Raw genomic sequence first — 266916 nt, 5'->3', positions numbered from 1 at the left:
GAGAATAATCTCTTCAATAAATGGTGTTAGAAAACCTGGAAATTCAGTATGGTGGTTCTTCATAAAATTAAAAATAGAACTATCATATGATTCACCAACCCCACTGCTGAGTATAGAAGAAATATCTGCACTCTCTGTTCACTGCAGCATTATCCTCCAGAATCAAGGTATGGAAACAACCTAAGTGCCCATTAATGGATGAATGGATTAAAACAAAAATGTGGTGAATATATATATATATATATACACACACACATGCAATGGAATTCTATTCAGACCCAAAAAAAGAAAATACCGCTATTTGCAATAACATGAATTAACTTGGAGGGCATTATAATAAATGAGTTGGACAGATAAAGACAAGTACCGCATGCTATCATAATATGCAGAGTCTTTAAAAAAAAAAAAAAGTTTAACTCATAGAAACAGACAGTAGAGTGAATGTTGCCAGGGGCTTGGGGTCGGAGAAATGGGGAAAGATGGTAAATGGGTACAAATTTTAATCTATAAGATGAGTAAGTTCTGAGAATCTAATACATAACACAGTGATTACAATTAATACTGCATTATATAACTGAAATTTGCTAAGAGAGTAGAACTCAAGTGTTCTCACTAATAAAATTAAGCACATTAGGTGATGAATGTGTTAATTAACCTTATAGGGTGAATTATTTGACATTGTATACACACTTGTATCAAATCATCACATTATACACTTTAAGTATAATACAATTATTCATCAGTTATACCTTAATAAAGCAGGGGGGGAAGATAAAAGATCACAAATCAATAACATAAACTTCTGTCTTAAGAATCTAAAAAACTCAACCTAAAGCAAGTAGAAGGAAGAAATAATATCAGAGAAGAAATAAGTGAAATGTATAATAGGAAAACAATACATAAAATCAATAAAATCAAAAGTTGATTCTTTGAAAAATTCAACAAAGTGACAAGTTTTTAGTAAAATTTATCAAGAATAAAGAGAAAATATCTACATTTCTAAAATCGGGAATAAAAGAGGGAGCATTCCTACTGACTTTACAGAAATAAAAAGGATATAAGGGAACACTATGAACAATTGTATGCCAGTATGCAGATGACACCACCCTTATGGCAGAAAGTGAAGAGGAACTCAAAAGCCTCTTGATGAAAGTGAAAGAGAAGAGTGAAAAAGTTGGCTTGAAGCTCAACATTCAGAAAACTAAGATCATGGCATCTGGTCCCATCACTTCATGGCAAATAGATGGGGAAACAATGGAAACGGTGGCAGACTTTATTTTTAGGGGCTCCAAAATCACTGCGGATGCTGATTGCAGCCATGAAATTAAAAGACGCTTACTCCTTGGAAGGAAAATTATGACCAACCTAGATAGCACATTAAAAAGCAGAGACATTACTTTGCCAACAAAGGTCCATCTAGTCAAGGCTATGGTTTTTCCACTGGTCATGTATGGATGTGAGAGTTGGACTGTAAAGAAAGCTGAGTGCTGAAGAATTGATGCTTTTGAACTGTGGTGTTGGAGAAGACTCTTGAGAGTCCCCTGTACTGCAAGGAGATCCAACCAGTCCCTTCTAAAGGAGATCAGTCCTGGGTGTTCACTGGAAGAACTGATGCTAAAGCTGAAACTCCAATACTCTGGCCACCTCATGCAAAGAGTTGACTCATTGGAAAAGACCCTGATGCTGGGAGGGATTGAGGGCAGGAGGAGAAGGGGATGACAGAGAATGAGATGGCTGAATGGCATCACCGACTCAATGGACATGAGTTTGAGTGAACTCTGGGAGTTGGTGATGGACAGGGAGGCCTCGCATGCTGTGTTTCATAGGGTCGCAAAGAGTCGAACACGACTGAGCGACTGAACTGAACTGAAAATACATATTACAGATGCAAATGAACAAATTCCTACAAAGACATGGGCTACCAAAATTGATTTAAGAAGTAGAAAATCTGAAAGAAAGAAAGATCTTCTGAGCCACCAGGAAAGCCCCAAGAAAATATGAACAGATCTTTAACAAGTAAAGAAACTGAATTAATAATTGACAAATTTCCCAAAAGAAAAGCCCAGCTTTCCAACACTTCATAAATTCTCCCAAATAATATAACAGGGGGAAATATCTCCCAACTGATTCTATGAGGAAGTAATATCAAAAGGAGACCAAAAAAAAAAAAAAAAAAACTCAAGGAAGAAAAATAGAGACTAATATCCATTATGAATACAGAAGCAAAATTCTTTGACAAAATACCGAGAGCAGAATCATACATCACAACTAAATGGGATCTATCCCAGGAATGTATAGGTAGTTTGACATATGAAAATCAGTGTATAATGCACCATATAAATAGACTAAAGGACAAAACCACATGAGGTAGTAGAGCAAAATGGCTAAGAGCACTATCTCTGGAACCAGCTACATAGGTTTCTAGACTAGCTCCACACCAGCTCCGTTGTGTGATCCAGGGCAAGTCAGAAATCTCTCTAGGCCTATTTCCTCCTAGGTTATTTTGAGGATTGAGTTAGTGAACTATAAAGCACTTAGAACAGTGCCTGACACAAAGTGAGTGCTGGTCAAGTACTTTCCTTTGATATTATTTTATTCTTTTTTTAATTACTAAGCTTGTTAAAGATCATGAAAATTATAACTTCACTAACTCCTGATTATATTTGCCACTGTGCCCCAAGTATCTCAACTGACATACTCAAATTTACTATCTTTGTATGCTGTAGAAATTATGTTGAAAATTGACAGATGCTTTCAGAGATTAAAATAAACTCACCAGCATAAGAAAAAAAAGTTTACCATAATCAAAATCTTGGTATTCCCTACTCAAACCTATTCTTCTTTCACTGTTTTCCTTCTCAGAAAATAACATCACCCAGTTTCTAGGGCCAAAAAAAATATTTAATTCAACTTTGCGTTCATTTTCCCCTCATAGGCAATATCCAATGGACAAGCAAATTCTTCACAATTTATTCCAATTAATCCACTTCCTACCTTCTCAGCAGTAGCATGTTTGAGCTGTCATCACCCCTCTTTGGATTACTATATTCACCTCCTGACTGGCTTCTCTGCTTTCACTTCTGCTCCCCTACAGTCTAGTCTCCACATAACAACGAGAACGCTTGCAAATTGTAAATCAGATCACGACTGTTTATACCATGCCCTACAGGGCCCAACATAATCTGGCTCTAGGACACCTCTTTCCAACCTTGTTATCTGTGAATTTTCCCCCTGCCACAGCTAATATCCATGCTGATCCTTTCACTGGCCAAGCACATTCTTGCCTTAGGATCTTCATACCTGCCATTTCCTCTGCAGGAACACCCTCCCCTACTTGGCTCCTTCTCTCAATTCATTTGGATCTGTGCTCAAATTTTACCTTTGAGAAAGGCTTTGTCTAACTATCCTATCTATTATAACTTAGCACCCTGCTACTTTCTATCTTTTTATCCGGATTTATTTTTCTTCATAGTACGTATTGCTACTTGATATTACTCATTTATCTGTGTTTTGCCTGTCTTTTTCCATTCAAGTCTGAACTCCATGATTCTGTCTGTTTTGTTCACTGCTGTATTCTTGGTGCCTAGAGCAGTACCCAGAATATGGTAAGTGGTAAGTATTTGGTGAATGAATGAAGACAAATCTAATCCAGAGAGCAAAAAGAAAGTCACGTAGGGAAGCCAGATGTCTTTGAGAGAACTGGAGAAAGCAGCCTGTCTCCAGATCTGCTTTGACTCCAACCAGATTTCTAGCCTCACTGACAGCCCAAGTATATCCTTAGAATGGCCACTCCCCTCATTTATCTCTGGTTCCTCACAATTGAAAGAACTAAACCTGAAATTGTTACCAGCATTGGGGTGTCAAATACTAGTCCCAAGGAAAGTGTAGCACTGTCTGTGGCCTACAATCAGGGTGGGGAACAGTAGCATCTCCCCATCTTTGTATGCAAAGGAGGAAGTGTAGGGTTTGAGGAGGAAAGGCTGGAATTATAAGCCATGGAATGGGATGCCTTGAGCCCCTAAAAGATAAATCTTTCAGGAACCTGATGGTCCCTGCCTTAGAGCATTTATGAGGAATAAAAGTAAAGAAGAGGGGTTTATTACTTTTCATTTTCTCAAGTAAAGCACAGCAGGAAAAGAGGCAATCTTTTTTTCCAGATTGCCCAGCTAGTGGCAGACAAAGAAAAACAGGGCCTGTGTATAACCTTGTGGAGCCATCGTAACCTTCTTGCCTCTGGCCTGTGTCTTACAAATCAACATGTCAGGGAACATCCATACCGAGTGCAAAGAAGGAAAAGACTATAAATTACACTGCCCAGCATTGGAGAATCGGGCAGAAGAGGACTGCTCTGCAGGTCCTCTGTGCGTAGCAAACTCCTACAGCAGAATCAAAACTCAGGCAGTCTGCTCAGTAATCAAAAGATAAGCTTTTCTCCAAACAGTTGAGAGAATCAGCTGACAGCTATGGAGTTTCCTGGTCCTATTTTATATCCTTCTATCCCACGAGAAGCTGTGTTGGTTTTCAAAGTGGCACCTGATCTGGAAGAGCAAAGAGAGATCAAAGAAACAGGTATATAGTTTCTTGAAATGTATTTCCTGCCTTATCAGTAAACAAGGATGTCACAGCCATCAGCGATTTGGGGCCTCCAAATGTGAATTTCTGAGCCTAAAGGGTACCCAAAAGGGAGACAATGTTTGTGATCCAACAGTTGTAGGCTGGGCTGCTGCCACTCCCTACAGGAACTAAGAATGTGAAAAAAAAAAAAAACCAAGAAGCATGGTGCTGGCCCCCAGAGAGCTGAGATGCATATAAAAGAAATTATTTTAGTGAGCCTAGAGGCTTGTATCTTCCCATACATAGAGGAGTGCTAAATTCCTTGAGATATCTGGTTTTCCTTAATTAACAATAATCTTTTGATATTCTTGCTGCAAACTTCTATATAACCTGACTCCTCCGCATGCCCCATGGCCTTCTCTGAAAAGTTCTCTCAGGATCACTTGAGATGCTGTCTCCTGGGCATGAAGTCCTAAGAATTCCCACCAAATAAAACATAACTCAATTTCTAGGTTGTGACTATTGTTTTAGTTGACACATTCCAGATTAGTAAGTGGCAGTTTCAATAAGCAAGGGCACTTACTCATGAGACTTACCTTGAATGGCCACAAAAGATGTAAATTTCCATGCTCTCTACCTCTCTGGCCAGGATCTGAAAGTTCATATAGAGGCTTTAACCTGGTTAGTCATGTATCCAATCCAGACGGCTCAACAACACATTATTCTTTCAAGGCTGTGTCCTTGGAAAAGCTCCCACTGTGGGAATGGTGGGCAGAACCAACATTCCAAGGACAGGGGAAGGAGTGAGGAGCTTCTGATGCCCAGGTCCAGCTCTCAGGTGGGCACATTCTCTTGATTACCTCCTCCAACAAAATTGGCCTTAGAGTACAAGCTTAGGGTGGAAGGGTAGGCCTTGAGACAGTTTGCAAGCCTGGAGTGCAAGTAGGAACAGTGAACTGTAGAAGATGTACACCCTTAGCTCTTCTAAGAAGTATTGCTCTGTTCAGCACTCTGATGGTGTCCATTTAACCTGGTTATTTATCAGTAGCATAACCTTTGCCCTGTTGCTTTAACAGTGTTGTTGAGAGAACAAACAGACTCCAGATTCCAGGATATTAGTAAATGTTTCTCCTTTGCCTCTCTTTGTTATTTGAATCCATAAGAAGCAAAACATTTACAAGCTGTCATATAAACTTCCAAGAAATTCAAAGAGATACCTGTGCTCTCTTCTGCTCTTGACAATCATAAATATTCAATGATTTAAGACTAAAAACTTTATTGTTTTTTAAAAATAGTCATTTTAAGACCTACAGTGAAACTCATCTCAATTTTCATTTAAAAAAAATTCCTTATTTAAAAATTTAGAGTAAGGTATTAATTACAGTTAGGTATGGCTGCAAGTAACAGTGACTTAAGGCAAAAGTTTATTTCTGGATCAGGCCCAAGTAAGGTGACCTGGGGCTGATATGAGAATCCACAATCTTCAAGTATTAACCCCTTTTCCACATCACTGCTTTGACATTCTGTGACAAAGTCTCTACCCTCATAGACAAAGAGAACAGCTAGAGTTTGGTCATCATGTCAGTTTTCCAGGTGGAATAATGGAGAAAGGATGAAGAAGAAGGGCAGAAGACACCCATCAACTGCTTTTTAAAATGGTTTCCTGAAAGGTGCTGCACAATATTTCTTTTTACCTCACATTAGCAAGATCCTAATCACCTTGTCATGGTCAGCTACAAGGAAACTGGAAAGTGTCTGCATTCTGGGTGGCTATGTGCCTAAGTAATATTGAGGGTCATATTACTAGGGAAAGAAGAATAAACATTGAGGCTAACAACTGGCAATCGACGCCACAGTGCAGGATAGAGCTCTGGAAATTCTGTTTCCAGAGCAGCTTAGCCACAGCTGTTGCTAGGCATGAGAAGATTAATCCATGTAGCTATTAAGACATGCCTGGTTAGAGGTAGAAAAAATGAAGGTGGAAATTTCAGTTAGAAGGTAGAATAGAACGCTTTGATTTTAAAATACAAAGGGAAATTATTCTTCAGAAAATACTGATGAGGGGCTAGAAAGGAGGGCTATGCTCTTAATTGACATCTGCTCTGCCCTTCATGTTATAAAAGTGGGAGAATCTGAGGAGAGTCGATTAAACTGATGGTTAAAAGCAGAGGTCAATAAACTATGGCCTTAGGACTAAATCCAGCTCATTGTTTTTTTAAAATAAAGTTTTATTAGAAAGCAGTCATGCTCATTCATTTATATAGTGCCTATGGTTGTTTTCATGCTTGTAAAGATAGAAACTGGTAGTTGGAACAGAGACCACGTGGCCTGCAAAGCTGAAAATATTTGCCATCTGTATCTTTAAAGAAAAAGTTTGCAGATCTCTGGTTAAATATCTTAGTGAAGCAGTCCAATCTCTAACTTTAAATACTTGCTATGTTCTTAAAGCAATTTCACATGTGAAAATAATAGATTATAAATATGATCTGAGGTATAGTTATAAGAATGCAATAGTTGCATATTATTGAGGGAGGGGCAGAATTGCTTTTCTTAAATAATGAGTTGCCCTTTACCCTGGAGAAGTTTCTACTCACTGTAGCTAGTTGGGTTCTCTGAACTCTGAATTCACTTGTTTCCAAAAGATCCTTTGCATGGCTATTGGAGCAACTGTGTCTGGACCTCACCTCTGATAGGTAATGAGAAATGGAGTATTTCTTGCCATATCAGTAAACAAAGGATGTCGCAATCATCAACAATTGCAGCCACCATCAGAAGGTGAGCTGGTGAGAACTGAGGGTACTTGGGAAGGAATGAATACCTGCCAACTAGCAGCCATCAAACTGCAGCCACTCCCTATGATGAATCCTGAGGAAGCTCAGGATGTGAAAAACATAGGATACTGGCCCTACATAGCTGAAGTGTATATCAAAGGAATGACTTACATGGGAGGACGCATACATTCCCCCATACATAGAAAAGCTCTAAATTTCTTAACTTGGGATATCTGGTTTTCCTTAATTTACAAAAAAAAAAAAACACAAAACTTTTGACATTCAACCTTCCTGCTCTTTGTTGAAAAATTTGTATGTAACCTGGCTCTCTGCCCTGTCCCCCATCCTCAAAGAAGGTCTCTCAGGGTTACTTGAGATGCTGCCTCTCAGACTTAAGTCCTAAAAATTTTCATGGAATAAAACATAACTCTCAACTTTTAGGTAGCATGTACTTTTTTCAGTCAACAATAACATATCCCACGAGTCATCTCACATGCTTTCCCTGAAGTTGCTATCATGCAAAATGGAGAGATTAAATTTTCTTGTTAATAAATTTACCTTTTCATATAAGGAAAACATCAAAGAACAGTGAAAAGGGGAAAAAATAACTCATTTTTCACATTCTAGATCAAATGTTACTTCCTCTGTGACAGTTTTCATGCTCTGCTAGATGGAATTCATGTCAGACTCATCTGTCTTCTGTAGAATGTAGCATGTAGCTTGTACCTCTATTGAATCTGTCACATTATGCCTTGCTTTGAGATTGTCTGTGAACAGATCTCTCTCCTCTTCCAGAATGTGAATTCCTTAGTGGCATAACTCTTACCATGGAGGCTTCTGAATACCCAGTACCCAGCACAATGCTTGGCACCTAATAGGTGCTCAGTAAATGTTGACCTGAAATGTGAAAATTCACTCCAAACACATCTTTTCTCTTGTCTACCACAGCAGCCAGCAGACCTCCCTCCAGCAGACCTTGTTCTGGCCATTGCATTGTTTTCCCCTTTCCTTCTCAGTTTATTTGTTCATTTACAGATCTATATAAATTGTATCTAGTGAAAAATGTGTCTTTCATGCTAAGAATTTCAAACTATGGATTTTCGTCTTTCTTTAAAAATTCTCTTTCTGTGATACTTTTTCTTCCTCTGGACACTATTTTCCCTTGCCTCCTTCTCAACTCCTAAACATTCACCTTTATACACCCGTCAAGCAGTGAAGCAGAAGAGAGAAAAGGAGCTTGATTTTTCTATATTCCTCCACCTCCTTCCTCTTGCTCCATCGATCCAAAACATTTGAACCTGTCTTGGCAAGAACTGATTCTGGTAAGAAGGGCAGCAGCTTTCCTGCCCTGAATTTTAAAATTCATGGTAGAAGAAGAGCCTCTTCCCACCCCCACTCTCATCAAAACATGGTCTTAGCTACAGGGACATATGATTCCTGTATTTTAAAAACAAACACATGGAAAACCAATTGTGATGAAAATGAGAGCCACAAGAATAGATACTCCCACAATGCCCTTCACGGGCCATGGAGTGGCTCTGCCTTTATTAGCAAGGGACCCATGACAAGAGTCAAAAAATGGCTCCTGTCTGGCCCCGGCCCTGTATCTGTGGGCCCTTTCACCTTTTGCTCATGCAGCTGCCAGGGCTGTCTCTTAGTGTTCTACCTTCCTAGGCACCCACCAGATTCAGCTGCCAGGCTGAAAGAAAAGGAGAATTTATTTCAGTTTCCAACTTGAGAATGTCCTCACTGCTCTGACCTTGAACGGAGCTATTTCACTTTCTTGCCAATCCTTAGTCTATAGCCAGAGTTGTGTTCTCAGCATTGTTTTGATGCATTTCCCCAGGATTTTTTTCCTCATTTCTTCTCTGTGGCCTCTCATCTTGGCTGGCCCTGTGCCCTGACCCTCTCCAAACCCAGCAGGGCTTCCTTGCCAACCAGGATAATGATGGGCACTAAGAGAGTTGCGGTACTGGCTCTGGCAGGCTGACAGGCACCAGAGAGGACCAGCAGCTGGAAGAGAACCAGGCCTACCTGGTCCATCCTCCTAGGCTGAGCATCCCTTTGTAAATGAAGAGAGACTGGTCCTAATACTGAGGTGGTGTGACCTTTGGCAGGATCTATTTTTGCCTCCTTTTTAATTTATAAAATGAAAACAACACCAGAAAGGCACAAATCTTCACACAGGGACACTCAATGTCAGCACAGTGGCAAGAGCTCCTTGAAAGAAAGCAGTGATTGCTCTAGGCCAGAACAATTAAAGATGTGAGGAAGCAGTGCAGGAGAACTCAGATTCGCTCAGATTTTCCTATGATAAGATCCAAACTACGTTAGGTAATCTATAGTCAAGCAATTACACTTCTCTTGCCAGTGAGTATATCTTATTTTCACAAGTCAGACTTGTCTGCTGATGCTGCTGTTAAGTCATTTCAGTCGTGTCCGACTCTGTGCAACCCCATTGACAGCAGCCAACAGGCTCTGCAGTCCCTGGGATTCTCCAGGCAAGAACACTGGAGTGGGTTGCCATTTCCTACTCCACAGGCTTGTCTAGGAAATACCAATTCTTGCACAGTACTGCTATTCTAGAACCCCGCATTCATTCCATCCCTCTCTCCCTGGGCCACATCCCAGCAATAGGGGGTTGCATGACTCTCTCTGAAGCAAAGTTTATCTTCTTGCTAAGAAGCAAAATGAAGATCCATAGATTCTTCTGCAAGCTGGCAGTCAGGAATGGAGAAATATGGAGTTTCAGTTCTACCTCAGCTACTTGGGCAAGTTTCTTCACCTCGCTGGGTCTCGATTTCTTCCCCCTGTGAAATAAATTGGCTAAATTTTTCTCGAAGGTTCCTCCCAGGCTCTGCTGCAATCATTCATTCTCAGCTGCTTTAAGTACATCACGACTCTGAAGGCAAGAGAGAAGTGATTGGTTTCAGGTGCACTGTTTTCTCTTTGCAGCTTTAATGGAAACTTTGCAAGGGACACTGCCTGGGGGGACAAGAATGGTGGTCAAAGAAGATTGTGCTCCAGAGTCCTGGACATCGATTCCTCTTGAGAATCCATAGAGTTGACACACTCCTCTACTGGCTATCTACATAGGTGGCAAGAATCATCTTTAAGCATCATCTCCGCTGCCCATCCAGTTTGCTGCACACAGAGTGAGTACTTCTCAGTGTCAATCATGGTTAGAAATACAAAGATTAATTTGGCAAGATAGCTTTCAAATCAAGCTTACAATATTTGATGGATCAAGGACCCAGCAAGGTAAAAACCCAAGGGCCCTAGTTGAAAAATCATTCTGATCCTCGTTTTCACCTGCGCAGAAAAGGAATTAAGCTGCAGTTCAGAAGATGATTGACATCAGACATACCTGGATCCAAATTTGGGCTAATCTCTCACTTGGTTTCCTCATCTTCAAAATGTCACAAAAATAGAACCACTCTCAAAGGATTAATGAGATAATAATGCATGTAAATACTTTACTTTCTTGTCATAAATAGCTTCTAAGTGCATTTTTGTGGCTCAGACAGTGAAGCGTCTGTCTACAATGTGGGAGACCCAGGTTTGAGCCCTGGGTTGGGAAGATCCCCTGGAGAAGGAAATGGCAATCCACTCCAGTACTGTCGCCTGGAAAATCCCATGGACAGAGGAGCCTGGTAGGCTACAGTCCATGGGGTCGCAGAGTTGGACACGACTGAGCGACTTCACTTTCACTTTCACTTTGTACTCTGGAAGATAACTAAGCATATAATTTTGAGTGCAAAACTGGACCTTCCCCTCATGAACTTTTCAGTGTAGTGCAAATATTAGATATCACACAAATAAATATATCAGTTTAAAAAGCTCTAAGTGCTATGTGTCATTTGGGTCCTCCAGGGAACAGTTGCAAAGACAGAATTATAAGCATAAGAGATTTGGTAGGGCATGGGGGGTTAATGTTTGAGAAACGTTTAGGGTGAAGGAAGCTGAACTGGGCAGAAGAGTCTCAGATTGCAATGTAGATCTCTCAAAGGCTCGGCCACGTCGAGAAGGACCTAGGAACAAAGGTTGCCCATTAGAGGGATCCCACATTGGACAAGAATGACCAAGCACTAGGACAATGCACTATGTCTAGCCATTAAATTGGGGCTACCTGGAAGAATGTGGCCTGGCTAGAAAGCTGGGGCAGGTCCTGGATGCAATGGAAGAAGACAGTCAGTCAGCTATACTCTTTACAACTGCACAGCAAATTCTTGACAGGAGATCCATTTGGTGTAACTCCATGGCTGTCCATGCTATGAAGGAAAATTCTAAGAGAGATTAATGCAGAACCTAGCTTAGACTTCCCTGGCAATGTGTCCTTTACATGGAGATGTAGAGGATAAAGCCGCATTAACCAGACCAAGAGGTACTGGCAGGAGCTGTCTAGGATAAGCAAGAGCGTCTGTGAAAGCACTCTGCCAGGAGAGGGCAGGACTTGGGTTATGGAACCAAAGGAGAATAAGATTTAAAGCTGAAAAGGCTGGAGCCAGATTGGGCAGGACCTAGTCAGCCATGAAAAGGATTTTGGTCTTTTTCAGAATAACGAAGAGAAACCAGTAAGAATTTTAAGAAGGATGAGGGAGGAGTCAACAACATGCTCAGATCTGCAGTTTTTAAAAATTACTGTGGCTGCTCTGTTGAGGTAAGAATTAGCAGAACAAGAAGAAATTCAGGGAGACCATTTAGGAGGTTCTTGTACAATAACTCAGACATAGTAAGCCCTCCAAAAACAAGACCAATTATTGTTATTAATAATTATAAGCCTGAATTACATGCTCTTGCTCTGTGTATTAAATCTAGACAATTTTGCACTTGCCTTAAGCTCTTTACCAATTACCTCCAGGCTAGTCATCATTCATCACTAATTATACCATTCAATATCCTATTTCATTGCTCTGTTTCATACATTTCACTTCGTTGTAACCTATTTCCTGAACACAATTTATACATTTCTGCCCCAAACCACAGTCCATGTCCGTATGCATGCCCTTCCCCACCTTCTGCCAAAATTTTCTTCCTCTCTTCTCAAACTCCACTCAAGCCCACTCCTCCTGGCCTGATAGTACCAGAGGGTGATGGGAGGGAGGAACTAACACCTCTGTAAGGCAGGTGCATGTATAAGGCATGTGGCCTGGCTACAAAGCTGGGGCAGATCCTGGATGCACTGAAAGAAGACAGTCAGCTACACTCTTTAAAACTGAACAGCAAATTCTTGACGGGAGGTCCACTTGGTATACCTCCATGGCTGTCCATGCTATGAAGGAAAGTTCTTTTCAGGGTATTTTTTCTCATGACCTTCTAGAAATCAATGACTTGAGGAGTAATAGGCACTTTGAAAATGAAAATGGATAATTCATATTTCAAAAAAACTTATCATTTAAAAAAAGTCAGAAATGATCAGTATAGATAGTTTAGGATGGAGAACAGGAGCAAATGAGGAATTGCTAGAAAAGGAAAAAGATAAATGCGGTGTGCCAGGAAAACACAACTAGTAATAACAGGAACTAAAATGTATTTAGCACTTAGAACATACAGTTACTATTCTAAGAACTTAATGAGATATGTTATCTCACTTAATTTTTGCAAGAACTGTATGAGGGTATGATTCTTATCCCTAATGTATAATGTTGAATGATGAGTATCACCCCTGAGCTCTAAAGAGAAAGAACATTTTCTTGGACAGCTAATTTTTGAGCCTTAGTTGTGCCATGTGATCAGGAGGGGAGAGGGAAAAGCTGACGGAAGCCAAATGACTTAGAAGATGAAGCTGACTCCCAGAGGGAAAGACTGGGTAAGTAGAGGAGAGGCAGGTAAGAAGGAAGTGGGATTAGGAAAGGTGAGAAGTTTACAAAATATTTTAAGGAAGTTTTGTATACCCCTTCTCCACGTCTTTAAGAATTTTTAACGAAGACCTACAGTGCCCTTTAGTCTGCGCTTGACGAGAACTAGATAACCCAGCTCCTTCAGATTTACCCAAAGGTATGGTCTCTGGGAACTCTGGAGGAGTATACATTACAGACATTAACTTTGTCAAGATTTTTTTTGAAGTGGACCATTTTTACAGTCCACTCACATTTTTTGAATTTGTTACAATATTGTTGTTTTATGTTTTGGTGTTTTGTCTCCAAGGACTGTGGGATCTTAGTTCCTCCATGAGGGACTGAATCTGCACCTCCTGCATTGGAAGGCAAAATCTTAACCACTGGACCACCAGGGAAGGCCCCAGACGTTAAATGGAGAGGCACCTCTTTCTCTGGATCCGGAGGGTAGGATGAGGGAACCCGGTTGGAAAGGGTTTTCTCTGTCACAGTGAAGGGTGATTTTGAAAGAGGAGTTTCATGGAATATCAGTGCCAAGGAAATGAAAGCAGGGACTTAGTGCAGAGGCTTTAGAATTCCCGTGTTGATCCAAGTAATCATGAAGGCTCACAGGGACCAAGGAGTGGAGGCTGCACTGAGGCCACAGTGAAGGTGAAGAGCCTTAATTTCCACTAAATTGCAGCTAAATCTGTACTGTTCTGCTTTCTCTCCCTTAACATTTGGCTCATTGACTTCCCTACCCACCCAAGAACCAGACTTTTATGTACTGATCCCCAAGTTACTGGTGGAAAGAAGAAGGAGCAAAACTTTGCTCAAGGAAGAGCTGTGTTAACAAAATAAGCATAATTAGTGTGGTAGTGCAGGGAGAGAAGCTCCATTTCTTCTGCTGAATTCCGGGCCTCATTTGCATTAGAAAAACAATCTCATTAGAGCAGAATATTAGATTATAAGATATTTTCCAGGACAATCTTTCAGAAGAGCCATAGCAATCCCTTGTATATACACACACAAACAGACACAGATGCATACCCTAAATTTTCCAATTAAAAGTACATACATTTTTTTAAATTAAAAATCATCCAGAAAGTAATATAAACTGACCACTGCATGCTTCTAAATTTAAGACAAGAAGACCTGTGGAGTTTTAAAGAGAAAAGGACTGGGAGTTTGAAGGAAGAGACATTAAGGAAAACGATATGGCAAGGTTAAGAGAATTGTGGAATTAATGCTGTTCAAAAGAATAATTGTGTTAAAATTTTTTCTCAAGGAATTAGTCCATTTTATTGGCTTGCTGCTAAGTCACTTCAGTCGTGTCCGACTCTGTGTGAGCCCATAGATGGCAGCCCACCAGTCTCCCCCGTCCCTGGGATTCTCCAGGCAATAACACTGGAGTGAGTTGCCACTTCCTTCTCCAATGCATGAAAGTGAAAGTGAAGTCGCTCAGTCGTGTCTGACTCCTAGCGACCCTATGGACTGCAGCCTACCAGGCAAGAGTACTGGAGTGGGTTGCCATTTCCTTCTCCTTTATTGGCTTAGGAGATTGCAAAAGTAATTCCTTTTTTCAGGAATTTTAATTGGATGGCTACAATAAGGTACACCTGGGGAACCCCTCCTAGTGCTAGAATTGCAGTCAGCATGCTAAACCTGTTCCCATGTTAAGACTACTTGCTTACTTTCATTCCTCCTTACCCTTACCTTGCAAAATATTTGTTTTCTCTCTCGGTTGCACAATAACAGAAAATAAAACTATTTAGGAGTTAAAAAAAATTTAATGATCATCTTGTCCTATTCTCTCATTTTCTAGGTAAGAAAACCAGGTCAAGATAGGTTAATTTTCCTAGGATCCTACCACCAGTTAAAGGCAGGGGTGAGGAAAGACCCCAGGTCCCCGCTTCCAACAGGCCTCTGGCTGTTGCCGGCTCTTCAGTAACCCTCCTAGGGAAGCTCTCTCATTTTCTAATTTTCCTTCCTGAGGGCTTTTGCTAGTTCTTTATGACATCTTTACAGATGACATGGAGTCAATATAACACACACACAATATGTTTATGCAAGGGCAATCTCAAATGCCCTGGTCTGGTTTCTGAAACACATTTTTGTGGCCTTTTGGTTTAGTTTGCACATTGGACATATGTTTCACTTTAAGCAGACTGGCCCAAATGCCTTCCCTCTAAAAGAAGTATCAAAACAGTAAAAAAAGAACTCAACAGAAAATCCTCTATTTTTCTTCTAAAAAAGTGGAAAATACAACAAATGCATAACAGAAAACTGGGAAAGTCATAATCCCATCACTTTACCCACCACTGTAATCACTATGATGTTTTAATACTTCCTGCAGGCCATTCTCACAGGCATCTCTTTTTAATATCATTGTTATCTGTCCTTAATCTGACTTAGCTCTGACTTGTTTTTGGAAACAGCTGTCTGCAAACTGTCTTGTTCTTCCTCAGAATCAGTGAAAGGACATCTAGAGAACACCTCAGAGCTTCACTCAACATATAACTGGGAATTAGAAATAACTTTTCTGTCATATGGTTGGGGTTTGTGGTAGAGCCTGCTAATTGTGCTATTGTGATGTTATGCTAATATCCATAATTTCCTTTTATTTTACTAAGAAAACCCCAACTTTATTTAAGAACAACTCAATACCAAGCTTAAAAAACTCCTATTTCTACAGCCTCTCTTTTAGTTAGGACTGGTCAAGTAAAACAGGCTGAGTTAAAAGATGTAAGCAGGGATCACAGTGGGGTATCTTACAGAGACTAGCCTTTAAAGCGGACTGACTGTTGATAAGCGTTTGTTTGGTTCTTCCCCGCTTCCTCCCGCTTCCTACTTGTGTGATGTGAAGGCTGGAGTTGCAGAAACCCTGACGGAGAGGCAGTCCTGAAGAGGAAAACTGCAGCCCAAGGAATAAGCGCCATCCTTGGCGTTGGGGTGTTGCAGACCAGCTCTGGACTACCAAGTTTCCAACCTTAGGTTGTTTGAGAGAAAAGTACATATCCATCTTGTTTAATCTACACTTCTGTCAGATTTTTTTTAAACTTGAAGCCCAAAATTTCTGACGCAGGAGCCAAACAACCCTGGCCCTGGGAGGAACTGTGCAGAGAAGAATGACTTGAAGAAGATGAAAGGCTCGATAAGTGTCTCTTGGCATGAGTATCTAAGGCTTGGCTTTTGGAGGCTCATTATTACTTTCAACAAATTGAGAACTGCTATAAAAACATTTATATTCCAGGGGAGATATTTCATATCCTAAAAGATGATGCTGTGAAAGTGCCACACTCAATATGCCTGTAAATTTGGAAAACTCAGCAGTGGTTACAGGACTGAAAAAGGTGTTTTCATTCCAATCCCAAAGAAAGGCAATGCCAAAGAATGTTCAAACTACTGCACAATTGCACTCATCTCACACACTAGCAAAGTAATGCTCAAAATTCTCCAAGCTAGGCTTCAATAGGAGTATGTCAAGGCTGTACATTGTCATCATGTTTATTTAACTTATATGCAGAGTACATCATGCGAAATGCCGGGCTGAATGAAACACAAGCTGGAATCAAGATTGCTGGGAGAAATATCAATAACCTCAGATATGCAGGTGACACAACCTTATGGAAGAAAACGAAGAGGAACTAAACAGCCTCTTGATGAAAGTGAAAAAGCTGGCTTAAAACTCAACATTCAAGAGACCAAGTTCATGGCATCTGGTCCCATCACTTCATGGCAAATAGATGGAGAAACAATGGAAACAGCGAGACTTTATTTTCTAGGGCTCCAAAATCACTGCAGATAGTGACCGTAACCATGAAATTAAAAGACATTTCCTCTTTGGAAGAAAATCTGTGACCAACATAGACAGCATATTAAAAGGAAGAGACATTACTCGGCCAACAAAGGTCTGTCTAGTCAAAGCTGTGGTTTTTCCAGTAGTTATGTATGGATGTGAGAGTTGGACCATAAAGAAGGCTGAGCGCCAAAGAGTAGATGCTTTTGAACTGTGGTGCTGGAGAAGATTCTTGAGTCCCTTGGACTGCAAGGAGATCAAACCAGTTAATCCTGAAGGAAATCAATCCTGAATATTCATTGGAAGGACTGATGCTCAAGCTGAAGCTCCAATACTTTGGCCACCTGATGTGAAGAGCTGACTCATTAGAAAGGATCCTGATGCTGGGAAAGATTGAAGGCTGAAGGAGAAGGGGACAACAGAGGATGAGATGGTTGGATGGCATCATTGACTTGATGGACATGAGTTTGAGCAAGCTCCAGGAGTTGTTTATGGACAGGGAAGCTTGGCATGCTGCAGTCCGTGGGGTTGCAAAGAGGAGGACACACAAAGAGAGATGGAACTGGACTGAACTGATAAAGACATTACAAAGGTGGTCCGTTCTGACAGGGGTAGTTCTAAATCTTGAGGCTCTCTATGGCTTCCTTCTCTGTCTTTATCAGGAACTGCTCAGAAGATCTAATCCAGAGATTAAATTATTTGTCCCCTAGGGAGTCTCATTTCAGAGAAGGCAATGGCACCCCACTCCAACTCCTGCCTGGAAAATCCCATGGACGGAGGAGCCTGGTGGGCTGCAGTCCATGGGGTCGCTAGGAGTCGGACATGACTGAGCGACTTCATTTTCACTTTTCACTTTCATGCACTGGAGAAGGACATGGCAACCCACTCCAGTGTTCTTGCCTGGAGAATCCCAGGGATGGGAGAGCCTGGTGGGCTGCTGTCTATGGGATCGCACAGAGTCGGACACGACTGAAGTGACTTAGCAGCCACAGCAGCAGCAGGGAGTCTCATTTACCACCTGTGTTATGCAGAGTAATTCTGCATACACATACACCCTAACATCTACCTCCAAATTTCCTCTCCACCACCCATCGTGACTTGGCAAACAGCTACCAGGACCTCCACTCAGAAATATAAACAACAAAAAATTAATTTCTCTTACACACAGATAAAAGACAAAACAAAAATAGCTCAAAGGGTGGAATTCTGGGTGGTTTAATTTTTTTTCTTCTTTCCACTTTCAGTCTTGCCATACTTTCTTTGATTATAATACCTATTAATAAACGCTAACATTTCCTGAGTACTGACTCTAGGCCAGGTACTCTGCTAAGCACATTACATATTTTATCTCACTTAATCCTCTTTAAAAATCTATGGATATACATATAAGGAAACTAAAGAAATTAAGTAACTTATCAGTGAGTAGCCTGCATCTAAGTTCAGGTCTAGCTGGCATTAAAGTCAGGACTCTTAGCTACAACAATATTATTTTTATAACAGAGAAAGTACACATTAAATAAAGATTATAAGATGTTGAAACTAGAATTTAGTCATGACTTTATCTTAAGAAATTGTACTGTTCTAAAAATGAAAGGGTACATGGCATAATAGTATATATAGTATGGTGGTTAAGAGCCTGGATTTTGGAGCCAGAACTCATGAGCTCAACTTTCAGTTACATAGTCTTGCTATCTCCACGACCCTAGGCAAGTTACATAACTTCCCCATAACATATTTACTCCATTGACAAAATGGAGATAATAGCACCTACCATTGGGTTATTGTGAAAACTATTGTATTACATAAAATGCTTAAATAGCACGTGGCACATAGTAAGTACTACAAAAGTATTATTGCTGTTGTCAGTATTGTTGTTATTATTTTTTTTTTATTCCAAGGTTTTTGAAGCCAAGCTATTATTCTCCTGAAAAGAAATCTGGGCTAAAATTCTCCTAAGCTCCTGCACTGAGGATTTTAAGAATGATTGCCTTCCTTTTCTAGTGGAATAGCAGTGAGGAAAGGAATGAAGGTATTATGGTGGTCAGTCTCTTTGGGGGCTGAAAGGATGACTTTACAGTGAAGTCTCCTGGTATCATCTTAACTACACAGTCAAGCCTCAGAGTAGAAACTTCCTGTTCATCTTTTTTTTCTCTCATGTTACAAATTAAAATTAATGTATTATCAAAGGTCTGTTCATCATTTTTAAAAGGAGGGGGAAAGTATGTAAGAATTACCAAATGAAACTCAAAGAAATAAAAGTATAATATATGAAATAATAAAAATATTTCTCCAGCAGAAACAATTATTGCCTAACATATGTTCAAAAAGCAAAGTGAGGATTTCTGTTATTAAGCTAATGGATGAGTACAAGAGCTTAAGTTTCACTGTGGGGAGAATTCCTAAGAGACTCAGGTTTTCCAAAGTGGTGGTCCCTGCTCAGAAAGTCACAGGACTTGAACCCTCAGGCCTGGACTTGCAGCAGATGTCAGTGGCTCCCACATTAAGGCTGAAGAAAAAAAAGTATGAAATATCAGGTGAAATCAGAGAAGTGAATCCAATTGGGGAAAACAGAGAAAATGGTGGTCCCTTTGGTGTAGGGAACATAAATCAAATAAATACTGTTTCCTCCCTTCTCACCTCCCACTGCCTAATGAAAAGCTCTCCTCAAAGGTAGCCTTAGCAACATGGTACTTCCAGAATCTGGGAGCTCCCCCTCTCTAGGACAGTGGCTCAGCTATTAAATAGCTCTGAATTCTGACTTTTTAGCTTCTATTCCTTAGCCTTGCTCTACATCTTGACAGGGAAGGACAAATTCATTCTGCCAGTCACATAAGAGCCTTTGAAATATTTGCGATGATCGGGCTGTTCCTTTGGTTGACCTTTTTTTTCCTTCTCTAGGCTAAATATGACTGTTTCTGTCAACTCTCTGATTTTCTGACTCTCACCATTCTGTTTGCCATTGCTCTAGTTGGTCAGTATCCCCCAAGAATTGTGGTACCTACCACAGAACCCAGTACTTCAGTGCGGTCTGACCACAGCTCACTGCAGTAGGACCAGGGCTGCCTGTCATCTCATTTCCCCTCTTGCAGTCAAAGGTTGGGTTGGTTTTCTTTAGCAGACACATCATAGTGGTGGCAAATATTCAACTTGTGGTTAATTTAAGTTCCCAGTTCTTTTACATGAATGAACACCATCCAGGTAATCTCCATCCTGCAGAGCTGGTTTTCTTTTTTTAGCCTAAATGTAGAATTCTGCAATTATTTCTGATACACTTTAACTTATTGAGTTAGACAAGACACTCTAGACTGTCTAGACAATTTTACATTCTGATTTGGTTCTGTGGTTCTACTTTTCAGCTTTGTGTCACTCTATGTTTAGTTAAAAATGCCATAACCTATTGATATAAAAGTAAAGCAAACTTTTCTGACATTATTGAAAGTGTAGCCTTGACTACATGTTGCAGAATGACTTCTAAATTAGTTTGAGCAATTTATAGACAACCTTTTTCAATTCTCACCAACCCACCTGTGTGACATGTAATTCAAGGCACACAAGAAAAAGAGGACCCTTTCCTGTGGGTAGTGAGCAAGAAAATGGAAGGAAGTAGGGACACTACCTCCATCTTCCTCTCTATTCTCCTATCTCTGGTCACAGGATTGGACACTCTTGTGGTTTGATTCAGGCATCATCCCTGATGAAGATGAGGCTGATGGGGTGGGATAGGGTTAGGGTTAGACTGGTGTGTTTATGGCTCTTTCTAGACCATTGCTCAGACTAGCCACCTGACTTCCTATCCAGGAAGATCAGAGGCAACAGGTAGGTATCAAGGCATCATTTGAAGAGGATGGAAGTCAGATGCATCCACCCCAGTCTGTACAAGACCCAAACCTTTGATAGTTCTCTATTTTCCTGCCAGTAACCATCTCTTCCTCTCTCTTCATCTCCACAGGATCAGTAACAGACAGAAAAGGAGTTTTTTCTTCATTGATATAGGTCTTAATAAATGTGTTATTTTTAAAATAGTTTTGTAATATATATGTTCCATTGGAAAAAACCTTGATGTTGGGAAAGACTGAGAGCAGGAGGAGAAGGGGATGACAGAGGATGAGATGGTTGGATGGCATCACCGACTAATGGACATGAGTTTGAGCAAGCTCTGGGAGATAGTGAAGAACAGGGAAGCCTGGCATGCTGGAGTCCATGCAGCCACAAAGAGTCGGACACGACTGAGTGACTGAACAACAATATATATGTTCAACTTTCTTTTTTTCTAGAATCCAATTGCTATGCTTTGATATAAAAATAATTAAGAAAGATGGTGACTATTGTCACCAGATTCTTAGAATCCTAGCATGTTAGAGATCTAGTTAGACCCTAATCTAGTCTCACCATCATCTGACTAGATGAAAAAATTGAGGCCCAGCTAGGAAAAAGGAGCTTCTCAAGGTACACAGTGAGTACATGACTGAGCCAGGACTATAATCAGGTATCCTGACTCCCAATCCTGTCCCCAGCTATATAGCAGAAAGGAATCAGACTTAGTGCATCACCAAATGCCAACTTAGATGCTACTACATATATCGATATTTAAATTGGTATGGTGCTGTGTTGTTGTGCTCAATCGTGTCCAACTCTTTGTGACCCCACAAACCATAACCCATCAGTCTCCTCTGTTCATGGGATTTTCCCAGCAAGAATACTGGAGTTACCATTTCTTCCTCCAGGGGATCTTCCCAATCCCGGGATCTAACCTGCATCCCATGTGTCTCCTGCATTGGCAGATGGATTCTTTACCACTGAACCACCTGGGAATCCCATAAATTGTTATACATATATACATTATTATGTAGAGAGAAATTTTAAGTATTAGCTATAGCACAATGAATCTTATGCTCAAAACTTCTTTAAAAAAAAACAAAACACAACCCTCTTTACTAAGCACCATGGGGTCATGGGAAGGGGCATAGAACTTGGAAACTGAGTGGGCCTGGATTCTAATCCCAATTCTACCACTTACTGCTTGTATGACCTTTAGCAAATCATTTAACCTCTTTGAGGTTGAATTTCTTCATCTGGAAAATGGGAACACTAACCTTTAACAGTAGCTTTTGTGATGCATAAGGCTTGTCAACTATGGAGACAAAATGGCTGGTATATCGAGATACCCATCACTTGCTGGCACCCCTCCTTAGATGATGCTCATTTGAGTCCCCTAATGTTTTTACTCTTACTGAAGCTAGCCACTGCCAGGTGCTGGTAAGATGAGAACCATGTTTGAGAGGAAAGACAATGATGTGTTTTCTTGGCCATGAGTGGGATGGATACATGGTCCTTAGAGTTTCCATCAAGGCCACTTGTGGGCACAAGGTTGTTTCCTAGAGGACATCAGCTCAGGAAGTATACCAAGACCCAGCATTACTGACCACAGGGAAATTGTCTCTGGATTGTTTCATATCAGGCCTTGATTTCATTGGCTGGCCTCATAGTGGTCTATGCACCGGGATTATATATCCTAATCCTCAAAGTCTATTATCACCTAAAACAGCTTTTGCTTTTGGTGCTTGAAGTGTTGATTGCCACAATCTTCTCTTGGTAAGCTTCCTTATGCATTGGGTATTTATAAATATTTATGGAAGAAAAGAAAGAAAGAAGACAGGAAGGAAGGCAAGGAGGAAGGTTGGTCCAAGGATGCAACACTGATTGGCCGTTGAGACCTAGGAAATAACATTCTGTTCTCAGAGTTAACCTATACAATCAGTTCAGAACAGATCAGATCAGAATATGCAAAGTCATCTTAAAGGGACAGTATAGATTCTTAGCCAAATAACTGGTTCCCCAACCTGGCTAATGATCAGAGTCACTTGGGATCCTGTAAACATTCAGATTCCTACGCCCTTCCAGATCCAATAAATTAGACTTTCTAGTTGAGAAAAAAAAAAATTTCTTTGTAAATCCTCTAGGTGCTGTTAATGGCTATAAACCCCAGCCTGGCTAGCAGACTGGCTCTGGGAACCATTGCAGGAGGTCTGAAAAGGATCAACATATATAAATAACAATGTGTAGGTCAGAAGAGGGCTGGTCGAGCAAAGGGAATGCTTGGCACATTCTGACTCATGTAAGCAAAATTCTAGAATTGGGGGCCTGCCAGGGTGTCAGAAACATCAGACTTTCTGGAGAGTGGATTCCTTTTAAGATAGCAAAGCCAGATGAGCAGAGCCTAATGTTACTCCCCTTATCAAAGTTCCTTGCTCACTGAGCAAACTTCTGATACTTCCTCTTCCCTTGCAACTGGTCTATAGGGAGCAAAGGCACAGAGCAGGCTAAATGTTCCCCACTGTAAATTAATAAATGGGCATTCTGGTTATTTATCACTCTCCTATGAGTGGGAATGAGTCAGCATCTTGAGGCTGATCAACTCAGAGTTTCTGCCAAAACTGAATTCTGATGCTACAAAGTTGAGGGCCTGACTCTAGGCCCCATTGAATTCATCAGAGTAAAAGCATCCCATGTGGGCCCAGGAAGCCAGCCAGTTAGCCTCTCCTGAGGAGGAAAGTGAGAAGGGGCCCACTTCCCAGGGAGACACACTATGGAAGACTTTTTTTTTTCATGTATCTGTTCCCCAACCAGGAATCAAACCTGGACCCCCTGAAGTGGAAGTACAGAATCTCAACCACTGGGCCTCTCCTAGACTTTTTTGATACTGTATGTATTTTATTGCGTATATGAACTCAGAAGGGGTTAGGTTTTTACAGTAAGAGTCATTTAAAGTGCTTTGTCTCTTCTCAAAGGACTTTCATATATATTAGCTCATTTGACACTTGAACCAACCTGGGAGGTGAGTCAGTCATATATTATTATTATTACTATATCTGAGATGAGGAATCTGAGCACATATTCACTTACCTTAGATCCAAATAAAATGGTCCTTACGACCAGCATCCAGAACGTCTGACTTATACATTATTCTTTTCACTTCTCCTCTAATTAAAAAAAAACAAAACCTCTAAACAAAACCCTAAAGAAGCAATAAAATAACCCAAATGGGATAGAGTGGGACTGTGTTTCCATGTGTATATGTGCAGCTTGGTTAAGAATATGGGTATGCAGGGGCAAGGTTGACAGCAGAACAGAAGAGAAATCAGATCAGTGGGGATAATAAGAAAGCACATCACATTTTTTTCTTCTTAGCCCAGGAAACTGAGAAATGATTCATGTTAATTGAACAAATTTATTGAGCATCTGTTGTGCACAAGGGTTCAAGTCCTAAGTCTTATCAGAGGAATAGAGCTTCAGAAAGAATATTTTTTAACATGTATTTAACATGTATTTTGGTGTGGTGAAGAGTGACCCCCAAAAAACTTTTTCTTTTTTTAATGCAGCACCAAAGAGTATGATCAACATCCAGGGTATATCAGGGGAGGTGGGAGAAGGGAGACAGTGTGTTTGAGAAGCTGACTGTAATTAGGACCAAGACCATTTGGAAATGAGGGCTTGATGACACCTCATCAGGGATGGATGTCTGTGCAAAATCCTTCTTGTGGAATAAAAAGAAGGCAGCTTCCTCAACACTTTTCCATCACTGTATTTTATCTTAGGTCTTTAAGTCCTTACCAGTGACAGTTCCCAAAATAAAGCTGTTTTTTAAAATGCTTTTTACAATTGCTTGAAAACAAAATCTAGATTCCAGAGGTGCAAGAATTATGGAAGGGGCAAGTCCCTGAGCTCCTCTTTCTCCTGCTCTGACACGCCCTTCAGCATGATCTGCAGCTGGGATGAAGGGCTCCAGCCAGACCTCTGTGGATTAGCCCACAGACACTGCCCTGTGGCATGCTTCAGTCTTCATATTTTGCTAACTGGTTTCTGTTTATAAATCTGTACATTCTGGCATAAGCACCCTGGGGTGGCAAAGGGAGACAGAGCTGCCTGTTCCCCACCCGATTGGTTCATGTCTCCCACCTCTCTGGCTGATTCATCAGGCTCGGTCTATTCAAACAGATGGGACTTCTATTTAAGTATTTTAATAGCATGCATTTAAGATACTCTATTGAGGATCTGATCTGACAGAGGTTTGATGAAGTGTTGATGTACTGAAAAGCCAGGCTCACTAGGTAAAGAACTTCTTCCCAAGCCAGATAATTTGAATCAATTCAATCAAGTACTTAACTAAGGTCCGACTGTGCAACAGTATGTGCCCAGCATTGAGTTAAGAGAGCCAGAAGACATGTAGAATGCTTGGCAGACTCAGAAACGTCTTTCTCTAGGGAGAAATAGTGCATTAATGGATGTCTGTAATTTTACAAACATCTGTGACTGCTTACTATGTGCAAGGGGTTTGAGCAGGTAAGGAGATAAGTAGTCAGAATAGTGGCCTTAACATCTTTTATATCAAGCCTGCATCAAATATTTCAAGGGAAAAAGGCTCTCTATTGTCTCATGATGAGAAAAAATATCTAACATTTATTGAGCACCTAAATTGAATGTACTGAATGTTCTTCAGTACAGCACATTCCTTGACACAATACTCTTGTTATTACCCTAACTACAATATCCACCCTCCCACTCAGATATGCTTATCCGTATCTGCTTTTGTTTTTTTAAAGAACAAATCTGATTTTCTTCAAAAGCTTTTCACTCCCAACCTTCACCCAATAATGCTATCTTTTCCTCACAGCCTTCAATATGCCTTTTGGAACTTCAGTTTAGTACCTAGCAGCGTTTATGATGTCTTGTGTTGTTGGTCGCAGTCTTTTAGGTTTGTGAGACCTGGAGAGTCAAAAATACTATAAGCTCTGTAAGACTAAAACTCAATTTATATTTGTTCAATTATTCAATATTTGGTTAGCATCTGTTTGTACCAAGTCAGCACTGTGGGAGAAATATAAATAAGAAGAGTTCTCAAGAAGCTCACACATATATTCTCTATTCTGAAATGGAATCAGAATCTGTCTAGAAAGCACTTAGAATGGTGCCAGACACATAATAAGTCTATAAATGAACTATCGTTAGCTATTATTTCTGATACTACATAAATGAGTGAGAAGTAAAGATAAGAACTAAGAAAGGAAATTACAACTGTTAGGTTACTTTTGTGGAGATATAGAAGAAATCCAACTCAAATAGCTTAAACAGTAAAAGGGATTTATTGGCTTATCTAACTGAAAAAATTCCAAACAAAGAGTAATGATTGGTTATGATTCCATCAGGGTTTTGGCACCATTTCTTTGAGACTCTTTTGATACCACTCTTCCTTGTTTTGGCTTTATCCCTGTAGCAAGGTAATTATGGTAACTACAGGCTTCACATTTATACATAACATCAAGAGGAAGAGAGAATTCACCTCTTCTGGTAGTTCTCTTGTAAGTCAGGAAACTTCTTTGCTCAAGGCCCCAGTAAATCCTCCTTCTCATTTCAGTGTACCAAGTGAGTCACAGCATTTTTCTCAACCAATTTCTTGACCAACTACTTGGCTTAGAGTGAGTGGCCTTCCCTGGTGGCTCAGCTGGTAAAGAATCTGTCTGCAATGAGGGAGACCTGGGTTGGATCCCTGAGTTGGGAAGATCCCCTGGAGAAGGGAAAGGCTACCCACTCTAGTATTCTGGCCTCAAGAATTCCATGGACTTTATAGCCCATGGGGTCACAAAGAGTTGGACACAATTGAGTAGCTTTCACTTCACTTGGCTTAGACTAGGTTTTTGACCCAGGCACTGTTATAAAGATGAGATTACTGTATCAGTTAGAATGTCCTGCTTATACTGCAAATCTCTGTGACAATAGCAAACATTTACTTCTTGTTCTCACTATATGCTGGTGTATGTCAGCAGGGGGAGCTCTACCATAATAGTCACCCTGGGACCCAGGCTGATGGAGGCTTCATTTGGACACATGCTTTAGCAATCACTGTATCTGGGAGGGCACCTGGTGAATCATACACTAACCCTTAAAGGCTTCTGCCTGGAAATGACATATATCACTTCTATTCACATTTTACTGACCAAAGCAAGTCACATGGCCACACCTACCTTCAACAATCTAGGAAATGCAATTCTCTTATGTATATAGGATAACTGGAATATTTCTGAAGAGCTACAATCACTATAAAGAAAGCTGAGCACCGAAGAATTGATGCTTTTGAACCATGGTGTTGGAGAAGACTCTTGAGAGCCTTGGACTGCAAGGAGATCCAACCAGTTCATCCTAAAGGAGATCAGTCCTGGGTGTTCATTGGAAGGACTGATGTTGAAGCTGAAACTCCAATACTTAGGCCACCTGATGGGAAGAGCTGACATTTGAAAAGACCCTGATGCTGGGAAAGATTGAGGGCAGGAGGAGAAGGGGACGACAACACATGAGATGGTTGGATGGCATCACTGACTCAATGGACATAAGTCTGGGTAGACTCTGGGAGTTGGTGATGGACAGGGAGGCCTGGCGTGCTGCGGTTCATGGGGTCGCAAAGAGTCAGACACGACTGAGCGACTGAACTGAACTGGGCTTCCCAGGTGGCTCAGTGATAAAGAATCTGCCTGCCAAAGCAGGAGACATAGGAGATGCAGGTTCAATCCCTGCATCAGGAAGATCCCCTGGAGGAGGAAATGGCAACCCACTCCAGTATTCTGGCCTATAAAATCCCATGGGCAGAGGAGTCTGGTGGGCTACAGTCCATGGAGTTGTAAAGAGTTGGACATGACTAAGCATGCAGGCATGCACAATCACTACTACAATTACTGTTGGCCCAAGTAGGACCTGTACAGATGACTATACAGAGGACTATACAGAAACTATATAGGAACTGTACAGATGACTATAGAATTAGCTTCTCCTGAAGCACATGTACTTCCTTGGGAAAGGGATCTCTTAGCAAAAATTAGGTACTACTAGGAAGGGAGCAATGAATGCTAAGCATGCAACTGATAATGTTTACTATAAAAGTTACATAAAGGCAAAATGATCTCAGACATCAAACAAGTGGAGAAAACAAGATCATGAACAGACTGGCAAAGGTTGACAGAGAGAGAAGCAACCCCTGTAGGTCTGTAGCCATCTAGAGATCTGCACAGCAGGAAGGGCCCAGATGGAAATAGGCAGCAGGGCAAGGGCATGAATTAGCATCTTTGTGGTTATGCTCCCCAGCCCAGCCATGGGAGCATAAAATGCATTATCAGGAAGATACGTAGGGATGGTGGATGATTTGAGGGGCTTTGTGTGAGGTCTCAGATTGTCAAAGAAGTTGAAGAGTTGACGCAGTTAAGAGGTTTTCAAATGTGCATGGGGGGCCAAAGTCATAATAGAACCCAGAACCAGTCATATTCTTAGACTAGGTTAAGTCCTTGAGAAGTAACATATAGCAAAGACTTGTGACAGCTGACACAGACAGATGAAATGAATCCAAATGACGGCAAAGAGAGGACAGCCAATATGAGATCTGATGCAAAGATGAGGCCTCCTTCTGTCCCACTGGATCTACAAATGTTGGGCTTCCCTGGTGGCTCAGAGGTTAAAGCGTCTGCCTCCAATGCGGGAGACCCGGGTTCGATCCCTGGGTCGGGAAGATCCGCTGGAGAAGGAAATGGTAACCCACTCCAGTATTCTTGCCTGGAGAATCCCATGGACAGAGAAGCCTGGTAGGCTACAGTCCACGGGGTCGCAAAGAGTCGGACACGACTGAGTGACTTCACTTCACTATGGGAGAGGAGAGTGTGAATTTACATCATAAGCATCTTTCAACTTGTTTCCTTATCTGAATAAGGGGATAATCACGTGTTTCTACCTCAGCTTTATGTGAATCAAATCTGAAAGCCACTCGGTAGACTACAAAGCCCTAGATAAATGTACGTATGGGATTGTAACAGAGATGGGAAGAGTTGAGAGTGGTTAGAATACAGGTGAGACTATCTCCAACTGAATGACAGAAGGAATAACAATGCGAAGATGAAGTAGCGATATCAGTGGGCTGATGGGCACCATCTAAAAAGTCAAGACTTTTTCAATGACAAGAGATAGAAACCCAGCCCCAATTGTGTGCTCAGTTGCTCAAGTCATGTCTGTCTCTTTGCAACCCCATGGACTGCAGCCTGCTAGGCTCCTCTGTCCATGGAACTTCCCAGGCAAGAATACTGGAGTTGGTTGCCAGTTGGTTGGCATCTTCCCAACCCAGGGATCGAGCCCACATCTCCTAAGTCTCCTGCATTAGCAGGAGGATTCTTTACCACTGCATCACCTGGGACACCTCAACCCAAACTGGCCAAAGAATAAAACTATACATACTGAGCCACATAACAGAAATAATTACAATGGTAAAAATGGATTCAAGTATGGTAAGATTAAGGTGCTCAAGCGCTGTGATTGGAAATCACTCTTTCTCCATCTCTATAGTGTCTGCCTTCCTCTGTGTTGGTTTTATTTTCAGGCAGATTGTCCTCAAATGGTAACAAAGATTGTCCCCAGCTGCTACCAGCTATGCTCGACCGGTTTAGTAACCCTAGTAGAGAAAGGCAGTGCCTTTTTCTCATTCCAACCAAAGTCCTGAAGTAACTCTCATTACCTGGCCTGGATCATATGCTCCTCTCTGAACCAGTCACTATGACTGGCATCAGTCCCAGCTGAATCACGTGGAGGGAGAGTGGGGGAGAAATGCACACTGTGGGAGAACAATGGAAACCTCCCACATCCACCATAGGAAGTAGGCTTAAGAAGCTTGTTCCTGAAGTGATGATTGTGGAGAAGAGGACACAGGACAGAGGAGGGAAGAACATCAATGGAGGATTTGAGGCAGAGGGAGAGTAGCATTTATTGCAGAAAAGCAAGTTTTAAAAAACGGATTTACCAAGTGCACTTTGGGAGATGGGGAAGTAGTGTAATGAGACAGATGGTGATCACAGATACCTGTTGGTCAAAACACTGAGAATATATTTAAGAATTCCCAAAGTGGCCCAATATACTTTTTGAGAAATAGTAGTTTAGGAGGCAAAAGCAGACACTGTCAGACTTTCAATTGGTTCTTTGCTTGTTAGGTGTTTTTGTTCCTAACTGCTGAGGTGGGGGAGGGAGGGAAAAAGACTGTGTCAGTCTTGAAGGAACTAGACTAACGCAGGGGACACGGGCAGAGGTCTCCATATCACTGCCATAATTTTATAGATTAATGAATCTCAGTGGAAAAAGCAGTAAAGAAATTATCCATAAACTTGCTAAAGTTATAGCCTGTCAGAAAGATGTGAAATGTGAGTGACATACACAGCACGCCAAGTCCTCTCCACCCACCCACTAAACATAAAGGCCCACCCTGTCTTGCCTTTTTTCTACCCTCCTACATACACATTATACCTGCACACAGGCACATAACAGCAGGGAAGGATTCTCTTGGAACATTGTCAGAATCATTCTTTAGACCTCCCAGGTAGGTCACTACCCTGAAATGAAAAGCTGCCAGCCTCTCATTTTTGAAGCTGGTGGAACAGGGCTGATTAAAGCTGACTTCATACTGAGCAAACACTTGTGAGAGGCAATTTAGTTCTGGATCCATCCTCTGGATCTTAACAATTACCATCACCACCACCCCTGATACTGGCACACTTCCAAGCATGTTCAAACAAAAGGGCTTCACCTCGTGCTTGACCAAAAGAAGACATTAGCCCGCTATGACCCTGGACTTAAAGGATTGGCTCTGTGACAGAGAACTGGAGCACAGAGATCACAGCCCCAGGTGAGTACTCAGATGGCCAGAATGAGTCTATGTTATGACTTAAAAGTCTGAAACCCAGGAAAGGATATAAAGGGCAATGCAGAGAAGCTAATTCCTTCACAAAAGGAAACCCAGGATGCTTCAATTCTTACTTTATACGCACACCTACTATTACTTGGGCCTCTGTAGCTGTTGCTCTGGTCACAGACCCTAGAGCTCTGAATATTCTCTGTTGACTCTCACTTCCAAAACAGACATCTTGGTTACAAGGCCTTGTCTACTCCCTAGTGATTGCCAGTAATTACTGCACACAGTGCTGGGAAGGTAGTATGTTAAAAAGAAACAGCACATAGACATTATCACAAACTCAGCAATTTCACTCTAAGGTATAGGCCCCTCAAATTGAAAACACAAATACATGTATATGAATATTCACAGCAGCATTATTCACAATAGCCAAAATGCTGAAACAATCCAAATGCCTATCAACAACTGAATAAATAAATAAACTGTGGCATAGACATACAACAGAATACTACTCAATCATACAAAGGAATGAAGTACTGACACATGCTACAACACAGATGAACCTCTAAAACATTATGCTAAGCGAAAGAGGCCATTTACAAAAGGTCACATACTGAATGATTCCATTTATACAAAATAACCAGAATACATAAATCCACAGACAGAAAGAAGAATGGCAGTTGCCAAGGGCTGTGGTTTCCCCAGGAGAAAGGAAAACAACTGCTTTTTGTTTTGCAGTGATGAAAATGTTTTGGAACTGGATAGTGAATAAACTAAATGTCACTGAATTATTCAATTTAAAATGATTAATTTTATGTCATATGAATTTCACCACAATCTTTTTTTAAAAGGGAGGGGGATACTGACTCAGCTGTTATATACCTTTATCGCCTTACTCTCTCACTTCCACCTGAAGATGTATGTAGAAAGATGAAGTATTGGCCATTATGGAACCACAAGGCAACAAACACTTGCCTCAAAAACGAAAGACTAAGTATAAAGATAAAAGGAACCTGGGTCTTTGACATCATGAAGGAAACCACAGAATCATCAATTTTAATTTATTAAGAAATAAATAAAATCTCCAGTTGAAGAAACAGCACAATCTTTGCTCCTCACAATTTCTTCTGTAAAGAATGACCTTAACACAGACTAAGTGAACAAATTCTCTTTCGTTAGATATGTCTGTTAGATGTATTTTGGTTAGGTGGTTTCACCAGTTGCTGGGAAAAATGCACTTTGCTGCGTAGATCAGCACTCACCATCTGTAAGCATTTCAAACAGGAAGATAATTAATACAAAATAGCATCACAAACATTAGGTATACAATTAGATATACAAACGGAAAATAGTCTTTTGTATAAAGGCCATGGCTTACTCCTGGCCTGGATAAACATAATTGTTTATTCATTCAGTATTTATTGATGAGTAATTACTATGTGCCAGGCATACTGAGTCAGGGATATGAGCCAGAACACTGCAGTAAGCAAGAAAGAGAAAGCCTTTGCCCTCATGGAGCTTACATTCTAGCAAGCAGAGAGACAGAAACAAAAACATGACCAATCTCACATACACTGCCTGTTAAGATCACACATACAGAGTACCACTTTGGGCTTTCAACTCCTCTGATTTAGGACTGGCTCTCAGCTCCTCTGTCTCTGGCGTGGCTTCACAGGATGCTTGGGTTCCTCACTTACCCAGGAGTCAGCAGCACTTTCAACATCACAAAATTGGTCTAGGTAGTCAATAATTCTCAGTTCCTTATCTCTACTGCTGATGTCATCCCTAATATTTCATCCTACTTCGGGAAACACACAAAACAAAACAAACAAAAAAAAAACCTCACCCCAACCATTTTCACCCATGAAAGGGGAAAAATTAAACCAGAAGCAAAAGTCATTATTGTTCCCAAGAGAAGGAGTCTAAAAACAAAACAAAGCCTACCTTTCTAGTAGAGGATAGGGAGGAGTGCAGCGTGAGCACAGCATTCAGGTCAAAAACTTGTACATGAGGAAAAATGTATATAGTCACTAAGTACAATACATAATTCTAGCACCTGAAGAGAATGTCCTAGACTAGTGCTGTTCAACAGAAATACAAGCTACAAATGTTAGCAATATAGGCAATTTAAAATTTTCTAATAGCCATATAAAAGAAATAAAAAGAAACAGGTAAAATTAGCTTTAACAGCATATTTCCTCTAACCTAGCATATCTACGGTACTATCTTTTCAACAAATAATCAATATAAAAATTATTAATAAGGCATTTTACATTCTTTAATTCCACACTGAGTCTTCAAAATTTGGTATGTGTTTCATATTTACAGCACATTTCAATTTGGACTAGATACAGTTTAAGTACTCAATTGTCACAAGTGGCTAGTGGCTACCTTACTGGACAGGGCGGTCCTAGACAAAATACTCACTAAGTTCTCTTTTCCATGAACACTGAAGCTAATGGCTCCCCAGAACTAAAGCTTCTAGGCATCTCATTGGTTGCACTAAAGAAGCTATATTCTGCTACCCTGGGGACACAGTCCTAGGTACCATGAACCACAAGTTAACATAACTAATTGATTAAGAAATATATATATAAATAAAATTCAGGCAGGAACAAAATGACATGCCTCGGTGGAGAAATAGAGTATGTTCTCCTAGTGCCAATTCATCTGTCCATTCATCCATTCAACATTTGTTGAGAGCCTATCATGTGCCAGAATTAATTGCACAAACTAGTATTCTGTCCTTAGTCTTTTGGCGGGGGAAGGGAGTTGAGAGACATAAAAAAATAAACAAGTTCATTATAAACAGCAATGTTGTTATGAAGAAAATAAAGTAGGAAAATATCACCATGAATGGGAGAAGAGATTACTTTAAGAGAAAGCTTTTCTGAGAAAGTGCCATTTAAACTGAGAATGAAATAAAAGTGACAGGAATGGAGAAGAAAGTTCTATGCAGAGAATATAGTTAGGGCAAAGACCTAAGGCAGGAAAAACCTTGGCATATTTGCAAAGCAGAGAATGTCAATGTTGTTAGACAGTAGTTAACAGGAAGAATAGTAGATGTGCTCATAAAAGTAGTTAGGGGCCAGATCTCTCATGACTTATAGAAAAGGGTCAGGAGTTTAGTCTAGATGTCATTCTAAGAAACAGTCAATGAAGTGCTTTAAGTGGGGGTTCTGTTCCGTTCCATCACTCAGTCGTGTCTGACTCTTTTGTGACCCCGTGGACTGTAGCCTACCAGGCTTCTCCGTCCATGGGATTCTCCAGGCAAGAATACTGGAGTGGGTTACCGTTTCCTTCTCCAGGGGATATTCCCAACCCAGGGATCGAACCCGGGTCTCCCGCAATGGAGGCAGACGCTTTAACCTCTGAGCCACCAGGGAAGCCCAAGTGGGGGTAGCGGGAAGTATTAATATGGCCTGGGGTAGGCTGGTAGTAGTGGAAGTATAAGAGGTGAGATTTAGAATATATTTTCAATTTATTAGCAAGTCCTATCGGTTCTACCTTCAAACTTAGGTTATATAAATTAGATTATATTTTGAGTCTGACTAGACTTGCTGATGAACACGATGTGGGATAGAAAACAGAAAGGATGGCCAACTACTAGACTTTTGGTGTGAGAATGTAGGTGAAATGATGATGCCATTTATGAGATGGGAGCTGAAACAAGAATAAACTCTGCTCTCCCTCCTCTATTTCCAATCTTGATAAATGGAACAACCATTCAGGCAGAAGACAGTTTCATCCAGGGTAGTGCCATATTCAAAGTTACCAAGTCCATTAATACCATCTCTCCAAAGTTTCTTAAACCTGTCCCCTCTTTCCATCCCCACAGACTTGTGTGTGTGTGTGCGTGTGTGTTTTAGTCGCTTAGTCATGACTCTTTGTGACCCCATGGACTGCAGCCCACCAGGCTCCTCTGTCCATGGAATTCTCCAGGGAAGAATACTAGAGTGGGTTGCCATTCCCTTCTCCAGGGGATCTTCCTGACCCAGGGATTGAACCTGGGTCTCTTGCATTGCAGGAAGATTCTTTACTATCTGAGCTATGAGGGAAGCCCTCTATCACTAAGACTATTGAAATCACCTTAATAATCTCCAGGTTTCAATTCCAACCCAACGGCAATGCTACAAATTGTTTTCCTGCTTAAAATTCTCCAACAGTTTTTTTGAAAAGTGATTTGGATGACACCACCCTTATGGCAGAAAGGGAAGAGGAACTAAAAAGCCTCTTGATGAAAGTAAAAGAGGAGAGTGAAAAAGTTGGCTTAAAGCTCAACATTCAGAAAACTAAGATCATGGCATCTGGTCCCATCACTTCATGGGAAATAGATGGGGAAACAGTGGAAACAGTGTCAGACTTTATTTTTAGGGGCTCCAAAATTACTGCAGACGGTGACTGCACCGTGAAATTAAAAGACGCTTACTCCTTGGAAGGAAAGTTATGACCAACCTAGATAGCATATTAAAAAGCAGAGACATTACTTTGCCGACAAAGGTCCATCTAGTCAAGGCTATGGTTTTTCCCGTGGTCATGTATGGATATGAGAGTTGGACTGTGAAGAAAGTTGAGTGCCAAAGAATTGATGCTTCTGAACTGTGGTGTTGGAGAAGACTCTTGAGAGTCCCTTGGAAGGAGATCCAACCAGTCCATCCTAAAGGAGATCAATCCTGGGTGTCCACTGGAAGGACTGATGCTAAAGCTGAAACTCCAATACTTTGGTCACCTTATGCGAAGAGTTGACTTATTGGAAAAAACCCTGATGCTGGGAGGGATTGGGAGCAGGAGGAGAAGGGGACCACAGAGAATGAGATGGCTGGATGGCATCACTGACTCGATGGACATGAGTTTGAGTGAACTCCGGGAGTTGGTGATGGACAGGGAGGCCTGGCATGCCGTGATTCATGGGGTTGCAAAGAGTCGGACACGACTGAGCGACTGAACTGATCAGTTTAAGATGGACATGTCCGTTGATTTGCTACTTCTCTTTTATGGTTCTATCCTATAGAAATATAGAATAAGGCTATATCAGGATAATTCGTTATAGCACTTTAGTAGTGAAAACCTGGACACTACCTAAATGCCACTCAAGAAGGGAACTGTTATACAAACCACGATATAATTATACAGTTCAACCTAGTCCTTATTTTTAAAAATGAATCCGATTTAAATATACAGATATAGAAAGATCTTCAAGATATTTCAAAAACAAATGGCAATGTACGTATGGGCAATGTATATATGATTATATTCACTTAAAAAGCACTGCAGTGTATTTGTGGGTATGAGTGTGAGTATGTTGTTTCTAAAGGTCTAGAAAAGGTCTGGGATGATACACACTGTCAACAATGGATATCTTGGGGTGAGATAGGGATGGGCTGGGTGAGTTGTTCTCATTTTTTACTATATATATATATCTTATTGGATGAATTTTTAAATAATATATTTATGTAACAATAACAAATTGTACAACTATTCTATATGCCTTAATGTCATTAAAGGCACTTTAGCCCCTGGCACTAGCCTTTGTTTCCACACAAATTTCTCAGACTTAATTACACCAGGTAAGTGATAATGTACTCTCATGTGATGGGAAAGTGGGTTGATTGCTGAAACTGGGTCATGTCAGAGACCTATTTGCTTTGGAATTGGAATAGGAATGACAGCCTCTAGTACTCAGAAGGACAGCAAGATCTTTCTGAAGAGAGGTTAAGGTGCTTGTTCCTTTCCTTGAGGACCCACTAGAATTAGTTCATTCCTTTTAGCTCTTCAAAGGAAGAAACAAAATTTCAAGGCATTTCCCGTTTCAACCGGTTCGGCTTTATATGTTTTAAGAATACCTGTACTTATCTTATTCACAGTTTATTTTGCTTTTATAATATAAAAAGCCAATAGAAAGGACAGTAAATTTAGTGCCATAGTTCTAGTTCCTTTCTGAAAATCTTCCTCATTCCTCCAAGAGATTTAAAAAAGAAAAATTTTTAAGTGATAGTAGCATAGCTCTGTTAGAGATAACAATGTGAAACAGCTTTCATGGAAACAAAATGCTGAACAAATAGAAGGCGGAATTATACCAATTTCTAAATTCTAAAGATTTTCGTATTTGTTTTTTGATTGTCATCTCCTCGTTACTTTTTTTTTTTTAGCCCAGGAATAAGGAGAAGAAACTATATATGTAAGTTTTTCTACTGTAGTACTGGCTGGGAATCTAGCCAAACAGTCAACTGGTAGAAAGAAGAGGAACTGCTCTTCCCAATCTCATTCCCATTCACTATCTAATTATCTCAAAATGACACCAAAAAGAGTTATGAAATATTCAATTATTTCCTCCTCAGTTATTGAGGTCAGAAATGAAGTACCTTGGCAGGACCGGAAGACAAAAACCTAGTTAGTAATTGTTTATGCTCTGGTTTTCTACATTCTAAATCCTAAAGCTGCTATCTACACTAGCCCTTCCATTAAAATATCCTTCAACTGGCTTGAATTGCTGTAGTACATCAAAAGACTTCTTCTTGTTGTTTTGTTATTATTATTCAGCCCACTTTAAAACACATTAGCTACCACTTAAGTTTACAAAATATCAGAGCAGAAAGGAATATTGGTGATCCTACCATAATCCTCTCATTATTGACAACTGAGAAACTAGCCCAGGAAGATCACATCAGGTAATAGTATCACACTGCAAGTGTCCAGTTAACTGGGACTAGAATCTATGCCAAATTGGATATTTTCTTTTAATCATTTACAGTTAATGCTCCTTAAGGTGTTCTGGAAAAAAAGTTGTATCTAAATGAGAAAAAAGCTTCAACTACAAGGGCAGGTAGATTGGAAGCAATCTTCCAGCAGATACAAAGCTATGGATTGATTACCTAGGGCCAAAGATGTTTACTCATCACCTGACTTTGGTCAAGTGTATGAGGAATATTTATTTAGTGCAGTGAGAAGAGAAAAAGGTGGCAAAATGGGGGGAGGGGAAAAAAGTGAGTGGAAAAATGGTTTCTTAGTTAGGGAAACATTCTGATAGACCACTTTGGATATGATAGGATCTTTCAAGGTCATACTTGGAACAGGAATAAAGAACTAAGGTATTTTTTTAAGTACATTTATAATTTTCCAAGGCCTCTGGAAAGAAAAAGGTGAAAAAGGTGATGATGAGAAGGAAAAAGGAAGCTGAAATATTACAGCATTTTACTTGGGATGAAACATGTGAGAATGGCAAAGACACTCTCTAAGAACAAGGATGTGTATCATATTCCTTGACTATTCAATGCTGAATCCCTCCCACTGACCATCCCTTGCCCTCTAATACAAGACTTTAGTGAAAATCTGCCACAGAGACTTGTGTCCATGGTTACTGTGAGTCAGTACAGATGGTGCAGAGGCAAGGTAAAGAAGCCAGGGAAGCATGGAGGCTTCCTGAAGTAAGGAGAAACCTGGCCAGTGTAATGGCTAGGATACCAAATAAAAAATGTTTCAAGGAAAAGATGGGTTGACAGCTCAAAGAGCAGCCAAAGAAATTGAGAAATAAAGAAAATAAGAAATAAGACATTAAAAAAAAAAAAACTGAACAATTTCACCACAGTCATAGGTTATAACACAGACTCCAAGAGGGAGATGAAAGAATAGATAACAGATAAGAAAAATAGGAAGGTAGCTTTAGGAAAAAGAACATGCAAGTGAGATCAAGAAAAAAACAGCAAGAAACAAGTATTCACTAAAATGAAGAGCTGACAGTTCACCCAGAACTACATTTCAAAACTTAACATCCGATTACTACTGAACTTCTTTCTAAACTACCAACGTTTAGAAAACAACGTTTAAAAGTTGAATAGCACTATGTGCCGGAGAAGGCAATGGCAAGCCACTCCAGTACTCTTGCCTAGAAAATCCCATAGATGGAGGAGCCTGGTAGGCTGTAGTCCCTGGGGTCGCTAAGGGTTGGACACTACTGAGCGACTTCACTTTCACTTTTCACTTTCACACATTGGAGAAGGAAATGGCAACCCACTCCAGTGTTCTTGCCTGGAGAATCCCAGGGATGGGGGAGCCTGGTGGGCTTCCGTCTATGGGGTCACACAGAGTCGGACACGACTGAAGTGACTTAGCAGCAGCAGCAGCACTATTTGCACAAGGTACATACTTAAAAGTCATTCTTACGGCCAGAACAAAGTTTAGATCACATACAACTGCATCTACTGTTTGAAACAATGCCAGTAAGAGAAAAATTTCTGAAACACTTTTCTTCATTGGGAAAAGTATTCATTTTAATTATGCTCCAAGATGTTACAGAGCTAGAAATTAACAAATTTCAAACAGTATAAAATAGATTTATTGTCAATATTTAGTCATTAATACAACCCAGGTTAATGAAACATTACTTCACACAAGGCTCAGATGCTCTAAAATCTATCTTAATTTTACACATGTACTAGAAAACGATAAATACATAAAAATGACAATGCAAGGGAAAAAATTACAAAAAATACAACTGTAGACCCTTGTATGAAAGTTCTTTAAAGTTCTGCCTTTGGGAATAATACCATGCTACATATCAGAACCAAAAATAAACTATTTTCCTTGAGGTTACAATGCTCAACAATATACTGGATGCACTCTAAAATACCACGCTTGACAAGAATCAAAAGAGACAAAGAAGACCTTCAAAAAGGTTGACAGAAAAAAATAAAGGAGCAATCAATTGTTATATGCTGATTTCTGCTGCGATGACCTCTTTAAACAATTTATAGCACTGTGGAAGAACTGAAAAAAAAGGGTACCAGTCTCAGCTTTCTAAATCAGCACAAAGTCAGACAATTTTAAAGGGTACTGTTCCCAATGCTCTCGACTCTTCAATACTTTACATGGACTCCTTATCCTAAGTCCACGTTTTTTTCTCTAATTTATTCCTAAGGACTTTCCAAACACACTTTCTGTTTTCTATTATCCAATATACAAACCACAAGGCAGTAAGCAAAACAATAACGTCTGTCAGTCAAGTCAGTTCTAAAGACACCAATTTTGGTTTAGATACTAATCATGAGATATAGGCATAACCATCCTCCTTCCACACATACTCTCATCTCTCCTTACACAATGACTCCATCTTCAACCGTGAGGCAATGTGAAGCTTTAAGATTTTTTTTTCCTACATCAATGACTTGCCTGTCATGAAGTTGCTTGGTTGGCAGCAATATCAGGGGCTGTTAGGAATGCTTGGTCAGAACAGATAAAAAGGATGTGATCAGTGAATTACTGTAACCTATCATAATGGGCTTCTACAGGCAGACAGGAAGACTTTACCTTATAGACTTGTTGCACTCATTTCAGAAGGGAGAAAAATGTGTCTTAAAAAGGAAAGGGAAAAGATTAGATAAGGGAATACAGCAAAATATTAATACTGTAGTAATAGGAAAGGGAATGCTTATAGCCAACCTACCTTGTGGGGAAAGTTTCTGGCATAAAATAATCAAACTTTCTCTCCTATTATTGTTTGCACAAGATTAACAGTTGCTTTACATCAAGAGGGGCAGAAAGCCACTAAACACATTTCTTCAAAGGTAAGAAATCTCTTTTTGAAATGAGCATTAGAGAAAGAAGAAAAGGCAGGGAAAGCTCACTCAAAGAGGTCCTCAAACATGCGCTGTCCCATTGCTATGTATGCTTCCTTCTCCTCTGGTGTCATTTGGGCCACCAGCTCTGGCTTCTGGCTCACTTCACTATAGGAGAACGGACGGCCAGCCACCATGACAATGGGGTCATCTGCTACTTCTTCAAATTCATCATCTTCCTCATCGTCTTCCCCATGATGTGCAGCCACAGTGGCCACACGAGGTGGAGAGTCATCATCTGACTCACTGGTCTCACTCTCAGAGTCACTGCCGTTGGCAGCAGTCACGGGAGCAGCCGCCCCCACTGAACCTGCAGGGGCAGACGGGGTCTTCTTCTCATGAATGAGCAATGCTCGCATGACCTCCTCATTATCATCTGGCCCTGCATGGCCTTCTTCACGCTCCTGAAATGAGTCTATATCTATGCCTCCTGGAAAGAGAAAATCAGGAAGTCAGTATTATTAAATAAAATAGGCACTCCTTTACAGCTAATAAATTATAAAAGTTTAATATATTTCAATATAGGATAATAGAAGATAACACAGATTTCGCTGGTTCCATTTTTTTGAGCTACTGTCCAAAAGATATTCAAAATGTTTCTCACAAACTAAAGCTTAAGTAACATAAACCTTAACTATAGCTGACCCTTGAACAATGTGGGTTTGAACTGTGCAGGCCCACTTATACATGGATTTATTTATTTTTTCTAATAGTAAATACTACAGTAATACAAGATCCATGGTTGGTTGAGAGGAACTATGAACATAAGTTATACTCAGATTAGTCCCTGTAGTGTTCAAAAGTCAACTGTACCTGGGTCTGTTTTGTTTTGTTTTTTAATATCTACTTATTGATTGGGCTGCATCGGGTCTTAGCTGGGACACAGTGGGATCTTTACTGGGCAGACAGGGTTAGTTTCCCTGTGGCATGTGGGATCTTAGTTTCCCAACCAGGGATCAAATGCATGTTCCCTACATTGCAAGGTGGATTCTTAACCACTGGACCATCAGGGAAGTCCCTGCACATGGGTTTTAAGAGACATATCGCTTGTATCTGAACCATGGTTCATCCAACATGCAAGCTGTAACACTTTGGGCAAGTTATTTAGTCTCTATAAACTTCGGCACCTTTTTCTGTAAGATGGGATGATAAAAGTGTTTGGCTTCTAGGGTTCTGGTTAAGAACATGAAATAATGTCTGTGAAGGACCAAGTTTGTAGCTGGCATAACAGGACATCAAAATAAAGCTCCTCATCCTGCTTGGGGCAAAAGTCAAAGGCCTTACAATAACCTGTAAAGTCCCACATCATCTAAACCCCTCCTGCCCAACTTCTTATCCCTTCTCTTACCCCTTGCGCGTTCTGCTCCAGTCACAGTGGCCTCCACAGTATTCCCCGTGCACACCACACACACACATTCCGCCCTCAGGCCCTCTCCATGGCCCATTTCCTTTGCCTGGGATATTTTTCCTCTAGGTACCTATACTCTCTTGCATCTTTCATGTCTCTACTCAAATTTTACATTGTTTCAATTCACCCCTACCTCTATATTCTTAATGCTCTATTTTTTTCCCTATAGCATTTATTTTCTAACATAGTACTTTATGTCTAGTGTCTCTGTCACCTACTTTCCACAAATGTCAGTTTGCCACAACATGTATTTACCTTTTTTACTCAGTGATATATCCCATGTACCCAGAATAGTGCCTACTGCTTGTTAGGTACTGAATAAATATCTGATGAATGAGTAAATAAACGCCAGCTTATTTTCCTGAAGCAAATTAAGTGTACTTTGAACTCTATCTAGGAATCTACTATCAGAAAGGAAACTTCTCCCATCACACACTTCCTATCATTTTGTGTACACGTTACAAATGAAGAATTTAAGAAAAACATTTGCATCCTGTATTATGAAAATAATACCAAGTATAATGCCATTTAAAACACATAAAATAAATTAAAATGTTGATTGAATCCTGACTAACATTAGATGTGCTATTTTGGCCAAGCTACTTCATCCCTTTCTGCTTCAGTTTTCTGAAGTGCAAAAAGGGTGGAAAATAGTATTTATCTCACTGGATTACCAGGGTGATTAAGTGAATATTTGCAAAGGTCTGGCACTTAGATTAGTGTTATCTATTATCATTATTAAGAGAAGACCCATGTGTGCTAAGGCGCTTCACTCCTTGTGGCCGACTCTGTGCGACCCTATGGAGTGTAGCCCACCAGGCTCCTCTATCTGTGGGATTCTCCAGGAAAGCATTCTGGGGTGGGTTGGTTGCCATGCCCAATTCTGGCCATGGATAAAGTGAAAGCATCTTCTCAATAACATAAGAGAATGAATTAGTTGTAATCTTGGACATTTTTACAATGAATAGATAGAACTCCTAAAATGAGACATATAAGAAAGAGAAAAGGAAATAGGAATTGAGAAGTTAAAAAGTTTAGATCAGAGAAAACAAGTTTTTGATAACATGGATGTAGAAATGAGAATTGAAATCAAACTTTACCATTGAAAAATAGTGCCGAAGGCTGAACCTCCTCTTTAGGGTCCTTATTGCCAATGTAATATTTCAAGGGGAAAAAGGACAAGTAATGTATGCAAGTCAAAACTAAATGAAGTCATGTCTAAAAGATTTCTGACAAGGTTCCTGAGAGACTTAGGCAAAAAGGGAATTGCTCTGTTATAGACAGAAAACAAAATATTAGGATAAATGAAATCTCTAAATGGTAAAGCAGAAAAACTAGTTCTAGGAACTATCTTATTTAACAGAGATAAATTACGAAGAAGATGTGTACTGGGAAACCGTCAAGTTCACTGATGAGGCTAAGCAATTCTGGGTACTTAAAGGCCAAACTAACACCAAAAAAAATACAGGAAGAGCTGAAGGTTGAATAAGTGGGCATAAGAGTGTCAGATCTAGTTTGTTTTTCAAACCTGCTGATTTGGGGGATTTTTTTTAATTAAAAAAAATTTTTGGCTCTTCTGTGCAGCAAGAGGGATCTTGGTTCCCTAATCAGGAATTGAACCCATGCCCCCTGCACCAGGACTGCATAGTCTTAACCCCTGGCCACTAGGGAAGTCCTAGATCTATTTTAGTACTGGCATAGTGTAAAAAAATCTGCCTAGCAAAAAAATAATCTAAAATATACAAAAAACCTGATTTAACCAGTCCATTCTAGAGGAGATCAATCCTGGGTGTTCATTGGAAGGACTGATGCTAAAGCTGAAACTCCAATACTTTGGCCACCTCATGCGACGAGTTGACTCACTGGAAAAGACTCTGATGCTGGGAGCGATTGGGGGTAGGAGGAGACGGGGACGACAGAGAATGAGGTGGCTGGATGGCATCACCGACTCAATGGACATGAGTTTGAGTGAACTCCAAGAGTTGGTGATGGACAGGGAGGCCTGGTATGCTGTGGTGCATGGGGTCACTAAGAGTCGGACACGACTGAGCGACTGAACTGAACAGAACTGAAGCTACCACATAAAGGGAAGGAGAGGATCTGAAAAAAATTCCTGCAAATAATTCTAAAGTTGTCTTAATATGCTTCTAGAACCAAAGCAATAAAGTCATGTAAAACCTGAAGGATATTTGAAATAAAACTCAAAAAATTAATGGTAAAATCATTCATAAATAATATGGATTGTTCTGGTCACTAGGTCTCAAGTAAAGTATATTACGATTGGAGATAGTCCAGAAAAAGACTATTAAAAAAGTAAGACAAAAAATGTAGGTGGAGATGACTTGGGGGAAGAGAATGATTTGTAAGGAGAGTAGAAAAGAATTAGAATTATCACTAAAGTAGGACATGATTGAAGTCTATGAAATTCTTAAAGATATTAAAGTAAATTGAACTCTGAGGAAAATAAAATGTAGGACAAATAAGACTCACTTTACAGTTCACTGGATAGAGTTTATTCTACTATCATAAAACCTAATGAGAGCAAATTTAGACCTAACAGAATATACTATTTTATACACAGGAGGAAATATTCACAAAAGGGAACCAAGGCTAGATGACTTATTTAAAGTCCTTATGATTTAAATTCCACCATTTGAGGACTTATAAACATTGAATGTTAAACTTATGTGCCTAATTGTATATAACACTGGCTAATAATAGTTTTATTTCATTCGATTTTGTTACTAAGTTCACAGAAAAAAAGGCTTCTTGCTTCAAGAATAGGCAAGAAGCCAAGCTGGGGAAAACAAACCATTAAATAGTTGACAGACTAACTACAATGTAATCTAAAATAACTTGCATCAAAATAACTAAACATCACAGCCAAGGTAATCAATGGGAAGAACCGAGACTGAAGTATGACTACCAAGGAAAATTTTTTTCCAGTTGGAATTAAAAAACTAAAGAGAATCACACTAGAGGTATTACCTGCTTTTACCATCACTACCCAACTCCACACTACTTTTACAATTCTTAGCATACATTCTTAGTAAAAGAAATGCTTATTATGAAGGAGAAAGTGGTTAGGAAAAAAGTAAACAAGTGGTTTTTAGTTACTGATGATTCTTCAGCATTCAAGAACCAGACTCAGTGGTACACTGGTAATGATACATAATCTAGGAATAGGGGTGGGTAGGTTATAATACTAATGAAATCTGATTAGAGGTACAGACTCCCTATTTCACCCCTGTTTCCCAGTTTCTGAGTAATAGTTATCCAGTTTTAGCCTCCCATTTCCTACCTACTCCTAAACCATCATCATCCAAAGTCTCTAAATCCAGTAATTTGAGACTAAAATTTATAACGTAAAATGCTGCAGCTCTCAAACTTCTGATTATTATGCAATTGTTAACACTTCAGGGCTCACAAAGGTTTCTAAAACCTTCTGGTATACAGTTCTGTCAATCTTCTTGGATGGTGAGATACTTGTTCTCTATTCATATGATATCTTTTTATGTATTTCAAGCAGCACAACTCCTTTTTACTTATGAGAAGGCAACATAAAAAGTTTGGGCTAGTGTATAGTTAAGGCTCCCAAATCAAAGAAATAAAAATGCATATAAAAAGGCAACAGAAGATTAAAGAAGAGATGAATTTGGCCACTTTGCATACAAGAGAACTTTTGCAAGAAATTAAGACAAAACAATGACAATTTCTCAAATCTAAAAACAGAGATTTAAAAAGTTGTCTGTTATTTCAACTAAGTTGAACGACAATACAAGAATACCGGTTGGATTTACTGCTTATTGCTCAATTTACTTTCTGCTATAAGGCAACTGTTTTATAAAACAGATGGGGGATGGTTTTCAATAAAACTAAGAATTGCCCAGGCAAAATTTCTTACCAAGTCAAGTTTATTTTCTACTGAACTCAAGACATATTCATCTTACTAACTTCTACTCTTACCTTCTTTCATCTCTTCAGAACTATATGCTCCTTGGACAGTGCTCTCTCTTAACCAGATAGGTCTCTCTTTGGCAGATTTCCCCTCCAGTGAGACTCGATGAAGATCTTCTTGGTCATCCATGTTAATGACAACATTCTGAGTGTATAAGTCCTCATAGGAGGGACCCTTGGTGGTCCACGCTTCTCGGTGGTGCCCACCTGCCAGGCCAGCAGCTCCAGCAGCAGTTGCTGCACGGTCCTTGCTACATAAAAAGATCAGAGGAGGAAAGAAAGAAGAAAACTTCAAGTCTTGGTGCAAGAAAAGAAGGGGAACTGGGGAAGTGGTTACTGAAGTATTACATATAAATGTAATCATGTACACATGCTTTAATAATTCTGAGGATTTGCTCTTCTACCTCTGGGTGAAGCTTACATTGGTTAGAAGAACACATCATATTTATATTTAAGTTCCTTAAACTCTGAATCCTCTGGTGTATACAAAAGCTTGAGGTTGGATAGATTAAGATGTTTCAATAAATATACTTAGTGAGAGGGGAGAAAGATAGTGACATAGACCACTTAAAGACACCAGTCTGGCAAAACTCTCTGCCAGTAAAATCTTTGATGAGAATTTTGTTTTAAAACAAAACAAAACAAAAACCCAAAACAAAACACATGTTATATTTTTAAATGGATCTTCTCAGCTGAATGCAGAAGAATTCAAAGTAGTTCTATGGGCTTTTCCCTGTCTTTGGTGTGCTGAGAAGCATTCTACAAAGCCAGACTTCAATTCAGAATCAATGTTCTGCAACTCACCAAATAAGGCAAATCTTCATGCAGAGATTAGCCTCTTTTCTGTCAAGTTGCATCTCTCTATCTCTGCACCTACACTAAGTCTCCATATCCAGCTCCAACCATTATTTCAACTCCATGGCAACCATAATCTATTTCTGAGTCTACTTTGTTTAGCTTTTTACCTCTACTAGCCGTAATTTTTAAAAAAAATAATTTATTTTTGACTGTGGTGGGTCTTCACTGCTGCATGGGCTTTTCTCTGGTTGCAGTAAGCAAGGACTACTCTTCATTGCAGTGCAAGGGCTTCTCATTGCAGTGGCTTATCTTGTCGCGGAGCACAGGCTTCAGGGCCTGAGGGCTTCAGTAGCTGCAGCACATGGGCTTGGTAGTTGGGGCTCTCAGGCTCTAGAGCACAAGCTCAAAAGTTGTGGCCCACAGGCTTAGCTGCTCCATGACATGTGGGATCTTTCCGGACCAGAGATCGAACCTGTATCTCCCGCATTGGCAGGCAGATTCTTTACCACTGAGCCACCAGGGAAGGCCCATGATCATCTTAGTCTGCTTCAGGCCAGACGACTCCTTATTTTCCTCTGGTCACTTAATATTTTCTCATCTCTGTTTAGTCTTTCTGCTGCTCCTTCTGCTTGTTTTACTTTCAATCTGCTCCATACTCTTTTCAATATACCTGATTTTCTGTGTCTGAGCTCACACCTTATCTTTCTTTGCCTGATACTGATGCTTTCTGCATCAACATCTATGCATGACTCTCCCTCCCTTTCTGTTTAGACAACTGTTTTATTCCATAAATTATCTCCATGTTTCATGAACTACCTGCTTACTTAGTACCTGCCCTGTATCTTTCTCCATACCTTTTGCTGTGTTCTTTTCCATGTCTACTGATTCCCTTTCTCCATATTTCTCTTACTTCTCTGCCATTTTTTTCCCTAAAATTTTCCCATGGATCCTGAACTGTCTTCTATGCAGTACCCTTTCTCATTCTGAGCCTAAGCAATACTTCATTTGTCTTTAAATTCTATACCACTTCTCTCAGAAGCAACTCACTATTTTTCCTTCTCTTTGATCCTACTTCATGTCTGCTTACTCCATTGCTCCTCATTTCTTCCTGGGTCCACTTACATCTACTTAACTTTTTTGTCTTATGTTTAATTAAGACTTGTCTGATATATATGGGGGTTGCAAAGAGTTGGACATGACTGAGCAACTGATATATACTGTAGTCCATGTATCTATTGGCTCATTACATCTCTCCCCGAGAACACTGTTTCTCTGGAGGTAATCTTCATTTCATCCCATACCTCCTTGCCTCTGGCTATCTACAGACCCACTGCCACTTTTTCCCTCAAAAGAAAAAAATTTTTTTAAAAATGCACCCCCTCTAGCTGTACAAACCATGCTGATCTCGTCACTTAATCCATGCCTTCTAACTACTGCCCCTAGCTGTACCAGGGCTGCTTTGTACATGATTCTTTCCCACAGACTTTATTAGTTATCTCCTCACCCACTCTGAGTTTAGGCCTACGAAGCATCTCTCTGTACCCAATCCATCTACCTGTCTTGCTATAAAGCCTTATGTTACAGTTGCAAATAACTGGTTTCCTTCTAGCTTTTATTTCTTTCTGAATTCATTCTAATGTTACTTTTTGCATTATTTACAATGTTGGTCTCAATTTAATCCATATCTGTTCTTCTTCATTCCTTTTCTCTCTTTCATGTTGTCTTCTAAAAGGTTGTGTTGTTGCTTTCACTATAATATGACTCTACTTAATCTGGTGTCTTTTTAAATGTTGGTCTCTCAAGCATTCAGGTTTCCATTCTCTCTTAGCCTGATCTGTGTTTTCATGTTTCTGTGCTTACTCTACATCCTGAGTCTCTCCTCTCTCACCCAGTTGTCTCCTTAACCCTCTTCTATCTTCAGCTAATATTCTTACCTTGTCGTGCTGAGCCTGTCCTATATGCCTGTCTGCGCCCACATGCGTCTCCCTGAGTTAGCCAGATGCCTTTTCTGTCTCTCTCCACCCACTCAATGTTTCTCTAGTTCCGACCTGGCCAACCCGATCCTGTCTTTTTGCTCCTTCACCCAGAATCTTAAATGATCCACTCAATCTTTCTGAAGCTACTATTTCTCCATATCATCTTGAACACATAGTTATCATCTATGCTGTATCTTTAGCATTAACTCTGAAGACTATCTTCTGAAGGTTAGTAAATGTTCAGTACTTTGGATAGGACAATTCAAATAAATGTGAATATAAGACTACTCTTAAAAAGTCTTTTGTTTTCATTACTCCATTACAGAAACTCAAGATTGGTTTTATTTTGGTTTGAGGCAGGAAAGATTTGGCCACAAGTTAAACAAATTATTAAATTTGGAAGAATTTTTTTAAGATATTTTTAAGCATGGAGAATTGACTACATAGATTTTATTTATATCTTCACCAAATATGCAGTCAAATCATCAGCAAATGTGACACTAAAGAAAATCCAGGTGAGAGATATCAGAATTTACTTCTTCTGCATGCTAAAATTTTTCCTATGGAGAGAATGTACACATTTCACTTAAAGATGACCAAAGTGACAATTTAGTTTTGAATTCTTTTACATTACTTAAACAATTGTAGAATTTTTAAAAGATATAACTCTTAATCAGGGGTGAGGGAAGAATATTATTTCAAAACTAAATTTTTAAAGATTTTTAAGGTGAGTGTTAAATAAGAGATGATGGAAAAGGAGAGGTTACTGGCAAGGAATTCCATTTAGGAAGGATAGGAAAACTTTAAATATCACCAGTAGGTCGACTTGCTGAAAGGCTGGAACTGTTCATCAGTTCTTGGGTTAAATCTACTGACAGTTTTGCAAAGGCAGCCTCTGGTTCCTGTTCTAGGGATAAACTAGAATTAACTGGTTACAGAACAGGAGCCAAACAATCAATCATGCCACCAATTTTTTAAACAAAATAATGCACTACTATTGTCTGTGTACTCCCACACCACTCTGTTGATGTTTTCCTTTTCTTGTGCTGGGGCAGGGTGGCTACTACAAAACTGCTGTGCTCTGAAATAAAGCCTATAGTACAGAAAACCTAAATAAATACCACTTCCAGGATGTTGGATACAAGCAGTGGAGCTTGTCAAATGCTGGTGAGGCCACCTTAGCCAGAGTAACACCTTCTAACCTACTTAACAGTCTTGTTCCTAACTATGTAGAAGCAATTGTATTTTGTTCTGGCTGGAAGTCCAAGTACTCCATTCTATCTTTCCTGCCTGCCTTCATTTCCCCCTTTCTTCTTATTGACCAAGGTGTTGCATAGCCTCTTTTTTGATTAGTATTTCCATCACTCCTAATGAGAAGCAGGTGATCTGATATACTGAGCTGCTGTTGGGCCTCTCACGTTGCTCAGACTTATCTCCAGCATGGACTGAGGGATACCTAAGTAAAGATCCCAGAATGGGAGGTGGACTGTGGTAAGTGTGGAACAACAGAAGTAGAATGCCAATGGTGGTGGTGAATGAATATTACTACAGTGGGGAAGGATCTTAATAAACAAGAAGATAACTATATTTAGAGGAGGAAACACAAGTATAATTCACAAATAGTATTAATATTATACACTATACAGAAAGCAATCAGAGAAAATGTCTAAAACACACTTCAATATGAAATAACCCATAAGCTTAAAATGTACGTATTTTTGTAAAACAAAATTCCCTCACAGGCTATTCTGATAGGGTTGCAGTATTATTTAAATGCACAGAAAAAGATATAACAAATAAATTCTTGATAAGAGACCAACAACCAGTAAGAAAAACTTAAGGCTATCTGTAATGTGGATGATACTGGCTGCCTATCAATTATGGCTCCTCTTCTTCTTTGTTTATCGATTTTATTCAAGTACAGACAGCTATTTGCTTCAGAGGACTCTGGGACCTTACTTAGTCCTAGGAGGTAAACCTTAACCAGTCTAAGCACCAATCATGTGACTTCATTTTCTTTGTGAGACGGTGGTTTAGAAATAAGCAAATAAGCAATTCTGGCCAGTGAAACATCAGTGGACACAGCAAGATGAAGGTGGCCCTCTGAGAAAGCTTTCTTCCATCTTAAAACAGGACACAAGGAAGGGATGGTCCATTTTCTGCACTTGAACATTTTCATCTATATGTGATACCTAGAAAGACATGGCCATCTTAGCTAGCTCCCCTGGTGGTCCCAAGAGGACAACAAACAGGCTGAGTTCAGCAGAGTAAATATGGAACAAATCTAGATGTAATTGAGCTGTGAAATTAATTCTGAGCTGTGCTACCTAAGGATTTTGGGGCATGCTAGAATGCTTTTCTTACTGTTCAAGCTACTTCGATTGGTGTTCTATTATTATGGATAGAGGCATTCTAACTGACACATATGGTAGGAAAGAAAATTCACATTGATTTGTATAGATACAAAACCTTCTAGTAATTAGATTGTTTTTAACCACCGAAATGAAATTCAATTTGCTCATAACTGCCCAGAATGGGCTTTTAAGCAACATCTATACCAGAGAACATAAAATATTAAGAGTGCTCCCAAAATCTATACAGTTACAATTTGGACTATTGGGTTCTATGGAAGGGAGTACATGGGTATAAACTATAAGCCACCAGTTTGAAACTGGAAAGAAAGAAAAAGGGTAGAATAGGAGAGCACTCCTGATCTCAATTCTTGTTTATGCTTTTCAAAGAAGAAGATAAACTGCTTTTTTTTTTTTTTTAGATAAACTGCTTTTTATGGCATGACAAAATGAAGGCTGCGTCTACAATTCAAACTTTAGGATACACTGATAAAAACAGAGAGCCATGGAAAGAAGTATTAACCCATACATAACATCCACTTATACTTCACTCTCAAGAAGGTTGCACTGAAAGCTAAGGAAGGCAAGAAATGTGTGGTTAGAATGCTTCAAATACAAATTTAAAAAGTGATTGCTATATTTCTTAAAGAACTTTGGGCTTCAGAACTTGATGAGGAAAAAAAAAAAAAAAATTCAGATATTCCCAAGAGGCAGAACCAATTTGGGACTAACCAACAATTAGCAGAGTTGCAGCAGGCCCAAGCTGATTGAGTACTTAAAATCAAACCTATTTAAAGATTTTTGCCTAAGGCCCACAGTGTTCTGCATTCAGTACAAACAAAATTCATCAAAGGCACAAGTTAATACAACAAGTGTGACAGAGCTTAGAATCCACATAATCTTATAGTTTTTAGTCTCCTAGTAAATTACTTACCTAATCCTGTTCTCCAAAGTACAGGCGGTTAAAAAAATGGTGAGCTTAAACGTATTCTTGGTAAGAGTACAGAGCCTATACTCACCTCTGTTTCAGGGCTGGAATTTCTGTAGGTTCTGGTTCAAGTATTTCATAGGCCAAGTTTACATCCTCTGTCTCTCGAAGCAAGGCATAAATGGGCTCAATTTGTTCATTAAACCTTGCCAAAAGTGTGCGTGCATCTTTTTTGGGCATTGCTGATTCATCTTCTTCTACCTCTGTCTGGCAAAATGTACAGCGGAAAGTTCCTACAGAGAAAACAAAAGTCTTAAGACCGGGCACACAAATTCTTAAGACTAGCCTTTAGCACACAGTATATATCTCCACTCTTCCTCCAACATTATTGACTTTCAAAAATATTCAAAAGATTAAAGAATTTTACAGTGAACATCTCTGTGCCCACCACTGAGATTTTAAAATTAACATTTTTCTATTGTTGATTTACCATATATCTATTCATCTATCATTTTTTTGAAGCATTTCAAGTAATTTCACCCCTAACTACAGCAAACAGATTTTAATCATAACATTTCTAACACATTTATACTTATTTTAACTTAAAATCAAATTCTTTACAGCTTACCACTGAGACCTGTACCCTGAAATCAACACTTTCCTTTTTGCACTGTATACACTTGAGTCTACATTATGGGGAAAGCCAAATAAATAACTAAAACCGATAGTCTCCAGTAATTCTGTACATTGCCATAAGGCTATTTCTTCAAACTTACTGCTGCTGATGCTAAGTTGTGTCAGTCGTGTCCAACTCTGTGCAACCCCATAGACGGCAGCCCACCAGGCTCCCCCGTCCCTGGGATTCTCCAGGCAAGAACACTGGAGTGGGTTGCCATTTCCTTCTCCAATGTATGAAAGTGAAAAGTGAAAGTGAAGTCGCTCAGTTGTGTCTGACTCTTAGCAACCCCATGGACTGTAGCCTACCAGGCTCCTCTGACCATGGGATTCTCCAGGCAAGAGTACTGGAGTGGGTTGCCATTGCCTTCTCCATCAAACTTACTACTTACATCTAAATCAGTTCAGTTCAGTCGCTCAGTCGTGTCTGACTCTTTGCGACCCCATGGACTGCAGCAGGCCAGGCCTCCCTATCCATCACCAAGTCCCAGAGTCAGTGGTGCCATCCAACCATCTCATCCTCTGTTGTCCCCTTCTCCTCCTGCCCTCAATCTTTCCCAACATCAGGGTCTTTTCAAATGAGTCAGCTCTTCCCATCAGGTGGCCAAAGTACTGGAGCTTCAACTTCAACATCAGTCTTTCCAATGAACACCCAGGACTGATCTCCCTTACGATGGACAGGTTAGATCTCCTTGCAGTCCAAGGGACTCTCAAGAGTCTTCTCCAACACCACAGCTCAAAAGCATCAATTCTTGTACACTCAGCTTTCTTCACAGTCCAACTCTCACTTCCATACATGACCACTGGAAAAACCATAGCCTTGACTAGACAGACCTTTGTTGGCAAAGTAATGTCTCTGCTTTTTAATAAGCTGTCTAGGTTGGTCATAACTTTCCTTCTAAGGAGTAAGTATCTTTTAATTTCATGGCTGCAGTCACCATCTACAGTGATTTTGGAGCCCAAAAAAATAAAGTCTGCCAGTGTTTCCATTGTTTCCCCATCTATTTGCCATGAAGTGATGGGACCAAATGCCATGATCTTTGTTTTCTGAATGTTGAGCTTTAAGCCAACTTTTTCACTCTCTTCTTTCATTTTCATCAAGAGGCCCTTTAGTTCTTCTTCACTTTCTGCCGTAAGGGTGGTGTCATCTGCATATCTGAGATTATTGATATTTCTCCCGGCAATCTTGATTCCAGCTTGTGTTTCACCCAGTGCAGCTTTTCTCATGATGTACTCTGCATGTAAGTTAAATAAGCAGGGTGACAATATACAGCTTTGATGTACTCCTTTTCCTATTTGGAACCAGTCTGTTGTTCCATATCCAGTTCTAACTGTTGTTTCCTGACCTGCATACAGATTTCTCAAGAGGCAGGTCAGGTGGTCTGGTATTCCCATCTCTTTCAGAATTTCCCCAGTTTGTTGTGATCCACAAAGTCAAAGGCTTTGGCATAGTCAATAAAGCAGAAATAAATCTTTTTCTGGAACTCTCTTGCTTTTTCGATGATCCAAAGGATGTTGGTAATTTGATCTCTGGTTCCTCTGTCTTTTCTAAAACCAGCTTGAACATCTGGAAGTTCATTGTTCACGTATTGCTGAAGCCTGGCTTGGAGAATTTTGAGCATCACTTTACTAGTGTGTGAGATGAGTGCAATTGTGCTGTAGTTTGAGCGTTCTTTGGCATTGCCTTTCTTTGGGATTGGAATGAAAACTGACCTTTTCCAGTCCTGTGGCCACTGCTGAGTTTTCCAAATTTGCTGGCATATTGAGTGCAGCACTTTCACAGCATCATCTTTTAGGATTTGAAATAGCTCAACTGGAATAGATGAGACCAATCCATTTTCAAAATTAAAGTTCAAGAAGCCTGTGTTGTTTTTATTTCTATAGCTTCAACTTCAGCTTAATTATAACTTCAACTTGTAATTAAATTGTAATTTTTTAGAAATACCTCAGATTTTTCACTTCTACTATCATTTCACTAATCTGGGACACCATTATCTACTTAGCCTGAAATTTAGCTTCCTAGATCTGGTCTTTGAACCTTTAGGCTCTGTCTTTCCAATTCCAAGTTCTTAGGCCACTGTTTCCTTTATCTCATCCTCCTGCTCTGAAGTCTGTCTGATAGCTGAACCTCTAAAGTCCACAGCATCAAATTGAAATTTCTCATCCTAACATTCAAGATCCTATATAATGTGATCCAGAAACATCATAACCCAGCCACAGTCCTTTACTTGTCAAGTAAATTCAAACATTGATAGGCAATATACATTAACACCTATTTTATTGTATATAAGTGCTTTCTTTCTAAAGTACTCCCATGTACACTTTTTGATCCCTATACCAACCCTGTAAAATGATGTCAGAACTGAGGATGTGAGTTTTATGATTTGTCCAAAGGCACACAGCCAACAAAAGAAATGCAGTAACAACAGCTATTGTATACCCAATGTTTACTAAGTGCCAAGTACAGCCAATTATCTGAAGATGGTATTATTATTAGTGCTCATTTAAATCTGTACAACACAGAGATTCTAAGGGGTTAGGAAACTTGCGAACAATCTTATCACTACTAATTGGGAGGTGATGGCAGGATTCAAATCCAACCTATTATGATGAAACTCATGCTCTTAAACATTACTTAATATCACTGGCCCAACTCAGACCTACAGTTTGGTTCTGACTCTCAAATGCCAGGGATAGCCATCTTTCCTTTCTAACTCAATCAACCCAAGAGATTAAGAGAGATCACACAAGCCCTTAGTGTCTGGCACACAGTAAATGTGTAAAACATTTTGTTTTAAAAAGCCTAATATATGATTGATATATAACCCCATCCTCAACCCCACTTCCCCTAGTGAAGAATAAACAATCTAGACATCTCTGCTTCAACATTAACACTAGGCTCTACTGATATATTTCAAACAGAATAAGTTTCTCTACTGCCTCTCACACATAAAATATCCAATCACATGTAAATTCTTTGCTCATAAACCCTGTCTAAATACTCTCAATCTATCTTCCTGCTATCCATATGCTATCTCATCTTCTACATCTATTCCAAATAAGTAAAAAAGAGAAAACAGCCTCTCAGAGCTAAGAAGTAGCCCAGAACTCATATGTTAGGCTGTGACGCTTTTCTGACAAATGGAATCCACAGATCACCAACATCAGATAAAAGGTTCTCTGAGACGACGATGGAAGTGAGGCAAAACCAAGTCAATTTGAGACTGTGTGAATACAGATAAAAGCAAGGTCTGCACAACCACCAAAAAAAAAAAAATTCTAGCTAACACAGTGACTGCTGCTTACCAATTACAGTTTTAGCCTCAGCCTGGTCATCTCACTTCTGGGATAAGATTTATTAAGACATCCAATCAAAGAATTAGTCTCGCTTATCTTTTTTTAAAGTCTTTATTGAATTTGTTAAATATTGCTTCTATTTTATGCCTTGGTTTTTTAGCCACAAGGCATGTGGGATCCCAGATCCCCAGCCAGGACTTGAACCCGCACCCCCAGCATTGGAAGGCAAAGTCGCAACCCCTGAACCACCAGGGAAGTCCCTTAGCCTCACTTCTTGACAGTACCTAATCCACAGCACATCTTCTCCAATTACCTGAATCCTCCCTAAAATTATCTAACAAAAGCCCATATTCTCCAAGTTTGTTTAGCAAAGTCATGCTGAGTCACCACATGGCTCCCTATGGTGTGTGGCTTTCTTGCTGCAGAAAGCATCAACAAACCTGATTTTGTTTACTGTGAGTATATATCTGATGGTCTTTGACTAATGGACATCAACACAAAGATCTGGCTTAACTGAACAAGGATATTACTTACCAAAACAAAGAGGAAGAACAAGTTTGTTTTTCTTTGTGGAAGAAAGATATCAAGATGCTTTAGAATCTGAATCCATTGGCCTTCAAAATGGATTTATTAGAAGTCAACTTATTATAACTTCTCAGAGAAGGCAATGGCACCCCACTCCAGTACTCTTGCCTGGAAAATTCCATGGATAGAGGAGCCTGGTAGGCTGCAGTCCATGGGGTCGCTAAGAGTCAGACACGACTGAGACACTTCACTTTCACTTTTCACTTTCATGCACTGGAGAAGGACATGGCAACCCACTCCAGTGTTCTTGTATGGAGAATCCCAGGGACGGGGGAGCCTGGTGGGCTTCCATCTATGGGGTCACACAGAGTCGGACACGACTGAAGCGACTTAGCAGCAGCAGCATTATAACTTATGAGAGCTCAACAGTGCAATTTAAGATTAGAAATTTTGATGTGACAATCAACAACATATAGATGGTAAGTGAAGTCATAAAGTAAATCAAAGTATCCAGAGATTAAGGACAGTGAGAAGCACAAACAGTCAAGGTATAAACACAAGGAAAGAGAAAACCTTGAGGGATAGAATTTGGTACAATCAGAGGGATAGGATGGTGTTTCAAGGAGAAAATGGTATGGTGCTAATTTTCAAGGTCAACAAGAATTGAAAGCTAGCTTTTATATTTCGTAAAGTCAAAGTAAAAGTGAAAAGTGAAATTGCTCAATCATGTCCGACTCTTTAAGACCTCATGGACTGTATTCTACCAGGCTACTCCATCCACGGGATTTTCCAGGCAAGGGTACTGGAGTGTGTTGCCATTTCCTTCTCCACGATCTTCCCAATCCAGGGATCAAACCCGGTTCTCCCACATTGCAGGCAGATACTTTACTGTCTGAGCCACCAGGGAAGCTTTATATTTCGTAACAAAAGCTAAACAGAGACCTTGGCTAGAAAGGTTTTAGTTTATATGCTATCTTAGGGTGCGTGCATGCTAAGACGCTTCGGTTGTGTCCGACTCTGCAACCCCACGGACTGTAGCCCACCAGGCTTCTCTGTCCATGGGATTCTCCAGGAAAGAATACTGGAGTGGCTTGCCATGCCCTCCCCAGGGGATCTTTCCAATCCAGGGATCAAACAAGCATCTTTTACATCTCCTTCACTGGGAGGCAGGTTCCTTACCACTAGCACCACCTGGGAAGCCCCTATCTTAGGGTATTTTCTAACTACTCCTGGCTGCCTCAATTTCTTTACCATCTTTCACTCATCTCAAACAGGACCAAAAAGGCACATAAGGGAGAACATGCAATCTAGATCAAAGAATGTGCCAGCAGAGACAAAATGAAGGCTACAAAGATTCTTTAGGCCAAGTTTGACACATGATGAGATAAGGAGGAAAGATGAGTTCAAAAACACTTGTGTTTGATCATACACACCCATAAACTACACACACACACACACACAAATCTAAGAAAGCTACTTTACAAATAATCCCATGTATTCATCACAGCCAATCTGTGCAACAGTATTATTCAAATCTAACATATGCGGGAATAAAGACTCAGAGTTAACCTTTATCAGGTCAGAGCTTAAAAACGAAAATCACAAAGCCTAGATTCAAATACAAATCTTTCTGACTCAAAAGACTAAATCCACTGCACCACCCTGAATTACACATCCCTTTCCTAATCTATCATCCCTGCCAGCCACAATTTAGCAAACTTTTCCCATAGGAAAACTTTCCTATAGGAAAGGCTCCAATTTTAAAAAATATGGAGCAGGGGAGAAGATTTGTAACAAAAAAATGTATTTAACAAAGATTAAATGTGTATCACATGCCTGGCATTTACTCTGCTGAGTTATAATGTATTGGGATTGGCAGCATGATTAAAATATATCCAGATGTAGATAATTAACAGGTATTGAAAATAGGGAGAAAAAGATTTTTTAAAGACAGATATTTCAAAACTATAATTTAGGGCTGTCCATTCAGTAGTATGTGAAAGTCCCAATTCTACGACTCAGGACTTTTCTGGTGAAGGTAAGTTTTACTCCAAAATGAGAAAATAAATGGCGACCTACTTGTTGGGATGAGAGAAAAAGAAGAGGGAGAGTGAAAGAGTTTTATACAATTTTAACTTTCTCCCAAAATTAATAAATGTAACAACCAAAATGAATCTGGGGCATGGGAGGAGGGGAGGAAAAGGACTGGAAACAAAAGGAAAAAAAAAAGTCATGTTCAACAAAATTCAAACTTAATACTTTCCTTTGCTAAACACAGAAAAAGAAATTTTAGATGACATCTATTATGCTTGCCAAGGTCTTCAACTTAACTGTTTACTCATTAACACACACCTGACTCATTTTAATTATGCAATTATTTAGTCAAGGGAACAATGAATAAGTATAAGTAAAACCAAAGTGAAAAAAATTGTTTATCCTCCTTATTTTAACAAGAAGAAAATGTTTTGGAAATTTATCACAATTGAGGAAAAGGGATGAGGATGTTATGAGTCAAATCCCCAAATAATTAGACATTATTTGGATTGTGTTTTTCCCTTCTTCACACAAACACACAATGAGTAAGTCATTGGCTAATGCCTAGAGTTCACTGTCAAAGATCTGCCAAACATATTAACTGCAACTGGACTATTCAGTTCAGTTCAGTCGCTCAGTCATGTCCGACTCTTTGCGACCCCATGAATCATAGCACGCCAGGCCTCCCTGTCCATCACCAACTCCCAGAGTTCACTCAAACTCATGTCCATCGAGTTGGTGATGCCATCCAGCCATCTCATTCTCTGTCATCCCCTTCTCCTCCTGCCCCCAATCCCTCCCAGCATCAGAGTCTTTTCCAGTGAGTCAACTCTTCACGAGGTGGCCAAAGTATTACTCAGCCATTTTCCTACCCCCCCACCCCAAAATCAATCCATCAATCAAAATAAAATAAGCCCAAATGTTCTGATATGCTACAGGTGCTGCAGTGCTGAAGCAGAAGTCATGCTGCAGCCCAAGTTCTCAAGGTTGACCAAAGAAAGAGGCAGGATCAAATGTTTGCTGCTACAGAGCCCTCACTCCAACATAGTGAAACTAATGTCCCAAGGATTTGCCACATTCTGCCTCCCTAAATCTCGCCAGTCGTCTTCTGAGCTGCTTTTCTGGAGCTCATATTCTACCGGCGAGTGATGGTAGTTTAGTCACTAAGTCCTAACCAACTCTTGTGACCCCATGGACTGTAGCCCACAAGGCTCCTCTGTCCATGGGATTTCCCAGGCAAGAATACTGGAGTGGGTTGCCATTTCCTCCTCCAGGGGATCTTCCTGACCCAGGGCTTGAATCCATACCTCCTGCATTGACAGATGGATTCTTTACCACTAAGCCAGAGTCAACCCACTCTAATATTCATGGACTTCCATGGTGACTCAGACAGTAAAGAATTCGCCTGCAATGCAGGAGACCTGGATTCAATCCCTGGATTGGGAAGATCCTCAAGAGAAGGGCATGGCAACCCACTCCAGTATTCTTGCCTGGAGAATCCATATGGACAGAGGAGTCTAGTGGGCTACAGTCCATAGGGTAGCAAGAGTTCGTTAGGAGTCAGTGACTAAACCCCCACCACTCCCCATGGTGTCACAAAGAGTCAGACATGACTGAGCAACTAAGCACAAGCCATAGTCAAGACAAAAAAATAATATCAGGTGTTGAGAAGTATAATAAAAAAAAGCAAAACAGGAAAAAAGGATAAATAAAAAGGAGGGTGGTAAAAAGGGGTTAACCCACTCTAATACTCTTGCCTGGAAAATCCCAAGGGTGGAGGGGCCTGGTGGGCTGCAGTCCATGGGGTCACTAAGAGTTGGACACGACTGAGTGACTTCACTTTCACGCATTGGAGAAGGAAATGGCAACCCACTCCAGTGTTCTTGCCTGGAGAATACCAGGGATGGGGGAGCCTGGTGGGCTGCCGTCTATGGGGTCACAGAGAGTCAGACACGACTGAAACAACTTAGCAGCAGCAGCAGCAGAAAGGGGTTATCACTTATTATACAGGAAACTTAGGGAAGGGGATGGAGGAGAAGGGAAAAAGAGAACAGATAAACCATCTTCTAAGTTCTATTAAGAACTCTGCCTTTTTAAGGAGAGAAACCTTTTAAGGGTTCTGAATAAAAGAATGACATAACCTAACATGATTTTGTTTCTATTTTCTACAGCTTTATTCAGATGTAACCCACATACCATACACTTCACTGGTGGGTTTTTAAAAATGGTCAGTGGCTGCTGTGACAGCTTACAAGCAAGCAAGAGTGAGAGCAAGGAGACCAGTTAAAACAGTAGTGCAAAATCTAACCAAGAGATAATGGCTTAATGTTTCTCGACAATTTTATGAAAAAAAATTTGAATAAAAATTTTTCACTTACCCTCACTCAAAAAGTTTCCAGGAAAAACAAAACAGAAGACAATTCACTTCATGTTAAAACCAAGTAACTGGACTAAAAATCAGTAGAATTTCAGTGAAATAAACAGTCAACTTATAAAACTTCAAGATACAGTACTAACATATGGGATTAATTTTATCATTCTTTAAAAATCCAACCACTATAAATCATATATTTTAGAAATCAAATTTGGACATCAGTTCCTCTCCCAATGACTATTTTATGGATTATGTATATATGAAGAAAGGAAATAAACTGAGGAGCTTGGGAAAATAAGGTTGCCAAAAGTTCTAAATATTACTTTCCATTATGCCACAATGTGTTTCTGAAGACAGCCTAATTAAACAGAGCATATTTTTTATATGAACGCTACAATAGGAATTTCAGTTCCTAACCAAGGCTTTCAAATTAAGCAAAAGTGACTAACATTACCTTCTAAAAGCAGTGATAAAACATCCCCAAGCTTCTCTATACTTTTAAAATGTCAACTATTCTCCAAATAAAAGGGTGCTTTGAAATTAAGAGTTGAGAGAAATCATATATGGTACAGAATAGACTGACCTTATCATTTTACGTATCCTTAAAAAAAGACCTACAATGATTATAGGATTTTCCCAAGGAATAGTTATTAATATAGTCCAAGACTGGAAGCCAGTATGGCTCTGGAACCCAAATACATGGTCACTTTGCTGTCTCACAGGCACTGCTTAAAAAACAAAATGAAACAAAAACAACCTCTGAAAATGACAGAGCCACTGAACACACTGATAATGCAAAAAAAGACTCAATGCATTAATAATAAGTGCTCTGAAATACCCTTACAATATGAACGTAAGTTGGTCAAGCATTAATAACCACAGCTGTTACAATAACAAACTATTTCATTAAATACCACTTTCCCCTCTGATGTGCAATGGCTGCAAACAGCACCCTCCCTGGTAGTGTATACAGTGTGCTGCATATACGGGTTGCCCTAAGGGACCCTAGAGACAGCCTTTTCCAGTGGACATTCATGTCTAGCATGCTGTCTCAGACAAGTATGTACTGCCTTTGGAAATCCCCAGGGCACAGTAGCTATGCTCCACACTGACCAAGTCATACTGTCTATCCGCACCAAGCTGCAGAAGAAGGGGCATGTGATTGAAGCCCTATTTAGGGCCAAGTTCAAGTTCCCTGGCTGCCAGAAGATCCACATCTCCAAAGACTAGAGATTTACTAAGTTTAATGCAGATGAATTTGAAAGCATGGTGGCAGAAAAGTGGCTCATTCCAGATGGCTACGGGGTTAAATACAAACCTAATCGTGGTTCCCTGGAAAAATGGTGGGCCTTGCACTCAAAAGAGCCTTGGCGCTTTCCCTTCCTTATTCACGCCCACAAATAAATCCTATTCTCCTGTCAAAAAAAAAAGAATTCTCTTGCTTTCTCAGATTTAGCTTTTGGAGGAGGGAGGGTGGGGTGGACTTGGATATATAAAATAAAACTTTATATAATCATAAAACTTACCAATTGTCAACATAGGGAAAGGTGGAAAGAGCAGGGACTGGGTTGAGTGGGAGAGGAAGAAAAACTAGGTTTGCCATTTTAGTCTATATATTCTGAGTCTTTAACAAGTTTACATTCATATATTAATTATTTTTAGAAGAAAGAAAACAAATGTTATTTTGAATCTCCAAAAACACTCAACTAACTCCCTCCTAATATGCAAAAGTTACACAATCATCCTTGGGATATTCTTTGAAAGCCACTATCAAGTCCTTTGCTAAAACCTTTATAACTCAAAATGTTAATAGGTGTATCTATTAAAATGTTACACCAAATACTGAAATCTCAAAAAGTTACCCTTTATTCTAATTTCCAAACTTCTTTCATAAAGCAAATTTCTTCAGTTTAACTGGACAAGGGTATGTGCATGAAAAAAGGAATTGCTATCATAAAATAGTAACAGACATGAGAGAAGCATATATATTTTATACAATTATTTCACCTATAATAAAATTGAATTTGAAAAACCAGACTTCAGCAATCTACTGCAGAACATATAAGTTACACCATAAAATATTGATTCATTTGCATGAAAAAGGAAAAAAAACCTAAAGCAGATTTAATGTGTTTTAAAATTCAGAAGATCTCAAATATATCAATGATGTATACAATACAATTCCACCCCCAAAACTTCAATTCAATCAATGAAATTGGCATCTGTTTTTCCTTAAATCAACACATCTAGATTTGGTCTAATCATGCATCATTCCTAGATTCTCAAACTCATTATAAAGGGAGAAAAATATACTATGCCTGGGAAAGAAAACAATAAACTGAAGTGTAGTACTTGAGTGAATACTAAAGAAAGTTTATAATATATTCTCTGAATTAGGCCTAAATAGAATTTATCTCGACATACAGTGAGCAGGCAAAAAAGTATCTAGTTTTGATATGACTATTTGAAAGACAATAATCAGTAGAATATTGTACGCCAGCATCAAAACTAAAATGCAACTCTTCACAAATGAGTTTCCTTCTATATAAAACACAAAAAAGCATCAAAATACAAAAAAGATAAATCACAGATAATTTTTTTTTAAGTTTTCAAATCCTTAAAAAATTAAAAAAAAAAAAAATCAGCCCTACAGGTTTTGGTGGAAAGTTAAGGATAGAAGTAAGACGCTTATTCCTTACTTACTCTAATAATCACCTTCCTTTGGCCCCATCACCCATCTCACCCAGTTCACACCTCTGAGCTTCCCAGGATAATTTTCTAGTGAACCCATCCTGAGCAAAGATTCCAAATCAGCAACTGAGCAAAGCAAACCTAGAAAGAGTCCTCTTTATGTTTGTTTGTGTTTTTAGCATTTCAGGAATTGAACATACTGCTTATCAGACATCTTGTCTTAAGCAGAAAGAGATGAAGAGAGGAAAGAGCAGCCTGCTCTATGAAGTTTGTAAACATGAAGGCAACAAGTCTTGGGGCTTCCCAGGTGGCTCAGTGGTAAAGAATCTGCCTGTCAATGCAGGAGACTAGGGTTTGATCCCTGGGTTGGGAAGATCCCCTGGAGAAGGAAACGGCAACACACTCCAGTATTCTTGCCTGGAAAATACAATGGACAAAGTAACCTGATGGCCTACAATCCAAGGAGACGCAGAGAGTCAGACATGAACCAAGCACGACACAAGCGAACAAGTCTTGAACGGGCTCACTACAGGACTCTGACAGTTTTAAAATGTTAAAGGAACTGAAGAGGAAGTTCAATGATGTAGGAAACAGGAAACCAATCTGTCTAAATCAAAAAGCATACCTACAGTCACAAAGGTAGGAGGGACTCATGATTTAACCCCAAACTTAGAAATTAATATCCGAAGAAGAAAAGGAGTTTACTTGAATATTCTGAATGACTCAAAACTAACCACTGCAAGAGGTCTGTTTCCACTGTTGGCTATTTTTAAGAGTTATTCATTAAACACTTTAGTTATTAAAGACTTCTTATACACTAATCCTAAATCTTTACACTAATCTTAAGTCTTTTTCAAGGAACCACACAGTGAATCCCCATGAAAGCTGTTGTATCTCCCCTACACTCAATCTAAAACATTCCAGAAATCTAAAACATTCCAGAAATAGCCCTACATTTATTACTTCGAAATATCCTCTAGAATACAACACAGACATGTGTATATGTAACCACACACACACATTTGATGAGTTGAACTAGATAATCTCTAAGCTCCTATTTATAAGACTGAATTAAACACTCATTTATAAGATTCTTCTTAAAAAATTAACTTATTTCAAGGTTTATTTAAAATGGAACTCCCCCATCTCTAGGTGAATTCAGTAATAAGGGCTTCCCTAACTATTTCTAACCCAAACACCTAGCAATTTTATCCAACTCACAATAAAACCACACTTACATGCCCTTACATAAGTTATAAAACTATATTTTTAACTTATTTTTCAACTTTTTTAACATTAATATATATATATATATTTAATGGGAATAATAGTATTCCCATTGCTAAGAATTCCTCTTAAGGAAAAACTTAAAAAACAAGAATAAAAGGCTATATGCACAAAAATACTTAAAGTGTCATACCTATAGCAGCCAAACAGAAACAATAAAGGGCCCCAAAGGGGTGGAAAGGAAAATACGGGAGAAAAATCACACCTAAAAACACATTTAGAACACTAGAGAGAAACAGGAGAGTTGCTACATTAAGAAACCAAGAGATCACAAACTATTCTTTGCTATGACTGCAATCATAGATAATACACAAAAGGCTGGTGGTTTTGAGGTACTCTTTTTCTGGCACTATGGCTATGTTATTTTTAAATTAGAAATGGAAAATATTTCCATATCATCTAACTTTTAACATCTGAAAAGAAAATATAATCTCCCCCTCCCTTTTGGGAAACATGTTGCTGAATTTAACTTACAAGCACCATTAACAATATCATGGTGGTTGAGACTGCAAAGTAGAAATGTTAAGTCTATCCTCATGGTCAGAGGTTTGCTAAATCTAAAATATGCATTTATGAACCACAGGACACTATTTTGCTGATTGATGGGGTTTAATGCCATGCTACATTTGTTTTCATTACAGAAGACTCCCATATTTCAGGAAATAAAACAACTGGTTTTGTCTGATTAATTTCTGAAACCAGGGACTACTGGGCAAAAGCTAGACTATTCCACTTTAGCTATACATATCAAGCATCAAAAATTTGTAGTTCAACCCCAGAACACCAAAGGCAGAATCTAAACAGAAAGTCTACACTCTTTAGGAAAAAGAAATGGGGGAGGGAAAAGCTATAAACTAAAGTAAGAAATCACTGGCTTATATGTGAATTAACATTGGTAAAACAATTTTTGCTGGACCCAATTTCCTGAGCTCAGAATTTCTGGATACTCACCTAGGAATCACTCCTCTCTGTCCAGTGGCAGAGCTGCCCAAATACAGTTAAGAACGTTTTATCCGGGAAGAAGTAAAACCTAGAGGGCTTCATCTAATTCCTGAGTACCATCTATTTACTAACATAAATCACAATGAATAAAGCTAAGAACTGTTGAAATGGGAAGGGAAATAGAAGTCCATTACTGTCAGAAATACCATCAATCTCTAACAGCAACCAAGAAATAAAATAGCATTGTACAGCTCTAGCTTAGAATGAAAACTGTACCAATTCAAACAGAGTATATTAACAGCAGAAAAACTTCCCTCCTTCTCCTCTGATACACATACCAAACATTTATTTCCTGTCTTCTTCAAAAGAAGGGAGGGAGAAAAATGAATACTGACCCAAACAGGAAGGAAACAGATGGGAAAAGACCAAGATTTCTAAAGGGAACATACAGAAGAACAAAGGAGGATGTCCAGGTATTAATAGTGGAAAAACAAAACAAAACCGAACTGACAAGCAGGTTGAGAAGTCTAATATCACCAATCAGCATATACTTTCCATAAAGGAAAAGGCCAAATGAAAATCCAAATCATAATCAAAAGGCAAGTACTTTCTCAGAATGGGGATCCCCAATGATTAAGAATTTTCAATCATGGTGTTTCAGGCTTCACTAAAGGGACAAAACTGCCGATTAAGTTGACTATCAGTGTTGGCTGTTCGGGGCACCCTCCCAATAAGTGATACCAATGTAAAGGGACTTACTCTTGCTCTGCTGAACCCCTTCTTTCCAGCTTCATGTTGACCATAACCCCTGTATTAAGAATACAGTGACCAGAAGAGGCCTCTGTTCACACTGGCCGCTAACAACTGTTTCAGTTTTAGCTCTCTTTTATAAAATGTTCTCATGCTCCCTACTCCATTTCAACTCCCTCACACAAATAATCTTGACTGTACTTGGTTAGGTCACTTCTTCTACAAGCCACCTGTTAATTACAACCAATTTCTTTCAGACACAAACCCTAGGTAAAATTTGAAGAGCATCATGAATCACACTCCTGAATACTGATAGATAAGCAGTGGGATAACTTCCTTTTTAGAAACTTTCATGAAATTAATAAGAATCAAGTTGAGTAGATGTAAGAGAAGCATATTACTTTAAATTACCCTCTCTGAGGGACTGGATAACACCTTCCACTGCAGTCAAGAGTGACGAAGACGAGCACTGTAACACCAACATCTGCAGAAAATCACAAAACCAAAACCCAGAGCTCCTTTAAGAAATCTGTTACAGTAAACAGCAAAAAAATCATGAGACTTTCTAGTCTATTCTGAAAGAGCTCCAGATATAATCTACAATCTTCCTCTATAGTACACTCATCAATACTCTGGATGGTTAAGATTTTCTTATAACTAAGACTTCTCCTAGTCAAGCCCTTTCAAAGTACACAGGTAGGTTTAAACAAATTAAATATTTAACACAAATGTGAATTCTTTAAATGATTTTTCATCCAAAATGATTGCTTCACAATAGATAAGGAAAAAAGTCATAGGCCATCATGCTTTTTGCTAATAATCTTAATTGATATTGGTATTATTTCCCATTAAAAATCTTTAAAAATTCTTTACAATGTACAGTATGTAATATATACACAACTAAACATGTACACAAACCTGTAATTTTTTTTACAATAAAGCATTTCATATGTAAAAAATTTAGATTATATTTTTAGACAGTTAAAGTCAGATCTATGAATGAAAAAGTCACCTGTATTTCTGAATTCGGTCATAACAAGGATATAATCTAACATAACAGCAGTGATTCTTTCTATAGATTTTAATACAAAATTGATCTGAGCAATTAGTAAAACTATAGTCTCTTTTCCAATTTACAAATAGCAACACAACTATACAAGTCAGCAACTTAGAGTTTCTCATGTTAGACGTTGTATTTTCAGAAAAAATGTTTTGTAAATTCTGTGTTGATCAGAAAAATCCTTAAAACTAAGTATTTAATTAAATGAAGCAATCTGTAACTCTCGCTGACAGTTCTCTTCCATCAGTGACTGGCTAAGAAACTAAATATATACTGTTAACTTAAGGGGAAAGGGGCACCCTCTTATTTCACTTGGTTAACTGTTACATATCTTTTAGGTCCCTGCTATTTAACTTCTTTCAGAGGCCTTCCCAAAACCATATTAGCTGCCCTAGTTATGTCCTCCTGAGAGCACTTTGCACTTCTACTAACCAAGCATTTAAGAACTAATAATAAGCATTTATTGTAACTCTCTGGCAGTGATTGGCACAAGAAAGTGCTCAAATATTTGTTGAATGAAAAGGTCAAAAGTAAACTCAGTAAAGTCAGAATAGCCTCAAAGTGGTAGGAAAAGTAAACCCTTTAGATTAGGCTGCAGGTGTAAATAAGGGATGGGAGTGGAAGGACAGGTGGAAGGGCTATGGGTGAAAGAATAGTCCATGGATGAGTAAATTCCCTTGTAAAGGAGAAATGCTTTGCAATAGCTCCTAAAAGCAGTATGAATAGGACATTAAGACTTAGAATGACTATATGCTTACTTACACCAAGATATTCACTTTTATAATGATATATAGAGCTTCCCAGGTGGCACTAGTAGTAAAGAATTCACCTGTCAATGCAGGAGATGCAAAAGATGCGAGTTTGATCTCTGGGTCAGGAAGATTCTCTGAAGTAGGGAATGGCAACCCACTCCAATATGCTTGCCTGGGAAATCCCATGGATAGAGGAGCCTGACAGGCTACAGTCCATGGGGCCACAAAGAACTGGACACAACTGAGCACACAATGATATATATAATCAGTTTTAAAACTATATAAATCAATTTAAGATAAAGGATATACACTTTATTAGAAAAAGTTACTTGAAAGATTCACTAACTGGAAAAATCTCACCTGTCATGGGATCAAAGAGCTGATTAGCTTCTAAGTCTGTAAAAGTACTACTACAGACAGGACATTTGAAGGAAGCCCGGTTGGTGGAATCTCTCTCATCAGTTTCAATCCTCCTTCTCATGTGGTCCAATTTATATTTTACCACATTAACAAGAGTACGATAATTGATAAAGTAGTAGTTGTGGCGAGTGGTTTTCCCATCTGCAGCAGTCTCTACCCTCATTCTGCACTTGATGAACTTGTCTCCCTTTAAATTATTCAAGACTGATCGAAGTTGCTTCCGATCAAATTTGAGAAGCTCCAGCATGTCCTCCTCTTTCACACAGGGGTTTCGGATCAGGATGTCCAAGGCCAAAGCATGCTCAATGCCATAAAATCCCCGGATCACATACTTGGCTAGCCGCTTCAACGCTGCAGGAACCTCAGTGAGGACATCTGGATCTGCCATCTTTAGCAGCAAACTTCAACTTTAAATGTACTGTCAGAAAAAAAGAGAGACAATTAGCTAGAATACGGACAAAGCAATCATTTTAAATCTAAAATAATCAACCCATTAAGTAGCTGATAACCAGTATTCTTGGAGTACCACAAAAGTACTCAAAACGTTGTTTTTAAAAGACTTATAATGCCCAAGCATGTAACAGAGAACAAGATATTCCTCTAGAGTACACAAAAGATTACACCTAAAAAGCTTGACATATTTCTTAAATGGTTATTTTCATGACCAACTGAACTGAACAGTGTTTAATTACAAAAAGCAACATTATTTAGAGCAATGATATATTGTATCAAGACCACTTTATTTCAGAAAGAGAAATACAAAAAGGCTAAACAAAGTTTCATTCATTATTCTTAACGCTACAGATCTTTGGGAATCCTGGGGGGAAAATACCCTGAGAAACTTAGTTAGCAGTTGGCATATTCTTTTAAGTATCTTTATGTCTTTTTTTGAGTAAAATTTTTCTACCAAGATAGATTGTAGGATGTTCCACACAGTCATGCCCTCATAATAAACTCATAAGAAACCAATAAACACCTAAATAATGACCAGTTGGGGTGTTTGGCAAAATTACTGTTATAAATCTGAAAGAAATGAACAACTTCATAGCGCTTTCAGTTCAGTTCAGTTCAGTTCAGTCGCTCAGTCATGTCCGACTCTTAGCGACCCCATGACCACAGCACGCCAGGCCTCCCTGTCCATCACCAACTTCAGGAGTTCACTCAAACTCATGTCCATCAAGTCGGTGATGCCATCCAGCCACCTCATTCTCTGTCTTCCCCGTCTCCTCCTACCCCCAATCGCTCCCAGCATCAGAGTCTTTTCCAGTGAGTCAACTCGTCGCATGAGGTGGCCAAAGTATTGGCGCTTCAGCCTCAGCATCAGTCCTTCCAATGAACACCCAGGATTGATCTCCTCTAGAATGGACTGGTTGGATCTCCTTTCAGTCCAAGGGACTCTCAAGAGTCTTCTCCAGCACCACAGTTCAAAAGCATCAATTCTTCGGCGATCAGCCTTCCTCACAGTCCAACTCTCACATCCATACATGACCACAGGAAAAACCATAGCCTTGACTAGACGGACCTTGGTTGGCAAGGTAATGTCCCTGCTCTTTAATATGCTATCTAGGCTGGTCATAACTTTCCTTCCAAGGAGCAAGTGTCTTTTAATTTCATGGCTGCAATCAGCATCCGCAGTGATTTTGGAGCCCAAAAAAATAAAGTCTGACACTGTTTCCCCATCTATTTCCCAAGAAGTGATGGGACCAGATGCCATGATCTTCGTTTTCTGAATGTTGAGCTTCAAGGCAACCTTTTCACTCTCCTCTTTCACTTTAATCAAGAGGCTTTTTAGTTCCTCTTCACTTTCTGCCATAAGGGTGGTGTCATCTGCATATCTGAGGTTATTGATATTTCTCCCGGCAATCTTGATTCCAGAGGCCTTTGAGTTCCTCTTCACTTTCTGCCATAAGGGTGGTGTCATCTGCGTATCTGAGGTTATTGATATTTCTCCCGGCAATCTTGATTCTAGCTTGTGCTTCTTCCAGCCCAGGGTTCCTCATGATGTACTCTGCATATAAATTAAATAAGCAGGGTGACAATATACAACCTTGACGTACTCCCTTTCCTATTTGGAACCAGTCTGTTGTTCCATGTCCAGTTCCAAATGCTGCTTCCTGACCTGCATACAGGTTTCTCAAGAGGCAGGTCAGGTGGTCTGGTATTCCCATCTCTTTCAGAATTTTCCACAGTTTATTGTGATCCACACAGTCAAAGGCCTTGGCATAGTCAATGAAGCAGAAATAGATGTTTTTCTGGAACTCTCTTGCTTTCTCCATAATCCAGCGGATGTTGGCAATTTGATCTCTGGTGCCTCTGCCTTTTCTAAAACCTGCTTGAACAACTGGAAGTTCACGATTCACATATTGCTGAAGCCTAGCTTGGAGAATTTTGAGCATAACTTTACTAGCGTGTGAAATGAGTGCAATTGTGCGGTAGTTTGAGCATTCTTTGGCGCTTTACCAACCTTGAAAAAGATAAATGACCAAATAAGCAAATGCTATACAGGAGACGGGGACGACAGAGAATGAGATGGCTGGATGGCATCACCGAGTCGATGGACATGAGTTTGAGTGAACTCCGGGAGTTGGTGATGGACAGGGAGGCCTGGCGTGCTGTGATTCACAGGGTCGTGGAGAGTCGGACACGACTGAGCGACTGAACTGAACTGATATAGTTCTTAAAAACAACAACAAAGACCAAGATATCCTTAAATACTGGATCCCCTGCAGGACAAGCAGAAGCTAACTGTACCCAGAGAACAGTCTTCTAGAAGCCCAAACCAGCATGAGCTAGACTTCCATGAGATTGTTAAAGAGCCTGGGATTTGAACTTGTGCTGTGTGATTCTAAGCAAATTCCTTAACAACTTCAAGGCACACTTTACTCTCAAAAATAAGGATAATATCAACTGCCTCAATCAGATTGTGGTGAATTAATGAGAATGTAATGGGCTTAGAGTGAAAAAAGTGAAGTCACTCAGTTGTGTCTGACTCTTTGCGACCCCATGGACTGTAGCCTACCATGCTCCTCCATCCATGGGATTTTCCAGGCAAGAGTACTGGAGTGAGTTGCCATTGCCTTCTCCAGGGGATCTTCCCAACCCAGGGATCGAACCCGGGTCTCCCTCATTGTAGGCAGACGCTTTACCGTCTGAGCCACCAGGAAAGTCCAATGTGCTTAGAAAGCACTTGTTAATATCAATTTAGTATGTCCCTATACTACAAGGAAACTTCTAACAGACATCCTATTGAACTGTTTCAATACGGAATCATACTGTTATTAATACTAACGTCTCCTGACCCTTTTATTTAAAATCAGTAGTTATTAACCTTATTAGATTTAATACCTCTTTTTATAAGAAATATCTTTATATCCACAGTACTATAAAGGTATTTCTAAATAGCCAATAACATACACATACGGGGGAGGGATATAATACCTGACCTGTAATAAAGGAAAAATAAAAGGAAATAGTCATAATAAAATACATATTTTGGATTATAAATACTCAGGCATGAATAAATATGAGATAACAAAGTAGCACCTAGATCCAAACTTGTGGTCCTTGAGGCTTTCTGTCATCCCAAGGCTTAAGGATGCCAAGCAAGTTTGTGGGCTCAACACCAAAGCAGTATCATAATATACTAACAGACGTCTTTTGTTCTCTTTTCCAATTTGGTCTATATGTTGTACTTGAACCTACTTTTGGGAGTTATGTTTTACACGTTCAACAACTGGCAGAACACAGTATGTGGTTTCAGAAACAGACCAAAGGATGGCAGACAAATGTGAAGATAACCTACTTTTCTAGTATTATCTCCTACTACTGTATTCCCCTCCCTGACCTTCTACCCCATATTCTCCATTTTCCAGGTCAACGACTCTCAACCCTGGCTGTAAAGCAGAATCACCCAGGGAGCATTTAAAAATACCCACCCTGGACCTGTTCCCAGAGACTCTGTTTTAGCTGGTCTGGGAGGGCCAAATTAGGCATCACATTGATTTTTTTAAAGCTCCTTAGGTGACAAATATATAGAATAAGTCCCTGACTACTGCTACCAACAAACTGGGTACCTAGCTATTACACAGCCCCACCAAAGCACATCCCATATAGGGAGAGCCCTGTACTACTTATCATTCAACCTGAAACATCACAGGGGGCATTAAAGATTTGAAAAAGGGAGTGACATGACGACTCCAATAGGTTTAGGTTTTGAATCCCAGTTCCACCATTTTTTAGCCTGCTGCTGCTAAGTCACTTCAGTCGTGTCCGACTCTGTGTGACCCCATAGACGGAAGCCCACCAGGCTCCCCCGTCCCTGGGATTCTCCAGGCCAGAACACTGGAGTGGGTTGCCATTTCCTTCTCCAATGTGTGAAAGTGAAAAGTGAAAGTGAAGTCGCTCAGTCCTGTCCGACCCTTAGCGACCCCATGGACTGCAGGCTACGAGGCTCCTCCATCCACGGGGTTTTCCAGGCAAGAGTACTGGAGTGGCTTGCCATTGCCTTTTTTAGCCTATGACCCTGGAAAATTCTCAGCCTCCATTTTATCAGATTAACAGTGCCTTCCTAATAGCATTGATGTGTGAGATTAAATGAGACAATTCATATGGAAGTATTGATATTAAGAGCTATAGTAATCAGACTTATACTATGAAAGAGAAGAAGAAATTATCAGAGGACAGGATGAATGAAACTTATTAGAGAAACAAAATCAAAAGGCCCCAATAATATATTCCAATATTATACTGGAAATAGAGTATTTTTAAAATTTTAAATAGCTATTGGGGGTTTTTCCCCCAGTTTTTTAATAGCAATAAAATATACATAAGAAAATTTACCAGTTAAGCATTTTTAAGTAACAGTTCAATAATGTTAAACACATTCTTAATGTTATCCACCTATCATCACCAACCACTTCCAAACTCTTTTCATCCTGTAAAACTGAAACATTATACCTGTTAAACAATAACATACAGCTATTCGTTTTAAGCCACTGTAACTGGATTCTTCCAGTTAGTACTTTTTTAGTACTTTTTTCTAAAAGTACTACTATGAGAGTACATTAACAGCTGAAGAGAAACAGATTTGGAAGAAATGAAGCAATCAGTGTTCGTTGCTTGTCATTGAGGAAATACCACAAGATATTACTGTGAAGACACCCAGGAGGTAGCTGAACAAATGAAACTGGAGCTCAGCAAAGAATCAGCTTGTTCAAAATCTCTACATTCTAAAATCCTCCTTCCTGACCACGTGTTCTCTCCTTTACTGCCTCTCCTCCCCTAATTATGCTCAATCTCCTCAATCTCTGGATTTCATAATACTGAGGGCAGAGGTCTCAAACTGGCAACATCTACCACATCATTTGATTCAAAAAATGTTTTGAAAATTTTCTGAATTACTGCTCAACAATTAAAAATCATGAGATTTCACATTTCAATTTTCAGACACTCCTGAAAGTTGGAAATATCTGAGGGGAAAATGTGACCATGTTCCCACATAGAAACAATTAACTAAAGAGCAGTGGACACTTCTAAACAGGGAAGCAGCTGGATTGGCCTCTGTTGACTTCTGAGTGTGTGACCTCTGGGGACCAGCCCATGTTTCTTTTTTTTTTAGCCTCAGAGTTCATCAGTTACCTCTCAGCCTCACCTATGACCCTACCCAGCCCAGAGCCCCAAAGGCAAGTCGGTTTTGTTTCTGAACCATATGTATTACAATCATACAAACACTGGGCACAGAGGGGAGAAACAAAGATGAAACGAATTCACTCTTTGCACTTGGTCTATCCTCCTCAGTCTCATTTCCAGGCATTCTCCAATTCCACCAGCCACACATGCGTTCCCCACTTCCAGGCCTTTGCACGTACTGTTCTCTCTGCCCCCACAGCTAAGCCCAAAGTCCCTTCTCCTAACAATCCTTCACATCTCGAATGACATTTCGTCAGAGACACAGTCTCAGGTTCCCCTTAGTAGATGAAATCAGCGCCCTTTCACAAGTTCCCACAGCTCTTTCCCCTTATTATTTACAGTGAACAGAATACAGTGAACATACTTTCTCCATGTCTACCTCGGAGTCCAGGGGCTTAATCTTGTTCACCACTGACTTTCCAGCATGTGCCACAGCTGGTCAAATGACCCACAAAACTTTCAATAGATCCGCTAAGCACATATGCCCACCCAGCTTCCCCTCAATTCACTTCCTCTACTGCGGCTTCCAGGGTAGAAAAGGACAGGGTATTGGAAATCCTCTTCTTAAACTTCAAATGGTTTTAAGCAAGAGGTGACAGCATCAAATTCGTGTTTTTAAGGGCTTATGCTGACTGCAGCGTGTAAAAGAAAAAATGGAAGGAGTTGATGTGGGGAGTCCTGTCACATTATTTCAGTTTACTTCTATTCCAGTTCCAGAAGAATTTGGATTTACACAGCCAACTGGCTTTCTTGATTGCCACATTTCACGGTACTCTCCATGCCTTCGAACGTAAAGAGGCACAACACCGCGAAACCTCCGGACCAGCTGGCCTCCACGCGCCCGGTAACGTTCTCCTCCTCCCCACTGCGACACCCCGACACCCTAAATTCCCTGGGACTCTACCAGCTGAGGACACACTCGGCGCAGTCAAGCCCGTCCTACCCGAGGTCGCACATGGGCCGCTCCGGGGTCAATGGTTCTTTGGGAGACCAAGAAGAGAACCGAATCAAGAGAGTAGCTAAGGGGGAGGAGGATAGCTAAGAAGAAAGGAGCGAAAAAAAGAAGGCACCCTAAGAGGCGGCGCCTGGCCCGGGAACCGAGAACAACAGGGAACAAGGTTTACCAAAGCGAATCCTCGAACACTCCCACTACAGCTTCCCTCAGCGCCTCAACTACCGGCTTATACGAGCCACGCCACTTGTACGTCAAAGAAAACGCTCTATTCCTGCGACCAGTTCTAGAAACCATCCGCTACTTTCAACCAGGCGGGCCAATCAGCACAGTGAGGCCTTCAATCAAGAGTCACGCTCCTATTGGCCAATAACATTGAAGGCGCTGCCTTTCAAACCCAGCTCTGATTGGCCTATAATCCCGGAATAGGCGTTAACCTCAGATAGGCTATGACAAGATGGCGTCCCTGGATCGAGTGAAGGTACTGGTTTTGGGAGACTCAGGTGAGCGCCTTAACACAACCCGGGGCTCCCGACACTTTTGAGTTACCCGAAAATTCTCCCCTTTCACTCTCCCTCCATCCACCCACCGACTAACTGATTCCGGCTCGTGGCTGAATTCCTTCTTAAGCCTTAAAGACTACACTTCCCAGAGGACTTTGCTCAATTTAACGGAGCCGCAGCGTCGTTCGGGTGGGGGGCGCGGAGCCGGGGCCTTTTCTCTGCTTTCGCAGGTTTCTACGTCGGTTTCCAGGGTGACAGAAGCCCAGCGATTCTTTGTTTTAGAAGATGCGCGGATACTGAGGGTTGAATTGAGCGCCGGGCTGAGACAAGCGCGGATCTTGCCTTTGGGAGATTTTAATTAAGGAAATCAAACATGCACTAGGAAGAATGACACTGTTCTAAGTATTATTGACACTGTTCCAAACTTTGCACGTATTAACTCATTTAATCCTGAGATCAGTCCTATTATCCCATTTAACAAATGATAAAAGTGAGACGGAGAGATGTATGATTTATGATATTTACATTGTAAATGACAGAACTGGTTTGAGCTGCGAGTCCATGTATTTAAAACACCAACCCATACTATTTCATGAAATAACAGGTGGTATACCTGTTTTACTTTCAGCTGCACTTCTCTTTTCTTTGTCCTCTTTAACCTTAGTTGAAAACCTATTATGTGCTAGGCTGTAAGAAATAGAAAATTTAAGATAGAGGCCATATTGTGAAGCAGCTAGAACAATGCTGAGCCCAGCTTAATCCTAGTGTTAAAATCCTTACCTTGGACACTTGAGAACTGGAATTGAAGTCTGTGTTTCTCTATCCCCTTCACTATCCTTCTGTTTCTCCTAGCCTCCATTCCTAATCTTCGTAAGAACTTGGAATAGATGACAACCTTGCTTTTCGTGTGGTGGTGGTTTAGTCGCTAAGTCGTGTCCGATCCTTACTACCCCCGTGGACTGTATGTGGCCCGCCGGGCTCCTCTACGGATTTCCCAGGCAAGCATACTGGAGTGGGTTGCCATTCCCTACCCCAGGGGATCTTCCCGACCCAGGGATCAAACCCGCGTCTCTTGAATCTCCTGCATTGCAGACAGATTCTTTACCACTGAGCCACCAGGGCAGCCTGGTGCATTTCATAGATGTACTTTTCTAAGTTGACCTTTGGATATTTGCTATGAGCAAAAACGTGTCAGATGCTTGGAGGTGGAGAGGACATACTCCAAAGAGCTTGAAAATTAGCCTTACCAGATGGGGTAAAATTGCCCTGGGGAGGAGTTTGAGTACCTTTTCAGATTACTTGAAGATTACTTTGCATTACAAAATATTTTACAGAGAGCATTATTTAATATTCCTTTCAGAAAGTTGCATGATGAAACCCAGTGAACATAATCCAGTTTATGTCCACTTTAGTTTTTTAGCTTGAAGTGATACTGAAGTTAATAAAAGCACTCAGTTTCACAGATAAAGGAAGCAGTGGTAGTCTAAATGGACCTCACAAGAGTATTACCAAGTAGGATTTAGAAGAATCCAGAGCTGACCTTCCCAGTTGGCACTTGTGATGAAGAACACACCTGCCAATCCAAGAGACATAAGAGACCTGGGTTCCATCCCTAAGTCAGGAAGATCCCCTGGAGGAGGAAATGGCAACCCATTCCAGTATTTTTGCCTGGAGAGTTCCAGAGACAGAGGAGCCTGGTGGGCCACAGTCCATGGGATCTCAAAGAGTCAGACAGGACTGAAGCAACTTAGCACAGCACAGCATAGAGCTAACAGTTTTTCATGACATATAAAAGTGGGTGTTCTCTCTCATTTTTTAATTCCCTTTCTACTGCACGTAGCAACCCCTTCATGTTGACATCTTGTGCAAACTATCCATTCCCCCCACCCCACTTTTTAAATACCTATTACATATAACATGTCAGGAAGCAACAGTAAGAACTGTACATGGAACAACAGACTGGTTCCAAATAGGAAAAGGAGTACGTCAAGGCTGTATATTGTCACCTTGCTTATTTAACTTATATGCAGAGTACATCATGAGGAATACTGGGCTGGAAGAAGCACAAGCTGGAATCCAGATTGCTGGGAGAAATATCGATAACCTCAGATATGCAGATGACACTACCCTTATGGCAGAAAGTGAAGAGGGACTCAAAAGCCTCTTGATGAAAGTGAAAGAGGAAAGTGAAAAGGTTGGCTTGAAGCTCAACATTCAGAAAACAAAGATCATGGCATCTGTTCCCATCACTTCATGGGAAATAGATGGAAAAACATGGGAAACAGTGTCAGACTTTATTTTTTGGGGCTCCAAAATCACTGCAGATGCTGATTGCAGCCATGAAATTAAAAGACGCTTACTCCTTGGAAGGAAAGTTATGACCAACCTAGATAGCATATTAAAAAGCAGAGACATCACTTTGCCAACAAAGGTCTGTCTAGTCAAGGCTATGGTTTTTCCCGTGGTCATGTATGGATGTGAGAGTTGGACTGTGAAGAAAGCTGATCGCCGAAGAATTGATGCTTTTGAGCTGTGGTGTTGGAGAAGAATCTTGAGAGTCCCTTGGACTGCAAGGAGATCCAACCAGTCCATTCTAAAGGAGATCAATCCTGGGTGTTCATTGGAAGGACTGATGCTAAAGCTGAAACTGCAGTACTTTGGCCACCTCATGCGACGAGTTGACTCACTGGAAAAGACTCTGATGCTGGGAAAGGTTGTGGGTGGGAGGAGAAGGGGACGACAGAGAAGGAGATGGCTGGATGGCATCACCGACTCGATGGACATGAGTTTGAGTGAACTCCGGGAGTTGGTGATGGATAGGGAGGCCTGGCGTGCTGTGATTCATGGGGTCGTGGAGAGTTGGACACAACTGAGCGACTGAACTGAACTGAACACATAACACTGAGTTAAGTGGTAGGGATGTAACTGTGGAATCAAAGCATTATGCAACAGTGTTGAATTGGCTGCCCTATTAAATATGGAAAAGTGATCAATAGAAAGCTTTTTAAAATTATTCTTATAGTTTAGTTGTAAAACAGAAGACATAGCCATACCCACCAGGAAAGTGATTGATCCTGTCACACATTCACTGAAGTTAGGCTTTATTTGCAAAGTCAGTTCTTGTCTTTTTATAGTTCCTTTTAACAGTGATTTGCTATCTGACAGGTTAGAATATACTTTTTACACTTCATCTGCCTTTGTATTTAAACTTCAAAGTTTAATTTTGAATAAAGGCTTATTTTTCCCTGTGAAATTTTGAGGGTTTCACAAATATATAAAGGAATGACTTTGGATTTAGAAATCTGTTTGTATCCCATAGAGTTACTTGATAATTGAGTAAGGAATCCTGAAAATCTAACATGCACGTACTCTTTTCTCTTTGTTCCTTTGGTATAAGGAATGATCTTAACACATTACCAACTCTGTATGGCCCTGGCATTTATTTGATAATATTGAACTTTTTTACCCAGCAAATCAAGTGCATTCTTTTGATCTAAGTTAGTTATATTGATGAAAACATAGAATTAGAACCTCCTTAAATTCTTAAAGGTAAGCACTATTCTTGGCACGTAAGTTGTTCTTACTGTGTAAAGTTCATCCCATGTTAGCTAACTTTTGTCACCCAAAACACCCAAAAGTTAATTCATGGAGAGCTATACAATATTATTGCATAGAAATGTTTAATCTGACAGAGTTAAACTCTGTATCAAGCTGATAACTAAATGCCTAGCTATGTGCCTCCAACATAAACAAGCCAACTTGCAAACACGAAAATCAACAATATGCCCTAAAGGCAATAGATAGCAGATGCAATGCGATGAATAAAAGACAAAGCTCAGTTTGAGTGTTCAAAAGTCTTCCTTGCTTGCGTGTAAAAATAATAAATGAAAGGGAAATCTGAGAATATGTTTGGTTCAATTACATGAGTATCTAGTATATGAAGAGGTCACTAAAACCCAGTAGATAAATGGGTGGAGCACATCAATATATAATTAATAAGAGAGGAAAAGCAGCTGGCTTGCAAAGATGATCATAATGTGTATCTTTACCAGAAGGTAAACAAATCCAGACTGAAACAAAAATGTCACTTTTTTTCCTCTTATAAACTAACAAAGATGAAAAAGCAACTGCACACTGTTGAGGTGCAGTAAGACCTGCAGGCTTGTGTATATGGCTGGTGGCAGAGTAACCAGATACAAGTTGTCAGTGAATATCAAGAACTTTAAATGTTGATTTCCTTTTACATATTAATTTCATTTTTTGGAAGGTATACTAACAAAATAATTTTAAACAAAAGTTTAAACAGACCTTTTCTTAGTATAGCGAAAAGTTCAAAGCACCCTAATATCTAATAATGAGAAAATGTTTAAATAAATCATTATGTGTATTCTCTGAACTTGGAGACATTAAAAATGTTTCTGAAAATTCTGTAAGAATATGGAAATTTTTAGCCAGAAACAGTGTCAGACTTTATTTTTTGGGGCTCCAAAATCACTGCAGATGCTGACTGCAGCCATGAAATTAAAAGACATTTACTCCTTGGAAGGAAAGTTATGACCAATCTTGATAGTATATTAAAAAGCAGAGACATCACTTTGCCAACAAAGGTCCGTCTAGTCAAGGCTATGGTTTTTCCCGTGGTCATGTATAGATGTGAGAGTTGGACTGTGAAGAAAGCTGATCGCTGAAGAATTGATGCTTTTGAGCTGTGGTGTTGGAGAAGACTCTTGAGAGTCCCTTGTACTGCAAGGAGATCCAACCAGTCCATTCTAAAGGAGATCAATCCTGGGTGTTCATTGGAAGGACTGATGCTGAGGCTGAAGCTGCAATACTTTGGCCACCTCATGCGACGAGTTGACTCACTGGAAAAGACTCTGATGCTGGGAAAGGTTGTGGGCGGGAGGAGAAGGGGACGACCGAGAATGAGATGGCTGGATGGCATCACCGACTCTGTGGACATGAGTTTGAGTGGACTCCGGGAGTTGGTAATGGACAGGGAGGCCTGGCGTGCTGTGATTCATGGGGTCGAGAAGAGTCGGACACAACTGAGCGACTGAACTGAACTGAGACCCTATTCTTTGTACTAGAAATAAAAAATGAGTAAAACCCAGTCCCAGGCCTCAAGGAACTTAAAATTAAACAGCAAGAATAAAATCTAAACAAGCAAATATAATAGTGTATTTTAAGTGCTCTATGGGAGAGTGAACAGTGGAGTTGCAGAGGATGATGAATGATGTGCTTAGTTCTGCATGTATGGAATATGAAAAGACTTTTTATATAGAATGATGCTGAGTCTTGAAAGATTAATTCATCAGGCCAATGGGAGAGGGGAAATAGAAGGAGAGGCTGGGTAGAATATTTCAGATAAAACCGGCTGTGTAAGCAAAAGCTTGTTTTTTTTTTTTTTTTTGAGTACCTGCATTGCGTCACTCAGTCCAGCTCTTTGCGAGCCCATGGACTGTAGCCTGCCAGGCTCCTCTGTCTGTAGGATTCTCCAGGCAAGAATACTGGAGTAGGTAGCCATTCCCTTCTCCAGGGGATCTTCCTGACCCAGGGATCTGTTCTGGGTCTCCTGCATTGCAGGCAGATTCTTTACCATCTAAGCTATCAGGGCACTTCCCAGGTGGCGCTAGTGGTAAAAAATCTGCCTGATAGTGCAGGAGATGCAATAGACTTGGGTTCCATCCCGGGGTTGGGAAGATCCCCTGGAGAAGGGAATGGCAGCCCACTCCAGTATTCTTGCCTGTAAAATCCTATAGACAGAGAAGCCTGGCAGGCTACAGTCTATGAGGTTGCAAAGAGTCGGACATAACTGAGGGACCGAGCACACACGCACATGTATATAGTCACAGTAACAACCTTCTAATAGAAAAACTCTGCTTATAATATTAAATCTGCATGCTGACAGTAGTGCTCTTCAGGTGATTTTTTTCTTCTTTTTTCTATACTTTCCACATAGTCTGAAAATAAAACTTATAATAAAAAGTGATAGGTCCATACACAATAGGGCACACAAAGAGGTATTTTATCTTTTATAACAACTAGTGACACATGACGGAGAAGGCAATGGCAAGCCACTCCAGTACTCTTGCCTAGAAAATCCCATGGATGGAGGAGCCTGGTAGGCTGCAGTCCATGGGGTCGCTAAGGGTTGGACACAACTGAGCGACTTCACTTTCACGTTTCACTTTCACACATTGGAGAAGGAAATGGCAACCCACTCCAGTGTTCTTGCCTGGAGAATCCCAGGGACGGGGGAGCCTGGTGGGCTTCCGTCTATGGGGTCGCACAGAGTCAGACACGACTGAAGTGACTTAGCAGCAGCAGCAGCAGTGACACATGAAGACTCACCAAATGTGCTTGTTATAATAGCATCCTGAAATGTGTTAATTGAATGAGTAACCCTGCACACAGACGATATGGGATAGTTCATTCCCTTTCCTCTTCCTACGGATCTCTAAATACAAGCCCTAACTTTAGTAACTATATTACCCTAATCCCAGGAGATCTATAATAAAAGAAAATACTGTCCTATTAATGGGAGAAGATATTTGCAAATGACATATCCCATAAGGGGATATCCAAAATATGTAAAGAACTTATACAACTCAATATCAATAAACAATCTAATTTTTAAAAATATGCAGAGTATATTAATAGACATTTTCCCAAAGAAAACGTACACATGCAAATATGCTCAGCATCCCTCATCATCAGGGAAATGCAAATCAAAACCATAAAATATTGTCTCACACCTGCCAGAATGACTGTCATCAAAAAGGCAGCAAATGACAAGTGTTGTCCAGGATGTGGATAGAAGAGAACCTCATGTACTCGTGGTGTAATTGCAAATTGGTGTAGCCACTGTGGAAAACTATGGAAGCTCCTCATGAAAGTAAAAATGGTTGCCATATGATCCAGCAACTACTTCTGGGTATTTACCTGAAGAAAACAAAAACACTAATTTGAGAAGAGGTATCCACCCCTATGTTCATTGCAGCATTATTGACAGTAGCCAAGATCTTGCCATTTATGACAACATGAATGGATCTGGAAGGTATTATACTCAGTGAAATAAGTCAGACAGAGAAAGACAAATGGTGTGATCTCACTTATATGTATGATAGAATCTAAAAAACAAAACAAAATGAAAACAGGCTCAAATACTGAGAACAAACTGGTGTTTGCTAGAAAGGAGCTGTGGGGAAAGGGGTGAAATAGGTGCAGGGAACTGCGTTACAAACTTCTGGTTATAAATAAGTCACAGGGATGTATTGTACAGCATAGGGAATATCAAAATGGTACTGTAATAGCTTTGTATGGGGACAGATGGTTACCAGACTTACTGTGGTGATCATTTTATAATGTATTTAAATGTTGTTTACCTGAAACCAACATAATATTGTACATCAACTATACTTCAATAAAAAGAAAACTGCTGCCTGTAAAAAAAAGGGCCATAATGTAGATGGAGAAAAGTTGTTCTCCTTTTCCAAAAGATAAGTCTAGGCCAAGTGGTTGACTGCTTTCCAAAGATCACCATATGGGAGAACTGAAGTATCGAAATATGAATTTGTGAAATGGTGAATCCCTGTCACTGACAGTGTTCAAGCCCAATCCAAAAGAGCAACTAACAGGATCTGTGAAAGGGATCTCTGCATTGGTGGTCAGTATAGAGAAGATTACCTCTAAAGTATAAGAGTCTGCAATGCTAAAATAAGCTGAATAGACGAAATCATTCCAAAGGAAAAGGATTAGTTAATTCGAATTTGCCCTGGATGAATAGTTCTCAAAGTGAGTTCCCTGGATCAGTAGCATCAACATTACCTGGGAATTTGTTAGAAATGCAAATCTTTGGCTTCCATGACACACCTGCTGAATTGAAAGCTCTGGGTACAGGACCGAGCCTTCTATGCTGTTTAGCAAATCCTTCAGAGGATTCTGATACTAAATTTGAGAGAAGCAGTGTCGTTACCATCTTCTCTATCAGTGAAGCTTATTAAATCATTGGTATGGTAGGAACACCCTTTAAACAGCCGTGCTTTGCGTAATGTTATTACTGCTTATTCTCAGTCTTTTCAGCATATCTTTTATATGACTGGAGTGCTTGTATCTTTTACAGGTGTTGGGAAATCTTCCTTAGTTCATCTCCTGTGCCAGAATCAAGTACTGGGAAATCCATCATGGACTGTGGGCTGCTCAGTTGATGTCAGAGTATGTGTTTCTTATATTTTAGTTTCTCAGTGTCATATTAAAGATAACCTCCTCAAACTTGTGGGCAGATATTAATAAGAATAACTAGCCTTTATTAAATACCTACTGTGTGCTGGATACTATGCCCGATGTTTTACATGTCTTTGCTTTTTTAAACTGTGAGATATAGCTACCAAAATCAAGGCACAGAGAAGTAAAGTAACTTGATCAAATTCATTCAGTTCATAAGAAGCAGGGTCAAGATTTGATTCTCGTTAGTCTGATTCCAGAGACTTCACTTTTAATTACGCTATATATCTAGAGTTCACTTAATGTGCTCCATAAATAATTCTGCTTAAGCCTTTACCACTAAGATAGCCAACTTTGGCTAGAAATACAGTGTAAAGGCAAAAGCTTCTGGAGTCTCGTGTCTAGGTCATCTGTTCCACCTCACATTTAGGAAACACAAGTGCTATTTCCACTGAATTCACTGCCTTACAGATATTTTGGTCTTGCTAATTCCAGCTAGTCCTGTCCAAGTCCCTCTTATACTGGCATACCTTTCTCCATTGAGTTAAGAAATAAATGAGGAGGGAATAGTAGTTAACTCGATTGACAGCTGTTATATTTTCCTTCAGTTCTTTGCAGCTGTTGTTCCATAGTCTGTGATGTATATTGCTGAAGATTAGAAATCTTTCAGCCTAAGTATTCCTTTTAAAGAAAATTTCTTCTCTCTAGTTGCTTTAGAAAAAAAAATTTTTTAATCTTTGATGTTCTGTAGTTTTGCTGACCTATATTTGGGGGTAGGTTAGTTTTTAGTCATCTTGATCAGAAGTTGTACACCCCATATCTATCTTCATTTTTCAAAATTTTCAGCCGTTATCTGTTTGCCTTGCCTCATTTCCTCTATCTTCTCCTTTTGAACTTCTGTTGGATGCTTGTCCTCACATATTTTAATTGCACTTTCATGTTTTCTATTGTTTATTTCTCTGTGGTGCATTCTGCATAATGCACTCATATTCCCTTTCTGGTTAACTGAGAATATCTTCAACTACGTCTAATCCATTTTTTAATAAATCCACTCAATTTTTTAATTTCTGTAACTGTAATTTTTAATTTCTAGTTGTTCCTTTGGTTCTTTTTCAAATGTCAAAATTTTTCAAAATATTCTGATCTTTCATTATATTTTTTTTATTTTAATCATTTTAAACATAATATTTCATGGTTTCTTTGGATCATTCTATTCTTTTCTCTTGGTGGATGGCAGATATCCTACTTGCTGTATATGCTGACTTGGCCTCATGGAAATGTACCTCCTGTATGGTTTGTAACTCTTTGAAGATGACCACATCTTCAAACAGAATTTTTTTTCCGCTTCCCTTTTGAAGTCTTATATTTTATGTTTTGAGAGTACAGTGTCTTTTTGTTCCTGTTGCTGCAGAGCTCCAGAGATTTCAGTGGTCCCTGTAATATCTTGGGTTGGAATGTCCATGCCATCTTAATAATGTAAAGTCCCCCCAGTATCCAATTGTGGTGCCCATTTTTTGTAGATCTTCCATCTGCTCTCTACAGCATCCCTGACAGAAAGTTTTTCCTGCTTTCCGGATCCAGTGAACTGTTTTTTCTACTCTTTTTCACTGACTGGACTGCTCATGAAGGGTCCACATTTCAAGAAATGAATCTGTTCTTTGTCACTCATCCACATATACTCTCGCTTTGAAAGCTGGAAAATGGATCCCTATTCTTGTCTGGGCACTGTAACTCTGGGGACCAACTCTTGAAACTATATCTGAATCTGGGTCAGCTCCCACTTTACATTCTAAAGTTTTTTCCTTCATTTCTAGCATCTTGGAAATTTCCTTTTTTTTTTTTTTTTTGTCTCTTTCACGCTTTCTCTCTTGAGCTTGTCTTTTTTATTTAAAAAATGTATATATTTTTTGTGGCATTTCTATGAGTTGAAGTCAGAAGGGACTTGTCTGTGTCATTTCAGCCTACCATGTTCCCAGATTCTTAGCTATATGGAAAGAAAAAGAAATTCTAGATAATGAGTTCAGTGACAACTTTAAGTTTGGTACACCCAGTAATAAGTTCTGGGCATGATTTCCCTTTGGACTTTTCTACCTCCTTTTTCTTGAGAAAGCATGACATACTGAAAAGAAACTTAAATTTGAACTCCCACTTCCTTGGTCAGTCCCCATATTGCCTTTGCTTCTTAAAGAGAGACAGACTAATCAGTTTATTTCTCTGAGCCTTGTGTGTCATTTCCAAAATAAAGGTAAATAATACCTGCTTTATCTAGCCTACAGGTTTGTAGGGAAGATCAGAGAAGCTTAAAACGTGTGAAGTTACGGTCTAGTGCTTTACAATTTGAAGTTGAAATTGAACTTAAAATTCAATTTTCTGCCCTGCTTCCACTTGCCCCTCTCATCCATCCAGAGCCCAGTCTGCTCATGTAATTTATGTTTTGTCTTATTTGGAGTTTTTTCCCCTTTACTTATTGAATCGGCTAAATTTCCATCCAGTACAGTGTGAGGTAGAAGCAGTGCTAACAGGCATCCTTGTCTCATTTCCAGTCTCAGGAAATTTTTAATATAATACCGTTAAATATGGTATTTGCTATGGGACTTTTTTTATCAGATTAAAGTTACCTTCTCTTTCTCTTTTGATGAGAGTTTGTATAACAAACTGGTGTTGGATTTTATCAGGTGCTTTTGTATGGTAATCATAATTTCCCCTCTTTATTTTATAACTGTGGTAAGTTATGTTGATTGATCTTTAAATGTGAAACCAACTTTGCATTCTTGGAGTAAATCCAACTTGGTCTTGATGTATTCTTTTCATAATATTACTGGGTTCAGTTTGCTAATACTCTTTCGAATGTAGTGTGTTTAGTGTATTAGTCACTCAGTCGTATCTAACTTTTGGCGACTCCATGGACTGTAACCTGCCAGGCTCCTCTGTCTCTGGGATTTCCCAGTTAAGAATACTGGAGTGGATTGCCATTTCCTTCTTCTGGGGATCTTCCTGACCCGGGGATCAAACCTGGATCTCCTGCATTGCAGGCAGATTCTTTACTGTCTGAGCCACCAGGGAAGCCCTCTTTTTTTTTTTCCCCTAATATTTACATCTAAACTCATGAGAAACATTGGCCTATCACTGTTCTTTCTTATAATCTCCTTGTGGGATTTTAGTATCAGGATTATGCTAGTCTTGTAAAATGAGTTGGCAAGTTTTATTTCTGTGTCTGTTCTCTGGAAGACTTTATGTAAGTTTGGTTTTGTTTCTTCCCTAGGTATTTGGAAGAATGCACAATTAAAAACCTCCAGGCCTAAAGTTTTCTTTGTGGGAAGTTTTTAAATAACATTAAAGAAAATATGAAAATGACTATATTTCTTCCAAATCAATTTTGGTAACATATTTTTTAAATAATTTATCTATTTTGTGTAAATTGTCAAAAAATTCATTTTTATATCCTGTGTCATCTTTCATTATCTGTAGGATCTGTAGTAATATATATTTTTTTATTTCTGATAGGGGTAATTTGTGGCTTTTCTCTTATTTTCTTGGTCAGTCTTTCCAGAGTCTATCAAGGACCAGTTTTTGGCTTTGTTGATTTTATCTGCTACATGTTTTGTTTTCTGTTTTATTAATTTCTGCTCTTTTCTCTGTGATGTCTATACTTTCTTTGGGTTTAATTAGCTGTGTTTTTTTCTAACTTCTTGCGCTAGGTAGTTGTTTCGTTCGGTTTGTTTCAGGCTTCCTTTTAGAGCTCTAAGATTCTATATTTCTGTCTATCTAGGCACAGCTTTAGTTGCCTCTATGAAATTTTGTTCATTATCAGTTTTGAATACTGTCTAAATTCCATTATAATTTCTTCTTTGACTCATAGGTTGTTTAGAAATGTACCACTTAATTTCCCAACTTTGACAATTTTTTTTAACCTTTAAATTATTGATTTCTAGCTTACTTTCATTGTGCTTAGAACATATGATATATAATTTCATTTTCTGAAATTTGATGACATTTGCTTCATGCCAGTTTTGGTAAATATTTCATTTGCACTTGAAAAGAATGCAATTTTGTAACTGTTGGCATGCATTGTTCTAACTATATCAATTAGGTCAAGTTTGTCAATCTTTTTGTTCAAATCTAGTCTATCCCAACTGATTTTCTTTGTCTGCTTGTTTCATCAGTTGCTTAAGGAATGAGAATTATAATCTCCAACTTTAAGTGTGGATTTGTCTATTCCTCATTTCAGTTCTGCCAATTTTTTGTTTATATATTTTGAGGTTGTTTTACTAGATGTGTACTAATTTAAGATTGTTTAAACTTCCTTGAGAGTCCCTTGTACCGCAAGGAGATCCAACCAGTCCATTCTAAGGGAGATCGATCCTGGGTGTTCATTGGAAGGACTGATGCTAAAGCTGAAACTGCAATACTTTGGCCACCTCATGCGATGAGTTGACTCACTGGAAAAGACTCTGATGCTGGGAAGGGTTGGGGGCGGGAGGAGAAGGGGACGACCGAGAATTAGATGGCTGGATGGCATCACCGACTCTGTGGACATGAGTTTGGGTGAACTCCGGGAGTTGGTGATGGACAGGGAGGCCTGGCGTGCTGTGATTCATGGGGTCGCGGAGAGTCGGACACAACTGAGCAACTGAACTGAACTGAACTGAAACTTCCTGAAGGATTTAACATTTTATCATTGTGATATATCCTCTCAGTATCCAGTAATATGTTGTACCTTGAAGTCTGTTTTGTCTGGTAATAAAACAGCTAAATCCACTCCCCCGCCCCCAGTTTTATTGAGATATATAATTGACATGTGACTTTGCATTAGTTTAAGATGTAGAACATAATGACTTGATACATGTATATATTGAGAAATTTTTACCACAATATCTTTATTAACATTTATCACCTCACATAGTAACAGGTTTTTTTCTTGTTTTCATGAGAATTTTTAAGATCTAAGTGTCATTAATGAATGAATGGATAAAATGTATATGCAATGAAATATTATTCAGCCATAAAAAAGAAGCAAATTCTGCCATTTGAAATAACAAGAATGGCCCTTGAGGGCTTTATGCTAAGTGAAATAAGTTAGAGAAAGACAATCACTGTATTAGCACTCTTAGTTGTAGAATCTGAAAAAAAACAAACTCATGGGAACAGAGAATAGACTGGTGGTTGCCAGAGTCAGGGTTGGAAAGGGGGAAGGGTTATTATGGGTAAAGGTAGTCAAAAGGTACAAACTTCCCATAATAAGATAAGTAAGCTCTGGGGATATAACCTACAACATGGTGATTATAGCTAATAGTACTATATTATATAAACCAACTTATTTTTAGTTAATGTTTTATGGTATATCTTACTTCTATCTCTACGTTTTCTATATCCTTATATTTATAGTGTATTTCTTATAAATAGGATACAGTTAGGTTTCCTTCAGAAACCTCTGCTTTTGAAGAAAGTGAAATTTAAGTTTCATTGTGTTAGCTTATCAAAGACTGCTGGGTTTTGAACTCCCTCCAGTTCCAGGAAACACTGGAGAAGATGTAAAACTACCCAAAGGGAGTCTGGAATAAAGGCTATAGTAGATGAAGATGGTGTCATATAATAATGTGACAGATTTTACTGGAATGAGTGTGTTGCTGCTACTGCCGCTAAGTCACTTCAGTCGTGTCTGACTCTGTGCAGCCCCATAGACGACAGCCCACCAGGCTCCTCTGTCCCTGGGATTCTCCAGGCAAGAATACTGGAGTTGGTTGCCATTTCCTTCTCCAGGAATAAGTGTGTTACTGACTCCTTTAAAGCCAGGCTGGCCTGAATTGTATTACTGTGGAATAGTGGAGCATGTGGGGCTGAAAATGACCTTGCTTTTATTACTCTTCATTGAATTGGGCTGGTTGATCTTCTTTGAGAAAAATGCATTTCTTGAGTGACAACATAAGTAAAAGGCATTTTTAAACAATCATTTTAAGGAAAGTTCTGATAGACATATAAGTTATTTTGACTGTTGTTATAACAAAGTGAACAGGTCTTCCCTCTAACAAGAATGATTAAATCTAATAAGACTTTTACCCAGATAACTTGGAAGAACACATTCTTCTCTAGGAGCTTCTATATTGCAATTACAGCTTCTGTATTATTGAAACTTGTGATGAGGATGTCCAGAATCAGTAAAGATCCATAAATATACACTCTTCAGAACTCTTAAAACAGTTGCCCCATTTAGCTCATTTCACCTCTGTTAAGATCCAGCTAAAAATAGAGATGGTAAAGGTGATAATATAATTGTTCAATTTCAAGTGCTGGGTGAAGCTAATGATGTTGAAATATGTGAGTGAAAGTCGCTCAGTTGTACCTGACTCTTTGTGACCCCATGGACTATACAGTCCATGGAATATCTCCAGGCCAGAATACTGGAGTGTGTAGCCTATTCCTTTTCCAGGGTATCTTCCCAACCCAGGGATCAAAAGTATGTACTCAGTAATTATTAACATTTTGGATTTAGTATGTACTGCAGAGGTGTTCATAACTGAATTGAAGGAAAAAAGGAGAAAAGTTTAATTTTGTGGTATTCTTCATTCATTACTGTGTTCTTATTTTCTTGCCTGAAGTCTTTTGGGACCAATATAATGCATCAGTTCAGTTCAGTCGCTCAGTCGTGTCCGACTCTCCACGACCCCATGAATCACAGCACGCCAGGCCTCCCTGTCCATCACCAACTCCCAGAGTTCACTCAAACTCATGTCCACAGAGTCGGTGATGCCATCCAGCCATCTCATTCTCTGTCGTCCCCTTCTCCTCCCGCCCCCAACCTTTCCCAGCATCAGAGTCTTTTCCAGTGAGTCAACTCGTCGCATGAGGTGGCCCAAGTATTGGAGTTTCAGCTTTAGTATCAGTCCTTCCAATGAACACCCAGGATTGATCTCCTTTAGAATGGACTGGTTGGATCTCCTTGCAGTCCAAGGGACTCTCAAGAGTCTTCTCCAACACCACAGTTCAGAAGCATCAATTCTTCGGCAATCAACTTTCTTCACAGTCCAACTCTCATGGCTGTGCTTAAATATGAAAATAAGACTTACAGAATTTAATATTTTCACAAACTATAAATAAGGAAATTGATTTGTCATTTCTAGTTATTTTAATGGGATTTTTAACTCTAATTTACACATTGCATGCAATCAATATTTATTGAATTCGTCTTGGGCAGCATAACAATATGCAAGCAGTAGGGAGAAAAAAACTTTTTAGAGGCAGTCTTCTTAACACTAAGACTATGAAGTGGGAACTAGTAGGTGGGCCAAGGGTTTATATAAATGATCTTTAAAGTAATAGTATTATTGAATGATGGCTAACAATTTTTTTAGTGCTTACATTGACTCAGTTCAGTTCAGTCGCTCAGTCGTGTCCGACTCTCTGCGACCCCATGAATCACAGCACGCCAGGCCTCCCTGTCCATTACCAACTCCCGGAGTACACTCAAACTCATGTCCACAGAGTCGGTGATGCCATCCAGCCATCTCATTCTCCGTCGTCCCCTTCTCCTCCCGCCCCCAACCTTTCCCAGCATCAGAGTCTTTTCCAGTGAGTCAACTCGTCGCATGAGGTGGCCAAAGTATTGCAGTTTCAGCTTTAGCATCAGTCCTTCCAATGAACACCCAGGATTAATCTCCTTTAGAATGGACTGGTTGGATCTCCTTGCAGTATAAGGGACTCTCAAGAGTCTTCTCCAGCACCACAGTTCAAAAGCATCGATTCTTCGGCGATCAGCTTTCTTCACAGTCCAACTCTCACATCCATACATGACCACGGGAAAAACCATAGCCTTGACTAGACGGACCTTGGTTGGCAAAGTAATGTCTCTGCTTTTTAATATACTATAAAGGTTGGTCATAACTTTCCTTCCAAGGAGCAAGCGTCTTTTAATTTCATGGCTGCAATCAGCATCTGCAGTGATTTTGGAGCCCAAAAAAATAAAGTCTGACACTGTTTCCACTGTTTTTCCATCTATTTCCCATGAAGTGATGGGACCAGATGCCATGATCTTTGTTTTCTGAATGTTGAGCTTCAAGCCAACCTTTTCACTCTCCTCTTTCACTTTCATCAAGAGGCTTTTGAGTTCCTCTTCACTTTCTGCCATAAGGGTGGTGTCATCTGCATATCTGAGGTTATTGATATTTCTCCCAGCAATCTTGATTCCAGCTTGTGCTTCTTCCAGCCCAGCGTTCCTCATGATGTACTCTGCATATAAGTTAAATAAGCAGGGTGACAATATACAACCTTGACGTACACCTTTTCCTATTTGGAACCAGTCTGTTGTTCCATGTACAGTTCTAACTGTTGCTTCCTGACCTGCATACAGGTTTCTCAAGAGGCAGGTCAGGTGGTCTGGGATTCCCATCTCTTTCAGAATGTTCCACAGTTTATTGTGATCCACACAGTCAAAGGCTTTGGCATAGTCAATGAAGCAGAAATAGATGTTTTTCTGAAACTCTCTTGCTTTCTCCATGATCCAGCGGATGTTGGCAATTTGATCTCTGGTGCCTCTGCCTTTTCTAAAACCTGCTTGAACATCTGGGAGTTCACGGTTTACATACTGCTGAAGTCTGGCTTGGAGAATTTTGAGCATGACTTTACTAGCGTGTGAGATGAGTGCAGTTGTGCAGTAGTTTGAGCATTCTTTGGCATTGCCTTTCTTTGGGATTGGAATGAAGACTGACCTCTTCCAGTCCTGTGGCCACTGCTGAGTTTTCCAAATCTGCTGGCATATTGAGTGCAACACTTTCACAGCATCATCTTTCAAGACTTAAATAGCTCAACTGGAATTCCATCACCTCCACTAGCTTTGTTAGTAGTGATGCTTTCTAAGGCCCACTTGACTTCACGTTCCAAGATGTCTGGCTCTAGGTCAGTGATCACGTTATTGTGACTATCTTGGTCATGAAGATCTTTTTTGTACAGTTCTTCTGTGTATTCCTGCCACCTCTTCTTAATATCTTCTGCTTCTGTTAGGTCCATACCATTTCTGTCCTTTATCGAGCCCATCTTTGCATGAAATGTTCCCTTGGAATCTCTAATTTTCTTGAAGAGGTCTCTTGTTTTTCCTATTCTGTTGTTTTCCTCTATTTCTTTGCATTGATCACTGAGGAAGTCTTTCTTATCTCTTCTTGCTATTCTTTGGAACTCTGCATTCAGATGCTTATATCTTTCCTTTTCTCCTTTGCTTTTCACCTCTCTTCTTTTCACAGCTATTTGTAAGGCCTCCTCAGACAGCCATTTCGCTCTTTTGCATTTCTTTTCCATGGGGATGGTCTTGGTCCCTGTCTCCTGTACAATGTCACGAACCTCCGTCCAGAGTTCATCAGGCACTCTATCTATCAGATCTAGTCCCTTAAATCTATTTCTCACTTCCACTGTATAATCATAAGGGATTTGATTTAGGTCATATCTGAATGGTCTAGTGGTTTTCCCTACTTTCTTCAATTTAAGTCTGAATTTCACAATAAGGAGTTCATGATCTGAGCCACAATCAGCTCCTGGTCTTGTTTTCGCTAACTGTATACAGCTTCTCCATCTTTGGTTGCAAAGAATATAATCAATCTGATTTCGGTGTTGACCATCTGGTGATGTCCATGTGTAGAGTCTTCTCTTGTGTTGTTGGAAGAGGGTGTTTGCTATGACCAGTGCATTCTCTTGACTAAACTTTATTAGCCTTTGCCCTGCTTCATTCCATGCTCCAAGGCCAAATTTGCCTGTTACTCCAGGTGTTTCTTGACTTCCTACTTTTGCATTCCAGTCCCCTATAATGAAAAGGACATCTTTTTTGGGGGTTAGTTCTAAAAGGTCTTGTAGGTCTTCATAGAACCAATTAACTTCAGCTTCTTCAGCATTACTGGTTGGGGCATAGGCCTGGATTACTGTAATATTGAATGGTTTGCCTTGGAAACGAACAGAAATCATTCTGTCATTTTTAAGATTGCATCCAAGTACTGCATTTCAGACTCTTTTGTTGACCATGATGGCTACTCCATTTCTTCTAAGGGATTCCTGCCCACAGTAGTAGATATAATGGTCATCCGAGTTAAATTCACCCATTCCAGTCCATTTTAATTCACTGATTCCTAGAATGTCGACGTTCACTCTTGCCATCTCCTGTTTGACCACTTCCAATTTGCCTTGATTCATGGACCTAACATTCCAGGTTCCTATGCAATATTGCTCTTTACAGCACCGGACCTTGCTTCTATCACTGGTCACATCCACAACTGGGTATTGGTTTTGCTTTTGCTCCATCCCTTTATTCCTTCTATAGTTATTTCTCCACTGATCTCCAGTAGGATACTGGGCACCTACCAACCTGGGGAATTCCTCATTCAGTATGCTATCATTTTGCCCTTTGTTACTGTTCATGGGGTTCTCAAGGCAAGCATACTGAAGTGGTTTGCCATTCCCTTCTCCAGGGGACCACATTCGGCTGTGGTCCATGTGATCAGATCGGCTAGTTTCCTGTGATTATGATTTCAGTTTGTCTGCCCTCTGATGCCCCCTAGCAATACCTACTGTCTTATTTGGGTTTCTCTTACCTTGGTCGTGGAAAATCTCTTCACAGCCGCTCCAGCAAAGTGCAGCCGCTGTACCTTACCTTGGACGAGGGGTATCTCCTCAAGGCCGCCCCTCCTGACCTTGAACGCGGAGTAGCTCCTCTCGGCCCTCCTGAGCCGCGCAGCCACCGCCTGTTGGACCTGGGGTAGCTCCTCTCGGCTGCCGGCCCTGGCCTCAGGCGTGGGGTAGCTCCTCACGGCCGCACCTCTTTGCGTGGTTCGTTGCGCCGGGGCCGGCGTCTCTCGCGTCACGTCTGCGCCGCCGGGGCCGGCGTCTCCTATTTAATATACTAATCCATGACCCTTAATGCTCACAGCCTGTCACGGTAGATACTGTTAGCTTCCCTATCTGACACATGAAGTAGCGGCAGCCCAGAAGTCTTAACTGCTTTGTTCATGGTCACACTGCCCGAAAGTAATGGAAATGGAATTCCAGCACAGACAGTCTGGTTCAAGATCCTGTGCTTTTGATCACTGGTCTGTACTACCTTTTGTTCCAGAATGGTATTTAAAAAAAGGTATTCTGGTGTTGTTAAATATGGTAATGACTAGATTCATGTGAAGATATAAATTTAAATGAACTAAAATTAAAAATTTAGTTGTCTAGTTGAACTAACCACATTTCAAGTGCTCAGAACTCACATATTGCTGGTAATTATTATATTTGACGTTTCCATCATCACAGAAAGTTCTGTGGAATAACTCTTATATAGAATATAAGTGTTACAGTAGTTGATGAGAAAAAGTGAAGTGCTTGTGAGGATCAGAAAATTATACTGAGTGTTAATGATTGAATGGGTAGCCTGGGCAACAGAGAGCTGGACTGTTCCTTAAGAAGGGGGATATATATTACAGGTGAAAGAGAAGGAAATGGAAATTCTACTCTGGACATGATGAATTGAGGGATCTATGAGCTATCCACCTGAAGCTGCCGAGAAAGCATTTGATGTGCTGAAGCTTAAGAGAGAATTCTGAGACAGAATCATCTCTGTGGGGATAATCTTGAACCATGAGAGCTGATGAGGTTTTCAGAAAGGAAAATTTAGAAAGAGAAGAGCTGAGGGAGAGCCTTGAGGTATATTTAGGGAGTTGATTGTGAGAAGCGGGATCAGAGAGAGGAAGAGAGAGGAGGGATAGCCAAGGTGATGAAAAACCACAGGAGCAAAATAGAGACGAGACTCTTATGGAGGAGGGATTGGTTTTTAGTGTGAAATAGTATAGAGAGTTGGCTGCCGTCTATGGGGTCGCACAGAGTCGGACACGACTGAAGTGACTTAGCAGCAGCAGCAGTATAGAGAGATAATGACTGGGAGGAGAACTTGCATTTGGTAATGACACAGTGCTGACCTTTTAAAATGCAATGGAATGTTAATAGAAACCAAATGATGTGAGTAGGCAGAGAGAAAATATAGACAGAGGTTTAAATCAATCTTTCACGAAGTTTAGAAGTTAAGTAAAGGAGCAAGTGAGTACAGAATAGAAGGGGAACGTGAAGGTTTTGGTTTTTTTAATAGAGGAAATAAACTTGGCTGAAGCGAAACAGTTAGCAGAAACCTTCATGATATTATTCATTCGTTCATTTGTTCATTAAGTATATATATTGCGTACCTCCTGGGTATCAGACACTGTGAAGAATGAGGCAAATTCAATTCCTGTTCCCCTGATACACTCACATTGTTGACTTTTTTCTGTCTTCCTGTCTTTTCTCCCGACTGTCTCCTAAGACTCCTACCTTCCTGCCTGTCTTTAATAATAGTTTACAGGCACATATATCAAACCAAACTTGTTAAAGAACATTTAAAACATACACGGCTCTTTCCTCAGTTCAGTTCAGTCGCTCAGTCCTGTCCAACTCTTTGCGACCCCATGAATCACAGCACACCAGGCCTCCCTGTCCATCACCAACTCCTGGAGTTCACTCAAACTCATGTCCATCGAGTCGGTGCTGCCATCCAGCCATCTCATTCTCTGTCATCCCCTTCTCCTGCCCCCAATCCTTCCCAGCATCAGAGTCTTTTTCCAGTGAGTCAACTCGTCACATGAGGTGGCCAAAGTATTGCAGTTTCAGCTTTAGCATCAGTCCTTCCAATGAACACCCAGGATTGATCTCCTTTAGAATGGACTGGTTGAATCTCCTTGCAGTCCAAGGGACTCTCAAGAGTCTTCTCCAGCACCACAGTTCAAAGGCATCAATTCTTCAGCGATCAGCTTTCTTCACAGTCCTACTCTCACATCCATACATGACCACGGGAAAAACCATTGCCTTGACTAGACGGACCTTGGTTGGCAAAGTAATGTCTCTGCTTTTTAATATGCTATCAAGGTTGGTCATAACTTTCCTTCCAAGGAGTAAGCGTCTTTTAATTTCATGGTTACAATAAGCATCTGCAGTGATTTTGCAGCCCAAAAAAATAAAGTCTGACACTGTTTCCATTGTTTCCCCATCTATTTCCCATGAAGTGATGGAACCAGATGTATGTCGTTTTCTTTACTAAGTTTGTTTCTTATTTTTAAAAATTACAATGAATAAACTCTTCAAATGAGACAAAACCTGTTATACTTGATCTTGATTTGGTTTCCAATAAAAAGTAAAGAGGTGAGTAAATGAGAAGTACCAAAGTTACAGTATGGTTCCTTTTCCCATTTGATAAGCACATACTGTTGCTGCCTGTTGAGAAAAACCATTCCTTCTGTAGCTGTAAAGTCTGTCATGACTAAGTACTGGATCCCTGATGACCTGATTTAAATATAAAACACATTTCTTAGAGTTTGACATTACCCCTACGTCATGTTGAACTCTTAGTATAGCAGCAAGGTACCACTTACTGTGTCAAGAACAATACTTGTTATAATGTCACGCTTTCCCTTGGAGATCACTCATCCATATAAAAAGATATAATGTCATAGCTGCAAGCTGTGGTTTAAAGTTCTTAGGACTCAGTACATTTGAAATAAGTTAAACTTAGTTTAATTCAGCAGTTTGGAAAGGAAGAAGGGCATCTTCTCTTCTAACTCTGGAAGGAAACATGAAAAGATTTGATTAAGGAAAGTATTTTGTGGTGAAGAGTATAGATGAGTAGGTCAGTCTAGTTTGGGGGTATGTACTGCCAGAAGGGAACTGCCTAACAGACTTTTTATATTGCAAAGCTAGGAGGGCATGCTACGGGGAAATTGTGTTACATGGTGGCTGTTATGGAAGGAGTTACAGTCATTTAGGGGAGGCAACATTAGACATTTGAAATACCTTTAGAGACAATAGTGATGTATTTAAATGGTTGTCCAACTTAATTATGTATCAGAATCACCTAGGGAGCTAGCTTTCAAAATTCAGATTTTTGAGCCCCACCCCGGAGGCATCAGGAGTTGTCCAAGGATTTTTTTTTTAATAAGCCTTCCTATTGGTTCTAATTTAGTTTGTTCTCAGAACTGTACCTGAGAAGCACTGGAATTGAGTAAAATAATAAACAGAATGTAATAAAACCTTAGAGGATGAGACACCCTGAATCTTTTCCTTGATTTAACCAAGCATATCCAAATATCTAATATGTGTTAGGTATTATGCTATGTTCTAGGCTTACAAAGTTGAATAATATAGTTCCTGCTCTTAAGCTCAGGAATCTAATAGAAGAGATACTGGCAGATAAATGACAGTGTGGTTAGTGAAATGATAGAACTGTGCAGCATGTTATGGGAGCAAATAGGAGTACCTAACCAGCCTTGGCTGGTTTTGGAGCCAGGGAAGGTGGCTGGATCAAGAGAGCTTCATCAAAATGGTTGAACTTTCTGATCCCATATAACTAACGCCTTATAATATCTCATATTGTTCATTTCAGTGGTTGTGCTTAGAAATCTTGATAAAATGTATTAAACATTTTCTTGCTTTAAAAACAGAATTCATGTAGTTTAATCTTTTTATTGATGATTTAACATGATCATTTATTATCTGTTATTTCTGCCATATAATTGCAAAATAGTGATAACTTTTGTCACATTCTGCAGAATTACTTTCTGTTGGCCACAGTGGTCCACAACTGCTGTGATTTTGCTATTGTCATTTGTGTTTCCTGTCCTCTTTGTTGCCATCCTAATCATTGTCTTCTCTTAATGTCATTGTGGCTATCTGTAGAATATCTTATTTATTTAAAATTTTCCTTGAACAAAACGATTTGGATCTAAAAAAAAGAATGTGAATAAGTAACAAGTATGAAGCATTCTGTTAAATATAGTACATGTATTTTATGATATATACTTTAACTACTCAGCTATCTCTTTAAACTTAATTTTTATTGGCGTGTCGCTGCCTTACAATGTTAGCTTCTACTCTGTGCTATGCTCTGCTTAGTTGGCTCAGTTGTCTTTGACTCTTTGCGACCCCATGGACTGCAGCACGCCAGGTTATGGGATTCTCCAGGCAAGAATACTGAAGTGAGTTGCCATGCTCTCCTCCAAGTGATCTTCCTGACCCAGGTATCGAACTCAGGTCTTCCATCTGAGCCTCCAGGGAAGCCCAAGAATACTGGAGTGTGTAGCCTATTCCTTTTCCAGGGAATCTTCCCAACCCAGGAATCGAACTGGAGTCTCATGCATTTCAGGTGAATTCTTTGCCAGCTGAGCTACCAGGGAAGCCCAATTTCTACTCTACAGCAGGGTTAATCAGCTATATGTATACACGTATCTCTTTTTGGATTTCCTTCCCATTTGGGTCACCACAGAACATTGAGTAGAGTGCCCTGTGTTATACAGTAGATTCTCATTATCTATTTTAAACATAGTATCAGTAGTGTATATATGTCAATCCCAATCTCCCAGTTCATTCTACTCAGCTGTCTTTTTATTTCAGAGCCATTTGATACACATAATATAACTTCTTCATTTTCACTTTATAAGCAAGTAAACTGAGACTCAAAGATATCAGGGATTATCAGTAACAGTCAAGGAGTATGGTCTAGGCCTCCTGATACCAAAATAGTTTCGACTTTCTATAAAATCAGTGATTCTTAATTCCTAGGGGTTATAGCAAAATCATTTGGAGAATTTTCAAATTATGCATGCCAAAGACTGGACCCAAAAGGAACTGATTCAGTAAGTCTGGCATGTATATTTCTTTTTTTTTAAGGACTTCTTTTCAGCTTTGTTTAGATATAATTAACAAAATTATAAGATATTTAAAGTGTATATTGTGATGATATACTATATTCTTATACATTGTGAAAGGATTCCTCCCATCCAATTAATTAGCACATCCATCACATCACATGTTTATTTGGTGAGAACATTTACATTCTACTCTCTTCGCATATTTCAGTTATACAGTGGAGTGTTCCCAGCTACACTCACCACATTGTATATCCTCAGGCCTTATTATTTTAGAGCTGAAAATTTGCACCTTTTTACCAAATTCTCCCTATTTCCCCACCTCTGCAACCCCTGACAAACACTTCTCTGTTTTCTGTTTCTATGAGTTTAGCCTTTTATTCAGATTCTGCATTTAAGTGATATAGCATGCCTTATTTCACTTAGCATAACTCCCTCAAGATCCAACCATGTTGTTGCAAATGGCTGAATAATGGAAGAATATTCCCTTCCCACAGTTTTATATCCTATCTTCTCTGTTCATTCATCATCCATTAACAGGCACTTGAATTGTTGTCATGGCTTCGCTGTTGTGCAGTAGAATGTGAGAGTGCAGATAATCTCTTCAGCATCCCGTTTTCATTTCTTCTGGATATACAGCCAGAAGTGGAATTGCTGGGTTATATGGTAGTTCTATTCTTAACTTTTTGATGAATGTTTATCCTGTTTCCATTGTGGCTGAACCGGTTTACATTGCCATCACCAGTGCACAAGGGTTCCCTTTCTCCACATCCTCGCCTACACTCGTTATCTCTTGTCTTTTTGGTAACAGCCATGTTAAGAGGTAGGAGGTGCTGTCTCATACCTTTAATTTGCATTTCCCTTCTGATGAGTGATATTGAGCAACTTGTCAGGTATTTGTTGACCATTTGCCTTTTTTGAAAAACTCTGCCCATTTTTTAAATTGGGTTGTTTGGGGGTGTTTTTGCTATTGAATTGTATGCTTTCTTTATATATTTTGGATATTAACCCTTTATCAGATATATGATTTGCAAATATTTTATCCCATTCCATAGGATGCTTTTTCACTTTGTTGCTTGTTTCCTTTGCTGTATAGAAGCTCTTTTATTTGATGCAGTCCCACTTGTTTATTTTTTTGCCTTTGTTGGCATGTATATTTCTAAAAAAGACAAATTCTTGAAAGACTCTGATGTACACCCCATGTTAAAATCTGGTTCTTGTTTATATTCTAATAGATTAGGTTGCCATATATCAGATTTCATTTCTGAGTAATAATATGGTTCAAGCAATAAATGCTTATAAAGTCTAGACCACGAGAGAGAGATTTCAGTTTACTCTGAGTAAATGTCATTGGAGAGTTTTGAATTGAAGGGGGATATGATCTAAGTTGCATTTTGAAATGCTCACTCTAGCACTGCATGCAGAGCAAACGGGGAGTGCTGGGAAGGTGAGTCACTGAGGCTCTCCTGGGGAAAGCAGTTAGGAGATGATCACATTAATTCAGGCAAAGAGATGGATGCGGCTTTGACGCTGTTAATAGTAGAGATGGTGAGAAATGAATGGGTCTTGGGTATATTTTTAAGACAAAAGCAACAGGATTTGCTGACATATCAGATATGCAGTGTGAGAGGAGTTAAGTTTTAAGTTAAGAATTCAATCTTAAGTTTTTGGCCCTTCAAGTAACTAGAAGGCTAGAATTGCCTCTTACTGAAGCAGAGAAAATGGGAGAAGAATGGGTTTGGGGGGAAGATTGAGATATTATTTTTAAGTATGTAAAATTTGAGGTGCCTTTAAGACATCCCAATTGTAGTCTGGTGATATGGACTGGTAAGTCTGAGGTGGAATGGACTGATCCAGCATGGATGTAAATTGCAAATGGATTCTTTACCATTTGAGCCACCAGGGAAGCTCATCGACATATTTATGACATTGTAAATCATAAGGTTAGATGATAATTGTCAAAAAAGCAGATGTTGATAGAGACTCAAGAACTAAACCTTAGAACACTCTAACAATTAGAGGGTACAGAGATGAGGACAACCCAAATGGAGACAGAAACGGATTAGACAGTGAGGTGGGAAGAAAAGCAGAACAGTATGATATCCTATAAGTGAAGTGAAGTCGCTCAGTCATGTCCGACTCTTTGCAACCACATGGACTGTAGCCTACCAGGCTCCTTCGTCCGTGGGATTCTCCAGGCAAGAGTACTGGAGTGGGTTGCCATTTCCTTAAGTGAAAAAAGTACTGAAAGAGGAGTGATTAGTTTTATCAGATAGTAGAGTAAGATGAAAACTGATCATTGATCATTGGATTTAGCAATATGGAAACTATTAGTGACCTTGATAAGGAATATTTCAGTGGGGTGATTGGGACAAAAGGTATGACAGGAATGGGTTCAAAAGAGAATGTAAAGAAAAGAACCAGAGACAGTTGAGACAACTCTTTGGAGGGCTGTTGTTATAAAAAGGAATAGAGAAGTGGTATGGTAGCTAAGGGAAGATGAGGTCAAGTTTTAAAATGGGAAAAATTATGGCATGTTTGTTTGATGATGGGAATTATCCAACCGAGGAAAAATTTGATGATGAAAAAGAGAATTGAACTGAACTGAACTGACCTCTTTGATAAGAAAGAAGAAATGGGATTTCATGCTTAAGAAGGGGATTTGGCCTTAGGGACACAGACAGTTATCTATAAGAGCTGCAAGGAAAGCGGATTATATGGGTACAGATGCAGAGAGTGATAGATAAGGGAAGAGCAGGTTGTAGACATTCTTTTCTGATTGCTTCTGTCTTGGGAAGCAAGCTTATTAGCTGTGCTTGAGGATAGGAGAGAGTTATTGGAAAATTGAAAAAGAGGAGTAAGTGAAATAGTTATCTAGAAGAGGAAAAGTAGAAATCGACTATGGAACTGACTAAAGGACAGCTTCAAAGGTAGACTGGAATTTAAAGTGAATCCAGTTAGCTTGAATTTATATTTTTCTGAACATTATATTCAGTTGCAGACATGCAATACAGGAAAAGGTGGATATAGTCAAGGTTGAAATGTTGTTTGGTGAATACTATGTTGGGGGTAGGGAAGGAGTGACAAAAATGACAAATAGTGGAACTTCTGCTTTGTTAGGAAGGAAGTGAAGATTTGGAAGTGGAAGGGAGAACTTTGGAAGATGTTAGGAACAATGAACTGTAGGAACATGTGGGGTCAGAGATTATTATTAGAGTTGGAGTAGTAGAAAGAAGCTGAAAAGATGGGAGGTGGTAATCAGAGTCAGAGGGAAAGCTGCTGATATGGAAAGGTCCAGTGCTTTAAGCTGGAATGAGGAGGCTTACCAGTTTTCTTAGTGGCTATAATAATTATTCTGATGGATTGATTTGTTAGGTTCATGACTACAAAGAAGGAACTCCAGAAGAGAAGACCTACTATATAGAATTATGGGATGTTGGAGGCTCTGTGGGCAGTGCCAGCAGTGTGAAAAGCACAAGAGCAGTATTCTACAACACTGTAAATGGTAAAACTTTTTTTATTTTTACAATATTTTAGTGGCCTCAGATCATCTGATGTGGAATGCTGGACTCAGTTAAAGAAAGATATAGTATAGTCACAGCTCTTAAATGATGCATAACACATTCCAGTTTGTGTTTTCTAGATTCTGACTATGTATTTCAGAACAGTAGATATTTGCTTTGTCTAAGTGCCTCTGTTTACATTATTGTCATAAACTAAATATTGAGACATAAAATTGTATTTTAGGTACTCGACATAAAACGTGGAACTTTCAAAACACTGTCCCCTGGGAGTGCTTGCTGTTGCTTTAGTCAACTGAGTATATACCATTAGGAGTCTCATGGTCTAAGCCAGATGTCACAGAGATACTGAGATTTCTTTCGTCTGCTCCTTAGAGAGAGGCCTATGTAATTATAAAAGCTACGTAAGGATGTTTTCAGGGGTGCAGAAATTTCATCCAGTTATGTACAAATACTTGGAGCAGACTTCCAGATAGAAGTGTGTAATAGGACATGATTGCAGTTCATAGAGTGCCTACCCTGTGTCAAGGAACTAAACTATTGGCACCTGTGATTTACCTGTAGTGTTTTTTTTTTTTAATCTTTTTTAAATTCAGTTTTTACCTCCTTTTTTTTTTTACTGTGAAATATAATTTCAGCTTCTCTTTGATTGATATACCAACAGATTTAGCATCTTACCCTTCCTTTCTGATAGATGCTTCGTTATTAATTGGGCTTCATTTATACTATACTTAGATCTCATTCAATAATAGGTAAGCACTGTAATTATTCAGTACCATCTTCATTACTTATATTCCTCTTTCAATATCTTTTATCTCCCATATCATAAGGTTTTGTAGATGCTACAAAAAGTAGAGAAGGCTCTTGTAACTGGATACATACTATAGAATACAGGATGAGTTGTGTTAGTTGTATCAGACCTGTGTCTCATTTAACTCAGAGTTCTAACTGAAAGTGTCACAATCTAACTGAAGAAACAAAATATTCATAAATGAAACAAAATAGTTAAAGATGGTGACATTAATATATGATATCATAATATATGATAAAGTACATGATAATAGCATGTATTAATAGAATGTATATAAGTGAAAAAACAGATAAGACTGTATAGTGTTAGGTGACTAATGTTAAAGAGCAGGAGAGAAAGAAATGAGGCCTGGTTTATTATATTGGTCAAATGACTTGTCAACATTGGTATCAATCTGATTTGGCAAAGAAGTTTGGATAAATGACACTTTCTTTTTGATCTTTTTGAGAAAGATTTAGGATAAAAATTATAAATAAATAATAAAGTTAAGGACTGTTCAAATCCTAGAAACTTCATGGAAGTCTCAGTTGTAAACCTAGGAAGTACTGAAGAAATCCATCTAAATCCATATTTATTTGGTTATCTTTTTTATACCTACTATCCATTAGTGATTTGTATCTTCTTTGAATATTATTGAAGTAATTTCATACACCCTATGTTAGTTTTATAAGTGAGACTGAGATACATTCCTGCTTTATCAAAAATAATCCCTGTTAAGAACAATCTTAATAGGAATTCACAGACACAGAAAACAAAATTATGATTACCAAAGAGAAAGGTGGGGAGGGATAAATTAGGAGTTTTGGATTAGCAGATACAAATACTATGTATAAAATAGATAAATAATAAGGTCCTACTGTATAGCACAGAAAACTATATTCAATATCTTGTAATAACCCTAAAATGGAAAAGAATCTCATATATATATATGTATATATGTATAAATATATCTGAATCACTTTGCTGTACATTTGAAACTAACACAGTATTGTAAATCAATGATACTTTAATTTTTTTAAAAAAGAGAAAAATCAGTTTCTGAGTTCTTTGAGCCAACATCTGGAATATTTCTCTTGTTAGAAACATTCAAGGTTCTTTACTCAATCTACCATCCTTAGTTTTCTAAGAAACAGAGCGTAAGGATCATTCCATTCAAATACACAGTCTGTTCTTAGCAATAACTTTCTTCCCTCAATATCCTACGTCTTCCCACTGTGATGATTGAGGCTGATAATCCCTAAAGGAGACCTGTAAAGTGTCTCTCGCTTTCAGTTTTTAAAGATTTAGCACATATTCTGATCAGATGTTACCCTGACTTCTTTCCTTTGGGCTTCCCTGGTGGCTCAGAGGTTAAAGCGTCTGCCTCTAATGCAGGAGACCCGGGTTCGATCCCTGGGTCGGGAAGATCCCCTGGAGAAGGAAACGGTAACCCACTCCAGTATTCTTGCCTGGAGAATCCCATGGACGGAGAAGCCTGGTAGGCTACAGTCCACGGGGTCTTTCCTGTATCCCTTCTAGCTCATAGTCTACAAAGCATGGACTCTCAGCCCAAATGAAAGAACGAACATAAGGAAAAGGGTGCTCAGTGCCCTTAAAAACTCAGAAGGCATAAATAGAGATCCTCAAAACATCTAATAACTCATTTAGGCCTTTGTAATTTTTTCATTCTCCCAGCCAAACCCACTCATATGTTTGTATTTATACCTAGGAAATAAGGAGAGGAGAAAATATCTGCCATTCCTTTTCCCTGAAGTGACTTTATTCTGCTTTCCTCCAGTCTTTTACTGTCAGATTACTTGATTTCAAATCCTGGCTGCCCCACTTACCACTCTCTCTGAGCCTGTTTCCACATATGTAAAATAAAGATAATAATTCTTACTTTATAGAACTGTTCTGAAAATCAAATTAGATGACACACGGAAAGCACAATATGTAGTCAGTAAACACTGAATAAATATTAGCTATAATTTTTAATAGTAGCTCTTTATTCCTTTTTTAGTCTGCCCTTGTTTCCTTAATGCGTATTAGCGCCCCTCATTGAGGAAGGTAGAGTGAATGCAGTTGGACCAGGGAGCCAGTGTCAGATCTCTATTTGTTCCAGATGCCAGGAGAGCTGCAGATTTAACTTGAGCCACCTGGAACTAGTCATCTGTAACTTGCACAAGCACCTTAGTTGTACATTGTCTGTAAAACCTAGAGGAGCCAAATAATTCTAACTCTCATGCCCTTCTTTTTTCATATTTACATATCTTACATCTTGAAGATGGGAGAATCATCAGTTTCACATTCTTACTTCACAGTAGAATCTGGGTAATATAGGAAAAAGTTGGGGTTTGTTTAAAAACATACAGTCTCTTGACCACAAGATGATACTCTAAATTTCACTAGGCATTAAAACAGTTCCTTTATTGTATATATTGTATTGTAATTACCTGCTTTGCCTTTCTGTCTAGGATCTTAGCTGATTCTATTTAATTGTCCTTCTCAACCTCATTATATTTTACAGTTTTTCTCAAGCTCTAGAAGGTCCAACTATTTTCTACTATTCATACTTCTTAATTATCTTTTCCTATCTCCTTCTTGTGGCATATTTCTTTTGCTGTGTTTTAACTAAATCTCTTACAGATTGAGCAAGCTTACATAGCTAGGCATTAATTCAGAGAACTAAATGATTAGACTTTTAAGTTGATTAGCTCCAGGTAACCTTCAAGAAAACATCTTGTCAGCTAAAGAATAGGAATTTGTATCAAATTAAATCAATACCATTTAAATAAATTTTTATTATTAAATATTTTAATGAGTGTAAATAATAGGTGTATGTATGATGTCTATGACAGACGCATAGTGTAGAAAAATAATCTTTTTGAATGAATATAATTTCCTATATACTTAAAGTAGTTTTGATTCTTTTTATTGATGAAGTAGTTCTGTGATTAGGACCAGGCAGAGTAGGCACTCATAAAGTGTTTAATGAAGGAAAAAAGACATTCTAAAAGCTTAATGAAATTTTTGTCAGCCCTTGTAGAATTTTTTTAAAGTTATATAACTGACAAAGAAAAAATTTTTGTGAATTATTTGCAAGAACTTACAGAGGAAGTTTTTAAATAATCATGTCTGAGTTTGTTAGTCATACCAGAATGCATTCATTAAAGAATCTAATGCTTTGTCACTTGTGAAATGAAGAGGAAATGTTAAAATATTGACATTATTTTCTCTGATTATTTTAGGTATTATTTTAGTGCATGACTTAACAAATAAGAAATCATCCCAAAACTTGTACCGTTGGTCATTGGAAGCTCTAAATAGGGATTTGGTGCCAACTGGAGTCTTGGTAACAAATGGGTAAGCCCAAATTACTTCACAATTGGTTTGCAATGCTATAGCAGTCACAAGAATGTACCTTCCAAAATAACCATTTTGTAAGATGTTTGATTTGCAAATATTTTCTCCTAGTCTGTAGTTTGTCTTTTCATTCTCTTAGCAATATCTCTCACAAAACAATAGTTTTTCATTTTGATGAAGTCTAGTTTCTCTGTTTATTTTTCCTTTATGTATTGTGTTTTGAGAATCATGTATAACAACTGTTTGCCTAATCTGTGTTTCTTTTAGAAGCTTTATAGTTTTTGGTTTCCTTCTAGATCTGTAATTCACTTTGAATTAGTTATAATGTTGTGAGGGTTTAGTTGAGGATGACTTTTGTATCTGAGTGTCTCATTCCAAATTATTTGTTTTTCTGAATTCTTACCTTCTCCAAAATGGTAGATAAATACAGTAGTCTGAAAGATGCAAGGTTTTTTGTTTTTGCCAAAGTGGTATTGTACCTATAATACGGAAACCTGGTTATCTGTCTCTTTTGATGTTAAGGTGTTATCAGCCTTATCCATTCATGATAAAATTCCTAATTTGTTTTTTACCTAATGATTTAAAAAGAAAAAAAGAATTTCATTACCAAATTTCAAATTGGATATAAGATTTAATGAAAGAAAATGAGCGAAAAGGAAAGCTAAAAAAAGAAATGAGAGAACAGATTGTGTGTGTATATATTTATGTATATATTTCATGTAACATATATGTTATGTTACATATATACAATAAATATATGTATGTTAACTTGCAAGGGATTATGAAAGACTGCAAGTGACAGAAATATATGTGTCAAAGATGATGTTTGTTAAAATACATACAAAAATTTGTATGTAAGCCAAAGTTAGAGTATGGGGTGGAAAAGTCCTAAAGGAGGACACTTTCAAAGCTTTATTCTCGGGACTTCCCTGGCAGTCCAGTAGCTAAGACGCCACACTCCCAATGCAGGGAACCCAAGGTTCAATCCCTGGTCAGGGAACTAGATCCCACATGCCTCAACTAAGAATTCATACACTGCAACTAAGACTTGGTACAACCAAATAAATAAACATATACGGTTTTTTTTAAGAACTTTATTCTCTAATAAAGCAATTTTCAGTTTTGGACCATGTCTCCTAAGTCAGCATTGATGTTGGTAAGAAGAAACAAAAGCCTTGATCTCAAACTGTTATTGGTTTTGATTCGTTAATTAGAATGATAATATTTTTATGAAATGGGAGGTAAAATAGTTCAAAACAATTGTGCTCCAAGGCTGAACAGTAATTGAGGCTCTGTAAGATTATTGTGAAGGGCAAAAATATTTGGTAATTTTGCACACACATACACACAAGATTTAGATTATTTAAAGAGAAAGAAAAATAATTCCAAAAGAAGGAAAAAGCTATGCTCACCTGGTTTGTATTGGTTGGGTTATGCAATATTGATTTACTAACATAAGGTGTTGCAACCAGATTTTGCTGACTGTTATAAACTGAGCTTATAATATGTCAGAAATCCAAATCTGTTTTATTTCTCATACATGAGTAGAATTTATATTAACTGAATAATATTGGGTTCTATGTTCCTCTCAGTAATAGAGTGACCCAAGGCCACCAACCCCAAGTGAGTCTTACTGCCTGTTCTGTGTCTCCATAGCTCTCATGTCAGGACAGACAACTATTTGTTGCTTAATTCTTTCCTTTTACTATTCATTTTACATTTAAGCTGTTTCCTGTTTCTTTCCCTTTCCATTTGTTGAATCCATCTTTCCCCAGGGTAGCATCAGCTATGGTTGATTTATTCTGGCCTTCAGCATTCCTATTTCTTATTTTCCTGAAATGAGCTATTTTTCTGAGCTATTTTTCTTTGCTATTCACAGACAGAAATAAATATGGTGGATGTAAAGCTTATGTGTACTCCAGAAGGTACCCAGAAGCTTGGCATTCCCCTCTGCCAAAAGACTTGACTGCGTGCTAGGTTCCTGGGTTTTCTGCCCACTGAGGTTTGAATCCACTCTCTATATCTCCTCAGAAAAATTCCTCAGTTGTTAGCCTTAGAAGACAGAGTTTTAGAAGTCAGTCAGCCTACTTTCATATACCTGGTGGGCTCTCAGTTTATTCAAGTAGTCCATAAAGTCCCAGGGACAAATTTTGAGTAGTTGAATTAATAGTTGGAACTTGAAAGATGGTAAAGACTGATTGAAAAATGAACAGGCATGTGTAAGAAATTGGGAGAAAAGTAGGTTTACAGGTGATGGGTGAGAAAGAGTTAGTGAGTAGTATATATAAAATAGTATAAGCTAGTTACATTTAAATATTACACATCTACATCAGAAAAGGTAAATTCTGTTCACCTCTTCATTATTATTTATCACAGGGATTATGACCGGGAACAGTTTGCTGATAACCAAATCCCACTGTTGGTAATAGGGACTAAACTGGATCAGATTCATGAAAACAAGCGTCATGAAGTTTTAACTAGGACTGCTTTCCTGGCTGAGGATTTCAATGCAGAAGAGATCAATTTGGTGTGTATTTTCACTAATGCATGCTTGTTTTATTATCAGGAAAAGGCAAAACCAAAGACTTCACAAATTACATACTCAGAGAAGAAGCTTTATATTTGAATCAGGCATTTGGGTTTTAGTCCAAACAGTAGTGAAGACTGGAGCCATGCAGATTATGAGATGGGCACAGCCTCCTTGTGTGCTGATCTGTTGCAATGTTCAGACTTTGTTCTAATGTAAGTCATGGGCTTTTTCTTGAAAAGATCTTCAAAAATCACACCAAAATCAAAATAATTAAGATGACAAAGAGTGGTCACTGATACTGTGCGTTGTTTATTCTTGCTTTAGAAAAGCCTCACAGGAAGGCCTGGCGTGCTGTGATTCATGGGGTCGCAAAGAGTCGGACATGACTGAGCGACTGAACTGAACTAAACTGAACTTAGCTTCTTAAACTAGAGAGTTTACCTTAAAGGGAAAACAGACATATAAATGAGAAAATTACAAACTGTAAACTGGGAATGCTTCATAAGCATTAGTTTATATATATATCATGAATTGAGTCCCTTCTTGAGATATTTAGCTCAATTAAAACTAGACTTTAAAAAGGCTAGGAAAGTTCTCATATAAGCCAGTTAGTGTTGCTGAGGGAATGATCCTGGCCAGCAGTTTCAGTCATGGTTTATATGTCATTGTTCACAAGTAGGATTTCTACAGTATATCAGTGTACTGGTATTTCAGCCATGGTGGTGCTGGTTTAATACAACTAAGGGCTGACATTTATTAAGCACTTATTTGTGCCAGGCACACTGTTTTAGTACTTTATGTACATTGTGTCACATGCATCATCATCACATCAATCCTAGAAGATAGGTCCTATAAGTATCTCCACTTTAAAAATGAAGACTAGAAGCAGAGAGGAGTAACTAAACCAAGGTTACACAGGTGGTACCAGGTGCTCTAACTCCAGAGCCTGTGCTCTACAATTAAACCTATTTTCCACTTAATTATCCTTCAGCTAACATTTAGAATCTTGGATCTGAAAGAATTGTTAGAAATCATCTAGATCACCAAGTACCCAAACCTGACTGCATATTCATATTACAAACAGTATTTGAAAAAAAATTTTGAATAAGTACCCTACAACTGGAGCTTTTTATTCATAACGTGTGACAGAAGGACCTGGATTCTGTAATTTTAACAAGTGACTCAGGTTATTCTGAGCCCTTTTTCTGTGATTCAGCATTGGTGAACGCTGCTAGGTTCAACCCCCATAACTGAGTTAGCTTCTGCCTGGCATTCCACTGTTTTTGTTTTTTTTATAATCTGCTTTGCAGTGGAGGTGCCTTTTTTTCCTCAGCTGCCAGCATTATGTCCCAGGTAGTCAAGACTGGACCATCATAGTCCAAAGAATTCTTATTACATAGAATATATAATATCCTTCTTGAAAAAGCACTGAGGTTACTTCTTTTGAACATTGTTTCCAAAGGGAAATTTGCCATTGAATATGCTTAATTTGTTCCAGCAATTACTTGTCATGTATTTTAGAATGTATCTCTTTCTGTACCTGTGAGTTTCTATGACAGTCACCTAGCTATATGCTTTTCCTATTTCACTTGCAAAGGCAGGGCCATCTTTAATTGTTAACAAGATTTAAAGGTACTCAAATAGTGGTACTTTGGCACACGTTGTCTCCACAGTGTTCACATACAATATACTTAAAGCCTTCTAGCAGCGTATATTTTCAGGAGCACAGAAGAAACAACAAGAGGGTCTTGAGGATGCAGAGAAGAAAAAAATGAGGAGGAAAATTAGATAAGCTTTTCAAAAAGAGATAGTAGTCAAAGACTCAGCAAGTATATATAAAGTCTCAAGTAAGAGCTGATTTAACAGTATTAATGCTAACATCTTTGGTTCCTATATGAATTTACTTAACATTATTAAACAGTAAGAATTAACATAATTGTATACCTCAAAGATAGAATCAAAGCTATCTTGTGTTTGGGGAAAAAAAGGAAAATTGTTTAAATTATAAACAGGGAGGCGATTACTTATTGTTTTAAATCCTGCTAGGCTTGTTGTGGGCTTCCCTCATAGCTCAGTCGGAAAAGAATCTGCCTGCAATGCAGGAGACTGAGGTTTGATTCCTGGGTTAGGAAGATCCCCTGGAGAAGGAAATGACAACCCACTCCAGTATTCTTGCCTGGAGAATCCCATGGACAGAGGAACCTGGCAGGATACAGTCCATGGTCGCAAGAGTTGGACACGACTTAGCAACTAAATCACCACCAGGTTTATCGTGTCTAGCACAAATCTTTCTCTGTTACGTGTTTACTTCAAAGTAATCATTCTGAAGCATCTTCCCCAGTTAAGATTTCTTTCTCAAGCTTAGGCAAGCATTTAGAGCTATTAATTTTCAGGCTTTGACCTCAGTCATGATCAGTAGCAGATAGTTTATAGTTCTTTGAGATCTAAAATTCTCATCCTAAAATTATAGGATTTCTCTAGCCTAGTCAACTTGAAATTGTTGAATTAAGTTTTGGAGAGGTTTTGTTTTTTGTTTGATGTTCGATTTAGTTTTTGTATTTAGTACTTTAGCTCTATGTGGAATCATCTCTGAAGTCTTTTAACAGTCTGACGATTATGTAATCAATATCTGTTTTGTAAAACATATCTACTTAAGATTTGTCTTTTATATGCCCCAGCTACTATATAAATGTTCAAACATTATTTCAAATACAACAGATTACACAATATTTCAGTCTATTTAATCCGTATATAGAATTATCTTTTATTATGTTAAGTGCTTTTGTGTCTAAAAATTCAATCTGATGGCATTTTCTTGGGGTGAAGAAAGAAGGAAACTAATATTTCAGTACCTGCTTTGTGCTGGACATGCATCAAGAAAGTGAAAGAAAGTGAAGTCGCTCAGTAATGTCCAACTCTTTGCAACCCCTGGACTGTAGCCTACCACACTCCTCTGTCCATGGAATTTTCCAGGCAAGAGTACTGGAGTGGGGTGCCATTTCCTTTTCCAGAGGATCTTCCCAACCCAGGGATCAAACCTGGGTCTCCCGCATTGTAGACAGATGCTTTACCATCTGAGCCACCAGGGAAGTCTTGGACATACATTATCTCCTTTAATTTTCACAAAAATTCTATGAGATAAGTATTGCTATCCCCATTTCACAAATTAGTAAGCTTAACTTTAAAGGTTTTGTAACCTAACCAACCTCATGTGACAAGTTGACTCACTGGAAAAGACTCTGATGCTGGGAAAGGTTGGGGGCGGGAAGAAAAGGGGACGACAGAGGATGAGATGGCTGGATGGCATCACCGACTCTATGGACATGAGTTTGAGTGAACTCCGGGAGTTCATGGGGTCGCAGAGAGTCGGACACAACTGAGTGACTGAACTGAACTGAACTGAACCTAACCAGTGTCACACAGTCTAGAGATATTGGGATAGATACTCAGGTTCAGAGCCTGCTGGCTTCCGAGACCTCTGATTTTTCTTTTACTCTACAATCTTTGAAAAGTTATTGTAGTCTCTTTTCTTTTGTAGTTTTGGAAAATGTATTTTAGCTTCTAGCCAAAATTTAAAATGTGAGCCTTGAAATATTGTATATTGGTAAAATAGATGATTGTTATAAAATATATTGGAAAGGAATCATGTGGGTATTTATCAGAATAAATTACAAATAAATTACAGTCAGAATAAATCCAACAATAATTAGGTCCCAAGGAACACAGATGATTTATAACTGAAAAATTAAATACTGTCCTTGCAAAGGAGCCTGTATCATATCCCCATGGTTGGGTCTTAAGTGGCATTTGAGGTAAAAATCAAAGTAGTCAGTCTCTTAAGGTGGCAAGTCAGTATTGACAAGTGAAGGCAATTCAATGTTGGATTTCCAGGAAAAGGATAGTAAACCATTTAAGGTCTTTGCTAATCATTGCAATGTACTATCATTATACTATTTCAGATTATTTTGTCTTTTCAGAGCCCCATTTTCTCCTCTTTTTATTCTGGTAATATCTGTTGTTTCTTATTTAATTACTATTAAAAATAATAATGATATTTTAAAATAAACTTATTATCTGTTGTTTATTATTATCTTTATGGCCCACCAAGGATGTACTGCCTTGCATCCAGTGAGTGAGAAACCCCTAGCAACTGTTCTGTTTGTTTTTTGCTCCTTTTACTCCTTTACTCCTTATTTTCATGCTTCCTACTCATCCTAAGAACTTTATGGTACTTAAGTTAGTTGAGTACTGGTAGATAACTAGTCGGAGAAGGCAATGGCAAGCCACTCTAGTACTCTTGCCTAGAAAATCCCATGGACGGAGGAGCCTGGTAGGCTGCAGTCCATGGGGTCGCTAAGGGTCGGACACGACTGAGCAACTTCACTTTTACTTTTCACTTTCACACATTGGAGAAGGAAATGGCAACCCACTCCAGTGTTCTTGCCTGGAGAATCCCAGGGACAGGGGAGCCTGGTGGGCTTCCATCTATGGGGTCACACAGAGTCGGACATGACTGAAGTGACTTAGCAGCAGATAACTAGTATTAAATAGTGAAGTGCTATTTATTTTTGATAGCTCTGTTTCTGCTTTTCAAGGTAAATATAGGTAAGTCACGTAAGTAGTATCTTGGTTTTGTTGTTAGTGAGACATTACCAATCCTGTCTTCCTATATGAAGTTATTTGATGATGAATACATTGGTTCGGTGTCCTCTAAAATTGCCTAAATAACAAAGAGTAAGTGGCCTTATCTTCCTTTAGCACTTTCCTTTTTGCTCTGTGTATCATAATTTGAAAAATTACTTGAATATTTTATGAGAGTATGATGGCTAATATTTTATTATAGAAATGTGCAAGAGGAACAGTAATGACTAACAAAAAGCTTATGTTTCCTAATGTTTAATTGTGGATCTTATGTTTTATCTCCTAGGATTGCACAAATCCACGGTACTTAGCTGCAGGTTCTTCCAATGCTGTCAAGCTCAGTAGGTTTTTTGATAAGGTAATGGCTTCAATTAAGTTATTTTTAAACTTAATTTTGTACCATGAGAGTTTAAATTCTTTGCAGGATGCTTTGTCTTTTTATTCCTTCATCCTGAACTTCACAGTTTGAATAATACTTGTTTTGATCTCTCTTATCTGTTTGTATAATTGCTCAAGACCTGCTGACGTGTTTATTCTATCACCAGTGTTCTCTAAGTGAAGGATGAAACCTACTAGATTCAAATAGTTTTTTTTTTAAGATACCTGATTCCCTCCTTAAAACAATTTAGGTTTCCATATTTTCTAGCTCTTTTTGTACTCATTCACTTCCCCCAAGCCCCCATAAAATGCACTAAACTGAGGAGATTCTGCTTAAAGTCCTGAGTTATTTTGCTCACCCAACTACTAATATTCTCCCACATAAATGTTACTATTACTTTTAAGGCTATGTCATCTCTTTGATTCCCTAATTTTCCCTATCAGAAACCTTTGCTTTCCAGTTATTGACTCTTACCAGCATCATCTTATTGTCCTGAACTGGAATGAAAATGTAGGATGATTCGGCATACTGATAAATTAGAGCACTATTTGTCTTTCCTTCACAAAGCCATATGTCTGCATTGTATATAATATTGACCAAGTTAAACTGTTCACCCAATGTCGACATTGTGTAGTAAAGTGAGATAGGATGTATTTCTGTTTTATTACTGAAAAAAAATTAATTTCTGTATTATATTTCCTTTTATAAGTAAATCTCCCAAGAAAAAAATTTCCCTCCTCATAGCTCTGTCTTCTGAGTCATTTTTCTTTTAGCTATTTAGAGATCTAAGTATTTGGCTCTTTTGTCTAATAGGTCAACATAAGATAGGCCCCACAGCCCATCCGTGTTTAAGATTAGACCACTGGGAAATTTTTCCTTCATTGCATAAGCAATGGTGTGTGGCAGAAAAGGTGCAGGTGTACTGAGATGGTGATCCCCTCAGTTCTCAGAGCTTCCGAGGCCCCTGGGCTGGCTCTACCATTTATCCTATGTCACACACACATATTAGTATTCTCTAAATGTGCCATGACTGAAAAAAAATGGTAGGAAGCACTGCAAGGAACCAAATTTTCTTTCCACGTTGTTTTCACAGTTAAAACATATGAGCTCCTATTTGGTTTAGATCCATGACCACCATGGTGACTCAGACAGTAAAGAATCCACTGCCAGTGCAGGAGACCCAGGCCCAATCCCTGGGTTGGGAAGATCCCTTGGAGAAGGGAATGGCTACCCACTCCAGTATTCTTGCCTAGAGAATTCTGTGGACAAAGGAGCCTGGTGGACTAGAGTCCATGGAATCAAGAGTCAGACACAACTGAGTGACCAACATATACCATCTGTGTCCCCTAGGAACAACATCTTATATTAATAGATCTGTGTCTGACATGGAAAGATCCCACAATATATTGTCTTAAATTTAAATAATTTATTAATTTTATTTTTTACTTAAAAAAATTTCTTTTTCTACTTTCTGGCCATACTTCATGGTATGTGGGATCTTAGTTCCCCCACTAGGGATCGAACCCATGCCCCCTGCAGTGGAAGCCCAGAGTCTTAACCTCTTAGCCTCCAGGGAAGTTGCTTAAATCATTTATTAATTTTAAAATTAAAAAAATAAAATGTGATGTTATATCCCAGAGAAACAATGGATTGTAGGCCAGTATAATTCAAGTTGTCAGGCAAAGCTTTATTTAAAAGAAAGATATTAGAGGGAACTTGGTTGGTTTTAAGAAGAGACCAAGATTTGATAGAATAATAACACAAGTTGAGGGCAGGAAATTATGAGCAAAAGGGAAAAGTAACTTCTCTTTTGGTTTCCTAAATCACAACAAAAAGTAGGTGGATTAAGAGGTTGGCCAGACCTCCAATTGCGGTGGTTGGCTGAAAGCAAGGGACCTGGCAGCTAAATTTCACCCAGTTTTCTCTGCATCTTATCTTCCAAATTTTACAGGATTTCTTTTCCAAGAGGGTATCTAATCCTTCACTAATAGTAATTCCTTTCCACTCTAGAGTAATAGAATTTTCCTGTCCTACCCTGGAGAGAAGAAAGAGAATGAGTTCTGTCATAGTCTTTGTGGGGTCAAGTATTTTAGATGTATACTAATCACGAACCAGCTTTTTTGCCTTTGAGGCCAGTGAATACAACCTTACCCTGAGTCTCTTGTGGATAAAAGTAACTGAGCCATAGTCTTGAAGATAAAAAGAATCCAGGTGAGATGGCTGTCAGGCCAGTGGGAGTAAGCTGGAACAGGCCTGGAAGAAGATACTCTGCTTTATTCAGAAGAAATTCCTAGCTTCATAATTCTAGACTCTAATCTCTTTATCTCCAAATACTATGTATTCTAATCTGCTGAATTTTTCTTAATCACAACAGCTCTGTGTAAAGAAAATAATACTGCCTCTGTTGACAATGCAGTTTCTCAAGTGTTCATCATGTAGACATGTGGTACTCTTAAATTCATTATATTAAGGCGTATGTTCTGAAGGCTTTTCGGTAATAGTGATGGATTTTGCCTTACTTCTCCCACTGACCAAATACAAACAGTTCTGAGACTGCTGAATTAAGGGTGCAGATTAAATCCATAAGAAGTTAATTGACCGATTTTGATATCATGTCATCTGTCTCCATTAAGGAGCTACAGAATTTACAACTGTGGTTACTAGAGGGATATGGCAGTTGACTACGTTATACAGACAGAGACCTCTTTAAAGAATAGTTGTGCTATTGTAGTAGCAAAAGTGCTTTGCTTTTTTTTTAATTTATTTTTTAATTGGAGGATATTGCTTTAGACTGTTGTGTTGGTTTCTGCCACACAGCAGAGTAAATTATCTTACGGATTCTGTCTGGTACCTTTTGGGGCTGACTGCTAGAGAGTTTTGAACCAAATTTGCAGCCAAATTTCCAGATTTATACTGGGAATTGCATGGGATCTCATGTCATTTTCTCTCGTTATTTAGTCGTTTTTGTTTGTTCATTTATTTTTTGACCTGTTGTTGACGCTTTTTGGAACTAGAGACAGGCTTTTATAAAAACACTTCCACAATCCTGATCCCATTAGCAGCAGGTTTAACTCAGTGTGGTAGATGTCTGTTGCTACTGAAACGACTCGTAACTTGGGTGTACACCTCTTAGTGCCATCAGTGGTCAGTGGGCTTATTGCTTTTTCAAGGTATACATGCTAAGTCCTTAATATCTTTGTTTCTAACAGGTCATAGAGAAGAGATACTTTTTAAGAGATGGTAATCAGGTCTGTATCTATCTTTTTTGATAAAATGATTTCTTGAATTTGTGGAAAGGTTTGATTGATCTGAAATTAACTTCCAAATTCATTTTTGAGTTGTTTTTTTTTTTAAGAAGTTGGGGTGACGGGGGAGTACTTTGCAGGCCCAACCAACTGACTTTCTTCTGTCTTCTTAAATACAGAAGAAAAACTTAGATCAAGAGAAAATAAGGGTCTTAGAAACAAGAACAATCCAGAAATAAAGTTACATTATAAAATAATAGGAAATAATTTGCTTGAGACTGCAAAGGTACATATCCATAGTCTATCACAATGCACATAATTCATATGAAAGTCCAGCAGGTGAATATTGTGAGTTTCACCTTCATCCTGTCTGATTTAGATGACACTATCACCAATTGCTCAGCAAATGTTTTTCATTTTAGTAGAATTTATTTTTATTATTTAATCTGCTGTGGCTTTCTGAGTAAAACCTCAAAAAGACAGTTCTTTAAAGAATAACAGCCTAATATACAGAAACAAAAAATAAGGAAAACATTTTAAAGGCTATTAGCATTTTAACTCTGCCTGTTTTGAGTCCTAACATGATTATCTTTCTTGCCTACAGATTCCAGGCTTTCCTGATCGAAAAAGGTTTGGGGGAGGAACATTAAAGAGCTTACATTATGACTGAATTACACTCATCCTTTGAAAGAGTGAGCAAGCGGTGGCAGTTTTTCACAGCTTTCTTCTTGCTGTGTCGATTATTAATGTCTCAGCCTTTTAATGAAATCATCTTAAAATGCCACCCTTCAGCTTCACCCTTTAATGGAAAACCGAAAGGAAGTAACAGCGTGGGAGGTCCAGACTTTGTCCTCATTCTATTTTTCACCTTTCTGTCCCTGTTTATAGATTATATAAAAAACCTTGTGGAAATACGAGATGTCAAAATGATGCAGTAAATGAGCAGTGACAGAATGCTGCAGAGAAAATTTACTCTTGCCTAGAACTGGAGGATTTTTATGGGTCTGTAATTTTCCCACACTCATTGCTGAAGGCTTAATTAAGTACTTCAGAAATGTATCTCCATTGTTTTACCTTCTGAGGGGAAAGGTTATGTTAACCAGCCCTGAGTTGTCCACCCCAAACAATCTCTGTCATTTTCAAAGAAGCGAAATGGTGTTATTTAATTGTCTCCACCTTCATCACACACACAAGGATGCCTAATAATAGCAACCCTTGTCTCTCTCTCTTCTCCTTTGCAAATGGCTCAGTGGCTGGAAGAGGCAGACTAATATAAGGAGTTAAATATAAATAGATTAATAATACATAGAGAACAGCAGTACCAGTAAAGAAAAATTCTCCAAGAAATGGACAGCTCACTAAATCCTTCACTCTTTAGGTTACAGCTGTCTGCACCCTCTTACTGTTTTCTGTTTGAAAATAGGCAGGGTGAAATCTAAGACCTGCACAAGGGCAGTAAGAGGGATTTACACCGTCTTCAGTTTTTGTTTTTATTTTTGAAGGAAAAGTCAACTCCTAAAATGTCCCTTAACTATAGTCCATAAGCTAAGAATATTATTCTTTGTGTTAACAATGCATTTATGGAGAGAAGTAAAAATAAGTTCCACAACAACACATTTACATGAATTATGGACTAGGATTTTTGGATTTCATAATCTAAAGTTTTTTGGGGTGGTGTGTGTGTATATATGCATAACTGTTCATCGTTACTATTTTTACCCATCTTTTTTGCTTGTATAATTCCCTTTGCCCCAGTTCTTTGTTAATATATAAACCTGTTTTACAGAAACTGCAATTTGCTGCCTTATTCAGCAACACCTTTTGACACATATTCTCTCTCTAGCTTTGCTGTAAGACTCCACACTCCTGATTTTGCTCCATATACACCTTTTGACACATATTCTCTCTCTAGCTTTGCTGTAAGACTCCACACTCCTGATTTTGCTCCATATTAAAGTATAATAATAATAAATACACAGTTTCAGCTTCTCATTTTAAAACTAGGGAAAAAACACTAAATTCTCTTTCTGTTCTGTACTCTGGAAGTCAAGGTGTGCTGAAAATGGATATCAAAATCACAATGTTAGAGAGTGCTTTTAGAAAGGCAGTTTTGGGGATTTGTGAAAGGATTTTAAAGCACTTTTCATCAGCTAGAATATTCTCCAGTCTTTCTTCACATCCTCCCCCACAAGAGTTAGCCCTGATTTCTTTTTTGACGTAGAGGAGAGCTATGTAAATCACGATTTGTATGTGGAATTTGGCACAAGTATGTTGTGACAAAGGCTATGCAGTTAGGAAGTAGAAACCAAATGCATACACAGAGACCTAAACCAACTGAAATTCTTTGTGTTCCTTTTTTAAAAAATAAATCAGTAGCCCTTTCTTCCTCTTTCTTTCCCTTAATTAAGAAAAAGATCTATTCCAATTTCTGTATTTTCTCCCTTATTGAAAAATAACCCATCCCTGATGGCTTCAGGATCAACTTTGAAAAATTAACAGTACTCCACTCCATTTCTTCTTGCTGTCAGGCTTGACTCCTGAATTATAGTTTTCTAAGGAAAAATAATTTTTTAATACTCTACAGTAAGTTTGTTACAGTATTAGTAGCAGCAAAATAAGGTTGTTTGCCAAAATGAATGTTATTAGCCAGAGTTCTTCAAAAAGAATCTTTTGAAGCATAATTTTTGCCAAGACTTCCTGAGACCTGCTCATAAAAATTGCTTTTAAGTAATAAGTGTAAATAGCAAATACTTCCTTAGAAGTGTTAATTAAATCTTCAATTTTCTTGCTTTCTTGATGGAACAAATTGCTAGCAATAGAGAAAGTTTTTTGTTTTCCCCTGTTGTGATTCAAATGTCTAGCCAGTGTTCTTACTTGCTGTGGAGGCAACCAGATATGAAAATATTTGTCCACTCATCTGTCCCTCAGGTTGCTTGATTTGCAACCCAGCTAAGGATATGGGTTGGTCTTTCTACTTTAGTGCTGTAAGGAAAGAGCTGCTCCCAAAGGGGTTGATCCATATCAGCTTTATTCAGGTTCTCAGAAGTCCCTGAACTTGAGGCATCTTTGATATAATCCAAGTGCCTTGACACTGCTGTTTTTCTGTCCATTCTGAAAATGGACTTAATAGAACTGATGTGCTGGGCTAGGCCATCAGACTGAGGTTAAGAGCTCCTAACCCGCCTCTATGATCAGAGTTTTGAGTCTTCATTTCAGTAGTGTGTGCTTTAGCACCCAGCCCAGGTAGGGCCTTGTATGGGTATCTAAATGCTGGTTTAAAGCACAAGTAGCAACTGTTTTAAGAACTCTGAAGGTCTAACACGATGTCTGCATTGATTTAATATGTGTTAAAATTCAAAGGAGGATACCCTTTGGGGGAAGGAGGAGAAGGAAATAAAAAATTAATTTCTCCCTAATCCCAAAACTGAGTTAAATTACTGTGGTAGGAGAGGAAGGGTTGCAGGAAGCCTAGTCCTGGGAGAACCCTGAACCTCCCATATTCCCCAGTATGTTGGCCTGATGCAGAATTGGGAGTTGGAGCCTGCCAGGGCTGCTCCATAGAGTAGGAAGGAGATCCAACTTTGAGTTACAATTAGCACCTTCATTTAAGAACTCAAAGAAATGACTTTCAAACTCAAAAATGCATGAAAGTCGTCTGAAGTGTTTATTTAAAATGCAAAGACTCTGAAATTTCTTCTGCCCCCTTCACTCAATTATATGTATTGGGCTGGCCAAAAAGTCTCTTTGGTTTTTCCCATAAAATGTTATGGAAAAACCAGAATGAACTTTTTGGCCAACCCTATTATATGACATAGGGCTGGGATTTTGTATTTTTAACAGGCAAACTAGCTGATTTTAATGCAGGTAGTTCAGAATCCAGCCTTTGAAAAAAAACAAATTCGTATCTTAAAAAGTAAGGAATACATGGATTGTAGACTGTAATGGCACCAGTTTTGCAGAGTTCATCAAAGTTCATGTTTGGGTTCCTCTGCACGATCACCCCGTAATGAACTGAGCCATGCCTCCCTCTCAAGACTATACACACCACAGCAATCATAACCTGATTGTCACATCCTCTATTCACAAAACAGGAGATATGTGTCTTTGATGTGCTACTACCCATTTTTATTACTACCACTTTCTACCCTCTGGGTATATCTATTTCTAATAAAATGCCATGTCATCTTATACATACATAGCCCCTCTCTTATACCATATTTGTTTTCTCAGCTGGCTAACAACTAAGCTTTACCAAGGTCATCAATAAGTCATGGTAAAGAATGAAACCCCTAAACTTCAACAGAGATCTAAAATCTTGCTCAGTACCATCAAATAGATCAGCTAATCTATCAGTTTCACTTTCTTCTTGGAGACATCAGTTCTGATGTCCTCCATCCTCTAATTCAGGGGTCCCCAACCTCTGGGATCTGAGTCCTGATTATCTGAAGTAGAGCTGATGTAATAATAATAGAAATAAAGTGCACAATAGATGTAATGCTCTTGGATCATCCCAAAGCCATGCCCCTGCCTCATTCATGGAAAAATTGTGTTCCTCGATACTGGTCCCCAGTGCCAAAAAGGTTGGGAACCACTGCTGTAACTGCATTCTGGAGTGACTGCTCTCCAATGCCACTCGTCCTTCTCGTTACCCTGTGACAATCCCCAGCTTCCTGGATGCAGTGTTTTCCACTTACTTGGTGTGGATCAGTGGTCTTCCAGCTAGGATGTGTGCGTGTATCTCTTCCAAGAAGTACAAAGGCACAAATAGTTTAAGGGAATCATTTTCCAGATCATTAATTCCCACATGAATGTATCTTTATTAACAGTGCTTGTGAGGCAGCTCAATGCTGGTTCTTACTTCCCACCTCCACATTCACAATTACCCTTCTCCCACTGCAGAGAAGGAGCATCTCCCTAGTAGTGCAATAGAAATACGGCTTATTGCCCCAGGGTGTAAATGTCTTCAGGATACCAACAAAGGCATTTCTAAATACTAGTTTTATTTAAGGATTTTGTCTGTTCCACTCCTCACAATTACACACACACACAAAAAATGCAGAGCTCTTAAGGAAAAGCTCCTGAGGACAAAGCAAAGAGCTTTCGTAAGAAACATCCATGGCTATATGACACTTTCTTTCATGTCAAGGCTTCTTACCATGAAAGAAATCTATCAAAATATGGAAGTAACATTTTTATCAAAAATAATTATGCAGGCAAAGTATATATAATTAACATTTTTATTTTCCTAACCCTTTCTGAGTAAATGAGTTGGACAAAGCACCTCCCAAGTGAAAAGGTGACAGTTACAGCAGTGATTCCAGTAGCTGGGTAACAAAGCTGATCCAAATCAGGTTTCAAATTATTTGCTTGCAATAAAATTAACCTAGCTGAATTGTTAACTGATAAGTCATTAAAATAATATTTAACAGTAGATCAGTGTGTGATTTTTGGTGTTTGATTCAGAAGAAATTTCAATGATATAAAAAAACCCCTTCCATTCATAACCACTTATTTATGCAAACAAATTTTCTCAACATTTATGTCTGTAAAAGCAAGAACTAGGATTAAAAGATGTGGAATCCTGTGTCTTTCTAGAAATAAGAATTACCAATTCATGAATATATAAATTAAGGTGGGAGGGAGCCATTCACCTCATTAAAAGAAGCATTTCCAGAAAGACTTTGTCTTTTATATTTGATAAGTATTTATCAAAATGTATAGTATTTATGGAACACTGTCCTAGAGAAGAATCCTCCAGGGTCTTGTCTGGAGGGTAAGACACTTGCTGGTGGCATTCTGGAAGTGCAGTCAGAGAAGGAAAGTGGAGATTTAATCATCACTACACTTGTTTTGGTCCTTCTCCCCACTCCCTGGTATGTGTGAGTCCAGAGCTTCTGCAGAGAGTAAGCCTATCTTGTGCCAGAATCCAGAGGTGGCCTGTATCTGGTGTCTCCAATTCCTGGTCCTTTTCAAATTCTTCACATCACCTGTTCCCCACATCCATCCACTGGATCCCTCTCCCTCTGCCTGGTTTTTAGCATCTTTATTGCTTGCCACTTGGATACTGTGATTCTTCTCTGGTCCAGTATATGATTGCCTTACCCAGTATAGTGTGTGCCTGACACACAACCTGCTTCTTCCACTGGGTGTCTTTGAATGTTAATCACCCTGCCTCTTTCCCTTGCTTTAAATATCTGCCCAAACTCCCCTTTCTGAAAGACTTCCCTCACTAGACTCCACTCTATTCCATCAGTGCACTAAAAATAGGTCTTTGAATGCACTGCACTTCTCTTTGTACACAATCCTCCCTTGATCCATCCCTTACTGCCTGTGATTTGGCTCAGCTATCACCTCCTCAGGAAGCCTTCCCTGCCCTGCTAATCAGAGCTCTGCAGTCCCTAATCCCTCCCATAACACCATGGACTCTTCTTCCTTGTCACAGAAGAGTCCAGGCACCCCATTGTAATGGCCCATTTATTGGTCAATCTTCTCCAGTATGCGCCCTCCTAGAGGACCAGGCTTATCTCTGTATCCCCCACACCTCACAGGGCCTGGCATATAGGAGGTCCCCAAGAGTTGTGAAATAAATATGTGATTAAAATTGAAAGCCATCAGACATATAGTCAAAGCTATGTGTTTCTGTGTTTTATATGTTCTCTTTTCTCCTATGTGTATATGGCACGATACATGGCACATAGTGGTGCAAAGCAAATATTTGTTTTATTAAGTTATTGTTACAAAAACAGAAGACAGGAAATAAAATGAACCCACTTGGGAAAAACACCTAAATAGGAAATTGATAGGTTTATTCTATTTTAAATATTTTCCGGCCCCTAAAATAATTTTCATTCTGTCAAGGATCTCTTATCACTTTCTTACTCTTTCAGAAATCTCTCACATCTTAGGAGAGAACTGAAACACCTCTTAAATCTGCCTTTAAAGCTGATTCAGAAAGGGCACATGAAGTTTATGGAAAATCAAAGCAGTAAAGCTTTTCCTTTGTCTCTTATTGGTTCCCATCCATTTTCCCCCCTAATCACCAAACTCTGGTTTCCAGGATCAATAGCAGTTCAAGAGCCAATGTACTCATAAACTCAGATATGCAAGAAATATTTTTCCTGAATTCACTTTTGGTTTTGAGTCTGCATACTGCAGGAATAATAAAAACTTAGCCTCAGTAAAGCTGGGGTTTACACCTTCCCCCTTTCTCCCAGGTTTGCATATAAATTCCAGGGAAGCTTATGTAATACCACAATGTCAGCTGTCTGTGCTGACATATGCTGAGATGTGCTATAAGTTCCCTGGTCTGCAGGCATCAATCCACACAGTGTGCTTCCAACCTGTCACTTGTTTCTATCAACATGGCACCTTTGGACTGGTCTTTCTGCACTAACACCTCAGACACAAGCAAATCATTCTGCTGCTACCTCAGTATGCTGGAGCCTGGGGACCTCTGGAAGATGCTTAGACCCATTTATCTAAAGCAGAAGGTGTCAAACTGGCAGCCCATAGTCACTCACACCTATATGCCTGCCTTTTTTGACATAATTGTGTCAGTTACCTATCACTGCTTAACAAAACACCCCAAAACTTTACTGGCATAAAATATGTCATTCTATTTGCTCACAATTCTGTGTGTCCACAGTTGGGGCTGGGTTTAGCTGGTGGTTCTCCTGTTGGTCTCACCTAGGATCACATAGTGTCTGCAGTCATCTGGCAGCCACATTGCTTCATTCACGCATCTGGCAGCTAGCGCTGGCTGTTGAGTGCCTAGACAACTCAACAAAGGCAACGTGGTATAAATTCTTTAAGAATCTTATTTCCTTATGCCTGTATCTAATAAGACACCCAAAGGTTATTTTATCCAGATGGTATCTCACTCTCAAGGAGGCTAGCCTGCATGGTGGTCTCAAGTAGCAAGAAATGGGAAAATCCTAAAGCACAAGCATTTTCAAACCTCTGCTTGTGTTGTGTTCGCAATTAGCCAAAGTAAGATTCAAGGAGATAAAGACTCCCGTTTCATGTTGGGAGGAACAGCAAAATCACATTGCAAAGGAACATGTATGCAAGGATGAAAGGAAATTGTGGGCATGTTTTACAGTCTGTTACAGTGACTTCATTCATTCATCCATTCACTTGTGTAAGTTGCCAGTGTTTAAAAATCGGAACTTCATTTATGTATCTTTAAAACTTACTTAGCCTACCTTACCCATTTACATATCCTGCCTGGTCTACTGCACTTGAGTTCAAGATAATAAAGCCTAGTTTACAAGATTGTTTTTGTGCAATTAAATGAGGTAATGTCTGTGGGAAAATCTGGCATGACAAGCACTCAATATATGGTTTCTTCCTTCCTGAATGCCATTAGCCATGAAGTTGATACCTGACCATGGCTAAGGAGAGTAGCCAAGATGAAGGACAAGGGAGTCATGGAAAAGTGGCTGGAAAATAACCCTTGGGTCTCTTGTTAGAGGGATACAAGCATAAGGAAATAATATTCCTAAGGAATTTATAAGAACACTAACTATATTTGAGAAATTAAGTGGAGCAACAGTAAACATCTAAATTGGCTTTAACTGGAGTGCTTCAGGCTCTGAACCGTTCGCCCAGCTCATCCCTGGAAGGACCCGGTCCATGTTTCAGGCAGGTATGTGAAAACACCTGTGTCAGGGCACAGCTCGTTTCCTCACTGCTCTCAGAGAGTGAGCACTCTGCCGTGTTCCTTCCTGGCCTGAGTCAGGACTGAATAGAGAAGCCTTTGCCTCACACACCAAGCACTAACTGCCACAGTTCCTCTCATAGAGAGCTTTAAATTCTCTGCCTTTAGTGATAAGCCTCCTTCCTTTACCTGAAACAAATAATTGCTCAACCTTTATCTCGGGTGAAGAGGAGACAGGCCTCTGCAAGCTCTTTAGAAACAGCCCAGGTTTAATAAAAACCAAAGGCAGTTAGGAAAGCGGTTTGGTAACAAGCATGCTGGACTTTCTCCCTAGTGTAGCCCCACTTAGGAAATACCTGTGACTGATCTGAGTAACTGATTTGTGCTGACCAGTGAGCACAGTGAAGAAGTGGAATAACATCCAGAGGGTGGTTTGCAGGAGAAGCAGAAGCATCTGGGCCTGGGTTTCCTGAAATCATCACACCTTCAGCAGAAGGAAAATGACTGAGTTGAAGGTAAGAAACTATCTGGCCAGTTTGCTGTGGTTTCTTCAGCCACAATTCATGGAAGCTTCTGAAAATTCCAGAGAGTCAGAGTTAGCATTAACTTAGAGAGGACCTGGTCCAAGCTACTGTGTTCAAGGCTTTGTCATAAGCATGGCTGCAGCTGGGGGATGACAAAGAAAATAGATGACAGTCTAATTGTCCATCTCTTGTCTTGTTCAGTTCATATATTTTCTTGGGAATCTGTAGACCTTGTAAGGGCTCTCCTCCACTATGGACAGACACATTTCTCCCTGTGACTGTTTGCCAGTCCCTACTCTCACACACCTTCCCGTCGCTGCAGTTTCCTGGACAGCCTCCAGCCCACCAGTTAGATATGTTTAATCTATTCAGTTATTTTGAGGCTCACAATCAGCCCCTGACCAGCAGAATTCCTAGCACTTCCTCTAGGAAATAATTCCTTATTGTTTAATCTGCAGTTGAAAAAATATATATAGGATTTGCCAGGCAAGAATACTGGCAAGGGTAGCCATTCTGTTTTCCAGAGAATTTTCCCAACCCAGGGATCAGACCCAAGTCTCCCACACTGCAAGCAGGTTCTTTAGCATCTAAGTCACCAGGGAAGCTCTTCCTGAGCTCAGTCTTAAGAGAGAAGTTGAAATTGACTTAGAAGGGGTAGGGGCTAGAAGAAATAGCAAGTGCAAAGGCACAGCACACACAGACAGCCCTGCATGTTCTAAGATCCAAGAGTCAAATTTGAGTTGCTCCAGAGACAATCAAAAATGAGATACCAGGATGTGGTCAGTTGTATGTGTTTGGAACTTAGGGAAAGGGAGAGCTAGGAGACTAGATATGTGTATGTGGGTGTGTGTGTTAGTCACTCATTTGTGTCTAACTCTTTGGGACCCCATGGGCTGTAGCCCTCCAGGCTCTTCTGTCCATAGAATTTTCCAGGCACGAATACTGGAGTGGGTTTCCTTTTCCTTCTCCAGGATCTTCCCAACCCAGGGATTGAATTCTTGTCTCCTGCATTGCAGTCAAATTCTTTACCATCTGAGCTCCCAGGGAAGCCCAGGAGACAAGATACAAGAGGTCATCATATTAATGATAGTAGTTGAAGCCTTAGGAGAGGGGGAGTACATAAAAACTTTATTTCCTGTTGAAAATCCTATAGGAAGTTCAGCAGGGTGAAGACATCCTTACCATTTATAAATAAGTTATATATAAAATCCTATCCTGCTGAAATTTTTAAGATACTTAATATGCATAGCACCAGCACACCAATGTAAATTGCAAGCTGGTCTTTGTTCTCAGTTTCAAAGGCATTCTTCTCAGCCTGCTGTCTAATCTCTGCAAGGAAAGGTTAGCTCTAGAGATCACAGATCCAAACACAGAAAGCCAGATTGCATCATTCTAATCAATACACATTTTAAGTTTAAAAAAATTTTTCTGCTTTTATTTATTCCTTGTAATGGATATACCAACCCAAAGCCTCAAATGAAATCACATTTACATAGAAGCAGCACAATTGGGGGAAGAAAATTCAAAGGATATAATAATACAATTTAATTTTAAATGAACCTCACTATGTTCTAAAGTTGTTTCACTTCTACAAGTCTTGACTTCCTCATTTCTATAAGAAGAGATGTTTAACAAGCAGACTTTGGGCCCCAGGACTAAATATTTTGATTTACTAGGTTTGGGTCTGTATTTAACAAGCTTTGGGGGTGATTCTAATGATTAGTTGGAGATGGAATCCCCGCTCTACATAATTATTGTATCACTTTCCTGTTTCTGTTGTAACAAATTCCCACAAATTTAATGGCTTAAAATGACTAAATTTATTTTCTTATAGTTCTGGAGGTCAGAAGTCTGAAATCCGTTTCCATGGATTAAAGTCAAAGTGTTGGCTGGTTCCTTTTGACAACTCCTTTTGACAAATCCATTTCCCTGCATTTCCAGCTTCTAGAAATTTCTTGATTCATGGTCCCTTTCTTCACCTTCAAAGTGCATCACTCTGATTTCTACTTCCATCATCATATCACCTTTTCCCCTTCTGTCGTCAAATCCTCCTCTACTACCCTCTTTTATGAATATATATGATTACATTTAAGTGAAGTGAAAAGTCGCTCAGTTGTTTCCAACTCTTTTCAACCCCGTGGACTATGCAATCCATGGAATTCTCCAGGCCAGAATATTGGAGTGGGGAGACTTTCCTTTCTTCAGGGCATCTTCCAAACCCAGGGATCAAAAGTATGTACTCAGCATTGCAGGCGGATTCTTTACCAGCTGAGCCACAAGGGAAGCCCAAGAATACCGGAGTGGGTTCAGTTCAGTTCAGTCGCTTAGTCGTGTCCGACTCTTTGCGACCCCATGAACCACAGCATGCCAGATCTCCCTGTCCATCACCAACTCCTGGAGTCCACCCAAACCCATGTCCATCAAGTCAGTGATGCCATCCAACCACCTCATCCTCTGTCATCCCCTTCTCCTCCTGCCCTCAATCTTTCCCAGCATCAGGGTCTTTTCAAATGAGTCAGCTCTCCGCATCAGGTGGCCAAAGTATTGGAGTTTCAGCCTCAATATCAGTCCTTCCAATGATCACCCAGGACTGATCTCCTTTAGGATGGACTGGTTGGATCTCCTTGCAGTCCAGTGGATTCGCAAGAGTCTTCTCCAAAACCACAGTTCAAAAGCACCAATTCTTTGGTTCTCGGCTTTCTTTATAGTCCAACTCTCACATCCATACATGACCACTGGAAAAACCATAGCCTTGACTAGACAGACCTTCGTTGGCAAAGTAATCTCTCTGCTTTTTAATATGCTGTCTAGGTTGGATCAGTCAGTCAGTCAGTTCAGTCGCTCAGTCGTGTCCGACTCTCCGTGACCCCATGAATCACAGCACGCCAGGCCTCCCTGTCACCAACTCCCGGAGTTCACTCAAACTCATGTCCACAGAGTCGGTGATGCCATCCAGCCATCTCATTCTCTGTCGTCCCCTTTTCCTCCCGCCCCCAACCTTTCCCAGCATCAGAGTCTTTTCCATCCCTTATCCAGCAGGTCTTCCTGACCCAGGAATCAAATCAGGGCCTTCTGCAATTCAGGTGGATTCTTTACCAACTGAGCTATCAGGGAAGCCCTGATTACATTTAGGGCACACCCAAATAATCCAGGACATTTCCACATCTCAAGATTCTTAATCACATTTGCCAAGTCTCTTTTGCTATATAAGGCAACACTCACAAATTCAAGGGATTAAGACAGATATGTTTGAGGAGTCACTCACTCTTCAGCCTAGTGCAGTTTAATCTACTTGCAATAATTGGCAAGTTCACCTAGCAATCTATATTCTATGTTCCCAACAAGATTAATTAAAAATACTGGACCCTTTACAAAGGCGAAAAAGGTAGCTATAGTTCCATCTCTGCCCTGACTTCTCTTGCTTTTCCTCATGCCCTGTAAAAGGAGGTGAGGTATACCATCTGCTCATCCCATCAGGGTATTATCCAGAATCAGAGTCAGGCGAAAGCACCTCATAAAACTACTCTGACAAGTAAATCATATCCTGGGGACCAAGTGAGAATTAGAAATCTGTACACTAGGGAACTGCCAAAGAACTGACGCTACTGAAATTACATGGAGTTCAGTCATTTGTTCTTTAGAAAGGATGTGTATAATTCTCTTGGAAGGAAACAAAATCATATTTTTATGCTGGATAAAATTATTCAGAAATCCAGATTGAAGAAAGCATATAAATACACACACTTAATGTCAGATTTATTTATTTATTTATTTTGTATGAGGTGTATTTATATAGTCACTGAATCAGCTGGGGTTGAAAGCTTCGATTTTCACAGCCTATATGAGCAGAGTTCAGATTCTGTGCTTGATCTCAAAGCCTTTGGAAAGCAGCTACAGAATGCTGCTTCCTCCATTCTGATACATTCGGCAGTGAGGCACAAGATATTTAAAGCTCTAACAAACTCATCTGTAATTTTTCTCTCAAGAGGATTAGGAAAACCAACTGGTCTGAGAATGACTCAGCAGTTTCCACCCTCCTCTTCAGCCAATGCACCGCAGCTAAGAGTGAGAAACCAATTCAGAACTCACACCTCTCTCCAAGCTGGGTGGCTCCCTTCCAAACCACCAGCTGTTCTTTCTACTTTCTTTTCTATTTTTTAATGCAGTCTGAAGAAAATGCTTTAAAACTACACATAGTAAGTCTCTTTTCCTCTGTTCCCAATGTACAAATAACCCTGGACTCTGCTCTGAGGCCAGCAGTTGCAAAGAATGAAGCAAGTTAATGAGTAAACCTACCCACTCCTGCCAGAAACCTGAGCTGTCTTACTCAGCACTCAGACCTGCCTGCCTCCCTTTGCAGCAACAATGCAGCAGTGGAACAGAGCGAAGGCACTGTGATACCCTGTGGCTTCAGTCAAGATTGGTCTAAAATTCCATTCCACAGAGCTGAAGATAATCTGGGGTCATTACCATTTCTCAGCAGCTCAGATTCAGGCCTCTTAATGGTGAGCACGAGGTTCATTTAGAGAGAAGAAAATTGTATTCAGTGGAGAGTCATATGTTGGATGGCCTCTGCCATTTCCCCAAAGAAATCATTCCAAACGGCGTGCCGCTGCAGTTAACCAATCTGTGTGTAATATAACTTGCTGTTTTTAGTGCTGATAGATTTTCAAATATAAAAAAATACTGTGTCTGGAGGCAAAAAGGAATAATTTCTGTTCCATTGCTTTCTAGGTTCTAACATTTCACATTTGATATTCCTTCCAAGTATGGGCAGCTGTTGCCCTGCTCGGTGCTCACACCTGCAGGTGTATTCCATCGAGCGCATCCTTCTGCATGCTGCTGAGAACTCTGGAGGGCTTATCCTCCACCCACTTACATCCTTCTTATATCTCTTAGAGACTGTGCTCAGATGGTGGTATTTCACTCGCCGAATGAGGCTGCACTTTCATTTTCATGGGCTAAAACTAAGCACATTTAAGAAACAACTATGGGAAGAAAACAGCCATTTTTGATGTTTAAGTTAGAGAAAAGGGTGTGGGGGAGTTGGTCCTAACCCTACTTGGGCTTCCCAGGTGGCCCTTCTGGTAAAGAACCTGCCTGCAAATGCAGGATACGCAAGAGATGTGGGTTCAATCCCTGGGTCGGGAAGATCCCCTGGAGGAGGGCATGACTATCCATTCCAGTATCCTTGCCTGGAGAATTCCATGGACAGGGGAGCCTGGTGGGCTGCCGTCCCTGGGGTCACAAAGAGTTGGACTCAACTGAAGCAACTTAGCACATGCGAGCATGCGCACACACACACACACACAACCCTACTTAGAGCAGGATACATACTCTTGTGTTGGCATAGGCTTCAAAGAAAAACTAAAACAATAGGTATCTATTGAGTACCTTCTATAAACAAGGCACAAAGCGTATATAGAAGTAAACAAGATGCCATAGTTCCAGCCTTTATGGAACTTATAAACTAGCAGAAAAGCCAGAGAGTGAACAAGAATTCACAGGTGTGTTAAGTGTTGTCAGAATCAGTTTCAGGGGACCTACACACTTTGCTGAGAAACTCTCCTTTCCTCTCTCTGAACGTAAAGTAAACAGATGGCAATCAGAATGCACTCCTTTGTGTCACTGAGGACAGATTCTGGTCTGACCCTTCTCCTGAAGGCCACCCATATCTTCAAATTTTGTTTCCCTGTATCCACATGGATGCAAATATATATACAAGTGTTCCATATGTGAGCCAGATGATATAGGCTTTTGCCTGCAGCCAGGTTGATTAGATGGCTTTTTCCCAAGGGTTTTGCTGTCAGATTGGATCCGCACATCTCCTTGTAGCTGCTTGTTTCAATGTGTGGAGGGGGAGTGGAGTGCCAACATCAGGGAGGTTTCTATCTAGGCAAGCAAGATCTTACTAACCTGGAGTTGAGCCTAAGCCATCTCCCCTCTCAGGAACTCTCTGATGGACCCAGAATTAAAGAACCTGTTCTTGGAGTGGGACAATTAAGAACAAGCCCATAAATCAATTAAGTAAGTACAGCTAGGGGTGGTGAGTCTATGCAATATCCAGCACTCTTCTCCCAATCAACTGTGGGTCTTTGAAATTCATGCAGGGAAATTATCTTTCCTAAATGGGTCACATGCCAAGACATAGCAAAGATATGATGTATAGAACATGATAAACACATGTCCATATAGAAATTTCTTACCTTCGTAGACTGTCAAATAGCAGAATACTCTTTAAGTCCCATTAATGGTGGCCTTTGTGTCTTGTCACATGCAGTACATTTCTGGATTCGGGAATGAGTGTGCCTCAGAGGACCCTCGCTGCCCAGGTGCCCTGCCAGAAGGACAGGTATGAGTAAATAAAATATTAATTAGAGAACTCTGAATTAAGGGAATGTATGACCAGTCTTCAGGTCAAGTGCCTCTTCCCACCATGGCTATTGTATTAGCCTGTGAACTGTCTAAAATTAGTTTTACAGATTGTTAAGACAGTTGCGATACTGAACAACAATAATACAAAAGTTAAAGTTGGATGATGGTTACCTATGGCAAAACACTTACCCCAAAGTAAGTAAGACTAACTGTAGGGCTTTCAGGAGGATCCCCCAGGTTCAGGGTTAGGGGACTTTCTTATACTTCTTTGAACAGCGTAAGATATGACAATGAGGAGAAAATAATCAGCCCTTGTTTTAAAATGTGTACACAAAGATGTTCACACTAGTATTGGTTACAATAAAAACTATGGCAAACAAAAATTTTTCAAAACAGTTTGAAGACAATTTCATGGCAAAAAAATACTCATGATATACTGTTTCCTCTTTCTTAATGTGCTAATTATTAATAAGACTACACATATCTTAGGATCCCCATTTTGGAGGGTAAGAATTGGGATATTTCTGAAGGGTGAGATAGGTTATAATTTATAAATTTTATACAATAAGTTACCTAAAACGTTATTACAAGAAGGACATATAGGTTGAAGATGGTCATGTGCAGTAAGTGACCCAGAGCATCCCCATCCAAGCCAGAATTCCCCCCACTGAGTTGTTTCATGGGAAGGTGGGATACCTTTCTGATGGAGTGATGTCATTTATTGCCTCCTTTGTTTTAGAATAATCCTCAAGTTTGCCCCTACAATCTGTATGCTGAGCAGCTCTCAGGATCAGCTTTCACTTGTCCACGGAGCACCAATAAAAGAAGGTATGGGAGCTATAACTAGTATTTAATTCTGCCTCCTATTCCTGGGCCACAACCTCCCAGGGCTGCCCAAAATCCTGCTTCTTATAGGCCATGCCTTGGATCACAGTCAGGGAAGGATGAATCTCATCTCCAGCTAGAATCAAGTGACTGTTGGAAGAAGTGGAGAGAACAGCTGCATAGAGCCTAGAAAACAGACATGTCTAGTTACATTTACAAACTGTTGCTTACACTCAGAAAAAAATGTTCCTCATAGTCTGGCCTTCCGCTAGGAATTGTCCAATTTTGTTTTACTTGTTTTTTTTTTTTTAATACTGATTAACTCAAAGTTACAGGAGATTCAGTGCAATATTTTCCTTAGCTGACTAGAAGTATTATGTTCTTTGGATGAAAATATTGGATAATCCAAGTATGGGTTAGATGAAAGGTCATGTATTATGCCCCTTGTGGTTTTAATTAATAAGGTTTTTCCTCCTTGGAATTTGCCTTTGTTGGAAACCAGCACATTCATTAGCACAATGTGTCATGTTCCATGTCCTACAAGCCAGGTCAATGAACACACTCCCTTGGTTAACTCCTATGGTGCACATAAGATGCAGTAGATGTTGTGATTTGGGGAGGCAGTTGAGTGTTGTGACTTAAGCAGTGTCCAATTGCAAGAATTTCAAACCAGATGAAGGTATCCGCAAAGAGGGCTGCTACTTATATTAGAGGTTGGGGGCAGAGGGTAGGTCGTCTGGTACTGCTTAGTGGAAGATGATTGGGTTTATCTCCAGAGAGTCTTCCTGAGAAGTAAATGAGACTGAGTACAAAAGCATCATGGACCACACAAATGATAGATTGTTCCCCTTACTGGTTAATCATACCCACACTGCAGTCAGGCCTCCTGAGTTTAAATCCTGGCTCCTTCTCTTTTCAGCTGTGTGACCTCGGGCATGTCATCTACCCTCTTAGAGCCTTCTGGTTTTTCATTTGTAAAAATGATAATAATAGTACTTATTTCATAGTCTTGAAGAGGATTAAAGGAAAGAATATATGCAAAGTCCTTAGCACATTGCCAGGTACCTGGTGAGTGCTCAATTAACATTAATTACCATAATCATTATTATTGCCACAATAGCAGAGTGTCTCCCTTTAATACATGGTATCCCTAAGAGGCTGTCATAAAATTGAGTGGCAGGTCCTGCTATCACATCGGTATCAATACTGCTTCTCTCTCACTAGATTTGCACATGAAGAGGGGAAGAGATAGTTTCCCATACTTGTCAAATCAGGATTAATTTTATCACTATTTAATCATCTCTCTCTCTCTCTCTGCAAGCCCAGATAGCCAAGGTAAGGTAAGCACACAGACAATCTTGTCCATTCTAATTTATGACAGCCTGGCCTCCATGGCTATGTTCTTGACTTTATGACCCATTCACTAACGGGACACCTGGACTCCGAATTCTGCTGCCTGCCCCCATTATTCAGCAATATCTTCAGCCAGCGGGAATAGAGCTCTGTTCCAGGAGGCTGAAAAGGAGCTGTTGGCATTTCATTAAGATGCTGGCACCATTCCCTGAATAAGAATTAAATTTCTGTCCAGGGCAATGTAGTGCTGCCTGGGGAGTTTTACAAACTCGGCTGAAAAACAAAGGACACTGGGCAGGGTTCACCCATCTGTCTAGAACTCTTCAAAGGTATCCACAAGAGGTTTCTGAAAATGCTCAAAATCCCCAGGGGGAAGATAGAGCCAACCCCATCCATAAGTGAGAAAGACTGGTATTCCTACATTTAGTCACTACTCATTTAAACCACAGAGTTCAGGACCCCTCACCCCGACCCAAAAACTATGACAGTATATCTATCAGGGGTTGGTTTTTATGATTAGTTAGCTGATTCTCTCGGTCCTGAGAAGGTGAAAGCCAGGACAGAGAATGTGGAAAATCTGGACCATCATAACAACCTAGATGATAGGGGTAGGCAGATAAACAATTCAACACACATCTAATAAGTGAGCACCTACTCTACCAGGCATTCTTGGTACATAAACTCTGAATCCTGGCAACAATCCTAGGAGATAAGGATGAGGGACATAGACTCAAAAAACTTGCAGGATCTCACAGTTGGTTCTAAGATACACATGCGTGTTCTCAATTGTGGATACTACTAGATGCTAGCGAGGCATAGTTATTAATAATTCATGGTCTGAAGTCCAGTGTCTGAAATCACTCCACCTAGAGCTAGAGGAAACAGAAGAAAACTGAACAAATCTAGCTTGATCTCCCGAACGACTCAGTTTGAGGCCAGGTCAACTCCAGCTCCTGAAGTAGACCATCCTGGGGCTTAAAGGGCCAGCATCTGTTCAAGCAGGTCTGACCTTCCATTGCCCCAGGTGGTATTCCTCTTCCTGCTGCACTCTGCCAGGGGAACAGCCTCGGAAAGCACTTGGGTCCCTCTTAGTGAGTTTCAGTGGTCCCTCTCAACTTCTGGATGGTTCTCCTCCTGGTGTCCTTCAGGGTTCCTTCATTAAGATCATCTCTTACTGAAACAAAGCTGGGTGTGTGTGTTGGTCGCTCAGTCATATCCGACTCTTTGTGACCCCATGGGTCACAGTCTCCTCTGTCTGCTCACAGTCTGCTTGCCAGTCTCCCCTGTCCGTGGAATGAATTCTCCAGGCAAGAATAATGGAGCGAGTTGCCATTCCCTTCTCTAGGAGATCTTCCCAACTCGGGGATCAAACCTGGTCTCCCGAATTGTAGATGGATTCCTTACTCTGAGTCACCAGAGAAGCTTGAAACAAAGCTATAAATGTGCTATAAGAAAATATGGATAGTTTTATAATTTTAGAGTACAGTTGCATTAATTTCCTAAATCTCTTACAAATTAACATAAAAAAGACAACCCAATAGAAAAACGGTAAAGAACTTGGGCAAGTAATTCACAGAAAAATTACAAGGGGCCCATAAACATATAGATTCTCAACATTACTCATAAATTATTTTCAAAATAATTCAAAATAAAAATGAGATAGCATTTTTCACCTATGGTCAAAATTATTCATAATACTGCATATTTGTAAAGATGTGGGTAATCAGCCACTTTCATACATTATTGTTGTGAGACTAAAGTGGTACAGCAATTTGGCAATTTTGCTTTTTATGCATTGGAAACATCTGAAAGAATATACAAGAAAATTGTTAAACGGTTCTAATGCCTCTGAGAATTGGTGCTGGAGAAATTAGAGGAGAAAGTTTTTTACCTTTTGGGACTTTTTAAATTGCTTGAATTATTTTTAGCACTGGCATGAATTAATTTTACAATTTTAAGTAAGAAAATTGATTAATATTTCAAAAATGACAACGAAACCACTTGTATGGTCTCAAACTGTGTGGGCTTCATTTTCCTCACTTACTAGAGCCAGAGCAAAGATTAGGATCCAATGACATATATAAGCTAATGTTTTCCTGTGGGTCTGCCTGCGCAGATATCCCTCAAGGTACTTTCCCTTCCTTTATAGTTGCCATTGGGAAAGACAATTCTTTCTTTGCCAGCATGGAAACAACAGAGGGCTAGAGCCTCCAACTCTCCATTTGATGGGTAGAGTTGAAAGGTGAGAAGAGGCAGGGCTATGGGCAACAGTGGCTATTAAGAAGTGATGCTGTGTCATTGCATCTCACATTAAAGCCCACAGATTGTTGTGGACTTGAGTGTCTTCCCGATGGTACTTCCTGAGACAGTCTGGGCATCACCCATAACATCACCCTAAGTTTTGTGTGTCCTTGTTTCCTCCCCACAGCTGGCTGTATAGGATTCTACCTTCAGTTTCTCACAAGCCTTTTGAATTCATTGACCAAGGCCACATCACTCACAACTGGGATGAAGTTGATCCTGATCCTAACCAGGTAACCTGGTCCTATGAGTTGGAGAGCAGCATGTATCTAACCTGGGTCTTTGAGAAATTAGATAGATTTTTAAAATAAGTGCTACAGTGTATCTGTCCCTTTGCCCAAACTTGGGTAGGAATTTTGGAAGTGATTGACTGTGCCTGTGCACGTGTGTGTGTATAAGCTTTCATTTTTCTAGTTTCAGGTGTGCCCAGGTGAATGAATGGAAATTATATAGGTTGGTGAAAAATATAGAGATGAGAGGCTTGTTGTCTGACCTGGATTCTGTTGTCACCTGAAAACCTCCATTCATTGCCTGAAAGTTTCCGTCTTTTGGTCTAGTGACAAATGGGCTTTCCCTCTGCATATCATTTGTGTACGTGCTTTCAGTGATGAGAGACACCCAGTGCTATAATAGACTGAGCTCTTTTTTATTTTTTACGTTCTGAGCACCTGAGTGTATTCTCCTTGCCCCTGAGTTTACATACATGTCACCAATAACTAAAGGATAATGCAGAAAGGAAAACAGACCTAGGTTTGCCTCCCTGGCCTTCTACTTAACCTGCTGTCTTTGAGCTGTCAAGTCACTGTTCATTCTCTGAGAATCTGCTTGATTCCTCAACGGGTTATTTCTTAAATTCTCCAATTTCTCCTTTAGAGTTACAATGCTCATACTCATTTGTTTTAGATTAATAAATAGACCCAATGGCTTAATAACAGGACTCCATTATATTAGAAAAATACAAAAACAAAGGATGGATACCTATACTTCTAAAGGATTCATGGTCAGGACAGAAATTAAGCATTTATTGGATATTTGTTTTGGAAAGTTGAGAAGGTAATTGAACCACAGTAAGTTTTCTAAGTCTTTTCTTATTCAGCAAAGAGAATCCCCAGTTAAGTTTCTGATAGTTCTCTCAAGTGGAGCCAAATCTCATATTATACAAAGGAACAAGGTGGCTGTTAAATCAGCAAGTAAAACAAGTTCAAACCAAATCATCTCACAAAAATCCCTTAACTCCCCATAAAGTATAAGATACGTGGTTTTGTGTATGCTACTCTGTATGGTAATTCATTAAATTTCAGAACCATTGAGCTAAATTTGAAAACCATTGAGCATTAATTAAAAGAAGAATTACAGGCAAAATCCATAGGCAGATATTTGGAAATTAAATCATGGAACCCTTAAGATAACTATCAGCCATGGTATATGGGGTGAAGAAAGGAGTTCCACTGTGCCTGCTGCTAATATCATTCACACAGTTATCTAAGACTCGATAATCTATGTACATCATCTTAGATGTGGTTGTGTGGGCAACAGTGAAGCCATACTTACGTCATTTTTTGGGGGTGGAGGGTGAAGTTTTAAACCTAATCTTTAAGGAAAATGTGAGTGTGATGTATAATATGCTCAGTAATATCCTTTTATTATATCGTATATTTATCTCTATGACTACTATGATACATTTTATTTAACATGAGTGCAACCCTTCATAATGATTATTTGGGGGTACAAGTGGCTTTTCTATGGAAGCTAACCTCATTCTGATAGAATTTTTTTGATTTTGTCTTATTATAAGAGTAATATATATTTATAAAAACTTAGATGATATAGAAATTAGCAAAGTAGAAAATGGAAGTCTCCCACCATAGGTGAGAGTCAAGTACATCAGTTGTGCATGTTAATTCATTATTTCATAAGTAGTTGGCACACACACATTCTGAGAGAGAAGTGTGAGGAAACTGCATTTTTTAAAATTTAATTGAAGTACAGTTGATTTATAATGTGTTGGTTTCTATTCTACAGCAAAGTTATTTATTTATAGACATAGAATCTTTTTCATATTCTTTTCCATTATGTTTTATTATAGGATATTGAATATAATTCCCTGTACTATACAGCAGGACCTTGATGTTTATCTATTTTATACGTAGTGGTGTGTATTTGCTAATGAGGCAACTGCATTTAAAAGCCTGAGTTAATCCAGAGGCATCCAAATAGATGCATCGAAAGTTTCTGCTTGTTTCTAGTAGATCTCAGTACACACTTGTTTCTTCTTCCCCTTCCCCATTTCCTTGCTTTGCATTTCTCCTCAAACTTGTTACCTTCCTTCTGTTCTGAATTCCTTCAATCACTTTCTCCAAGGTGCATTTCTCCAAATGCATTTCTTCTCCAATATTTCTCCTGCTCATTTTTGACTCTGTGCTCACACAAATGGGGACAGATGTGCCCCAGAACTCAATCGTACTTTGGGTTGGACACCAGTTGCATCAACGTGGTGGTTTACCCTCCTCCAGCTCTGAAATCTACACCTGCCACCCTGCTTCCCCTGTCCTGATACACACCCTGGCTGCTTGAAAAATTTATCCTTTCGTCTTTTTGTTTGCACCTTCTTGACGAGTTAATATCTCTTTCCAATTTTCAGTTCAGTTCAGTTCAGTTCAGTCGCTCAGTCGTGTCCGACTCTCCGCGACCCCATGAATCACAGCACGCCAGGCCTCCCTGTCCATCACCAACTCCCGAAGTACACTCAAACTCATGTCCACAGAGTCGGTGATGCCATCCAGCCATCTCATTCTCCGTCGTCCCCTTCTCCTCCCGCCCCCAACCTTTCCCAGCATCAGAGTCTTTCCCAGTGAGTCAACTCGTCGCATGAGGTGGCCAAAGTATTGCAGTTTCAGCTTTAGCATCAGTCCCTCCAATGAACATCCAGGATTGATCTCCTTTAGAATGGACTGGTTGGATCTCCTTGCAGTATAAGGGACTCTCAAGAGTCTTCTCCAGCACCACAGTTCAAAAGCATCGATTCTTCGGCGATCAGCTTTCTTCACAGTCCAACTCTCACATCCATACATGACCACGGGAAAAACCATTGCCTTGACTAGACGGACCTTGGTTGGCAAAGTAATGTCTCTGCATTTTAATATACTATCAAGGTTGGTCATAACTTTCCTTCCAAGGAGCAAGCATCTTTTAATTTCATGGCTGCAATCAGCATCTGCAGTGATTTTGGAGCCCAAAAAAATGAAGTCTGACACTGTTTCCACTGTTTTTCCATCTATTTCCCATGAAGTGATGGGACCAGATGCCATGATCTTTGTTTTCTGAATGTTGAGCTTCAAGCCAACCTTTTCACTCTCCTCTTTCACTTTCATCAAGAGGCTTTTGAGTTCCTCTTCACTTTCTGCCATAAGGGTAGTGTCATCTGCATATCTGAGGTTATTGATATTTCTCCCAGCAATCTGGATTCCAGCTTGTGCTTCTTCCAGCCCAGCGTTCCTCATGATGTACTCTGCATATAAGTTAAATAAGCAAGGTGACAATATACAACCTTGACGTACACCTTTTCCTATTTGGAACCAGTCTGTTGTTCCATGTCCAGTTCTAACAGTTGCTTCCTGACCTGCATACAGGTTTCTCAAGAGGCAGGTCAGGTGGTCTGGGATTCCCATCTCTTTCAGAATGTTCCACAGTTTATTGTGATCCACACAGTCAAAGGCTTTGGCATAGTCAATGAAGCAGAAATAGATGTTTTTCTGAAACTCTCTTGCTTTCTCCATGATCCAGCGGATGTTGGCAATTTGATCTCTGGTGCCTCTGCCTTTTCTAAAACCTGCTTGAACATCTGGGAGTTCACGGTTTACATACTGCTGAAGCCTGGCTTGGAGAATTTTGAGCATGACTTTACTAGCGTGTGAGATGAGTGCAATTGTCTGGTAGTTTGAGCATTCTTTGGCATTGCCTTTCTTTGGGATTGGAATGAAGACTGACCTCTTCCAGTCCTGTGGCCACTGCTGAGTTTTCCAAATCTGCTGGCATATTGAGTGCAGCACTTTCACAGCATCATCTTTCAAGACTTGAAATAGCTCAACTGGAATTCCATCACCTCCACTAGCTTTGTTAGTAGTGATGCTTTCTAAGGCCCACTTGACTTCACATTCCAAGATGTCTGGCTCTAGGTCAGTGATCACAGTATCGTGACTATCTTGGTCGTGAAGATCTTTTTTGTACAGTTCTTCTGTGTATTCCTGCCACCTCTTCTTAATATCTTCTGCTTCTGTTAGGTCCATACCATTTCTGTCCTTTATCAAGCCCATCTTTGCATGAAATGTTCCCTTGGAATCTCTAATTTTCTTGAAGAGGTCTCTTGTTTTTCCTATTCTGTTGTTTTCCTCTATTTCTTTGCATTGATCACTGAGGAAGGCTTTCTTATCTCTCCTTGCTATTCTTTGGAACTCTGCAATCAGATGCTTATATCTTTCCTTTTCTCCTGTCTTCTTTTCACAGCTATTTGTAAGGCCTCCTCAGACAGCCATTTCGCTCTTTTGCATTTCTTTTCCATGGGGATGGTCTTGGTCCCTGTCTCCTGTACAATGTCACGAACCTCCGTCCAGAGTTCATCAGGCACTCTATCAATCAGATCTAGTCCCTTAAATCTATTTCTCACTTCCACTGTATAATCATAAGGGATTTGATTTAGGTCATATCTGAATGGTCTAGTGGTTTTCCCTACTTTCTTCAATTTAAGTCTGAATTTGGCAATAAGGAGTTCATGATCTGAGCCACAGTCAGCTCCTGGTGTTGTTTTCGCTAACTGTATACAGCTTCTCCATCTTTGGTTGCAAAGAATATAATCAATCTGATTTCGGTGTTGCCCATCTGGTGATGTCCATGTGTAGAGTCTTCTCTTGTGTTGTTGGAAGAGGGTGTTTGCTATGACCAGTGCATTCTCTTGACTAAACTCTATTAGCCTTTGCCCTGCTTCATTCCATGCTCCAAGGCCAAATTTGCCTGTTACTCCAGGTGTTTCTTGACTTCCTACTTTTGCATTCCAGTCCCCTATAATGAAAAGGACATCTTTTTGGGGGGTTAGTTCTAAAAGGTCTTGTAGGTCTTCATAGAACCGATTAACTTCGGCTTCTTCAGCATTACTGGTTGGGGCATAGGCCTGGATTACTGTAATATTGAATGGTTTGCCTTGGAAACGAACAGAAATCATCCTGTCATTTTTAAGATTGCATCCAAGTACTGCATTTCGAACTCTTTTGTTGACCATGATGGCTACTCCATTTCTTCTAAGGGATTCCTGCCCACAGTAGTAGATATAATGGTCATCCGAGTTAAATTCACCCATTCCAGTCCGTTTTAATTCACTGATTCCTAGAATGTCTATGTTCACTCTTGCCATCTCCTGTTTGACCACTTCCAATTTGCCTTGATTCATGGACCTAACATTCCAGGTTCCTATGCAATATTGCTCTTTACAGCACCGGACCTTGCTTCTATCATTGGTCACATCCACAACTGGGTATTGGTTTTGCTTTTGCTCCATCCCTTTATTCCTTCTATAGTTATTTCTCCACTGAGCTCCAGTAGCATACTGGGCACCTACCGACCTGGGGAATTCCTCATTCAGTATCCTATCATTTTGCCCTTTGTTACTGTTCATGGGGTTCTCAAGGCAAGTATACTGAAGTGGTTTGCCATTCCCTTCTCCAGGGGACCACATTCGGCTGTGGTCCATGTGATCAGATCAGCTAGTTTCCTGTGATTATGATTTCAGTTTGTCTACCCTCTGGTGCCCCCTAGCAATACCTACCGTCTTATTTGGGTTTCTCTTACCTTGGTCTTGGAAAATCTCTTCACAGCCGCTCCAGCAAAGTGCAGCCACTGTACCTTACCTTGGACGAGGGGTATCTCCTCAAGGCCGCCCCTCCTGACCTTGAACGCGGAGTAGCTCCTCTCGGCCCTCCTGCGCCTGCGCAGCCACCGCCTGTTGGACGTGGGGTAGCTCCTCTCGGCCGCCGGCCCTGGCCTCAGGCGTTGGGTAGCTCCTCACGGCCGCACCTCTTTCCAATTTTATGCTTCATTAATTAACCATACCAATCTGCATTCATCACTCCCCCTAACCCCCAAAAGCTCTTCCAAATATGTACTCCAGACTCTCTCACCAAGAAAATCTGAGAAAATTATTTTTAGGTATCCATCTGACAGTCTTCTCAGCTGAAACCTGTACAGTAGGTATGTCTTCACCTGTCACAGACCCAATCCAATGCTTCATCAGCTTTACCAATTCCCTGTATTAGTCATCTCTGAGTATTTGAAGACATGACAGTTACTTAATGTTTCCTCCAAGGGAGCATTTTGGGATATGCTATCATCACCAATATCTGTGATTCCCTCCCAGGAAGATTGGAAATGATGTCCTCCAAGCCTTCATTTTCTTTTAGTGTATATTTAATTAATCACCTAAGAATTAATGCAGACTTTGACTATATTTAGATTCAGCTGTGGACATAAGTGCAAACCATTAATAGCTCACATAAGAAATATACCTAACTTTGTGCATCATGCACCTTCCTCTAACTTTTGGAATCCCAGAATTTAACAAACAAATATACATCCAATTTAACTGTGAGTTTACAGATTTCAGTTAGCATTCCTGAATCAGCATTCCTCTTTCAGTCAGAGTCCTTTAAAGTTTATCTTTGTTATCACTATAGCCCTAGCCCTCATGTCTTGACTGTTGGAAAATCAGACTATTGACCCAGTTAAGCCTCAGCTGAAGAAATTACCTATTAGATCTCAACCAGTATTATTTGGACCAATTGAGAAATACTTCAAAGCTAGTAAAAGATCACATCATAAAACTCCCTCTGCCTCCAGAACACACAAATTATCATAACTGTTTCAAAACAATACATCATTACAGAGTGTTTGATGTCTAATTTGTCATTCTTTAGGTTTCACTATTCTAAAAACCCCTCTCCCACCAAAAGTGTCTTGGATTTCCTGCCTCTTTAAGCTTTTGTTCATCATTCCTATTCATAATGACTCCTTGAGAAAGTAATCTAAGCTCACTTTATCACCTCTATTCACTCCTAACCCTTTGCGATACAACCTGCCCAGATCACTCTATTGAAAGTACTAACATGTGTACTTTCTTTAAACAACAATAATCACCCCTTACTATTAAGTCATGTTCTATTCAAAACTTACATAAAAGTGTCAGTGCTTAATAATCACACCAATGCAGAGTTAACTACATCCAATGTTTTGGTTTCTTTCTTTCCAGTCGTCTTCTTTGCACATGTATGTAATTAAATAGGATCTGGGGTCTCATGCAGCCAGAGACCAAAAGTAATCAAAAATAATCCTAATCTTCATTTGCTTCTCCTGAAAACACTAAAGAGCATCCAGTATATGACCCACAGCAACACTTTTTAAAATCCTGTTTCCCAATTTTCCCTGGACTCCAACCCTCTCACACAACTTTCCCGAGCTCTTATCTTTCCCAAGCAACTCAGGCCTGGACCACAAGTACCTGGCTTGCCTCTGCCTCCCCCTACCTTGTGCCACTAGAAAATATCAGAGAGTAGGTTCTCATCCACTTTTCACAGCACATGCACGCACACACGCACAAAACATTGATTTACATGGTGAGACTGAAGTTCAAGGATTGAGGGAGTGGGAATGAGCAAAGCAGAGTTTTCTGTACGGAGCAGGTAAGGGACAGAAAAGAGGCTATGAATACTCTTAAATTAATGATGTTTTTTAAAAAGTATATGATGCTGTCTTTCTCTAACTTCACCTAGTAGAGATTATTATACCACTGAAATGTGGTAATCTAAACTACATACAAATGAACTTATTTACAAAATAGAAACAAGGAATTCTCTGGTGGTCCAGTGGTTAGGACTCCATGCTTTCACTGCCAAGGTTCAGGTTTGATCCCTGATTAAGGATCTAAGATCCTGGAAAACATGCATCACGGCCAAAAAACAGACTCACAGACTTAGAAAACAAGTGGGATGGGGAATAAGTTAGGAATTTGAAATTAACAGATACAAATTACTATATATAAAATACATAAATAATCAGGTCATACTGTATAGCACAGAAGGGCTTCCCTGGTGGCTCAGTGGTAAAGAATCTGCCTGCAATGCAAGGGATGCAGGTTCAATCTCTGGGTTGGGAAGATCCCCTGAAGGAGAGCATAGCAACCCACTCCAGTATTCTTGCCTGGAGAATCCCACAGACAGAGGAGCCTGGCGGGCTACAGTCCATAGGGTCACATAGTCAGGACAGGACTTAGTGACTTAGCATGCACACACAGTCATGCTCTAATACAATTTTACATTCTGTTTTTATAACGGAAACATCATATTTTATGCTTTGTCCCATGTCTTTTCAAACTCTTGGAGTGTAGATAGTTTTTCATGTGGCATGATTACCCAGTACATGTTTATGAGATAATTCCTTCATTTTCAGGTATTTAGATTGTTTCCATTTTTATTATTATAAATCATCCATAGCTAAACACAACCCTTTTCTCCTCAGTATCCCCACACCTGGAAGAGTTCACTTGCCTCTTTCCTTCCTGGATCTCTGTCCTTTCCTGTGTCCCATGACATCATGTAAACCTGCAAAACAGGCCATCTCCAACGTCCTGAAACACTTTCTTGTCTCTGCCTTGTCTCCATCACCCTCTCGGGAGAGAGAGAAGTACTTACTCTCCTGCTGCGCCTTTCCTCTTCCTTCTTGTCTTTCTTATCTTCTTTTCTTCTCTTATCGCCCACGTCAGCCCTTCCCTCTTCATTCATTTGCTAGGGCTGCCTGTACAAAGCACCACAGACTGGGTGGCTTAACCAGTAAAGACTAGTTTTCTCACAGCCCTGGAGGCAAGATGTCTGAGATCAAGGTGTCAGCGGCTGGGTTTCTTCTGAGGCCTCTCGGTTGGCTTGTAGTTGGCTACCTTCTCCCTCTGTCTTCACGTCGTCTTCCTTCTGAACGTCTCTGTGTTTGAACTTCCTCTTCTTATGAGGACACAGTAGGTTGGTCAGGGGCCACCCCAACAACCTCATTTTAACTTAGTCACTTCCGTAAAGACCCTATCTCCAAATGTGGTTATTTTCTAAGGTAGTAGGGGTTTGGACTCACACGTAGGAATTTTGAGGATAAGACAGTTCAACTCAATTCACCCTCTGCTTCTTCCATTTTCTTTCCAATTATCAGTTAGTGATTCCCACTTTATTGGACTCTCTTTGCCTTAGAGGCAAATGGTTACTTGCTGTTGATAAGAAATACCCAGCTTTGGTGAACTAAGAAGAGGAATTCCTTGAGCATCAGAGGGTTTTTCTAGCCACTTCATTTCCCACCTATCCCCCAAATGCCCCACAAATATACATCTCTGCAGGCAGAAATCTAACTTCACCCAACATAATTCCAGCCCAAAACTTGGTGTAACTTGTAGGCCGTATTTCAGGAAGTCCGTCCCAACAGTCACATTTGGAAGCCATTCTGCCTTCACTGTGGAGCCTCATCTACACTCTATGATCTACTTCATCTTCCTCTCACTCTCTTCCACATCTCCCATATTTTACTTTTTAAAATCTAACAAACATCATTCATTCCCATGACATTAACTATTACCTCTCTACAATATGTTTTACAAATCTCTCCCCCAACTCCAAACCCCATATGGGACATTGCCATGAGTATGTCCCACCTCCACAGGATCCATACTGAAGACATCATAGTCCCAGCCAGACTTTCCTTTCTCTCAGGCATTCTAGATCTGTTAATGACACAACCACTCTTTCACACTCAACATGCTATTACCCCACCACCACCCACTGCCCAGCCAGTCCTTGGAGTCATCATGAAAATTTCTTTCTCCTTTTAAATTGAATTATGTGCCATGTCTATAAGATGATGATTCCCGTCTACATAAAAGTTACCACGGTGACTTGTTGAAGACGTAGATTCCCCAGACTCCCCCGCCCCAGAGATTCTAATTCAGTAGGTCTGGGATAATACAGAGGATTCTCTCCAGATGATTTCCATTGAGATTGGCTCTAGACCACACTTTAAGAAACATTGCCATAGAATTTGCTCCCAAGATGTCTTTGGTATCTATACTCTCCTTTTTTTCCTTAACACCACCTGATTTGGACTTCACTCCCTCTTATGTGACTGTCATAAGGGCCTCCTAACTGATCCATGTGTCTTCCCACCCTTTCCTACATCTTACTGCCAGACTCAGCTTACTAAATTATTACTCAGAAATCTTTAAATCCTGCTATTACCTCTCTCTCACTGCCCAGCCAATCAAATGCAGGCTCCCAAGACAGGTGGTTCACTACTGTACCTTTCAAACACTTCACTCTTCCATGTCCTCTACCCATCAGCCAACCTGGAACCGTCACCATCCTAGGACAATAGTCTAAATTTTCCTGCCTGGGTGCTTTATGCACTTTCATCTACCTAGAATGTTCTCTACTTCCCTCACAAGTGTCCACCCATCCAAATCTCACCCATAATTTAAAACTCCGTTTTGGTGCAGCTGGTAAAGCACCTGCCCACAATGCAGGAGACCTGGGTTCAATCCCTGGGTTGGGAAGATCCTCTGGAGAAGGGAAAGGCTACCCACTCCAGTATTCTGGTCTGGACAATTCCATGAACGGTATAGTCAATGGGGTTGCAAAGAGTTGGACACGACTGAGTGACTTTCACTTTCATCTTAAATACTACTTTCTTCACTGAACTCTTCCAATATTTTTCTCAGAGTATTTGAGGGTAGGAGCTATGTCTCCCTCATTTTCTTACAACCTACAGTACCCAGCATATGCCTTCTTCCAGACAGTAGAATCACAGTATTTGTTGAAGAAGTTCCCTGATAGCTCCAATACCATCCTCCTATAAATAGACTAGATTGCATTTCTCTAAATGCATTCACTGATGATTGCCAACACCGCAGTGCACATTGCCCTGTTCAACACTTTTAGACAGCATGCTGGCTCTTTTTACAGTACATCTCCATCAGCTTGCACATAATTCCTTGGAAAAGATGTTGGAGCTATCTGCAAACCAGATTATTCTATTGTGTGTGTCTTTTATTGTTCATGTGTAAGAATGTTAAATATGCCCTGCACCAGGAATTATTCCTGAGGAAAAATCCTGTTTATATTTCTCTTCCAAAGTCATTTCCAGTTACCCATTTCCTTGTTTTTCTATCATAATATGCCCATATTGCAGGGTCTTCTCTTTGCCCAAGGGCAGAGACTGTCATGTTCACCTCTGGTACCTAGCATAAAACCTGGCATGTGGAGAGGGACAATAAATCATTTGAATAAGTGAATATACAGGGATTGAACAGGAATGCTGACCTTGAAGGACCTTAGCAGGATTTGGGTCCCAGGAGTTAGACTGCTGCTGCTAAGTCACTTCAGTCGTGTCCGACTCTGTGTGACCCCATGGACGGAAGCCCAGCAGGCTCCCCCACTAGGCCAAGGCAACTCAGCCCTGGAGGAGCAGTAGATAAGGGCCCAAATTAGAAGACCAAGTACAAGGCCATTAAAAGGAAACAAAACCTGGGTTCAGGGGCCATGGAGATCATGAATGGTTTTGGAAGCAGATTAAGACAGGCTGAGATTAAAGGGCTCAGGGTTTAGATTACTAAAGGAGGCTGAGAGATTGTTAGCATCAGTTTTTAGTAAAGAAAATTTAACTGCTCTAAGCCATTAGTTTTGTCACTATAAAAGAGATAATAATTATGGGAGCCCTAGAAGGTTGTTGTGCGAATTAAATGTCATCCGACAACTATTTGTTGAGTGACTACTATGTTCCTTGCTCTATGCTGGGTTTTGAGTAAGGGATATAAAGCCCTTGGCTTTACATTCAAGGGCAAGGTCAAGTATCCAGGTTTCTGTCCATGAAAAAATGTCATCTAAATACGATGCTAGCTCATCTTTTTTGTCTTCTCATAAAAGACTTTTAAAAGTCTAAACAGTTAATTTAAAAAAAGAAGTCTAAAGTGACTTGAGTGATTTGAATCCTGTTTACCCACGCTCTTACTTATTACCTCTAAGAACTCCAATGAGTCACCCAAAGCCTGATTTCTCACCACATAAATGATGCTGCCATTTCCCTCAAATTCTAGGTTTTCCTAAAAATTTAATGAGCCACTGTTTTATTTTATCTCCCTCCCCCATCTTTCCTAGTCTGGGCTGAAACTCTCTGCATTGAATTACCCTGAGCCTCACCTAGCCATAGCTGTTGCTAACAATTGTTTGTACATTGTGATCACAACTGCATATACTAGTTACTTCCAAATTCTTGGATAGATATTACCAACTTCCAACAATACGTTTACCTCTAATCCACCAATGTTGTTGAGAGTATCCAACTCATACAATTTAGTTGAGTCCAGCACAACTTTGGAGGGACTCTCAGTGAAGCAAAGAAACCAACTGTGGGAGGTGATACTCAGATCATCCAGTAAACCTCCCAATCTTCTGACTTTAGAAATTCTGAGTCCAATTCTCTAGTTTCATTTACATCCCTGAGCACAGACTTCAAATCCTGATCATTAACTGTTACCACAGATTCTCTCTCTCCTTTGATAAGTTGAAAGAATTTTTACTTCTAACTTTAGTCTCTGTTGAAGATGCTTTTCAAGTTATTTTTGACCACCTCACTTAAACTAAGCAAAACTTTATTTTCCAGTAGAATTTGCAGAACACAGTTGCAAAATACGTAAAGTATTGATAGCAGTAAAAGGAAAAATAGATTAAATCCACAATTATAGTGGGAAACATCAACACCTCTCTCAAGAGTTGATAGAACAACAGAACAGAAAATTACAAAGGATATAGAAAAATTGTGGGGTTTCACATGTATGAAGAATTGACTTATATTTTAGAAACAATCTTAGGGCTTTTAAAACAATTTTCAATTTACTAGCTATTACCTGAATGTTATTGGACTTCCAAAAGTCTCACAAATTTGCTTTAGTCTTGTTCTTTGAGATATTAGCAATGTTCTCAGTGTCTTATATTTGCTCATTCATTCTATTATTCAGTATAAATATATTAATATCCGTGATAGTCAAGATATTGTATTAGATGCTTCAGTGGATTTCATTGTCTTTGAAATGTTAATAATTGCATTCCATGGAGGGGGCAGTTCTTTAGCAATAATATATAGTATGAATAAAATAAACTTAAAAATTTATAGACTTAAATTAGTTAATAAGAATGACTTATTAGACTTTCCAGAAGTCACAGAATAAATAGGAACAGAGGGAGCAACAGAATCTGTGTCTCCTGGGTCAGCCCAGTGCACAATGCCCTTGGGCTGGCCTTGGATCAGAGAGTTTCTGCTCCACAGCATGCAGTTAGTCTGAACATCTGCGTTTAGCAGGAGATGTTTCCACTCTCTACTCCAGGGCCTCTTCCTGTGTATCCTATCCTCAAATTTGCCTCCCCACATTCAACATGATATTGCACCAAAACTCTTCCCTGAAGAAGACCCAAAGTTGGCATCTTCTTCTGGGTTTTGGGTTTATCAGAACCGCCTTGGGGTCTTTATTATTGTTTGTGATATGCCGAGTATAGTAAATCCTTTCCATTGGGAAATCTAGAATGATGACTTTTCTTAGAGTCAGGATTCTAGATTGTATGATCTTCCAGACAGTCTTCCTGGGTTACAAACTCCATGCAGCACATAACGGTTTGTGGTAGACCAAAACCTCCCTCAATAAGCCAGCCGCAGAGATGTGTCCAGGGGTCTGAGAGTTTCCAGGAGCAGGAACAAGATGGCGGAGGAATAGGATGGCGAGACCACTCTCTCCCCCACAAATTCATCAAAAGAACATTTGAACGTGGAGTAAAGTCCACAAAACAACTTCTGAATGCTGGCAGAGGACATCAGGCACCCAGAAAAGCAGCCCATTGTCTTCGAAAGGAGGTAGGGAAAAACATAAAAGATAAAAAGAGAGACAAAAGAGCTAAGGATGGAGCTCCGTCCCAGGAAGGGAGGCTTTAAAAAGAGAGAAGTTTCCAAACACCAGGAAACTCACTGACGAGTCTGTGGCGAACCTTGGAACCTCAGAGGGCCACATAACCGGGAGGAAAAAGAAAGAAATAATTAAAACCCACAGATTACCCGCCAAACGGTAACTCCCAGCGGAGAAGCAGCGCAGACGCCTGCATATGCCATTAGCAAGCGGGGGCTGGGCAGGGAGGAGCCGGCTGAACTGCTTAGAGAGAGGACTGGGCTTGACTGCCATGAGAACAATCTGAGAGAACTAACTGGGGATAGCAAAGCAGACTGGGATAGCTTCCCCATGAAAAGGCGGAAAGCTCTAAGATTCCGCTAGCCCCGCTCACAGAACAAAGGGCTGAGCAGAGCAAGCCAGCTGCAGTCGGCCCATCCCCCACCCCCCCAAGGAGGTCAGTCAGAGCCGGAGGGGGCAACCAAAGCCCCAGAAAGGCATCCGATACAAACTGCAGGCAGGCTTGTTGCTAATCAAGACTTCTTGGGCTCAGGCCGGTCGATATCCACCTGAGAAAGTGCGCCGGTTGTACACCCAGAAAACTGAGTGGCAGGGACTGGGGAGGCAATAAGTCGCAGCGACCGCGCTCACCAAATACCTGGTCCCCTGAGCTGCTTGGACTGGGGAAGGCACAAAACGCAGGTCCAACCAAGTCTGCGCCTGTGGAGTACCCGAGAAACTGAACTTGAGCCGCTCAGACCTGGGAAGTGCATACAACCCAGCACCAGCCTCGGACAGTTCCTGGCAGAGCAACCTAGAGCCTGTGCAGTGTAGACTGGGACAACACACGCGCTGTGAGCGGGGGCAAACCCAGTGTGGCCGAGACTCTGCGAGCACTCCCCACAGATGCCAGAGATATTTGTCTGCAGTGTTCCTCCCTTCCCAGAACAGGACTGAACAACTGAGCCTTAAAAAGTGTCCACCCGCCCCCTAATATCAGGGCGGAAATTAGACACTGAAGAGACCAGCAAACAGAAGCTAAAACAGAGGGAACCACCTTGGAAATGACAGAGAAGTCTAGAGACTACTCGAAGAATAAGACCCAAAACCAGAGGCAAGAGGCTTAAGCCCAAATCCTGAGAACACCAGAGAACTCCTGACTCCAGGGAACATTAATCGATAGGAGCTCATCAAACGCCTCCATACCTACACTAAAACCAAGCACTACCCAAGGGTCAACAAGTTCCAGAGCAAGATATACCATGCAAATTCTCCAGCAACACAGGAAAATAGCCCTGAGCTTCAATATACAGGCTGCCCAAAGTCACTCCAAACCCACTGACATCTCATAACTCATTACTGGACACTTCATTGCACTCCAGAGAGAAGAAATCCAGCTCCACCTACCAGAAGACCGACACAAGCTTCCCTAACCAGGGAACCTTGACAAGTCACCCGTCCAACCCCACACACAGTGAGGAAACTACATAATAAAGAGAACTCCACAAACTGCCAGAAGAGGGAAAGGCCACCCCAAGCAAAGGAATATAAGCAAGACAAAGAGGCAGAGAAATACCCAGCAAGTAAAGGAACAAGATAAATGCCCACCAACACAAACAAAAGAGGAAGATATAGGGAATCTACCTGATAAAGAATTTCAAATTTTGATGGTGAGAATGATTCAAAATCTTGAAAGCAAAATGGATTTAAATAACCTGGAGAAAAGGATTGAGAAGATGGAAGAAAGGTTTAATAAGGACTTAGAGGAAATAAAAAAGAGTCAATATACAATGAATAATGCAATAGATGAGATCAGAAACACGCTGGAGGGAACAAACAGTAGAATAACAGAGGCAGAAGACAGGATAAGCGAGCTAGAAGATAGAATTGTACAAATAAATGAAACAGAGAGGAAAAAAGAAAAACGAATTAAAAGAAATGAGGACAATATTAGAGACTTCTGGTACAATGTTAAACGCTCCAACATTCGAATCATAGGAGTCCCAGAAGAAGAAGACAAAAAGAAAGACCATGAGAGAACACTTAAGGAGATAATAGTTGAAAACTTCCCTAAAATGGGGAAAGACATAATCACCCAAGTCCAAGAAACCCAGAGAATCCCCAACAGGATAAACCCAAGGCGAAATACTCCAAGACACATATTAATCAAATTAACAAAATCAAACACAAATATTAAAAGCAGCAAGGGAAAAGCAGCAAATAACACACAAGGGGATTTCCATAAGGATAACAGCTGATCTTTCAACAGAAACTCTTCAGTCCAGGAGGGAATGGTAAGACATACTTAAAGTGATGAAAGAAAATAACCTACAGCCCAGATTACTGTACCCAGAAAGGATCTCATTCAAATATGAAGGAGAAATCAAAAGCTTTACAGACAAGCAAAAGCTGAGAGAATTCAGCATCACCAAACCAGCTCTCCAACAAATGCTAAAGGACCTTCTCTAGACAGGAAACACAGAAAGGGTGTAAAAACTGAAACCCAAAGCAATAAAGAAAATGCCTACGGGATCATACTTATCAATAATTACCTTAAACGTAAATGGGTTGAATGCCCCAACCAAAAGACAAAGGCTGGCTGAATGGATACAAAAACAAGACCCCCATATATGTTGTCTACAAGAGACCCACCTCAAAACGAGGGACACATACAGACTGAAAGTAAAGGGCTGGAAAAAGATATTCCATGCAAACAGAGACCAAAAGAAAGCAGGAGTAGCAATATTCATATCAGATAAAATAGACTTTAAAACAAAGGCTGTGAAAAGAGACAAAGAAGGAAACTACATAATGATCAAAGGATCAATCCAAGAAGAAGATATAACAATTATAAATATTTATGCACCAAACATAGGAGCACCGCAATATGTAAGACAATTACTAACAAGTATGAAAGGGGAAATTAACAACAATGCAATAATAGTGGGAGATTTTAATACCCCACTTACATCTATGGATAGATCAACTAAACAGAAAATTAACAAGGAAACACAAACTTTAAATGATACAATAGACCAGTTAGACCTTATAGATCTCTATAGGACATTTCACCCCAAAACAATGAATTTCACCTTTTTCTCAAGTGCACACAGAACCTTTTCCAGGATAGATCACATCCTGGGCCATAAATCTAGCCTTGGTAAATTCAAAAAAACTGAAATCATTCCAAGCATCTTTTCTGACCACAATGCAGTAAGATTAGATCTCAATTATAGGAGAAAAACTATTAAAAATGCCAACATATGGAGGCTGAACAACACACTGCTGAATAATGAACAAATCATAGACGAAATCAAAAGAGAAATCAAAATATGCATAGAAATGAATGAAAATGAAAACACAACAACCCAAAACCTCTGGGACACTATAAAAGCAGGGCTAAGGGGGAAGTTCATAGCAATACAGGCACACCTCAAGAAACAAGAAAAAAGTCAACTAAATAACCTAACTCTACATCTAAAGAAACTAGAAAAGGAAGAAATGAAGAACCCCAGGGTTAGTAGAAGGAAAGAAATCGTAAAAATTAGGGCAGAGATAAATGCAAAAGAAACAAAAGAGACCATAGCAAAAATCAACAAAGCCAAAAGCTGGTTCTTTGAGAAGGTAAATAAAATTGACAAACCACTAGCCAGACTCATCAAGAAACAAAGGGAGAAGAACCAAATCAATAAAATTAGAAATGAAAATGGAGAGATCACAACCGACAACACAGAAATACAAAGGATTATTAGAGAATACTACCAGCAATTATATGGCAATAAAATGAATAACCTGGAAGAAATGGACAAATTCCTAGAAAAGTACACCTTGCCAAAACTGAACCAGGAAGAAATAGAAAATCTGAATAGACCCATCACAAGCACAGAACTAAAGGCTGTAATCAGAAATCTTCCAGCAAACAAAAGCCCAGGTCCAGATGGCTTCACAGCTGAATTCTACCAAAAATTTAGAGAACAGCTAACACCTATTCTACTCAAACTCTTCCAGAAAGTTGCTGAGGAAGGGAAACTCCAAACTCATTCTATGAGGCCACCATCACCCTAATCCCAAAACCTGGTAAAGATCCCACAAAATAAGAAAACTACAGGCCAATATCACTGATGAACATAGATGCAAAAATCCTGAACAAAATTCTAGCAATCAGAATCCAACAACACATTAAGAAGATCATACATCATGACCAAGTGGGCTTTATCCCAGGAATGCAAGGATTCTTCAATATCTAAATATCAATCAACGTAATACACCACATGAACAAACTGAAAAATAAAAACCATATGATTATCTCAATAGATGCAGAGAAAGCCTTCGACAAAATTCAACATCCATTTATGATAAAAACCCTCCAGAAAGTGGGAATAGAAGGGACATATCTCAACATAATAAAAGCTATATATGACAAACCCACAGCAAACATTATCCTCAATGGTGAAAAACTGAAAGCATTTCCCCTAAAGTCAGGAACAAGACAAGGGTGCCCACTCTCACCACTACTATTCAACATAGTTCTGGAAGTTTGGGCCACAGCAATCAGAGCAGAAAAAATACATAAAAGGAATCCAAATTGGAAAAGAAGAAGTAAAACTTTCAGTGCTCACTGATGACATGATCCTCTACACAGAAAACCCAAATGACTCTACCAGAAAACTACTAGAGCTAATCAATGAATACAGTAAAGTTGCAGGATATAAAATCAACACACAGAAATCCCTTGCGTTCCTATACACTAATAATGAGAAAATAGAAAGAGAAATTAAGGAAACTATTCCATTCACTCTTGCAACGAAAAGAATTAAATACTTAGGAATATATCTACCTAAGGAAAGAAAAGACTTGTACATAAAAAACTATAAAACACTGGTAAAAATAATCAAAGAGGACACTAATAGATGGAGAAATATACCGTGTTCGTGGATTGGAAGAATAAATACTGTAAAAATGAGTATACTACCCAAAGTAATTTATGCATTCAAAGCAATCCCTATCAAGCTACCAACAATATTTTTCACAAAACTAGAACAAATAATCTCACAATTTGTATGGAAATACAAAAAACCTCGAATAGCCAAAGCAATCTTGAGGAAGAAAAATGGAACTGGGGGAATTAACCTGCCGGACTTCAGGCTCTACTACAAAGCCACAGTCATCAAGACAGTATGGTACTGGCATAAAGACAGAAATTTAGATCAATGGAACAAAATAGAAAGCCCAGAGATAAATCCATGCACCTATGGACACCCTATCTTTGACAAAGGAGGCAAGAATATAAAATGGAGAAAAGACAGTCTCTTTAACAAATGGTGCTGGGAAAACTGGTCAGCCACTTGTAAAAGAATGAAACTAGAACACTTCCTAACACCATGCACCAAAATAAACTCAAAATGGATTAGAGAGCTAAATGTAAGACCAGAAACTATGAAACTCTTAGAGGAGAACATAGGCAAAACACTCTCCGACATAAATCACAGCAGGATCCTCCAAGACCCACCTCCCAGAATATTGGAAATAAAAGCAAAAATAAACAAATGGGACCTAATTAAAATCAAAAGCTTCTGCACAGCAAAGGAAACTATAAGCAAGGTGAAAAGACAGCCTTCAGAATGGGAGAAAATAATAGCAAATGAAGCAACTGATAAAGGATTAATCTCCAAAATACACAAGCAGCTCCTGCAGCTCAATTCCAGAAAAATAAATGACCCAATCAAAAAATGGGCCAAAGAACTAAACAGACATTTCTCCAAAGAAGACATAAAGGTGGCTAACAAACACATGAAAAAATGCTCAACATCCCTCATAATCAGAGAAATGCAAATCAAAACCACAATGAGATACCATTTCACACCAGTCAGAATGGCTGCTATCCAAAAGTCTACATGCAATAAATGCTGGAGAGGGTGTGGAGAGAAGGGAACCCTCTCACACTGTTGGTGGGAATGCAAACTAGTACAGCCACTATGGAGAACAGTGTGGAGATTCCTCAAAAAACTGGAAATAGAACTGCCATATGATCCAGCAATCGCACTCCTGGGCATACACACCGAGGAAACCAGAATTGAAAGAGACACATGTACTCCAATGTTCATTGCAGTACTGTTTATAATAGCCAGGACATGGAAACAAGCTAGATGTCCATCTGCAGACGAATGGATAAGAAAGCTTTGGTACATATACACAATGGAGAATTACTCAGCCATTAAAAAGAATGCATTTGAACCAGTTCTAATGAGGTGGATGAAACTAGAGTGTATTATACAGAGTGAAGTAAGCCAGAAAGAAAAACACCAATACAATATACTAACGCATATATATGGAATTTAGAAAGATGGAAATGATAACCCTGTATATGAGACAGCAAAAGAGACACAGATGTATAGAACAGTCTTTGGGACTCTGTGGGAGAGGGTGAGGGTGGGATGGTTTGGGAAAATGGCATTGAAACATGTATATTATCATATGTGAAACGAATCACCAGTTCAGGGTCGATGCATGTTACAGGATGCTCGGGGCTGGTATGCAGGGATGACCCAGAGGGAGGATAGGGGAGGAGGGAGGTGGGAGGGGGGTTCGGGAGGGGGAACTCATGTACACCCGGGGCGGATTCATGTCAATGTATGACAAAACCAACCAATATAATATTGTAAAATAATTAGCCTCCAATAAAAATAAAAATAAGCCAACGGCGCTTAGCTTTGGCCCTGGCTGATGTCAGGCAAGTATCCTCCTATGTCCATGGTGCTCAACCAGGGAAATTTTGTCCCCCAGACATCTGATGATGTCTGGAGACATTTGGGGCTGTTACAACTGGGGGAATGCTATCGGCATCCAGTGAGCAGAGGTCAGGGATGCTGGTAGACATCCTACAGTGCACAGGACAGCCCCCAAAACAAAGAATTATCTGACACAAAATGCCAATAGTGCCTGAGAGGAGAAACCCTTTCCTAGATTCTCGCTCTCAGGTCCCACAACTCCTCAATGAAGTATCATCTTCAGGAGAATTAAGCCTTTTCGTTCTTTCTGAAGCATGATGTCAATGTTTTTCAAATCAACGTCTTACATTCTTTTAAGGTAGCTCCAGTGTTCTTGCCTGGAGAATCCCAGGGATGGGGAGCCAGGTAGGAAGCCGTCTATGGGGTCACACAGAGTCGGACACGACTGAAGCGACTTAGCAGCAGCAGCAGCAGAATGTAGCAATCCTGCTTTGCCTTTAAGAAATAAAGGCTGCTGTCTGACTGTGTGCATCAGAGAGGCAGGATCATCCCAGAGCCACCTTTTCCACTCATTGCTTCTTCTCCCACCTGGCTGCCTCTCTGGACTACAGAATGAGCTGAACCCCATGACCTCCTGGAGGCCCAGCCTTGCTTGCCTTGACCAGGCACTACAGCCAGTGGAGCTGGCCCTTGGGGTGCAGGTTCCTCCCTGAGATGTCCTGAGGCTGCTGGGTCTATCAGCTGCCAACCTGCCTGGGTCAGGCCTGCTACCAAGTTGATTAATAAGTGCTGGGCTAATACTTCTAGTAGAGCTCAGACCTGCTGATTTTATTTCCCACTTGCTTAGATCTTTTCATTATTAAATTAAAGGTTGTTGTGATTTAAACTGAACGGTCAGGCAGCCTGGGGACAAGCACAGGTTTTGGTGAAGAAACTGAACCTGGTATTGCACTTACTAAAGGCAATCTCAATTTTTTCTTTCTCTCAAAGAAATAATTCAAAACTCCAAGGGCTGGAAGTAAGAACTAGAACCTTCCCCTGCAGTGTCAGGAGCCCACATAGTGAGGCTGCCACGCCAGGAAAGGGAGCTGATTATAAATAGCACAAAGAGCAGCATCAGTCAAAACTCACTGATGTGCCTGAGCAAAATGTTAAAAGAAATAGCTTCTGAAATAGGAAGCAATGATTTTTTTATATATTTTTGTAATTTAACATGCTAAGGAATGAAGACAGTATGTATACATGTAGGTTAAACATTGTCACACACACACATACATTCTCTCTCACACACATCCACCCACCCTGCATACCCACACAGGACCCAACTGAGCCCCTTTAAGGAAATGATGGATAATTATTAAATTGAAAATAGCAAAATCACAAGTCGTCAGAGCCTCACAGAGGGAGCAGCTGTCCTTTTTATGCGATTTATTTAGAAAGTCTGTGGTTTCCCCTTTGGAAATAACTTTCCTGTATGTGTGTGGTTTTTTCCCCCAGCTGCGATGGAAACCATTTGAGATTCCAAAAGCCTCTCAGAAGAAAGTGGACTTCGTGAACGTAAGTCAATACTATCCACGCCTGCCCCTCACTCTCTTCTCTCCCTTGGTGGGAGATACAGCCACTTTCAGGCTGGATGCCAAGCAGAAGCAGCCTTGGAGGCAGGCAGCAGACAGAGCACCACCTGCTTCTGCCTTCCAGGCTGGCCAAGGGATGTCTTACTTATCAGCACCATATGGCCCCTGACACCAAAGGGCACTTGTGAGCTATTTACAACATCTCCAAACAGCCAGTGGAAATTGAGCATTTACCGACTTCAGGTTTCTTTGTTTTTAGCTAGAACAGGGGTTCTAAGCCTTTTTGTTTCAGGGACTCCTTTGATAGTCTGGAAGCCTGTGTTTTTAAATGCATAAAATAAATTACATAAAATTACAAAGTAGCCAATTATATTGAAATACAATGATAAAAATATTCAAATAACAAATTTGGCTTGCTTTAGAGTAATATATACAGAGAAGGCAATGGCAAGCCACTCCAGTACTCTTGCCTGGAAAATCCCATGGACGGAGGAGCCTGATGGGCTGCAGTCCATGGGGTCGCTACTAGTCGGACACGGCTGAGCGACTTCACTTTCACTTTTCACTTTCATTCATTGGAGAAGGAAATGGCAACCCACTCCGGTGTTCTCGCCTGGAGAATCCCAGGGATGGCGGAGCCTGGTAGGCTGCCGTCTATGGGGTCGCATAGAGTTGGACACGACTGAAGCGACTTAGCAGCAGCAGCAGAGTAATATATATGCTGCCTTTTTAATGCACTAAATCACAAAATCTATGAAAAGATCTAATAACTATGGTTATTAAATGTATGAACATAAATGACATTTTGAGATATCTGAAACAACTATACTGTTACAGGCACTTCTAAAACCACTAGGGTTTGTTGCTTACATTCATTCACATTAATTCAAGGAAATGATAAATTTCAGTCAGAGGTTAGAGAAATACATATATCATTTTTTTTTTCTCATCCAAGGTCATGAACTCTCCAAAATGGATCCCTAGATTAGAATAGCATCGACTCAGGGTGGCAGCTTCAGATAGCACAATGATGATTAGAAGTTCTGCTTGGTGGTGACAGATGCTGGGAGTATTGGAATATCTGTGCTCAGAGAAAGCATATGTAGGGGAAAGGCCAGGAGCTATAAGGAGGTGGGGCTCAAAGAAGGCGGGGGAGGGTTCTGCAGACCAACCTCAGTCCATGGCTTACTTAGGGAAGAGTCCAGGTATGCAGCCTTAAGCCAAACTGTTTGTAACCTATTAAATTCTTTATCCATATTAAATGCTCCAAGCCCTGTGCAAGACTCATCTAAATAGGCCCCAAACTTGCAAAATGAGTTAAAATACCAAAAGAAAACCCTCACCCTCGGTGAATTACGGATATCTGGAGAGCAGAGCTCCCTCCTTTCAGAAAGGCCCATGTGTTAAGGTCTTTAGGACTGTGAGTTAGTAGCAGAGAGGATTACAATTGGTCAGAATACTTTCCTCTACCCTCTTCTGGAAAGATTAGGGCTGACCCTATTTGTAAGCAGACAGCTAGCTGCCCACATAGTGATGTGTTATCTGAGGATCATTCATTGGGCCCTAATGCCACAACCTTCCTCCCCAAGATTCCTAGATGCCTGATTTTACCTCCAAAGGAAACTCTACTTCCGGGTGATCTTAAGCACTACACTGATTAAACGTCAAGTAATGTCCAAAATCACTGCAGATGCTGATTGCAGCCATGAAATTAAAAGACACTTGCTCCTTGGAAGGAAAGTTATGACCCACCTAGATAGCATATTAAAAAGCAGAGACATTACTTTGCCAACAAAGGTCTGTCTAGTCAAGGCTATGGTTTTTCCCGTGGTCATGTATGGATGTGAGAGTTGGACTGTGAAGAAAGCTGATTGCCGAAGAATTGATGCTTTTGAACTGTGGTGCTGGAGAAGACTCTTGAGAGTCCCTTGGACTGCAAGGAGATCCAACCAGTCCATTCTAAAGGAGATTAATCCTGGGTGTTCATTGGAAGGACTGATGCTAAAGCTGAAACTCCAATACTTTGGCCACCTCATGCGACAAGCTGACTCACTGGAAAAGACTCTGATGCTGGGAAGGATTGGGGGCGGGAGGAGACGGGGACGACAGAGAATGAGATGGCTGGATGGCATCACCGACTCGATGGACATGAGTTTGAGTGAACTCTGGGGGTTGGTGATGGACAGGGAGGCCTGGCGTGCTGTGATTCATGGGGTTGCAAAGAGTCGGACACGACTGAGCGACTGAACAGACTGAATGAATGAATTGATGTTCTCTAAGGTCAATTCTGATGGAGCCATTAAGACAATCCAGATCTAGGGCCATGCCTAGCAATGAGGGTGGGCCGCCATCTATAAAACATAAGTCAATCAATTCCAGGCCTGGTCCCAAAGGGAAGACCCTAGTAGAACTTGCCTCTGATTCTCTGGGACCTAGGGGAGGGCTGGCTGCATTCACCTTTCCCTCTTGTGCGGGTCTCTCCCAGGGCCTGCACACCTTGTGTGGAGCTGGAGACATCAGATCAAACAATGGGCTTGCTGTGCACATTTTCCTCTGTAACACCTCCATGGGGAATAGGTAAGTGGCTCAGACCTACAGCAGGTCAGCCCCCTTCCCTAAGAGCTGCTGCCCAGAGGGTGAAGGCTGGGTGGTTGTTTTTGTTATTGCTTTTTTCTTTTAACCCCAGAGCAATCTTAATATACATTTAAAAATAATGACAATAAGTGAGCATTTCTATCTTGACTGACTCCTGTGACAGAAATAAGAATGTCCTGTGCATGTATGCTAAGTTGCTTTAGTCGTGTCTGACTCTTTGCAACTCCATGGACTGTCGCCTGCCAGGCTCCTCTGTCCACGGGATTCTTCCAGGCAAGAATACTGGAGTTGATTGCCATTTCCTCCTCCAGGGGATCTTCCCAACCCAGGGATCGAAACTGTGTCTTATGTTTCTTTCACTGGCAGGGGGTGGGGGTGTGGTGTGGTGGGTTCTGTACCACTAGCACCACCTGGGAAGCAAGAATGTCACGTAACAATGCAAGCAGAGAAGGAATAATGGGGCACTGAAAGCTGGAGTAGTCCAGGAAGCATCTAGACTTTAACCAGGTTTGAGTCAGAAGATCCTTACCTTTTCTAAGGTTCCCCAGGGCTGTTCTTGAGTCCTAAGTGGTACTACCTGAGCAGCCATTAGGACTACCTGTTGGTGGCAGGTCAAACTGACAGACTAATAACTGTGTAAGCTTAAAGATCCTGAATAGGAGAACTTACATGTTAGATATTTTTTTTCAATCAGAAAAACTTATGTATAAAACGTATTTTTCCTGTTTCTTTGGGAAGCAGAGTATCATAACAGTTTTGCTCACTACCTCTGGAACCATACCACTGTGTTCAAAGCCCAGTCCATTCTTCCTGGCTGAGCAAACTTGGACAAGTAATTTAACTTCTCTGAGCCATGAGTCAGGGCCAAGATCATGGCCCTATGACAAGACACTAGAGATGTTTAATGTGATATAAGGCACCTCGTCTCTCTCTCTCTCTACTTGAGCTATTAAATACATTAGCCTTCATTCACTTCCTTTTACCTTCCATCCACTCTCCTGCCTCAGAGCAGCCTTCTGCCTGGAATGTTCTCCTATATCACTCCCATCCCCAAGTCCTTGCCTAGATGATTTCTTTAGATCCCAAGTCAAACATCCCCTCTTCAGGAAAACCTTGGCTGCTGCCTCAGACTGGATCAGGTTCTTTATTTCTTCAGTTCCCTGAACTTGACTTTCATGGTGCCATTACAGTTTATGAGATGGTTCCGTAATTGTTGGATTGCAGTCTGACTTTCTACTAGACTCTAAGGCTCCATGAAGGCAGAGATGAGGTCATTTTGCTCATCATTTTATGCCTACACTAAGCCTGGCACAGCCTATCTACTGAGCAATAATTTGTGCAGTGAATTAATTTGTCTGGACATTGTTAAAATAGAAAATCATAGGAATTATTCTATATGTTTCAGATGTTTTTACAATTCGGATGGAGACCTCTTGATTGGTGAGTTTTAAAGACTTCAGACCCTTTCATTGGTAATTGGTCCCTAGTTATAAGCTGCTTTTTAATTGTATACATATTACTTTCCTTTCAATCTGTCTTATTTAATGTAGTCTACAACTGAGGAATTGGTGGTCTAGAAAAGATTCCTTGTACCTTCAAGCCCCTACCCTATTTCCTGGTCTCCCTGTCTTTACTCATTTCTTATGAGACTTTCTGATCTGCAAGCTCTGGGCAATTTAAAAGAAATACAGGGTAAAATCAACATGTGATTAACTTATTGAGATAACTCTATTTGCCTTCAAACTTACCCAAATAAAGATCATCTGTCATTGATATCTTCAATATAAATACAAATTTTCATGAAACCGTCAAGATGGAAAGTCTAGTAGGGATTTCTCTGGTCTCCTGATTCTTTTTTTTTTTTTTTCTGATTCATTTTGATGATCTTAGTACTGATATTTTGGAATGAACATTTTGATGTCAACCTTAGACATGCAAATGCCAGCTTCCTGCTGGAACTATCGGAGATGGGTCTGTTTCCATCCTATTTCTGCTGCCCTTTCTGGTCAAGCCACAGAACTGTGCAAAGACAAGCTCCTTATCTGGCAACCAAAAATAAGAAAAAAGCAGAGTCCATTTTTTCATTCATGCTCTTCTAGAAATAGCCAACTTAAGTTGTCACTTCTGACATTTCCCCCCATAAAACTCAATGAAGCACTTTTCATTTGGAATGAAAAAGCAAATGCCACCCTTAAGCCTTTCACTCTTCATGAAGTGGTTCTTACATGAAAAGAGTTATTCACTGCTGCCTTGTCTTTTATGTTAGTTCCCCAGAAAGGGAAACTTCTCATTTACACCGAGTTTGGCAAGATGCTTGTTCAGCCCAGTGAGATCTGCGTCATTCAGGTTGGTGATGTGTCCCCCTCTCCCCCTAGCTTCTCCCTAATTTGGGAGCAATCAGATGTTGCAGCTGCTGCTATTTCTAACTCTGGAATTTCTCTGTCATGTCTGGGCAATGGGGAGGGAGTTTGAGTTATACAGAAGGCTCCCTGTGTAGAAGAATTAAGCAGGCTTCTGTGCCTACTTTGTTTTAAAATAGCACACAATCACAAAGCAAAGAGCATTGTCAGTTCACTTTCCTAAATATTTATGCACACTCTGGATGATACTCTGGAGGGGACAGAAGGCAGTGAAGATGGATTTCTTTAAATGTTGGTGAAATAAGGGCACTGTTATCTCTGAACCCAGTGAGAGTGTAGGCTAGAATTGGTTTGGGTCACATATGTGATTGGAGGTTAACTTTTTTTAACTCATCTTTCAGCTGGTCACCTCTCCAGCATAGCTCAGCAGACTATAGAATTACTTGTGCGTGTGAGGTTGGCTGTAGCTCTCGGGCAGCTTCTTTATAACTATAGGTATGATTGGTGAGAGCACATCGGTGTCTACTTCCTGTTCCAGAGAGGAATGCGGTTCAGCATCGATGTCTTTGAGGAGACTAGAGGCTACATCCTGGAGGTTTATGGAGTCCACTTCGAGTTGCCTGACCTGGGACCGATTGGTAAATCTTCAATGCAGGCTTCTAAGCCTGACTTGAAATATAGAACACAAATAATTGCATGAAAGTTAAACATCCATCTCTCCTCCTTATCTCACTCAAACTACAACTTTCTTCTCTAGACAACTTCTTCTCCAGACCAAGTGTAGTTGGGAATTTCAGAACATATTAGAGTCCCCTGAGCAATCACAGACTTCTTATTTCAGGTCTCTAAGTTCAGGGGCTCCGAGTGGTATAGTTGACCCATTTGATGAGATGATAGCTTCATTAATTAGCTGCTCAGTGCACCAGTCCATCAGCTTGTCCCAGTTCCCATGTTGTGCTGAGGGTAATGACCAGAACCACATCAAGGATGGCACAAGCCTCTTCCCATCACATACATGCATAACAGAGAACAATCCAGCCCAACCCACAATAAATCTTTCTCTAGAATAGTATACAGACCATTGGAGAGCAAGACAATCTGTAATAGATTTCAGGTTATACAGTGTAAACCCTAGAGTATATAAAGTCTGGGTTTCTGTGAGTCAAGTTTCCAGGAACAGCTTCATAGCAATCATAAGATATGACTAATCCTTGATGGAAAGTTGAGGAGAAATAAAGAGGAAAGAGAGCAGTTTAAGAAAAGTGTACAAGTGGGAATGGATTTTGCGGATAGAAGAGAGATCATTTTCTTGTCAGTGGCTTGTGTGTAGACAATAAAGTGGGGAAAACCATAATAATGGCAGGGGCTATGTGGCTGTGGAAAGGGGAAATGGACTGAAAGAAAGACAGTCTATGGATGTCACATTCCTACTGAGCATCTTCTACAAAATCTATATACTTAAGACTCAAAAAGTGTGCCTCACTCAGTGCTGTAAAGGAGCTAGAAACCACAGCCTCCATGAGGCAAATTAAAATTTTCCAAAGTGAACCAAGGTCCCCCACCCCCAATTCTTCTGGCAAGCTGGAGGCAAAGAGAGCAGGATCTGAGAAGTGAAGGTGGTAGGAGGAGATGTTCTCAAACCATCTCTTGAGTGACAGGAGTGGTTGGGGAAATTGGCCCTTGGTTTCATCTTTGGCGTGTTTGCTGACGGTGGTGGCCACACCTCCCAGCTCTTCCCTTTCCTTGTCAACAGATTTTTTTAGAGCAAAACAGGGACAGGCCAGCATGTGCCTTCTGGTCACTCCCCTGGGGGAGCCAGATAGTCAGAGGACAGTGGGAGGCAGCCGAGAGGCAGCTGGAGCTGTGGTGGGCCGTCTGTCTCCATCCGCTCTTCCCACTTTGGTCTGGTTTCCTGCTGCTCCACAGCCAGCAGAGCCTCCAGGTGCCATGCCACATGTACCCTCTGGAAAATATATATAATTTACTAACCAGCTGGGGGCCTATTTTTTTTAACCCCAGGAACTAGAAATGATAAAACACTCCCTAGGTCTCTCCTCTCAGAGTTAAACTATGTTTTTGCACTTAGATTTTTCATTTCTGGTCTTCTGATTTATTTTCTTTCGCTGGAGGGAGCACTCACAAAACAAAGATGAGCAGGCAGGTCTCCCTCAGTGGCAGACAGATTTGTCAGACTGCAGAGCAGTGTTGCAGACGTGGATTGATTCTGAGTCCTGTCTAAGGAGTAGAGGCATGCCTGAGGCTACAGTGTGTAACCTTCTCCTTCTCAAGGACTGTCGTTGAGTTCCAGAGTTGTCAGAGTTTTATTAGGAAAAAAGGTCTAGTATTCTATCATATCTTCCCTTTTCCTCTTTTCTACTCTCTTCCTCTCTTCTCCTCCCGTCCCCTATAGTGATGAGGTAATGCATGGAAAATGTTTATAAACCATATTCACTCTACAACTTTAGGAGGTAATGCTGGTGATGATATTTTCAGGATTTCTTTTTTCTGATCAAATTTATTGAGTCCTCCTTAAAAGGTACCAGACTGGGATTCCAATGAGTCTTTCAACAAGGATAGCAAATTGTGGAGTGGCTTTTGACGTGGAAGAAAGCCCTTTCTCTTTGTGCAACAGTGGCATATTTCCTGTGTGATTTCAGAAGTGTCTAAAAGACTTTTGGATCATTATATTCTAGGAGCCAATGGCTTGGCCAATCCTCGTGATTTCTTGATACCTGTTGCCTGGTATGAAGATCGCCAAGTGCCAGGTGGTTACACTGTGATTAATAAATACCAGGGCAAGCTATTTGCTGCCAGACAGGTAAAGAAAGTGGCTTGACAGGTAGGGGAAGGAATGAATAATTATTAAGCACCTTCTGATTGCCAGGGCTTGTGTTAAGTATTTATATACATTATTTCATCTTTACTACATCACTAAGATACTACAATAAGGTACTATTTGCCCTGTTTGTAGTCATGAAAACAGTCCAGGTAGTGATAACTTACCAAATGTCACAGTAAATGACAGAATCAGCATTCAAACCCATATCTTTCTGATTCCAAAGGTCATGCTGTTTCTATTCATCAAGCAATAAAAAACCCCATAATACCTAGGTCTGTATAAATGGTGGGGGAACATAATAAACAGGCAGGGCAGCACGGCGTGAAAAGGAAAATTAATTAATAGCAGTTCATCTAAGACTTATATTTATCAATAGTCACCATATTTCAAATACAAGCAAGGACTGATAGAAAACAAGCAAAACTCAGTTAATTAGTTTGACTTGGTTGATAGCACCAGACTGCTAAACTCAGGAGATAAGCAAAGGCATTCTCTACAGCCATACCACCTGGAACATGACCAAGCTCAATTGATAAACAAAGGCATAGATAATAATAATTTTAAGATAATAATATAATATGTAATATACATTATTACTTAATTTATTGGATATATAATGTAGTAGAATAAAGTAACCATATAATAAAAATAATCCAAAGATCTATTTACCATTATTCATTTATTTTTGCCCATTTAACTTATTGCTCATATGTTGCTAAGGCATGTTATTTTCTTTGGACAGCAACTAGAAGATATGCTAACCAGCAGAGGCCAATGAGTTTGGCATTTAAAATTAACTTCTGAGGGTTAATTGCCATCCTCATTGATACATAGTCACCCTCATATTCTCTGGATTGGATTTCTTAAAATGTAGTTCAGAGACCATTTGCATCAGAAATTCTCAGGGTAGCTTGTTTAAAATGCAATCTAAGCCCGTGCTTAGATACTACTCCAGCCTGGCATAAATGATAACCTCTGGAAATTCAGTGTGGAAATCACATTCATTTAAAGCATATTCCCTGTATTGTATATGATGTACATTTGACAGAGAAGCACCATTCTAGAGGCGGCCAGCAGCTCCATGGATTTCCACTTTCTAAGTGAACTCTATGAAGGTTGTTCTCCCTTGTGTACCATGATCTGTGCCCTGGGAGACTGACCTCCATGGACTGTATCACCTGGACTCGCTAGCCTAACTACCTTCCTATGACAGAACACTGAAGTTCTCTTAGGGCAGACCCAAGAAGCATCACCTTAGGATTGCTCTGAAATCTCAAGTCCTTGGGGCTGGAACTCTTAGAGAACTCCTCACCATCCTCACTCACCAACCCAGGCACTAAATCTACCAGACACTCCTTTGAGCAGTAGTTAACCTGGACAGCAGTCGCAGTGCCTGCCCTCAGCACCGGGAACCCAGACAGTGGCCCAGATTGTCAAAGAATTGCTGGCATCCACAGATTCTCACCATTGCATGAATATTGTTGAAAAGGCACTACTTGGCTGTGCTTCTGCTGCACATGTGATCAGAGGCAGCTGTAGCTTAGGTACTGGAAGAATAGGGTCAGTGGCTTAGGGAGGACAGTTTGGGAGAAAGTGAAGCAACCATAAGAGATGATTCAGGGTGGTATTTCTGCCAAAGGATGCTGTTATTAAGTTATGCGAACAGAATCAAATCAAGAAAGAGACAGTAAAGCCAAGTACAAACTGAGGAATCATAGCTATAAAAGTATTATGTGCTAAAATCACCCTTTCCTGCTTTTTCTTTTTGTCGATCAGGATGTCTCCCCATTCAATGTTGTGGCTTGGCATGGGAATTATACCCCCTACAAGTACAACTTGGAGAACTTTATGGTCATCAATTCAGTGGCCTTTGACCATGCAGTAAGTCTGGCCCATGAAGGAACCCTGGGGAGAGGGTACCTTTAGGTTGGAGAGGTCCACAGTAGACACCTGGTGTTCACAGATTTAACTTTTCCAGTGTTGCCTTGGAAGCCCGAGACTTAAGTCATTTGTCATTGTGTTGACAGGAACTTGAATCATCTGCTGCAAGGCTTCAGTGAAGGAGTGAAAAACCTACCAGAGGGAGATCCAGACTAGACACTTAGCATTCACCCTGCCACACAGCTCAGTTCTCTACAGGGTATTCACAGTCTTTCCTTCATGGCTAAGAACACGATTACTCCCTAGACAATGTATACCAATAAGAAAACCAACTGCTAATATCAGCGATAGAGTAATGAGATAGGAAAATTCCTGAATTTGGAAATTTCTCTGTCCTGCTCATAAATACCAAAAGTCTGCCTGCCCACTTCAGAGCTTCCCCTCTTGGCTCTTTTTAGCTGAGATGGGACTGACAGTTCCCTTCTGAAGTTACTCGTAACACTCAGTGCTTGAATTTAAACCAAAGAAATTCTAGAGTATGAACTCAGTCATATTTTTCACTCAATCAGGGACTGCAAATAGGTCCCCAGTCTACACTGCAGGCCCCCAAGGATCCACTTTCATGATAAAGTGCTGGTTCTGAGATCCTGGGGGGAAGTTCACTTTGTGTAATAGATTAACTTAACGCACAAACTGGAGGGACAATTAGAGCAGAAGTCAAAGAACCAAAGACAGAAAGATTACTCTAAGCCAGTTCAGCTTACCTCCGGGGCTCAAAACTACCTTCCTGAAGAGCAGCAACTCGATAAAACCAAGAGACAAGAAAATAAGGCATCATGCCCAAAGCAGCAAAAAAAGGATCCTGAGACACTGAAAGAGCTTTTTTTGAGCCTCACTGCCTTTTAACAGTTTCAGATCATTTCTCATGACAGATGAAGAAGTATTCACTCTTTCAGCATTAAGGGTTTCTTGACTTGCATTTACACAGACAGTCTCCTTTGTACTGCGGCTATAGTCATGTTCCCAAAATTCAGACCTGATCTTTCTAACGCTACATTAGAAACGTTTGCAGGCTCCCTGTGGTTTAGGATTAAGTCTGAGCTTTGAAGCGTGGTATCCTATCCTCTTGACCATCTGGCCCTGGACTTATTTCCCAGGACCACCTCTGCCCCTCTCCCTCCTGCCAATACACTCTGGGCTTTAGTTTTCTTGCTTCTTAACAAAATCTCTGTGCATTTTGATGTCTTTCCAGTTTTCTATGCTTAAAATGCCTTTTTGCCTTTTCCTTCCTTTCCTTCCCTTCCTTTTCTTTTTTCCTACCTTCCTCCTTCCCTCCCTTCCTTATTCCCTCTCTTTTTCTTTCTTTCTGCATTCATTCTTCAGGACCCACCTCAGATATCACCTCCTTTGTGAAGCCTTCCCTGATCTTCTCAGGAAGAGATAAGCACTCTGAACCCCTTTGGCTCTCTATTTACAAAGACAGATTGCCCTTGGCACCTTGCTGTGATTCTTCAGACACTTGTTTCATTGCTTTTTCTGTCCCCTTTACACACACTCCCCGCCACCACCAATGGTGCTGAAGGGCCAGGAATAGAGTTCAGTCATCTTTGAATCCCCAACCCTCACATGACATCAGAAAGCAGACCTGATCACACTGATTACCATTAAATTTGAATCTCAATCTTTCCACTGAAAGAGTCTAACGTTCTTTACAAATCATAATATTGTCCCCCAACCTATTCCCCTCTATACTACCACCACCCAGATGAGTGATGCATTAATATTTTAGGCCGAGAGTCAAACAATGATAAAAAGTCATGAGGATACCATCTGGAATCTCAGTGATTCCTCCAAAGAGATGCATATCCTACATCGATCCCAACACTCAGATATTATTTTATTTCTATTTCCACCTCACTCTGAGCTTCCCTTTTGCCAGGAGCTCCCTGCAGCACATGCCAGCTCCAGTCACTCTGACCTGAGATTGGGAGGCAGGCACTGCTGGTTCTCAGACCCACAGGGTAGTACTTACATGAAATGGGGGCTCAGCAGGGTGAAAAAGCTGCTCAGAATCCCCTTAGCTGCTGTTAATTCATTTTGCTTCAAGCACAGCAAGAGGGGAAAGTCAGATGAGTGATTAATGCACTTCTATGACAAGCCCAGACTTCGTAGCCTGGCCTGAAGTTTGATCAGAAATTACAGTGTCACTCGAAAACCCCTTCAGCATGGGGGATGTGTGTCATTGTTGGTCACCTCCCCTTTCATCGTGTCTTCAGGCTCTCCTTGTCCTTCCTTTCCCAGGACCCATCCATTTTCACGGTATTGACTGCTAAGTCTGTACGCCCTGGAGTGGCCATCGCTGATTTTGTCATCTTCCCACCTCGGTGGGGGGTTGCTGATAAGACCTTCAGGCCTCCTTATTACCACAGTAAGTCATTTGCCAAGATACATTTGGGGAAAAAAAGAGAGAGAGACAGCCGAGTGGTCAACATGACCCCTGGGGAATACTGCTAGAGGTATTTCTAGAGGCAGGATGTCCTGCCCTGGCTGCAGTTCAGAATCCTGCCTCCCAAGGCCCAGTGCTGCTCCCTAGACTGTTAGCTTCTTAAACCTCACAACTGGCATCAAGTTGTTAGTGGCATGTTGACCCTGAGGAGTAAACCCTGTGTAATGCCTACAGCCCAGTTCCTCTGGCCCCGAAGAGAGGCACAAAGGCTGGTAAAGCTTGAAGCAAAACAGTTCTTTACATTTCAGGTGTAAAGGGAAGAGGATCTATGGGCTGTTGTTGCTTAGTTGTTTTGAGAAAGTTCATTATCTAAGTTTGGCTCAAGAACCAATAAAGTGTGCCTTCTCCAATGGCTTTGGAAGGGAAAAGCAGATTACAGTCCATACCAGGGGACGGATCCTATTCTAAAATCTGTTTCTGCAAAGCAGTTGTCTAGACAGAACTTGTCAAATCTATTGTTTTAATTTTATTAATATTATTTTTATTTGGTGAAAAGTGAAAGTGTTATTCTCTAAGTCATGTCTGACTCTTTGCAACCCCGTGGACTGTAGCCCACCAGGCTCTTCTGTCCATGGAATTCTCCAGGCAAGAATACTGGAATGGGTAGCCATTCCGTTCTTCAGGGGATCTTCCTGACCCAGGGATTGAACCCAGGTCTCCTGCATTACAGGTAGATTCTTTACTGGCTGAGCCAGCAGGGAAGTTAAAAAGTATTGACCCTTTCTTTATGACTCTGTAATAAGTTCTTCAAAAGTATTAACACATTTAATTCTTATAACTGTTGTGAGAGATAGGTATCATTATCCTTTCTTTTTTTTAAAAAAAAAAAAAAGATGTAACTGAGCTGTGAAGGATCAAGGCCTCACAGCTAGTTAAGTGGTGGAGTCAGTGAAGAACCAGTGAAGTACTGGACATGAAGACAGTCTGATGCCGGAGCAGACAGTCATGGGTGTTAATCGATGTCCCTAGCACAGTGCCCAGTGCATGATATGCATCCAATAAATATTTATTTAGTAAGTGAATGCGTTACCAAAAATGAATAAGGCACCTCACCGAGTACTTAATGAAGGTGGTATTTTTAATTGTGCAGTAGCTAGCTATCAATTCAACCTAAATGTCAACGCACAATTTTCCTTCCTGGAGATTGCACTTTTGTACACAGAGTTCTGGAAAGACTCTGGGGTGCATTTCAGCTGTAACATTCTTTTTTTTAAAAGCCCCTTTCTTTAGTTAACCTCAGCACTTTCTGTCTCTCTGAGGCTTTTCACTACATGTGCCCAGGTGCAGCAGGGCTTTGACCAAAATGAGCAATGTAGGTGTTTGCAGAGTGTGGAGGACAAAGGCCTTCAGAATGGAAGAAGGTCACTTCATGGTCAAATGTCAGCATCGCCTTTTTCAGGTGACATCAGCTGAAAAGGAAGCAATTGGTTTAACGCTTCAAAGACACCAGATACTTTGTGAATAGAGATATAACAAATTTTGTCCTTTCTGAGAAATATCAAGCCCATCACATGTCCTAACTGTTCTCCTCCTAGAAGTTAGTCCCCTAGAGGACCTGTTGTCAAGGCGAGAGGCTTAGTCTGGATTATAGTCTGACCCTCACATACTAATCCTTGGTACTTCCCTATTTCACATAGTTCTGTATGGAGGGTGTTGTATGTGCCAGAGGCACTGGTTTTCAAGTTTTAACATATGTCAGTGTCACCTGGAGAGTTAAAATATAGATTCCTTGGACCCACCCTCAGAATATCCAATGTAGGGCCTGAGAATCTGTGGGTTGTTTTTTCTTTTTTAAATTGGAGTATAATTGCTTTCCCATGTTGTGTTAGTTTCTGCTGTACAATGAGGTGAATCAGCTAGAATCTATCCCCTCCCTCCTGGACCTCCCTCCATGAGAATTTGTATTTGTAACAAATTCCTGAGTGATGTTAATGCAGCTGTTCCAGGAACCACACTTTGAGAGCATTGCTGCTGCTGCTAAGTCACTTCAGTCGTGTCTGACTCTGTGTGACCCCATAGACGGAAGCCCACCAGGCTCCCCCGTCCTTGGGATTCTCCAGGCAAGAACACTGGAGTGGGTTGCCATTTCCTTCTCCAATGTGTGAAAGTGAAAAGTGAAAGTGAAGTCGCTCAGTCGTGTCCAACCCTTAGCGACCCCAGGGACTGCAGCCTACCAGGCTCCTCCATCCATGGGATTTTCTAGGCAAGAGTACTTAGGGGATATAAAAATCACTTATTAGTAGAATGCCTTTTAAAAAAATTCCCACTATCAGAGAGTTGAATTAGTTGGTGTTGAGGTGGAACCTCAGATTCTGCATTTTGAACTGGCAAGTCAAGGGTTCTGATGCCAGAGCTCTACAGAACACGCGCTGAGCTATGCTGGCCTGGGGCTTGTCTTCCCCATCCAGGTTCCCTACTCTGCTACAGCACTCAACCCACTGCGTGATTTTAGTTTGTAATTCAGGCTGCCTGAAACAAGTGACCTCATGAAATGCCTCTTATAACTTTTCTTTTAAAGAACTCTGAAATAAATTTGGCTCAGGAGAGACGGATCTCAGAAAGGCTTGATTTCTAACTCAGGGTTCTGTGGTTTTTCCAAGTTGGAAAAACCACAGAACCCTGAGTTAGAAATTATTTTTTACCAGAGACATTAAAAATAATGCTTTAGCAATAATCGAAATCTTTGCTACTTTGATGTGACTTTACAGCAGTGGAGAATGATTTCTGTAGAAATATTGCCTCCAGTCATCTTAATGTACCTTAGTCGACTGGATTCAGCATTAATCAAAAAGGCAAGGTCTACCTTCCCACTGTCCTTTGAAATATAGAAAATGATGTAGAAATGTCATCACCAACTCATTGCTACCTAAATTCATATTCAGATCAAAGCTGAATTCAGTCTTGCTCTCTTCTTAAAATTAAGCCTTGAAGGTGACCCTGACGACACATACTAGATGGAGAAGTATGCCAGAATATTAAGTCATGAGCAGAACTGCTTTTAAAATCTAGACACTGTATGCTTACAGTGACTTTCCCCCTCTGTTTCTGCTTCATGGAGAGACAAGTAGTGCTATAATCTGGGTCTTGCGTTTCCTTCAGGGGCCTGCAGCAACATTTTGGGTTCTGGGCAAAATGGGTACAACTGTTTGGGCAGTCCCACAAGGAAGAGAAGGGGACAACAGGATGAGATGGTTGGATGGCATCACCCACTCGATGGACAGGAGTTTGAGCAAGCTCCAGGAGTTGGTGATAGACAGGGAAGCCTGGTGTGCTGCAATCCATGGGGTCACAAAGAGTCAGACATGACTGAGCGACTGAACTGACTGACAAGTATTTTGGCACTTGGCTATATTCACATGTAGGGAAGAAGAGTGGAGTATTTATCATGTCAAAAGTTTAGCTTTGCAAGGTTTGCCAGTGCCATCCTTATCTCTCTACTCTATGATTCGCAGTGTCAGCACTGTCATAGAACTGACTGTGACTATGAGGAACATTAAAGAGGCTGCTTCTTACTCATTTCTATCACAGTACTTAGCACAGTGTCCATATATGCTGGTTGGATGGGTAGGCAGATGGATAGGGAGGGGAATGGACAGATGAATGGATGGATGCATAGATAGGTATATGTTTTCAAGATGTTGTACTTCTTTAATTCTTGCTCTAAATAAAAAGCTTTGTGTAAACAGAAATGTAAGATAGAACGAATGGGAACATGGTGATTTTTGTCAAATTTTATTGATTCCAGGAGGCACAGCTAGGACCAATATATTCAACTTACATGAAAGCAAATTTCCAATTGACTTGGGAGAACTTTCTAATACCCAGAGTCTTCAGTAATATGGTAGGTTCCTTTGTTGAATAGAGCACTTCAATTCACAGGAGGTATGCAGGTAATTTGTCAGGAATGATATGCAGATTATTTCTGTATTGAGTAGAAGTAGGGAATCCCTTGGGCTTCCCTGGTGGCCCAGATGGTAAAGAATCTGCCTGCAATGCAGGAGACCTGAGTTTGATCCCTGGGTTGGGAGGATACCCTGGAGAAGGGAATGGATACTCACTCCAGTATTCTTGCCTGGAGAATTCCATGGTCAGAGGAGCCTGGCAGGCTACAGTCCATGGAATCACAAAGAGTTGAACATGAATGAGCGACTAACACTTTCACTTTTTTTTCAGGGATCCCTTCCAGTATTAAGATTTTCAGGTTCTATGAAGAGAATGTCAGTGGAAAAGGAATGAATCTAAGAAGCATTTTGGAAAATGAAAGAATAAGATGATATTAGATTCAGATACAGAAGATATTTGTTAGAATATATAGTATTTATGGATTAGATGTATAGATAAAAAGATTTTTTCACACACATTATTATTTGATAATGGACTCCAAGTCCATTATCACATCCAGGTCCATATATCACATTTCCATCAATATATATACACACAAACATACACACACACACACACCCTGCTTTAATTTTCTAATATGTAACCAGAAATATGGTGATGCCCTGTACTACTGTGAGGTTATTTGGGAAGGAATTTAGATCTGGGAAAGTGAATAATTTTTATATGGGGCTTGTAAGCCTAGATGATGGACTACATTCACTCTATCACAATTTGCATGTTGGTTATTATTAAAATTCTTGTTTGGGCCCTGCTTTTCTTTAGATCTAGCATAAGTTCGTTCAGGCAGTGGAACCTAAGACCTCTGTTAATCTACATAGCCATGGAGTAGAGCTTTGCATACCAAGAGTTCCACACTAATGAATGTTTTGTGGTTGTTTTCCTGTCTGTCTATGTTCTTTATTATTTCCATGAAATTTTATGATTCTCCTCTCTTCTTGACATTCTGTGGAAATAATGTTTGAGAAGTCTTGGTGTTTGGGGTCCTTGCCTTGGATAATAAAAATACTGTTTCAATCTTCCCAGGGAACTGCATGAGTGAATTCATGGGACTCATCAAAGGTCACTATGAGGCAAAGCGAGGTGGATTCCTGCCAGGGGGAGGCAGTCTGCACAGCCCAATGACTCCCCATGGGCCTGATGCCGACTGCTTTGAAAAGGCCAGCAAAGCCAAGCTGGCACCTGAGAGGATTGCTGATGGCACCATGGTAAGCAAGTTAGATATGAGGCTTTGGTGGCCTCTGAGATCCCCAGCCTTGTTGAAAGGAATGGCTATTTTTTATTTCTCCAAAGTCACAGAGGAGAAGTCTGGAGAGGAGAGTGTCTGTATGTATGTTCCCACCTGTGTATGCACACACCCTTGTGTGTATACTAGATGCCTGATGTGTTAGGGTAAAAAGAGGTTTGTACTTGGAGTCAGGTCTAGGTTTGAATTCTAGCTCTTGGTTCCTGTGTGACCTTGAGGAATTTACGTAACTTCTCTGTGCTTCGTTTTCTCCATCTGTAGAAAAGGTAGGGCATGCAGAGCAACTGGTGGCTGTGATTTAACCCTGCTGACTGCACCACACTGTTCAGACAAAAGGGTGGAAATTATTAATACTGTGTCAGGAGTTTTCTCTTATCTTATGGGGCCTTGTATATATGTGTGTGTGTATATATATATATTCTGTCTCATAGTCATCTCCTGCTTTTTGAAGTCATCCCCCAGGACCACAGCAGCAGGGTTTGCAGGATGTCACTTTTAGCTGGTTTCTCAAGCCTAGGAGAGTCAGGAAGCACTTGCCTGACTATAGTCAGGGCTTGTGAGCAGTATTTCTCTCATTTTCTTTTGCTCTCCTTTGGCAAGGGATGAAACTGATGGGATTTATAAGCTATTTTGTATTCCTCCTGTGTCACGCTGTAAACATTGAAACTGAACACAATTGCAGTTGGCTGCGGTACTTGATTTCATTTTATTTTTGCATTCTTAGAGGTAGAGTTTATGAACCACAAGGAGTAATTTTATGCGACATCATGTGCAAACTTGCTTTACATTTTTAAACCAATGCCTTCAATGTTACCTGACTTTAAAATCAATAGCACAGACCGGCCTGACTCCATGCCCAGCTTGCAAACTACCTAAGCAGAGAGCTTATCTGCCCCTCTACCCAACACAACGCAGATTGCTTTCAGTCCCAAATCAAGGACCAGAGTCGATGAAGCTTATCTTCAGGGGCAGGGTGTGAGTCCCATCTGCCAGACCTCAGCTCCATTTCCCCTTGCAAGGGCCTCGGTAGTTTCTGTAGAACACTTTCATCTCTGTGCGAGAGCTCTATGAGATATTCATCATCTTAAGCTGCTGCTGCTGCTGCTAAGTCACTTCAGTCGTGTCCGACTCTGTGTGACCCCATAGACGGAAGCCCACCAGGCTCCCCGTCCCTGGGATTCTCCAGGCAAGAACACTGGAGTGGGTTGCCATTTCCATCTTAAGCTACTACCTCCAAAAGTTCCTGAAGGTACACAGGCTATCCCAGAGTTACCACTTAGCAACCTTGAATGCCCAACCTGGCTTTGGATAATGTTACCAGGGAGCAGTGTTCTGCAACAGTGAAGCACAGGACAGGGCTGTTTTTACGAGGAGCAAGACTTTGGGTCTCCCTCCTCTCCCATTATGTAATTTGGATCCAGGCTCATGCATATGCCTTATCCTTATACTACTTTGGAATAAATTAACTTTATAATACTGCCTTCATAGCTCAGCTGGGATGGGGCTTTGTTAGTCCAGTCAGACAGGAAGTCTCCTAAGAAGCAGCTAGCAAAGAGACAACAATAATGATGTCCATGATAATGATCTTTATATCTGAATAGTGCTTTATAACATGCCCTATACCTCCATATGATCTTATCTGGTCCTCATATCAAGCTTGTCATGGGAAGTCAAGAGGGACCATCATCTCTATCATTTTAGACAAAAAGAAGTTAACATATATTAGAATATATGCCAGACATTAACAGGGGTTCTCTGAGTTGTGGCACAAAGAGAATTTTTATCTTCCTTTTGTCTGTCTATATTTTTCGAATTTCCAACAATATGAGTACATAAGAATTGTAGTTTGTTTTTTTTTTAAAGCCATAGTTGGTCAGAAAATCAGTGAAGCTGGAATGTCAAGGATGTACAGGGCACTTGCATATTCTTTCTGTTGCAGACAAAACCTGCCTGAACATAGGACTCCCACAATTCAGAACCTTCTGGGACAGGGCTTTTAAAAGTGCGACAGCCATTCCTGCTCCCTTCTTCCTGCTTCCTCATCCTCTCTTTTCCTTCTTTTCCCTTCTCTAGCCTATCTCTTGGTCAGAGTCCTGCAAAGGAAAGACTCAAATCCCAAATCTGCAACTTCTTAGTACTATCACCTTAGACAGTCACTTCCCAGCTCTGAACCCTACTTTCCTCTCTGTTAAATGGGAATTATGTTCTCCCTCACATGGACATAGCCAAAGTAATGGCCCCTGAAAAGAATAATCCCTGGACTCTCCCGCCTCTGCCCTTGGATCTAGCAAATTTAGCTGCATGGTGCTACAAGAACAATGTGATGCTTATGTGCCCAACTCCAGCTTAGTAAGAATAAAACTTGAGCATCAGAGAAGCTGAGGATTTCACACAAGCTATTACCCACCTGTAAGTAGTAGAGTCAGAACCCAAGGCTTGAGTATTTTCTCCTTACTGTGCAAGCACATGTGATTTTATTACTCAAAGAGTCTAGCTACCCATATCTTCTCTCTTGACATCTAGTCAAACATGTTTTATTATCCTCCTCACTTCCTTTCTTGTCTCCATCCGCATTCCCTACAGGCATTTATGTTTGAGTCTTCTCTAAATATGGCCGTCACCAAGTGGGGGCTGAAGACCTCTAACTGTCTGGATGAGAACTACTACAAATGCTGGGAACCTCTCAAGAGCCACTTCACCCCCAATACCAGGAACCCTGCAGAAACTGAGACCGGAGCATGATGCGGTAGTTGAGAATGCATTTGTGTGATTTCCTTCAGAATCTCATGCCCTTTGGCGGTATTCGGGGAGGGGGTTGGTTAAAATGGGAACTCATTTTTTCATAGACAAGGAACTTAAACATTTTTAGAAATGTATTAAGTTCTGTCAGCTTAATTACTCAATAAATACTTGCTGGTGTTCTGTGAAAGTGACAGTTGGTCATAATCAGGCATTGACCCTGGGGTGACCGGGAATGGGAGTCCATGAGATTGGACCAGGTGATTAGGTTCTCCTGGAGTGAGAAGACAGCCAAAAAACAGAAAGGAATGGGAAGTACTGTTTGTCACTACTTTGTAGTTTGAACACATTTCCCTCACTTTGTTGCCATAGTAGCAGTTTTGATATGCTGCCACCAAATTTTTATTTAACACTGCGTAATGAGAGTCAGCGATGTGTTGGGGCCTAGGAACTAGGGTTGCCAGATAAAATAAGGTATCCAGTTAAATGTGAATTTCAGAGAAATCACGAATAATTTTTAGTATATGTCCCATGCATTACTTGGGTATACCTATACTAAAAATTATTTGTAGTTTATGTGAAATTAAAATTTAACTCATATGCCTCTATTTTTTTTTTTTTTTTTGCCTCACTGCACAGCATGTGGGATCTCAGTTCCCTGACCAGGGATCAAACCCTCGCCTCCTGCACTAGAAAGACAGAGTCTTAACCACTGGACACCTAAGGAAGTCCCACACCTGTGTTTTTATTTACTAAATTTGTGAATCCTACGAGGATATGGGGTCAAGAGACAAGCATGGTCATTGCCCTTACAGAGATTACATTATAGACAGGGAGACAAAATACACAAACAAAATAATTGCAAATTGAGAAACATCCAAAGAAGAAAACAAATAGGAACTGAGATGGGAATGATGGGTGGGATGGGGACATCTTTCTTTAGGTCTTTGACGAAGTGACATTTAGCCAGACCTAAAGAATAGGACACCTAGGGCTTCCCTGATGGCTCAGACAGTAAAGAATCCACCTGAAATGTGGGAGACCTGGGTTTGATCCCTGGGTCAGGAAGATCCCCTGGAGAAGGGAATGGATACCCACTCCAGTATTCTTCCCTGAAGAATCCCATGTTGCAAAGAGTCGGACAGGACTTAGCAACCAAGCATGATGTACAGGTGTTTTGGGAACTGGGAAAGGATAGGAAGGAGCAAGTCATAGGAAAGGTAGGGTTGCTCTGGGGTGGGGTGGGGAAAAGGAGCATTCCAAGAAGAAGCCTTGTGAATTTAAGGAACTGAAAGGAGATGAGTGTGGGGAGCCCAGGACCAAGCCATTGCAATAGTCCAGCCAAAAGACACCATTGTCCTGGACTAACAAAGTGGCAGCAGGGACTGAGTGGATAAATCCATGAAAGCTTTGGAACAGACCGGAAAGAACTTGTAAGCAGACTGGATGTAAGGGATGTGGGAAAGAGGAGTTGCAGATAGGGTGGGACTACTGTGGGTTTCTGGCAGTGGCATTTCTTGGTCTCAAATGGTGAGGTATCTTAGTAGCTAATGTGCCTTCCCAATGTTCCATACCATATTAAGACATCTTTATTAAAAATTAAATATTGTAAACTAGTAAAACAGTTAATATTTTTAAATAAGATTTTTTAAATTTTTATTTATTTGCCCAGCATATGGGATCCTAGTTCTCTGACCAGGGATTGAACCCATGCCCCCTGCATTGGAAGTGCAAAGACTTAACCACTGGACCACCAGGGAAGTCCCTAGATAAATTTCTAAATTGACCACTACAGCAGGTTGCCAATGACTCACCTAGACCCCATCAGTGATCACCATTCTGTATTGGCCAGCTGCTTCCAGTCGCCCGCAACACACTCACAATATTGCCTGAGGCCCAAACCAGAACAAAAGTGCTGAGGAGTGAATGGCCCTGGACATGGACCTCAACCACCAGAGTGGAAATTAGTGGCTAAATCCACCAGTTCTATTGCTCCATACCTCTGAGGCTTGTGCTCAACCGGGGTTCCTGCCAACTTTCAGAATGATTAAGCTTCACTGCCCAAAGTGGCAACTTCTGAAAACATATCCATTCCTTCCCTCTTACTTACCCACTCCCCTGTAGTGCTTGCTGGAATCTTCTCTCAAATAACCCCAAACCACGACAACCACTAAATGTTCCCGAATTCCAGCACTTGCATGCTGAACTCACTTTAGCAGTGGCTCAGCAGTAAAGAAAGTGAAAGTGAGGCCACTCAGTCGTGTCCGACTCTTTGCAACCCCATGGACTGTAGCCTACCATGCTCCTCCGGCCATGGGATTTTCCAGGCAGGAGTACTGGAGTAGGTTGCCATTTCCTTCTCCAGGGGATCTTCCCGACCCAGGGATCAAACCCCGGTCTCCCATATTGTAGGCAGATGCTTAACCATCTGAGCCACCAGAGAAGTCCTCACCAGTAAAGAATCTGCCTGCAATGCAGGAGATGAAGGAGACTCGGATAACATCCCTGAATCGGGAATATCCCCTGGAGAAGGAAATGGCAACCCACTCCAGTGTTCTTGCCTGAAGAATTCCATGGACAGAGGAGCCTGGCAGGATACAGTTCATGGGATCACGAGTCAGACATGACTTAGCAACTCAACAACAACCCTCCTCTTATACACAAACCTAGACTCACCGATTTTGGTTCACTCTGATACCAGTGTGCTAGCAAAACCTTCCTAGAGCTAAAGAAACATTCTGGGTTTACATCCATTTAGCATCCAAGCCCGTGTACTTTATCTCCCTGTTCCTGGCAGCAACTTGTCAGCAGGAGACAATATTTCACCCAGGCCAGGCTGTTCACGCTAATTAAAAAAAAGATATAGTTTCCTTCTGTTGTGCTTCAGATCAGCTAGAAAGACCTGTATCATTTGCTTAATTCTCTATTCTTGAAGATACGTTTCTCTATTATTCTCCCAAGAAATAAACCATCTGTTTGCTTAGAAATTTAAAACTCTTTTTTAAAAGGAAAAAAAAAAAGGCATCCTGATTAGGTTTCCTCCAATGACAGGAGTTTTCTGCTAGGTATCCTTGACATCTTTATATATTTTCCTGTTAGAGAGAATGCCACAGAAGTCTCCCTTCTTTTTTCTTTTCTTTTTGGGAGACTTCTCACAACCCAGGCTACTGGCAGTGGCTCTAGACAATGGTTCACAATAAGGGTGATTTTGTATCCCTCACCCAAGACATCTGTCAAAGCCTAGAGACATTTTTTGTTGTCACAACTGGGGAGGGTGTTATTGGCATCTGTTAGGTAAAAGTTAGAGAAGCTGGCAAACATTCTACAATGCACAGGACAAAGAATTATCTGGTACTGAATGTCAAATAGTGTCAAGGTTGAGAAACCCTGTGGTGGTTTTCATCTTCACCTGTACATTGGAGCTCCTGGTAGTTTCTGAAACTCCAGGTGCCCAGGGTGTATCTCAGATCAATTAAATTAGAAATGCTGGGGGTGGAATCCCAATGAGAATTTTCTTGAAATCCCTCAGGTAATTCCAATGCACAGGCAAGGTAGAGGGCCACTGTTCTATTAACAGAAACTACCTTAAAATCAGTATCTGAAACATTCTGTTTGAAATCTTTGATTCTGGTCCAAATCTGGGCTTCTTGGATCTACAGAAAGGAGGTGACAAAAGCTCCCAATGTTTCAGTAAACATACACTGAAATGGGATAGGATGGGGTGTGTAAGGAGCAACCACCCAGGAGGTGAAGCCACTATCAGGCAGTGGTGGGAAGGGCCACTGCCTGCCTCCAGAAAGCACACACTGTGTTGGCCAGATGGGACACAGAGAGAGATGCAGAAGAGGGACGGTAGGAAACCTAAGGCCTAGATGTAAACTATCAGTTAAACATTAACGTGCAGTTTCTGTGTTGCAATTTTCTAGAGTGATGCAAGAGTTATCCCTTCTGAGTTTGAAGAGGTTCTGCCCTTCCAGAAAGATATTTTACTACTAAAATGGAAAAAAAAAAAAAAAAAGGCTTGAGAGCTGACATTTAAATTTCTTTGTTACATTTAGTAAACAGCTAGGCTTCAATTTGATATAATCAACTTTATATAATTGTGTGACAATCTGAAGTATATCTAAAATTTATCCTCTTGTGAGTCAGTGTGGTACCTAATTAAGAGGGCAGATGCTGAAACCGGACTGCCTGGATTCAAATCCAGGCACAACCGCTTGTTAGCTGTGTGACCCTGAATGAGTTATTAACCTTTCTGAGCTTCTGTTTCCTCAGCTGTAAACTGTGGATAAAGATAATACTTACTTCACGAGGAATTCTGACTCTGGAATCTAGACTGTACTTATAGCTGAATGAGTCTGAGAAAAATGACTTAACCTGTGCCTCACTCTTCTCCTCTGAAAGAAGGAAATTATTTATTTCACAAGAATTTCATGGGGGTTAAATGATACCATGGGCTTCCCTGGGGGCTCAGTGGTAAAGAATCCACCTGCCAGTGCAGGAGTTGAGAGTTCAATCCCTGGGTCAGTAAGATCCCCTAGAGAAGGAAATGGCAACCCACTCCAGAAATCTTGCCTGGGAAATACCATGGATAGAGAAGCCTGGTGGGCTACAGTCCATGGGATCTCAGAAGAACTGGACATGACTCAGTGACTAAAGCAACACAAAATGAGACCATCCATTGAAAGCACACTGCTTTTGGCACCTAGTGAACATGGGCAGATTTAGATATTATTGCTGTTATTGTTGCTATTATGATTCAGTGAATACTTACTAGTTTCTGCCTCAGAGAGGCTATTGTGTGGCCTACTATTGGATATACTGGAATGAGTAAGCCAAGGTCGTTGTCCCTAAATAACTAGCTTTTAGCTGAGGAGGAAAGCATGCACTCTTCTAATGCAATAAGTAACAGAAGCCCAAAGTGCAGAAAATTTAGAAGTACATATTGCCTTTTTCCATCATCTTTTAGGTCTGAAGAAAACCATATTGAATTTCAATTTAAGATCTCTACAGTGCATATTAATAGCTCAATTAAAATGAAAGCTAAGACAGAATCTAAAGTGCCTTTGATATAAGTAGTTTGCCTATGACTAATTATAGAGCTTTTCCTGGAGGAGTCTTGCCTAACCATGTGGGCCTTTGGACTCTAATTAGCCTACTCTAGGTTTTTTTAAAATCTAAAATTATATCAGAAGCTTTGACACAACCCACTATAGCACTATAACAGTGATACCTCACAAAATACCCAAGTGTGTGCAATTCTATATAGTCGCTGGAAGAGAAATTTAGCAAATGGGGCAGTTTTGCTCATTCATGAGCATTTACTGTCCTTATTTTGGATTTTATAAATAAAATCAAAGTCTGAACAATTATATTTTATAATAGGCTTCCCTGGTGGCTTAGAGGGTAAAGCATCTACCTGCAATGTGGGAGACCGTGGGAGACCCGGGTTCAATCCCTGAGACGGGAAGATCCCCTGGAGAAGGAAATGGCAACCCACTCCAGTATTCTTGCCTGGAGAACCTGGGAAGCTGCAGTCCATGGGGTCGCAAAGAATCAGACACGACTGAGCAACTTCACTTTCTAACAATTATATTTTATAATAAATAAAAGGACATGGTATCAATTAAGAGTGCATTCTATTGTAAATGAAAATCTAACAGTTATGACCAACCTAGATAGTATATTAAAAAGCAGAGACATTACTTTGCCAACAAAGTTCCGTCTAGTCACGGCTATGGTTTTTCTCATGGTCATGTATGGATGTGAGAGTTGGACTGTGAAGAAAGCTGATCGCCAAAGAATTGATGCTTTTGAACTGTGGTGCTGGAGAAGACTCTTGAGAGTCCCTTGGACTGCAAGGAGATCCAACCAGTCCATTCTAAAGGAGATCAATCCTGGGTGTTCATTGGAAGGACTAATGTTGAAGCTGAAACTCCAATACTTTGGCTACCTCATGTGACGAGTTGACTCACTGGAAAAGACTCTGAAGCTGGGAAAGTTTGGGGGCGGGAGGAGAAGGGGACGACAGAATGAGATGGCTGGATGGCATCAACAACTCGATGGACATGAGTTTGAGTGAACTCCGGGAGTTCGTGATGGACAGGGAGGCCTGGCATGCTGTGATTCATGGGGTCGCAAAGAGTCGGACACGACTGAGTGACTGAAATGAACTGAACTGAACATTAGTTTAACAACTAAGACTTTATCTCATAAAAGAGGTCTGAGGTTGGCAGGTCAGGACAAGGACAATCATAACACGAAGTTAGTTGGGAGCCAAGTTCATTCTGGTTTTCTGCTCTACTATTCATAAATATTGCATTCCATCCCCAAAGAAAGGCAATAGCAAAGAATGTTCAAACTACCTTACAATTGCACTCATCTCACATGCTAGCAAAGTAATGCTTAAAATTCTCCAAGCCAGGCTTCAACAGTACGTGAACCGTGAACTTCTGGATGTTCAAGCTGGATTTAGAAAAGGCAGATGAACCAGAAATCAAATTGCCAACATCCTTTGGATCATCGAGAAAGCAAGAGAGTTCCAGAAAAACATCTACTTCTGTTTTATTGACTACGTTAAGCCTTTGACTGTGTGGTCACAACAAACTGTGGAAAACTGTAAAGAGATGGGATTACCAGACCACCTTACCTGCCTCCTGAGAAATCTGTATGCAGGTCAAGAAGCAACAGTTAGAACTGGACATGGAACAACAGGCTGATTCCAAATCAAATAGTGGTGTTGGAGAAGACTCCTGAGAGTCCCTTGGACTGCAAGGAGATCAAACCAGTCAATCCTAAAGGAAATAAGTCCTGCATATTTATTGGAAGGACTGATGCTGAAGCTCCAATACTTTGGCCACCTGATACAAAGAACTGAGTCATTGAAAAAGAACCTGATGCTGGGAAAGATTGAAGGCAGGAAGAGAAGGAAACAACAGAGGATGAGACGGTTGGATGGCATCACCGACCCGATGGGCATGAGGCAACAAGCTCCGGGAGTTGGTGATGGAGAGGGAGGCCTGGTGTGCTGCAGTCCATGGGATCACAAAGAATCAGATACAACTGAGAGATTGAATTGAACTGATCTTAACTGATTCTTGGATATGTCTTATCTTCACCTCACTTCCATTTTCTAGGTCAGAGGAAGGGAGGAAAGCAAAAGGGTAAGGGGACAGAAGGATTTCTCTTTGGGAAATGTGTTTTATGGAGGAAAGAAAGCCCTCCCTAGTATATTTTTCTTATGTCTTAGGTTCAGAACGGGGTTACACATCCGCCCTTAGACCAATCCAGGTTCATCCCCTGGAGTGGGATCACACCCACTTTCTCTGAGATAAAGCGACTTCCACCAGCCTCATAAAAAAACCAGGGTTCTATTAGAAGAAAAGGAAGGAGAGTTAGTGTTTATGAGTAAGAGTTGATGCCTGCATGGATACCTTTTAATGGGAATTCAGCAAGAATAACATGAGAGGTATTGGTTTTGAATCAGATATTTTCATGTTCAAGCTCCAAGAAGAGAGACTTGCTTTACACAGAAAATGCTCCAAATATCTGCCTGATTTCTCTCCAAATACATCCTTATTAAAGGTACAGAGATTTCCCAATACCCTCTACCCTCAGTTATGCATAGCCCTCCCCATTATCAACATCCCCCACCAGAGCGGTATAGTTGTTATAACTGATGAACTTACATTGACACATCATCACCAAAAGCCCACAGTTTACTTTAGGGTTCACTCTTGGCATTGTACAGTCTATGGGTTTGAACAAATGCATAATGATATATCCATCTTTATAGTGTCCTACAAAAGCAGAGACATTACTTTGCCAACAAAGGTCCATCTAGTCAAAGCTATGGTTTTTCCAGTGGTCATGTATGGACGTGAGAGTTGGACTGTGAAGAAAGCTGAACGCCAAAGAATTGATGCTTTTGAACTGTGGTGTTGGAGAAGACTCTTGAGAGTCCCTTGGACTGCAAGGAGATCCAACCAGTCCATTCTAAAGGAGATCAATCCTGGTTGTTCATTGGAATGACTGATGCTGAAGCTGAAGCTCCAATACTTTAGCCACCTCATGCGAAGAGTTGACTCACTGGAAAAGACTCTGATGCTGGGAGGGATTGGGGGCAGGAGGAGAAGGGGACTACAGAGAATGAGATGGCTGGATGGCATCACCGACTCGATGGACATGAGTTTGAGTGAACTCCAGGAGTTGGTGATGGACAGGGAGGCCTGGCGTGCTGTGATTCATGGGTTCACAAAGAGTCGGACATAACTGAGCGACTGAACTGAACTGAACTGAACAGAGTAGTTTCACTGCCTTAAATTCTTTGCCTATTCTTCCTTCCCTTAGTTGCTTCCAGATTATGACCATTATGAATTAAGCATCTATAAACATCCATATGCAGGTTTCTGAGTAGGCCTAAGTTTTCAACTCTTTTCGCTAATGACAAGGAGTATGGTTGCTGGATCATATGGTAAAAGTATGTTTATTTTGTAGGAAACTAACTGATGAACTGCTGAAGTGACTGTATCATTTCGCATTCCCATCAGTAATGAACAACAGTTTTTTAAGCAGGGTTCTTGAAGAATTGGACAAGTTGTTGTTCCTATCCAAACCTTTCCTATAGAGTTAGGCTGTGAGACTAGCAGATCTTTAACAGTCCTTCCAGTTCTAACATTCTGTGTACCTGTGAATGTGCTAGAAAAATTAAGAAAGTGCACATGAGGGTCCCTGCTCTTGAAGGCACCATCTATTAATCCCTCCAGGCTGGACTGGGTGTCCTTTCTTCGTATTGGGCTTCTCATAATATTTATCTTTATCCCTTTCAAAGAATGGTTAAAAATTGCCCTCTGAAGTCAGGTTGCCAAGATTTCAGTTCTGTCTTAGTCCTTATTAGCTAGAGGACTTGAGCAAATTGTTTAACCTCTCAAAATCTCATGATGAGATTTAAGGTATCGTTTTAGTGATGATTTTTAAGGTATGTTGGGAGATATGTAAAGCCCTTACTTTATCTTAGTGCCTGGAACACAAGTAAAAGTTTAATAAGTGTTGGCTGCTATAATTGTTCTCTGAGTCCCTCCAAGAAGAAGCTGTATCTTTATACTAGTATCCTCAGTGCTTAGTAAATGACTGTGGCTCGATAAGTATTGATATATGATCGACACAGAGGGGACTTGATGGTGAGTGTTCTACTAGAATTTAACAGGACATAGGCTCCTCCATCCCACTGCCTCCAGGAAACCAACCATCTCTAGAACCTGAAGACCAAACAGCAGCCCCTTCTCCTTGTGGTCTGGCATTTGTCTCTCCTCCTAAAGTCCCTGGTGGGACCAAGCTGCTTCTGGACCACTCCTACCGGGCATGATTTTGGAGCAGAAGCTGCCCTTACAGCTTCTAAGACGTGGCACTGGGGTTACTGAAACCCTCCACCTCCATCTACCTTCATCCAAGCTACTCCATATAAAATACTACTCTTTGATACTGTCTCCATCTCACATAAAGAATAAAACCCTCTTTAGAAAAATTTAATTCATGTGAAACATATAACGTAAGTAGAAAAAAGTGTTTAACTGTGCAAATGTAGTTTCATAAGAAGTCCCATCTCCCACCTTTTCCTCCTACCCACAATTGTCTATCAGATTGCAGTCCTTGAGTCCCTCCTGTGTTGATTTCTGGAGCAACCTTAATCAAGTTGCCTTTTTTCCACATCCCCAAGATTTTTCCAGAGCCTAATTATTAAATAAGAGGAATGATTTAAATGTGATTGGTGGTAAAGAATTGACCCTACAATGATAAGGTGATAGCTCCTTGTGATTATAGGAGAAATAAATTTGAACTCTAGTACAAGTTTGTTCAAGAAATCTCATGTTATACCAGCCATCTGTCTCCAGGGGTATTCAGAGATCAAATGTCAGACTTTCAGCTTGACTTTAAACTTATAAATCCTGAAACTTGGCCATAAGATCGCTGAGTCTTCTAGGGCTGATGGTCCCCATGTGATGATACTGCTCAGTGTCCCTCCAGGCCACAGTGGGTGTCAGCAGAAGGGGTCATCTCTAGCGTAGCTAGAGAAATGGCAGTAAACAAGGCAGCCAAAGAGGGAATTGTTCGATATATTACAGTCATAGTGATAGGGACAAATGGGTCCTATAATAGAAACATCATAAAATCCTATTTGTCCACACAAAGGTAGAAAGTGGCAATGAAAGCTTTGGAAATTCAGAATCTTAAAATGTATTTGTAGGATTATATTTTTACTAATTTTAAAATGCGTTCATATTTTTAAATCACACATTTGATTAAGACAAATTCTTTATTTTTTTAATTGGAGGATTCAGTTCAGTTCAGTCGCTCAGTCGTGTCCGACTCTCCGTGACCCCATGAATCACAGCACGCCAGGCCTCCCTGTCCATCACCAACTCCCGGATTTCACTCAAATTCATGTCCACAGAGTCGGTGATGCCATCCAGCCATCTCATTCTCGGTCGTCCCCTATTCCTCCTGCCCCCAACCTTTCCCAGCATCAGAGTCTTTTCCAGTGAGTCAACTCGTCGCATGAGGTGGCCAAAGTATTGCAGTTTCAGCTTTAGCATCAGTCCTTCCAATGAACACCCAGGATCAATCTCCCTTAGAATGGACTGGTTGGATCTCCTTGCGGTACAAGGGACTCTCAAGAGTCTTCTCCAACACCACAGTTCAAAAGTATCAATTCTTCGGCGATCAGCTTTCTTCACAGTCCAACTCTCACATCCATACATGACCACGGGAAAAACCATTGCCTTGACTAGACGGACCTTGGTTGGCAAAGTGATGTCTCTGCTTTTTAATATACTATCAAGGTTGGTCATAACTTTCCTTCCAAGGAGTAAGCGTCTTTTAATTTCATGGCTGCAATCAGCATCCGCAGTGATTTTGGAGCCCAAAAAAAATAAAGTCTGATACTGTTTCCACTGTTTTTCCATTTCCCATGAAGTGATGGGACCAGATGCCATGATCTTTGTTTTCTGAATGTTGAGCTTCAAGCCAACCTTTTCACTCTCCTCTTTCACTTTCATCAAGAGGCTTTTTAGTTCCTCTTCACTTTCTGCCATAAGGGTAGTGTCATCTTGTGGTGGTTTCTGCCATACATCAGCAAGAATCAGCCATAGGTATACATATGCCCCCTCCCTCTTAAACCTTCTTCCCACTTCCCTCTCCATTCCACCCCTCTAAGTCGTCATAGGGCACCAGCTTTGGGTTCCCTGTGTCATACAGCAAATTTCTACTGGCTATCTATTTTGCATATTATACAAAGTCAAGTAAATCAGAAGACAGATTCTTGTTCAGAACTCTAATCTCCTCAAATACCCCATTAATGATCCTGAAGAATATAGAGATAATCAATACCCTGTATTTTCCCCAAAGTTATGAGAAGATTGTGTTCCAGGAATGAGAAAGAAGAAAAATAAATCAGGGGCTGAACCCAACGGGATTTTGATCAGAACATGAATAATCTTTTTCTTCAGGATGGATCCAGAATAAAGGGTAAAAAAACATAGTCCTTAAACAAACCAGGCTGTTGCTGCTGCTGCTAAGTCACTTCAGTCATGTCCGACTCTGTGTGACCCCATAGACGGCAGCCGACCAGGCTCCGCTGTCCCTGGGATTCTCCAGGCAAGAACACTGGAGTGGGTTGCCATTTCCTTCTCCAACGTGTGAAAGTGAAAAGTGAAAGTGAAGTCACTCAGTTGTGTCCGACCCTTAGCGACCCCACGGACTGCAGCCTACCAGGCTCCTCCATCCATGGGGTTTTCTAGGCAAGAGTACTGGAGTGGCTTGCCATTGCCTTCTCCAAACCAGGCTGTTAGAGAAGCAATATTGTTCCAGAGAGAAGAAGGGATGTCATACAAGGATAAGGAGTTATTAAGAAAACTGGCTCCTCATGCATGAGCATAAAGGGGAACTAATAGAGATAATATATTTAGAATCTCATAAAGCTTTCGACAGGTTCACATCTAAGTGAGTCATCCTGGGATTGGGAATGGGCTGCTTTATTCTGCACTGAAAACTATCTCAAAAATTGAAAACGATTTCTGGCCTAAAGTCTTACAACAGCCTGGTACTGGTCATCCTCCAGCCTCTGTTACCCCAAGATATTCCTCCAGGATCCAGAATGATCTTTCAGGAGTGCAAATTCAATAAGCTTACTCCTACTTAACACCTTCAAAGGCTTCCACTGCTTTAGAACTGCTTTAGAGCTGAACATACTACATGTTTGCTTTTTCAGTCTCCCTTGCAACTAGAACTCACCCACATAACCTAAGCTCAGCCACTCCCATGCCCTGGATTCAGGAGCAAGCGATGGGAAAAAGCAGTGGCCTTGAGGAACTCTTTCCAGTGGCTGTATTTGTAACAAACTTGAGTTCCTGGGCTAACAGAGGCAGCTTACCAGTGCAGGCTTCTATGCCCAGTGCCCAGGGCTAGTGGCATCAGTCAAACACGTGGCAGCACTGAATGCTCACATAAGGTGACAACTTCTGAGTGTGATTTGGAGCAGTTTATAATGATAAGAACACGTTCTTGAGTAATTCTCAATATTAAAAAATTGTTTAAAAACTTCTGCCTATGTCATTTTGGACACTGCCTTCTTAATTATTCATTATTGGTTGTGCTAGGTCTTCGTTGCTGTGCATGCAGGCTTTCTTTGGGTGTGGTGATCGGGGGCTACTTTTCATTGCAGTGCATTGCAGTGGCTTCTCTGGTCGTGGAATACAGGCTCTAGACACAAAGGCTCAGTGATTGTGGCGTGTGAGTTTAGTTGCTCCGCAGCACATGGAAATCTTCCTGGACCGGGGATTGAACATGTATCCCCTGCATTGGCAGGCAGATTCTTATCCACTGTACCACCAGGGAAGTCTTACTGTAAATGTTTTTCCTGTAACTAAGGTGTATTAGAATAACTCTCAGCAGAAAAAAAAAGATTGGTATAATTGAAGATTAATACCCTCACCTGTCTAAATCTTAAATCACTAAGAAGACATTTTACATCAGAAAAATTTGGCAGTGGATCTGAGCAAGCAAATAACAAAATAAACATAAATAGACAAAAATATATGAAGTTATACTTCAATATTATGGGCTTCCCTGGTGACTCAGATGGTAAAGACTGCCTGGAACATGGGAGACTCAGGTTCGATCACTGGGTCAGAAAGATCCCCTAGAGAAGGAAATGGCAATACACTCCAGTATTCTCACCTGGAGAATTCCATGGACAGAGATATGAAGTTATATTTTATAAATGAAATGCAAAGTAAAACATTTTCATTAACTAGGCTTAGAATATAGTTTTAAACTCATAATTTAATAGTTATAATGATAATAATAGTTAACACTCACCAAGACCTGAATGTGTGCCACTGTTCTAAATATTTTATAACTCATAGAATGAGTTTAATAAAAATGTTTTACTATTTATCCATTTTAAAGATAAGGAAACAGAATTTAAATATATTCCATGTCACTTAACCAGGAAGTGGCAGAGCAGGGATATAAAGCTAAGGAGGTCAGGGGTGCAACTGAAAGTTCCAAACAGCCAGCCCCCATCCTTAGGTGTGGTTCAAAATTCACCTTATTAACATAAGACACCTTTTTCTGTTATCGCACTTAGGAAATCCCAAGGGTTTTAGGAGTTCTGTGCCAGAAACAAAGACTGAATACATACTTATTATAAATCATAGAACTAATGTTAACAGGATTTCACTTTAATTTGAAGTCATTACTAACTCCTGGCCATCTGGGGTTTCTTGTACTTCGGAAGCAGTAGATAAGAGGGAAAAAAAAAAGACTATTTATACTGGCAGCACTAAATGACCTTGATTACAAGGAACTAGGGTTGCCGTTACACAGTGGGGGCAGAAAGGGATAACCCTGGCTCCCAAGGGATTCACTGGCTCATCTTCATGCTTTCACGCTCCGTGAGAAGTGTAAACAGGCAGCTGCTGCATCAAACATCTGATGATGCTAGAGTAACTAAGGTTTTGGCCTTTGGAAATAAAATCCTGGTGACTCAGGCAAGCAACCTAAATCTGCTCAAGTGATGAAAAGAGAAGGGAAATCCAGAGAGCATGTTAGGGGAAATGATGACTATCAGCTAGCCTCAACCAGTCTCAATTGTGGACAGCAGCTTGTTCCACTAGTCTTCCTGTGACATTGTACCTAACCACCCCTCTGAATGAGATTCAGTGTGTGCAAAGCCAAGCTGTTCGAAGAGTGGATGAGGAAATCCTATGCCTCTTGTGCCTGCTTCAATTCTGCTTGACCCATCTTTTTACTCCAATTGCTGCTGCAGCTCTCAGCTGCCTACAGGTATGACAATACTTCACCTCAGCTGCACAGCATGTCACCTGCTTTCTGCCCTAACCTTCCTTCATCCTCCATGAGATGAGATGCCTTTAAGAACCCAGTCAGCCCGTCTTGAGGCTTGCTCACACCTGGCAGCACAAGAGAATTAACTGCATGAGACAACCCTGGACCAAGAGAGAGAGGAGTGTGTAGAATATATTCACTTTTCATGTCTCAGGAAAAATCCTGTGTCCATTCCACAGTGCTCCTGAGAAAGCCCCTAGAATTAAGCCCGTTACCCTCAGACCAAGAGCATGGGTTTTTCCTCAATCCCTGTTTCACTCAAAGTCTGTCCCTCGTTCTCTCAGATCACTTCCTAACATAAAAAATCTGTACAAGCTTCTCTCTCGGGCTCTGCATTTTGGGGGTATTCCAAGTTCATATAAGGATCAAACGAGAGAATAGTTGTAAATATGCTTTGAAAGCTAAAACCAATATACTCATGTAAGCCAGTCCCATAGAGCATGCTGTTCCCCCTACAACATTTGATTTTACTTTGTTCTCATAGATGAAATTGTCATCCATTGTTTCAAGACTGAACTACAAAGCATGGGGCAACTTTTACTGAGCAATACTCTGTTACTTCATTTTCATCATATGAGGTAGTAGGCATTACTATCTCCATGCTATGGATGAGGATGTGGAGGCCTGGGATTCCAACTGCTAAGCTCAAGCTAAGATTCTAGCCCAGATCTGACTTCCAAAGACCATGCTCTGTATCATTTTACTTCTGCTCTTCAGCATGTCCTCCACGCTCCCTGTCTTCTAACAGTGGTCCCCAGTCTAGCCAAACCCAACACACCTCACCCTTTTGTGCTCCTGTTTTGCTCTGTCAGCCCCTGTGATCTTCAGAGCCGAGATCAAATGCCATCTTCCTAGACAGAACTGCTTCTTCATCAGCTTGCCTACATCACTTTCCTGAATCACTATTTTTTTTTAAACCACAAGGTTGTAACTCTTCTACTGCATTTATGACTGGGGCTGGAGCCAGACAAGAGCTTAGGTCTTAAATAGTACCAGATACATAATAAGCACTCATCTAATAACTGTTGAATAAACACTTGTCAGAGTGTGTACTCCTAAGCACAGAGCCTAAGTTTGTCCTACTGACTGCTATATTCTCAGCACGTAGCACAATGCCTGGCTTATAGCAGACACTCATTTGCTAAATGACTGAATGAATGAACATAAATCTGTTTCTTCATTAAACTGTGAATTCTTACAAAGTGGGATTCTACAATGTTCATCAAATGTTTGCTGAATCCAAGTAATATTAAGAAGGAAAAACTATTTATTTTAATGATTAATTGATTTATTTAAACAATAGTACATATAGACATCATTGTCAGACTTAATATGAGATGTTAAATGTTCGATCCAATTTTCCTTCCTGGATAAGTTTTTCTTTCCTATCCTGCACAAACAGAAAAAAAAAGTACATTAAAAACAATGCATTCTGGCACAATTCATGGTATAACTCTGAAAAACAAGAAGAAACACTCCAAACCTAATTCCAATCTCTATTGTCTAAAGTCTGCACAGTATGACTGAGGAAGCAATAATCTGAAGAAATAAAGGGATATTAAGAAAACACTCCTATTGAAAAATATCTGTATTACCCCACCAAATACCCCACTGAAAGAAAAAGGCATATACCTTCTGGTAAGTGTGGCCTACCATTCTGTTAAGCAATAATTTATCAGATAATGAAAATATATACACTGTAACAGGAGAGTGGACTGACCAGTTTAAGGCAGAGCTATTAACACATTGGTGGGCTCCAGTGTAGATGGCAACATGAGGCCTGCGAGCTCGGGTTGGGGATCTAGTATCAGACTGGTCTAGTGTCAAAGATAAGGTTGGCTTTCTATGCAATCAATCACATACCCAGGCCTCTGATGGCAGTGATCCACACCACAGGCTGCTTCTGCTACTCTATTGTTGGAATATCAATGGTTTAACATTAACTCACACAATGTGACCAATAAAACTGAAATTCATGCGGAGCAGATAGGGACCATATGAAGTGATACATGTATTCTGCTAATATGTAACCCAATAAATATCTCTTTAAAAACATCTAAAGGTTAATCAGAATGGAAAATCTTAACTTCTGCACATCTAATGAGAAAAAAGCAATTAACTTTTTATTTCTGTATCCTCTTGCTTAATATACACAGGTGGTGCAGTGGTAAAGAATCCACCTACCAATGTTAGAGACACAAGAGACATAGATTCAATCCCTGGGTCAGGAAGATCCCCTGGAGAAGAACTAGCAACCCACTCCAGTATTCTTGCCTGGAAAATTCCATGAACAGAGGAGCTTCGTGGGCTGCAGTCCATGGAATTGCAAAGAGCTGGACACAACTGAGTGCACACGCGCAAACACATACACACAACTTCTTACCTCATCTAGGATACACCAGGAAGACTGTTCCATGAGCGTCTTAGATAGTTAAAGGGACCAGTTCATTATTTTAAATTCTAGAGCAGCCACTAATGTTAAATTTGAAAGGCCAAGAAACAACTGTGGTTTTTAAGAGGGAATATTTCTACATGAGTTGAAATGACAAAGCGATAAAACTAAACATGTGAATGAAACTTCGGTTTTTAATTCAGCTGGAAAGGGATAAAGGAAGGAGAGGATAAAGGAAAGGTAAGGAGGAGGAGTAGAAAGCCAAGACGGGAATTATCGAGTGAGAGACAGCTGCAGCTAGCACAGTAGGAACCTATCACACAGTCGCCAAACACAAGGTCCAAGTACTTACTCTGTCAGTTTTGAAAACATAATACCAGAAGATGAGGGGCCCAAATCCAAACAGAGCTCCTAAGAGGGAGGTCTTGGTATTGGGTCTGAAATTGGGATAGACATTTGCTGATCTTGCGTAGGTCCAACGAACCAAGGCAGGATCTTCCTAAAATGAATGAAAACAAAAGATACAGGAAATGAAGTTCTACACTGAGAAGCAATCTCACCAGAACTTTTGTTCTAGAGCACAGGAGACACCCTTTCTTCTCCACTACAGTTAAGGGTATATCCCAAATATTCCTACATAGCTTCAGAGAAGATCACACATTTCTAGCATTTGTTGACTAATTTCGTGATGATCCTGTTCAAATTTGAAACACTCATATTATCCTTCAGCTTTCTATTGATTTAAGAATCCTAATCATTTTAAGCAGAGAAGGCACTTTTTTTTTAATCCTTTTTTTTCTATTTTTTTTCTGGATTGTTTCTGGCTTCACTGCCTTTCTTGAAATATGACCAACAGAACCACACAGTATTTCCAATGAAGACAAACAGATTTCATATGCTCTATCGTTCTGTCAACTTTGTTTCCAGGACCCTTTCTAATGCTACACTCACGCCAATCTCTCCAGGCTACAAATAAATTGCAAGAAGGATGAAGACTGAGGTAGGCTAACTATGAACTTAAGTTTTTTGAGCTGCCTTGGCTGGTATTTTTAAGAGCAAAATTATTACATTTCACACTATTAAAGTAGTTTTTTGAAAGGATAAAGTTGTTAAAGAAAAATAATCAGATCGTCTTGGTTTAAAAAAGTAGTTGTGATGTGAGGGCTTAGTTAACTGGCAGCATGTGGGTTCTTAGTTCCCCAACGAGGGATCAAACTCAGGGGCCCTGCGTTGGAAGGTGGATTCTTTACCACTGTACCACAAGGGAAGTCTCCCATGGTAACATTTTAAATGAAACTGTTTGCACAGACAGTAAAGAAGGTGAAGACTCAAGATACAGGTTCAATGGGACGTGTGAGTTCTATACCTGAAAGGACAAAACATCTGTCTATTCTTATATCTATCCCTTTCAGGGCACACACCAGCTTGGCTTTTCTCCTCTCTGGCTATTCCCTTAGTCTCTTTCACTCCCTTTCTACTTCCTCCAATCTCTTAAGGGTGGACCTCAGACCCGTGGGTCTTTCCTATCTACATTCACTCCCTTGATAATCTCTAGTCACATGGCTTTAAATATCCACCCATAGGCAATTCAGTTTAGTCGCTCAGTCGCGTCCGACTCTGCGACTCCATGGACTGCAGCACGCTAGGCCTCCCTGTCCTATAGGCAGATGACTCCCCAAAAGTATGACTCCAGCCCTAGACCTCTAGCCTGAACAGGAGACATAATATCGCACTCCCTGCTCAAGGCTGACATGTTGTTTAACCGGCAAAAGAAGAGTAAAAAGTAAAAGAAAGTGAAGTCGCTCAGTCGTGTCCGACTCTTTGTGACCCCGTGGACTGTAGCCTACCATGCTCCTCCGTCCATGGGATTTTCCAGGCAAGAGTATTGGAGTGGGTTGCCATTTCCTTCTCCAGGGGATTTTCCCGACCCAGGGATCAAACCCGGGTCTCCCGCATTGTAGGCAGATGCTTTACCACCTGCACCACCAGGGAAGTTTAACCGGCAAATGTGATGCCAAATGTGATGAATCCCAAACTGATTTCCCAACATGCCATTCCACCTCCATCCCTGATCCTTTCACACTCTTCCATATCCTGGAAAACTGCAACTTCATTCTTCACTTCAGTCAAAAACTTGAGAGTTATCCTTGAGCCCTCTCCTTCTCTTACACCACATATCCAATCTACCAGCTAACCTGGCTGGCTCTACTTTCAATACATAACCAGAATGGATCATGTCTTACCAACTTCACTGCCACCACCCTTGAAGCCACCATCAACTAAGAAATTAGAATACTGCAAAAAAGTCCTAGTCTCCCTGCTCCTATTTTTGCTCTCCAATAGTCTCTTTTCAACTAAGCAACCAGAGATGTTAAAATACAAGTTCTGATTATGGGACATCCGACTCATAAAAGTCCTTTCAGTGACCTATGAGACCTGGTGTGATCTAGTTCCAGGCACCTTTCCCATCTCATCTCTTCCTACTTTGCCCTCACCTTTCTCTATGTTAATCACAAGTCTCTTCAGTATTTGGGAGATTAACGAGGCACACTCTTGTCTCAGGACCCTTGTACTTGCTGTCCCCTCTACTAGAATGCTACCTTCCCAGAGAGCTGAGTGGCTAGCTCCCTCACCTCAGTTTTCTGAAATCTTTCATGTCACCTTCTAAGCGAGGCCTTTCCTGAGCCTTTCTAAAATTATAGCTGCTCTCTGTCCCTTCTCCACACCCACCCCTAATCCCCCCTTCCTTGCTTTATTTTTCTTCTCATAACTTACCAACTACCTAACACACTAAACAATTTAATTTTTCAACTTATGTCTTGTCTTCCCTCTGGAAACAAAGCTTTATGAGGACAGGAGTCTTCGCCTGTTTGTTCTCCACTGTCACTACAGTATCTATAAGAGGGTCTGGCATGTAACAGATTCTAAGCAATTACTTATTCACTAAATAAATCATTCTTAAAAGATCAGGCAAAGAATTTCCATGTACTGCTCAATATATAACAGTCAGGCATTCATTTATTTAAGGGCTTCACAGGTGGCACAATGGTAAAGAATCTGCCTGCCAAGGCAGGAGACACAAGAGATGCGGGTTCAAACCCCAGGTCGAGAAGATTCCCTAGAGTAAAAAAGGGCAACCCACTCCAATATTCTTGCCTGGAAAATTCCATGGACAGAGGAGCTTGGCGGGCGGGCTACAGTCCATGGGGTCGCAAAGTGGGATATGACTGAGCACACACCCATTTACTTAACAACCAACGAGGCTGGTGTAAAACCTGTTTTACATGGCAAAACTATAACCGCTCTGGGTCACAGAACTGGAAAAGTGAAAATCTGGAATTTAAATCTCAACTCTGTCTGACTCAAAGACTTTGAGTGAGACTGACTCTTTTTTTTAAAACTACATCTTACTATCTAGCATACCAAACCCAAGCGCATGAGTATGTACATAATGAATGTCTCTCTCTGCACCTTCTTCCAAGTGAAGGCGGTTATGGCTGGAGACAATATAGCCGAACGTAAGAAGATGCTTTGGGTTACACAGACTACAGTTCAAATCCTGCTCTATCACTTGCTACTTAATATCACTCTATGACGTACTTGTCCTTCCCATCTGTAAAATGGAGACAGTAATAAAGTTCAACTCTCTGAATGCTGTGACATCTGAGTATCATTCAGAAAGAGTTTCAATAGTGCCTGGCACACTGTAAATTCCCTTCAATCCGCATAACTTCATAAAATTCCTACAGAATACCAATGTAATTGTTGGGAAAAGTCTTTTTTTTTTTAATATCATATCTGACATTATATTTAAACAGTTCTTGTACAAAAATTATCTAAAAGCATGCTTCTTAAATAATAATACCTTTCAGTTTACTGGGCATGTATTATGTGCCAAAAGTGTTCTACAGACTACCTCATTTAACCTCACAAGGATCTATAAAGAATGTACTTACATTTCCATAAATGAAAATTAGAAAACTAAGTTTCAGAAGGGTCAGGGATATTGTACAAAAGTCATATAGTTTCCCAGTACTTAGAGCCTTGGCGTTTGACTGCAAAGAGCAGAGCTTCAGTAAGCTGTAGCCTGTTTGGGTCTTTAAAAGATACAAATTGAAAAATCACTATATTCGCATCAGGAGAGAGCAGTATTGCCTCAACTGTGAACTGAAAAGTGGGAAACAGCTTAAAAAAAAAAAAATACACTTCTCTCCCCTCGACATTTTCTGAGCACTCATCACAAGCCAGGCTCCGTGCCTGCCGGTCACTTGCCTTATCTCGTTTAATCCTCCTAAGAGCCTCATAAGATAGGAAGTGCCATATTATCCCCATTTTTCTGACAGGAAAACCGAAGCTAAGCAGCAGAGTTCAACAACTTTTTCAAGATCACTCAGGCGGGAAGTGATCAAGCCGAGACTCAGACCCAGCCAGGTGTGAATCCAGAATCCGTCCTCTTTACCACCGAACATTCTGCCCAAGGTCAAAGGACTAATGAACCGGCCTGCTCTCTGGGCTTGGAAGAGGACCTATGTCTCAAACATTCTTCGGCAATGGTGACCAACCCGCTGCCTGGTCCCCCTGCAGGTCTGGGCTGAGCAGTCAGACGGGACAGTCCCGACTCTGGCCCCTCGGTTCCCACCCACTGGCCCCTCACTCACGACAACCCCTCGGCGACTAGGGTCGTTGTACTGAAGCTGGTATTCCCGTTTAAGCCGGGATCTTATGGCCAACCGCTCGGCCTGTGCTCTCCGGGTTTCAGAAGATATGTCGTATTCAGCTGGGTCGAGGGTAGCAGGTAGGCTGGCCAAGCGCGACGGCTTGTACTCGGGGAACGACATCTTGACGGCCCGGCGCAAAACTGCGCTTGCGCGACTCCAAGGCCCGCCCTCTTCAGTCTGACCCTCGTCCCGAGGAAGTGCGCCTGCGCGTTAGCCGGAGGTTGACGACGGAGCGAAAGTTCAGCTAGCTTCTTTCCTCAACCTTCCTTCCTCTGGCCTGGCCCTCTAGTGGCGATCTGCGCTTGCGCAAGGTACTTTCCCCGCCTCCCCCCATGCCTATTTCCCTCCCCTGCTGCTGCTGCTGCTGCTAAGTCACTTCAGTCGTGTCCGACTCTGTGACCCCATAGACGGAAGCCCACCAGGGTTCCCCGTCCCTGGGATTCTCCAGGCAAGAACACTGGAGTGGGTTGCCATTTCCTTCTCCAATGTGTGAAAGTGAAAAATGAAGGTGAAGTCGCTCAGTCGTGTCCGACCCTTAGCGACCCCACGGACTGCAGCCTACCAGGCTGCTCCATCCATGGGATTTTCTAGGCAAGAGTGGCTTGCCATTGCCTTCTCCATTCCCTCCCCTACCCGGCTCCAAATCTGTCGCTTTTTTGCTCTTTCCAAGCAGCCTTATCTCTACTGACAAACAGAGCTTATTATGTGAGGTTGAGCTAGCAGAGACGGAACATGGGACTCACTGAGATTCTGATTCAGTGTGGGTTCATCTCTGTGACCTGGGACAAGTCACTTAAGTTCTAGGGTTTTCCTCTTGCTTATCCTGGAGATAATGACCCTTATTCTTTCTACCTAGCAAAATTGTTGTGAGGATTAAAATAAAACAATTAATAGAATGCCAGCATACTCTGCAAAACCCAATTTCTTATCCAAGGAAAAGAAAATAATCTTTTCTGTACGTAGCCACGTTAGATCCATACAACATAACCAGAAGAGTGTTTTTCATTGGCATAGAATAACGTCTAATAGAATGATGTTAGAAATATTCCCTTCCTGACTATAGGTCTGAAAAAAAAGAGGGGGCAGGTTATTGAAAGACCTCTGGAAGACACAATATCTTAGTTAAAATATTAAAGCCTCAAAAAAAAATTACTAAAGTTTCTTAGGTAAAATTCCTTGCACTCTTCAGGGCTAAGAATAAAAAACGTTTCACAGAGGTATGAAAATAAGCATTGGGGAGTTGTATCTTGCTATAAAAGATGATTTAGGGAAAAAAGAGTAACCTAAAAGAAAAAGTTCTCCATCCCTACTGTCCTTCTGTTTCCCCACTATCACCAAAAAAAAAAAAAAAATGGGCAACTTCAAGTTGTATGGCAGGGTCTCTGGGTACTAAAGAGATACTCCTTTGGGGAAAACAGGTGGACAATATTTCCATAACTCAGGCAGGGAAAGCTGGATCAGCTTGGGTGAAGCATCTGGGGACATGGAGGTATGTTAAGAAATGGTAGCTAAACTGAGAAGGGATCTAGAAAATGCTGGCACTTTAAGTGATGAGGAGCAGCACTGCTGTCAAATTTATTCAACATTTTAATACTGTTTTAAAATATTTATTAAACACTCATTGCATGAAGCACACTGCACGCTAGTCAGTCTTAGTCAATCTTCTAGGCTCAGCGAAGGAAACAGAAGAAGTGAAGGATGAGATGTTTGTCTCTGAGGAGCTGACAATCAGTCGGTACAGAAAGAACAGACGGAATATGATAATATTTGCTAAGCAGTTTAATGTCCAAATGAATATGGAGCAAAATGGGCTCAGGAGAATGCAGGCTGAGGGGATATAGAAAAAAAGAAGCTTGAGACAAATCACTCATACTCAGTTTTAAAGGAGCAGGGGGAAGTTCCATTTTTCTAAAGTGTTTAAACAGATTAAGAAAATTAAAGCAAAATGAAAAGAAGAAACAGGTTGGAAATTCTAAAGGCTGTGTTGATAGCTTCAAAAACCTTTGTTAATAGATTAGACCCTGAAGAAAGAAGGGCATGTAGAAATAAGAAAAGAAAGAATAAAGAAGTACAGTGAAAATTTTAAAAAAAGACTTTTTAAGGTTAAGAGAGGAGGAGAGAGAGGTAGAATAAATTTCATCATTTCATTTGGATGAGTTAAGGGGTTTTGCTTGATTATCTTAAGGATCCCTTTAGATGATTGTTAAAAATATGAAGTTCTAGGTTTTGTTCTGCTCTTGTACACTTAGAATTGGTCTGGCAGTTGTAATTTTTACAAATTCCTGAGGAGACTCTTACAATATTGTGTGTTTGAGGAACACAGAGATAAATACAAGAGGCCTTCCTTTTCCCAGAAGTGGCCATCTTAACATGAATCTATTTACATTGGAGACGTAGATTCTATAGTGAAAGAAAAAAACTTGATTGGGATTTTATCTTGAAGCAATGGACTGCAAGGAGACCCAACCAGTCCATTCTAAAGGAGATCAGTCCTGGGTGTTCATTGGAAGGACTGATTTTGAAGCTGAAACTCCAATACTTTGGCCACCTCATGCGAAGAGTTGACTCACTGGAAAAGACTGATGCTGGGAGGGATTAGGGGCAGGAGGAGAAGGGGACAACAGAGAATGAGATGGCTGGATGGCATCACCAACCTGATGGATGTGAGTTTGAGTGAACTCCGGGAATTGGTGTTGGATAGGGAGACCTGGCGTGCTGTGATTCATGGGGTTGCAAAGAGTCGGACATGACTGACTGACTGAACTGAACGGAATGCAACCAGTAAATTATGAAACTGAATTTATCTTGTATTTATCACATTTTATTTTCCAACTGTGTGCTAATTCTGATAAATGAAGTGTTGATTTGTGGGGACATTATTTTTTATGCACCTCATTATTCTTCACTGAATTTGATTTTTTTGTAGTAGGGTCATATTTGGAAAAGTGTTGGAGGGCTTTGTCTAGTTTTCCCAATGCTCTCTCTTCATTCTTTGAAACCAAATTATTTCCTTTGAAGCACTGATGTCATCATCATTCTTACTGATTTTTCTTGTTTTCATTTGTTACCTGATTCAGCTCTAAGATCCTCCTGTATTAGTGACTTTGCATGTGGATCTAGCAGTTCACCAACATCACTTTCATAAAATTCCACATCTTTTGCAAGATTTGCAATAGACTTCTATTGCATTTGAGGACTGGATATTTTCAAACGGATGACCAAGTCTTTGACGGGGTAGATGTAGGCACTAGGGTTAGCAAATGGAATAATTTCAGTGAGTAACAATTTCACAGGTAGTCATATCATCAATGAAAATTTTATGTTTTGAAAATTTTTACTTCTCTAAGAAATCTCCTAATAGAATTTATCGGAATTTATTACAACATGGATTACAGGGACTAAGTACATGTGTCTGTACTTGGTCAGAAGAGAGTGGATGAAGTGGTAAAGTGTAGAAGGAGAAAAGTACATGTGTGCAGGGGTGGTTAAGCTTTATAAATGGGGCAGGGTTTCAGGGAACAGAAGGTGGACAGATGAATACAGAAACTGTAAGAAGCAGATTAAGTTCCAGCTTGCAACAATATGAAGAATGTTTCTTCTCTTAACTGGGTAGGATATTATGTAAATTTGTCAATAAACTCTTCACTTTGGGTTGAAAGTAAACCCAATGCCCAGAGATTTAGTTGATCAGTGATTAATAGTAGTTGGCATTTAGTGAGTATTCTCTATTATTATTTTTTAAAATCTTGTCCTACTTGAATGTTAACAAAGGATATACTGACAAGCTAATGAAAGGTCCCCTCTTCACAAGAGCCCTCTCTACTACCCTGGGAAGGACTCTCAAAATGTGTTCAAATGGTCATTCTGTTTTTGTAAAATTAGAAAAGGAGCTATTTGAATCACAGTTTTCTAAGACTGCCGTCGCTCTCCTCTGTGACTTACCCCTTCTGTAACATTTTTCACCTGTTGGGTAGTATTGCAGTGACCTTAGATATTTGGGGGATCTTGACCACAAAAAGTGGAATTTAGTAAGGTATATTTATTTGATTCTCACTTATGCCAAGTGGAGTTATTACTAGCCATCCAGGTGCAAGATGTCTTCCAGGAATACTGTCATCACCTCGTGTGCCATGAAGGTGCAGGATTAGAGTTTGTATTGTGATATAAACTTGTCCTGTGAAGCCTGGCCCTGGAAATAATGAGGGTAGAGGAAGAGAACAAGGTTTGAAATAAACAGAACCAGAAGCTAATTTGTAGAAAATTCTTCTAGTCATCAGTGAATCATTTTTGCTAGAACAAGGTGCCTCCCCACTGGCACAGCTCCTTTTCCCTCAAATTGTATAAACTTCAAGTCCTATCAAGTTTCCTGATGGGTCTTCCTGTTTGTCAGTCTTGTTTAAGGATACAAGGAAGAGACTCATAATGCTTCATGAATTAATTTAATTGCATGGAAATCAAGGAACATGGGGGTGGCAAGGAAAGTCATCTCTTCAAGAGCTGCATAGCATCCTAGGAACTTGTTTTCCAAAACTGAAATGAACAGCAGTTCAAAGAGAGAATAAGAAAAATACTCCAGAGTTTTCAGCATCCCACCTAAGCTCACATAACCCACCCTCCCTTTGTTTACTTAGCATTTACTCTTCCTTTAAAAGAGGGTATTATTGAGTCAGTTTGACACTATTCAATCTGGGTTACCCCAAAGCACCACATGGGAGATTGGCTTTCATTGTATCCAACTCATCTGTGGTTCTTTGACTTGGGCACTGTCTGAATTAGTTGTGAATAAGATTGCACAATCATTTTACCCTAACAGATACACCTAAGTCAAAGAAGCTTATCATATTTGGAAAAGACTCACATAGTACTACTATCTTCAGAAGTAGATTGTATCCAGAAGATGATTTTAGACTACACAGCCTCTTACAAACATATATCACTTCTACATATTTCTATCATAGCTTTTTAATAAGTCTTACTATCATGAGCAAATCTCTCCATTTTATTATAGTTCAAAATTGTCTTAGCTGCTTCTCTTTCCTTTTCTCTTTCAGAAGAATTTTAGTATTAAACTGTCAAGTTCCATGAAAAAAAAAATCCATTGGGATTTGTGTTGGAATTGCACTAAAGTTGTAGCTTGACTTGAGAACAAACATCCTTATAATATTGTATCTTCCCACATGTATTCATTAGTTAGATCTTTTATTTCCTTCAATCATGTTTTATAACTTTATCCATAAAGAATTCTGGCCTCTTCTTTTAGATTAATTGCTGATTCATTGTAGATTTCATTGCTGTTGTTAATTGTTTATTTTTCCAATTATATGTTCTGAAGGATTATTGCTGGTATACAGTAATATTATTGATGTTAGTTATTATGCTGATCTTGGAGCCAGTATGCTTGCTGAACCAGTCCTATTAGCTTTTCTATACATTCTTTTTGGTTGTTAGTCATTATCTTATGAAAATAGCAGTCTTGCCTTTTCTGTTCCAAGTTTTATACTTCCTTTTTTCTCTCTTATTGCATTAGCTTGGACCTCCAGGACAATATTGTACAATAGTAAAAGTAGTGAATCTCCTATCTTGTTCCCAGCTCTAATAGGAAATCTGCTAGTTCACTGTGAAATATGTTTGCTGTGGGGTTGGTATAATCTCTCTATCAGATTAATAAAATTCCCTTTTATTTTTTGCCAGAAGTATTTAAAAATAATGAATGATTGTTTAATTGATCAAATGCTGTTTCCACATTTCTTGAGCTGTATGTTTTTTCTCTGTTAATTTATTGAACAAGACAGAAAATCTTGGTAGGTTATTCTGATGTCATGTGCATGTCAGATTTTGCATTCTAGAATTGACTCTACTTCATGGTCATGTGTTTTTTAATATATTGTTGAATTAAATTTATGAGCATTTAAAATAGAATTTTACCATATATGTTCATAAGTGAATTGGCTCTTCTTATTTTGCTTTTATCTACTTTTGATAATATATTGAAATGAAATGAGTTGGCTATATTTCCTTCTTTTTTTTCTTTTAGTTCTCCAAAACATTTTGTACAAGACAGGAACTATAATTCTTAAAAGCTTAGTAGATTATCTTATAAAATTGTCTGAGGCTTCCATATGTTTTCAAGGAAGGCTTTTGGCTTTCAGTTCAATTTCAGTAATTATTATTGGTTTGTTCAGGTTTTCTTCTGGAATCATTTATTGTAATTTACATTTTCTCAGGTGTTTTTCTTTAAGCTTATTGCCATAGTTTCTCATTTTACAATCTTTTCAGTCTCCACTGTCTTTATAATTATGATCCTCTTTTTGCTTATATTACTATTTATTTATTGCTCCTTTTTATCTTTCTCAGTATTGTTAGAGTTCTGTCTACTTTGTCTTTTCAGAGACCTTATTTTTCATTTTAAAAATTATTTCTAATCAGTAATTTTTCCTCTTATGTCTTCTATTTTTCTTGAGATTATGCCAGTGTTCTTTTTCTGGCTTCTTAAGCAGAATGCTTATCTCATTTATTTTTGTTTATGTGTGTTTTATAATTTTTATGCATGTAATTCTGTATATTTTCATTTTAGCAACATCTCTACAAGTTTTATTAGCATTTTCATTGTCATATAGCTCTGAGTATTTCATAATTTCCATTATGTTTTGTCCTTAACCTGTAATTTAGAAATGCAAAAGATGTTTTGCTTTGTCTATCTTTTTATTGTCAATTTCTTATTTAATAGCATTATTGTCAGATAACTTTGTATAATATTAGCCCTTTGGGACTTCATATGTGATCAGATTTTTGTTCAGTTTGTTTTGTTTTTTAACACACCAGTTTTTAAAGCTTTTTATTTTATAATGGAGTGTTGCCAATTAATAATGTTGTGATAGTTTCAGGTACACAGCAAAGTGATTCAGCCCTGCATATACATGTATCCATTCTCCCCTATCCAAGCTGCCACATAACACTGAGCAGAGTTCCCTGTGCTATACTGTAGGACTCTGTTGGTTATCCATTTTAAATATAGCAGATAGGCCATTTTTTGAAATGTAACTTACATATGCATGTGCTATATATATATATATATAACTGTCATATACATAATAGAGTTATGGCTCCGCCAGTAGAGAATTCGCCTGCAATGCAGGAGACCCAGGTTTGATCCCTGGGTTGGGAAGATCTCCTGGAGAAGGGAATGGCAACTCCAGTATTCTTGTCTGGAGAATTCCATGGACAGAGGAGCCTGGTGGGTTACAGTCTGTGGGGGTCACAAAGAATCCAACACGACTGAGTGACTAACACTTTCACTTTCATGCGAGTGCTAAGTTGCTTCAGTTGTGTCCAACTCTTTGCCACCCTATGGACTGTAGCCTGCCAGGCTCCTCAATCTATGGGATTCTTCAGGCAAGAATACTGGAGTGGATAGCCATCCCCTCCACCAGGGGATCGTACTGACCCAGGGATCGAACCCACGTCTCTTGTCTCCTGAATTGGCAGGTGGGTTCTTTATCACTAGTGCCACCTGGGAAGCCCAACCTACATATAGAAAAATGCATAAATTGTACATATGATAGTCAATGAGTTATTACAATGTGAACACACCCCTGTAATTGCACAGTTGTTTTTTAATTGAAGTATAGTTGCTATACCTTATTATGTTGCAGGTGTACAGTGATTCACAATTTTTAAGATTAAATCCCATTTATAGTTATTATAGAAATTATAAAATATTGGCTGTATTCCCTGTGTACACATAGTCATTTTTATAATAGTTCTGGGGTAGCTTTAAAAGAATGTGTATTCTGTATTCATTGAGAGCAAGGTTAGATCAAGCTTGTTAATTGTGTGGTTTGGATCTCTCATATGTTTATGCATCTCTCATATCTTTGTCTGCTTGATCTGTTTCTAACATGGAGGTGTGTTATAATCTTCCAATGCCACTGTGGTTTGTTAATTTCTCCTTGAGCAAAATTGGAATACACAGGGTGAATTGAAGGTGACATGAAAACGTTTTAACTTGCGTGCATCTGTGAATTGTTTTTACCATAAAGACAAAGCAGTTCATACATAATGGTTCGCTCACTCCATTTATTGTGCTGTACACAAACTAATCAGAAAAAAAGATTTCTGCTTAAAATACACAGTGCACTTAGAAACACATCTGTCATGTAGACAGATCCAAAAGCTTATGAATATTACATTTTGCATTCCTCTTCTTCAGAGACATCTTTTCATCCTAGTCATATATCTGTTCTTATTCCTAAAGTCACTTACATAAGCACATATTTGTACTTGAAAGGAACAATAAGTTTCCTACAGAGTGTAAGGTGACATTTTCTTGCAAGTTGTCAGTTTAACATAAAAGAGGGTTAATCCTCTGACCTGAGGCTATGTCGTGCTTTCTTCTTGGGGTTAAGCTCTACCCTGCCATCATCTTTCGCTTGAGAAAAGCAATAGACTCCTAGTTGGTTTCTTGTATACGGGCACACGTGCTGCACTTCTAGTTTTTTCCCCCACATAGCATCCAGTTGTTGCTGTTGAGTCTCAAGTTCAGGTCCGACTCTTTGGGACCCCAAGGACTGCAGCACACCAGGCTCCTCTGTCCTCTACTGTCTCCCAGAATTTGTTCAGATTCATGTCCATTGAGTCGGTGATGCTATTTAGCAGCCAAAGTGACCTTTTAAAATATCTGTTATCTATCGCAACCCTTACATGACTTCAAGATCCAGTGAGGTGTGCTCCCTACCTCCTCAGCTACACTTGGGCCCTGTGCTCCCCTTCACTGTCTGTGCTCCAGCCACACTGGCCTGCCTTGAGTTCTTTTCTTCCACAGGGCCTTTCCACATACTTTTCCCTCTGCCATAAACATTACACTCCTATTCATCCTTCAGAACTCACTCAATTCTGTATTCCCTTAACTAACCAACAAGGTCAGATTCTCCTATGAGCTTTCATAGCACTATAGACGTCTGCTTTACAACACTAACTACAATCCTAACTTTACGTTTGGTTTTGTTTAGTTAATCCCTGGCTCTCCCCACCCCCCACGTTAAAATGTAGACTCTTCAAAGCCCAGGACCGCGCTGGGCTTGGCTCAGCCTGTACCCCCGCACTAGCACAGTGCCGGGCACATCATCACAGCAGTGAATGAGTTGTCTTTCTTCACTTCAAAGAGAGCGTATTAATGAAACCTGCTTACCCTTTTCTTGCTGTCTCTGCTTTCATCCCATCCTCACTCCCACACCACACTACATGCTCCTCCCCTCACCCCCTTCTGCTCACAGCCCCAAATTAAAAATTTCTGTCAAAATCCATAATGATCTAGTAATGTAGACTTTTACTGAAGATTTTGTGTAGTAACAGAGGAGGGGTACATCACAAAGCAAAATGCCTTAACAATGCCCTTTAGCATCTCTGCTTTTCCCCCTGGTCCTTATTTCTGCAGCAACTTTTTCATCCCTCTTCTTTTGCCCCCTTGCCATGTCTGCCCTGGGAGGCCTTCTAGCAAGCTGCCTTTCCTCTACCTGCCTCCAGGTCTAAATTCAGCAAAACAAAGCAAGCCACAGAACAAGTCACAACTCCTGGAGTCCTCAGTTTATAGGGCTTCTTGCATTTAAAAAAAAAACAAAACATTGGAACAGAAAGTGTTGCCCTTTTATCATTTTTTTTCCTTTGCTTGATTATCTTCTTCTTTCCATCAATGCCAGCCTATGCTCTCCCTGCAGTCTGTGGCCAACTGAAATATTATATCCATCAAGGTCCACTTCACATGCCCAATTTTCTGGAAGCCTTTTCATAAAACGCCCAAGTAGAGGTGATTTTTCTCTTTCCTAAGTATGTTTACTACTTCTTTTACTTTATTTATTATAGGCATTGTTACAATTGTTTTTCTGTCCCTTTCCTTTAAGAGCAAGTTTGGTTTCTTATTCTACATGTCCCACTAGCTCAGGACCCTGTGCACAGCCCGCTCCAGTCCTGCTTAGATTGTAATGAAATTGTTCATGTGTCTTTTCTTATGCTTTAGGAAAAGCCTCTTCAAGAAAGAGACTAAATTTCATGTTTCCAAACGACAGCTAATATTTCAGTGTTGGAGTCAGCTAGCAGAAACAACTCCTTGCTGTAAAGGAACTCTGTAGATCCTGTGAGTGACTGCAGCACAGCTTTGGTTTAATAGTCTTGGAGAGAACGTCTCTCTCCAGGTAGAAAATATAGCTGACGTTTTTGCCTGGGTTGACTCTAGCTTTCTAAAATGCAGCACCAGTCTGGACCCTGAAAGACTATCAGAGCCCCTAAAAGAATTAGAATCTAACTCTTACAACTTCTTTAAAATGCCAGTGAAAAATGTTGGTGTACAAATTTAAGCTCCTGAGGTCTAGAGTGAGACCTGTTGCTAGCAGTCTATATTCTGCTACCATTAGTGTGATCTTCAGTCACCTTGATCATGCAAAAGGGTTGGAGGCCCAGTGATGAGATTGCTTCATGTATACATGGCTAACTGAGGGTAGCTAAGATATAACTTACCATCACTTAATCAAATTTCCTACCAAATTGTATTTATATTCTCAACATGAAAGCATAAATATCTTTAGCTTCTTATTAGCATCTTCATTACTCTAGATTAAGCAGCAATAAAAAGTAAAATGAAGTTCTTTGGTTTATTTTTTTAACATTTTTCAATTCTAAGAGTAATACATGTCATTATAGGAAAATAGAATAAAAAATCAAAAGATTTTTTTAAATGTTATAGTTCTACAACCTAAAGACGATCCCAAGATTTTTTGTCATCTTTTCCCAAACTTTTTTCCATGTAGAGGGTATTTTTAAAACATTGTCTTCATGCTATAGATATACTGTATTCTGCTTTTTTTTTTACAAATGATCCTGAGACTACTATGAGCAACCATACACCAACAAAATGGTGGAAGAAATGGACAAATTCTCAGAAAAGCACCATCCTCCAAAACTGAATCAGGAAGAAACAGAAAATCCGAACATACCAATCACAAGCACAAAAATAGAGACTGCAATAAAAAATCTTCCAACCAACAAAAGCCCAGGACCAGATAGATGGCTTCACAGGTGAACCCCACCAAAAATTCAGAGAAGAGCCAACACTCTTTCAGAAAATTGCAGAGGAAAGAAAACCCCCAAACTCACTCTACGAGGCCACCACCACCCCAATACCAAAACCAGACAAAGATGCCACAAATAGAGAAAACCACCGCCCTTGATAATTCTGTAGTGCCCTTCCTTGTCTCTTTATTTTAAAGTCTATTTTATCTGATATGAGTATTAATACTCCAGCTTATTTTTGGTTTCCATTTGCATGGAATATCTTTTTCCAGCCCCTCACTTTGAATCTGTGTGTGTCACTAGGTCTGAGGTGGGTCTCTTGTATACAACATATATAGGGGTTTGGGTTTTGTCAGTCTGTTTCTTTTGGTTGCAACATGTAGTCCATCTACATTTATGATAATTATTGATATGTATCTTCCTATTACCACTTACTTTACTGTTTCAGGTTTGTTTTTGTAGGTCTTTTCTTTCTCTTGTGTTTCTTCTCTAGAGGAAGTCATTTAGCATTTGTTGTAAAGCTCCTTTGTTGTTGTGAATTCTCTCAACTTTTGTTTGTAGAGCTTTTGATTTTTCCTTTGAATCTGAATGAAGGCCTTGCTGGATAGAGTAATCTTGTTTGTAGGGTTTTCTTTTTTTCCCCTTCATCACTTTAAGTATATCCTGCCTCTTCCTTCTGGCCTGCAGTTTCTGTTGAAAGATCAGCTGTTAGCCTTCTTGGGATACCCTTGTATGTTATTTGTTGCTTTCCCCTTGCCACTTTTAATGTTTGTTCTTTGTTCCTAATTTTTGTTAGTTTGATTAATATGTATCTTGGTATGTTTCTCCTTGGGTTTATCTCATATGGTACTCTCTGGGATTCCTTGATTTGGGTGGTTATTTTCTTTACAATGTTAGTGAAGTTTTCAACTATAATCTCCCCAAATATTTTCTCATACTCTTTCTTTTCTTCTTCTTCCTTGACCCATATAATTCTGGTGTGGGTATGTTTATTGTTGTCCCAGAGATCTCTGAAACCATCCTCGTTTCTGTTAATTCCTTTTTCTTTATTCTGCTCTGCTTCAGTTATCTCCACCGTTCTGTCATTTATCCGTTCTCCTGCCTCAGATAGTCTGCTATTGGTTCTCTCTGATGTATTTTTAATCTCAGATATTATGCTGTTAATTGCTGATTGTTTATTCTTTATTTATTTTTTTGCACTTGAGATTATATGTAAGCGTTTTTCTTTAGTCTCTATTGTGGATAATAATATCCGTAATATTAAGGATATATAAAATTCCAACAGGAGAAAATAATTGGAACTTACTTTATCCAGTATTTATCTCCTGTATTTGAACTAAAAAAAGAAGAAAGTATAATAAGTTCTTTAAAAACACTGATTTTTTTAAACATTTTACACTTACTCATGGAGTTATTTGCTTTTTCCAGTTCAGTTTATCTTTGCTTCTCATGCCCTGTTGGTTTTCCAGATGTTGGGCTCTCATCCAGCTTTCCTGGCATCCTCTGTCAGTCCCATGAGGCTCTGGGGTAAACAAGCTCAATGCTTCCTTGACACTCCCCAACCTGGCCTATGAACTCTTATCATCCTATCATCCCTAACCAAAAGAGCATGCTTTTCATTTTTCTTGGTTTAGGCTCATTCTGTGCAGAAGCAATCAATTCCTGAAAAATCAATTCAGTGGGAGCTAGTTTGTGAATGATCACTTAAGCTCCTGCAATTTATCATCCCATGATCTTTAGGGAAAAGACCTGACCTCTCTAACCTCCATTTTCTCAAATGGATCCCTAGACAGAGTTTTGGAGATAAATGAGATCATGCATTCAAAGCAACTGATGTAGGACCATTGTGGTAGAGGCCATGATAGAAAACGGTTAGAAAACATCTTCCTCTTTGGAAAATGGGGGGAAAGATCAAACAGGTGGAAAAATATATGCTGTTCTACCTCTGAATCCTAGTTTCTTCTCTCTTTTAAGATCCAGCTCTTAAAAAGTCTATTTCTTAAAAAGGCCAGCCTCCCTGTTTTTCTAAACGTTGTAAAATTATAAAATCAAATCAAAGTTTTAAAACACACTTTTGTGGTTGTTTTTCCACAAGTAGTAAAGACAGTTGGATGTAATATCCTCCCAGAACCATCATTAAAATATCAGGCTAACTTCTGTTTTGTTTTTTTTTTATTATTGAAATCTTCAAATATACACAAAGGAGAAGAAATGGTGCGATGAACCAACCCCATGTACTCATCCCCCAACTTTTACAATTTGAAATATTTTGTTAGTGTCATTTTATCTATCCCCCGACATACATTTCACTTTTGTTTTTGCTGGATTATTTTAAAGCAGTCTCTAACAGTGTTTTGTTTTACCCATAAATACTTCAGCGTATATTTCTAACCATTAAGAAGGTTTTTTTCTCTACATAACCACAATGCTATTATCACATGTAACAAAATTATCAATAATCTCAGGAGCATTTTAAAAATAGGTTTCTGGAAAAAGCAAGCCAAAGGAATGAGTAATACAGAATTTCAAGCACTCGGGTAAGCAGTTTGGAAAGATGCTTTTGGCAAAATGGGTACTTTCACTCTTGTAAATGACATCATAGAACCAGATGCTGCCTTCTCCTACATATCCAAAATTGGATCTTCTTATCCCAGAATGTATTCCCTAGTTCAGTTCAAGGCATCAGCCACCATCCAGGAGCTCAAGTTCAAGATCCAGAGTCCTTGTGTCATCCTTTTCCCCTCGCCTCTCTCTGGCACTCCATTTTACCAGTTTTGAAGTCCTAAATCTCAGGGTGAATATTGCTCATATCTATCCCCTCCTCTCCAATCCCACTTCTGCTCCTTTTGAACCCCCATTATCTATCTCTACACTGAGATATGGAAAGGTCTTCTTTTGAGTTCCCCAAACAACAGAACCTGAGACAAGGATTTGAGTACAGGTAATTTATTCTAAAGGTGATCTCAGGAGACCTAGGACTCAAGTAGGAGAATGAGACAGGGAAGTGAAAGAAGCCAGTGCAGTGTGTGTTATCAAGCACTGCAGGAACTGGAGCTCCATCCTGCTAGCAAGTTCTGGGGTACATTACAAAACACACCTCAGAATCATCCCAAGTGACAGGCAAGGGAACTGGGATATTTATCCACCACCTCCTACCTATCATCGCTTAATGGCTGCTCTCAGGGGCAAGAAGTCCTGCATTGTGTGAAGGCTGACATGCTGCCAGTCAGAAGGCAGAGGGTCACAGACCTTCAGTGCATAGTGGTGAATATAGAGGGACGTGGCAGGGTACTAACAGCACTCAGTACATCCGCCTCCCTTCTTGCTCTCTCCCCACACAAAGGCCACAGGTAACTTTCCAAAGTGCAAATCTGACTCTAACACTTCTCTATTCAATTAAAAAGGGTATATGGATGATACTAAAAAACAACCTTGTTCATTTCCCCTGATGGAGGTGACTGTCTGGAGTGGTACTTAACCATATGATCCCGGGAACTTTTGGCATACCTCTGCATGGGGACAAGGTTTCAACTGGAGTTTGAATCTCAATGAGTCCAGTTGTGAATTCAACGGAGAGAAAGAGAGAGAGCTTTATTTATATGTTTATCATTTAAATCTTACTTATTTACAGAACAGGTTGGGAGGGGAAGGGACAAGTGATTGCTTCTTGTTTGGATTCTGCTAGTGTAACCCTTTACCTCTAAACAGTTTTCCATCATTCTTCCCAGCAATGGAGTTCCTCTTTTCACCAATGCCACTGCACCAAAGCTATCGTGGCAATATTTTGTTCTTCTTTATGCAGTCACATTATCTGGGAGTCTCAATGTGATCTACAAGCTTACATAACTTCCCGAATGAGTCAGCATGCTCATCAAGAAGGCAGCATGGTAGATTGGAAAGAACACAGCATTTGGTGTCAGATACAACAAGTCCAGTTCCTGCATCTGCCACTTCCTGACAGTGTGTCAGACAAGTTATTCTGCCTCTCTGAGCCTTGGGTTCTTCCTCTTAACAAACAGAGATCAGAGTCCCTACCTAGGAGGGTTATCCTAAGGATTAAATGAGGTAAAGAACACTCAATGTGATACATCAGAGACCCTGAACCAGTGTTTCCCTGCCCCCATCCTGCATCCCTATTTTACATATCCGGTGGCAAGTTCTTGAACCTTGCCACCCTGCAGTGAGTGAAAAATGCTGATTTATCTTTGTCTGCTTTTAGCAACAGTAGGTCTTTAGATGAAAGTCCAGATCAGTTCTTTGTAAAGGAAAACTGCTCTTGCTTCACTCTGGGCAAAGCAGCCACAATCACATTGTATGTCAAATAAATCCATACCAGAAAGGGTAGAGAGGCTCTAGGAAGGACAAGGCTGGCACAGCCTGATCCAGCCCCAACCACAGTGGCAACCAGAGGTCGCTGGCGTTGAGAGGCAACTTTGTGAGCACACAGTGAGACAGACGGCCAGAAAGACAAAATGTGCAGGAGAGGATGTGAGGTCCCCTCTGCATAGGAGCTGTTAGAAATAGGGTAGCAGATTGCCTTTTGCTAGAAGTGGCAGCGTGCAGGTGAGGGTACTGCTGTGCTGGCCAGAGCTGGGACTGTTTTTCCCAAGTGCTTGGAACAAACAGCTCCGAGTTTAAATAAATAAATAAAATCCCAGTCAGCAAATGAGCACTGCTGTAAACGCTCTTCCCGGCTGGTCGCAACACTGCTGGGGCAGGATTACCAGACAAGCTCATTTCCAGCATCTTTACAGCCAGCATAATACATAGTTAGCGGTCAGTTAGGGGAAATATCCATTTTTAAGTGGTGATCAGTGAGTGTACTGTCCCCATAAGAACAAAGAAACCTCTAAAAAGGAAAATCAAGAGCTAATCTTTGAAGGTAGAAACAATAGAACGAGGGAGGTTCTTTCAGATCATCGAGCTGTTCTGGTGATATTTAAATGCTAAAAAAATAACAACCTTTTCTTCAAATAAAATCTTACGCAGACTCTCCCTTGGGAGGCAAATGAAAGGGTTGCTCCTCTGAGTAGGGCTGGGGAGGAAGACAGAGGAGGGCAGTGTGGTTCTGGAGCTTCAGCCTGTCTCACTTTAGGTTTCCCCATGTGGCCCAGAAATATGTCTTAGAAATCCTGAGGCCCCACTGACTCCATTGTGAAAATCTCTAGTCTAGTCCACCCTTCATATTGTACAAAGGAGGAATTTAGGCTCAAAGCTGAGACATGATTCATCTAAGGTCACCCAGCAGAATTGGGACTAGAGCCTAAACCTCTTGATTTTAAGTTTCTTGCTCTCCTAAAAACCACGTCCCCTTAAAAAAAGACAAAGATGTCTTTAAAGATAAAGTTACCTCATGAAATAGCTTGTTAAAGTAAATGAGAAGGTCAGAGGCATCCAAGTATAAACACTGGCTTTGGAAGAGATCCCACTCTATCTTCTTATCTGTTGGACCTGAGTGCAATTTCTTATTACACTTCTTTTAAGATCTTCGGTATGACAGTCACAAAATCCAAGGAGAATTCCTAAATTAATGGTCTCTTAAGGCAGGATATTCTCACATCCATACATGACCACGGGAAAAACCATAGCCTTGACTAGACGGACCTTGGTTGGCAAAGTAATGTCTCTGCTTTTTAATATGCTATCTAGGTTGGTCATAACTTTCCTTCCAAGGAGTAAGCATCTTTTAATTTCATGGCTGCAATCAGCATCCGCAGTGATTTTGGAGCCCCAAAAAATAAAGTCTGACACTGCTTCCACTGTTTCCCCATCTATTTCCCATGAAGCGATGGGATCAGATGCCATGACCTTTGTTTTCTGAATGTTGAGCTTCAAGCCAACCTTTTCACTCTCCACTTTCATTTTCATCAAGAGGCTTTTGAGTTCCTCTTCACTTTCTGCCATAAGGGTGGTGTCATCTGCATATCTGAGGTTATTGATATTTCTCCCAGCAATCTTGCTTCCAGCTTGTGCTTCTTCCAGCCCAACATTCCTCATGATATACTCTAATTGCCGAAGAATTGATGCTTTTGAACTGTGGTGCTGGAGAAGACTCTTGAGAGTCCCTTGGACTGCAAGGAGATCCAACCAGTCCATTCTAGAGGAGATCAATCCTGGGTGTTCATTGGAAGGACTGATGCTAAAACTGAAACTCCAATACTTTGGCCACCTCATGCGATGAGTTGACTCACTGGAAAAGACTTTGATGCTGGGAGGGATTGGGGGTGGGAGGAGACGGGGACGACAGAGAATGAGATGGCTGGATGGCATCACCAACTCGATGGACATGAGTTTGAGTGAACTCCGGGAGTTGGTGATGGACAGGGAGGCCTGGCGTGCTGCGATTCATGGGGTCGTGAAGAGTCAGACACAACTGAGCGACTGAACTGAACTGAACTGAACTGAAGGCAGGATAAGTTTAACCACTTGTGCCTTCTAGAAAATAACAAAACAACTACAACAGCTTAGTGTTTTTTAATGAAAAAAAAAAATATATATATAGGCACGATATTAAAAAGCAGAGACATTACTTTGCCAACAAAGGTCCGTCTAGTCAAGGCTATGGTTTTTCCTGTGGTCATGTATGGATGTGAGAGTTGGACTGTGAAGAAAGCTGAGCGCCGAAGAATTGATTCTTTTGAACTGTGGTGCTGGAGAAGACTCTTGAGAGTCCCTTGGACTGAAAGGAGATCCAACCAATCCGTTCTAAAGGAGATCAGTCCTGGGTGTTCATTGGAAGGACTGATGCTAAAGCTGAAACTCCAATACTTTGGCCACCTCATGGGACGAGTTGACTCACTGGAAGACTCTGATGCTGGGAAGGATTGGGGGTGGGAGGAGAAGGGGATGAGAATGAGATGGCTGGATGGCATCACCGACTCGATGGACATGAGTTTGAGTGAACTGCGGGAGTTGGTGATGGACAGGGGGGCCTGGCATGCTGTGATTCATGGGGTTGCAAAGAGTTGGACACGACTAAGCGACTGAACTGAACTGATATAGCAGGATAAGAAGGGGATCTGAAATGCAGGGTGGATGGAGATCCCCAAATCAAGGTGCTCACACCGGGGAGCACAGGTACGGCAGACTTCTGATCCTCTTCTTTTTGTGAGACCCTGGACAAGTCACAGCCTCTCTGGACCTCAATTTCATTTTAATCCATAAAATAATTAAATCATCATAGTCACTAAAAGTTGATATTCGACAGAACCTGGACTTAGAATTTCCCAGGGCTCTGTGTCAGCCAGCACTGTGGCTGTTTCTTGTACAATATAAACCTCTGTCTTCAAGGCTGAGGACCTGGCTGTATAATTACTATAGAGGACAGAAGCAGCAATGTGGAGACCACTGTGGGATAAAAGGGAAGAGGGAGGAGGAAAGCAGGTGGAGAGGAAAGCAAAGGTTCTCCTTTCATGCTTCAGGGAACTAGATATGGGTCAGTATCCATCCTGTACATTTATGCGATACCTATTACCCTGAAGTTCTCTAAATGGCAAGACAAATGGCATACGTAGACAAAGAAATGTCTGTAAGACCATAAACTGAAATGTTAACAGTGTTTTTTTTCTGGGTTGCCTGATTGTGAATACCCTCCACTTTTATTTTTTCCTTCCTTTCTCCTCCTATGTATTTCCGAAATTTTGTACCTTATCTGTATATGTTACTAGTGTATCCCCAACCAAAAGGTAAGCCAGATGACTGCAGGAATTTTCGTCTATTTTGTTCTCTGCTATATTTCCATTGCCTAGAACAGTGCCTGGCATTGGGTGCTCAATAACTATTTCTTGAGTGAATTAATGCGTGTATAATTGAAAAATTGTATAAAAACAGACAGATCAATGGAACAAAATAGAGATCCCAGAAATAAATCCATGCAAATATGAACAGTTGATTTACCACACAGGAGCCAAGAATATATAATGGGGAAAAAAGCAGTCTTTCCAATAAATGGTGTTAGAAAAACAGGACAGCCACAAGCAAAAGAATGAAACTAGACCTCTGTCTTACACCGTTCAGAAAAATCAACTCAAAATGGATTAAAGACTTAAACCATAAAATTCATCAGAGGAAAAAAATAGGATGTAATTTCCTTGACATTGGTCTTAGAAATGTGTTTTTTTAAGATCTGACTCCAAAGGCAAGGGAAACAAAAGGAAAAATAAACAAACGGTACCATATCAAACTAAAATGCTTCTGCATGGCCAAGGAAAGCACCAACAAAATGAAAAGTCAGCCTACTAAATGGGAGAAGATGCTTGCAAATTAAATCATGTATCTGATAAGGAGTTAATATCCAAAGTATTAAAGAAGTCACATAATTCATCAACAAGAAACAAAGAACCCAATTTAAAAATGGGCAGAAGATATGAATACATTTTGCCAAAGAAGACATACAGATAGCCACCAAACATACGAGAAAATACTCAACATCAGTTATCATCAGGGAAATGCAAATCAAAACCACAATGCAGTATCACACCTGTTAGAATAGCTATTAGTAAAAAGACAAGAAACAAAAAGTGTTGGAGAGGATGTGGAGAAAAAGGAACCCTTGTACACTGTTGGTAGAACTGGAAATTGGTGCAGCCACGGTAGAAAACAGTATGGAGAGTCCTCAAAAAGAAAAAAAAGATTGGAACTACCATATGATTCAGTTATTCTTATAGTTTTGGGTATTATCTTAAGACTATTAAAACACTAATTTGAAAAGATGTTTGCACCCTATATTTATTGCAGCATTATTTACAGTTGCCAAGATATGGAAACAACTTGTGTCTATTGATGGATGAATGGATAAAGAAGATGTGTGTATGTATATACACAGCTTCTCTTCAGAAAGACGTTGTGTCTTAGAACCTTGCATATAATCATTTAGCCAACTCCATCATACACACACACCATGGAATACTGTGCAGCCCTAGAAAGAAGGACATTTTGCCATTTGCAGCAACATGGATGGACCGAGAAGGTATTATGCTAGGTGAAATACAGACAAATACCATATGATTTCACTTATATGTGGAATCTAATAAAACAAAAGCAAACTCATAGATACAGAGAACAGACTGGTGATTACCAGTGGGGAAGGGGGTTATTGGGGGAGGGTAAAAATGGGTGGTGTGAATCAGTTGTATGATGATGGATAGTAACTAGATTTATGAGAGTGATCGCCTTGTAATATATACAAATACGGATTTATAATGTACACCTAAAATTTATATAATGTTATATACCAAATTTGGAGCTTCTCTGGTGGCTCAACTGGTAAAGAATCCACCTGCAATGCGAGAGACCTGGGTTCAATCCCTGGGTTGGGAAGACCCTAGGAGAAGGGAACAGCTACCCACTCCAGTGTTCTGGCCTGGAGAAGCCCATGGCCTTTACAATCCATGGGGTTGCAAAGAGTCAGACATGACTGAGTGATTTTCACTTTAATATACCAATTGTACCTCAATTAAAAAAGAAAAATAATGTTGTTTTTTTAAATTGCAGGCAACTTAGATAGTGTCTTAAAGTAGTAGCAGTGACTGTCAATTCTTTTGGACCATGGCCCACAGTAAAAAGTATATTTTAAACTGTGACATCAGAATACATAAATCAACACACATATATGATGTATAACAAAGATTTCACCAGCTAACACTATATTATTGTTACTTGTGATGTATTCTGGTCTTTCTCATTTAACCTCCCAATAACTCCATGAGGACAGGGTTCTTAGACTCATTTTACAGAGGATAAAAGTGAAGCTTGGAGAGGTTAAATAACTTGCCCCAAATCAGCAACTAGCAGAATTGGTTTCTAATGAAGACCTCGCTGATGTCAACTGCAAGATTCCTCCCTACAACACGTACTGTTTGGGGTTTCTAACCAAAGCCCTGACCCATTAGGTGTCACTTTAAGCTAGGAATGTTAATTAAAGATCATAGTAGCATGTGGTAGCAAATGATAAAGTTTACCAGTGGGTGTATAAGGAAAGAAGAAGTAGCATTTTTTTAAATGCAATATTCTAGGCATTTTATGTTACTCAACTTAGTCCTTCCTACAACTTTCAAATTAGGTATCTTTTTTTTTCATCTTACAGATTTGAATGCAGAGAGGTTTATCAACATTTGAAAGATAAGTATTTATGTAGCTATTGGACTGTAAGCTCTCCAAGGATAGAGACTGACTTTCTCATTTGTGTTTCTATTGATATCTTTAATGCCTAACAGTGCCTGGTACATAGTAGGAGATCAATACACATTTCCCAAAGGAACAGCAGAAGGAAATGGCTGGGCGTTAGATCCAGATCTTCCCAGCTCCCAAATCTAATTCTTTTTACTTCTGAACTCATAATTTATTAAAAACAATCGGTATTTGGCCTGTGATTTTTTTAACCCCGTACTTACTGCATAACTGGAAGTGTTATGAGCTCTGGTTCCAATGCCTGTTTGAAGCTCTAGGTACATAATTAGTTACTGAGTTCCCGTCTCTTGACTGAATCTATAATTAAGCAGGTTTCGTAAGACATACTTAGACATAGTCCCTGGTTCCCTTAAATGCGTTAACAGTCACCCAGAGGACCAGACTTGGAGAAAAACACAGGGCTGGAAAATATTTACTATATTCCAGTATCATTGCTCTCCTTGGTCACCATACTCAATTACAGAACAGGAAGGTGCTTTTTCGTTCGTTTGTTTTAAATTAGTAAACACAAATTTAAAAAGGCATACACTCTCACACAGTTTCTTCACGGTGCATCTTAGAAGTAAAACAAATTTTGACTCACTGGCACACGATGATATTAACATATTACAGTTTCTGTCCAGGAATTGGATAAAGGTGATAAATGAAAGGTAAGTCAAGCATCCTGTTCTAGAAGGATATGCTTAGGTGTGCCTGGAACCTCGCCCTTGCCTTCGGGACTCAGCAAGGCAGGTCCAGAGATCTGTGTATCGTCTTTATCTTCTGAGGAAGAGTGGGTGAATAAAGTCATTTCTTCTTATCTTTCTTACTCACTCATGTGTTGACCAAGGCCCCAGGCATCCCAGGGCATTTCACTGGGGCTTTTCACCTGTGTGCTCATCTATTTTTTCATTCCTCCACTTTTTTCAAGTATTTACTAAGAGTTCTTATAGGCTCAGGCTCTTCAAGGTGCTGTGGGGGCAACAGGAGGAACACAGCACAGGCTTTTGACTCTGCAGGCATTATTAATAATATACCTGGGACTCAGGAGTGACTGTGAGGCCCCCAGAAACTAAGCTGGTGACTTAACTATTATCACCTTCCTGCCTCACCAGCTTCTGAGAGCTTGCGAAGTCTTTCCTATTACTGTGGCCTGAAGAGTGTGATTCTCCCTTATTTCTCTCTGCACAGGGGTCACCGTGACGTCAACACAAAGGTGGCCCTCTTGCCTTGAGTGAAATAGCACCCATGACCGCATGATCAGAGAGGTGTCAGCCCTTTACACGTTAGTCAGCTGGAGAAGATGCAGGATTGGTTTACTTTGTGGATAGTTCTCCTTGCTTCCTGCAGTGAGTTTGGCTACCTTTATTTTCAGTCTGCACTAAATCTGCTGTTTTCATACAAAATATATTTTAGCTTGAGGGGAAGCCTGTCTCTTCTAAAATCAAATATTCTCTTTATATTCTCCATATTTCCTGCTCTAAGTTTCCCTCTAGTAACATCTGCCCAGCTCAAAATCTCATTTTATTTTTTTAATTAAAAAATGTATTTATTTATTTGGCTGGGCCAGGTTCTAGTTTTGGCATGCAGTATCTTTGCTCTTCATTGTGTCACGGGAACTCTTAGTCATGGCATGTGGGCTCTAGTCCCCTGATCAGGGATCAAACTTGGGCCCCCTGCATTGGGAATGCAGAGTCTCAGCTACTGGACCACCAGGGAAGTCCCCCAAATCTTTTTCTTTTAATTTTAAAATTTTATTCGTTTATTTATTTGAGTTGCGCTGGATCTTTGTTGCTGCACTTGGGCTTTCTCTAGTTGTGGAGAGCAGGGGCTGCTCTCTAGTTGTGGTGTGCAGGCAGCCCATTGTGGTGGCTTCTCTTGTAGAACATGGGCTCTATGTGCACAGGCTTCAGCACAGGCTAGTTGTGGTGCAAGGGCTTAGTAGTTGCAGCCTGTGGGCTCTAGAGCTTGGGCTCAGTAGTTGTAGTGCTTGGGCTTAGTTGCTCTGAGGCAAGTGGAATATTCCCAAACCAAGGATCAAACCTGGTTTGATCCCTGTCCCCTACACTGACAGGTGGTTTCTTAACCACTGTACCACTAGGGAAGTCCCCCCCAAATTTTTTTTTTTTAATAACAGTTTATTGAGATATAATTCACCCTTTTAAAGTATATAGTTCCATGGTTTTTAGTTTATTTGCAGAGTTGTACATCCCCATTGTCTATTTTCAGAACATTTTTATCCAAAAAGAAACCAGCTACTCATTAACAGTCATTCTCCAGTCCTCCCTTACCCCAGCCCCTGGCAACCACTAATCTATTTTCTGTTTCCATGAATTTGCCTATTTCGGACATTTCATACAAATGGACTCACACAATGTGTGGTCCTTTGTGACTGGCTTCTCTCAATTAGCATGAAGTTTTCCAGGTTTATCCGTGTTGTAATATATGTCAATCCTTCCCCCCTTTTGACTGAATAATCAATTGTATGGATAAGCCATATTTTGCTTAGTCAGTCATCAGTCAGTGGACACTTGGGTTGTTTCTCCTTTTTTCGGCTATGATGAATAATGCTGCTTATGAACATTTCTGCCCAATTTTTTGTATGGGCATATGTTTTCAATTCTCTTGGATATATCTAGAAGTGGGGATGCTAGGCTGGCTCAAATCTTAAATAAACATTTCTAATTGTCTTCTTTCTTATCTGTTTCCCAGGGAGGCTGTTTCTCCATGCTCACTAAACAAAAGGGAATGACCAACAGCAGGACCTTCTTCATCAAGTCCTGGAAACAGCACCTGCTTTTCCAAGTCCAAAGATCTCCACAAAGCCCAAACATCTCCACTGTAAACAATATGCAGCTCTGAAGGGCTGTGGCAGACCAGGATGGGGACAAGTCACTGCAGTGACTCACAGTTAATAGCGGCTTGCAGCTGCCAGAGGAGGTATGTAGAAACAACCTTTTCTTATAAACAAAGGAACATTTCCAGTTATGTCATTCTCTGCTTATAACTGATTCCTTGAAATCTTGTCCTTCATAGCCTGTCAAGGATCTTGGACTATGATCTCTGATGGTATGCGTAGCATGGAATAAGCAGTTTACCACCTTGGAATCCTAAATTGCCCTTTCCCCACCATCTACCCACTGCAGGTTCCCGTTTGTAACTGAAGTGTGCCCTCTGCTGGTCATAGGCAGCTCAGCCCCACACCACAGAGCTGCAGGGCAGGTTTCTTAAAAAATCATATCTTCTCCAGGAACATTTTGGTAATTGCTACAATTTATTTAGCTATAGCAATATGGAGAAATGACATCTTCAGAGCATGCCTCTTTTATTTTTTACTTTTTGATGTTTGTGGGTTTTTTCCTTTATTCAATAGTAGCAGGACTGAGCCAGTTTCAGTTATATTTATGAGCCACTCTCATCTGTGATAAATAACCATTATTTATATTTATGCAGTGCCTGCCCAGGCCCTTCTGCTCCTACTGATTCCTTAGTCACTAAAACACTTTCGTATGGTAGGAGTGGACAAGGGCTGTTCGAGACAGGAGGTACTGCAATTTACAGGCTGTCAACTGTCCAGTAACTTTCCAGAGGTGGTTTGTAGACTGAGTGGTGAGCAGAGAAAGCCCCAGAGACTGACTGTCCTCACGTTCTGCAGGGTGTCCACTTGCCCTGTTAGAAGGCTTCAGGGCATCAGGGGTCCCAAGCAGACATGGCAATCCTTTCTTCCTGTTCCTTTCACCCGGGCACTCTGGCCCAGAGTAGGGAAGGAAGCCAGAGCCCAGAGACCACAAGACAGTGCCAGCAAAAGTCTGAATCAGTGATATCGGGAAAGGAAGAAGCTAGGGGAGGGGAGGTGGGTAAGAGAAAGAAACAGTGCGCAAGGGCAGAACAGGGGACTAAAGAAGGGACTCCATTTGTCTGAGGGTTATTCACTGCTTTCTGCAATGCAGTTCACTGTAAAAATCTGTTCAATTTTTAGTCAGTGAAGAGCATCCTTTCTGATATTCTGGAGTCTTTGAAAACAGTGCTGTGCTTCTGACCTATTGTTTTGGAACATTTATACTTTCTGCGTTGAGAGAAAAGCAGCACTTTTATGAAAGAAAAACAATTTTTAGAGATGGTTTGGATTTCTAACCTCTGAGTGGAGGGATTAGGGGGAACAAGGGCTCCTTATTGTGAGCATACATCCTGGCCAGAGGTCTGGAAATCTGTCGCACCCTCCAAGGTGATCGTCAAGTACAGCCATAGTGGGGACCCCACTCCCCGCCCCAGGGAACCCCTCCTCACAAGGATCTGACTACCCCTGTCAGTCTGCTTGGGACTGCAGAAATCCAGGCTCAGGGTGTAACAGAGAGCCCTGTGTCCTGTTCTTTCTCTTGCCCTCCATTTCCTTCTTGCCTCCTCCCTCACCTCCTCACCTGGTAAGTTCTCTTCTCCCACACTGCCCCTCTCCAGACGTTGTGACTTAGAACTTAAGCACTTTAGGAAAGACAGGACTCAGTATATTCTTATAAGTGGGTGGTGCTGCCCCTTTAAAATCCACCTGAGGGGGAGGTGGTGGAGAGAAAGAGAGAACCAGGTCTTCTGCCTTTCCGCCTAGAGATAAAGGTTATTCTTAGTAAGATCAGCTTGGCACTGGGGAGACGTGTCCCTTCCCGTCCTGGGGGCTTTGCACATAGCAGTTCCTCCTCTTCATGAAGGGAAGAAGACAAACGGGGAGAAAGAAAAGGAAAAAAAGAGGAAGGAGGTGTCATCACTGTTGCCCTGGTGGGCTCTTCTCAGGATGTTCTTTGGAATGCTGGTTCTGGTGGACAGAATTGGACAGGGGAGTGCCCTCAACCCAACCCCAGAAGGTCAGTTTTAATTCTAGCAGTCACTTTTGAAGCGAGAGACTAAAGGCCAAATGAGTTCCCTTCAGGCCTTTGCAGAGCACTTTGTATGTGGCATGTGTTTAATAAATGTTTGCTCAGCCTCCTGCTTGCACCCTCCTTAGGAGTCTTCTAGGAGTACCCTCATTGGGCCTAAGGACGATTGTTATCAGTCAGGGAATTCAAGCCCTAGTATTCGTTTCGGAGAACCAAGAACTTGAGAATTTAAAAAAAAAAAAATGGAAAAAGTGAAAAGGGTGGGTAAAGCTCGAGAAAATTTACGTAATCCGATTCCGCTTTGGACCCAGATGGTGCGATTCTGCAGTGCCGCCAGTAGGGGGAGCTCGGGCAGTGTATCAGAACACCAGCGCCCGGGTTGCCAGGAGCCAAAACCTCCGGATAAACAAAACAATGAGCCTTTGCAGTTTCTCTTCGGTTCTTATTCCTGGGCGGCTCAATCCGGGCCCTTTGATTTTCATCCTAGGGGACCCGGCTAGCGTCTAGTGGAACACTAACTGGTCCTGGGTGTCTTAAAAATCCTCTCTCCCCTTTCCTCCTTGCCTTCTCTCTTCCTGTTTCTAATTCCTTTTCTCAGTCTCTTTCAGTATCTCTTTATCTTCTTCTGCAATTTCCATTTTCTCTGAATATATCTTTCTGCCTATGCTTCTTTCTTGTTATTTCTCTGTATCATCTTAGGCCCACTAGTAAATGCTGTGTGTGCTGCGTGCTAAGTCCCTTCAGTCCATGTCCGATTCTTCACGACCCTATGGATCGTAGCCCTCCAGGATCCTCTGTCTGTGGGATTCTCCAGGCAAGAATACCGAAGTGGGTTGTCATGCCCTCCTCCAGATTGTCCCCATCCAAGGATTGAACCCATGTCTCTTATGTCTCCTGCAATGCAGGTAGATTCTTTATCACTCGTGCTGCCTGGGAAGCCCCTTGTTAACATTAATAAAAAAATAAGTGGAGATGAAGCCATTATAACTGAGATCTGAAGACTTCAGTATTTGGTTGCTACTGCTGCTAAGTCACTTCAGTCGTGTCCGACTCTGTGTGACCCCATAGACGGAAGCCCACCAGGCTCCCCCGTCCCCGGGATTCTCCAGGCAAGAACACCGCAGTGGGCCGCCACCTCCTTCTCCAATGCGCGAAAGTGAAAAGTGAAAGTGAAGTCGCTCAGTCGTATCCGACCCCCAGCGACCCCATGGACTGCAGCCCACCAGGGTCCTCCATCCATGGGATTTTCCAGGCAAGAGTACTGGAGTGGCTTGCCATTGCCTTCTCCGTGTACACACAAAAATTAATTTGAATATATTGTATTCAAAAATTAAAATATATTGTACAGCAAAAGTGGCTAATTCTGCCGCCATTTACAGTTCAGTCGCGACTTGTGTGTGTGTTCTGTCTCTGTCCTGCAGACCTGCTGCACTCACCAGCCTGCAGTTCTCTGTCGGCCTTTGCTGCCAAGCTGCTGCCCACCTCCCCAAAATCTGCAGGAGTCGTCTCCCTCCCTGAGCAGCCTAACGAGGTCTTTCAGGTCCAGAATAGTTGTGCCTGTCTCTGGTGACACTGTTTGCTCTTTCCTAAGTAAGGCCCAGCCCAGAGCTCACTGGAGCTCATAAAATTGGGAGTTGAGGGACTCCAGATGAGGAAGTGGGGAAGGACTCAGCTTGCCCTCTGTTTGAAGCCTCTTGTCCTCCAATATTCAGGTGTTCCGGCTGCACCTGGTCTACTCTGCCAGAGTATTTTTGCTCACCGTGACTTTCTCTTAGGGAGCTTCTTATCTCTCTCTCTAGACTGACACTTGGGGACCTCTAGCTTATCACACAGTCTGTATGTATCTGACCCCCTTTAGGACACAGAGTTTGCATTCTTTTTCTGGGTTTTTGGGCCCTAGGGACTCAAGCAATACAACTGAGTGTGTGTTTTAACTTTCCAGAACATCTCATGGCAGTCAAGACGTAACTCTAGTATCTTACAAAAGGATGCTTTGCCTGGACTCCACAGGGGCTTGTGAGGGTCCTGACCATGTATGGTATGCAGATGGCTCTGGGCAACGCCATTCAGCAGGCGCTGTCTCAGTTCCAGGCCCAAATACTGTGACTGTGATTGGTAGAGATGGAGGTGGGAAAGTGTCCACCCCATTTCTACATTTCGTCCTCTCACCCTCTTTAGGATGAATCTCCCAGGATCCATCCTATGTCCAGTCTATCCTGTTCTATCCAAGTTCTCATTATTATTCAGACCCTAATTTTATATGTCCCTGAGAGGCAGATCCTAACATTTGGTAGGATCTGGTAGGACGTGAGACTCTTTAATCTTGGCACTTAAACTTTCTTTAAGCCTCCTGGAGCCAAGGAAGGTGGTGGTGGTATGATCTGATCATCCCTCTTCCTGCTCAGTATTTGGTAACCATTATCATCTCCTAGTTCGAGACCTGTTTGGATCAAGTTGAAGACCAAAGTAGGGAGTAGAGGCCAGACGGGCAACACAATCCAACGTTTAAAGGCACTAACCACTTGCTTGCCCTTGCTAGGCCCTGACCACACAGAGAGGTTGAACAGGACATAGGTCCCTTCCTCAGGGAGTGAATGCTTCAACTGGACTGCCCCACTATGTCTCCGGACAGAAATCAAAATGAAACTGCTGCAGAAAAACCCAGTGCTGCAAAGTGCTAACATCATCAGGCAGGTTGCCTCTGCAGTGCAATCCATAATTTCTGTGACTTCCAGAACCAAGAGGGCTGTTCTATGACTTTCTAAATTAAGCTTCTGCATTACTTTGGAAACTTAAAAAGCGTTCCTTCCCACAGACACTGCTCCCAAATTAAACCCTTTGTGCTTGTGCAGCTGTTCAGATGTTAGTGAATTGAAGATGGAAAGGTTCTTAAGAAGGGAAGAGTGGTGGGTGCCTAGAAAGGAGAAGGGAGCATTGCAGGGGTGGGTTTTTTTTTTTTAGGGGACTGGATTGAAGAGCTGGGGGTCAGGTATCAGGGATTATATGAGTTGAATATTATAATCAAGTGAGTACATAAAATGTTTTTAAATTATTAGGTCTAGATAAGTATAGGTTAAGGAGATGCATTTATTATGATCAAGTATTTCAAAGCATGATTTTAAGTGGAGAACTTGGTGAGTGGCTATTCCCTACCTCTAATCAGTAGGAGCCAGAAGGAATAAACACAGATTGCTAAAGTGGTATCTTAAGGTTATTGTGAGGCCCGCTTCGGAAGACTGGACAACAGTTGAGCTAGAATGGGTCACAGAGACTGGGCAGTGTCCTCTGGAGGCCTTCGCTGAAAGAAGCAGCCTGTGTTTCCTCCAGTGCTGCAGGTGACATTTAGCATAGACGTGGGCATGACTTGCAGAAGCCGGTCTCCAGGTTCCCTTCTAGATTGGGAGAGAAAAGGATGCACGTAACATTAGAGGCTTTTAGCAGCAGCTGGAAAGAAATGAACAGATAAAAGGCCCAGTTCCCTCTGGCCCACCTCTCACCAATATGCCGGGGCCCCTTCTATCAAGCCACCCTTGTGTCATTTGTTTCATAACTTACGCCTAGATCTTTGCCTACAAGAATGTGAGCCATTTTGGCAAACGGTTGTTCAGAGAGCCCTTGCTCACAAAACCTTTCTGCAATATCTGGACTGGCTACCAGGGCTCTCACGTCTCCATACATGCCATCCCTACCTTATTGCTGGGTCTCTTCCAGAGAGGCAGCAGTTATTTGGTGCTGATGTTAACTGCTCAGTCTGTTTCCAACAGACTCCTCTTGGAAACCACTTTCATAGGGGTCGGCTGAGTGGTAGGAGTTGGAAACAGGGGTCGGGGCTGAGTAGAGTGAAGAAGTAAAAAAAATCCACAGTTAGCCAGATAGTATTGTCCATGCGGCTGAGGAAGTAAGAGCCCCAGCCTGCAGCAAACTGGGCCCCAGGGACCCCAGACACAGAGAGGAGCACTGGACTCTGGCTGCCTGGCTGCCCCAGCAGTTCCAGGGCAGAGCCCTGAGGAGGCTGTCCTCTGGTCTTGGCTGTGCCCCAGATTAGCTGTTTTCCCTGGGCCACTTAACCTCTCTGGGTCTCAGTTTCATTATCTGCAAGAGAAAAACATTTGTGCAAACACCTCTAAGGTTCCAATAAACTATGTTCTGTCACTCCATAGGGACTTGTGTTTTGGTTTTAAACATTAATGATACCTTTTACCTGTATGGTGCTTTATGATTTATAAAGAACTTTCACACACTTATCTCATTTGATCCTAACAGCCATGCTATAGGATAAGTAGGACAGAAATGATTCTCCCTGTTTTCGAGACTGAGAAACTGAGGATCAAGGAGCTTAGATAATTGTTATCACACAAACAGTAAGTGAAAAGCCAGGACTCCAGCCCAGGTCTTTTAAGTTGAGCTTAATTCTTCATTTTTTTGGGGGGGGGAGTTGTCCTCTGTGCTTTTAAAATTGGGTAATTATGGATCATCTACTAGAAAAATGAACTTGGGATTTTTAGATGCTTAAACTCAACATGAGCTCCAGTAAAGTCCTCTTACTCTCAATTGCCCTATGAACTCACAAATGTGTGAATGCCTTGCTTCTCTGACCAGACTGTAAATTCCTTGGAGGTTCAGGCCATATGTTTTCTCTTCCCTCCTATATTCCTTCAGTAAGCATCACAGAGCCAAGCACCTTTCAGGGGCTGTTGCATTGCCAGGAGAGAGAAAGCAAAGTAAGACTATGAAACACATAAGCGGGACAGACGTCTGTTTCCACATTTGACCACTTGTCCTACAAGAACTGTTATCCTTGTACAAGTTCTGCCCAAGACAGTTACATGATTGCCATATTATTCCTTGAGTTCTGTAACACAGCACAGTGTCCCCTGAGAGCAGCAGCCATATCTTTCTCCTCAGCATGATTTTCCAGGCGCAGGATGGGCTCATAGGTTCAAAGAGACATAGCCTCAGTGATCTCATGCCCCAGGAACATGATGTAAGTAAAAGCGGCAGACTGGCTGCCTTAGGTGGGTGATGGAGGTGAATTACTGGGCGGGGGGTAGGGGGGTGTGCTGCTGTGAGCTAAAGCTGAGAGTGAAAGGAGTAATGAGGCAAAAGTAGCCAGAGCATCTGAGGAAAGCTGCCAAGGACATCTGGGTGCTGAAACGAGGGAGTGCCTTCTTCGAGGGTAGGGGGAGGGGAAAGTCAGGGGAATGAGTCAATAGGGCTGAGCCCACGGCCTGTGTGGGTTCTCTGACTACTTGTGCACACTTGACACCAAGCCTCAGTGCAATTTGTTTCACATCCCTAGACCTCCACCCTCATCAGTGACTGCGACTTCAGTCCTTTCTTCAGGATTGAAGGGAAGGAACACTCAGAATCCAGAGCTGGGGACAATTGACTTGATAAACATAGATGGCCCCAACTTAAGACCTTTGCCTCATTGTTACCCTGACATCTCTTCATTATCCTATTTGCCAGATCCTTACTTTCCCAGACTTGGTGGAGAAAGAGAAGGATTCTGAGATTTGTAAGCAGGACCACTCCCAGGAAATGAGATCATCCCATACCCTAGGGACCGACTCAGTTGAGCTCCACTGGCCAGAAGAATCTTAGCTCCAGATGAAGGAGGTCTCTGTCTCTCCCCTTGTAGCTGCCTAGGACTTCACTAAGAGAACACTCCTAGGGTGATAGAATATTAGAGACAACAGGCACCTTAGAGGTTACATATTCATCCAACACCCTCACTTACAGATGAGGGAAGTTAAGAGCATGGTGATGACATAAGTGTTCAAGTCACTCAGAAAGTTAGTAAAAGAGCCTGGATTAGAACCTGAAAGTCTTGATCCAATACCGGGCTAGATCGTCTTTCTTATCTGACGCTGGCCCTTTGAGATGCCAAAAATCTCCAGCCAGGGGCAACTCTGAGCAACCAAGCAAGAAAGATCTGAATTTACAAAACTTCCTTGTGGAAGCACCTGCTTTTTAGGAGACTTTTTTTTCTTTCAAGCCATAGAAATCTATTTTTATTAAATAGATGTGTAACTTGGATTAAAGTAAGTAAACAAAATCAGTATGATGGCACAATATACAGTATTTATATCATTTTTGAGTTTTGCAACAAGATCTAAGACAGGTGTCTTTGCATGAGAGTTCAAGAAAGTTCAAGGCTTCCTTTGTGGCTCAGCTGGTAAAGAATTTGCCTGCAATACAGGAGACCTGGGTTCGATCCCTGAGTTGGGAAGATCCCCTGGAGAAGGGAAAGGCTACCCACTCCAGTATTCTGGCCTGGAGAATTCCATGGGGTTGTCCATGGGGTCGCAGAGTTGGACAAGACTGAGTGACTTTCACTTTCACTTTTTCAAGAGATCAGTCAGTTTAGGAGACTGTTTATGTTACAGCCAGGACTGGGAACTCTGTCTCTGCCTCCCACTAAAACTGCTATTCTAAAAGCCTTTCTAGTGGCCAAGGCTGCCCCTTTTGGCCAAACACAGCACCTGATCTCATCCTCTAATCAGACAGTCCTGGTTCCTCATGGTGGTGGGGGTGACATCCTGTCAGATGAAAGGTGGAAGCAGAGAGCCTTGCACAGACACTTCATAAATGTTCTACAAGCAAATAACCAAGGTTCCAACTCTTCTGCACTCCGTTTAGATCCCTACTTCCAAAAGCATCCAGCAGACTTATGTCCAACCTGCTGATTAATCAAGTCAAATAAACGGATATTTATTGAGCTACAATTGAGAAGGCAGTCTATCAGGTGCTGAGCTTTATACAAAAACCGGCCTGAGTCCCTACCTTCAAAGGACTCACAGGCCAGTTCAGGGAGACCAGGTGAAATTATATGTGAATTATATCATAGGCAGCAATATAAGTGCTATGAAGCAACAAATGACCATACGCAAAATGATTGGAAGAGTTAATTTGTGTATTGGTGTACAAAAGAAGACAACACTGTGAACTACACAGGCCAGGGAAGTTTATGGAAAAGGAAAAATCTGGTAAGGACTTTAAAGGATGGGAAGAATTTAGAGGAATCTGGGGAGAAGGGATGAGCATTTCAAAAACTGTAAGAAAAAGTACAAAAATAGAAAAATGCAAGTGTACTGAGGGTCAGTTCAGATCAGTTCAGTCGCTCAGTCGTGTCCGACTCTTTGCACGCCAGGCCTCCCTGTCCATCACCAATTCCCAGAGTTCACTCAAACTCATGTCAATCGAGTCGGTGATGCCATCCATCCATCTCATTCTCTGTCGTCCCCTTCTCCCTCCGCCCCCAATCCTTCCCAGCATCAGAGTCTTTTCCAGTGATTCAACTCTTCGCTTGAGGTGGCCAAAGTATTGGAGTTTCAGCTTTAGCATCAGTCCTTCCAATGAACACCCAGGATTGATCTCCTTTACAATGGACTGGTTGGATCTCCTTGCAGTCCAAGGGACTCTCAAGAGTCTTCTCCAGCACCACGGTTCAAAAGCATCAATTCTTCGGCGATCAGCTTTCTTCACAGTCCAACTCTCACGTCCATACATGACCACGGGAAAAACCATAGCCTTGACTAGACGGACCTTGGTTGGCAAAGTAATGTCTCTGGTTTTTAATATACTATCTAGGTTGGTCATAACTTTCCTTCCAAGGAGTAAGCGTCTTTTAATTTCATGGCTGCAATCAGCATCTGCAGTGATTTTGGAGCCCAAAAGATAAAGTCTGACACTGCTTCCACTGTTTTTCCATCATTTCCCATGAAGTGATGGGACCAGATGCCATGATCTTTGTTTTCTGAATGTTGAGCTTCAAGCCAACCTTTTCACTCTCCTCTTTCACTTTCATCAAGAGGCTCTTTAGTTCCTCTTCACTTTCTGCCATAAGGGTGGTGTCATCTGCGTATCTGAGGTTATTGATATTTCTCCCAGCAACCAGGGTACTGAGGGTAGTGAGTAATAATAATCATAACAGTAGATGATGCTTATCATGTATCAGACTCTTTTCTCAGCAACTAACATATATTCTCTTGCAATTCAAATTATTTCTATTATTAAGCCATGTTTACAGTTGAGGAAACTGGGGCATAGAGGGGTTTAAGTAACTCACCTGAGGATACAACCTCTAAGTGACTGAGCTGGCATTCCAGCCCGAAGGCTATATATCCAGCCACTGCTTTGTATAGCTCTCATTATACCTAGAGGAGTTGATTTGTTGAAAAGGTATATTGGGGAAAAACACAGAGGATCTTGATTTTGTGGGCAGCAAAATTAAAGCTTTCTAGATAGGGACGTGGATCTGGATTTAAGTTTTTAAATTGAGATATACACAGGAAGGGGCTTCCCTGGTTGCTCAGATGGTAAAGAATCCACCTGCAGTGCAAGAGACCCTGGTTCAATCCCTGGGTCAGGAAGATCCCCTGGAGAAGGGAGTGGCAACCCACTCCAGGATTCTTGCCTGGAGAATTCCATGGACAGAGGACCCTGGTGAGCTACAGTCCATGGGATTGCAAAGAGTCAGGCACGACTGGGTTACTAACACTTTCGCCTTCATACACAGGAAGAAAATTCTAAGGACATATTCATATAGGAAAAAGCAGAGAAATATATTAACTCACACATTTAGATGAGTATTAACTCACCCATTTCATAGAGTGTGTTGTCCAGAGTTACTTCTGGTGGCCTCTTAGATCTTGAACTACCAGATAATCAAATCCATGATTGACAGCACCAAGGGAACAACCAAAAGGTAAGAGGCCCCGAAATCTACCCAGGCATGTGCTCAAACGCTAGGGATAGGATATGCTTGGAGGAGGGTGTGTAAAGGGAAATAGGAGGCATCTGGGTCAGAGAACAAGTGAGAGGTCAGCAGAATGAGCTGGAACCTTACGTGTATAATTCAGCAATACCTTAACCATGATTGGATCAAAGCTTCTGGAGGAAGAAAAAGTACTGCCAGTTATCTTCCTGAATATTTTATAATAGCAGGTAATTTCTTCAGTCTTTTTCTTCAACTTACAGGCTGAAACGGAAAATTCTTTTCATGCACAGAATGCTATTTCTCTCTCTCTTTTTAAAACTCAATTTTGCTAATATATTCCATCAAAGACTGTAAAGCTGAACTTGTTCTCATGACCATCCCCTATAATGAACGTGGGACAGATGAAGTAATAAGACCTCTAAAAGGGTGGTAATTGAAATGAGAGCATCTTTTCTTTTTTTCCTCCAGGAACTGATGTACAAAGGAGCCTGCTCAATCCAATGAAGTAAAAACATTAGGTAATTTGAATCCTGAGCAAAGATTAGATAATTGTCTTGGATGGGACTTTGGGAACAGTCACGGGAGATGAGGCATCATCCTGTTGAGATGGTCTTTAGGGAATATCTGGTTTGTATGAGTGTTGTTTGGCCCCTGAGTCACAGAGCAGGGGTTGAAGAGTTGTCCTTGGTCTGGGCTCCAGGCAAAGTTATGTACTTACCCTTGTAAATTGCGGTATTCAGTATAAGCATTGTTGCAATTTATGGCCACGCCTTCGTGACCCCACTTTTGGAAATGGGCTCCAAGTCTGAGTTCTAAGCAGCTGTTTTATGTCCACCCACAGGAAAGCAGCACATACATGGTGTGGGGGTGGTTTGAGGAATGGTTTGTGAATGCCCAAATCTTGTTCTCTTGAACACGTATTTTTTGTTTGAAGAATGAGTTGATTCATTTATGTTCAAGTGAGGGCAAAAAAAACACTCTAATGTAAGAAAATAAAATGTTATGTAGCATACCCTCTTCAATCACGTGGTATTGAGATACCGCGGCTGTTAGTCTCTTCTGCATTTGCTTTCTCCCCAGCTGCTACTTTTGAGAAGACTTGGAGGCCTGGCGTAGTTCATGGGGTCGCGGAGAGTCGGACACGACTGAGCGACTGAAATGAACTGAACTGAACTGAAGCTCATGCCTTACATTGAGTCATTTCTGGCTGAGGCTGTCATAAGGAAATGTCACATTCCCAGACCCACATTCTAGGAACCCAGTCATTACTTTTGGGCTCCTCTGTTGACATAAATTCTTCCCCTTCAGCCGGATTTGGAATATTTGGCACCAACGACAAACCTGGGCACCCATGTGGCCCCAGAGCCACAATTCTTTCTGTGTTGACCCTTCTGTGTATGTTGGCCCAAGTCCCAGAGGTGAACTGTTATCCTGGTTTCTCCTCATAAGTTCTGACTTATTGTTCTGCCCGTATTTCTGCTTCTTCCTCTAGCACTAGGTACTCTTCCCAGTTTCATCCCTCCTTGTCCCTTCTTTCTGCCAGCTGAAGTTACCTGCCATGCCAGGCCATGGAATGATTGTGTCATAGGACAGGCACACTTGCCTTATTGGACTGTCATATTGTTTCCTGTTCACTTAAGTCGGGGCTTCCCTGGTAGCTCACATGGTAAAGAATCTGCCTGCAAATGCAGGAGACCCAGGTTCAGTCCCTGGGTCTGGAAGATCCCCTGGAGAAGGGTAATGGCAGCTCACTCTTGTATTCTTCCCTAGAGAATTCCATGGACAGAGGATCCTAGTGGGCTACAGTCAGTCCATGGGGTCGCAAAGAGTCAGACACAACTGAGCGACTAACCACTTCACTTCATTGTTGTTGTCTGTTCACGTAAATCAGTCAGTGTATCTCAGTAAGAAAGGTACCAGCTTCTAGGAGATGTATTGGAAACTCCAGGGGGCACCTTTGATTGTCACAGTTTTTAGGAGGGGCACTAGCAGCATTTAATGAGTGGAACCAGGGGTGCTGGCTATTTGATCTTGTGCACCAACAAGTGTCGTGTGTCCTGTGCAAACTTTAGAAGTCACACTGGATGTTTGCGCGGGAAAATTTGTTTGTAATTATGCGGTGTGAAATTCAATCCCATTTTACTTGGAAACACAAGTTACTTTTGTATATTTTAATATGCACTGATTTTTCTGTAAATGCCTCTTAAGCCTTTTTAAAGGAAGAGAAGATGGCACTGTGTTTGTTCAGAACTTTACCAACAGTATTCACAATTTCAGAAAAGCATTTGACTGCCAGCAATTTCACTATTGTGATTTGAGTTGTCAGCAAATGTGTCTCTATCTATTACATTTGTCTCAGTCACATTCACTCAGATTTCAAAGCAACTGCTTCAGTCTACCTCCTAGTTAGTCTTCCCTAAATATTAATATACTCCAATACATATTAGTTAGTTATAAATTATTCCTCTTCTATCAGTAATTTTTCTCTATCTTCATCATTAGAACATTGTGTTGACTTTTAGAAAGATGTGTGTAGGAGGTTTCGCTGATGGCTCAGTGCATAAAGAATCAGCCTGCTGTGCAGGAGACACGGGAGACATGGGTTCAATCCCTGAGTCAGGAAGATCCCTGGAGAAGGAAGTAACAACCCACTCCAATATTCTTGGCTGAAAAATCTCATAGACCGAGGAGCCTGGCAGGCTACATACAGTTCAAAGTGTCCCCAAAAGTCAGACACTACTGAGCAACTAAGTATGTATAGGAGGTTTATAATTTGTGAATTTCTTTTCCAGATAGTAAGTAGGACCTAACAAAACATTCACTTGAAAATAGGTCATTGGCTCTGATGAGGTTAAGAATCCTTGACCTGAGTGGATATTGTGGTACTGTCTATGGAAGGCAGCAAAGGACTGAAGATGAGGTCAGTGCATTCCTGGAAGGAGGCTGGAGCTGCCCACCAGGGTTTGCTGTAGCATCCCCTTGAGGAGCTGACCACTTTCCAAATTCCAGTGTTTATCCTCATCAGGTTTCCAGAAGTTTTCAGAATCCAAGGTCACTTGAATCACTCAAATCCAGGAGGTTGCTGCTGCTGCTGCTGCTAAGTCACTTCAGTCGTGTCCGACTCTGTGTGACCCCATAGACGGAAGCCCACCAGGCTCTCCCGACCCTGGGATTCTCCAGGCAAGAACACTGGAGTGGGTTGCCATTTCCTTCTCCAGGAGGTTACTCATAGCCAAAGTAGAAATTTATAGTGGGAGACATTTCTTCCCAGGGACTGAAAGCTTATGTCTACTGCCTGGGGCAGCCAGTCCCAGGATCAGAATGAACACAGATGCTGAACACAGGGCACACGGGATACTAAAGGGAGATGAAAAGAGGCAATCCTGTTCCGCAGCAACCACAAAAGGCAGAATCTCTCCCCTGCACAGGGCTTGGGTGTGCACTACCATGTTAAGATGCCTTGGGGTTTTATTTCCTGTCATCCACACTGACCACTTCCCATTCTGCCCACACCCTCACTCACCTTCACCCAGTCTTCCCCCAGGCGATGGGCAATTCAACTGATTATCTTCTATGCAACGGCATTCACATTCTGGACCTGCCTTCCTCTGATTACATCCACATTTCCTCCCTTGATTGGAGTTTCATGAGGTCCATGCATTTCAGTCTCTTGATTTACTCCCACGGGTGACTAATCACATTCATTGTCTGTGAATTTTACTATTGATAGTTCAACTCTGAAGGTGACCTTGTGTCCCTGGTCTCCAGATTCATGGAGAGGGAGACCTCCCACTGTTTCTTCCATATCTGGCCAAAACTGATGTCCGAAACGAAGACTCAATCTCCTTTCCTGCTCTGTTGGCACAGTTCTCCTGATCGTTATCTCAGTTTGATAGAGAATATTCCCTGGTGGCTCAGGGGTAAAGAATCTGCCTGCAATGCAGGAGACACAGGATCGATCCCGGGGTCAGGGAGATGCCCTGGAGAAGGAAATGGCAACCCACTTCAGTATTCTTGCCTGGAAAATTCCATGGACAGAGGAGCCTGGCGGGCTACAGTCCATGGAGTTCCAAAGAGTCAGACACGACTAAGCAAATAAACAGCAACAGCAACAAATTCCTATCTCACTCCAGCTTCCCAGTGACTCCCTTCCACTTGCCCTGTGTGGCAGTTTCAGCACAGATCAAGTGGGAGACCACCCAAATTATAACCGATTATGGATCAGATAACATGGGCATCAGGATATTTGGTTTGGGGGAGATTTTGTTTGTTTTATATTATTTTTGAATATACAGTGATTCTACTCATATAGACTGGTCAGAGATGGAATGATGAACTGATTAATGGAACAGTCTAGTTAATTAAGAGATAGTATATATAACATAGATGAACAATGATTTTTGAAGAATTATAAATAAAATACAGTTAATTCAAAATGTATATTAATTATGGTGGAGTTGTTTTTTCATGGTTCAGAAGGGAAAAGCTCAAGGAAGTGTGCTTGTCCCCCACACCCCCACACCATTCGTTTTTACATTACAGACTGAAATGATGTTTCCTCAAGCTTCTCATCTCAATCACCTGAATCCTCCCAGTCCTTATCAGTGTTCTCTGTGCTCTTTGACTTCCCAAAGAAAAAAAAAGTTGAATCTTTCAGTAATATTTCCACATCAGTAAGAATCAGTCACTTTAACCTCTTTGTAGCTTCAGCTCATTCTTGTATCACTTTCACTAACTTCTTTGTGAAGAAGCTCCCCTAACCAAATCAAGAATTTATGTTGCTGTATTTCCATAAGGCTTTAATTTAATACTGTCCACCCTTCTTCATTAACAGAAGATACAGTAAATATAGCACAAGTTCATAGGTTTCTCCAAGAACTGTTAAATATTGAATAAACATTGAATTGAAATTTAAGTGTAAGAAATCTTTTAAAGTGTACATCATTTATTCATTCATTTAATTATTCATTAGATGAACATTTATTAAACATCCATCATGTGACAGACACTGCTTTCGGCATTGGAGATACTAAGATAGCAAGTCATGATCCTAGCTATCAAGGAGCTTAAAGTTTAAAAGAAGAGAGACTAATATGTAAAAATATGATTTTAACTCAGTGAAATAAGTACTACTGTGGAGGTTTGCTGATGATCAGTTGTGGCATAAAGGGACTAAATGACCAACTCTACTTTTAAAAAGGTGCTGCTTAGAGAACAAACTTAAGGTCCCCAGAGGCCAAGGGTGGGGGGAAGGGATAGTTAGGGAGTTTTGGATGGACATGTACACAGTGCTATATTTAAAATGGATAACCAACAACTGTATAGCACAGGGAACTCAATATCATGTAACAGCCTAAATGAGAAAAGAACTTTTAAAAGAGTAGATAACATGTATATATATAAGTGAATCACTTTGCTGTACACCTGAAACTATCACAACATTGTTGACCGACTTAACCCAATATAAAATGAAAATTTCTTAAATTCAAAAATAAAAAAAGATTACAAGGTTCACAGAGGAAGATGCTTATAATGAATTGTGAAGGAGAGGTAGAAATTTTCCCACCAGATAACAGCAAAGAGAGATGTTTCAGAAAGATGGAAGAACATGTGCTAATATAAAGAGGCAAGTAAGAGTAACTGTTACTTGTTCCCAGTACCTGGGAACAGGAAGCAGTGTGATGGGACAATCCCTAAGTCAAGAGCTCATGAGACAGGGCTGGAGAGGCTAGATCCTAAATGGTATTGAATACCTTGATAAAGGGTTTGGATTTCATTCACCTGGCAGTGGATAGTAATTGGGTGCTAAATGGGAAGTGGCACAATCAGATCTGTGGTAAGAAGACGACGACCGATTCCATGTGGATGACATATGGTAAGACTAGCGGTAAGGAGCCACTAGAGACAGATGAAATAGTGGCTCACTGCTGAAGACTCATGACGCTAGAAGGCATTTGGTCCATGAAGGTCAACATTTCCTAGATCTCTCTAGGTGGAACTGTGTGGCTAAAGGAATGTGAGTAAAAGTGTGTAGGGCATTCTGAGCTCAGGTGGTTAAGTGAACCTACCTCACACTGTCTTCCCTTCTGCAGCAGCCCTGAACACCTCATGAAGATGGCTGTGCCATAAGATGGAAGGAACCTGGATCCCTGAGTCAGAGAAGAGAGAGCTACCAAGAGAGTCACCCAACCAAGAACACATACACTGAACTTTGTCTGCATGCTAAGTCATTTCAATCATGTCCAACTCCTTGTGACCCTATGAACCGTAGCCCACCAGGCTCCACTGTCCATGGGATTCTCCAGGTAAGAATACTGGAGTGGATTGCCAGGCCCTCCACCAAGGGATTTTCCCGACCCAGGGATTGAACCTGTGTCTGGCATGTCCTATGTTGGTCCTTCATTGGTAGGTGGGTTCTTTACCACTAGTGCCACCTGGGAAACCCATACTGAACTTTATATGAGTAAAAAAGTAATTTGTGTGTGTGTTCAGTCTCAGAGATCTAAATATTGTTAAAACTGTTAGATTACCCTCATCCAACTAATCTGACTAATACAGGAGGAGTATTAGGAGATGTTTGTAATATTTAAGATAAGATAGAGACTTTCCATGTTATATGCTGAAGTATAGGATCCTGTGGAGAAAATAAGTGGAAGATGGAAGAAATGGGGATGATAATTTATGGATAACATTAAGAAGGCAGAAGGAAATAGGATCCAGAGCACAGGAAGCATTAGCTCCTTCGGCAGAAGGTGTAAGGAGGGATGTCTCTTCATTTAAAACACAAGGGAAAGCATATCTATAGGTGAGCAGTAAGAAGCTGCCTAGTTTTCTCTATGATATAAGAGGTAAAGACATGCTGAGAGAGTGAAAGGATAGCTTTCAAGGTTCAAATAATCAGCATACAAATAACCAGGAAAATGTCAACCTTGCATGGCAAGAGACAAATAAGAGATGCCAATGCCAAGATGACATGCAAATGAGAATTATCTGATAAAGGTTCAAGACAAAGATAAATAGCAATTTCTGTGAAAAACAGGAGAGCTGTGCAGAGATATTTAACAAGCAAAAGGCCACCAGCCCAAATGGTTGAATAAGTCTAGCTCATCATTCTGGGTGGAGGGGGCAGATAGGTGGGTTTTAGGATTGATCCAGGGTTGAAGAATTGCAGAACAGATGTAGTACAAGAACAAAGGAAGGTTGGAATTGGCTTAATAAGTTAGGATAGGCCTACCTGCTGAAACCAGGGCCCCAACAGTAATTCAGTGGCTTAAACAAGATAGAATTTTCCAATTCCAGGTACAATAGAGTATTCCACATATGCCACAATGGATGAAGCTTAAAAAAAAAACAAAAAAATACCTTGAACATAATGTACACAGCAGATTTTTGAGGACTCTGAAAATTAAACTGTAGTTGGTAATTGGGGAAGAGGACTAGAATTTGAAGTACCATCAAATTGGTAGGCAGTTTATCATCTTTTTCCTCCAGTAAGCAGCACAAAACATGAATGTGGGCTTCTGCACAGAGGGAGCTTCAGGAGAAACCCTCTAGCTCTAGCTCAAAGAGCAGGGAAGGGTCTCCTAATGCTCAAGAGAGTCAAGGAGAGCCCTGTTTATTCTTTTCTCCGTTTTCTCACACCCCAGCCCCTGAGAAATCCTATGATGGCAATGGCGGTGTCTGTAGTGATAGCTGGACCTGCGGGATTCTAAATGCTGAGGGAGGGGAACTTGCCCCTCTGATCAGAGGAGCTGTGATCATCTGTGTGGGACAGACTCCTGTTGCTTTTTGTCTTCTCTCTGTCCTCCTGCTGGTTGACCCTGGACATCAGTGTGACTGCAAAAAGATGGAACAGAGTGAATAAATACAGTTCCAACTTTCTGGTTGGAAAATCTCAGGTAACCAGAAAATGCTGAAAAGATTGTCCCAGGGAGAGGATTGGGAAAGCAGGCCCATAAAGTTGCCTGTAAATTCTTGGGCTCACTTCCAAGTGCATACACCCATGCCCATGCTGATCCTAAAGAGCATATAAGTTTAAGAACTGAACTACGGGACAGATCACCAAGGTTTCAAACTAGCCACTGGGTGGTGCACGTGCAAGACAGATCTGAATAGCACTGTTTTGAAATCAGCCATCACACTGAAACCACAGAAAGTCGGTTGGAACTTGTACCTGAATCCAACTGGGTCAATTATCTGTTAAAACAAATACCCATAATCCCATAACATAATATTAAAAATGTACAGGATACAATCTGAAAATAATCAGCATACAAATAACCAGGAAAATCTCAACCTTGCATGGCAAGAGACAAATAAGAGATGCCAGTGCCAAGATGACATGCAGGTGAGAATTATCTGATAAAGACTTTCAAGAGCAACTATTATAATAGTGCTCCAAAGAGTAAGGGCAAATGTTCTTAAAATATAAAAAGCTAGAAAGTCTCAGCAAAGAAATTGAGGATATAAGGAAGAAACAAAGGGGAATTTAAAAAGCGAATGGGCTCAACAGTAGAATAGAAATATCAGAGGAAACTGTAAATGAACTTGTAAACCAATCAAAAGAATTTACCCAAAGTGAACAACAGAGAGAAGAAAGTTGGCTTTGTTTTGTTCTGGTTTTTTTGTGCCATGCCACACAACTTGTGGGATCTTAGTTCTCTGACCAAGTATTGAACCCAGGTCTTCAGCAGTGAAAGTGCAGAGTCCTAACTACTGGACTGCCAGAGAGTTCCCAAGTTGTTTTTGTTTTTAATGAATAGAATTTCAGATATCTGTGGAAAGACACCAGAAGATCTAACATTGATGTTGTCAGAGTCCCAGAGAAGATGAAAGTGCAGTGTAAAAAAATATTTGAAGAAATAATGGCTAACCAGTTCCCAAATTTTGTGAAAGACATAAATCTCCAGGTTCAAGAAACTCAGCAAACCTCAACAGGATAAACCCAAATAAATCTATGCCCAGACACATTGTAAGCAAACTTATAAATTAATGGCAAAGTGACCAGAGAAAAATAACACATTATTTATAGGCAAACAATAATTCAAATGACTGTGGAGTTCTTATTAGATACTATGGAGGACAGAAGAAAGTGAAACAATATTTCTAAAGTGAAAAAAATAAAAAACACTGTCAAATCAGGATTCTATATCCAGCAAAATGCCTTCAGGAAATAAGGTGAAGTAAAGACATTCTCAGTGAAAGAAAACTAAGAGCCAACAGACCTGCCCCAAAATAACTGCTAAAGGAAGCCTTTTGGAATGAAAAATAATAATACCAGAAGAAGAAAACTTGGGATATGCGAAATGAAGAGAGAGCAACAAAAATAACAAGTACATAGGTAAATATGCTCTTCTCTTTTTGAATTATTTAAAATACTTTCTAAAGCAAAAATTAGACAATATCTAGAACTGAACAAAAATGAAAATACAACACATCAAAATTTGTGGATGCAGTTAAATCATTGCTTAGAGGGATATTTATAGCATTAAATGTTTATATTGGCAAAGAAGAAAGTTCTCAAATCAATAATCTAAACTTCCACCTTGAGAAACTTTTAAAAAAGATGAGCCAAATCAACCCCAAACAGCAGAAGGATGGAAAAATAAAGAGAAGAGCAAAGAGCAATGAAATTTAAAACAGAAAACCAATAGAAAAATATCAGTGAAGCAAAAAACTCAATAAAACTGATAAACCTTTAGCCAGAAAGAGAAGGAGACAGAGGGGTGTGCGAAGAAGCAGTGTGCAGGGATTGCCAGTATCAGGAATGAAAGAGGAAAATGACTATAAACCCTACAGACATTAAAAGAATATTAAGGTGATACTATAAACAACAATTCTACACACAAAAATTCAACAACTTTCATTAAATAGACTAATTTCTTGAAAATTACTATGACATACATATACTAAAGAGTAAATAGATATTAAAGAGATTGAATTCATGGTTTAAAATCTTTCAGAAAAAGAAAGCTACACACCCACATGATTTCACTGGTTCACTTGGTTTCATTTGCCAAATGTTTAAAGAATAAATAACATTATTTCTACACAATTTCTTCCAGAAAATATAAGAGGATGGAACACTTCCCAACTTACTTTATGAGGACAGCTTTACCCAGATATTAAAATCAGATAAAGATAGTACTTGGAAAGATAACTGGAGACTAATATAACTTAGAAGCACAGAAATTCCCACAAGATATTAGCAAATTGAATCCTGTAATGTTTAAAAAGAATAATACACCACAATCAAGAGAATTTATCCTGGCAATGCGATATTAGTTCAATATTTCAAAACCATTCAATATAACCCACCATACTAATATCAGAAGACAGCATTAAGAAAACGAAAAGGTAAACTGCAGATAGAAAATATTTGCAAAACAAAATATGTATATGATAAAGGACTTGTATTCAGAATATATAACTCTCAAGACTTCACAAAAACACAAAAGATCTGAGCAAACATTTTACCAAAGAAGATATGCTAATAGCCCACAAGCCCATGAAAAGATGCCCCAATTGTAGTCATAAGAAAAATGCAAATTAAAACTATGGTTTATTCAGAGGGGTAACTGAAATTAAAAAGATTGATGATATTAGGCCTGGGTGAATATGGAGAAACTGGTTTTCATACATTATAAGCAGGAATGCAAAATGGCACAGTCACTTCAAAAATCAGTTTGGCACTACCTGTAAGTACCATATAGTCCAGCCTTTTCATTCCTGGATATTTACCTAATAAAAATAAAGCTATGTCCTCACAAAACTTGTATATGAATATAGCATAAGCATTCATAATAACCACAAATGGTAACAATGCAAATGTTCATCATCTAGTGAATGAATAATCAAAACATAGTATATCCATGCAATAGAATATTGCTCACCAATTAAGAGAAATGAACTACTGATACATGTAACAGGCTCGATGAATCTCAAGAGCATCATGCTAAATGAAGGAAACTAGTTGCAAAAGTATTATCACACTGTATGATTCCATTTATATGAACTTCTAGTAAAGGCAAAACTATAACAACCTAAAGCAAATTAGTCATTTCTAGGGGAAAGAATGGACTGCAGAAGGGAGCTTTTGGTGGGTGATAGAGTGTACTGAGCCTTTGACTGTGTGGATCACAATAAACTGTGGAAAATTTTGAAAGAGATGGGAATACCAGACCACCTGACCTGCCTATTGAGAAACCTGTATGCAGGTCAGGAAGCAACAGTTAGAACTGGACATGGAACAACAGACTGGTTCCAAATAGGAAAAGGAGTACGTCAAGGTTGTATATTGTCACCCTGCTTATTTAACTTATATGCAGAGTACATCATGAGGAACTCTGGGCTGGAAGAAGCACAAGCTGGAATCAAGATTGCCAGGAGAAATATCAATAACCTCAGATATGCAGATGACACCACACTTATGGCAGAAAGTGAAGAGGAACTCAAAGGCCTCTTGATGAAAGTGAAAGAGGAGAGTGAAAAGGTTGGCTTGAAGCTCAACATTCAGAAAACGAAGATCATGGCATCTGGTCCCATCACTTCATGGGAAATAGATGGGGAAACAGTGGAAACAGTGTCAGACTTTATTCTTTTGGGCTCCAAAATCACTGCGGATGCTGATTGCAGCCATGAAATTAAAAGACCCTTACTCCTTGGAAGGAAAGTTATGACCATCCTAGATAGCATATTAAAAAGCAGAGACATTATTTTGCCAACCAAGGTCCGTCTAGTCAAGGCTATGGTTTTTCCCGTGGTCATGTATGGATGTGAGAGTTGGACTGTGAAGAAAGCTGATCGCCAAAGAATTGATGCTTTTGAACTGTGGTGCTGGAGAAGACTCTTGAGAGTCCCTTGGACTGCAAGGAGATCCAACCAGTCCATTCTAAAGGAGATCAATCCTGGGTGTTCATTGGAAGGACTTATGCTGAAGCTGAAGCTCCAATACTTTGGCCACCTCATGCGACAAGTTGACTCACTGGAAAAGAGTCTGATGCTAGGAGGGATTGGGGGTAGGAGGAGACGGGGACGACCGAGGATGAGATGGCTGGATGGCATCACCGACTCGATGGACATGAGTTTGAGTGAACTCCGGGAGTTGGTGATGGACAGGGAGGCCTGGCGTGCTGTGATTCATGGGGTCGCAAAGAGTCAGACACAACTGAGCGACTGAACGGAACTGAACTGAGAGTGTACTGAAACTGGATTGTGGGGGGCTGCCTGCATGACTCTGTACATGCATACATAAGATTTACCAAAATTCATCAAACTATACATCTAAAAGTGGGTGAATTTTATTACACGTAAATTATGCCACAATACAGATGTAAAAATAAAAATAAAGGTTAAGTAAAGTTGTTTCCGGATAAACAACACCTGAGAGAATTCAATGCCAGTAGCTGTAAACCAAAAGAAACACCAAGAAGTTCTTCAGGTTGAAAGAAAATGGTCTCAGATGGAACAGCACTGACAAGGGTAAACGTGTGGCTAAAAATATAAGAATGCTAACTGTTTACATCAAAACAACAATAACCACATATGTAGAAATAAAATACATGGAAACAGTAGCACAAACTGTGGGAGAGTGACAAACACAGTTTAACCGTTGCAAAGTTTCTTGCCTTATTTAGAAAGTGGTAAAATCAAAAGTATTCATTTAAGGTAGACTACAACACATCCAGAAGGCATATTGTAATATCTGGCCTGTGTGTCTGTGCTTAGTTGCTCAGTCGTGTCCAACTCTTTGCCATCCTTTGGACTGTAGCCCGGCAGGCTCCTCTGTACGTGGGATTTTTCAGGCAAGATTACTGAAGTGGGTTGTAGTTTTCCTCTTCCCAGGGATCTTCCCGACCCAGGAATTGAACCTGCATCTCCTGCGTCTCCTGCATTGCAGGTGGATTCTTTACCTGCTAAATCCCTAGGACAACCACTAAAAAAAAACTAAGAATGTATAACTAAAAATGGAATAAAGAAGAAAAATGGAATAATAAAAAAATCTTTTCATACTCCAAAAGAAGGCAAAAAATGAGAAATTAAAGAAAAAACACAGGAGGACAGATAGAGAAACAGCAAGCATTAGACTTAAACTATATCATTAACTATTAATTATTTTAATGTCAATGGTCTATCAGCCGATTAAAAGACAGTTTTCCAGACCAAATAAAAACACAAAAACCAGCTATATGCTATTATTAATCAGAGCCACACATTAGATGAAAAGATAAAGACTGAAAAATAAAAGGGTAAGAAAAGCTGCTGCTGCTGCTGCTGCTGCTGCTGCTGCGTCACTTCAGTCGTGTCCGACTCTGTGTGACCCCATAGACGGAAGCCCACTAGGCTCCCCCATCCCTGGGATTCTCCAGGCAAGAACACCCTACCCAAATACTATTCAAAGTAAATCTGATATAGTTAAATTAATATCAGACAAAGTACATGCTGAGGTTAGAAGTATTGCTAGAGATTAAAGGGGACAGTTTATAATTAAAGATATTTAAGAATATTACTCATTTCTATCTTCCTTTCTTTCATTAAGTGCTATAATTATCTAATGATAGAATAACTGTATTCAGGTAAGAGGATGATTCCAAAATGCTTTGTCATTTCAAGCACAAAAATATGTATGATGAAATCAAGTTTAAAAAAGTATTGCTCATCCATGCATACCATTAGACTTTTTAAGAGTGACAGCTTTGAAAATGTTAGGACTATTACATTTGCTGATCACCACAGATTTTATTTTACTTCTGCCCATATAGCATTAATGTGCGGAACCAATCATTGTATCTGTCCTATGTAATAGTCTGCTTCTCTTTCCTCTTTATTCTTCTGAAGTCACAGGTAATGAACTCACTCAGAAAACAGGAGTGAGTTAGCACTGCCAAGATAGACCAGTTTCATTAGCTTCATGAAAATGGTTCAGGGGAAAGACCTGCATCAGCTATTATGTCCTGATGAGAGTTCAGTCATTACCTGTCTTAAAAAAAAAATAACTTAAGCTTTGAATTCAGCTGTTTCCTTCTGGGCATGCATCTAGTTTTTAATACACCCTTAAATAGAAAGTAATAAATGTTATGCTATAGAACTTTGTATAAATGTCAGGTTCTGTTATTATTTTTCACCAAACTAAGAATGCCATAATTCAGAAACTACATATGGCCCAATAAGATGCTTTTGCTTATAAAACCATTTAGTTTCTTTCAGGGAGCTGTAGCCAGAAGTAGAGACACTGTCTAAATATTGAACCAGGAGCTATTCAGGTCGAACACTGTGGGGGACATACAGAATGTGTCCATCATTCAGCAACTTCATTTGAACCAGAACCAGTAATGAAACAACAGCAATCTGGACAATCTGTCATTTCCAAGCTTTGATGTCTTATAAGCTGGTGGAGATAAAATTCACTGTAACTGGAGGCACACTTGAACTGGGAGAGTTGAGGTGTGGCCAGGGTGTAGGGCCCTCAGAGGAGTGAGTGGTTATCAAAATGCAGAGGAAGCATCCTGTGTGGAGAGGAGCTAAGACTTTTGGTTGGTGGAGCAGGAGAGAGCTGGGGAGGGAGCATAAAAACCTTTGCCTTACTCTCCCTCTTTCTCACCTCCTGCCAATAATCTCTATTGGCCAAACACAATTGGAAACCAGCAAGCAATTTGGTGCATCCTTTGTGCAAACAGAGTAAGATGTAGAAATGTATAGAGAGGGTGTGGAGGAGCACAGGGAAACTATCTGCCACAGGGGCTGTTGCAACAGTCTAGGTAAGAGACCACCTGCGTGTATGCTAAGTCACTTCAGTTGTGTCCAACTCTTTGCAACCCTGTGGACTGTAGCCTGCCAGGTTCCTCTGTCCATGGGATTTCCCAGGCAAGAATACTGGAGTGGATTGCCATGCCCTCCTCCAAGGGATCTTACCAACCCAGGGATCAAAACCATGTCTCTTGTGTCTCCTGCATTAGTAGGCACATTCTTTACCACTAGCGCCACATGAGAAGCCCAAGAGCACCTACTGAATTTGAATCTCAACTCTGCCATAAACGGTGTGCTGTGTGACTTTGTGGAAGATACTTAACTGCTCTGAGCCATAGTGTCCTAGTCTTTTAAAGTGAGGTAAATATACATAGCTCACAGATTATTGTCAGGATAAGGTTAATGTGTATCATTTAGTGCCGTGCCTGCCACACAGTAAGTGCTAGATAAATGCTGTTATTTTCCCTTCTTCATTGAATTTATTCTCTGCTTGCCTCTTTTAAGCCAAGCCTAGAAATCTACTTTCTTTTCAACATTAGCATGCTTTAGAAAGATCCTCTTACTCATAAATGCCCTGGGAAAGTGTCAGGATCATTCCTATGTCAGATACATTACTATAGTAAAATTGTTTTGGATCAGAATATTATTTAAGCAGAAAAACATTTAATTCTTCAGAAAGAATTACAAGGACTAATTTGGCCTTTAGCAAATAGTTCAACATAAATTACCACCTACTTACCAAAAGCAGCAGTTAATGTTTCCCTCGTAGCTCAGTTGGTAAAGAACTGCTTGTAATACAGGAGACCTGGGTTAGATTCCTGGGTCAGGAAGATCCACTGGAGAAGGAAATGGCAACCCACTCCCGTATTCTTGCCTGGAGAATCCCATGGACAGAGGAGCCTAGCAGGCTACAGTCCATGGGGTCACAAGATACAGATACAACTTAGTGACTGAACCACCACACCAGAAGCAGCAGTTTTATTTCCTAGGACCACTGGACACTGGCATCAGCCGTACCCTATTCGTTTGTGTCAGATAATGAGATACTCTGCATGGGGAACACTTAATTGGATCACCGTTGAGTGAGTCTCAGAAGACCTGCTGTAAGCCAATTGCTTATTCCAAGCATCTGAAGAATATTTTTTGTTGTAAACCTCACAGCAGCTTGCCAGGTCATTTCCAAGTTCCGATGCAAAGTCTATAATGTATTCCTAGAATCATCTAATGTTTTTATCGATGATCCCTCAGGCTGAAATATTTTCTGCTGTTTCATTCACTCAGTGTAATTCTAAAACAATGATGGTTGCCTGCAGACTGGACCATCAGAGGAGACTGGACCATACTCAGGCTACAGGCTTTCCTTGTGGGCTGTTCTGACGACAGGGAAGAAAACTGAGGGTATTGAGTGAAGTATTGAGAAAGGCCCACAAAATGATAATTGCATGTGCATCTGCTTCTCCCTTCACTAAACAACCTTCACTTCACAACCATTATGCCAGTTAAGGTGGGTAGGATAATTACTTCCTTGCTCTTTACAGATGAGAAAACTGACTCCCAGGGATGTTAACTAGCTTGCCCAAGGCCTTCCAGCAATTTGGGTTGACACAAGGGTTATAATATAGGCCTTCCAATTCTAAAGAACTTGTTCAGGGTTGAAAAAGAAAACTTACATTGCAGAGTCACTGTTGACTGCCTGTTCCCTGTAAATGAAACAAAGACCACCAGAGCTTTAACAGTAAAAAAAAAAAAAGAAGAAGAAAGCAAAGTTTATTTCTTTGACAAGAAAACACTAATCAGTTAAAAACAAAAACAAATTCAGTGACTATTTACTTAGAAGGAAAAGTCAGAATTTTGTAAGTACTTTAGAAAGATTCAAGGTAGTTATGCCAAGTAAGCATTGAAAACTACTTCTTTGAATAGAATAGAGCCAGACCCTAGGTCTTATGTGATTGATTTAACAAGCCCCATTGTTCATTGGTCTGGAGAGTCTGAGTGAGAGCTTACTGGAACTTGATGTTTCTTTTTCAGCTTCAGCCAGTTACTATGGTTAAGTATAACATACAGGGGTTTTTTTTGTTTGTTATTTTAGGATTTTTGATGTGGACCATTTTTAAAGTCTCTATTGAATTTGTTACAATTTTGCTTCTGTTTTGTTTCTTTGTTTTGGTTTTTTGACAGGCTCATGGGATCTTATCTTCCTGACCGGATATCCAACCGCTGCCCTCTGTGTTGGAAGGAGAAGTCTTAACCACTGGACCACCAGGAAAGTCCCTAGCATTCAGTTTTGACATCTTCTCAAACTCTCAAAATCCTCAAATATTCACTGGAATCACACAGAGGGCTTGGTAAGGCACAGATTGTTGGGCATAACCCCAGAGTTTCTGATTCAGTAGTTTGGGCATAAAGCCTGTATCTCCAAGTTCCCAAATGAAGTTTTGTGGCTATCCTAGGGCCATGATTTGAGAACCTCTATCCCAGACACATGATGCTATAAAGGGGGACTTTTCATTTTATACCTCTTTGTCACCAACATCCTCTCTAGGATCTAGTTACCAGATGACTCCCTCACACTCAGAAGGGATAGAGGTCTCTCCTGATAATAACCTTTATATTCCCCTTACAGGAGACCTGCCTTTTTCTTCTATCAGTAGGGAATCTTTTTTATGGGGGTAGAATAGATAAAGAAATTGCTCATGGAATCTAAAGTCAACACAACTTCATACCACAAGCTGTTCATTTCCCTTCATGGTGGGGAATTAGTACTGAATTATTCGACTAGCCTTTTTTTAAAAATAGCATTACATGCATTGATTCAATCTTATTACCTTTAGAGTTTGCTTATATTACCTTACCCTCTCTGATCAATAATCACATTTTTCCATCCTCATAACCTTTTCCCACCTGATTTTTGATGTGCATACAATCTGATTTATTTCTGCTGCAATTCAGCCTTACAGTTCTCCAAGCTAACAGTTCTCCTTGTAAGAATCCAGTCTTCTCCATTTACACCTTCATTGTTCCTGTGTTAGGCACATATTCTAAGTAAACAGTAGTTATTTGTGTACCTGTTTGTGTCTTGCAGTGGACTGGTGCCTATGGAGAGGAGGAACTTACTAGAAGGCTCTGTTTTCCTCATATCACTAGTCCAGGCCCTACTCATAATAGGTGCTTAATAAATACCAGTTTGAATTTGTTGGCAGTTCTTAATCAGATTCTTTTAATTCACATAAGTAAACTTCATATTTTGGGGCATAGAGTTCTGAGTCATGACAAACATAAGAAGCCCTGTAACCACTACCACAATTATAATAGAACAGTTCCATAACCTTAAAAGCTCCATCATACATGCTACTGTTTGTAGTCAAAAACTTCCCTTTTCCTTATTTCCTGGAGACCCCTAGTCTATTCTCTATCCCTTTCTGATTGTCATATAAAGAGAATGGCGCAGAATGGAGCCTTTGAATATGGCTTATTTCACTTAGAAAAGTGCTTTTGAAAGTCAGCCATTTTGGTGACTCTATCAATAGTTCATTCTTTGTTACTGAGTATTGTCCCCCTCTATGGATATTCTACAGTTTGTTTATCCATTCACTAGTTAAAGGACCTTTGGGTTGTTTCTAGTTGTAAATATTTGCATACAGGCTTTTGGGTGAACATAAATTTCCATTTCTCTTGGATAAATACCTAAAAGTGGGATTGTGGGCTAGTATGATAAATCTGTTTAACTTTATGAGAAACTGGCAGTTTCTCATAAAGTTGCTGTACCACTTTGTATTTTTTATCAGCAATGTACGAGTTCCTATTGCTTTGCATCCTCAGCATCTCTAGGGCTTGTCAGTTTGTTCAGTTTTAGACATTCTAATAGCCCATTCTCATGGGCTTCCCAGGTGATGCTAGTGGTAAAGAACCCACCTGCCAATGCAGGAGATGTAAGAGATGCGGATTTGATCCCTGGGTGGGAAAGATGACCTCAAGGAGGGCATGGCAACTCACTCCAGTATTCTTGCCTGGAGGGCTGTGGTCCATTGGGTAGCAAAGAATCAGATACAACTGAAGCGACTTAGCACAAACACCCACAATTTTTTTGTTAATCTGCATTTCCGTAACAAATAATGATATTGAATACCTCTCCATGTATTTATTTGACACCCGTGTGTTAACTTCTCTAATGAGATATCTGTTAAAATCTTCTGTCCATTTTTTTCCAGTTGTTTCCTTCTTTACTGTTGAATTTAGAGAATTTCTTATATATTTTGGATAAAAATCCTTTGTCAGATTTGTGATATTCCGCCCCTCCCCATCTATAACTTATCTTTGCAGTGCTTTAAATTTTGATTCCCTCAGACTGCAATGAGATCAAATCAGCCAATCCTAAAGTTAATCAGTCCCGAATATACATTGGAAGGACTGATTCTGAAACTGAAGCTCTTTGGCCACTTGATGTGAAGAACTGACTCACTGGAAGAAAGATTAACGGCAGGAGAAGAAGGGGACGACAGAGGATGAGATGGTTGGAAGGCATCACCAACTCAATGGACATGAGTTTGAGCAGGCTGTGAGAGTTGGTGATGAACAGGGAAGCCTGACTTGGGGCTGCAGCCCATGGGGTTGCAAAGAGTCGGACATGACTGAGCAATGGAACTAAACTGAAATTTTTATCAAGTTCCTTTATTAATTTTTTTTCTTTTGGGAATCATGCTTTTGCTATCCTATTTAAGAACTCTATGTCTAACTCAAACTCATAAAGGTTTTCTCCTCTGTTTTCTCTTCAAAGTTTGATAGTTTTACCTTTTGTATTTAGGCCCATAACCCATTTTGAGTTAACTTTTGTATAAAGTTTGGAGCATGGTTTGAGATTCACTTTCATGGCATTTGGGCATCCAGTTGTTCTTCACCTTTTTAAGGAATATATTTGTTCATTTATTTGACTGCACTGGGTCTTAGTTGTGGCATGCCAGATCTAGTTCCCTGACTAGGGATTGAACCCAGGCCCCCTACCCTGGGAGCTGGGAGTTTTAGCCACTGGACCACCAGGTAAGCCCCATTCCTGCACCTTTTGTTGAAACGACTGTTCTTCCATTGAATTGCATTTACCCTTTTGTCAAAAGCCAATAGATCATATTTGTGTGGGTTTATTTCTGGATTCTCTATCCTGCTTCACTGATCTACCTACTTATCTTTTTATGAATACTGCAGTTTTGACTGCTATAAACCCATCTTCTTACCAGTACCACAGAGCTGATTTAACAAGACTTTTAGTAAGTTGTGAAACCAGCTAGTATGGATCTCTCAACCTTGCTTTTTTCCAAAATTGTCTTTGTTAACCAACCTTCCCAAGTCAGTCCCCAACAAAGGTCCTTTTGACTGGTGTCACTAACACTGATAGAACAAGTTACAGTTTGGTTTCAGAAGTGTAGGGAAGCTTCGTTGCTTGATCAAAGAATGAAGATCTGAGCTCAAGTCCTAGAGTCCCTGCTCTCCCCAGAAGACCAACCGTGGGGGAGGGGAGGGTGCTGCTTTCTATGGGTTTAATCCGCTGGGACGGGGCAGAGTTCTCACAAGGCATGCGCAGCTCTGCCCCTGCCGGCCCAGGGCACCATGAAGAGCGCAGCGTCTCTAACCGCGGCCCTCTGCCGCCATCTTGAATTGAGTGTTAGGAGCAGAGTGTCTGTACACACCCCTGAGCTGAGGTACTGGTGCAGCCATTGCACCCTAGAAACTTGTTTGAAGTTCTGGGAACAAGACCTTTGCACACAGCACCCTTTAAGCAAGTTATACTGGATGAAGCACAAAGGAAAAGGTTAGACTCTATTTTACTACCACATTCTATTTTTATTGCCTGGGAATTGTTAGTGGGCTTTGCCAGTGGCAAATCTCTCTTCTGCCTTTTGCCCTGCTCCTCATTCTTGAGGGGGTGTTGAGGAGCACGGGTCCATCTGCTCTCTGTTGATTTCAGGCAATGTCATACCCCCGGGTAGAGGAACAGAACTTCTCAGCTGCCTTTAGGTACATTTGAGGCTCACCAGACCTCAGCCCTGACTGTATCCCTGCTGCTGCTGCTGCTAAGTCACTTCAGTCATGTCCGACTCCGTGCAACCCCATAGACGGCAGCCCACCAGGCTCCAACCGACCCTGGGATTCTCCAGGCAAGAACACTGGAGTGGGTTGCCATTTCCTTCTCCAATGCGTGAAAGTGAAAGTGAAGTCGCTCAGTCGTGTCTGACTCCTTGCAACCCCATAGACTGCAACCCACCAGGCTCCTCCATCCACGGAACTCTCCAGGCAAGAGTGCTGAAGGGATTGCCATTGCCTTCTCCCGGGATCCCTGAACCACCATCTTTTGTCTAACTTTCTCAGTATCACTGGTGGCTCAGACTGTAAAGAATTCACCTGCAGTGCAAGAGACCCTGGTTGGATCCCTGGGTCAGGAAGATTCCCTGGAGGAGGGCTTGGTAACCCACTCCAGTATTCTTGCCTGGAGAAAACCATGAACAGAGGAGCCTGGCAGGCTATAGTCCATGAGGTGCAAAGAGATGGACAGGATTGAAGTACTTAGCACACATGCAACCTTTAAAAATTATGAATCACTGTATTGTATGCCTGGAATATATAATACTGAATATCAACTATATGTTAATAGAAATTAATTAACTAATTAATTCAAAATACATGGCCCAAAAGAATATGATCACATTCAAATTGTCATCACAAGAGAATATGATCACATTCGAATTGTTTTCCTAAAAATGCTGTTATTTAGGTCTTTTGTATTGTGTTGGACACTCAGTTGTGTCCGACTCTTTGCAACCCTGTAAATTGTAGCCCACCAGACTCCTCTGTCCATGGGGATTCTTCAGGCAAGAATACTGGAGTGGGTTGCCATGCCTCTTGCAGGGGATTTTCCCAGCCAAGGAATCGAACCTGAGTATCTCACATCCCCTGCATTGGCAGGTGAGTTCTTTACCACTAGCACCACCTGGGAAGCCCATCTAGGTCTTTTGCCTATAGGCTAAGTGTGCCCTGATGTTGAGGCTCACTGCCAAGGCATGAATATCCCTGATCACACTTTTGTTGTTTTCTGCAAGAGAAGCCTCAGGTCAGAGAGGTTCTCATGAGTAGTCAAGGGGTTTCATTGTCCCAGGTTGTTTCTCCAGAGGTTGGGGCTTGGAGGCCTCTTCACTCATGTGATGTAACCACAGAGTGACCCTGGCAACTTCAGGATGGAATGGGTGGTTAGGATCACCAAGTGGGGTCCATTCTCCTTAGGAGTGAATTGGACTTGCAGGCTGCCACTTTTCTAGATTTTTAGGTTACCCAGTCTGCTGCCAGAAGTAGTGTAGAGACAGGTCAGTGGGTGCAGGTAGCACCTGGTAAATCTATTTCATGAGGGCTTTCATGGTTTCTCCTACCTGAAGGGCACACTTGAGTCATTCCATTTCAAGGCAGTTAAGGTTTCTGTCCCTTCCCTCAGGCTTGGGAATAGGTCGACCATATATGAGTTCAAATGCACTTAACTTTTTTTCCTTCATGCTTTTAAAATTTATTTTTAATTGGAGGATAATTGCTTTATAATGTTGTGTTGATTTCTACCGTATACCAATATGAATCAGCCATAAGTATACATATGTCCCCTCTCTCGTGAGCACTTAACTTTAACTTATCTCATGGAGTTAACTGAATAAGGAACAGGGCAAATGGAAGCAGCTTAACCCAACTTTCTTGTGCTTCTTGACACAACTTGCCTAAAGGCCTGCTTCAAGTTCTGATTTGATCTCTCTACTTTCCCCAACAATTGGGGCCCCCAGGATGAGTGCAAGGTCCATTAATAGGGACTCCTTATCTCTTCATCACTTGAGACACAAATTCTGGACCATTATTACTTTGTAGGGATCCTGGGAGCCAAAACTTGGGGATTATCTTGCTTTACTATTTAGCCACTTTGGCTGCAGTTTCCAGTCTAGTGGAGAATGCTTCTACCCACCCTGAAAACGCATCCACTAGCATGAGGAGATACCTGCAGCTGCCAGGTGCTCCGGCATGACAGTGAAATCAGCCTTCCAGTCCCCCCAGGATGTGTCTGACTGTCTGACGGGCCTTATCTGGGGGAGGTGGTCTGGTGTTGGAGTTGTTCATTGTGCAGATGGGGCACCTCTCAACCGTCTGACTGATTATACTTCTCACACCTGGAGTTACCATGATCTCAGCTGATGAGTTATATAGAGCTACTCTCCCATAATGAGCTCCTTGATGAGCCTTCCTGGCAGCTGGACAAGCTGAAGTTTGAGGAAAGAAGTATCACCCGTGTTCATTAACTAGCTGCCCATGGCCTCCTAGATCTCTACTGAAACTCCATTTTCGGACTCTTAATTCTTCCTTTGTGTAGATTGGGGAGTAATTGGATGGAGCTGGCCTTCAAGGTATGAGGGATAGTTGCCAAGTTACTGGTTCTTGGGCCACCCTTTTGGCAGTTGCATCTTCTTTGTTGTTTCCCTTTATAACCTCTATATCCCCCTTCTGGCGACCCCTGCAATGAATCACTGCTACCTTTTTGAAAGCTTTACCACTTTGAAGAGCGTCAATACACTTAAGCCTTGTTTTGCCTTTTTATTCTCCATAGTGAGCATACCTCTTTCCTTCCAAATAGCCCTGTGTGTGTAGGATAGCATACACATGCTGAGAATCTGTATAAACATTCAAGGTCTCCCCTGACCTGAGCTCTAAGGCCTGAGTGAGGGCAATCAGGTTGGCCTTTTGGGCTGAAGTCCCTGGGGATAGTGCCTCTATGACTTGGGTCAGGGAGGCTAATGCGTATTCTGCTAGCCTTTTCACCTCTCTCATAAAACTGCTCCATCTGTGAACCAGTCCTCTTCAGCACTTGGAAGAGGACCACTTCCTAGGTTGGGGCAACTGGAATAGATGGTGTGTATGGTTTCTATACAGTTATGCTCCAGGAGCCCCGTTTCTGTAGGTAGCAGGGTGGCAGAATTTAACATGTGTCAGGTTTTTACGGTAACCACTGGGTTGTCTGGACTTGACCTTCTGAGGGATAGCCATTCTATTCCCATAGAACTTACCACAGCTGAACCTGGTGTGGAGTCCATATAATGATTGGCTGCTGCTGCTGCAGCTGAGTCGCTTCAGTAGTGTCCAACTCTGTGCGACCCTATAGACGGCAGCCCACCAGGCTCCTCCCATGGGATTTTCCAGGCAAGAGTACTAGAGTGGGTTGTCACTGCCTTCTCCGAATGACTGGCTGACTGAACATTAACTTTTCAGTCCCCTTTGGCAGGGTTGTAGTAGCTGCCACTGTCCATGGGCAAAGAGGCCGTCCCTTACCAGTCTGATCCAATTGTTTAGAGAAATAAGCAACCACCTCAGTAAGCGATCCCAGTTTTTGCACTAATATCCTCAAAGGCAAGTCCCCTTCTCTCATGAAAGTGAAGGTCAAAGGATTTAGCTAAATCTGGGAGGGCCATGGCAGGGGCCTAAAATAATTTCTTTTCCAGTTCGTGAAAGGCCCCTTCATATTTTGAATTCCATTCAAAAGGATCATCGTCTTTTCCTTTTAACATTTCATATAGAGGCCAAGCTATTAGGTCATAGTTAGGGATTCAGACACGGCAAAACCTGGCCATGCCCAGGAAATCTCTTAAGCTGTCTTCCAGTTTAGGAGGGGCAAAACTGAAAATGGCTTTTTTCCTTTCCTGGGATAGGCTTCTCTGACCTTCTGTGAGAATGAAGCCTAGGTAGGTCACCCTAGTCTGTGACCATTGGAAGGGTCAACTTTCCCCATCTCCCAGCTGGTTTTGGGTCTAGGCTGTATTACCTAGAAGATTAAATGTTTCTGCAGGATGCACCCTAACAGTCTGTCCTTAGGTATGGTGGACATTTGATTCCCAATACCTTAGATGCTCTGTTTCGGATTTGTTTCCAACTACTGAGGTGGCAAGAACTCACCAGGAAGCTCAGTGGTAAAAAATCCACCTGCTAATGCAGCTGACACAAGAGACATCGATTCAATCCCTGGGTTGGGAAGATCCCCTGGAGAAGGAAATGGCAACCCACTCCAGTATTCTTGCATGGGAAACCCCTGGACAGAGGAGCCTGGCAGGCTGTGGTCCGTGGAGTTGCAAAAGAGTCGGACACGATTTAGTGACTAAACAACTGAGAGGGCGGTTGGAGTGATATGGCACAAGATTTGACCCAGATAAGTTTTCCAGTTCAGGAAATTTGGAACCACCACCAGATTAATAAATTCCTTTAAAGACCAAAGGAGGAGACGTCCAGATGGCATGGACTCTGATGTAACTGAGGTCCCCCTTGAATTGTAATGGCTTGTGCTTGAGACAGTCCCTCCTCAGTCAGAATATCCCACCGGCAGTCAGACAGGACTACCTCCAGGCCAGGGCAGCTGAGCCACGTTAGTTCCTGACCCACCTGGTCTGTTAGAGAGTGGCACAAATGTCTGAGGCAGGGGTCTTCTTTTTCTTCCTTTTGGCCAAAAAGGAGTTTTCTGACTTCCCATCAGGTGAGAGCTAACAACATGAGTGATTCTCACAGGGTACTCACCAGATCACTGGGGAGGGGAGCCTGTGGAAACTCAGTCAATGAAAAATCACCCAAGTTTCTCCTTGTAAGTAGAAGAGGGCAGAGGTCAGGCATTGGTTGTTTCCTCTTCTTGTCAGCAGCTCACAGGGCTTCTCAGTAACACAGTTCCCCGTCTTGTGAATGGCTCACGGAGCTCCCCAGCCCATTTCAGAGAAGCTAGTGTTGACTAGAAGAGGTCCAGTCACCAGTCCCATACCCGCACTAGGACCGTCTCTCACTCAGACAGCCCTGGTGCCTCTCCCTGAACTCTTCATTCCATTTTGTCAGGCAGTCCTTAGCACCTGGGGCTCTTCCCAGTCTCACCTCTGGGCCACTTTTCCAAAGGTAAATGACTGTGCAGAATGCTGCTGTTGACTTCTGGAGGTTGGCAAGGAGGGAAGCAAGCCCTGGTGTGGCTGTTGCCGCCTTGTACAGGAGTTGAGAGGACAGCACTTGTTATGAGGCAGTGGACCGGCCTGCTGTGGCTCCCTCATGCGTGGGTCCCCCATCCCCAGGTGTCTGGCACCACGGGAAGGCCAGCCAGAGGCAGCAGTTAGAGAGGCATGAGTTTTAATCTCTTACCCCCAGTGACGCCACCGTGTGAACCATCAAGGGGGTGCAGTCCAGATGGCTCTGAGGGCTATGTGCTGTGTACACCAAACCCTCGTATTATTGAGTTGTTTGGCAGAGTTGCTCTGAATTTGGCCAAAGGCTGCCGCCGTTTTACCCCATCAGTCTAAACTCAAAGATCGTCATGGACTATGATTTGGGAAACGTGGCCCTAGCTTCCCTGGAACCTAGAGAATGCTCCACAAGCTTTGAGGAAACTTATTACATCCACAAACTTGGTGAAAGGACACGGCATTGGGTTCACAGTTAAACCGAACAACTGATACCATATATTATACAATATTATGACCAATCAGTATTGTCCATCCAGTGCTGGTACACAAACCAAAATTTCATGAATGTCTAACTACCCTGCTTTAGATGACGAGAAAAATGATGTGGATTTCTTTGTCCCACGAGTAGCTTCTCTGTGATATGTTTGCTATGGACCACTTGCATGAACATTTTCTTATACTCAGGGCAGAAATTCATAAATCATTCCCAGACAAGGAAAAAACTGGATTGGAGGGATTCACAAGGTAAGTGAGAGAGTTACAAAGAGAAACATTAATCAAATGAATAGACTCTCTAGAGAAAAATTAGATTAACGACCGTAAATATTAACTTTGCTTTACATTGAAATATGAATTGACCAGCTTGCTTGGGGAATTGGACATTCTTGTTAATTTAATTTTCTGTAATGGGAGATGGAAGGTTAACTGGAAAAAGCTTCCAGTAGAAAAATCTTTCTAAAATGAATTAGTGTACTTTTCATGTTAATTTATTACTAAGCATTCACCTCTTTGCTTGTTTCCTAAGGGTTGAAAAAAACAATTTACAAAAAACCAAAGTGAATTTAAGAGGATTCTCACAGGTACCTAGACTGAGAGACTCACTGAATAGGCTTAGCAAACAGGTGGAAAGAAATCATTTATTGTAGAACGCCACTGGGGAAGTGAACTCCTTTCCAGGTGTTAATTGCTTTGCTAATAGGCCAAGGCTGCTTAGAAAGGAGGAGAGGGAAGTAAAAATTTAGAAGAAAACCAGTTTTCAGCCTTAAAAGAGTCTTCTCAGAAGCCCCAGAGTCAGCAGCCTTTGTGAAAAGGTGTGGCATACAAAGTAACTGTGTATTTATCAAGTAACCATGTATTCTTGACTTTTCCTTTAAGTTTTCTCGAGGCACCATAGGGAGCTTGATGAATCTTTCCCTGGGCGTTGTAGTCTAGGGGTTCCTAGGTGGGTTGTACCCAGTTGATATCATCTATACCCTGGCCTCACCTTTTGTTGGTTGTATCAGGGGTCCCCAACCCTGATTGGAACAAGTCCGCACAGCAGGCAGTGAACAGTGGGTGATCTAGTGACGTTTCATCTGTATTTATAGCTGCTGCCCACTGATTCTGCATGATGGTGAGTTGTATAATAACTTCATGACACATCACAATGTAATAATAGTAGAAACAAAGTGCACAATAAATGTAATGCACTTGAATCGTCCTGAAACCATTCCCCTGACCCTGGTCCATGGAAAAATCGTCTTCCACAAAACTGATCCCTAGTGCCAAAAAGATTGGGGACCACTGGGTTATATGACCTTAGAAAAGTCATTGCACGTTCTCTTTCCCTCAGTTTTACTGTCTGCAAAATGTAGGAAGCAATAGTACCCACTTCATAGAGTTTATTGTTGTGAAGAGCAAACAGGTTCTTGTACGGTTCTAAGATGTGCAGAATAGTCCCTGGATGGTAATCACTATCATGAATTTGAGCAAACTCTGGGAGAGAGTGGAGGGCAGAGGAGCCTGGTGTGCTGCAGTCCATGAGGTCGCAAAGAGTTGGACACTACTTAGCTACTGAACAGCATCAGTGATCAGTATTAACCACTACTACTAATAAGATCATTTATTTATGAGGAAGAATTTAAGACTGAGAATACTTCCTGAGGAAGATGTTGTAAGACTTGGAGTGAATCCTGTTCCTCTCTCTGCCTGAATTGCTACCGTTTATTTGTTGTGTATGTACAAGGTGGTTAGGTCTGCAGCTCTCTCCACCCAACTATGCTTCTTCTCTACTTTCCTTTCACAGTTGTCAGAACTACCTGTGAAGTCTTTCCCTGCCCTAGTTTGCTTCCACCCCCCTTATCTTGACTCTTGAAGTCTTGATTCTGACCCACCATGCTTCCCAGAGGACCCAAACTAACACACTGGGGTCACTGGCCCCCAAGCACACCTCCGAGGGACAGAGCCCACTGAGAGGCGGTACCTCACTCTGAATCCCCTCAGACAGTGGACCCTGAGCTGCTGGTTGGGGAGGGTTTCAGGCAGAGGACTGAATGTACCAGACCTGTCTTAGCTCTTCCACTTGAAAGTTGTGCCTTTGAAAGATTAGGATTACTGGAAGTGAATAGGTATCTCAGAAGATGGTATCAATACTTTTTCTTCTCAACTCTGATTTATAATACCAAAATGACAGATTCCTGGTAAAAGAAGTGATGCATGTTAGGAAGATTAGGCACAAAGCTTACTATCCAAAGGGCTCCACATGAAGTTTGAAGGGAAGGGAGAAAAAGACTTAGAATAAACTTCTAAATTACAAAAATGGTCATAAATGTGCTGCTGCTGCTGCTGCTAAGTCGCTTCAGCCGTGTCCGACTCTGTGCGACCCCATAGATGGCAGCCCACCAGGCTCCCCCGTCCCTGGGATTCTCCAGGCAAGAGTACTGGAGCGGGGTGCCATTGCCTTCTCCTCGTAAATATGAATAGTGTAGAAAGAAGATTTACTCTGGGAGAAAAAGAAGCCCAGTAATTATAAGAAAATTACAGAGAACCCGGCTGAGAATAATACTTAAGGCTCATTTTGTCATGTTTCAGTGTATAAGACAATACAATATAGGACTTCTCAGGAAACAAATGCTGAGATGGAGTTCAGCTTGCAGGATGCTGACTAGGGAGTGCTCTTAGGATTAATACCTGTGAACTGGAAGGGAAGGAGCAGAACTGAGCAGAGAAACAGTGGAGTTTCATTGCCGTCTCAACGGAATGTCTCACCAACCTTGTTGAGATGCCCCTCCAGAGCTAACCTGAACGGAGGCAAGAGAGGGTGGACTTTATTCCCACATCGGTCAGTCACTGAATGACTACGGGCTACTCTGGAAGGGGCATGGCCTTGGGAGATGACATAGCTCTCAACTGAGACAGTTCCCAAAGAGACTGACAAGTGAGGACCAGCTTCAGAGTCATTCCCAATACCTTGAGTGATCCTTCCTTTATTCCTAAAGGTGAATGGGTGGTACATCATAGCATCCACTGCACAGATAAATATAATTTCTTAGATCTTACTGAGGCTTGGGGAAATGAAACTGGTTTAAGCAATGAAATGGTATGTGTTTCTCAACGTAAGCATATCTGATAAAAATGGATATATAGTACCACTGTGTGTCAAAACTGCAAGTGTATGGAATCCACAAGTACAGCATACAGCATATGGAGAGGATTAGATGAGAGCGAGAGAGTACTGTTATTTATAGGAGCATGCTAAGAATGCCAGGCTAAATGGGAGGATGCTTCCCTAAATCAAATGATAAAAATGTCACAGAGGCAAGATATAATATGGCTATGTTACTTCAGCTACTTAGACATCTGTTCAAAATCTCTACAACTATCTTAGAATTTAATACATTCTTGGCTTGCCTTCCTAATAATTTGATCTTTCAAAAAGTGTAAGAAAGAATGAAGGGAACTGCTACACTTGACTCAGTCTGATCAGCAAGGAACGATTTGTTGGTGCTGTTTATATGCTAGAAATCTTTTAACAAGCATATGAAAGAAAACGCAGTCCTTGCCTTCCTGAAGAAAAAGAAAGGAATTGTGTCATCCTAGAGTCTGTAATAGAAAAAAAAAAAACCTTTGTCCTAATAGACATGTAGTTGAGGCTTTAGGAAAACAAACTTCACCAAGTTCACAGAAATATAAATATAACCCCAAGGCCAGAGGCAGTAAAAAGGACATCCATTTTCCTTAATGGTGAAACTCAGAAAAATTAAACTTTGTACTGTGATAATTACCTGCAGAGGCCGATATGACCCAACATGGAGTTCTCCAATGAGTCTATATTTTGAAATGACACATACAAAAGATGAAAGAAGGACACACCAAGATGAATAAGGAAGTTATAAAACTCTGTAAGAAAGTGACAAAAGGCAAAAATTCAGTACAAGCTGAGGAGTGTTAAACGGCAAGGACCACAGAAAGGGCTTTAAACAC

At 40.6% G+C, this 266916-nt stretch overlaps 4 protein-coding genes, 1 long non-coding RNA gene and 1 other non-coding gene across 11 annotated transcripts; 4 read left to right on the top strand and 2 right to left on the bottom strand.

Annotated features, from left to right (window-relative positions):
* Positions 1–31691: 31691 nt before the first annotated feature.
* Positions 31692–75414, bottom strand: GTF2E1 (general transcription factor IIE subunit 1). Of its 5 annotated transcripts, none has more exons than XM_088837375.1 (6): positions 75294–75414; positions 68422–68899; positions 51766–51967; positions 45631–45872; positions 40266–40686; positions 31692–31910 (listed from the first exon to the last, which is right to left on the bottom strand). In XM_088837375.1, the coding sequence occupies exons 2-6, from the start codon at positions 68867–68869 to the stop codon at positions 31904–31906; spliced, it is 1320 nt and encodes a 439-aa protein (XP_088693501.1). In that variant the 5' UTR covers positions 68870–68899; positions 75294–75414; the 3' UTR covers positions 31692–31903. The 5 variants fall into 5 exon arrangements, with proteins under 5 accessions (XP_088693501.1, XP_088693506.1, XP_055292020.2 ...); XM_088837380.1 differs by lacking the exon at positions 75294–75414 and adding an exon at positions 75240–75259; XM_055436045.2 differs by lacking the exon at positions 75294–75414 and adding an exon at positions 75113–75232.
* On the top strand, positions 61465–61596 carry LOC129553699 (small nucleolar RNA SNORA70). The gene has a single exon (XR_016038484.1). It is a non-coding gene; the product is annotated as a small nucleolar RNA SNORA70 (small nucleolar RNA).
* A 93-nt stretch (positions 75415–75507) lies between the features above and the next one.
* Positions 75508–118947, top strand: RABL3 (RAB, member of RAS oncogene family like 3). Its single transcript, XM_055435752.2, has 8 exons — positions 75508–75624; positions 83747–83838; positions 102900–103029; positions 107084–107198; positions 109575–109725; positions 114656–114727; positions 117958–117996; positions 118598–118947. Exons 1-8 carry the CDS (start codon positions 75579–75581, stop codon positions 118661–118663), a joined length of 711 nt encoding a protein of 236 aa, XP_055291727.1. The 5' UTR covers positions 75508–75578; the 3' UTR covers positions 118664–118947.
* A 152-nt stretch (positions 118948–119099) lies between these two features.
* HGD (homogentisate 1,2-dioxygenase) lies at positions 119100–180828 on the top strand. 2 transcript variants are annotated; one of them, XM_055435623.2, is made up of 14 exons: positions 119100–127167; positions 133457–133528; positions 134291–134379; positions 138158–138263; positions 160249–160308; positions 162811–162902; positions 164326–164360; positions 165187–165266; positions 165819–165918; positions 167974–168098; positions 169896–170000; positions 172302–172428; positions 177433–177614; positions 180236–180828. In XM_055435623.2, exons 1-14 carry the CDS (start codon positions 127153–127155, stop codon positions 180392–180394), a joined length of 1347 nt encoding a protein of 448 aa, XP_055291598.2. In that variant the 5' UTR covers positions 119100–127152; the 3' UTR covers positions 180395–180828. The 2 variants fall into 2 exon arrangements, with proteins under 2 accessions (XP_055291598.2, XP_088693494.1); XM_088837368.1 differs by having other exon boundaries at positions 119100–131681.
* Positions 180829–196060: 15232 nt separating this feature from the next.
* NDUFB4 (NADH:ubiquinone oxidoreductase subunit B4) lies at positions 196061–202066 on the bottom strand. The gene is made up of 3 exons (XM_055435322.2): positions 201845–202066; positions 197539–197685; positions 196061–196184 (listed from the first exon to the last, which is right to left on the bottom strand). Exons 1-3 carry the CDS (start codon positions 202022–202024, stop codon positions 196122–196124), a joined length of 390 nt encoding a protein of 129 aa, XP_055291297.1. The 5' UTR covers positions 202025–202066; the 3' UTR covers positions 196061–196121.
* Positions 202067–225853: 23787 nt separating this feature from the next.
* On the top strand, positions 225854–242946 carry LOC129562342 (uncharacterized). The gene is made up of 3 exons (XR_008687186.2): positions 225854–226072; positions 237188–237237; positions 242812–242946. It is a non-coding gene; the product is annotated as an uncharacterized LOC129562342 (long non-coding RNA).
* The last annotated feature ends 23970 nt before the right edge of the window (positions 242947–266916 follow it).

This window comes from Moschus berezovskii, chromosome 1 (assembly GCF_049115385.1).
Source record: "Moschus berezovskii isolate FMDL1 chromosome 1, NW_MosBer_1.0, whole genome shotgun sequence".
NCBI classification, from domain to species: domain Eukaryota; kingdom Metazoa; phylum Chordata; class Mammalia; order Artiodactyla; family Moschidae; genus Moschus; species Moschus berezovskii.
This window is presented reverse-complemented; position numbering and strand designations above follow the sequence as displayed.

What these genes read in the sequence shown, in the direction of transcription:
- GTF2E1 (XM_088837375.1), bottom strand. Translation starts at nt 68,869, where the DNA reads ATGGCAGATCCAGATGTCCTCACTGAGGTTCCTGCAGCGTTGAAGCGG. An exon ending in GCTCTTTGATCCCATGACAG is followed by an intron (nt 51,968 to 68,421) that starts GTGAGATTTTTC and finishes TTTTCTCTGTAG; the next exon opens with GAACTTTCCGCTGTACATTT. An exon ending in ATTCCAGCCCTGAAACAGAG is followed by an intron (nt 45,873 to 51,765) that starts GTGAGTATAGGC and finishes CTTTTTATGTAG; the next exon opens with CAAGGACCGTGCAGCAACTG.
- RABL3 (XM_055435752.2), top strand. Translation starts at nt 75,579, where the DNA reads ATGGCGTCCCTGGATCGAGTGAAGGTACTGGTTTTGGGAGACTCAG. An exon ending in ATGCAGAAGAGATCAATTTG is followed by an intron (nt 109,726 to 114,655) that starts GTGTGTATTTTC and finishes TTTATCTCCTAG; the next exon opens with GATTGCACAAATCCACGGTA. An exon ending in TCAGTAGGTTTTTTGATAAG is followed by an intron (nt 114,728 to 117,957) that starts GTAATGGCTTCA and finishes TGTTTCTAACAG; the next exon opens with GTCATAGAGAAGAGATACTT.
- HGD (XM_055435623.2), top strand. An exon ending in TTGATCCTGATCCTAACCAG is followed by an intron (nt 138,264 to 160,248) that starts GTAACCTGGTCC and finishes TTTTTCCCCCAG; the next exon opens with CTGCGATGGAAACCATTTGA. An exon ending in AGCTATTTGCTGCCAGACAG is followed by an intron (nt 168,099 to 169,895) that starts GTAAAGAAAGTG and finishes TTTGTCGATCAG; the next exon opens with GATGTCTCCCCATTCAATGT.
- NDUFB4 (XM_055435322.2), bottom strand. Translation starts at nt 202,024, where the DNA reads ATGTCGTTCCCCGAGTACAAGCCGTCGCGCTTGGCCAGCCTACCTGCT. An exon ending in CTAGTCGCCGAGGGGTTGTC is followed by an intron (nt 197,686 to 201,844) that starts GTGAGTGAGGGG and finishes CATTCATTTTAG; the next exon opens with GAAGATCCTGCCTTGGTTCG. An exon ending in ATGTTTTCAAAACTGACAGA is followed by an intron (nt 196,185 to 197,538) that starts GTAAGTACTTGG and finishes CTGTTTGTGCAG; the next exon opens with GATAGGAAAGAAAAACTTAT.